Raw genomic sequence first — 213,298 nt, 5'->3', positions numbered from 1 at the left:
CAATCAGTTAGAGTTCCCCTCCTTCCTTCTAGGTATTTTAGTTTTCAGATAAACATTAGGTCCAAATTAGAAGTGAATTTTCTGGATACACTGGGAGGAACACTAGCAGATTTGAGAAACACTGATTCATTTACACTGAAAATGTCACAAAATATGGGGCCAGCCCATACATGCAGTAAAAAAAAAAGTTAAGGGTCTGTGTGTTTGTGTCCCTGCTCAGGCCTGCAGGGTGAGAGGACTGTTTTGCTGGCTTTAGAGGGAGGTGGTTTAGATGCTGTGTACTCCTCCCTCAAAAATAAAGTTTATTAAAAATATGTGAAAAATCATCCATTGTGCTCTCGGGACATCTCTAATAGCAGAACTTACTTGGCTCTGCAGAAGAAAAGTGAACAATCAATAATATCCTTTCATTTTAAAACACAAGATGAATTTCTAAATAGGTTTTATGTCTACCTAGGAAAGAGACACAACTAGAGGTCTTAGCTACCATGCAGGATTAATATTATAGACACATTTTAATGTTTCCATTTATTCAGCCCAGTATTCTACAGATAAAATCATGAATGCCCTCTCAATTCTAATATACAGTATAAAACCAAACCAGCTCTGCTGAACCCTCCAGCTCATTGCAGACATTGCTGAAAATGCAACCATTTGGTTAGATTTAATTATGGTTGCAGAACCTGGAGACCTAATGTCTATAGTTTGATAGGCCTTTGATTTTACCAGTTCACACATCTTTTGCTCATAGCTGATCATGGCTCTAAAAAAGTTATTAAGAGAACTTTATGAAGACATCTCCCTTTCCCTGTACACCTATTAAGCAAACTACAAGCACAAAAGTCCAACCTTCAGTGTTTTCCCAAGAAGTTACTGGAAAGAAGACCCAAGAACAAAGAGATCATACAAATGGCCTTCAGAGTCTAAAAAGAGCTGGCTAGAGGCAGTTCCAAAGCCCTCTTTGAGTAGCACCATATATTGGACAAAGGAACAAGGGCTATAAATGAATCTAGGAGGCTGCTTGCAGTACTGCCCAGCACCCCAATATCCCCAGCACTTTCACTCAGTCAGTGTAATGGGAAAGAACTTGGCAGTAGCAGGAGAGACTTATGCCCCACCAAAACGTAGAAGGGGACTACTACATTATGATGGGGAGCACCAGTACTCCCATAATTTTATTAAAAGTGGAAGAAGAAATTAGAATTATATAAATGAAAGCCTTTCCCTAACACAGTTCCTGCCAAACAGCATGCACTTGGAATGAGAATATCCAACAACCTTAAAATGTTTAAGATTTTAGTTTTTGAACCCATTAACAGTCAGATGGGGAGGGGATGGAGCAAGATGCGAAGGTTGGGATGTATTTTAAGTCATCTGAAAAACAGGCTGAGTAGTTATTTTTCATTTTGAAAGTATATGGACCTTGAACAGTTGAGGTTTTTTGCACTGATGTTCCTTTTTCTTTAAGGGCATTAGAAGATGTATTTCAAATGCACATGAAAAGTAAGAGGCATAACCTTGATGCAGTGAGCAAAAAACATCTCATATTAAATATTCTGTCACCTCCAGTAGAAATGTTGCACATCAATGCTGAGCAACAATTTATGGCAGATCAACTACTATGCAATTTTAATAAAAAACAAGGAGAAATTCCCCCTACCAAAGCAGCAGTAAGGGTGTTTCATATGGAGTGCTGGTAAAGAGAGATTTTTCTGAACATTTTTCTGTATTGCTCCAATAATGTTTCTAAAAGACAGATAATGTAGTTAGCACGCAGAATGGCTTTTAATTACATAAAACCTGTTCACAAAGAATGTTTGCTGCTGCACTTTTTTGCTGTGACTGCTATTTTCTGGAGTAGACCAGCAAAATAGGCTTGGAGGCTGGGACTAGATCCAGTAAGAAGGCTTTGCAATTTAATAGCTTGAATTTAGGAGTTTGGTCACCAGAGCAGAATGCAAAACTCTAAGTCCAACATTAATGTTCCCCAGCCACCACCACCTCAAAATGCTTGTCTGGACATCTCCTGTGCTGAGAGGGAAGAGGCCTGTGGAGAAGCAATAAGAAATGCCAGGCACAAATACACAGCCACAGTCCTGTCTCTCCTGCAAGTCTGCAAGTCTGGCACCTTATCTAGGATAAGAAAAAGTACATTATCCTGTATTAACTCAGGGTTTAGAGCCCTCTCCTGAGAGCAGAGCTTATAAATGCCTTTGAAAAATTGGAAAGAAGACAATATTTTCTTTTTTTTAAGTAATTTGCAGAGAAAGTGGTGTTAGTAGTGTTGCCATTGTCTTTGCTGTTATCCCAGTTTGGTTGAAGCACTTGCCCATGAAACGTGGAGGGCAGACTCAAAGGCTGAGAAGACCTAAATCCAGCACCTCATGAGAAGATGGCTTAACTGGGCTTTTGACCTAATTCCTCTAGGTTAGACCATAGGAGCAAAATGGGCAACACAAGCCCTGCAAACTGAGGCTGCAGCACTGATTTAAAAGGCACTAGGGTTTTCTGCTTCCCAAGAACTGATAATATAAATTCCTTCTTCTTTACAGACTCCAAATTATAGGGAAAAAATAGAGATAAAAACACATTCCCAAGGGCCTGTTGCAGAACTGTGGTCTCCACAGAGGGTGCAGAAGTTCATTCACAGCCTTCCTTGCAACTGCTAATTGGAGGGGCCTTGCCCAGTGCACAGGGCATAGGGCATGGGGCTTGTTTCATCCTGTGCTTCTCCCATGTCCCACAGGGATTGAGCCTGCTATTTCTGGCCTTGAGAGGGATTTGATGCTTGAATTCCCCTCTAGATCTTACTTTTAAGGCCTTAGATCTTACTTTTAAGGCCTCTGCACAAAAAGACTTTTCACTGGGTCTGATGATCCAAAGGTTTCATGGTCAAGGACTTGGAGATGGCATTCTAGAGGTCATATTGCTGCAGCAGACTCAGGTGGGAACATTTCTGAGAAACTGTCAGTGTGGCTTTTAAACAAGCTACCTTGGTTTATTTTTTTCTTATTTTATTCTAATTTTGTAACCATTTAGAATTATACTTCCTTCAGCATTAGGCATGTGGGAGTTGCACACATGATTTGCACATTGAATAAACAACAATCAAAGGAATTATAAAATAATTAGAATGCAGAATGTTATTTTGTCTTTCAAAGTGCTACCATTAGGGGAGAAGTGGTGTTTTGGTAACCATTTAGTTGCTGGACTGACAGGCAGTAGGTGGAAAAAGTGTTTAGGGAATGATCTGAGTTGAAATTAGTGAAATTTAAGTTGGTTTTGTTGGGAAAAAAATCTGCAGCTGCACCTGGATTTGAAAGGATATGTATTTTACATCTGACTAGAGGATGCTGAGCATATTTGTAAGGTCAGCTGTTGCCTTAGAGATAGAGCTGAGAACCCTTTAATAGGAAACTGAAGGTACATTATTGCTTCCAGAAAGATGGGTTTGAACGCAGTAGCAGACTTCTGCTATGTCCGACTGCAACACGTTTGATATCTAGGAACACATTGTTCTACACCTGAGTTGAACTTAAGCCTAGTGTCTCCCCTTCAAAAATACTGATTAAAAATTTTAAAGAATCTCAGAAAAGAGGAATAAAATTGTCCAAGAACTGATTGGAAGATTATGGTTAATCACATATTTTATTTGCATGTTTAGCCATGCATCAATGAAATGAAAAAGAATCAAACTACCTCTGTATAATAGAAGAACACAGCACACACAGGAGAAAGAAACATTCTTTGGAAAGGTTAAATAAGAAGTGTAAGCACAACATACACCACAAGAAGCTTGTGAGCAGTGACATTTATTAGACCAGGCACAGTTCCCGCAAGAAAAGTAATGGAAGCTGAATCACTTTGCAGCTTTTAGAAGTGAATTTGCCAGTGGATGGAAATGAATTTCATAACGAGTGGACTTCTGTCCTACAAAAATATATCTTTTATTTTGTTGTCTTCAAACCAAACTCTTTTTATTTCCTACCACTGCTTTCTGGACCAGACAGAAAAAATAAGAAGATGGAAACACATGTCAAGGTGTTTGCAATGTCTTTTTTTTTACCACAATGGATGCCTGCCAATTGTTATTTGGGTACTTCCTTCTCTGGGCTCTGCTCTTCTGTGTACTTGCTATCCAAAACCAACACTCTCTTCTCCAAGCTCCTGCTTTTTGCTCCAGCATAGTGTCTGAGATCTGTTCCCTGAAACAACCTCCACATTGATCTGCTGCCGGTTAAACACCACAAGGGCGCTTAAACCCACCCAAATGTGGGGTGTTTGACCCAGCATCCATGTTTGTCCACACACCACGTCCAAGCAATCCTCACCACTTACTAAGAATTCACTGCTCTAGTATCTGCAGCCTCTTCTCCAGCTTTGAGATAGAGTAGCACCATTGTTTTTCCAGGGAAATGGTCACACACTCAATGGGATGTTACATGGGGACTGAGGGAAAGAAGACTGAAATTAGTTGCCTAATTCAACTAGAAAGCAGAGATAGATAACCTTTTGTTTGCTTTAGAACATGCAATCTCAAACAGTGTGCCCAGAAGAAAGCATGCACCAATCCTTCCAGTGAAGTTTATTTCTGCTGTTCACACTGTTTCACTGCCTCTGCAGACTGTATTCAGTGGTCTGCTTAGAAGCCTTCAGCTGAGAGCTCTTTTCACCTGGCCAGCTCTGGGTAATTAAACATTCTTTTATGAGTACGACAAGTTTATTTTTTTTCTACCACACAAATTAAGAAATTGATTTTTTTTTCCAACAAATTTTCACAGAGGAAACAGGTTCCTCCATTTTCTGTAGTAATGAAATGGTCTTCACTCAAGAATTTTTCACTCCACTTTTTATCAAGCCACTTGTTCAAATCCACCATCAGACGGTTTTATACCGTTAGAAGTGCAAGGATGATATATCTGCTGCAGAACTTGATCCATACTCAGATACATTTTGAGAAGCTATCAACTCCATAAAAAATATTTCCTTAAAAAGAAAAAAAAAAAAAAAAAAAAAACAAACTGCTGGTCCTTGCTAGGAGGTACAAGTAAAAGGGTAGCTCTTATAATCCACAAAAGTGGAAAACTTATCTCCTGGGCTTGAAATAGCCACTGAAATGGGTCTGTAAGTGCATCATTTCAGGAAATTGATGGGGAAATAACATAGTACCTGCAGGGGTGAAGGATCCAGTACCCATCAGTCTTCCAATGAGCAAACTGTTCCAAGTAACTTATTTCTGGGAATTTTATCATATAAAAACCAAAAGCTTCTGAAGACACAAAGTAATATCTTAGAGTTGTTTTATGTCTTTGCTTTTAGGAGGATCATAAAGTGTTCATTTTCAAAAAAATACAGTGTAATGACACCAAAAGTTTTATCTCAGGTGAGGGGAAGATGGAAGATCTGATAAATGGCACCCTGCAGTGTTACCAAACATTTCAGGACAGGAACCTAGAACAGCACAGGCAACTGAACACCACAGTGGTGAGGAAGTTAAAGAGCCACTTCATTCAACTAAATAAAATCATTTCCTTTGATTACTGTGCAAGTATGGCCTCAGTGATAAGACCTGGCAGAAAGTCTCATAGGGCCTTTCACAGCCATTAGTGGAAAGTTCTATTTTTAAATTTCTAAAGGAAAAAAAAATCCCTCTTTTTGATGTACCACACCTCAACACTATCTTGAGTCACACTGAAGCAGATATAGGAGAAAGCAACCTCTGCTTAATCCCTGGCACTATCTCCTACATGCTCTTGGCCCTTCCCTTCTCTGAGTGCTATACCCTTCCTTACTTAGCCCATGGTGCCTCAAGGGATTGCCTAAGGAGGAGACACATCACGAAGGACTGTGGTTTGGGATGCTAATGCAATAATTAGCAGCTTAATCATCAAAGTGAATAAGCAACTTACCAACAGTCCCTTTCAGCCCTGTGCACTGCAACCATCTAAATACATCATTTTGTAATGGACCATAATTAGATACTGCACATGGGAAAGTTTTAAAAGTAAACCAATAAAAATGAAAATGACTGCTCTGAGATGAGCATAGGACCTAAGTTTATTCTTCTCACAACAGAAAATGACAGTGATTTGGTATGTGGAAACTTTCTTCCAAACCCAGTACTGACCCAGTGGCCCCTTCACAGGCAGAAGGGGAAATGTCCTGTGAAACTGTGAAACAAGTTCTCTTACCCGTGTGACTTAAAGTAGGAATATTCTATCTTAGCAAAATTTTAGAAATTCCAGCAAAAATAGTTTAATTTCAATTTCTTAATTTTCTTCTGAAGGTTCAACTGGATGTACTAATTTCACTGCCTGCTCTGGCCATTTATACAGCAGAGCTCATCCCATTTCAAGTGCACATTATTCATCCCAAGTGCCCCATCTGCACTGCCTCCAGGGGCAAACACCTTTTTCTTCAAGTTGCCTATGTAAACCAGAGTTTCCAAACATGAAGAAAATTGGAAAACTGGACAAATACCATGCAAACATGATCTACCTCACTACCAGAGGACACATGTATGGTAGATTCTTCACATCTGCATTGGTTACTTTGGCAACTGAAACCAAGCCTAACCCAGACCATGATTTAGTTATAGTTTACCAAGTTAGTTAATTGACCATGATTTAGTTATAGGTGATCAAGCTTTAAAATGAGGCCTTGAGGGGAAACTCTTATAAGTAAAACACACTTAGCTCACCTAATTAAACACAGGATCCAATCTTCTACCTCAGCACTGTGCAGGTTTGGCCACAAACTCACACACTTCCTGGCCTTCCATAGCCTTGGCTGCTATAGTGGATCTTTCCCTTTTGTTGAAGGTTCACTTTAGAAGTCAAGTCAGCAAAACATAACACAGAAGATATAAAATTACCTTATAATATTTACAAAGAGTAGCCTTGCAGATAGGTTTGAATAACTTTTACATTCGTTCAGAAATTTTTGTGAGAATTTCTTTAGAGTCATGGACGAGATTTTAAAGTTGCTCTTTTCACTTTCTTGGGTATTTCTTAATGTCTATCATAAGACATTATAGGCATAAATTTCTCAAAATAAAAAAAAATGTTTAAGACTGTAAATCTCATCAGTCAGTTTGACAAAGCATGTGCATGGAGAAAGCCACTGGATCCCTATCACAAAGTGCTTCCTCCATATTTTCTGAACATGAATATTCTGAGCTACAAAAGTGACTTCTTTTGAAGCACTGGATATTTTGTGTTTCCAGCTCCTGGAAAACATCCATTATCTTTAACATGTTTCAATAGAACAACTAATGTTCTGATAAAGTGGTCAAGATTGAATGCTTGTAATGACCCTCAAATTGAACCAGTTTTAAAATTTTCCCAGTAAGCTCCTCAGAATCTGCCCATTTTTTTTATGGAAAAAAATGTAATCTGTGTGACAGATTACAGACTCCGTTCCATGCCATGAATGACCCACAGGTCTTTCCCCACAGAACAAACAGGCCATCATTATTATCTTCTCTTAATAAAGCAAAGTTCAGTGAGGATGTTCTAGGAATCCTAATTGATTACACTGTAATCCATTTTCCCTTTGATTCATTCTAACAGTGATATTAATAATTTTCTCAGTCTTGAGCAAGCCAGACCACACTGGTCAGATGCACTCAGTCCATTCTGCAATCATCTGCAATTCAGAATCTACTCTTGTACTTTCCAAGAGAGGTGAACTGTTTGCTTGCTTACTAACTACCTGCAATCCAGACTGCTGACTGTGTATTTCATCACCATTTTCCCTTCTCCCAATACGATTATACTGGATCACTGATGCTTTTTAATTCCAATGGTCTTGGCTCTTTGTAAGGCTGAAATAGAGAAACACATGGGGTCACAACAAAATATGAAAAAGCACCTGTTCTGCTCCAATGAAATCTGGATGTTCAAGCTGGTGTGTTACCTATGAGGAACCTGAGCACATGGTAGGCATAACCTTGGGATACATGCAGTCCCTAGTTATGATGTAGCAATCTTCCTCATTACTCTCACACAGAAAAGGTTCATTTGCTGCTACTTTATGCTATGTATGTATTTTTATTTATGCCATGCATGGAGCACTCCTCCTTGGGAGCTTACTGTAGGCAGGCATTTCCCATAGAACACGCTCCACCAAAAGAAGGGGGATAAAGGTGAGAGCCAAGTGCTTTCTAGCAGTTACCCACACTGTAGGTGCCTAAGACACCCCTGTAAAGGCACAGAAGTACCACAGATGATGCTCAAGCACTGTTCATGCTGCAACAGCTGTGACCTGGAAAAGAAGTGCTTGTTTCTAGTCTTTTCTGGTATTTAATGTAGATGGGAAATGCATCTTCCAGAACGGGATTTTCCAGGAGAATTGAGCTAAAAGATAGATAATCTAGACTGCAAAATTCCTTGCAAATGTAAGACAAAGTCTCTGGGACTTGAGTGAGCTAAAGGAAATAAATGAATGAGGTAGTGGGGACAGAAGTGAAACACCTACTTAACTGAAACCTCATTTCAGTAGTTTTCTCCAGTTAATTAAGTATTGAGGAAAATGGATGCAGAAAGTACATTTTAAAGCAATCAAGTACTGCCAGAAATCAAACCAGCAATTTGAAAAGAGAACAACACTGCTCTCTGGCATCTGACAAAATAAGATATTTGACAGGGAACAATATGTGCAGTACTGGTTAATTGGGAGGCGAGGAGAAGAATAATCATAGCTGCATTACTGAATTTATAGAAGTGTCTCCAGTGTACCACAGGGACGATGTGAATTTGTGGAATCCTCCTGCCTGCTACAGCAAGCCAGCAATCACATTCCCATCGACATTTTTTTTTCAATGTACCCTAGACAGCAATGCAGAAATAGCAACTGTGGTGGCTGAGCCCAGGAGAGTTGCCTTTAAAATTACTGTAAAACCCCCCACTTTACTCTACTGATGAAGAGATATTGGATAAGAAACAAGGGGGGAAGAATTAACACTTGGTCTCCTATGTTAAACCTCATCAGAGCAGGGTACAACCCTTTCCCAGTTATCTGAGTATGGAATATGGTGATTCCACCACCAGTTCTACAACAGGCTAGGTTAACTGTGTGTTTTTGCAAAGCATCAGCTTTAGAGCAAAGACAAGACTTTAGTTTCCTTTTACTTCTAAGCTGTAGCTGAACACCATGGGATCTCAACCCATAAACTCAGTTACATTTTGGAAGCTCTGACAGAGCATTCAAGGCTATATTGTCTTCCCTGCAGCTGGTTCACCAACCCTCCATTTATTAAAATGTCATTTTAAGCACATTAAAATGATGCTTTCAACACAAGAGTGCTGCTTTCTCAAAAAATCAGCAATGGGGGTGGAGACACCTGAACAAACCTATCATTTGGTACCCTTCCCATTCACACATTAAAGCAGTGTAAGGGGATGAGTACTTTGTGGGAAATTCTTATTTAGATTCTTTGATATAAACCCATAATTTGTGTGCCTCAGCAGTACCTATACTCAGAAACCAATACTTTCTGTCTGTCTCAACAGCAGATTTGATGACCTGAAAATTTGATGGCCTGGTATCTATCAGGAGCCAGATACCAAATACTCAGATAAAAAGAAAAGTAAAAGAACAAGCAATTAAGCAAGTAGGAAATTTGGGAATCAGAAAATAGATTCTTTCCTCTGTAATTGCTTACAAAAAATTGAAGAGAAAGAAAAATCCCATAGGATTAAGTATCAGTCTTCTCCATTACTACTTTTAGCCTCCATGATTGGAATCTAAGGAAATTATGTTAGTCCAAAATTAAGTTATTCCAAACTATGCTCCCCTCAGAAGAACTAAAATCTTCAATTTCTCAGTGCCAGATAGTGCCTAAAACCACACTTAAGTTTAAATATCAACAACAGTGATGAAAAGAGAGTAGTTTTCAACTTGAGGTCAAAAAATTACAGAACACATCCCTTTCTCTGTGCTGAAAAAAAATAAATTTAAGCAGTCCCCAACCACAATTAACAACTTCCAACTTCCCATTTTACCTCTAAGAGAAAAAATCAGTAGTCAGATGTGGATACACATCTTCATGAAAAAGTCAATTTTCCTTCACAAGATCACTGTATTTTTTGTGGTACTCACCAGGCCACCAAAATAAAGAGCCCTGAAATAAAGGAACCTCTGTATCCAGCACAGAACAGATTCTCACTAAACTTCCATCTGTTTAATTTATGAAGCACAGTAGCAGAAAAGCAAAATACAAAGAGCTGCTGATTTTTCTATGCATCCATCAGACCTTCCACTGAAGTATCTCAACAGCTGTATTGTCAATAGAGATCATGATTTGTCTGCTGTTACAAAAGCTTCCTTTAAAAAAGGAATAAAACCATGCAAAAAGCCAAACAGATTCAGTTGTTTTATAGTTACTTCCTGTTTTGATATGTTCCATAGAGTTTGAACCGTACATTGGAATAAGGGCTTGGGTGTGCATATATGTCAGAGAACATGCACACACAAAAATATATAATATATTACAAATATATATATTTACAGAGATCTTCTATCTCCTGCTATTTCCTGTCCCTGGAACTAGAGACAGACTAGTCCATATATCAAGCAAATACACAACATTGCCTTTGAACACTGCTATTGCAGTCTGCTTTCACCACAGTCCACCTTGCATCCAGTTGTCAACAACATTATGTTCAAACAGCTGTTTTCAATTGCTGTTTTCTGCAGATTACTGGCAGCAGTATTTTATGGCTATTTAGGTTAAGATAGCCAAAGCAGAGGGAGGTGGAATTATTTTAAGGGTTAGATAGCTGAAATCTCAAACAGCGAGAACAAGGCACCTGAAACTAGTTCTGGAGTGCTCTCCAGCACCTGGGCCATGGAGTTGCACTGGTTGTTTTTCTTTTCTACAGTGTTCACCTTGCTCAGCAGGGTACTGTGCAAGGGAAAGTTGTTTGACATGTAGTGTAAGGAGAAGTTCCCCCACTAGGTGTGTGTTGAACTTTTCTCTGTCATCACCTTCAAGGTTCTAGCGCACTATTTACTTTGTTGTTCAATGCACACTTCTGACACCAGGCACATTTGGATTCATCAGTGCTCCACCAGGTATTTTTGTTTCTACTTAAAAGTGTATTAATTTGCATCAAATGTAGGGCACACCAACAAAATTAGCTGGCTAGTGAGAGAGTGATTCCTCTTCCAGCTCTATCTCTCCCTCCCACTGGCTGTCACTGGATGAGCAGACTCTTCCAAGTGGTTCCAGTGAGCCAACAAATGTAGGAATGGCAGCACTGTTCCCAAGGCTAGAACTGCAAGGCAGTGCAGAGAACTCGTGATCACCCCTGCAGCCAAGTGGGCTCCACAAGTCAGGGCAGGATCTGACATCTTAAATTCTGACACCTGAGAGATCAGTTCAAACATTGGCCCTTAATAAGAAGAATCCAGGAAGAGCAGCTGACAAACCAATCTCCTTTTATGTTTACCTTTCATTACTAGGTAAAAATGAGAATAGTAGTTCAAAGTTTGAAGAAAGAGCTGAACATCACAAACCACCCAGACCCTTCCATCAGCTCTGGGGGAACATGGCAGAAGGATGCCAGCATTCCTGCAACATTGTTTTAATGCACAGCTCTGGGCATTTCAGGGAGCATGCAAAACCACTTGGTACAGCAAACTAGATTTTACACCAATTACAACATCAACCTTGGGTAAACAGGAAAGTGAATAAGAGATCCAGCTAATCTATCTTCCCGTGATGTAACACAGTATCACTATGGCAACAACCAGGTTAGCATGCTGAGAATAGCAGAGCACCAAAGACATTTTTACAGGGACTTTTACAGTTAGAATAGAAAGCCACATACAAGTGTCCTTTCACTCATTACAGAGAGAGGACAAAACACATCCTATGCAATCCTACTAGGAATCCTGATGAGGCACTCTGATTTTTTTGCTCTGCCTGCTTCATACACAGATAGATTGGAAATTCTGTTCTTGATAGAGCTTCCTAATGTGGATTGTGTCCAATCTCACGAGTTTGCAAGGGAATATAGAGTATAAAGTCCCACTTTCAATAGATTAAGGCATTAATCTAAGACCTCTTTAAAATCTTAACCTACATCAAAAAGTTAAGGCTGCCCAATACTCCAATACATACTAGTTGCTAAAAACACCCAGTGTAACCTTTCAAAATGCAAACACTTCACACTTAATGAAATCTAAAGGCTTATAAAATACAAATGCAGCCAAGTAGGAAAATATGTAACAACTAAAGTCTCACTGCTTTCTTTTAGTGATTATAGTCACTTCTTTCATTATAACATAGTTGTTCAAATTTTTCTGGTTAAGATTAGACAGCTTTCTAAAGATAGATGTTTTTTCCACACTCTTCTCCAAGTGGGACAATTTTCAAAGCATCAGATTAAAATAGAAAAACAATGATTTGGATAAATGAAACACGTCAGTTTTGTTTGGGTTTTTTCTATTATTGGCTACCAAAGCCTCTTCATACCCATGCTTCTACCTCAAGACACCTATTTTTTTTTTAATTGCTGTAATTCCACAGATGATCCCTAAATAATTTCAAGATACAAAACTTGGTCTGAAATAATTTAGCTTTTATGAGCTTTGACAGTATCCTGACATAAAATGAGGCAATAAAATGCATCCTTTAAGATGTGCCCTTTTTTAATTTAAAAATTAAATTGTTTTAATTACCTAACACTTGAGTTAACAAAGAACTTAAAATGTTTAAGAAAAAGCCACGAGATCTACTGCTGTGACCCCAAGCACAGGTATATCTAGTTACTGAAGGATAGTTTGTGTGGCAAGATTTTGATCTTTTGAACAATGACAAATATTTTCATTTGCCTGACTCTGTTGCACACATTTTATACAAATGTTGCATTTTTTAAAAGTTGTTTGGTTAGACTGAGGAGTAGATAATTTGTTCTCCTAAACGAACTGCATTCTAACAGACAATACTGAAAGGAAGGCAGAATAATGGAGATATGTATATGTAAAATGAGAAAAGCACCCTGCTTTGAGGGCAAAACTAAGTTGGAAGTAGGTGGTGTCATTATATTTTGAAAATTCAACCTGAAACCAAAATATTGTCTCTTATTTTAAAGACTCTTTTTCAAGGAGTTGAAAACATTATTACACACTTCTGTTGAAAGAAGAAACATCTTTCTGACATAGTAAACAATAATGTGAAAATGCATCTACATTGGATGTCAGAGCTTTAGGGCACTACTGCTCATGTACAGGAGTTTGATTTCCCTAATATTTGCAAAGGCCAGGTGAGCATAACAGGAATTATCACAAAGTAATTTCTGTTTAGTTGGATAATGACCGATGTGGTTGATGTCACCCTTTTCTGTAGTGTTCAATTGGTCTGTGCTGCTGAGCAAGCCATCAGACCTTTGAGACCCACAAGCTGGGGTGAGCATTTTTGTAATGAACCAACTTAAATTCAGGTGCACTGTCATGAACTGGATGGAGTTATTTATCTTGTATTGATGATACCAGTATCTTAAATGCTATCTGAATTAAAAGGATAACTTAGAGCATTCCATACAGGTATTTCTCGACACCTGACCATTTCCCAATACATCCACTCTCATTACATCAGGTACAGGTCTTCATTGATTTTCCTACAGACAGATTTGAGGTTAAGCATTGCCAAGGTGAAAGGTGACCTTCAGAGAAGCAGCAGACAACCACTGCTGCTAGAACAAGAACAATGTTGTTGTTACAGCATCTTTTCTGGCCTGGTACAAAGTGCTCACCCCTGCATCTTGCTGAGGATTTTGCCAAGGGCCATTGGGCAGATGTCAAGATCAACATATGACCTTCAGCTAGGGAAGTACATTGTCAGATGCTTCATTTCAGGGAAACAAGACAGTCCTCTTTGGCTTTGTTTGAATCATGCCTCACCCCTATTTCCACCATCAGGAAGAAGGGATACCAACACACAGGACAGTAGACCTGTGTACTGGCTGCATTTTCTGTCTAGTTCTATATTTTTGTCTTGCACCTAGAAAGTAAGTCACTGCTTCATTTTGAATCATCCAATAGTGTTTGCCACATTTTTCCTAGAAACTAGGCTTTTTAGATACTTAGGTGAGTTTTTATTTTCCATTTGTAAACCGATCATTGGTACACAAAAATGACAACAATTAACTACATGGTGCCATACAGCCACTTTTTCTATGGTTTATTTTTTTTACAGATTTAGAAAGTATTTACAGAAAATTCTACAATTACATCTAAAAGGAGGTTGGAGCCAGGTGGGGGTTGGTCCTTTCTCTCAGTTAACCAGCAATAGGCCAAAAGGATACAGCTAGAAGCTGCACCAGGGAGGTTTAGGCTGGACATTAGGGAGAAGTTCTTTACAGAGTAATAGGACATCGGAATGGGCTGCCCAGGGAGGTGGTAGTATCACCATTCCTGGAGGTGTTTAAGAAAAGACTGGATGTAGCACTGTGTGCCACAGTCTGGTTAACAAAGTGAGGTTAGGTCATAGGTTGGACTCAATGGACCTCAAAGGTCTTTTCCAACCTATCAGATTCTGTGATTCTATAAAAAGATCAATTATATCTGTTCACTATTATTTCACCAGTTTGACTGACTACTGCTATTAGTAAATATTTACAAATGCTCTGCAGAATCCATATATTGTTACTCATTGGAGAAGAGAAAATGGTACCCTCCATATAGTTCTTACATTTATTTTACAAACTGGTTTTGATCACCAGGTATTCTGAGTAGTGACTAAGTCAGATTTACTGCACCTTACAATTTTCTTTTTGCTCATTTTGCTCAGATAATCTTTGCTCATTTTGGAAATTTTTTGCTTTGTGCATCGTGTGACTCTCCCTAGTATTATCAGAGAGAGGTTTTGGCGATTGTTTATGCAGGCAAAGTGGTGACCTTGATGTAGAACTCATTGGTGGAAAAGCTTGGGACTGCTGCTCATCATTTTCCTGTAACACAAACAAAAACATCCTTGTTTACTGGTAATGGAAAACCATATTAGCTTTCTGCCTTGGGTTGAAAGACTTGCTGAAAAGACTAAATATTGAGAATTTTCAAAAGACAGACATATTGAAAGCAGAAAAACATTTTTTAGGCACTTATCACTCCGAATACACAACAGAGTAAGGCTTGATAACTCTTGCTTTGTTGTGGTATGAGATGAAATATCTGCTACACTGCTGGCAAGCTATTTTCCAGGAGCAGAAAAAAAAGCTACACAAGGAACAGGCAGCACTCTTAAGCTGTTTACTAAAGTACCTGGTAGTGTGCACCAAGAGCTATATTTAATTTTTTATGTATATATTCTGCAAACTTAAAAGCATAGGTGTCACTTTTTTTGCTGACATCTGGGCAGAAACCACTGCTTTCTCATTTTGACCGATGTGCAGTCAAAGCACTCAATTTAAATTCTACATTAAATTCACATAGAAAAGTGAATAAATTTGCATATGAACATGACAGGCACTTTTTAAACACATTGAGAAATTTGCAACAGTTTGAAACTGGTATTTGAAATAAAGTAGATACGAGTACCTGTCAAAGAGAAGGAAACAAGGTTTATTTCACTTTTAAAACATGACACACCATTTACTGTATTAATATAGAGCATGAAACAATATGGTTTAATGGTTTCAACAACTGATGAAACAATATGAGCAATTCCTCCAGAAATTCCCAGATGTACATCATCTTGAAATGAAACCAACACACATTTCAGCAGTGTCCAAGAGAGAAGGGCACAAATTCCTGGAACTGATGACTTTTGCATATTTACACTTGAGGGGAACAAAACCAACACTGAAATCTTAATTACTGTGATCTCGTTGTAAGTGAGGAGTAGCCTGTCCTTGGACCTAGACAATACAAGGTTGAAAAAACAGGAGGAATGTTTGGGAAATCCCTCCTCCAGTTAAATTAGACAATATTATTACGGATTAATTGTTATTTGCTATAACCCTGACTATGGTCAGCAAGAGTTTACAACAAGTTTACACCATGCTGGCAGGTGATTACTACACAACTTTCTGCGATCGAGGCTTCCTTTCTTTTTTGCTCAGATTCTTTACAAGCAACACCATTTGTTTCTAAGGTTATAGGGAAACAGACATAAAGGATTATAAATAAAATTTATTGGCATCAGTTAATGAAACAGTAATAAAACACAGAACTCCAGGCAATGTCTGTATGAAGCAGCAACTCTTGGCAAGTGGGTTAATTATCCCTTGAAACAATAAACACAAATTCAGTGTATTCACTCTCACTGCAAAACACCGACTTCCTATTGCTGTAGCTCCAAAAAATTATGAGTCTGATCTGATTTGTCTGCCCAGTGGTGCTTTCTGGCCCCAAAAGCTATACATCCACTAAACTATGTGGCATTTGCCTGTACTTTTGGTATCTTTATAATATACTTTATATCTAATAAAAACTAACTGGATTTTAAAAAAAAAAAGGAAAGAAAAAAAAGAAAAAAACCGAAAAGCTATGTGTAAGATTCTGCTGATTGTCAAGAGAATACTTTTGTGCAACCTGGCAAACTGGAAGGATTTTTATCTACTGACATATTTCCATGTAGCCCTCATACAAAGAGCTACCAATAACTATTCTCTTACTGCTCAAGTTGAGATAACATGTTTACAAACTTTGGAGGAGGTTTTGGACAACAAAAGGTTTATTGCTGTCCTAAAGCTGGAATATCTTTCTATAATCTGCAAAGCATTTGCCTCATCTTAGAACATATTGCTCTGATGTACTGTAAAACATTCAGCAATGTGTCTATTATTGAAAACACAAAGTTAATGTAAACTTCAGTTACTAATCTTTTTTTTAATAAGAGTCCACTTTTGAAACATAATTGTGTAGTATTTATTTGTTTTGATAACATCAAAGTCTGGTAAGCATTAGCAAGCTGGTCTAGTGGAAGGTGCCCCTGTCTGGCAGGGAGGTTGGAATTAGCTGATCTTTAAGGACCCTTCCCAACACAAGCCATTCTTTATCATCCAAATGTTCCCTATTTACATGTTTAATAGCTTCTCAAATACCTGTAGTTATTCTATAAATTCCAAGAAAAGCTGTTCGCAGAAAACTTTGAGCTCAAACTCCCAGAGGTTAAGTCCTTTAGGTGGTTAGTTTCTCTGCAAACTCAGAAACCACAATATAAGGAATATCTGCTCTTTAATATCCATTATAAGAAATAGAAAATATACTTGTATTGAATCTACATTTCTCACTGGTTGTTCCCATGAGCTCACAATGAACAATTTGCAGATCACTATTATGGTCAAGAGCTATGTCATGTTTCAGTCATTCAGTATTTATGATCTTCTCTGCACTGTATTGTTGAGGAACATAAAGAATGATATGTCCTCAAAGCTACTTGGCAAGATGAATACATTTAGTCAATGCAGTACGTCTTCCCCACGACTTTCATACCCAGATGAAATTTTTCCAAGTTACCTTTTGTGGTTTGCTGCCACCAGGTGTCGAACAGTAACTCTCACCAAGATGGCCTGGTCTGCACTTCTGTGAGTCCTGTGTAGGCAAAGGCTTTTTCTCACTTGAGGAAGCTGGATGGGGACTGGATCTGAGGTGCAGCGTTGTTCTACGTAAAATGTAAGGGCTGACCTTGCCACTGGGAATGTCAGCAAATCCTGAAAAATAAACAGCTTCTATAAAAACCAGCTAAAGCAATCACACTTCCTCAAATGGATTTCTTTTTCCACAATAGGAGTAAAATAGCTGATTGAAATAAATCATCTGTTCCATTGGAGAAAACGGAACAAAGATTGCTGAATAGATCTTGCATATTCCAAAACTGAAATGCAAAACTTGGGTATCACAGAAGAACTGTTGAATTACAAGAGCAATTCTATAGGAAAAAAAAAAAAAAAAAAAAAAAAAAAATCAAATCAAGTATTTGGTCTTTTTCTTTACAGGTATGTTATGATGTGGAGAGTAATTTCAAACTGAAAACCAGTACTGGTTAATTCATGATACTGTGATATGATGCTCTTGATTTTTAATACTTTTCTCTGTGTAGAACTACTTAGTTATAGACTGTTTATTATCTCTCTATCTAGCCTAAAAGTCAAATATGAACTGGCACATATGTCCTCAAAAGAGGGCTATTTTTAGAAGATATACTAACGCTGGTAAGAGTGAAATGCAAATAATGTTTTCCTTAGAAATACTGACTTCTGAGAGTGACCATCTAAGTTGAGGCTACTCAGTATCCCTATGGTTTGTCCTTTAATGATGGCAATTACATCTATTATAAAGGGAAACTTAAAAGGCAGTTGAACTTACAAGATATTTTTCAAATCCTGATTTGTGCAGTCTTCTCAGCTACCATCTGCTGCAGCAAGCCCTTATATGGAATAGCAGGCTACCTAATTTCATGGTATTCATAGCAGATGGAAAGTGAAGAAGATATTAAGGTATTACTGCTGTGGGCAAGACAGTTTCAACTTGGGGAATTTTAGTTGATTTAATGTTTTGCAAATTAGCACACTTCTAATTATTGGTACTGAAAGAAATAAAAGCACACAAATAAGCAAACACCTGGGGAACACACTTAGGCTTCCCTTCACACACCACTCCTCCCCAGTTTCTGGTCTCCAGTTGCCGCATTGCACACTACATCTGTGAGTGAGGTGATGGTAGCACAGGAGACTGCCATGACCATTTAACTCTTAGCAGAATGGGAGTTATTAATCCAGCAGAAATGTGTTCTGCTGGTCTAACACCAGTGCTCCAGAAAAGCTAACTTGGCACCAACTGCCGCATCACTCATTGACTCCTTTCACTTTCCATCACTGTCTGTCACCAAAAATGTTTGCAGAGTCACCAGCTAGGCAGACTTGAAAGCCATTCAACGAAACAAGAGAAAAGCACACCTGCTGTGCTCAGAGAACATTTGTCTTTACAAGATAAATACCTTTCTGCACTATTTCTGGAAGCCCATCCACCTCACAGTCAGTGTTGTCCCGACCCTGCAGATTTAGAGAACTACCACACTTCCTCTTCTTTTTCAATGAAGTCACTGGAGCAGGAGATCTGGGTTCTCCATCATCTTTCCTGCTGTCTTCACATCTCTGCCTTTTACTTGAAAGCTTAGTGGTTTCTTCATCTGATCTCCTCTCTTTGACAGAGTGCTTGCTCTTCTGTGTTAATGACTTCTCTGAATTCAACAAAGGAGTGCTGACAGCATCACTCGCTTGCTGTTTCAGCTGAGTATTCAACAAACTGACTTGTGTTTTTAGCATCTCATTTGCTTCCTCTAGTTTATGATATTTAACAATTAGAGAGCAGTATTTCTCCAAGTTCTCATTTGCTTCTCTGGTCTTCACTTCTGTAGATTCCTGCAATTCTTCTAATTTTAACTTAATTTCTTCCATAATGGCATTATCATCAGCATCTTTCAAAGAAAAACACGATTATTCATATAGCTGACATAATAAAAGATACATATATAGGAATTTATCTTTTAATTACACATCTTCTGTAACAGTGCAACTATAAAAAAATGACTGTGAAACAAATTCAGTAATGTGATAGGCATAACAATGTCTCTGTAAATAGAGAACAAATATGCAAATTTTAAAAAGAATCCTTGACCAGTGCACGGGGAAACATTTAACCTTTCATTTTGTAACTTCTGAACAATCCATTTTCACCCTCAACTTACTTTAAGTATCATTTACAATACAGTATATTTCATGAGATTAGCTAAAATATTAAGAACAAAGAATGAGAGTAAGAAGGAAAAGCTTGCTGGAAAATGATGTAAGAACTTGCATACAAAACTTAAAAAAAATATCTCTTTTCTTCCTTAAGTCACTTTTAACATCAAAAATGGAAAATTTAATATATTTATTCAGAACCTAGTGTTATTTCTGAGAAGAGAAACAACAACTTTAAGAGAAAAAAGGATTAGCTAGATTTTGAAAGTGTTTGACATTTGCACTTGTAATTTTTTATTCTAGTTAAGAATCATGCTCTGTTCTAGAGCTGCATATACAAATGGACATTTTAGGGAACAAGAAAGTTTTACAGATTAATGTAGCACTAAGAAAGCATTAAGACAATCTAGATTCAGTTACCTTCTTTATTATGCTTTGCCATAGTCAGATTTTCCTTCTTTAGCAGCTCATCATGTTCAGCTAGTTGTTTCTGCAACATTTCCTTTTCCTGTTCCAGCTGCTTACAGGATTTCATCCACATCTGCACTTTACTGTGGGCATATTCATTTTCCTTCTTCAGCTGAATTATAATGTCACTATTATCAGCCTAAAAAATAAGAAATTTAGTTATTTCACCAGAAACATAATTCCTCCTTTTAAACATTATAATATCAAAAGGAGTAATAGAATCACTGAAGTTGGAAAAGACCTCCAAGATCATTGAATCCAACCTTTGACCGAACACCGCCATATCAACTAACCCATAGCACTAAGGGCCGCCCAGAGCTGTTCCTTGAACACTTCCAGGGGTGGTGACTCCACCACTTCCCTGGGCAGCGCCCTTCCAGTGCTTTACACTGTTTCCTACAGCAAACAAATTCTTCAAAATGTCCAGCCTGAACCTTTTATCGTCCCATTGGTCTGGTACCAACCTGTGAGCAAATACCACACAATGAGCACAGGTAGGGGCCTTCTCTGCTACATTGACACTACCATGGGTACTGTTTTCTGGCACGCATCCCACAGGACTTTATCCTTGGACTGCTCTTATTAACCAAATTAACACCACAGTGGAGGGCCCTAAGAATAAAGAACTGTTGAACAAGATGAGCATATTGTAATTCAGTGTTTACTTGCATGTAAATTGAATTGACTGTTTCTTCAAGAGTGCATTTAGAGATGCACTAATTCCTGAAGCTGAAGTACAGAGTTGGAGCCAGATATCAATCACAGACTGAAGCAGCACCCAAAAACACCAAAACCATCCAGAAAACAAGAAAAATGCAGGGATAGGATTATTGGTACAGAAGTACAGTATATTGACAGTGAAGCTTCACCTGAGCTACTAAATAGCAAACCAAGGACATGAAGAACTGTTCCAGGTTATCAGTAGCTCACAGTAAGTGGAGTTCATATTCCAGCATCCCTGTGAACAATTCTGCCAGAGAATTACACTAGTTAATAGCTCTAATGAGTATTCTATATAAAATGGAACTGAAAAAGCTGACTAAAGAGCAATCTATCAAGATTAATGCTTAGGCATAGACCATGGTACATTTTACCATCAAAGTAATTCACAAACAGAAAATAGAGTCACTGCAAAGTCTCTTTGAGTGAATTCTAGTCACGTTTTAACTCAGCTGCAATGTTCACTGTAGTCAATAGACTGCTGTGTTTAGGGTCACAGAAACCAATTCTAGGTGATCTCAGTCACGACACACAGAACAGAATTTTTCTAATGTACATCAATAGTAACAATGTTTTCTCCATGCTCTGTGTTCTCTTTAGTGAAATGAAGGCTGTACCAAAGTCAAGCCAAAGTTCTGGAGCACCAATCCTATGTTTATATTACTACACAGTGTCTGGAATCTCACATAATTGGTCATACATAGGGTTTTTTCTTACCTTAGTTTTTAGGAGTTCTCCTAAGGCTTGATTAGCTTCTTCTAGGGAATTATTTAACTGTTCTTTATTTGACTTTAAATGCTCAATTTCTAATTTTTGTGAGCTGATAATGTGCTCCAGTGAACTAATCTTCTCATGACAGGCCTCAATTTCTACTTCATTCTAGAAAAAGAAAATGTGCCTAATTACTATAATACCAAAAAGGACACCGAGGTGTATTTTAAAGATGTACCTAACAGCATATCACAAACCCACAGGAATTCCACAGCAAATTTAATAGTTATGTTTTGAGGAGTTTAAAATTGAAAGGGCAATTTGTCTCAAGTATATATTTCGAATATTAGAATCTTGCCTCTAAGAAGTCTGTCAGAAGAAAACCTTTCTATTTCACTATAACTTGGTGTTACATCTACTTTATATCAATAAGAATGAAAACTATTAAGAAACAATTATAGTAAGTTGTTTGCCTGTGTTCTATTGGCCTTAAGTTCATAGACATTTCTGCATAAAAGTTGATGGCTCTTTGCATATAGTACATCTGAAAAATGTATTTCCAACAAATTTGCCCTTGTATCCTGAACTGGTTAAACTTTCCTCCCTCTTCCTACCACAACAGTCACAGTGATTTTTTATATAGATTAAATGCTTACTGAGTTGTGAGATAAATTCACTTTTTAGCGCTTGTTATGTGGAAAAAAGTTAATTTAATACTTACTGAGTTGCAAGGTAAGTATATGTAGATTTTGGAAATATTGTTAACAAAGATAAATTCTTTTGCAATAGGATCAGCAAAATTTTGTAAAATACATAGAACTGAATTAAAAACTCACATCACTACTCTTCCTATTTTCTGATTTACCTTTCGGTTTGCTTCTGTCAGAGCATCCTGATGCTCTTTCTCTGCTTGAAGTAGTCTGTCTTTGTATTCTGATATTTCTCTTTTAATTTCACCTTCTTTTACTTGCAGTTGATTCTGGACCATCTCCAAACTCCTGGCCAGTTCATTTTTTTCTGAAGCTGTTAGATGCAGCTGAATCTGTAAATAGTAAGAGTGCATTCTTTGGTATTTGGAATTATCTCAATAGAGAAAGAGTTGACCCATTAAACTGCTTAAATCTGAAACATCTTTGAATTTTCAAAAGCAATTTGGTAAAAAAAGATACTTAACACTGGCTAAACACACTGTAATCAAAGAAAAGAATATCTGAATACAAAAGTAGGACAGGAGGCAGAGGAAGGTTTGCTTAAAAGAAAACAAGTGCAAACTTGCCAAGAGTGTTAAATCAAGCAGCACTGCCAAAATCAAAGCTTAACCTCTTCAAACATTGTTCCATCTGAGAGTAACTTGAGAGATTAAGGGTCATTTTTCTCACCCTCTTTAAGATGACAAAACTTTCTAAGAATTTTCATTTTCATCCACTTTTATTGCTAGGTTTTGGACAGCTGGCCTGTATTTCCATTTAGGATTTCTGAAAGTTGCAGAAATCTCTGTTCTTTTGCCACTCAAAATCCTCGATGCCACAATAAAAACAAGGTCCTGGTTATAGAATTTTGTAAATAAAGTTAGTAGGTCAGACGACCACATAAATTGAAGTCATAATATTGTTCACAATATTATTAGACAAATTGTCTAAATGATAAAATAGCCTCTTAGAATTAAATGCAAACAAATTAAAAATAAAGGCTCCAAAACAGTTTCCTCCTTGACTTTGTCCTGAATTACTTTAGCACTACTGAAACACTAAAAGTAGTTTTGAAATATGTGTTATTTTTTATCTGACCTCCTCAGTCTGATGACTGAAAGCCTGAAGTAGAGAATTTCTCTACACTGAAAAATGTCTAGATAACCAGCAGTGGCCTTTATGCCAAGAAAACATAGTTTATATGGAAGGAAGAGGGGAAAACTATCAAGTAATCATTTTATCTCAGAAGAGAACATTGGATTTTTTGAAATTTGGAAGCAATAACCTCTAATACTGTATATTATCACAGACTCCCTTGACCAGACTCCACCAATGTACTGTACTTGAGCATCTGGCCCTCTACACAAGAATACTGCAGATGGAGTAACTTACTTTGTTCTTTTCTGAATACTCTTGAACATGTTGCATTTCTTCAGCAAGCTTATTTCTTTCTTCCTGCAATTTGGCAATCTTCTGATCAGTATTATTTAGCTTGACTTGCAGTTCAATTTGACTTTCAGTCAGTTCATTTACCTGAAATGAAATTTTCCAGAATTATTTTTAATATATGTGTCATGACCTCCAAAGAATGTACTTATGGGTACCAACCAGTTTTTAAGATGGATTATTTTATTCCCATAGTTGGTCAAGTTTTAAGCAAGAGTCTCAACGGGGTAATGATGTTTTCACATGACAAGCACACTATTGTTGCTTCACTTTCTTTGGAGCTTCCAAAGTATTTATTCTTGATACAAAAACTCAGCCACCCAATACCAATTTGTTCTTCCTCTTTTTCTTCTACAGGAAAGAGGAAACTATCCTGCATTATTTGATTGCTTAAACTTCTATGTCTACTTTCAAGCTACCTTCTCATTCATCCTATGCAAAACAATGCCCTGCTTTCCAGCTCTGTAATTTCAATGAAAATTCATGATTGCACAGAAAATGTAATTTTAAAAATAGGATGTTTCCTGCAAAAGTCTGAGGTTAAAATTATTTTAAGATTTAATTTATTAGAGGAAGTGGTAAACCTGGAAGACACTTTATCCTCACTCTTACAAAGGGAACTCTATCCTAATGGAAATGATATTACCTTTTTACATAGAGTGTTCTTTTCACAAAGTGTAGATTCCAGTTCCTTCTCAAGGTCCTTATAAGACATTTTTAGAACATTCAGGATATCTGGAGAGGTTTCACCATCGGGAAAATGTTGCTCCTTCAGCTTCAACTCAGCAATCAAGTTCTGCAGCCTCTCTTTTTCCTGGTGCCAGCATTCAAGTTCATGCTGCATGTGAGACAGCTGCAAAGATAGAGCTTCTGTTTCTTTCACCTGATTTTCAAGAGCACCATTTTCCTGCACCTTTTCATTGAGTTTTTGTTTACAATCCATCAATTCTTGAACAAGTACTTCCCTTGCTTGATCCAGTTTGATGTTTTCATTTTTTATTTCCTGACATTCCTGTATTAGCATTATTTTATCTTGCTCAAGATGAGCCACCTGATTAATCAAGACCTGCTCTTTTGCTCTAGCATCTGCTTCCTTCTTGCATGAAAACTCTAATTTCTCACTCATATATTTGAGCTCAGATCTCAGCAATGCCACAGTATTTTCAAACTCATCTTTGATTTGTATCTTTTCTTCCTCCTTTTCTCCCAACTGCTTTGCTGTAGTCAAATTTGAAGACTCTAGATCAAGGAATCTTTCTTGCATTGCTTTTAAATCGTTAGCCAAACACTCTTTTTGTGAGGTGAGGACATCAATTTGTAAGTTAGAACATTTCAGCTTTTCAGTCATCTCTTCCATCTCCGTTGCTAATGTTTCTGCCTCTGCTTTGGCAGTCTCCAACTCAATAACTGTATCTTCTAGATTTTTCTCTGATATCTCCAATTCCCTTTCAAGCCTCTCTATTTTATCCTGAAGGGAGTCAGCTTTCCGTTCATTGTCTCTCAGCTTTTCAGCAATGTGACATTTTTTCTTCTCATCAGACTCAATTTTTACTTTCAGCTTCTCAATTCCACATCGCAGTTGGTCTGCTTCTTTCTGTGCAGCACTGAGTCTTGCAGCAAGTTCTCTTTTTTCCATTAACAAGCCTTCCAAAGATTCGGAAAGCTTTGAATTTTTCATTTCTGACGAATCTAATTTATGCTGCATCATTCCCAACTCTCTTGCAATCAGCTCTTTTTCTTTCTTTGAATCTGCTGCTTCATTCTGGAATTTTTCTTTCTCTAAGGTGAAAGATACAGCATCATTTTCTAAACTTTGCAGCTTCTGAAGAAGACAGTCTTTTTCATTGGATAATTGATTTGCATCAGATTTTGCAGCCTCAAGCAGATTTGCTTGTGTCCTCACTTCATCCTCTAACCTTCTAATGAATCCCGTAGAATCCATTTTAGTTAACTCTAATTCTTTTAATTTCTCTTGTAGCTTCTGATACTTCTCATCCAACTCTTTTTTGCTTTCAGACAAAATAGTCAGTTCTTGGCCAATATAGTTTCTCTCAGCTGTGACTGAAGCAAGGTGCTCTTGAAAGCTAGAAATAGTTTTCAGATTAACTTCCCTCTCCCTTTCTAATTGCTGACATTTTGCCTGAAGCATTTCAATGTCATGCTCTATGAACAAGGCATGGTTCTCAATATTAACTTGCTCAGATTTCGGACTCCCCCCTTCATTTTCAGCTGCAAGAAATTGCTCCTGACCAGCTCTCTTGGTCATTTCTACATCATCAAACATGTCTGCTGAATTAAGCAATCTAACTTTACATATCTCCAGCTCAGACTTAAGGTTCTCAGGTTCTTTTTCTAATGAGACTACTTGAAGAGATAACTCCTGCTTATTGATAGAAACTGATCTGTGTTTTTCCTTTATGCTAGAGTTTTCTTCCTTAACGGCTACAGTAGCTTCCACCAGTTCTGCAAAAGCTGAGCTATTTGAAATTGTTTCTACTTCCTGGAAGTTCATCTCTGAGTTTGATTGCTCAGCTTGTATTTTTAAATCAACAATGTTTGGGTTTTTTTCTGTCTCACAGATCAGCTTCAAATTTTCAGCAGTCTGTTGTTTTGCCTCTTCCTGAAGCATTTCAGTGGTTATTTGATTTTCACAGAAATACCCAGCACACAGAATCCTACTACTGGAAAATGACAATGCATTGGCATGGTTGGAGGAGCTGGTTCTTTTTCCAGTATTTTTACGCTCCTGTTCTCCAGAAATCATTTCAGTGTAATCTTCCATTAATCTTGCTTCAGCAGTCTCAGTTTCATTTTCACACACAGAGGCATCTCCTCCAGCCATTTTCTCAACGGGAATTATTTTAAGATTACTGTTTTTCAGAGCTGAGTTTTCAACAGGCACTCTCAATTTATAAGGACTATTGTTTTCTTGTTCTATGTTCTGCAAGGAATAAGAATAAATCAATTATAAAAAAGGAGGGAAGAATGCATATAAGAAAAAATAAGGTAAGTTTTAAAACTTTCCTTAAACTAGTAAAGCTCCTGCTCTCATGCGAAATAAATAGATATCATCCCTCCCTACTTCACATCTCCTTTCTTACAGCAAGGATTGACAGTTATTTATCATCTTTGGCCAAAAGGTTTTAAATGTATTGAGGGAGAAATTTCAGATAAATATGCTAATAGACTATGTGCCAAGATACCACATCCTTCTGTATTTTGGGAAAATAGGTGTCTACATGACAAAGTGAACTATTGTTAATATAACTAAAGGATGAAGACTACTGCTTGAGTATGGATTATTTTTCATCCTTCTCCAAATAATAGTACTGCTTCTGCAGGGCACAATTTTAAATAGATTTTACTGCAAAAAATTCTATTTGGGTGACCACAAATGAAAGGACTTACATAAAACTCATTTGCACAACAGCAATTACTTACATTTTCAGTATCTGTGCACAGGAGTGAATGAGAACTTAAATCAAGGACCTGTAGTTGGAGTCTTGCTGCTTCCAGCTCCAAAGAGAGATTCTCAGTTTGCTTTCTTTCTGCTGCCAGTTTGCACTCCATCTCCATAGTCACATTATTCAGCTTCTGCTGCCATTCTTCCTTTTCAGATAGATTTTGCTGTTTGAGATTATCTATTTCTTTCCTTTCAGAAAGTATAACTTCTTTCAGTTCTTGTATTTCCTCATTTTTCATATTCTCTTGAACACGAAACTGATCTTCAAGCACCTTGATGGCCTTCTCATATGTCTGACAGAGAATCTGAAGTTCTTTAATTCTATTTTCAAGGTTAGATTTTCTTGGAGTAATACTCCCAAGCTCTCTAACAGAGTCCAAATTGTGATCATTATGATACTTTTCAACCAAAATTTCTGTTGCATCCTCTGAAATTACTTCTACAGAACTGTCTGTCTGATTAATTTCCTCTGTCCATTTGCATGGACCACTGTTACGAGAATCAACCACATCACTTACTTCTAACAAACAGGGATTTACAGAAAGGTCTGAGGAAGAATCCATGGCCTTAGTTTCATCTAGTTTAGGCAGCGTGTCATCTTGGCTGGATGACAGTGACACTGGCACAGAATCTACATGAGCACTGCTCAGACTCGTTGACAACAAAGGATTTTCTGCTTTCAGCATTTCCATACAAGACTGCAGTTCACATATCTTTGAACTCATATGACAGTGCTGTTCATATAATTTTAGGTGTTCATTCTGGAAAGTCAAAAGCTTCTCTCTCACTTCTGCAAAGTGTACCTTAACTTCTTTGCTGGTCAATTTCAAATCTTCATAGTCGAAAGAACTGCATTCTTTAAGTTTGAAGGACATTTCCTTATTATCAGAACACATTTTCAGATCACTGTTGTCGCTTTGATCCATAAGTTCATCAGGAAGAACAGCTTTCTCAGCTTTTAAATTGCTATCTGCATTCATTATATCATCTTTCTCCTCTTCCTCTTTATTAATACCTGTGGTTTTTGCATCTTTAAATCCAGAGGCTAATGCAGTGTTTTCACACTGCAACTTCTCACACATTTTCTCAAGCTCACTCAGCTGGTTTATTGTTACCTGCAAAGAGGATGCCAGCAACACTGATGAAGGACTTTGATCTATTCCCCTTTTGCCACAATCCTGGGAAATGTCACCATAATTATAATCCAATGAGTGGCCATCTTCCTCTAATACTATAAGTGAAGAATCTGCAGTTTTCAGTTTTTTAATAGACAGTAGTTCTTGCTTCAGTCTCTCTTTTTCTCTCACACTTTTCTCAAGTTCTACTTCCATACCTTTTAAAGCAGTATCCAGTTGCATCACTTCTAACCTGCAGTTCTCTAGAGAGAGTTCACTATCCTCAAAATCCATTTGAAGAAGCTCAAGTTTAACCTGGCATTTATTCAGCTCAATGTCCTTTTCTTCCATTGATTTTCTCAACTGTTCTGAGCAGAGTCTTTGTTCACAATTAACATTGCACATTAGAGGTTCATTTTTTGTTGTTAATTCCTTCCCCAATTGCTCTTTCTCTTGAAATACAAAGTCACATTTCTCTTGCAGTGTATTTTGTGTTGTCCTGGCATTTAACCTTTCCTGGCTTAAACAGTCAAGCTCCGCAGAAGGCACATGTTGGATGTTGGAAAATTCTGACTGCAGCTGCTGAAGTTCATGAACCAAATCCTTTTTTATTTCTTCTGAGGCTATTAGTTTATGTAAGATATCTTTGTTCTCACTCAATACCTGTTTCTCTTGTTCTAATTTTGCTTTCTTTTCATCTAATTCAATTGTCTGCTCTCTCAGAATGTTCATAATTTTTCCATTTTCTTCTTCTACTAATTTATACTTTGCCTGCAAAACTTCAAGCTCTGTTTTGATCTCTGCAGTTCTTGATTCAATGCGCTGTCTTTCCTCCTCATGTTTTCCAGACATTTCAGAAATGATTTCTTCTCTTTCCTTTAAGCTATCATAAATATTTTTATTTGCCTCCAGTAAAGTTATTTGCTCTTGCTTTAAAGCACTGCTTAAATTCCTAAGGGCTGTATTTTCTTCAGTAAGTTCAACAATTTTTTTATTGTATGAGCAAATCATTGAAGACATGTTCTTCTTCTCTGAATCCCATGTTTCAGACGTGAGCTTCAGCTGGCTTAGTGAATCCTCAAGCAATTTATTATTGATCTTTAAATCCTGAAGCTCAGCTTGTTGGTTTTCTAGCTTTTCATTCAGACTTTGCAGCTGCATGTCCTTTTTCTCAAGAATAGCTGAAGTTTTTTCAACTAATTCCTGACGTGCTGAAATATCCGCTTGCAAGTTACCGATGTGCTGCTTGGTTTCTGTCATGAAGTTTTTGTGCATCTGTTCTACTGCAAATAACTTTTGTTCTGTTTCAGTCTTTATTTGCAGTAAGTCTTCATACCGCTGCTGCTGATTTGAATTCAGCTGCTTTTGTGCCACTAAAGAACTCTCAAGAAAAGAGATCTGCTCTTGTAAATTGGGCAGATTCTTAGTTTTTCCCATTTCTAGAAGAGCTCCTGCACATCCGTGATCCTCACTGCTGGAATTACTTGCTGCAAATTGTATATTATCTAACTGAGTCTTATCCTGTCGGCTTTCTAAATTAACTTCTCCATCTTCTGTCATTTCTGAAGTATCTTTTGCATTTACAAGACAACAGATTTTTTTATATTCACCAAGCAGGCTGTGATAGCACTGCTCCCTTTGCAGTCCTTGACTTGCTGCCAGCTGTAACTTTTCTTCAAGTTCAGCAACTTGGTTGGTGAGCTGGAATATTTTACAGGACATATTTTCTATCTCTTTACAGTACTTTTTATCAGAACATTCTGCTTTCTGCTTAAGTTCATCAAAAGCTTTTTTTTGTTCTTCTAATTCTGTACTTTTACATTCCAGTATATATTTAAGTTCTCTAATCTCTGTGGATTTCCTGTCACTTTCGGTTTGCATCATCCTAAGTTTCTCACTATGCTCATGATTTTTGCTTTGCTGACTTTGAAGGGAACTCTCCAAGTCATTGATATGAGCCAGCATACCTTCCTTTTCAGACTGAAGTTTATTTATGAGATGATCAGTTTCATTTTTCCATTGAGAAAGAACTGTAGACTCTTTTTGCAATTCTTCACATTCTCTCTGCTTTAATCCAAGGAGTCTCTGCAAAGCTTCTGATTCTCCCTCCATTGTACTTATTTTACAGTCTTGTTCTTTAATATGATTATCTTTTTCCTTGAGGAGACCTCGGGCAGACTCTTGTTGCTTTTCCATGTCAGCTAAAGCTCTTTTCAGGTTCTCCAGTGAAAGAGAGCTCTCTTGCCTTTTCAATTTCTCTTCCAGTAACTTCAGCTCCACTTCCTGAACAGCATTTTTATCTGTAGAAGAAAACACCATCAAATCTTTGCCAGTCAATACTGGCAAATCTACTGATAACTTTCTAGATGGGGTGTTACTATTTACTTTTACTATTTTCAATTCTCATTCTACTGCAAAGCATTACTCTTAAGTAATATCACTGGATGAAAGATATTTATATTACTTTAGGCTAGCAGGCACTACATGCAGTCAGCTTTCCCTAAAAGAACTGCAAAACAGAAGTTTTCTGTTTAAAATAGATTCCATGAAAACAAATTTGCTGATAAGTTCAGTACACTTTGATTAATTTCAAAACAGCATACCTTCAGGAACTGTACATGTTCATAGACCAAAAACTCCTTCTCATTGACAACAAACTCAATGTTCTTAGAAAATAGTAATCCTATTCCCCAGCAGAAACTTTTTACTTAATTCACAATGAAACTTACAGCATTGCAGGAAACATACAAGAAAGAGTTCCGTAAATTTAAAATCATAACTCACTTTTCATCTCTTCTGCAAAATTCTGGCTTTGCTTTAGATATTGCTTGATCATATTTAGTTCTTCTTCAAGCTGGTGGATATCTTGCAATTTCTTTTCAAGTTGACAGTTCAGAAGATTTTTCTCCTTCTTCACTTCCTAAACCAAAACCAAATTAGGCCATATTTCATGTAAATTGTAATAAAAAGATCAGCGGACTCAGTTCATTTGAATCAAAGATATTCCATTAATCCTATTAAGACTTTGGGCATCTATGCCTGGATTCCTAAGCACTCCTCAGAAACATAAGCTGAATTTTTTATTCTTAACAAATTGACAGCATCTGAGAGATGCTGCCAGTTGATGTAGTCAGCATGTTCCTTGTTAGCCTAGAACAAACAGCTCCACATGACCTAACACAGAAAGAAAGAGATGGGACAGGACAGATTATACAAAATCTGAGCTGATGAAGTCAAGCTACTTTCCCAAAGAAGCTTGGTAAGCAAATCCCTGCAATGGCATCAAAATTAGCATGAAATGTGTAGAAAAGTAGATTTCACCTGTCATGTCATATAGAGACAAGTTCTCTTTCCACCGAATATCAACAACATGGCAACACTGGTCAAATTTTATTTAGAAGTGTTTACACTTTCAGATAGTTGCTTTGCAATTAACAGCACTTTCTTTCAAATAAACTGATTTTAAAAAATTCCAAACAAGATAACAAAACACTCTATCACCCCCACCAAAAAATACTATGTAGTAACTACATTGCACCCTGGAAACCAAATAAAATTATTTTAAAGAGATTCATCCCTGTTCTCCAAACTCCTGTGCTCTGGACAACAGATGGTATGGAACAGGCATGGCCCAAATGGAAACAGACCACCAATTATACATCCATTTACTACTAGCAGATAGGCATTGATTCACAAAAGCCGAGCTCAAGAAAGGGAAAGGTCTGAACAAAAAAAATTAAAAGCTTGCTAGTGTGGCAGGGGTTGTTTTTGCAACAGCCCCCAAATTACCCTGAGAACATGATTGAAATTGTCACTGTTGCTGACAGTTGCCTTCCCTTCTACTCACAGCCTTCCCTACCCACAGTTTAAAAAAAAAAAAAACCCACACATATAAATTTCAATGAATAAGTTTTCTAGCAATCTTAATAAATTTTCAAAGAAGTCCAAGCATCCAAACCCCTTGCATTCAAAGCTGCATGCACAGAAGCAATATAAGTACACAAATTAAACTAAGCCATTCATTAGAAAACCTAAGGTGATCTATGGAAAGAAAAAAACAAATACACTTAAGGAATTAAAATGGCTGAAAGGTCCAATTATTTCAATTTGGGGCAAACATTCCCAATATCCATAGAATCACACATTGGGTTGGAAGAGACTTTAAAGGTCATCTAGTTCCAACCTCCCTGCTACGGGCAAGGACGTCCCTTGCTAGACTGGGTGTAGATTTTTTTCCTAGTGTCTAATCTAAACCTACCCACTGTCACTGTGAAATCATTTCCCCTTGTCCTGTAATTCTCCATCTTTCTTGTAGGTTCCCTTCAGGAGCTGGAAGGCCACAGTTAATTCACTCCAAAGCCTTTTCTTCTCCAGACTGAACAAACTAAATTCTCTCAGCCTTTCCTTGTAGGAGAGGTGCTCCATCCCTCTGATCATCTCCTTGGTGGCCTCCTCTGGACTTGCTCAACAAGTCAAAGTATGAGAGAGAGCCAGTCAGCTGGGCCAAAACCATGCAAAGTACAATTCAAACAACAGTCACATTCCAACGACTGGGAATGTTGTCAGACATTGCAATCTACCAGCAAGAATGTACCTAAATTTTCACAATATACTAAACCCATACAAATGTTTGTGATGATCTGAACAAAACTCACTATTTTACTTTAGACTTTTGCAGAGAATTTTGATGGTAATTTTTTGGCAGAGACTACACCAGCTTATTTTATATCTGCTGATGACAGTTGGTAACAAGCAAAATGAGAATGTTTAACAAAACCAAACTCTGACACGGATTACATAGGAATCCATCTATTTTTCCGACTTAGAGCTGATTCTCCAAACAAAGGATGAAATTTGCATTGATAGGTCTCTAGTGGCAAAACTGTAACAATTTCAAGAGTAGCTGGTCTGGTTGCTACCAAAGCAAAACATTACTGAGAAGACAGACAAGACTTCAAAGTGAAAAGATTTCTGAGTGTGTGAGTAAGGTAGTTAGGCAGCATACAGAAACTTCTCTGAATTTACCTTTATTTGAGAAAAAAGTTTTTCCAGCACTGTATATTTATTGGACGGTCTTACTCTAAGAGATGTATTTTTTTTTTAAGACAATATAGTATTTGTACAAAATCACTGAGTTTAAGAGTATGAATCAAAGCAGCAATGATTCTAGAATTTACTTTCAAAATCAAACACATTTTATTATTATTTGAATTTATTTCAGAACCAAAAAGCAAGAATCTTTTGAAACACAATCTAATTTTTTTGAAAGTAAGTCCAACATGAACTAGAACCATATCATCAGCATTACAGCAATGAATCCCCACACAGCTAACTCCAGAAACTGCACTAATTTCCATGATGTTAGGCAAGGCCTCATTATGACTAGGATGAACACAAAAGTGTTTGAAGACTGCTTATGGGGAAAAAAACAATTGTGAGCAATTGCTCTAGATTATTAAGTGTTTACAAATTGCTAATTTATAGCATTAATTCTGCCAAATACTCCTCAGCATTGCTCACCTGAAAGCTTCTTATGAGATCAGCTTCCTTAGTTTGGGCTGCTGACAGAGCCTGCTCTGCTCTGCACAGCTTCTGGGTGAGATCACTGGTGTCATGTTCCAAGCGTTGTTTTGCTGCCATTACCTGGAAAACCAACATTGCAATCACAGGCACAACTTCTTTCTTTAAATTACCATTCTTGAACTCAACATTCTGTTATAAAATGAAACTATTTTATCCCATCATGAACCCAAGGATTGCTTTACTGTTGTTTAGAGAAAAAGTTGGGAAATCTCTAAAATACACACATTTCTAGACTGTCTGAAATAATCTTAATTCATCCAACTTGCAGCTACATCACCACAATTATATCTGCAGGATAGAAATGAGATTGGAATATAATTGCCTTTTTGCTAAGCTATGTGAATCAGAAAGTTAGGATCAGAACTGCAATTACTGCTCTGGTGACACTGATTTTATAAAAAATTAACAGGTTTTAACTCTTTCAAAAGAGTCCTAAAACGCTCCAGATTAAAAAGGAAGGAAATTACACTACAGAATAAAAAAAAAGTCTATTCCAAGGTCATCAAGTAATAGATTACCTTTATTTGAGAAGGAAGTAAAAGGCACTTATTGTCCTCTCAAATCAATTTTTCAGTAAGCATATACAAAAGTATATGCATATTATAAAGAAGCCTCCAATAAAAACTTTTGACTGAATGTAGTTCCACAGCTATATTTCTAAAATAAAACAAGCCTGCAAGAAAGCTGTTGGCAGTTTTAGAAATGATGTTTCAGTGCAGACTGCCTGCAAATGCAGCTTCTCAATGTAACTTTCTAGAACTTGTGGCCCTTTTTAGAAAATCAGTTAGCTCTGCTGCTTGAGAAATGCTCTTGGGGGTTTTTGGAGGCTTTTAAACATTCCTCTTTTCTGATAACCCACTCCTGAGGCTTGTGCTGCTTTCTAACCTACTTAAAGTTGGGAGTTTGTGACAACTAATGTGTTTTCAAAGCTAGCTGCTGCCAAAGCTGTGGAAGAGCTCCTTCATACTGGATCTCCTTCCTTACACAAGCCATGAAACTCATCTGATTTTGTGGAGAACCAGTTCAGGGAGTTAAACTGATAGCAAACACTTGGTTCTGTACACAGATATACTAATTTAAATACAATATTTTCTCTGCTCTTTTATCTCTTCTCAGCTGTCTCCAGAGTCACATGATGAGTGTATGGCCAGGGTATATGAAAATAGGACTGTTTTTCCAAAGGGTGGCAACCTGTTGGTCAGTAGATCTATCATCAAGCTATACCTCTGCATGGGTTTGTTTTTGTTTTTTTTGTGAAGTGCCTTGTGATCACCCTAGCTCCTTCTTTCTCAGATTTATTTTACCTGCACTTTCTGCATTTACATCTCCTTCCCCAAGAGAAGTGGACTAGCCACAAACTTGTAAAAGCCTAGAATTCACATATAAATACACTGTATTAGATGTTTTGTATTTACCATTTCTTACTGAAATACTTATTGTAAAAACATTAATACAGGATGCCATATGAATAATTTCTTTACTTTATGTATAATTAAATTAAGGCAGTGCTGTTGAGACAACTAAATACCACTCTAGGAGTGGCTTTTAATGCTAAAAAACACCTACTTTGTCAAATTCTGCCTGCAGAACATTGAAGTTATTCTTGGCTTGCTGCAGCTCCTGATTCAGTTTGCTTCTTATCTGGTTGTACTGCTGATCCAGTATTTGCAAGGAATGCTGCTGACAAGAGAGTTCCTAGAAAACAGTGGCAGGGCAGCAAAAAAATAAACACATGACCACAAGAAGTCTCTATTTTGGTTACTGCAGAAGTAACAACAGATTTTTATCAGCAGGTGCTGCCTGCTCAGGGACACTTGTCTTACACAGCAAACAACAGTTTAAAACCAGCTTTGATTGATGAGGCAAAATCAATATATAGGCAAGAATGACATTAAGCCAATTTATGTCATCTGCTTAAGAACTTAATTACTGTAACACAATTCCTGCCACAGAAAGAGAAAAAAATGGAACTAAAGCTAATGAAAATAAGTGTAAATTTTTTTCACACTAAAGGTCAATTTCACATAAGAATTACATTTCAGTACAAGTAGACAAGTTCATCTCTGCTATTACTTACTTACCATACTGCAAGGTTGTTTTTTTCCACAATATTGCACAAAATTTGTGGCAAGAAGACATAGTACAGAGCCTTTAAATAGAACTTGACAAACTAATATTATAAATAAATGAACATTAAAACATTATAGTAACCTGTAACAGCTCACAGATCCTAACCACTGCAGAAAAAGAGTTTCTCAATTAATGGCCTTGCTGAACAACTTAAGAGTGGAAGCATGTGGGCTTACATATTAATCTTATGAAGGCCTTTTTTCAGCTAACTAAAAAAAGGAAAAATCAGGACAGAAGGGTCACAGGCCTTCAACCTGTCTTTTGATTAACACAATGATGCTACAACTATTCAAATCCAAAAATCAGTTGTTCCAATTTACCACTTTAGGCAAGGTTCAGTATCAATTTAAGATCTTGAGATAGCATCTAGACTAACAGACTTCGTAAAATCACTTTTTCACTCAAGAGTCCTGGTAGGAGCACTGTTTATTGGCTACTCCACCAAAACTCCTCTGCCAATTATTTTATCTATTTGAACATACCTTAGAGAAAAGATTTCAGATTAAACATTTGACACAACAAACCGTCTTCCTCAGGGCAATACCCTTATATTCAATCCCCAAAGCAAACTTAAAATGCCCATCTGAAATAGCACTATCACTTCTGAATCTGTGTCTTAGATTTCCTAACACTGATTACATTATTAAGCTTAGAAAGAAAAATACAAAGAGTTTAGCCCTAATCCAAATCAGTATTAATGCTGTTGATTCTAAATAAAACTTCATTCCATAAAAATTCCTCGGATAGTGCTACACTTTTTCTCTCTGCAAGAGCTAGCATGAAGGAAATGAAAGACACTTAATGCTAATTGACTATATTAACATCTTCTGAGCATGAACCAAAATTAGAATAGAGATATAATCCTAAAGAAATTCTTTTCCTTCTGTGTGAAATGCATACAAAATTAACTCAAATTCCATAGAAATAATTTAGTTGGTTACTAAGTTTGAGCTCACATATACATAATTTTATGAAAAATGGAGCCTAGTTTCTTACGGATTTGCATCTCATTCCATCTCTGACATGTTCTCTATTGTCCACTGAATACCAAAATAATCCTGCACCTCTCCAACAGCTCCTCCCCGCTATTGCAATGTTTGTTTTCCATTTTTTCAACTACCTTTGCAACTTTTACCTCTCTGTCAAATGTGATTGCAACTAACAGAAAATCAGATGCACATCATGTGTATTCTAAGCCAAGTGCTTTCATCTCCTCAGGAAGTTAAAAAGTTCTCCTTGCCTTACCTGTTGGTATTCCTTTTCCTTCGCCTTTATTTTCTGTTCTAAAGACTGACGAGTGCTCTCAGCATTTTGTCTTTGGCAATTCAGTTCTTCTGACAATCGCTTCACCTTTTGCTCCAACATTTGGACCTATAATAATTTAGTTATCAATCACAAGTGTTAAAGGTACAGGTGATGTTTCATTTAAATATACAAGCCCTCACATGAAAGGAAAAAAAAAAAAAAATCACTGCTGCCAGCTTCTACAATTGTTCTAGCATTCATCTAACCATAGTAACTTTAGCTGGTACCATATAAATTCCTAGCAGTCTGAAGTACAAAACTCACTAATTCTTCCTTATGTTAGTGAGAAAATGTGTGTATATATAGAAAGAGTATATGTACTTTCATATATATGTATTAGGGATGTATATGTATACATGAGGGTATACAGATACAATAACAAAAACATATTTAGATGACAAGATAACAAATACATCCTTATATATATATTTAAATAGTAAGAAAATAGAAGATATATATCTTTACATACTTAGTAAAATAAAAAAACATATAAGATAGATACCTTTATATATATTTAGATAATATAATAAGAAAATCAATGGTTTTGACAGTCTGCAGAAAGATGCTACATCTGGCACTAATACCGATTATATTTTCAGTACATCAGGTTGCTACCAACAAAAGAATGACTGCTAACTGCTAAGCAACTACATATTTAGACTCAAAATAAATGGATATTCCACCAAATTTCAGTGATTCAGCAAGCTGATTTGAAAAGAAAAAAGAAGCAACTATCTTAGCTTATTATAAGAGTATTTTTTACAATTTAAAATTTAATTAAAAAAAAAATCAGCAGGCTATGTCTAAGTTCATCTCCATGTTAACTTATTTAACTCAGTTGATTATGTCAATATTCTGTCACCCAAGAGGGTGAAGCATTGTTCACTTAACTTCCTGAATAAAAAATATCATTTTTAATTTTTATTCCAGATCAAATCTGTTCATGCTAAATATGTACAATTTTTTCCTCAGAGTAAGAAAAAGGTGGCAACGGTTGAATGGGACACTCTTTCTTCAGCAACAAGAGCTGTTTATTTAGTTAACGAAACAGTAGTAATAAGAAAATAAGAAGCAGGTAGTTGTATTGGGATGTCAGGTTATTAGGCAGAGACTGCAGGGATTGTGAACTCCTATAAGATCATATGGAAATGTGATGGCAGAAAGGCTGCAGATCTCACAAGGAGTGAAAATACTCGATAACACAGAGGTGCTGTACTTGAGGTCAGTGACTAGTACCAGTGACAGAGAAGTGCACAAGGAGGGTTGCCAGCATTAAATCCAGGTTACATGGCATGAAATAAAATGTAAAATCTCAATGCAGTTCTACTTTCAAAGTCCAGAGTGGGCAGGCAGAGATCCAGTGCAAGAAAGAAGAAACAGAACAGAAAGGAGTCACCTTCAGATGGCAGGACCAAAGGAACCTTCTGGGGCAAGATGCACTGTGCCTTAAGGATGTGCCATCCCTCAATTCCAATGGTATTGGAACACTTCCAAGGAGAAGTAGCAAGTCCCACTTCTCCTTGTCCTTCCCCAGGTATCTTTCTAGATACACAACCTTGCCCTTTCCCTTGGGCTGCTTTTAATCCCCTTTGATTCATCAGTGAAAAAATTCTGCTCTCTTAAACCCATAGAAAATTAACAAGAGAAAATAAAATACATAATACCCTAATATTTCAGGAAGTTGAATCAAGTCATTTGTGAAATCAAATAAATTAAAATCAAGCCCTTTTCAGAGAAATTGAGCTGTCAGACTGGGTCAGCTGTGTCTTTCCACAAACTCACCTTACTGACACTGCCTTTATGAAGTCAAGGGACGATGTCAGGTGTTTCAATTTCCCTTACCCAGCCAAGACTTCCCCTAAACTAATTCCTCACAGAATTATCAATAGCCACATGTTGCTGTCTCTCTGAGAAGGCAGAGAGATCAAGGTTCACATGCAAAGGTCTATATTTTAAGGGCCAATACAGGAGTTGTGGGAAACATTAGCTCACCAATATACTTAAGTAGCATGCAGAAACTTGCTGACAAACATGGGTAATTATTCTACTCAGAGAAGATACACACAGACACATCTTTTCCCCATGCTGTAAATGAATCAAACTAGTAAAGGAAAAAAGTTAAAAGACAAATGAAAATATGAGGATTCAAGGAATAATGGCATCTGTGCACTAATTTCAGATTTGTTAAATGTTGTGAAAAGGGACTTCAGGAAGGTAAGGCAACTTGATTAATCAAAGTAAAGACTTACTTGTTACCTTCTGCAGTTTAAATTACTTTAAGCACTGGCATTCTCTTTTTGTGCATGATTATCAGCAAAAATCTGAAACATTTCAGATTTTTATGTGTATTTACATACACTTTGTAAATTCCTGACTAAGCAAGTTGTACTATTCTATTGATTTTCACTAAGAAAACTCCTCAGGGATTAGGCTCTTTAATTTTTAATTACATTTAGAAACTGCATATATTCTTATTTTTGCACTGCGTTTTTACTTGGACATTATTTAAAACAAGAAATATACAATACAAGGACTATACCCACACAACATCCTGTAGTATAAGCAATAAATTCTGATTTTCAGCCAAAGATGCAACAGTCTTTTTCAAGTCAGAACTTGCCACCAGATGTCATTGTTGCTCCATGCAACTTGATCAGTAAATATTTTTCAGAATTTGAATCAAACTTACCTGAGTAGGAAAATCATTTATTTAGGTGGTATAAGAACCTTCCAGAAAATGGGCAACTGCTTACATGTATTAATGGTTTTACATATAAATACGTATCAAACTACCATATATTTCTCGTAGCATATACTTGATCCTCAGTAGCCTCTCAAGAAATTTAGTCTGAGAACCTTGGGTCTCACTAAATGGCTGAAAACTGACACATAGGAATATTGGCAATGAATTGTAAGGACAGTCAGAAAATGTGAGGCAACATTTTACCTGTGTGGTAGTTTGATCAAGCTGTGTACTCGTTTGAGTCAGTTTATCTCTGGTTTTGCTCAGAATTTTATCCTTCTCAGCTAATTCCAACTTCAATCTGTCCAGCTCCAGTTCGGTTTCTTGCTGCTTATTCATATGGGACCTCTTCAATTTTTCTTGAGCTTGCAATTGGTGTTCTAGGTCTTTGATAACGGAATTTAGTTCTGAATTTAAAAAACAATAAAGATTAAGGATACTTTCTGCTTTGGAAGGTACCACTTCCAACACACTTCCAAGTATTTAAAATGTTTGATAACAACCCAATTTCCTGACACAGGCAGACACCCTGTGAAATTTTCAACAAGTTAAAACAAGTTAAAACTCTCTTCTACTATGACACCAATGACAAAAACTATCAGGACTGTAAGACAGTTGACTCTAAATCAATAATTCCTACCTCATGAAAAAGAACACAGAAACATGATAGCTCAGGAGCAAGTGCTGCAAAGGCAAAGACAATTTGTTCCTCCGCTGGTTTATTTTGTTTGGTTTTGTTACTGTTTTTAACCATGCAGAAACATGTCACTTGAAATATCTTTTTATTTTTATAATCATAAACACTACAAGCATTTGCTTAGGGCAACTGTGCTTCCAAAAGACTTTTCAACTATCTGGTAACTGTAAATGTCCCATTTCATATTTTAATCTTTTTTCTTGTCTCAAAACTGCATACATATAATAATAAACCAAGTAATATTTTCACAGACTATATCAGTAAAAGTTTATCTTCCATAAACCACAGCACAGTAGAAACACAATTCACAGTAGAAAACCAAGTCATCTACAGGAAGCATTATCCAGAATTGCTACTATCTGGGGGATTTTGTGTTATTGTTTGTTTTTGTTTTGTTTAAAGAAGCCCTGTCTTCCTGATTCTGAATTTGTATGGCTTCCAAGTTCAAGAAGCCACCAAAATTGAAGCTGTATGTGAGGTATTTGAATGAACAGTTTGGAGAGTACAGGGACTTTTAAAACAGTGGAAAATCTGTCCAAAGAGTACAAATAGCAGGCTCAAGTGAATTCACAACAAATCCACAACAAACCAACTATTTCCTCTCTTACAACTATCAGGTATCAGGAATAATTACTTCTTCATGTCACTATGTACAGTACAAGACCATATCCCATGTTTTGATCGCACTTTTTGTAGCATACTTCATTTTGTGCTTCCAGTAACATCCATCATGGACCAAGTCAGTTCTGCACTAAGCATGTTTAATCATCAAACTTTTAAGACAGTTATTGCTCAGTCAAAAGTATCAATAGTATAGAAAAATAAGGAAACAATATAATTGAATTTAACAGTGAGATACAATGAAATCCTGAAGACTTTTTTTTAGCTGTTTTAAGAAGATTGTTCCATGAGCAATGGGATTAATGGAAAAAGGTATTTTTCCTTTTAGATGATGTCCCCTACTCAGCCCAAAAATGTTCTCTTCTAATTCTCATACCTCTTATGTAAAAGGTACCACAGTTTGTAGGTAATCACAGTGTGTGGCTGATCACTGAAAATACACCAGCTGCCAACAGGGCTAGCTACCAAAGGCATCAGCAAGTATCTTTCTCTTTTCCTTGCTAAAGCACTAATTTCAATAGCTTGCTTCTATCTGCACACCAGTTTCATGAAACCATACAAGAGACTGCCTCTGGGTCTTAAAGAAATGCATCAGATACCCTGGTTCTGTGCTCTTCGCTGGATCATGAGGGAAGAATTCAAGTTCTCAGAAAAGCTGTTGTCAAACTCGTTCTTCTCTGATAGAATACTTGAATTTGTTTCTCTATCCCATGGAAAGGAGGATGCTGCAGAACTTCCCCTTGCAGGTGTTTCTTGGTTTCTAGCTGGTGTCTTTTCCTGTTGCCATGAAAACACAGATGAGGAAGCCTGATGCCGAGCAATCTCTCTGTGACTCAAACAGCTTTGAGGGTGAGGCTGATTTATTTTCTGTGTCCAAAAAAAAGGAAAAGGATATGCCTTTACAAGGTTTCTTATCCAACACATAACAAAATAACTAATTTAATATTAAGTAGCTAATAGGTCATCATCATTTCACATTGTTATAATATCACAGCATCTACCAGTGCAAAGTCCTGATACATGTCATTATTTTTTATGGTATGTAAATTAAATAACTTTAGCACAAGTATCCAAGCATAGCTGATACTTACAAGTACAAACCAGGATATCAAAAAAAGTATTTTGATCTGTATATTTTTATAAGAAACATACATAATTTTTTCGTCTTTCTCAAGAGAGACGCCATCATTTAACTCCTACATTTTTAAAAATCAAAGCCTACATTTCTGCAGGCAAGTGAATACAAATAAGAAAAAAAAAAAAAGTCTAGTCTAACATATCTGATATTTGACCAACATTTAGTTCTACTGGAGAAGCACAGGTAAATTCAAAACAGATTTAATTATTTAAACAGAGTACTCCAAAATTGCCATAATAAACTCTTCCAGGTACAAGCTTTCACTATTTTCCCATAGAAAAATAAAGTAGAAAAAAATCAGATTTTTTTCCTTCTTAAGTGAAAAAAAACCCACAAAGCCTCAAACAGTAAAGCCCCTATTGTATTTTAACTGGATTTTGAAATGTAGCTCATTTTAATTACTTTTCTTAAACTAAATCCCTCAACTATGTAATAGTCAGTGTGACTTCTCAGTCAAACCAGAGAATACGCTGTTATCTAGAAACAGCTCTGCCAAGACCAGAAATCTATTGTCCAGAATGCTGTGTCCAATCCTGTAAAATAACTTGTTAACAGAGAAAGAGGAAAAGAAAACTAACCATGCATTCAGTGATCATTTCCCCTATATGCTGCTTAAATTTATAGGTTCTGAGCCAAAGTTTAAATCCAGAACTAGCCACAATGACAACTAAATGCTTCCTGGAATCATAGACTTAAGAGTCTGAATGTATCAGGTATTTCTTCTTCAAGTTACGTTTTCCTGATGTACCACTTCACTATGTTTTTTAGATTGAATTTTATTTACCATTTTAATTATTGCAAGTGTTACAAAACACTGTGTGGTCTTCAAGTATATTATTCAACTCGTTTTCAGAACACTAATCAATATGCTGAATAGCACAGTTCTCTTTATCAAGCCTTTTCAGGCTCCTCTGCTGACCATTCCCCAGGAAAATGGACCATCTTTTGCCACTCTGCATTCAATCTTTCCCTTTAAATTTATAAGAACTCCCTTTATCAAATTTTTTTCCCTTTCATCAGTGTATATTCAACAACATTACACTGAGTCACACTTAACTTACATATTTTCAGATTTGTTCTCTAAAAGAACACCAAAAGGTCTGAAAATATATGAGGTATGATTTTCCTTTATCAGCAAATGGTTGGCCTCTTCTCCATATACTTCAATGAATGTATCATGTCACGTTTCTAACAATTTGCCCAGGACAGAAAGTTGGGCTGATTAAACTGTATGTCCCGGAAGCAGCACTTTGTTTTTTTCTAACCATCCTCCTTTTCTAATAATCATCCTTGTACTCTTCCAGTATCAAGAGAAGAATGAGGAAACATTGCACATCACAGTGATTCAGCAGTCCCACACTGCAACGCCCTGTCAATTAATGGGCAAATATTGTCTGTATCTGGTGATTTTTTTTTAATTTCTATTCATTTTATCAATCTAATTTAAGACTACTTCTGACTTTGCAATTTGAGGCTGTGCCACAGATTCAACCCCAATGAAAAAAGGCTCTGATATACAAAAGTTTTTAAACCATTACATAGTAAGTACCAAAGATAAAATTATTTCACATTTTCTGCAATGGCTTTTTCCTTGAGGGCTTTCACATCTTATTCATCTTGTTCTCAGAGATCAGCTAATACTGTTCCTCTTTCATATAAGTTTGAATGTCCTATTTTCTAGGTGTGAATTATTTCTCACAAACTTTTTCAAGGCTATTTCACTATCCTATCATATTTAACTTGGCATAATTGACACTGTTTTATCTTGTTCTTGCTTGCAGGAGACTTCCAGTTTCTGAAGGATGTGTTTCATTTTTAATGTCCTTCTTTCCTTTGCTATTCAAAGAGGATGGCTTTTCTGAATTCTCCAAGATTACTTCTGAATGGCAATACACACAGATTAATTATCTTTCTTTTAATAATATAAATGTAACATATTACAAATTTAATACATTAATATAGAATTATATTTTATGTGATGTAGAATATTTTTCACTAGTTTTCCATGTTCACTCAGTGGTTACTTTCTTAGATATCACACAAACCACCCCCAAGAAATACTTACCTTAAGCTGGATGGTTCTCAGTTGTAATTCGAGCTCTTTATTTTCTTGTACTTTTTTCTTGTATTTTTCTTCTAGTTCTTCAAATTTAGCATCTACAAAAACATGATGAATTATTCTTCACAATCTGCCTTAGTCCAACCGGTTTTTCACCCAGTCCAGCCAGGTTTCTTACCTCTATGGGCCTATGGGACCCTTCTAGCTTGAAACATTCTAGGATTCAATGATCTTAATGAATTTGAGACTCCATCTTTCAAAGGAAAACATCTCCCCAGGAATACAATTTTAAATACAGTTAGGTAAATCATTTTAATCTTCTCCCTATTTCAGGAGTGCTGTGCTTAGTGGAATGCAGTGGAACTGCTCCCCTTTTCAGATATGCATAAAGAAAATAAAGGAACAAGAATGTAAGAGATTATATCAGATTTCCCACTGGAGTAAGATTGAGATGCCACACTCAGAATATTTGTTCATAGCACTGAAAGTGGTAAATAACATGTATAACATTGAACACATCAAAGATTTTCAGCATAAAGAGAATCAGGGTGTCTGGCTACAGAATTCTCCACTTAAGGAAACTTCCTGTTGTTTTTCCAGTTCATTCAAATATTTTAAATCTTTTTGATGTCACTAATTTGAAGATAGAAGTGATGCTTTGAAATGGATACAGACCATTAATTGCATAGATTATAATGCATAGTAACAATCTAAGCAAAAAAATGAATTTCCAAAGAAATAACACATTTAACTGTTGACTGCATTTTAGTTAAGGTAACTGTGGTACAGGGAGAAAGAAATCTGTTTCCCAGGACATGAAGGGAAAAGCTGACACCAGGAACAGGTATTCAAAAGACTGCCGCAGTCTATCGACGGATACTTTATTACTATTCCATGTTCACCAACGCAGCATTGAAAAGATGTAATATTTGTGATGTGTTCAATCTGCACTAAATTTTTAGAATTGAAACCTAGGGTGCTACAAATTAGATACTCTCATAATAGCTTATGTAAGAGAGGATAGGCAACTCAGTAAAAGTGTAATGTTTGAAATACTCAACCTTCCAAGAAAACTGACAGTCAACTATCCGTTCTGGCTGAAGAAAAGGATCATTTACCATTACTACTTTGAACTGGTGTTAAAGGAGCAGTAGAACTTTTCTGTGGAGTACCATTGAATGATACATCTCCTACAGTCAATGTGTGCTGACTTCTCTCAAGCTCACACTTGCATCTGTTTAGGAAAGAAGCAGAAGCATAAATTAATAATGGAAACTAAAAATTAATTAGTTATTTTAAGAACCTAACATACATTAATAAGTTATATGATTCTAAGAACTTAAAGATCAAGTCAAGACACATCCATTGAAAAATTCTAGGTGATATAACACAAAAACATGAAAATATTTTATTTAAAGTTCCAGTGTACTTAATCAAGTACATAGGAGGCAAAGCTAAAACACAAAAATCAAATTCCAAGCAGATGAGAATCAGTTAGAACTGTTTGAGGTTTGACTGTATGAAGCTGTAGTTCAGCTAAAAGTACCCAAATGACTGTAAGCACTGAGAATATCAAACTCTTCAGTGAACATCTTTATGGCAGGAAACACAACTTTCAGTTGTTATGTTCTGATACCACACACTTTCAGAAAACTATGCATACCTCATAATCATGCAAGGGAATACTCTCCACTCAACAGGCTATTTTTCATGTGTCCCATTCACATCACTACTCAAAACACCACAGCATTTGAGGGACTTTTGTGAGCTTGAAGAGTTACCAGGGCATCCAAGGAAACCATATTACTTCAGAGACCATAGGACCACTTCAGGAGCACTTTTGTCCTGCTCAGTGAGCACAGGTTGATGATAGTCCCAGTGCCAGTCCCACTGCATCAGTGACTCCACATCTGCCTTTCCATCCCCCCACTCTTTTACAGCTCAATGCTAAGAACTCCTCTCCCAGAGGACTGTCAGTTGGGATGAAGTGGCAAATGATCACACACCAAACAAAATGCAGACAAATACAAAATCACAAACAACTGCCAAGAATGAGTTGCAATGCAGTAACTGGTATTTTGCAATGAACAGTTATGTAAAATAATATAATGGGAAGGGAGAACACAGGAAACAAGACTTAATTTTGGGAACAGATAAATAGAACACATATCCTCAGTTCACAACCTCTTTGTCCCAACATTTGACAGCAGATACAGAGAATGTTAGTGAGGTTCAATCAACCCTGTTGAACCTCACTAGATTCTTTACTAATGGATCTCAGCAACTCCTTGAACAAAGCTGGTGTTTCTACATGCCATAAATAGTGTTGCATTATTTCTCACAGCTGTCAAATAACTCTCTTTAGTTTTCACAAAAATCAAAGAGAAAAAAAAAAAAAAGGAACAACATGGCTTCCTCTTTATTTGCTTCTATTAGGAGCTGTATGAGGCATTAGCAAAAACATGACAAAATAACCACTGTAAATATGTTAGAGACATACAGCAAGTCCTCACCTTTTCAGTTCTTGTTCTAGCCTTTCAATGTCCTTCTTGCAGGAATTCAGTTGACCTGACTGAATGTTGACTTGAGATTCTTTTATTTGAAGATCATGTGAAATTTTCTGCTTTGCTTTCTCAAGATTATCACACAACTCCATCAAGCTCTGGTTCTCTCTTTTCAGTATTGCAGATTCATTTTTTTCATTTTCAACCTAGTTGGAACAGAGACATTTTTGAAATTAACAACTCCTCTCTATACTTCAGTGCATTTATTATTTTAGTAACACGAACTTTACATGCTTTTATTTTCTTCCTAACACTTTAAAATCCTGACAGCTTAAAAAACCTCAGATGTACACATTGTTTAAATATTCTTGGGTGTGAACAAAACCCACATTTCATAAAATTCAACTCAGTGACATTAACAGTTTCTATTTATTGACAAGATATGAGCTCTTCAAAAAATTCATCAATCCCTAAATACTAATAATCATCATTAGTCCACATTCTTCACTGATCATATCACTTCCCTTTCCAGCCTATCTTAAGCAGACAGAAGATGTTGGACCTCTCCACAAAGTGTGCACAATAATTATCAAAGGTCACAGCATTGAAGACAGAGTCTGGCAGGAAAGATGTCCTTCTCTACCCTGGAGGAGCATCCAAGGCACATCATCTTCGGCACAATGTTGCTCTTTTGACCAAAAATTGTATTTCCTGCTGCTTCTGAGAGTCTTAAAGCACCCCTTCTTTTTTTGGGGGGAGCACAGCAATTCCTTGGAATGGTTGAAACACGTTCCTGGAAACTCAGGAAGAAACTGCTAGGCTTAAGATTTTCTAGAAAGTTGTAGCAATCTAAAGGGACTAAGACACAATCTTTGTGTCAGCTCAGTCTCTGAGCTGAGCTGTAGTCAAATATTCAAAAAAAAAAAAATTGAACTACAAATGGGTCACTGCTGACCTGAAGCATGGCAGGACCCTGACTGATCAGGTCTTTAGTCCCCTGGCTAGAGGGCTGACAGTTAGATGAAATGTAAAATCACAGCCGTAAAAATTAAAAGGAGCACCAAATCCTAAAACTCAGTCTCTACAAGGAAAAAAAAACTAAGGAATAACATAAACTAAGATTTTAGGTAGTCAATTACCTATTGTAAGCAAGGTGAAATAAGAAGAGGCTACCAACTGAGCAACTCTGGTATATGAAACAAGCCCAGTCACTATCATGGATTTTAACAGGTATAACAATAGAATGTTTATTCTCCTAATCATAAAGAGCTGTAGAAAACCTTCAAAGTACACATAAATATCTAGAAATAGACAATCATACCAAACAGATAGGAAGCAGGAATTATATTAACAACCAAAAAGAAATAAACAGAGGGAAGAACACGATCAGTATTAATTAAGATAAAGACAAACAAATTCTGTGCTACCTTGCCTTTCAGTCAGGGAGAAGCAGCAAAGCACTAATCCATTCCATAACAACAGCCACCAGAAAATAAACTGTTATAACATTGTTTGGCATGGAAAATGGCATTTTGCATTACCTTCTGCTTCTGTTTCTGCAAAGCTGCCTCCAAAGTCTCTAGCTGGTATTGCCTTTGCTGACGCTCCTTTTTAAGCTTATCCACTTGACTTTCCAGCTCATGGATCTTCTGCAGGACTCTGGGGGAGAGGCCCTCTTTCCACTCCTCCACAGCCCAGCTCATACTGGCCGGATTCTTGTTTCACATAAATGGATAGTGTTATGCCTGAAACACAAACACAGCTACAGTGAGACCTTCCAAGAGGTTAAGTAAGCGTCGCTTTTAAAGAAACTGCATTTTTTAAGCTTAGTAGCGATTAGAATTCAATATTCCATAACCTTATTGACTAGGCTTCCTGATCTAAACAACAAGCAGCACCTTAAAACATTAGGTCCTATTTTGACACACTTCTACGCAGTTAAGAGAAGATTATAAAATCTCGCTCTAAAGAATCTCTGGGCAACAACACGGTTTATACTCTTACGGCTGCGTTCGACAGCTATTTACCTCAGGTGGCCTCCGTGCAAAAACACACAGCTCCGTACGAGGCGTCAGCGACGCTTCTTTATTTACTTTTCAAAACAACGCAGCTGTGCTGGGGACATCTCAGACTAACTAAAACCAGAGACCAACGACTGGCAGAGAGAGCCCTAACGGGACGGAGGCTGCCTGTCACCATCAGCCCCGCACCCAACCACTCACTCACTCACCGTTAAGCACCGACCGGACCCGACGACAGCGACTCGAAGCCGGCGATCCCTGCCGGCACAGCCGATGTCCCCAGCCCCTCACGGCCGGACGCGCTCCCGCCGCGACTCAAACCCAGCGCCGCCGCCCCACGGCCGTTTGCACCCGCCCCGCCATGCCGCAGCCCTGCACGGTGATTGGTCCGATCGCCACGCTACACGCCAGCCTGCCGCCAATGGAAGCGCAGCGCGGCGGCGCCCGCCCTCCTGAGTGGCTGGTTCGGAAGCGTTCAAACTCCATTGGAGGCGGCGGCGCAGGCGCACGGAGGCGCCGAGGCCGCTGCCCTCAGCTGGGTGGGGCGGTGCCCGCAGTTGGGCGGGGCGAGAGGCGGGGCGGGAAGGGGATGAGGGTGGGGAAAGGGATGAGGATGACGATAGGGAAAGGGATGAGGGTGGGGATGAGGATGGAGTGGGGTGTAATGGTGGTGTCACATTTTTGTCCAAACCCACTTTCCCGAACCCAAAGAGAACCTGAGAAAAAAACCTTTTTGAGAAAAGGAGCGACAACGCGCTATGCCGGTCCTCATCCATTCACTGGGAAAGATCAACAGAAGGATCCTGAAGTGCTTACTCCTCAGTTCTGCTCCTGGGGCTTGTTTTTTCTTTAGTTTGGTTTTTGTTTGGTTTTTTTCTTTTTTGCTTTTTTTTTTTGGTTTGTTTTTTGAGAAGATGGGAGGCAATTTAGCCAAATATTACACATTTTCTACCCAGAAATACAAACACAATTAAAACACCCCAAATAGTTTGTAAGTATGGTCTAACACAGAGCATAGAATGGACATGGCAACAGTGAAGGCTGAAGGATTCTAAAGTTCCCGTGAAGCTCCCTGGGCACCTGTGACTGGTTTTTCAAATCCTCTGGTATTCCCCCCCTACCCCATGACCATCTCTCTAGAGGGAGTTTTGGATTGTTTCTTTCCATCAGAATCCGTGACTTGTGATTCTACAATCTGATTATCATTTTACCTATTTAAATGTACTACCTCCTGTAACCATTTTGAGAATATTTACTCAAGCACTGTTCTTTTAATCATATTTAGGAAACTGAGTTAAACAAATCTTCCCTGAAAAGTTAAACAGCTCACCAGTCAGCTGGTGAGAGCTCTAATTGTAAATAAATATGACACAACAAACTCACCACCACATTGTTAAAAAATCTCCAAACCCTCTCCTGAACAAAACAAGTCATTGCAGTGATGGAACTGATCCATCATAAATGCTTCTTCACAAATTACAAATAAAAAAAATAATAAAAAAAAAACAAAACAACCAAACAGGCTAGAAATTTCCATGGTGAACTTTATGCAAGTGTTCCTGAGGGATCAGCACAGAACAGCAATGGAGCAGGAACTACTTTAGAAAAGTGGAAAACCCTCACACAGTACTGCCAAATAATTAATGAGAGCTGAGAACCAATCTGAACTGAAGGGGATCCTCTGCATTGTGGACAAGGGGCAAATGTTCTGTAAGAATAAAATACCCATTATATGCTACTTTCAGTAAGTGTTTCCCATTGGACAGTAACAAATGCTACTTAATCAATTGTAGAAGCTGAAGAGTTTTCAATTTCTACAGATAATGTTACAATGGGACTACTGATGGACATGGAGCTCTACCATTTAAACCAGTTCATCATGATTAATCCCCCAGGGAAGACTTCAGTGAAACCGCTTCAACTTCCAAGACTGGTGGCATATTTTTCAGAAGGGAATGAATGAGTAGAGGGAGCCTCCAACATTCTTACAAGGCATGAAAAATGAAAATCAGCTGGTGTGTGCAGAGCTTTTAAGACACAGTCAGATTAACATCTGGATAATTGAAAGGGAACCTGACCATTGTTGTCAACTTAAATATAAGAAAACACTTCTGAAGCTGATTTCTAAGAATGGTCAGGTTTTCACTGGAGTAATGATTTACAAATTAATTCTTTCATATTTGACAACCTTTATGTAACCATTGCAGGAATTAACTAATTATCATGAAAGATAAAAAGACTCATAAGGAGTACAGAAACTTGCTTTTTCTTTTGCCACATCAACTTATTCTTCATAACACTTTTGTAAGTGTCAAGACATTAATTACCAGAAGTAAATATAAGATTAAAAATATTAGTAAATGTAAGATTGAATTATGAGATACAAGAAAAATATCAAATTCTCTGAAAAAATAATAAGTTATGAAGAATATTAATAGCAGCCATCAGTTTGTCTAACACTTGTAATTATTTTTGTTATTCTCTACTGGCTAGAATTGTTAAGATCTTTCCAAGAGGCTCTCAAAATCCCTTATTTTAGAGTTCCCCACGATTTTGAGCAAAGACTACCTCAAGTCTCATGAATTGGCTTTTCTCTGTCCTTGAAATTTCAATTCAGCTTTTGCCAAATGCCAAACATCACCATTTAATCACCTCACCTGCATTCTTTACTGCAATTTCTAATTAGAGTAGGTAAAACAGTAGGTAGAATAGAAAAGCCACTAAATGTTAAACTTGTATTGCTACAGCTTATGTCAGAGCATGTGAGGGAACAAAACCAGAAGGGAAAGAAAGGAAAAGAGTGTCTGATGAGAAAATCTTCCCCTGCTTGGATACTGCAAGAGGCAGAAATCAGATGGAGCTTTTCCTCCATATTCTTTCTTGCCGAACTCAGAATCAATCAGGAAAAGCCAAATTCATGTAAGTGTATATATAAATACATATGCACATCAAAGGGCACTTGGGGAGCTGAAGCAATCCCGTTCACCCAGGGAAAGATAAATGGGCTGGGTACTTTGTGTCTGATGGTGTTCCACCTTCCCAACTTCCCTGTGGAGGCACCAGAGGCAAACACTTTGGCAGGCTGGGTGTGAAAGAGAAGACAGATCATTTTCCTTAGCCTCACCCAAACCCCACCCTGTACTAAATGATGCCTCTTGCATCTGGAAAACAGAATTCCCCATCTCTGCCAATGCAAGAACGTAACTGAGAATGTGGTAGCAGTTCAGGTGTCAGTACTGCAGCTGCAGAGTTAAGTCTGCACTACTAGAACCCAGCGAGCTACTGTTGTAAAATATGATGTTTCGTTGTTTGTACACCCTTAGATTTCCTATTCTTCACATGGTTTTTCACAGAACACACAGCTTGTTTGGTGAACAGAATAAATGTTAAGGTGGATGCCATTGGGATGCATAGAGAACCTTACACCTTAAATTACTTAACAGCCTTTTGCCCTTAGAAAAGATTGAAGTGACCTGCACAATCTGTTTTCATAGTTTATTAACAAAATCAAGGACCACAGCATTTCACAAATTATAGCTCTATTCCCAACAGAAATGGGGGTGTTTCTCTAGTAAGTATTACTGTATACTTTATGTACCAATTGAAACTGTAACTGAAATGCTAATGCTGACACCTGTGCTAGGGTCTACCTGTAGTTGAGAGATGGGGATATCCAAGGCTAGATCAGAAGCCAATTTTATCGAGTATACAAGGTGTTTATATAGGGTTTTACTTGTGTAGCACTTATATAGGGTTCTATTTTTGGTAACAATTTCCCATTGGTTATACATTCTTCATGACATCAGTTACCTGGTAATAATTTCAAAGTTTCACAACATATTTCTTGGTCACTTCTACCCCAGGGAGCAGTTATCTGTGTCTGTCTCTCCCATGGTTTTGGTTTGAGCAGGCCTAAGATACTAGGCTCCTTTATCAGTTCTATTGTACTCTCTGTTTTATTCCCCATAAGGGTGAATTGGATGAATGCATTAGTGGATCAAATGCCTACAGTTGCTCTATTGTTTGGGATCACATTGGCTAGTACAGCTTATAAAACACCAGTGAGGAGGTTTCCTAGCACTGAGAAGGTGACTGAGGTTACCTAGCTTGTCTAAGGTGACACAGTGAATCACATGCAGGTGCTGTATAGGGACCTACAGGTTTGGCTCCTGGCAGTTTAAAACACTTCCTGGCAATGTTGCCACACTGCCACACTCCCTTCTGTCCCCCACTTACCAATGCTCCTTTGTGACAGCTTTGGTGCTGATCTGAACTGCCAGGTGAGAAGGTTAAACAGGTAAGAGGTATTATGCCAAGGCAAGACCTTTCTGGTAGCATCAGCATGTACACAAATACATTGGGCTGAAAACTGCTGCATTATCTGGTTAGATAAATGCTTGTCCCAGCTCAGCAGGTAAAACAGGGATATGCAGGAGAGAATGAAGAGGTCTGTGGGGACACTTGCTCATATGAGCTAAAACATTGTGTAACAAGACCCTAAGTCCCTGTGCTCTAGATCCCTAACACCTATCTGTCACAAATGATAGTAAGAAACCATTACACAATAAATGAATTCTTGTGTTTTATAACCAGTGTGTTTTGAAAGGATAAAACTATCTTACAGCTTCTGCTTTCAATTAAGTCTCTGACATATTAAGGGCAATTACTCCGAATAACTTTTATCACAGGAAAGTATTCTCTGACCTTTACATGCAGTGTAGTATTATTGTGATTTTTACATATTTATATATTTTATTTTTATTTTTAAATAATATACAAACTTCTGCAGAAATGTTAACCCCTGGATTTAGAGCTGATGAGCAGTTAGAAAGATAGACCCACTACAACAAACAATACTAAATTATTTAACCATATAAAGGATTGAAAACCAGGGTGCTTGTTAGTTGATATTAGTAAATGTTTGTTTTAAATGTAAATGTTACTTGTTTAGCACTTGTTGGTATATTGGAAGGGTGGAAGAGGAAAGCAAATATCTAAAATGAAGTGGTTTTTATGCAAATTAACACGTACCATCCTACCTGAAGATGGGTTTGCAATAGCAAATAGTATGTATATATATATATATATGTGTGTGTGTGTGTGTGTGTGTGTATGTATGTATATATATGTGTATATATATATATATATATATATAGCAATAGTTATAGTAATTAAAAGGTATTCATGTCTTTCTTTCCTGCTCTAAAAACATAATTTTCAAACACTATGAATACAGCCATTAGCATAATGTTTAAAGGGCTAGTATACAGTTAAGAGAATAATAAAAAATTACAGCAATTACATTATGATCTGACATATGAAGTCCATATTGTCTAGGGCTTCAAATTACCAGTTACTAAACTGTAAATATGATTGGAAAACATTTTTTTCTTTAATGGTGATTTCCCTCTCTTTATAGTTCTGTTGCCAACTAGAAATGACAATACCAAGCAAATATTTCATGCTGCATACGTTAACACAAAAAATTACTTTTTTTATACTGTCAAAAACTGTTGTATCTTATGGGCAATGAGTTATGAGATTTCAAAGAGCACTTGGTAAGTTGGGAACATGAATCCTTCAAGGTCCATTCTTTCCTAACTTGCACAGCTCTATAGCTTGCATCTCCTTTGGCCCCAATTTTTGTTAGAACAGTATGGTTAACCACACACAAGTACATCTACTTTGCATAACATTCTCTTCTAACCAGAGAGAAAAGCAGTTAAGAGAGAAGTGTGCTACATATAAACTAAAAGGCATGTACTTTTTTATAGCTGTCTCTGACTCCTGCCACATTCACCACCACCTTTTTAAAATGGGAAATTTAGAAAATTCCAGCTGGTAAATTAGATTACCTCTATTTCTTGTCAGACCTACCAAATGTTTGTTTTTCCTTTGGCTTTTTTTTATTTGGAGAAATAATTTTCTCCCTCTATCATCTATATTTATTTTATTAACTTTTCATTCTCACTATTTTTTAATTTCCCTTTTCCTCAAAGGCCACTCTTCCAGTGGTACCCAGCCATGATATTATTAATATGCATAATAATTAATATGTATGATTGCCTTCTCAAGTCTGAGCTCTGCTTCTTTGTTGGCTTCTCTATTCTAGGGTCTTGATCATTTATCATGGCTGCTCTTGCTATGCTTAATCTTCAGTTTGAACATCCCCTTCCTATAAAGTACTCAAATTAAAGTCTTGAGCTCATACTTTGTTTCTCCCTTGTCATGATCTGGGATGCACATAAGAGTTCAAGTTTTGTTTCTTTCTAATCACTGCCCCCAATTTCAGCTTTTTGTCATGGAAGTTGATTTGAGTTTCTATTATTTTTTGAACATCCACATGGTCCAGGAAAGATACAAATCCATATCCTTTGGAAACACCAGTTCTGTCAGTAACTACTTTTACATCACAACACACAGTATTGTATAATTTAAAGAAATTCCAAATTTCTGCTTCATTCACCCTTAAATATATTCCACTAACCAAGACTGTGGCATGATTTTTCCTTCTGGCAAAACATGACCTTGACTGACTGTTGACAAATGAAGTGGTTGCACAGTGGGTCTCTGCATTTGCAAACATGAATCACAGAAGCTAAGGTTGTGCCCACACACTTAAAAATAAATTAGGCTTCTAAACAAAAACAATATAAAATTCTCTGGAAAAAAAACAAAACAAACTTGCAGACAAAGTTTGTTTTATTTTTGGTTTGTTTTCAAGGTTTTTTAGGTTTTTTGGTTTTGTTTTTTTCCCCCAGAATCAGGTAAAGGCAGCTCTGTACAAACTTCTGTCTCACGGATTGTGTACAGTGGATCTCATCTGGATTTACATGGGACTGCTCTCTATTTGAATCCCTATAGATTACCTTGAGTACAGGTAATTCTGTCAGGTACTGGATACTCTTCTCCACGGTGTTCTGCCTGCTTGGGCACACTACTGGATCATCCTGGAAAGAACACCTCTCCTTCATGCTTGACAGGAGTCATCAGAACACTAAAAAACATGTTCAGCACACTGAATTCTTTCATATATCAGATGGCTTATCTGCCAGTATCTCCTGTTCAGCTTCCAGTTTCTTGCTCAGTGCAAGACTTCGAGAAGCCTTTCCACTCATCATTATTGCTGTTAAAAGATTAAGTCTTTACCTCATTTTGGCCCTGCTGACTGCTTGCCATCTGACTTAACCTGGCCTCTGACACAGGGCTTTAGGTCTGCAGCCTGACACCCAAGATTTAAGCTGAAATATGTGTCTTCAAACAATCAAGAATTCATTGGGAAGAAATTCCACTGTTATTTAGTATACACATATATTTGTTTTATATATATATGTATATATGTATAAAAATTTATATGTATTTATATGTAACTTTTATGCATGTACTTATCTGAGAATCTATACCTGCTTTGTGTTGTTACTGGTTTAGACAGCGAGATAATTAAAAACATCCCTTACACCATTCATGACAAACTAATCAAATCACATGTTAGCCTCTACCTATCTTAATGCTGACTCCAAAATTTTCCAGTGTTTCTCTGTGCAAAGTCTGATTATTTAAGACAAAACTACACTTCCTTATCCTATACTCACCATAACCACCCCAACATTACTTCTGCCATCTTTACAGGCAATCTCTACAGTGAGTTTTCAGTTGCCCAAGTAATTGTAGTAGGAAACTCATCTCAATCAGCCATAGTTTATGAGCCACTAACTGAAATGATCCAACAGACTAAGTATGGAAGGAGAAAACAACTGCTCCCTACATCTCAATGACTTTGGTTATCATTTTATCTCTTCACCTCTTCCAAGTCTAAATGCCAACAGTTTTATTTATATTTCCTATACTATTTTTGTATTAATCCTTTCCAGGAAAATGTTTTTATGTATTTCAAGTCTTTGCAGAGTATGTAGCTTATCACACAAATGACAGTCAGCATAGAAAATAATATTTATATATACACCTCTCAACATCCCAAATTGCTCTAATTCAGATAAAGTTCCCTGTTTGTTTTGACCAAAAGTGAGAATAAAAATCAGAGCTCTTTCAGAAACAATACACAGATTCCAAAAAGCTGAGACACATCCAGCTGAGGTTTTATTCTTTTACAATGCACATCAGAAAATCATTTCAGAAAACTTTAAAATATGGAGTGCTCTTGTATCCAAGCATGGATCCCATTTCACAGAGATAAGTAAACATCAATGGCTCAATTCAAGTTACACAGGTTTGTGACAGTCCCAAACCCACATTTTAGATTATGACTTTAGCTCTTTGCTTTCTCAAGAAACCATTTATCTCTCAGTAGTGACAAATTTTCAATGAGGTGCCCACAGTCAGACAGATAAATCCATGCTGAGATGCATGAAGATTATCAGAAGTGGGCAGGCACTAAAGCATCTATAAATCAGTGATGTATACTGACTTCAAGGCACACTGAAAAACTAAGTTCTGCTAAAAGCTAGGGTTGGTGTTTGGTATTTTTTTCAAGAGGACACTGTCTTCAGAAATTTGATGACCTAATACCATGCTAAATGGTACATTCAAAGATATCTAAATAGGTAATCCATGGAAACTCTAAAAATGTTATTCATTCCGTCACTGGACAGGAGTAACAGTTGCATAGTAAGCTACATTCATGGTCCCAAACCCCTTTGGCATACTGGCAACCATGGAATCAAAAGTTCATTACTATATTCACAAATACTAAAAAGTTTTTTGTTTTACTGCCATCACTGGAGAGCTGAAAAGGCACACAGGTATTAAGCAAGTCCTCGGGCAGAATATAACTCTAAGCAAACTAGAATATCCAACACAGTGTAGTTTATTTGCGCAGATAATCAACCAAGACTTTTTCTGGACTACAAAACTGGGTGCTGGCTTACTTGTGATAAGCCATAGAATACTATAACATGTTAGCTCATGCTTGGTGGCAACAGGTTTGTTTTCCTAGGTTGTGTAATCCAAATTCCTTTTCTAAGAGATTATTTTGAGAAGCACTATTAAATGGAATAATTAATGATAGCACTGAATACTAGAGAAGTATTTTTTTTTCTTTGTAAGCTTCAAACATTACAAGTATCAATTTATAAAGAACTAATATGATTTTAGGAATGGGAATTTCTGCTAGTGCACTAAATTTCTGCTTACATTACAATCAGGTCAGTGTACCCAGCAGTAGCACATGACAGAGATTTTAGGAACACAGTTAAGGTCACATTTACAATACAAATTGGGAACGTGTTGCAACTGCATTCTTTGATTTGATTGTAATGTAGATGACTGTAAAACTAATTAAACATCATCTACTGTTCACAGGAGAAACCACCAGCTGTTGCTTAAGCAGACTTTAAAGACAGTTTTGTATGAAACAGGTTATGACACGGTTTTACCGACCAACAAGGACTGAGATTTTTTTCCATGTTATAACAAGATTCTTTAACACACTCAAAATATGTTTAATACAGGTTTTACTATCAAGGTACTAAGCCACTCCAAAATTCCTTGCACAGTTTCATAATAAATGTCTCCTATATTTTGACATAAAGTCAGTTTTCCTCTGCTGATATTTAACTATTTGGTTAAGCTGAATGGTGTTGGACTTTATTTTCAGAAGGGTTTGAGAAAATTCAGGAGTACCAATTCCAAAATTTGGGTAAAAAAATTAAATAATGTCTCTCTCCTATGCATTGCTTTCATCTGGAAATCAAAAAGCACCTTCTTAAGATCACTATCATTATCTCAATTTTCAGACAAGAAAACAGACAAAGGGGTGTGCTGCTACATGCCCAACATCAGCCAAAAAACTGGTAGCTAAAGCAACTGAGGTACAGTCCTATGTCAGTGAGTTATCTCTCATTTGGTGAGATGTTTCTATTTGTATGTTATTTAGATATTTATTCTATTTTGCAGGGCACTTAATACAATAATCCTGATGATACTGTACCAGGATTCAGTATAAAAAAATAATTATACCAGAGCAGAGGAAATATTTTTGAAATAGACTCCATAAGTCATTTCAGCAAGTCAATAAAATCTCTAAATATAATTTAGAGGTGTCGTATTTTCGGGTGAAAGAAATTGCTGTAAAATTCCCTAGCAGCATAGAAAGACACAGTACATAATCCAGTCCACATATGACTGATAAAAGATTAAGCATCAAAGTTTTCTGGACAAATTTGAACCACCACAGGCATTTGGAACCAAATCAGTAATTTGTATCATTTTTACCTCCAATTCTTGAAACAGTTTGAGTAACACCTAAGCTAGTTTTAGTCTTTTATTAAATGACTCCCCAACTAGCAGATAAGAACGGTTAGTTTTAATCCCGAATTAATATACTCCTGACTGCTCTTGAGGAACAAAGATACATGTAAAGATTACAGATTTTAATGGTCCTAGAAAGCTGTAGTAGCACCAACACAGCAGATTTACATATGGAAACTTCTTTGCAGGCTGTAATGTCTGGGAAGTTTGGTGTTTTAAAGCACCTACTGCTACAGTCTCTGAAAGTCTGCTATTGCATTAAGTAATCTCAATGACAAGCAATGATCATCACCATTCCCAGTTTCTGGAGCTTCTCTTGGCTGGGTAAATTTGCAATGCATTTTATTTTGAAGAGTTTGTTGAGCTGACCTTGCTCTTGCTGAGAAGCAGTATGATTTTATTTATCCTAGTTGATTTTATTTCTTCTAGGGGACCGGATCCAGCAGGTAACCAATACGTCAAATCTCCCCCCCAAAATCTTCCCATCCTTCAGCGTGTAGGTGATTCTTGCAACATTGTGTCCTTTGCAGCTAAGCTCCCTAAATAAGTTTACTTCAAGTGCAGAGAGACCTGAGAAAGTGAAAGCGACCAGCTGCAAACCAGGACTCCGACTAAAACGCTTTAGGGAGCCAGCACACCAGGCTGAGGCACAGATGCAGAAGTCAGTATTTACTGTGTTAAAAACAGCATCCTTTCACTTGGCTCATCATAGGGAGGACAGGACAGCAACCAAACAAGTTAAACCCTAGTCTTGATGTGTACTACCCTCTTTTGCAACTTTCTTCTCAGTAAGGTAATCTCCTTTCTGTATCATTTCAGAGCACAGCGGCTCCATTTTATCATCTGACACCTGATATTTCTTCCAGATAGTTACACTAAGCTCTCGTATCTACACATGGTCAAGTACAATTCAAGTTTAAATCCTAAATGGTGTCACTTCTTAGTGCCTCTGTAGCCATATGTAAAATGGGGATAATTACTTACTTCATTAAGGTGTGGTGCTTGTAAAATGCTTGAGAGTCTCAGATGAAAAGGAGTGCTTGCAAAATGTAATTATAATATTATTATGCCAGAGGTAAGGCATAGGCTTATGATTCCATGTACAGTGTTTAAATACAATTACTTATCTATCAAAATCAAGAATCTGTGCTATTTCTCCCTCTCTCAGCTCCTGATCCTCTTACCATTAATAATCTGAGTAATTCTGACTCCAGTGAATCTGCTCATTTACTCCTTCAGTAAAATGTACAAGAAACAAACAGTAACAACAACTCCAAAACAGTATCAATTCTCATTTATCACTATTTCAATAATTTCCCTTGTTTGCAAGAGTCCTTAAGTCCCTCAAAGTGTCACAGTTGTTTTAAAGGGATACCTGCATTTGACATTTCTGTAGATGCCCATTGGTACCAGAGGTATTTGTGTATGCTTTCTAGAATGTGGATTATTTTTGGAATGTGGATAATTTAAAATAAGTACAGTTTTTTCAGACAAAAATAATTTTGCAAATTGCACATTCGCTGTGATGCACAAGAGGATCTACACATAATATCTATTATTCGCATTGCTCTTATTCCTACTTGATTTGGTGATTCGACACCGTTGTTAGCCTCAGTCTTCCTGACAGTATTCCTACAGTGTGATGTGTTCCCTGCTCCTTTTGTCACTTACACCAGGCATCAGATGGGCTTTCCCACATCTGCCAAGTCCTGGGCATTTCGTGTAATTACAAACTACCACGTCCTAGGCCAACTTCAGGTTTTCTCCTGCTTGCTTTCCAGCAAGGCACAGAGGCATGACAGCAGCATCATGAGAGTTTTTCCATCACAGGTATTTTACCCTCTGTGGAGCTGGAAGAGGAGGGATAACCACACTTCTAGAAGCGAAGGTCACACAGTAAACAGGAGACTGAAAGGGCTGAGATGGGAAGAGCAGAAACAGTCACAGGGAGGAATGAAGAGAAACTATCCTGTCGCTCAAGGCTGCAGGAGATGGACAGGGAGTTAAGGAAGGGCAGAAAAGTGGTTACAGAGAAGCAGGGCGACACCGCGCCTCCGTACGGGAGGGCTGGAAGGAGGATCTCAGGAACTTCCAGGCCCACGCGTGCAGAGCCTGTCTCAGCTCCCCCCCTGCCCCTTCCCAAAGTCTGTCTGGGGGTGCTCCCCCAGCTCCCCCGGTGCTCCCGGGCGGCCCGGGCCGACACGTGCCCGGAGCCCCACGGCGGGAGGGGCGGGAGGGGGCCGGGAAGGGGCCGGGAGGGGGCCGGGAAGGGGCCGGGAAGGGGCCGGGAAGGGGCCGGCACCCGCACCTGGCAGCTCTGCCCTCCTCGGGAGAGCCGCCGCCGGCACCCGCCCGGATTGGCAGGAGCCTGCGCCCTCCTCTTCCTCCCTCCTTTTCCCTCCTCCGCGGGGTGGGTTTCAACCCTCCTCCTCCTTCCTTGGGGAGGGGGTAAGAGTTAAATAAAAAAAAAAAAAAAAAAAAAAAAAAAGAAAAAGAAAAAGAAAGAAAGAAAGAGAAAGAGAAAAGAAATCCCAAGTCGCGTCCCCGACGTCTCCGGGCCCCGCGGCCGCAGCGGCCGCCCCACATTCCTGGCATTCCTGGGCCGTGACTCCCCGCGCCGCCCCGGCCCCAGCCCGGCCCCGGCCCCGCCGCCTCCGGCTCGCCCGCCCGCCCGCCGGCCCCGCTCGCCCCCGCGGGACACCAGTCCCCTCCCTCCCGCCCTGCCTCGCTCCTTCCCGCACCCCGCGGCCGGCAGCAGGAGCTCAGGGCGCCCGGCCCTCCGCGCCGCCACCGGCGGCCGCAGCGCCCTGCCGGCCGCCCCGCCGAAGTTCCCCGCGGTGGCCGGGCCGGGGCGGCGGGAGCCGCTCTCCCTCTGCAGCGCCCGGTGCCGGCGGCAGCCGCTGCCCGCGGGCCGGGACCGCCGCCTCCCGCGGGCGCGCACAAAGCCGGAGCCGCCGCGCTGCCCAGCAGGTAAGGAGCCGCCGCCGAGTTCGCTCGAGTTCGGGCGCGTCCCCGCGCAGACTTTGAAACGCCCGAGCGGCGCCTCGCACTCGGAGTGTGCGGTCGGCAGGCAGCGTTTGCGCGGGGCTCGCTGTGCGCGGCAGCGGGCTAGCACAGCTCCGCCGGCTCTGCATCGCTGCCTGTGAACCACCAAAATAGCCACGCTTGGGTTACAAATGCCAGCCGGTGACCTGCGGTAAGCGAGCCTTGGACCGTCCGTCCAGCCCGTGAATTTCAACTGTTAGACACACAGAGAACACGGCATTTGTCTAGTCAAGAGGTATTTGTAAATAGCGAGGAACGGGCAGGGCTCCGTGCTGGGCTGCCCCTATTTACATCGCGGCATGCCCGTGTTTGCCTTCCTCCCCGCCCGGGGCTTTACCTTGCTCTTTGTTAGTTACAGTCAAGCCTAAACTGGCCGTCTTCAGCAAGTCTGTAACTCTGCCGAGTGCCGCAGCAAAGATCGCGGCGAGGCAGAGAAGAGTGACATCTGCTCTCGTTTCTGATGTGGCAAAGTCGATGAATTGTTAAGATCTCAAACCAGCTCACTTTATTGGGGTGTATTTGGGACAAGCGTTACATAATGTATGTGTGGTATGTGGATATGATGTGTGCTGGAGCTTTCCTATCGAGTATGTTTTATCTCTCTGATTTGCATAAAATAATCATATGTTTCCATTATAAGCAACTCTTTGGTTGGTTGTAACTTTAACAAGGTGGGAACAGTGACTCGTAAAAGGCTCAGATTCAATATGTTATTGCCCAAGAAGTTTTCTGGGATTTTTGGCATGTAGCCTGAAACCATAGAAGAAATGCTTTTACCAGAAGCCAGTTCTTTTTTCTTTAAACTCTGTGCAGATAGTTGCTACAGGGTTTAGTTATTCCAAAAGCACTGTTACTTGCTGCAGTTCTTCAGAGTTTGAAAAACTATTCATATAAAATGGCTCCCCCCCTTCCCAAATCACAAGTCACCACCTGCCAACTTCCATATTATGAGAGGACGTAGCTCTTTTTGAGGAGAGATGTGAAGGGAGGCAGTCCCAGCAGGGACTGTGTTCTCGTTATCCAGGTGAAAATGTCCCATCAAATATGAGTGACAAAATACAGATGAAGCAGCTTTTGCTCTTGGCCTCTGGGGGTTTTGTGGCTGACATCTAATTCTTGTTACATGGTATAAAATAGAAGGTGTGTTGATATTACAGTAATGTAAATAAGCTTTAGGACCCGTTCAGTTATTGCCAGTAGTTGAACCCTTTCTGGTATCTTTAGAAGGCTGTGCCAGAGTTGCTTACAGACAGAGGGCACTTGTGGATATCTCATGGGTCATGATACAAAACTCGGGAGCTTTGCAAACTTACGGGCTGAACCACAGTCCATCAGCAAAAAAAAAAAAAAAAAGCCCCTAAAATCTGTGGCAGAACTTGTGGGCCATCAGTTCTGCCAGTGCATTTGTGTGTGGGAAGCTGTAAAGCATGTCTGTCTTGATGCATCCTCAAGGAATCCAGTGGTGCAGACCAAGGCCAGAGCAAGGGCTGCTAGGCTGATCTCTGTACTGAGCAATGTGAGCTTTTGTATCTACCTTATATTTAGAGTTTTACACGTGCCTTTTAAATGTTTCTGTAATAGTAGCAGAAGTAGCTTTGGCGCAGCTTGTTCATGAGAGTTAATTAGCAACCAGTGTTAGTACTAATGACTGACTTTTCTCTTGCTCATTCTTGTCCAGCAGAAGCCCATGAGTCAGTTACTGTAACTTAGGTATGGAATGGATTTCTATGAAATGCATCCACTCTTGTGCACTTAGCAAATTGCTTTGGCCAACAGTGGCTCCTCCAATCAGGGAGAAAGTATTTTACATATATAGACACAGATAGAGTGTGCAGAGTTCTGGTAACTCTATGGCTTCCTTTTTCTATGTTTATTTGGTACTGCTGCTCTTCCTTCTGTTTCTTTTCATATGCTGTGAAGCTGCATTTGATTAATTGTTACTTAAGTAGCTCACTTTAATATGGATTTACATTTAGCATAGGTATATGCTGTATGAAACTGAAGAACTCCATCTCTTCAGCTGGAAGCGAATTCTCTGTTTCAAGGGTTTGTCAGCTGAGGGGGGACTGTATAAACTGCTGGTACCATACAACAGGTACAAAGTTTTCAGCAGGCTGTGCTGCTGCAGCATATACGTCCTAGTCCTGCAAAGACCCACCCATGTGTTTCAATTCACATTCATGAATAGTGTGTTTGAAACCATGTCATTTATTTTATATATGTAATAATAAACATGTATACGAGTCCTTGTAGGAATCAGGCTATAATACTTAGTATGCAGTGTATCCAGCTCAGCTCTAAGAAGAGAAATCTAAGAAGATTTCAATAAAGGCCTAATTTTTATGCTGAGCAAATGCCATAAAAGTATTTTTTATGTCTAAGTCTACTGTGAAGTGCAGCACCTTCACCTATTATACTTTGTGGAGTGCCATTTGAACAGATCTTGATCTTTGAAAAGAAAGCAGGATGGTGTAGATTTTCCTCCTGTGAGGAGGGAGTATGGTACAAGATTGTGCACAAGATTCTCTGAAGTGAAAAAAGTTCCTTTTTATAAATCTACTGATTTTCTATTCAAACTTCATGGATGTTGCTCCCTCCACCTATGAAATTGTTAAAAGCCAAGAATTAAAGAGTAGTTCCTAAAGGAATGGAGGTAGACCTGAGTTGAAGTCTACGTTGTGGTAAAAATAGGATTTTGGCTTCATTGTCTAACCCCTATTCTCCTGTCCCTGGTGCGGGGGATCTTAAAACTCAGTGAGCAGGTGCAGCTTCCTCTGGTGGTGTTGGAATCAGTTCATGTCCAGATCAAGTGTAGCCTGTCCCATGGGGTGCCCTTGTTCCCCTCAAAGCCTTTTGGTTTGCTGTGCATGTGGAGCTGAACAGGTGATTGGTGAGGAGACACGTCACACCCTCTGAAAGAATAGGGCTCCTCACCTATGTGGAGATAGCCCCCAGGAGCAAGAACTCTTCCCCTTTCCTTTGGGCTGTCAGAGGAAATGAGGAGAAATCAGGAATGTGAAAGGAATTAAGAACACAAGATCATGGTGCAATGCAAAGTATGTAAAAAGAAGTGCACATTTGTTCTAAAATGTGTTTCCTACTTTATCATGCCTGTCCTAATAAGCAGCTGCAAATGTTATTGTCAGCTATAAGTGAATACCTAAATGACTGTAAATTTGGTTAACATTAAGAAGGTTTTCTGACCAAAGGACTTTTCTGGAGGATGTTGGGTGTAGGAAATAATGGATGCATGCTGGCTGGGGAAGAAGAGAACGTTGACTGCTCTGGTGTCCTGTAGCCATTGTTTCAGTCTTATTTTCTGTTCATGTTTACTCTGTTCTGCTCATGTAAACTCTCTTCAGAGTTTAGGTACTGAGCTTCGCTCAACACCAAGCACGTCTTCTGGACTCTGCAACTCTCTAATTCTCAATCAGTCTACCTGTCCTTATGACTAAGAATACTTTTTTATTTTGTCAGTAACAATGTAAACCTAAAATTACACTATGCGATGTATAAACACCTCTGAAAAGAGGGTGGTGAACGTGCATTTTGGTGATCTAATAAACTAGATGAATGATGGTGTGCCAAAACTTGCTAATGATGCAAAAGTATTTGGATTAGGCAAGATTGAAGAAGACTGAGAAATTGTAAAGGGAATACAAGAAAGCTGGGTGAAAGGGAAGCATAGCAGATGATGTTGATAAATTCAAGAATATGCATGTTAGACAGAATAATCAAATTACTTCTTCATGTTACTGGATTGTGAATTAACTGTATTTATTAAGGTGGAGAGGAAAATTTCAACAATGTTTCATTTGAACTTGTGTGCCTTCTTAATGCTCAGTGTTGGGCAGAGGAAAAATGCCACAGTTGTTTTGTAATATTGTGTTAATGGCACAAAGGATGTTATTAAACTGGTGCTTGAATTCACTAGGAGTGAATCAGTTTGTGGTCTCCTATCAATGAAGAGTGATTGAAAAATAATCAAATGAAGTTGAGCAGGAAATATTCATGTAGCACTGTTTCAAGGGGGTCAGTTAGAGGAGGTAGGATGTATATGTGCAAAATAGTGCTTGACCATTACTCTTTGATACAATGGCTTGTTATAAGGAGTAACTTGAAAGCCGAAGTGTAAAATTACTTCTAGATCACCATTTTTGTCATATACTGCCAAAGGAGATCATATAAACCAAAAGCCTGTTAGGACAGACAAGATAAGTGTTCTAGGGACAGGAAGAGCAGTCACAGCTACAACGAAGGGATGTTAACTGTATTGCTGTAGGGCATAAATCAACCTTATCTGACAGGGATTGAGAAATTTCTCTTAGGACACATGATGCCATATGTGCCTGTTGTGATATTTTGTATGTTTTCTTACAGGGAAAGCTGCTCTTAGAAGCAGGCTGATGATTAGACACACTATAGTAATTTAGTTTCTCTATTGTACTGTGAATGATGCAGATTTTAATTACATATTCATGCAGGGGGAATTGAAAGATTAATTTTTTGGTATATGTTCAGGTTTCATGGAAAGCATGACTTGGACTTCAAGTCTTTAGCACATTCAAGTTTGATGTTTTAACTTACTGAGATGTGTTGTGCTGTGGCCTGGGCTGGCACGGAGAGGACAGTGACAGCGAGGCTTCATTTAAAGGCAGATAGCACTGATATCTGTGGTTATGATTTCTACTATGGTTATGATTTCTACTATGTTTTCTGATGGACAAAGGGTATTTTTTTATTTGGGTAGTTAATATAAATAGTTTTGATTTCTGTAACAATGATAGTTCTGTGGCTGTGAGGAGCACAAGGACTGGTTTATGGAGGTAACTACATCTCTTGCAGCTTAATGGGTGTTTCAGAGAAAATATTGCCAACACTGTGGAATTCTTGCATATCTACCTGCTGGGGGAAAGATTGATTTAGTAGCAGGCATTGTGATTGATCTAACAATCAGCACTTCATGTTAACAAATTAGTGTATGTAGTACATGTAGTATGTAGTACAACATAGTTAAGAGTTGTCAGTAGAAGTTTCAAGAAACTATGTTGTACCCTAAAGAATAAAAAGCCAGGGCTTGTGCAACTTTTAGGTGGTCTAACCAGCCAGAATGAGTTGTCTTACAGGCTGCCTGCCTTGCAGCTATCTGCAAAATAAATTATGGACTGACTCTGCCTTCACTGTTGAGGAGGCTGAAGCTGTTGAGAAGGGAGCCTTGCACTGCTCTTTGAACTTAGAAAATAAAGTTTATCGGAAGGCTGTCATTTGTAAACGTGCATAAAAGTGATGGCCTCTCCTGGGACATCCTTTGGCTATGGGCTGGATTCAATGCATAGCTCTCTGAAGGACAAAGGGAGGGCCTTAGCCCAGGAGAGGTTGGCAGTGTAGGAGAACCAGGAGGTTACCAGTAGTTGTTTTAACTTGTGTTTGTGAAATTCTTTCTTGTTTTTACAACTGAGAAAATAGTTTGCATTCCTAAGGTTTTTGAGATTAGCTCTTATCATGGAACTCCCTCTTTTGAGAGGAGGCATTCACTACCTTGTAGATAAAATGCCTTTAGGTTTTTATTGGTGATGATAATTAAGCCAGGATTTTTGACAAGCCTGGGCAAAATCAGGGGACTTTGCCAATCAGAGATTCAACAGATAGAAGCCAGATCCTATTTTTGATGTCTGGTGCCGTTTTGATTTTGACCTCTTCACACAGGATTTTCATTTGTCTTTCCAGTGCAAAATGTATCCTGTTGGTGGTGGAAACCCTGCATTTTCTGGGTATGTGATATGCAGTGCTTATCTCAGGTGCTTTGAAAGGGAGACAGTGTATAAAGGAATTTCTACAGAAAACATTGTGCCTGTTGTTTACCAGGACAGAGGGAGAAGAGAGGGGAAAGCAATATATTCAGTGGCTTAATTTGCCCTGTGCTGAGGTGGAATGAAACTTCTGATGCCTTCAGAAGGAGCAGGCCCTGAAACAGGTGACCTCAAACAGAGAAAAGAGGTGTTTCAGAGGAAATCTGACTTCTCCTTTAAGAGCTTTGCAAAATGCCCCATGTGAACAGACCTGCCTCAGGAAGAAAAACCCTGATGAGCTTAGGGTGTGGAAATTAATTTCAAAGGTCCTGGAAAACAGGCATCTGAAATGATAATAGTTTTTCTTTTCTTTTTCTTGGTTTTCCTTCTTTGGCAAACATTTAAGAGCTACTGAGTGTAATCGATGTCTATTTACATTCTTTATAGTGCTGAGAAGATTCAGCCTGTTTAGGAAGATGCTTTGGTCAGCTTACCAGATAAAGAAATCAGCTGCTAATTGAAGGGGATGGTTGGTGCAGTCTGCTGCTGGTAGACAGAAATATTGACAGAGCTTCAGAGCTCTGGCAGTTCCAGAATGGAGGGTGGACAGGAAAGGTTTCTGCTTGTGGATTAAACAACTCATATAGATGTATTTGAGTAAAGTTCCTGTGATTCCTTACACTTCTGCCAACACTGTGCTGTGGGAATCTGTGACAGCAGAGGAAGCTAAATCACAGTATCGATGTGCTGCTGCTCCCCACTTTGTTGTGGTTCTTTTTGGGAGCAGAGAAAGACAATGACAGGGTTGGGTTTTTTGCAAATTCTCTTCCATGTGTCCATGTTCCCTTTCTTAGCTTGGTGCCCCAAAATGCATCTGTGCATAGCTAGAAATATTGTTTCTAAAATAGAACTGAAATCTTGCAGGAGAGCATTATTGAGGTGGGATAGCATTTAGCATCCAAATGGTAAGTATGTTAGTTGCTAACAATTTCACTTCCTTTTTTTTTTTTTAAATTGTTTGTCTTTCTGACAAGGGGGAAATAAAAGATACCATTTAAAGGTGAATGTTATTTTTAGTTTTTGCATATTTTAGGGCTTTTGCTATGCACTTTGCTGTTTCATGCTGCTTGACATTGAGGTCAAAGAGGTGTTTAAATACAATGGTGTATATGGAGAGATAGACCTCAATTCATAAGTAATGTTTTTGCATTCCTTTCTGTATTGTAGAATGTATTGAGAAGTTTACAGATAAGAAAAGACAAAATACACATCTTGAATTACAGTCTAAGGAAGAGGAGAAGAAATGGTTTGGTGCAATAGGCAAATGGTGTGTTGGGGAGTACTGGCATGTATTATAAGGATTTTGGTTTCTTTGGTCACAGCCTGCCCTCAGACGCTGGTTCACCTCTTGAAAGTTTTTCTGGTTTCTGCATTTGATTGGGAAATTGCTGTGTGCATTTGAATATGCAAATTCAGAAATGCAGATTTATGGTTCAGTAGTTGAGACGGTTTTGGAAGAAAATACCACCTGAAGTCCTGCTTGACTTGTAATGAGCATTTCTCTGGAGCTGGAATGGAAGAAAGCACCTATAAGGAGAGTGCAGTAGCTTGGTCTTCTCTGCTAGCTGTGTGTTAGTTTTGCTCTAGCTGCTCTTGTTCTTTGCTGCTGATGTAGTAACCTAAAACTGCTGGTCACAGAACAGCTCTGAGTTCTTGCAGTGTACATTTGCATATAACTTTTCACTGCTGAAAGGGTAAATTATCACTGTGGATAGGCTGAGCTTTCAAAACCTTGTCTAAGGATGGCCCAGTCGTCTCTTCTGATGTACAGATGGTTTTATCTGGAGAGGCTGATGTAGTCTTGCTGTTTTCCCTTGAACCTGACTTAGGTATGAAGACTGCCACCCATGCACTAATTAATCTGTCAAAACATCTGACAAGGGGTGGGTGTGCATTGAAGACAATTAGTCATTTTGTCTATTAGTCAATAATGTCAGCTTTGGTTGATGTTATATAAAGTTTCTTACCTACTTTTGTATTTTCAGCTTGTGTTACGGTAGAAGCTTGTTAGCACGTGGTTTAACTCCCATGTTAGCTTTGTGTTGTCAGTGTCCTTTGCAAGTATCGCATTGCATACAGTTGTGACATTCTGCATTTCCTACCCCCCTATACATTCAGCAATGTACATTCAAAAATTCACTTCAATGGTCACGACTGACTGGACTATGAGCTGGTGATAATAAAGTCCTCCGCATGGAAATCTGTTAAATAAGAGGAGCATTCAACTAACTCCAGGTAACATTGTCCACTGTTTAATGCCACTTAATTTTGCCTTCTCTGCTCTCTTAATAGTGTAGATTTATAAAGTAATTTATTTTTTTACTTGGGATGGAATCGGAGCAAATGCATTTGTCATCTCTTCATGTTTCATGTTGCAATGAAAGAGAGCAGCAGAGGATAGGACAATGACAGTGAAGGATGTCCTCCATTATTCCAATATTTTCTTATGATGAAGGAAACAAGTTTGTGCATGTTTATCTTAAGAAGGCTTTTTGCCACAACCTGAGCACCCTGTGACAGTGGTTTTGAAAGCAGAACAAGTTAGTTTTGTTGAGTGCCTTTTGCAAAGGTTAAGATATGTGAATAAAAATAACATTTAAAACTTCCATGTTGAAAAAGACTCTTTGGTAATACAGTTAGTAAAACAATTTTATACGTTCAAGGCAGAATCTAGATTGTTTATTAGGAAAACTTCCTAATAATAAACTCTATGATTCACAGTATTAATTTCTTAGGAACAGCTCTGTTTTGGAAATTGTGTTAAAAGAAGACTCGCCAATCCAATGAAGCATTCAGTGAAGAGTCAAAGTCTTTGTCAGAAAAATGGACAAGGTTCTGGCTTTGTAATCAAAGAGCTCACTTTCTTCATAGTAGTTTGAAATAATAAAGTATTTTTAAATTTAAAAACCTGTGATATTAGCTCCAGTAATTGTTATTTTTCACCATTCTTTTAGGGATAAAGATGAATTTGGTTACTGAACTTGGGAAAAGATCAAGGGGTTTTTGGTTGTTTTGTGGGGTTTCTTTTTTTGATTAATTATTTGAACCCGTTTTTTTAGTAAAGGATCTGGTAAAATGGTAATAGAAAACCAGTCCAGATATCTTTAAGTAAGTACTTTTGGCAGTGCAGTGTTTTGGGGCCTTTGTGAATAAAGTGACCTCATTTGCAGTATTTCATACCTTTGTACCTGTACTTTGATAGACACTTCTTTTGCTTTATCCTGAGGCATTTAACAGGCCATTCATTTATCCACCCATGCGTGTTTCTGCCCCACCTGTGGCTGTCCTGAGCTGTGATGCCCAGGAATGTTTCATGCTGGCCACGCTGGGTGCTTTCTACACCACATTCTGTCAGACATCATTTGACCTGCTCTCTGCAACGTGCTCCAAGCAAGGTCCTAAATGCGCATCACCGAGAGCCAGTGTGGAACTGTTTGGGTGATGACTTAAATGTAGATTTCCTTCACTCTTATCTCAGTGGAGTTATTTTACTGGTATGTGTGGTGATTTTGTGTACAATGGTCAAACCTGAAAGAATTTAATCAGGGTAACAAACTGATAGGGCTGGGTATCAAGTGCTAACTGCACAGGAAGGGGCTCTGCACCCAACAGTGCCAGATCTGTTCTGGATGATGCTGTCAGTGATGGGTGTTTCATTAAGTCTTTATGCAGTGATTCCTCTAACCATTAGGAAAAGAGACTGAGGAGAGCTTGAATGTTCATGGGGTTTTTGTAGTTTTGTTTTGTTTTAAAACATATCCCCATAATGGTAGAGATATATGGGAAAGGTAATGAATTTTATAAAATAACAAAGATATGTGGCTTTTGAGAGTGATTCTGTCAACAGATGAAGACCATTTATCTGTAATCTCCCAGATGTGATGCTCTTTATTATGGATTGTGAATGATTGTGCTGCAAGCTGCCTATCACCACAGCTGTTGTGGCATTGTGCACTGGATAAGTGGTGTCTAGACATGATCATGAGCTTTACCTCTGCAGTTTATATCTCTCAGAAGTTAGAAATATCAGACAATGAAATGTTCGCATTGTTTTTAGGACACTTTGAAATACTGGAATCAATTCTGGTATTTCATTGTAGCATTTGTCTGTATATGCCTTTAAAGACTCTGTGTCAAATCTTTCATATTTTCCATGATTTCTATACTTTCACATCTTCTTGACCTAAGGAATATGGCAATGAATGGTGGCTCTGAAGATCTGGTGGAATGTTGAGCAGAAGACATTGTTGAGTGTGTGCAAGCAGTTTGTGTACTAACTTTGTTCAAACATAGATGCCTTAGCTCATAAACAGTGAGAACTCTACAAGGACAAACTGCAAGGTCAGAGGAAATTAAAAACAAAAGAATGCCTGATTGCCATATCTGCTGAGACTGAACACTGATTACATTATCCTTGTCCTGCCAGGATCATGATGATGACAACTGTGTTTTATGTCCTTTGACCAGAATCATAGAATATCCTGATTTGGAAGGGACCCACAAGGATCATGGTGTGCAACTCCTGTCCCTGCAGAGGATGAGCTCCAGAATTACACCATGTGTCCGAGAATGTTGTCCAAACACTTCTTAAATTGTCAGTCTCAGTAGATTACAAGGCAGAGGTAACTGAGACTTTGTTAGGTTAAATTCAGCCCTCTTTCGATGGAGGGACAGCATAATTAGACAAAAGGGGCTCAGAGTCTTGTGCAAGAGGAGGCAGCGCAATACACGTGGGTTCTAAGAGACAGAAGGTTAAGTGTTGCAGTTGGGTACATCCTGGAATTGTAAGACACCTCACATTGTTGCATTACGTGCCAGGAGAGCGGAAAATTACAACTCGGTTATTCAAGACTGTAGTAAATCTTGTTAATACCTCATACCTCTGACACATCTGTCAGTGTGGTATCGTAATTATTTACCTTGGCACTGTAAGCTCCAGGCAGGAAGTCCAGTTGGTGAACACTACATCCCCAAGTCTCTGCGTGTGCTTGCCGGCCCCCCTGCCACCGGCACAGCTGGCAGCCCTGCTTACCACAGCAGGGCGTTCGTGTGAGCAGAGGTTTGCAGGATCAGGACACCAGTGTGCCACAGGAAATTGCACTTCCAAAGGTGAGTGTTTGTAACTCCTGACAGCTCGTACCAAAGTAAATTCTGCTGGAGGTTATTACCTGCTGAGTTGGGTGCTTTGATTTTATTTTAATGCAAGAGGATGTAGCATTAGGTCTGGTGTGCTTATTACTCCAAGCTCCTTTCGCACGCTTTTTAGCTTCGTCTGGGAATAAGTAAACACCTAAAATAATCTCTGGTTTTGTCGTCTCTTTGGTAGTCTGCTTGCTTCCTGTATTATGAAAGTTATCATTAGATTAGCTGTGTTTAAGCTTCCTGTCTCACCAGGGTTTTTCCATTATTTTTACAATCTCTTTCAGGAGGTACCAGTATCATGTTTCTGTAATGAAGGTTTCACTTAAATTATGCGTTCGGGGTTTTTTTTCTGTTGTGTTTTTTTATTTTTTCTCTGTCCCCTTTCCTTACTTTGTCTTTTTTTTCAACTCTGATAATTAACCAGGTTTGGGTTTTTTTTACTTGTTGGCAGATGCTATTGTAATAACACGCAGGCTAAGAAAGCATAATACAATTTTTGTCTGCAATTGGTGTGCTAATATAAATGGTAGAAAAAGCAAAACAATCTGTTTAACTAATCACTACTTAGTCTTGTTCTTGTGGGGAAAGTTGTTTAATAGGTGACCCTGCAGTTGTGAACTCAGGCTGAGAAAATAAATAACTGAGATGCACAGTGTCATGTTTGGCTCATCTAGGGTAGAAATTGAATATATAAGTCTGGAAATACATCATCTTTAGTATATTCTCTTACCATTAAGAGAAAACTGTGGCCACTGAAAATAATGGACTTTTTTGACTTTTACATGGGCTCATTTACTTATCAAACCAAAAGGTAAACCTAGACCTGAGGTTTTAGAGCAAAAAGTGGAGCTGAATTTTCAGAACAGTGAGGTAGAACTTCCTCAGGTCAGGCCAATCTTATTAGATCATGGGCAAACATTTTGCCATTGCTGCGTACCCTGCTTGACCTTCTGTGTGTCCCTTATGGTTAAATCTCATTTTCCACTAATAGATGTCGTTTGCTTGCTAGTGTGTATGTTTGCCTGTAGTGTTGCAGACTGTACTTTTTAGTGTGAACACTGGATGTGAAGTTCTTTAGGCTTATCTTTAGGTTTTACCCTTTTCATTAACCTTTTTATGGCTTTGGACAGCTCTGCTGTCTTGCCAATTGATGTTTCTTTGTAGATTTCATATAAATTCTTGCATTACTTCTGTAGAACATATACTAGATCCTTTTGTGTTCTTTTATTTTCAGTTGTATTACTGATTTTAGGAGTTACCAGAATAATATTTAGATTTCTTTGTCACATTTTATTTTTGGGGATGCCAACTACTTTCTTGATTCATTGCAAGATAATTGATACCTAAAATGTTCCATGACAGTTTCTTTAGTTGTTCATTGATTCATTTATTGTATCATCTAGGCTGTTGCTAAATATGCACCTGTAGTGCATTTGGGAGAGTTTTGCCCAACTGATGCTTCTCCCTTATGGTAACTATCTGTCATTTAATTTATTTGCTTCTAAAAGCTATATATTATTTTAATAAATGACATGTTTATATTTTGAATTTCTAGCCTATGACCACAGTAATGAGTAGCCTTTTCCTTTCTCTTGAAGATAGTTTCAGGCTCATCCTAATTGATTGCTTTCACTCATTTGCTGGTGTTGTGCTCTTCATTTCAGTGTCATTGTCTTGGTGGTAATTAAACAAAAGCCCAATTAAGTCTCCTGCTATACTGGGAAGCAGCTTGCCAGACTTTGACAGTACAACAAAGAACATTTCATTGAACATTTTCTTCAGAAGGAAATGTCTCAGTGGAGGTTTGTAAAGCAGCGCATATGATATTAGACACTTTCCAGCTATCATTTTAAAATTATTTTAAATCTGCGACTGAGCCTTCTGCTCTGTTCCAAAGACATGACTCAGAACACTACTTGTGTTGGAGAGCTAATTTCCATCCACTGACAATGTGAAAGCCCTCTTGAAACATCATGTTTTCAAAGCAGGCAAAGTGAGTTTTAGTAACCTCTTAGCTTCTTGGAGTATTTTTCAACATAGGGTTTATGATAAAAAGAGCGGATTAAAAATTTTCTTTGTTTATCCAAAATGTAAGCCTGTAAATCCCACTTAACTGAAGGCATCGTAGTTATTGCTCTTCATATTTTTGTTTCAGAAGCTGTAAATTGGAAGAGCCACTTTAGAACTGGAAAAAGAAGAATGAATTAGAACAATGTTTTTTCCAAACGGAGCTGTTCGTGGCTGTTGGCATTCATTCTTCTGCATTAAGTGGCTCGAGAAAGTGGAGGGAACACACAAGATGAAGAGAAAAATGGCCCAGAAGAGCCTGCTTTGACAGGACTCTAAGATAGTCACAGGACCACTGCCTTACTGCCTGAAAACTTGTAAAATGTGTGAAAAGATTAGGTCCCCATCTCTCTCTCCCTCTTTTACCGTTAACTTTTTTTATTTGAATGCCACAGCTCCGTATCACTGTATATCAAGACCAAGACAATAATTGCCAACAGTTCCAAGTACGTGTGTACATTATTATATTTGATTTCCACTGAGCCATAAACACTCTTTGTCCTTTGCCTTTTACTAGCTATTGGCTTGGCTATTCCTTGTGGACAGGAAAGCTGTGTTTAATGCTTTGTAAAGTGGCCATCAGTTCCTTGCTTTTATCTCTATTCAGCATAAATTATTTTCAGCAAGGTCACAGAAACATTCTGGCCAAGATTTGCAGGTGCCCCTTGTGGAGAGCTATTTCAGGATAAAGGATTAATCTTGCTGTGTCTTTCCTCCCCTTCTCTCATTTCTTCTATCCTTGAAGAATACTAATCCTGAATGATAGGAGCCCATGGCTGGTCTCCTCCCTCCTCCATGGCTCACTTCTGTGTTTTGTTGTGTTTTTTTGTCATTTTCAGAATTAACCCTCAACTGGATAGGCCAAAGCATATTCTTTTACCCTTAAGCTTGAAAACTTTGTGTGTGCTGCCATTGCAATATTTCTAAGGGGGAATTCAGCCCCTAATTATCAAATTAGATGCACATTCTGGTTCTTTGGCATGACTTTGCTTCTGCCCATCTGTCAGGTTGGCACTCTGCCCTCTCAGAAAGTAGCCGACCAGTTTCAGCTGAGCAGGGGAGCCAACCAAAGATGGGTTAAGAGAGGCAGCCCGCAGATCACTTTATGTTTGATTCCTCTTGCCAAAAGCTCTTCCTGTTTGCAAACAATGTCAGCTTAAGCCCATATGCTCCATTACATGGGATGACATCTGTGGAGACAGATGCAGGGATGGCAATACAAATGACATTTGATAAGGAAGGGCATATGTTATGAAACCAGACACCACTATGAGTTTAAGACCCTGTCTGTACTGCACGTGCATACAGAAAAATAGATTGCTTCTGTATTTTGGTGTGTGAGTGCATTCATCAGCCACAGTGTTGGGCTTTTGTGCACTTCATTGTTCGAGGTTTGTGCTAGGTGTACCTGCAGTTTTGTGATTTGGTTGTTGCACATTATTAGCTGAGGTCAATATTTTGCTCCAGTACTCTTTGAATGGTGATGTGCATTAAGGGTCCAGTAGTTTGCATGATGTAAAGAAACTGGGCAATGCCAGTGTAAGAGCAGCCTGTTGTAGCAGAAGGTTTTGCTGTGAAATGTTTTTCTGAAGGATTTCAGCATTACCTTCCAAAAATACATTTCAGCATTTAGAAATAAATAATTTGTGTGTGAGTTTTATGTGTCTGGGTAGAAGAGATGTAAAAACCTCTTCCTTTGGCATAGCCTCTTTGCCAGATTTTGCTTTTTCACCAGAGGTCAGCTTTGTATCTAAAGCTACTCTTCCTCAAGCACCTCTGCTTTTAGCACCCTTTTCTTGTTCCTCATATTGCTAAGGCTGATGGAAAAAGCAGCAAGTTTTCATTGCACATAATCCATTTTAACAACTGAAGAAAAGATTTACATTGATAAGGAAATACATGCTATTGGCTTAGAGCACAACCAAAAATAAAGAGGTGCAGTATTTGAAATGTATGCCTTATCAGCCATATTTGAAGACTATATTTTTAGTATTGGGCTGAATGGAAAACACACTTTTCAAAGAAGATGAATGAGTACTGGCAAAGGCAACTTTTCCATTAAAAATAAAAGTACCTTGGACATGGGTATGTTTTTCATATCTTTTAATGGTGTTAATATTTGTTGTTTACAAACCTGAGAATGTTTTTTGGTGCTTTGTCTGGCTTTTTGTTGAACAACATTTATCCAAGTGACATAACGTACTTGTTTATTCAGATAATGTAGGACTGTAATAAATAGTTGTAGGTGATTTCTAAGTTTTCATTCTTTGAGATTTGTTTTTTGAGCATTTCCTGGAATGGTGGCACTCTTTCCTTGGTAGCTTAAGGGCAGTGTTGTATTTGCTGGCTCAAAGACCTCCTAAAATGTATATAGGTGTTAAAGACTTGGACCAAATATGGCTTGTTGAATTTGTAGTGTCATAGTGGGGAAACCCATCTGGAGGAAGAGGATTTCCTTAATCATAGTGATACAGTCACTTTCTCTGCACTTTTTTTTTTTCTTCACTTCCAAAAGGATAATTTCACTTCCAAATTGGGAAAAACAAAGGAGTTCTCCAAAGCATTGAGGAGTGTTGGTTTCTTTAGTTGGGCTTATTAAGCACCTCATTTTCTTTTCCCTCTTTCTTGTTTTATCTATAATGAAGGCTTAATAGTAATGATGATAATGTCTGGTTTTTATTCTCCCTGTCTCCTGAATTCTGCAAAGTAGTTTTTACTGTATACTTCAAGGTATTACTCAAGTTACAATCATTAACTCTTTCCTTGAAGTGCCACCCCCACAAAGGGTGAAAATAATTGCTTCCCTTTTTCCTTTCTAAATTAGTTTACTAGCTACAAAATGTGATTCCTGATAACTGTACACAGTAGATGATGATTCAGTGCAAGTAAAAAGGAGACTGAGGTGTGTAGTGGCATTTCTTTTCTCACTGTATTAAAATGCTAAAAACGGAGCTTTTTTTAAAAAATAGGAGCATTTTTATATTAAATTTCCCGGATTTTGCAGAAACACAGTGCTTCTGCTGCATTCAATGTCAATGTTTTTTATACAATTTGCAGAAAAACCAGTGTTATTTTGCAAGAAGTCGAGAATACCCTTATAATTCCCTTGTAAAAATTTGTGGTGCAAAAAGCCTGGCTTTAATCTGCTGTGCTTTGTTATCAATAAACTTGTCTACATGTACGTTTTCCTACTAGATCAAAAAACCGTTTTATTTATTTGGTTACATGATGAATTGCATTAACTTATTGCCTATGCTAAGTAGCCAGTGGAAATGGCCTCAAGCTGGACCAGGGGAGGTTCAGGTTGAACATCAGGAAAAATTTCTTCACTGAAAGGTTGGGTAAGCATTGGGATGGGCAGGCCAGGGAAGTGGTGGAGTCACCCTCCCTGGAAGTGGAAAACATTTTGACATGGCACTTACTTAGTTGACATGGTAGTGTTCAGTCAAAGATTGTATTTGATGATCTTGGAGATCTTTTTCAACCTTAATGATTCTGTGGTTCTCAGAGGTCTGCTGGGCACATGAGCCAGTGCACAAGCTGCTTTAGTAATCAGAATCTCCTCTTCTAATGGGAATCGCTCTTCTTGTCTCCTTGTGTTGCTGACAAGTGTTTTAAGTATTCTGGTTTTTTCATGCAAACTCTGACATTTTGCTAGGTGTAGGATCAGGCTCTCTGGTCCAAGCCAACTCTGAAGGCTGTTTGTTGCAGTTTTAGGATCAGCACTCAGAGTTCTAAGGAAATCTGTCACCTGTACCAGCTCAGCACCTGCATGAAACTTCAAAGCTCTAGCCTGACACACTGGAGAAATAGTTTTGATTTACAGAAACTCTGCTGTCAGTGCTTATCAGAGAATTTAGATGTTGTGAACTTCCTTAGATAGACCATCTCCAGTAGTGATGGCTTGCTTTGAAAAGCCTGTTTGCTTGGCCCTCTGGAACAATAGAGGCAGCTGTCTTGAAAGGAGGAGTTGGACAATTCTGAGATACCATCTGGACCAGTTTGGGGATCAAAACAATTCTCTTTTAGAGAAACACTGAAAGGAATTCCAAAACTTGAAGGCTGCCACATCTTGCTAACCAGATGCTCTATGAGTGCTGAATACACTGACGCCTGCCAGTAAGGGAAAAACAATGAGGTATATGACTTGGAAAGGTTTCAAAATGTGCCAAATTAAAGTGCCAGGTTTACTCCAAATAGGTAGCACCATTGAATTTATATTTCTTAAAAGAAATAAAATAATGATGTTGCCTGCATTGTAGTGACTGAATAATTGAAAAGTAGAACGCTATCAGAAAAAAGCAATTTCCAGAGGATCTTGGAAATTCCATTCCTTTAATTACTTTCTTTACAGAGACAACTTGCAGTTCATCCCATGATTCAGAGTGGTTATGGCATTGCATATCTCTCCTAATGATATTAATCCTAACCATGATAACTAATGATATTAAGCCTCTGATGCAAGTTCCCACTAGTGTGCTCATTTGTGCACAGTGCTTTGGAGGCAGGGGAGAAAGAAATGTCAGCAGCTAGATATTACTTGGGGAACATGCAAGTTAAACACCTGACATCTGGTGAGTCACCCTCCAAGTATGTGTGATTGAATGATGGTTAACTGATTGCCGTGGTTAACTAAGACCAAATGTGTATGAAATGTGCAACACTTTATTTTTGAAGATAGTAAAAAGTGCACTGTAAACACCCATAGTTTACAAACCTTACTATAATATAACTGTCTGCAACCCACTCCCCAGTTGTCCTCAGGAAAAGGTTTGTGCACTGTTTCTTGTTGCCAATCATGTATTTCTAACATTTTTAATGCCCTTTGTAAACGTTGTTGTTAATTGTTTTCTAAGGCTTGAGGGGAATTGCTACACCTGGTTGTTTTCTGGTTGATTCTTTTCTAATGAAGTGACCTGCTTGTTTAGAAGTTTCTGTGCTATCTTGACATAAAACTCTGTCTGGGAGCAAAATGCAAATGTTGAACCAAAATTTTTTTACAGTCTGCATGTTCACCATGACTAAGAAAGATTCAGTCATTCTGGTGCAGACAGTGCACAGGTACAAATTATGGTGAGATATGTTCTGTGAAATACAGGTGTTGGGAGCACACAGGGTAGGGACTGAAGAAGCTTTGACCATCTGATACAATAGCTAAAGGCACAGGTTGTTGTTCAACACAAAGATTCACTTAGCTCTGTTGGGTTCTCAGGGAGAACAGAATATCATCTAGTAAGCATCAAATGACATTGTAACTAATGAATCATTTAAAAATGTGATTATGGTTGTAATGCTGCAGGATGCAGGCTGGGCCTAAGCACTGGCAAAGGCTCGTTGGAGAGGCAGAGTGCCACCTCGCCTTCTGCAGCTGTGTGGTCACTGGCCATTAGTTGTACAAGCAGCTGGTTATTCAAATGATGAAATATAGATGGAGGAGCTTAATAGTAAATAGCCATTTGAATGATAGGTGTTCCTAGTTCAATAGTTAAGCCACAATTTACTGTTGCAAAAGTTGTCTGAGCAAACAGTAATGATACTATGGCTTAAAAAAAAAGAATCAGTGAAAATACATATAGTGAATTTTTGTGTTGGACTGACTGGCAGTAACTCATTGCTGGAATGCAAAACAGTAGTCCAAAATTAGTTAAATGTTTATAGATGGATTATTGAAATGATGAAGCTGTTTGGAATGTCGGGTTTTGAAACAACTAATCTAGGGCAGTGCTTATGTTTTGATAGTTTTGTAGATGCTTTTGTATCTTTGGAAGGAGTTATGACCATTGTTTCTGGTATTGTACATACTTAGTGCACAAGCTTTTAGTAAATTACCATTGTTAGACTTGCATCTTGTTAAACAAACATAGATTGAAACAGATTCCATGCTGTAAAAACAACCTCTTGCAAGCCAACTTCTTTGTGCATGTGGGTTATGTATCATTTCCCCTCAGGATTTAACAACATACCTTGAACTTCACTTTTTAAATTGATTGAAAGAGAGAGCCTTGCACAGAGAGGAATAAAAACTCTTGGGCTCTAATCTCTTAATCGCCATAAAATGCTTGAGTGTTTAGCTTTGATAATATATGAAACAAATCTGGTGGTCCGTAACATTTCTGATGTGCATTTCTTTTTTCGCAGAAAAAAAGAAAGAAATCAAAGCAGACGCAAAACAATGTATGACAGATGGGTTAGTGGTGTTGGCAAGAGTATGCCCTCAAGCATGAAGTATTTCTATACCTCTGACTCCCTTCTAATATGCTAGTGGAAGTTCATTTTGGTGGCCTGGTAATTCCTTTGCCAATGTTAGTTTTCTTGCCATTGGGATCACCACGCACTCTGTGGACTTGTGTATTAGACTTTCTGGTGCTAGAGAAGAGACTACTGAGGAGTAAATCAAGGAATGGAACTTTTTGGCTCACAACTTTTTGTGCTTGGAGGCTGCTGAAAAAAATGAGTCTCCCTCATGCTTGGGATCAGGAGCTGGTTGAAATTCAAAAATCGGATGACTGAGATGAAAAGGTGCACATAGCATGCCCAGCTCTAGTGCAGCTTTTCCAGCCAAAGGACCAGCTTTACAGAATTAGTGTATGCAAGGGAGAGGAAGTTTTTTCAATCTGTTTTCTTATACATACACTTGTTTTCAAGGGGAGATAGTTCTTGGGGTCCTGCAGTATCCAAACTGAATCTTACTTTCTTTCCACCTTCCTCCAGGGGAGCAGGAGAGAACTGAGCCCTGGTTTTGGCACATATTCACAGGTGAGGTGATCTCCAAACATGTTGTAACTATTCTGCTATAATTAGTCCTAATGCAAGAGGTCCATCCTCAGGTTTTTTGAGTCTCTAGGGCTGGAAGAATGGTTTTTTGTTATTGTTGTTGATGATTGGGGGTTTTTTAGTAGGTGCAGTGGTTTCATCTTTCCATTGTATCTCAAAGAACTAGCACATTGTGGTTGTCTAAACATAGGTGAAATATACATACTTTAGAGGTGCTTTTAGCTCTTAAAGTAGATAGCTGCCATTTGTATTGAACCACCTGGCCCTTAAGTTTTCCCCACCTTTGGGATCTTACACTGGGATTTAAAAAAAAAAAAAAATTGCTTCAGAGGAGGATTGTCTGTCTGAAAAGCTCCAGAAATGCTTGCAGGACCTAATCAGAGTAAGAAATAAAGAAAATACTGGCGCTACATGATGTGTGGATTAGATTGGCAGGAAACTGGACCATAGTTAACTTCACTCATGCACTGAAAACACACCAAACCCCACACCCACGTTGTTGGTCTTAGTCTTTCAAGTTTTGTTGGCAAGGCTCTTCCTTTTGAGTGGGAAAACAAGTCATACCCACAGCAGACACAGTTATGCTGGCAAAAAGCTCAGTATATTCTCTGCCAGTTGAATGAAATCCTGTGACATATGTATTTTATTCCATTTGAGGGAGAGCCTTTGCTACCTCTTCCCTGCTCCCTCATCTTTTTTTTTCCCAACCCAGCAGAAGGTGCTTTTCCTCTAGTGGGAACTGCAGAGAAAACAATGCCTGGTGCAGTCCCTTTTAAGGGTTGGTAAGCCATTAAAAGCAGCTGCTGTCATCTTTGACCTCAATTTCAGTAGGTAAAGAGAAAAATGCTATCAGAGGAGACAGAGAGATCACTTGGAGGCAGAAATTGCATGAGAAAAGTACTGTCAGGAGTGCCAAAACATCTGACAAGGTTCCTTGGGACTGGCCAACCTTAGTGCACCATCTTCACTTTCTCAGTGACGTGGTTTTGCCTGGAGGCAGCAATAAACCATCATTATCCTGGTGTGACAGGAAAAGTTCTTTGGCATCTAGGTCTCATCTCAAGGTTGTCAACTGACTGATGCAAGCTATCACCAAGTGGAAGCTACGGTTTTGGAGTGATTTTTTAAATTGTTTGTTTGTTTGTGTTGTTTTTCTAAGAAGGAAAAGTTGCATTTTTATTTTTTTAATTTTTTTTTTTCACCACCAGCTGCTCATGGACGATAAGAAATTTCAGCAGCCAAAGCTTTAGATTTATTGCTGTGGCCAATTTCCTGTTATTTTTAATAGGATACGGCCCCTCCACTTCTAAACTCATGAGCTGTATCAAAGGGACTGTATCATGTTTCAAACCACTCTGTCAGGTCCCGAACACACCAACAAGGTTCTGGCTTCCCATGCCACCCTATAGCTGGTTTAGGTATTTTTTGTATGTGTGCGCACCCTTGGACAACTTTCAAATCCCTGTTATGGGGATTTTTAGGAACCTTTGTTGAAACTATGACTTGAAAACAAGTCATATTGTTTGAAAAGAGGAGTTTGTGTGGAGGTTTGCTCAGCACAGGGAGTGGGGAGCGAGGACTACCTGGTTGTCAGGGCACCTCTGGCTCAGCATGGGTCACTGCTTGGGTCGGAAATTAGAGAATTCCTGGCTGGCTGCTGTGAGAGAGATTCAGCCTCTTCACAGTGCCTGAGTGGCTGGAGCAGGGGGAGGAAGTCTGGCTGGTAAACTTTAGGCAGATAAAATTTGGGGTAAAAAACAAGTTTTCAAAAGAGGGAAATATGTTGTATATCACTGTTTTCTCTTGATTAATTTTATTTGGATTATTTTGGCTATTTTAATTCAAAAATATTTTGAACGTTGTAAGTAGTCTAAATATCCCAGTGTTCTCATGTGTGATAAAAATAAGGGAAGAGAAAATTGAGTCAGGTACTAACAAAGAGCCACAGGAGGAGTTAAAGGAGGGAGGTCAGTTGGTCTGTGTTTTAAAAAGACTTAGTAGGACTTGGAGATGGGGGTGCTAGTGCAGCACAACTTGCTGGTTTTATGCAATGCAATGGTAACTTGGAAAGCTAAATTTGTAACTGTAATTGTTCAGTGGCTATTTCTAGACTTCATAGTAAATTTCAAAACTGCCCTTTAAAAAATACATTGTTACTTTTTCTTTCTGGCCTTTTGTTTTTTTGTTGGCCTTGGGTGGTTACTTTGTCCTTAGACCATCTACGCAACGTTTAGTATTAATGAACAATGAGGTTAATTTTAGTTATGTGTATTTTAATGTTTGGTTTTTTAACCAAATTGAATTGCAAATTGGATTAAACAGGAGGTGCATTTTTGGACAATATTTTATTGAATTTAAGGCCAGGGAGAGGTATTTCTTAGGATTTAGCATTATCAATGCCTCAGTTTGAACAATGACTTTTTTGTTTTCATCTTTAGAAAGTCACAAGCCCTGTCATACTTTTGACATCATGATAGTTCAATTATTTTTTCTTTCTCTGTCCTTCTGGATAATCTTTTGCCTTCTGTTAGTGATGTTGTTAACAAACAAAACGAAGCATTTAAGATCAGTCCAAGACTGCAAATTTGATTTCTGATTGGTACAGTCATGCGGGGAGTTTCTGTGAGCAAGAGCTGGGGAAAGAAAACAAATGTAATTTTTAAGCTCAGGCGACTTGGAAAGTTTAAATAGGATTCAGTATGCCTTGAGGACTCGTAAACTTTTGTCCACTAGTTCTGGACCAAAAAAGCTGAAATGTAAGGCAGGCTTCAATTCTGAAGGTGAGATACTTGTTTTCATGGATCCTAGTTAACAGTATATTTAAAGAATGAAAGTGTTTTATAAATTGCATAATACAACCTGAAGGTATATCTTAATTAAAGTGCTTGCTCATAATTGAAACTAGCTAGCTAACTCAGTTGCTAATTAGACAGTTTATAATTCTGAGGAATAAATTTTTCTGGAAACTAGTGAGTTTTACCTCAGAGATGACTGTTACCTTTAGCAGCTACCTAAGGTAAATACAGGGACTTTGCCATATCTTGGTTTTAACATGAATTTTACAGAAATGGCACTCCATTTGTAAGGAGACTCTGGCCTTTTGCTACAGAACCCATAACATCCAGGGGTTTTATCTGTTTTCTCTTTTTAAATGCTTGCCTTTGTTGTTTTGCTTCTTCATTAAAGCACACTGCTTCTGGCTGAGCATAAATATTTTTCTTAACATTTCTTTACATTTCACGTACTGGCTTTTAGTGTTTTGTAGTAGCAAGAATTATAGTATGTGATGAATATGTGCCTGCATGCAATAAAACTGTCTATCTCTCCATCTCTATCTACTTCAGATTATACGATGAAGAATTGCCCAGTTGAATTTCTGAAGGGTTCTGGCCAAATTCTGTAAGCCAAAACCACAACAACTTTGGAAAATAAAGTGTATAAGTTGCAAGCAGACATTGCAGTTGCTTTTATGGAGCCATCATAATGCCAGTCTCTGTGCTTGCTAACACAACACAGGGCTTGACAATAGCTGCAAAGGCTCTAAAAGCATCAACCTTCCCAAAGCTTTTCCACTGGAGAAAAAGTAATGTGTCAAACTGTCAGTAAAGTGTGATGGCTTTAACTGTAGTCTGTCCATTTCAGATGCAGAGCCCACAAAGGCTTTGTTTTCCTCATCGGCACTTGCCCAACCCAGTCCTTACTGCGTTTTGTGCGTGTCTCATATTGTCATAGCTCCTTTCCGTAAGACTGGCAACAACTATTTCTTTCTTACCATTTTTCCCCTCTGGTGCTGGAACAGGAGAATTGTTTGTCTTTCTAAAATTAGATATCCATGGATACATACAATATTTTTCTCTGTTTAAACCTGGCAGTTTAAATTGAACATGGAAAAGTGTGTCCCACTACAGGAAGTCTGCATGTTGTATTCTTCGTTTGCAGGAGAATAAAATGTCATATGGGGTATTTCACTCTTAGTTCTGTAGAAGGAAAACAATACTTCTAAAATACTTATAGTACTTATATAAAATACTTTATAATACTTATAAAAACACATTTATACTGATACACTGGTCCATAGCCAGAGTCTTCCTCTGCTTTCATTGTGTGGTATACAAGGTACTACCCTGTGAAGGGAAGCTAGCTATGTATGGGATACAGCTAAGGCACATTATTTTTATACCACTTGAGAGCTTTTATATAATTCCTGTCTTCTTTCTCCAGCTGAAAGAAGTTGTTGTAACCTCCTCAGCTGTGTGGACCATTATTCAATTTAGCTGTTCTTGCTTCAACATCTCCATTCTTTTCTCAAGATCACAGATAAACTTGTCTCATTCGCAATTTCTTAAGATTCCACAGGTAGCTGTAGGAGTGGAAGAAAATGATGTAGTACATTATTATTTCTCTTGTCTATGAAAGTAATTAATTTTGTTTTCTAGATGCACAAATAAAAGCAAGGTGAAAAACTGGGAGGCTATTTGATGTCTAAATGTTACAGGCAGGCTTGATTCCAGAATGCGATCATTCATCTTTCTGGCTTTCTGAAGCTGCTGTAAAATTTGTGTACAGATGAGAAAAATGTGTAGTTCTCACATCTGTTAAGTACAAGATGATAGCAATATGAAAATGTGAACTTATTTTCATGGAATGGTATAATAGCTCTCATCTGTTGTCTTCAGTAATAATGCATGTTAAAGGATGAGCCTGACTCTTGAGAATGGATGGTGAGTAGTTATGTTGGACCTCTCTACTGAAGGAGCTAAAACATAAAGTAGGATTGGGGTGGTTTCTAGATTTCTTTTTGATCAGTAATATAAGACCCAGATTTTTGTGCATTTTTTATGTTTAAAACACAAGTTAGATGAGTTAGAGTTGCTTTTTACTGGCTCTCTGCAAAAAAAATATAAATTATGAACTTTGATTGCAGTGGGAAATAATGCAGTCTGAATAGGCAAAGGAATTTAGAAGAATGGTCTTCTGAATTATGTATATTATATGAAATTCATGCCACTCACTGTTTTACTTCTTCAGAACACTTTTAAAACTTACATAAATTGTCCAACACCTGGAAAGTTTTTTTCCCTTTTCTATCTGCACTGAAAAAAAAATGTTTTCTCTATGTTCTTTGATTATCTTTGCCAATCTTTTTTTTTCTCCTTACTCTCTCTCCACTTTATAACAAAGTGATGTTTTTTCCCCACCTCTGCAAATTCAATTCTCACTCTAACTTAAACTAACTAAATAAAATTTGTGTCTGTTTTTTTTCCTAGTGTCAGGCTGAGTACTTTCATAAGTCATAGTAGTGAGGGGGTCCTATTTGAGTCTTACTTATATAGTCCAGTGACCTGAAGAAGCTTCCAGAAATATGAACTTGGTCTTTTGGCTCTACTAGTTTATTTTTTGAATTTCTCTTGTGAAAACATGGTAGCAGATTCGGTGCTGTCCTTGTCACTGTCAGAAGACATATATCTGACAGTACTTCCTACTGCCAGTTAAAATGTTTGGTTTACTGGAGTGTGTAGAAATTAAACAAAGGATTTTGAAATTTGCCCATCATGAGTAGCAGGTTAACTTTTATTCAAAACTGCACTTTTTTTGCTTACTGTTTCCTGAAATCATAATGCTTATGCTTGGATGTTTTGCAGCATTCATTTTCTAATTGAATTCCAGGCTTTATGATTCTAATAGCTTCATATTATTTTTGGCATGAACTTTAATATTAAGGGTCAGCTATCTTTGACAAGTTTATATATCAAAGCTTAGGGAAAAGACTGAAAAAATCCAGCAGCTTCATTTGGGTTATGTAATCAATGGTTGCCAATGAAAACTGATGTTATGAAATTCCATAAGGATATGCTCATATTCCATCAAATCTTCTTGGCTTGTGACTTAAGAGAAACATGAAGGTGTGCGAGTATTAATTAAGCACAGTTAATGTTTCTTGTTTCCAGAAACTTCATATAAATAGCCATGTATAATAACAAATTAATTTTTCTTAGGAGGATAGCCAGAATTTGACTTGCCAGTATATGACTTTGAACTTTAACCTTACTGAAAAATGGAGGTTGTTTTGAAAACAGCCCTTCAGAGGGATTCTCCTATTTATGCTATGTGAATGCCTGTGTTATATTTAGGCACTGAAAATGCTTCTGGACTGAGTGTCCTGTATTCTGCAGTGGGGGAGTGGCTGGAGAAGATATGAGCTGTTCTGTCTTTCGTAAGGATTCTTAAAACTCTTTTCCAGCTATCCTGTTCTCTCTTAGAGAGTCATGGCCGAGCTGTGCTGCCTCCAGTCATCCTCCCACAGGAGTAGGTTGTAAACCTCCTTATGCTGAGGTGCAGGGCAGTGGTTTGTACTGCAACCACAGCTTTTATTTAGCTGAAATGGAACGCTTCATTTCTGTCAGAATTGGGCTGGTTGCCTTCCAAACCAAAGCAAGGCAACATCACCTCTTCACCATGTCTATCCACTGTGTGGCGGGCTTGATTTCATCTTTTTTTCTTACCTTCTTTAATAGATCCAGTATGAAGTTGGAAATGGAGAATCTAAGGTCTTGAGTCATTATAGTCTATCAATATAAAGAGGAAAGAGCAGAGCTGGTGCTATCTCTGAATCACACTTCACAGTGACAGACAATAAATTGCAGGAATGTCTCATTCCTTACTCTGTATGATCTGTGTAATGGCTTTATCTGTCACTTCATCCTTGGCATCCATTCTGTAAATAATTACCCTGTGACCCTTTGGTCCTTAGTAACTCTTTCAAAAGCACAGCTAATCATTTTATGGAAAAGGCAGGCCAGTTAATTCTTGGCAAGCTTGACCCAGAATTTTGCTGCAAATGCAGAACAATCTGCAAATGGGAATGCTGAACTTTAGCAGCAATAAATAAATAGCTTGGGTGGAATTGCAGAGCTGTGGCCACTTGGTGGGGAGCATTTTCCTTTCCCTTCCCACTGACTCAGGTGTCTCATATGCAGTAGATGTTGCTGTGAGACAGCATGGTTTGGTCTGCTCCATTTTTTTCATCACAGCAACTTGCTAGTCCATGATTATAGGAATTTGTGTTAGAATGGGCTTGTCTTTGTGGTAAATTGTTAAATGAAATGCACACTGGTGTCACATCTTTGCTGTTTCATTTCTGTTCAGCCTGTTGCCACTCTGCACAGGCTTTAGAAAGGATGAAGTTGGAGACTTGTCTCACACCCACACTCTGTTGGTACAGGGTGCTTGATTTCCCAGATGTGGTGGCCACACTTAACAGCACTTCAGGAGGCTTGAGTGTCTTCATAACTGCCAAGGACAGATTTTATTTACTTTTGGTAAAGACAATCACTACATCCACACAGCATTGCCTACTTCACAGCAGGACTAGGAATTAAGAAATTTAATTTCTTTTTTCTTCCAAGTGGATGGGAATATAAAGTTTCTTGCTATCCCTCTTGCAGTTTGTGGGCTTGCTGTGCTAAATCATTTAGCTCCTTTAAGATATGAGTGCAATCTGTAGTCCATGTCTACATTAAGCCACAGAGGAATGTGAATATCAGGCTTCAAGTCAGAGAAATGAAATGCTTCCAACTTGCTAACCAGAGACAGGATTACAGGGAGGGCTGTACCATATGAGCTTTCTCCACTTTTTATTTTTGTTTGTTGTTTCTTCTCTTGATTCTCTTTGTGTTAAACTGAGTTTAAGTCTTAAGGGATGCCTTCTCACCTTATACTTCTGTGAGTCCAGTTATGTGATAACAAATAAGATAACCTGATGCATACAGAGAAACTGTTTAATTGTTATTTATTTTACTCCACCTTCTTCTCTTTTGGTGTTTAGGTTTTGTACTTAGAAGAAAATAAACTTACACAGCCTATATATAGTATTTTTCTTTGCCTGCAGAACTTCAATGGCCACTGCAGTGGATCCAGTGGATCAAAGGCCAATTTGTGCCACTTTGATATGAACATGCAGTAAATACACCTACCTGTGGTTATATAGAAGGTGTTTTGATTTAGCGCAAGTTGTGCTTAGATCTAGGCTATTTTAATAAATTGTGCAATTTAAATTTAGAATAACCTTGCTGCTTTTCACTTGAAAACTAAAAGTCAGGCTAACTCCTGTGTTTCGAAGTGAAGTTGCTTGTAAAGAATTGCAAAACAAGAAAATGTTGATGTTCTGTTTTGATGGTTTTTGTCTCTCTCCATTTTAATAAACAAAGTCTTAATTTTAATATACAAAGTCTACTACGAGAGTTACAGAGGTCATGAGCTTACAAGTCAATTTGACCTTTATTGCTCCAATTCTATGCTAAAATGTTAGCATAAAAATGGATTAATCTGAGAAAGAATAGAGATGATTTATTTTAAAGAGGAATTTCTTTTCAGCCCATGACAAAGTAAAACTTTCTGCAAAGCGGTTTTTCTGAAGTGTTTCAAAGCAGCTACTTTCTCTAACAGGGGTGGTTAACAAGGATCAGGCTATAATCTCATTAAAAACTGATAACCTCAGATATGGTTCCAAATAAAGCTATCACCATATGTTAAAGGGTGAGTGTTTTATGCAGACTTATGGTGAAAGGTTGTAAAATGAATGTCAAAGCACTGTTTGGAAAGGTGAAGAAAGAATGGCATGCCACAGCTTTTAGAATTTATCATAGTGGGTTTGTGTATAAAGCTGAAGCACGTATTTTGCACTCCAAAGCTAATACAGATATACTAGCCTTCAGTGCAAAGCTGTTCTCTTGAGTAGAATTTATGACAAATAATATGTTAGAGAAAATAAGCAGCCAGTCTAAACCAGTCTATTATAGCACTGCTGCAGCTAAAAAAGGAAAATTTTACTTTTGTGCAAAGTTGGTACAATTTCTTCCTGTATCAATTTAATTAGCAACACTTTTTGGAATACTAGGGAAGTAAACTCCTGATTTTTCTTTCAAGCTCATTTGAAACCTTTTGAAAAGCAGTAGTGCTGAAGGATTAACGTTGATGTCTGATGGATAGCGTTTGAGGTGTTATAAACTATTAGAAAATATAAAGACATTTGTTGTTCATAGTGTCTCAGTTAATGTGTTCTGTCCAGCACTGTGATTCCCAGGTAATTGTTTTCAAATCGTGTTTATCAATATGATCTGCCAGAGAGATGAAGGAAGAATGTTGGGGGCTGCTCACAGAGAGGGGGTCTTTTGTAGCCTTGTAATTCTGAGATACTGGTCAAAGAAGTCAGCCACTTCAAAGAAGGCTCCCCCCTAGCCTCCCCCTCTTTAGCCATAAATCTTACTTCTAAGTATTTTGACTGTTTCAGTCTAGTGTTTAAGCCCACACAGTGGGCACTGGAAAATAATCCTTTAATACAGAAAGAAAAGTACCATTAGCTCATTTCCGGCAGCTATTCTGTATTTCAGATGAGGTGTTTTGCTGTCGAAACAAATGCAGTTATTCACAGGCTATGGCAGTGTGATTTACATCAAGGCCTATATTCAGTAAAGATAATAGATTTGCTTTCTTCATGCATGTGCCCACAATATAATCCTCCTTTGATACAACTTGAAGGAATTTTTTCAGCATTTCGTAGCATTGATGTTTTAATGCATTAAGTAGTGGAGATGCTTTTTTCCTTGCAAGTTTAAAAGTTCGTGTTACAGTCTTGTATGAAGTATCTACTTATGTAACTAAATATGCCTGGTTGTGGTTTGGGATTGACAGTGTGTATGCTTTTTAAACTTAATTTTTCTTTCTGTCTCCCTCTTCTCTTTTTTCTTCACCCTATCACGCTTGGCTCTCATTGCTTACCTGAGGCCACTTCTCCTCCATTGCATTATCTCTGTTCATTACCTAAAATGTGAATGCGACTAATTGAGCCTCTCCAGGAGAGTAGACCATTGTTTTAAACTTGAAGAAACTGAATAAAGTTTTGTTGTTACTGCAAGTCTGCAGGCACAGGTCTTGCTTCACTTGGTACCAGTCCTGTTACTAACATCAGTGGGAGCATGACTAGATTTTGTTCCTGTAAGGAGAAGGGCAGGATTTGCAGTTTAGAATGGCCACCACATTAACATTTGAGATGTTGCAAATTCAGTGCTTCTTGTTGATCTTTCCCCTCTCTCCCAGTTATACATACTAAGAAAATATTTTCTTTCCTGGTGGGCAAAGGAATCAATATGTTGCAGCCTCCTTATGTGATAAATAAATACCTTTCTGACTTTTGCAAGAGTTGGAGGTAATGTGATATATTTTGGAAATCTGTAGTTAGAACCCAGGATTTCCCAGTTTCTGTTTATTTAAAAGACTTTACAATCTTCCATATATAGATAGGTGTATATATATATTTAAAAAATGAAGAAGAATGGAAGGTTCTACACTACTACCACACTAAGCAGAAATCATAAAAATACATTTGTATAAGCCATTTAAATATCAGAAGAAAGGCAGGAGCAGAAATATCACACCCTACTTAAATGCATAAAACCATATTTTACTGCAGTAGCACACCTTCCCAGCAGGATCTCAGTTAAGAGCAGCATCCTGTGAGTCCAGGTAGGCAGCTTCCAGTCTCTGACACCAGAGACATGTAATGAGCTGCAGGCAGATCTTTCAGTCTCATGAGCTGTGTGGCTATTTGCTTCCTAATCTCCAAGTGCTCTCTTGTAACTGCTCCCCCAAAATCCCAGTACAGATGTGAAGCTACAGCCACCTCTTGAGGATAGATATCTTCTCATTAAAGCAGGACAGGTGATGTTTGGACTTTTGTGTCTTTTTTAAAAAATAAGTTTTTATTGCATTATTTAAAATTATACACCAACTGGCAGCAGTTTGTGATAGAAGATGTTTAACTAGTGAGAATGCTCTGGGGCATATAACTTTACTTCCTATCTGATACTTGGATCTCTTGGAGCTATTGATTCTGCTCTTCACATTATCCTGTGTTCAGAGCTTGTTAGTTTTACTCATGTCTTCCTTTGTAACGTGAGAGAATAATGAAACATGCTGTAAGAAGTTTTTCTGTGGTTTTTTACTGAGAGTATCATTCATTGTTTTTATAATGTTTTTGCATGCCCATCAATCACATTTAGCAGGAAATGTAACCCTTTAAAACTCACTGTAGCTCCAGGAAGTCTGAAGGAGTTGCAAACCTTTAGAAAGCTAACTAACTAGGAGGGAAAGAAAGTAAATGGCGCCAATACTATGTTGCTACTGATTGTAGCTAGTAGGGGTAAAATAAGGACAAAAGGTGAAGAATCCTGCCAAATATTCTCAGGCATTTTTAAGTCACTTGATTATAATGGATTTTAAGTAGTTGACCCTTACAATAATGGTTAGGCTTTCCTGATCTTTGATTGCTAGGAAGAGTTCAGTTAAAATTTAGGCTGCAGGACCTTGTGCCTTTTCTGGCACTTAGAGACCAGTTTTTGTACCAGGTCTAAAAGAAAGATATGCCAAAATACCAGAATGCTGATCTTGGTCTTGCTTCTCTTCTTCTGAATGGCTTGTCCCATGTACAAAATATAGAGATGTTGTAATATTAAATCCTCTTACGCTGTATTTTGGAGTGGGGGGACAAAAAAAAAAAAAAAAAAAAAAAAAAAAAAAGAAAAAAAAAAGAGCACTATTTGAATCAACTGGTTATTTCAAATAAAGCAATTTTGAAGCAATTTTGATTCCAACAGCTTTGTAATACACAAATAATGGGGTCGTTTTCTGGGGAGTTCCTTTGCTTGCTGAGACCAGGAACCTTCCTTGAGCTGTGATTTAACAAACTGCTCTCCTGACCTGACCAACTGCTGTCAATTAAGGCAAAATTGCTCTTATTTTTCCTTCTCTGAGCTGTGTGGTTCTTTTCTTCCCTCTGCCAGATGAGCTACTCACTCTGGGCTCTGCTGTGGGCTATCTAAACTCACTAACCAAGCTGAAAAGGATCATGTTCTCTTACTAAGTTAGGGAGGTGAAGTGGCTAAAACAGGAGGAGGTTCCAGTAGATTTTCAGAGCTGGCACAAGACAAGTTGTAATGTGCTCTGGAATTAAGGGAGGGAGAAGAGATCAGGACCTCTCTCCATTCCTGGCAGAAGGGAGCTTTTAAATGAGATTGCCTCAGGTACAAAACTGCATCCTTGGGCAGGTGCCAGCCAGGCTCTTGGCTGTGTCTAATTTGAGGTCTTGCAATAACATAGCCAAGGTGTGAGAGGGTTGTAAATGGTTAACTGCTGTACCCTGCAGACTTAAACCCTGCCATGACAGAGAGGTGGAGCTGCTGCAGACACCTGGCATGGACAGGCAGCATTTCCTCTTTGGAAGGGAAAAGTACTGGAGTCTGGCATTTTGACTTGGTAGGTTGTTTTTGTTTTATTTTTTAGCTTTAGAACACGAAGGGGTAGTGGTAACTCCACCTTGTTACTGATATGATGTGGACTAAAGCTGATCACAATGGCAATGCAAGTGTCATGTAGATTTGTCACTTTATGCAGATATTATTCCTAACTTGAATGCTTAGACTACCTCAAAAAGCCCTCCATCAGCAACTGCCTTAGAAAGACCACTGAGGTGGGTATTCTGGAGTGATAAGTAAGGAAATAATGGATAAGGTGCTAATTTGCAGTTTGGGAAGTTCACACCTTGTCTTTGATGGGAGCTTTGTTGGTCACAGACTTACTAGAACCTATTGAAATACCTGTTACCTGTGGATCTTGTCACAGAAGAGGACTTAGGCCTTGCTTGACAGATTTGTACCCACAAAACTGCATAGTTCTGTGGATACACAAAAAGGGTGTGTTTACACCAAAAGTGTGCTACTTTAGCAGGGGAGAGATGAGGGAATAACAAATGGTGCATGTACTAATCTCTACATGCTTCAGAATTATTGAGTATATACTCTCTTGGGTACTGCCACAAAGGAGCAGAAAGGGCAGAATTCTAACTGGCTTGAACTGAAGTTGTTATTTTCACTTTATTTAAACCTCTCTAGATGTTTTATTTGGACTACTGAAACCAGAAGCTGACCAAGTTGGATACAGTGAAAACACACAATTTAGATCAAATAAGATCTGTTAAAGCAGTGGTAGATCTGATGGAGAGAGCAAGTTTTCCTGGAAAAGGGAAAGCTGTGATTGGATTGGGAAAGTAAAAGTGCTAACTGAGATGTTTTTTTGATGTTTGGCTGCTGTGTATTGTCTGATGACTCACAGTAGTAGTAACAGTAGCAGTTGTCTTCTGAGTTCAGCGTCCTGGAGAAGCCTTGGCATCTGTTCGTGCGCACGGGTGTGGGATCTCCAGATACTTACAGACTCTAAAAGTTTTGCATAGAATACTGGTTTTAAAAGTCAAATGAAATTGTAATTTGACTCCTTTTCCAGAATGTAGAGGTGAGAGTGTTAATAGTTTTATTACTGTTTGGATTAGGGAAATATTTAAATTCCTGCCTGCAAGAATTTTTAAGGGGATTTAAATGCCTGAGGATGAGGCCTATGTCTCGCCAGGGACTGTATAAACAAGTGGTTGAAGACAGTGGCTGTGCAGCAGAAGACTTGTTATTATGTAAGGGTTAAAACCCCTTTTCATCTGTCCAGAGATGAATTTGACTCCTGAGAGTTTATCAGGCTTTATGGGACTTCTGCCCTTAACTGTGTGGGATACAGACACCTTGTTAGGCACAGAAATGTTCCTTGCTGTCCTCTGCCTGCATGAAACTCTCCCATGAGAGCACTCAAGGGAGAGAAAGCTGTTTCACAGGGAGAGAGATCTCTTCCTCTAGACAACTCAGCTAGATAGAAATGGATTGTGTCAGACCTCGTCTCCCATGCACTGTTATTTTTAATCTTCCCTAAAACTGCAGGCCAGCACACCACTTGCAGCTGCTGTGCCATGCTGCGGTCTCTGCCCAGCCCAGGGTTACATACTTCAGTTAGGTGTGCTGCTGCTCCTGCAGTGCCAGGAATGCTGGAGGGCTGCCAGGCTCTGTTGGTAAATACAGGCTGCAGTTTGACATAATTGCTCTCTTCCTGGAGTTTCAGAAATTACGTACAAAAAGCAAACAAAGTGAAGGAAAGTGTTCTGCTTTAAGTGCATTTCAAATCAGATGATATTTATTCATTTTTTATGGTCCTTTGACTGTAGTACTGTCTGTACCTGTTGTCTGTAATAGAGGAGAGAGTCACGTACTTGGAAATGTCCTGATAGTTATACTTGCCTTAATTATTTATAAGCTTTTCTTCACTTCTGACCTTCAAATAAATTCAAGAAAGCAGGAGAATGCAGAGTGACTGGAGCAGTGCTCTTCACCTCACAAAGCAGCTTCTGCCGTGTGGCCCCATCCTCATGACACACCAAGCAGCTCAGCTTCCCTTGGTCCCTTCAGTTTGTCTTTTAAAAATTTTGCCAGCCCCAGCTGACTTTGGGAGAGCTAAGGAAGAATTTTTTGTATTTCCGGCTTCTTTTGGTTTTAGGTTTGGAAAACATGTAAAATATTATTTCATTTACTTTTTGTGTAGTGGTGGTTTGACCTGGTTTCACTATAATGTCTCATAAAACAAAAAGCCAAGAAAATTACTGGTTTGGAAAAGCACAAATTTTTTTCTGCATCAGGTAATTGAAATTCATAAGGAGAGTTTCTATTCTATGCAGAAGCTAACAAAGTTTTCTTAAAAATCAGAAACAGTTTTATGCTGCATATCACAGTGTTAATCTGACCTAGTTCTTCACGCAGGATTGGCCAGTGAAGGATAGTTGCTAATATCACTAATAGGTAGTTAGCACTAATGGATTAGCCTTTTCCTCCCTAAACCATTATAGCTATGTCATCTTGAAGATGTTTGTTTGGTCCCCAGCATTGTGCTTGCAAGACATCCTTGGTTGTATGAGTTACGCCTTTTTTCCCTCCTAAGTTTTGGCATATGAACAGCAGTATTCTGTGATTGAACACTGGGGGAATGGTACTTCTTGAAACCCCTTCTGTACAGAGAAGGATTTTTTTCAATGAGAAAGGGTGACTCCTCTCTGCCCTTTCAGGATGCAGTGGAGCTGTGGAGGAATCAAATATATTTGGAGAGATGCATACCTCTGTGTCTGCTGCCTTTGCACAGTGTGCTGGTAAAGGCTTCTAGGCAAATAGAGATGTTTCTCGTTGGTCACAAGTAGAGAAAGAGATAGGTAAGAGTGTCTTGAGCTGAGCTGTACGTGGCTTTCTTTAAGCTTTTTGCTAGTGAGGCCTCTTAGGAGAACTTGTGTTGTGCTTGGCATGAGATCGTGGATTAAAGGTTTAGTTTTATTCCGTGTCAAATTTTAAATTTGTTTTCATTCTTTATTCTGTTTTTCCATTTTTGGTCTTCCCCATTCCACGGCCATTGACTTTTCCATATGGCTTTTTCAAGTAAATACCATAAAAGTCCGATTCCAATGTCTGATAGCAAAGGAACTGTCTCATTGTTCAGTTTTTTCTTGGTCCGATGAAGCAGGGGTGTATTAAGTTTTATCAGGAATTCGTAAAGATATTGTATCTCTTTGTCTTCATATTGATGAAACTGCATTTAGGATACTTTTTTTTTTTAGTAGCTGTTTTCTGGGAAATGGTTGAAGGATTTTAAGGTTTTTTGTGTGTTTTGTAGGCCTACAGAGTAGGTGCTTTAAACATAAGGAATTTCCACTTAGCAGAATGTTTAAATTCCAAAGCTTATGCTCTTAAGAACCTTGTTTAATTCAGCATACTTCTTAGAATGAGCTCAATTTGCAGAGAGCAATTGATACACACACACAAAAAAAAGACATTAAGTACCCAAAGGAGCCCAGTGTAATTTCTATTTCAGAAAAATAAATTCTTAATTGAAAATGTCAGTTTAAAAGATGTTGTGTCTCCCTTTCACACCTGAAATACTCTTAATAGAAATCCTTCGTTAACATTAGAACATGTTCATAGTTAGCTGATAAGTTGTTTATAAGCTTGCATTAATTTCACTGCTTTGGTTTTGTTTCAAGTGGAAGTGTGAGTTTGAGGAGGGGAGTGTTGTGAATGCCTGCACAGTTGGGATGACTTTGTTAGGGACATTGCTTCTCCCAGGCAACTTTAAATGAGGAAAGGAGATCTGGTAATGGAATAATCCTTCATTTGGAAGACCAAAACACTTCTGTCTCTCAGTGGCATCTTTTTTTCAGTCATTTGCAAAATAACCATGAGTAAAAATTCATGCTCCTGATGCTTTTAAGATGATGCAAACACTGAAGAACCTAGTTTACCTTTAGGTGCCTGTAAGTGACTGGTCTTTGAGATCTTACTTAGTAACCTTAGCAGACAACCCAGTGAGAAGCTGGTCAGCCGTCAGAATATGTGTAAACAGAAAACTCAGACACTTGCATTGATTTGAGAATGAATAGTTTTTACAGGCTGGGCCAATCTGAACTCTGTTTCTAAGTGATTCCAGCCTTGTCATCCCATTTAATTCTTTAACTGGAAACTAGTTTAAGTGTGACCTTTCATGTGAGAGAGATGTCATTGGGCATTCATGTACGTATTTAAGTTAAATGAAAAAGTAACCCAATCCGTATTACACAAAATGCATCCATTAACACACTTGTGCATCTGCGCCTTGAGAAAAAGGTGCTGGCTGATTGTGCTCAGCAGAACTAAGGGAAAACTCCTGTTCCTTTACTGCTTTTGAAAAGCAAGGGAAATACTGGTCTTGTTTACCTGAGTATATGATACAACTTAGAGCAATTAATGCCCAATCCAATACAGGAGCTGGTGGTTCATTCCAGAGCAGCGTGTTGATGCACACGCCTTCTGGGATGGCTTGTGCAGCTGTAGCTGTACCTGTTCAGCAAGGCCAAACACTTGGGTTTTTTAAACTAACATTGATTTCATCCTTAGGCTACTGCTAACTGTATAATTACTGTACAGAGAATGGTTCATGCTCTGCAAGGAAATGCGTGCAACTAACATTAATGAACAATAAAAGTCTTTTTTTGAAATTGAATTGGCTAGGTAGAACTATCCATGTGTCCAGCTTGAAATAATCTGTGAAGCCAGAGACTGAACAAAAATGCTGTTCTTGATAAGTTGTAGCCCTCCACACCCTTCCCTCTCTGTAATTTCCTTTCATTCTTCCCACTTTTCAGATTCATTAGTTTCAGATAGGTTGCTCAGCAAGGTACTTGGCAAGTAGTTGGCCAGGGGGTAAAGCAGTAGCCTGTCCTGCATGGTTTAGGTCTGCAGCCATTCTCCTGAGCAGTGTTGGACAAGCTGGTGAATGTTTGCTTCAATTCCTTTTCTGTGAGTCTTGGGTAACACGTCTCTGCCTCAGATTGTTGTGAGGATGAGTTTATATGTCTTTGATGGCTCCTGATCTTAGAGCATACAAGGTGTACCTGCACTCTCATGCAATTATGTGAAAACAATACATTATGTCTGTTCCCATGAAAGCTAAAAATGGGAGATTAAGCCACAGCAGCTAATTTGATAGGTTTGTTTGCATTTCAGTCAAGTTGCAGTGCTCCTTCTCAGTCTCTAGGTTTCTCTCTGGTGATGCTGGTAGACTACCAGTCTAGTCACACACCTAACCAGTGGTTTTCTGTTTGTGTGGGGCTTTTTTAAAACTTGTTTTGTTTGTGTTGCTCTAACTCCCTAAGAAATGTCAAGTTATACCGGCTTTGGAAAGTACACTTTGTGTAAAAATGTGATAGTTATTTTTCTAGTGTGATGATAAAACACTGTAGTCAATCGGACAGCTTTTAATAATCTCCATAGCAACTAAATCAGTAAAAATCGGAAATAACTGATTCATGCAGTTCTGTGCCAAGGGATATGTGTGGGCAATGTACTCTCTATTTGAAATGTCACACTCAGCTGATGCATTCAAATGATGCGTACTCTGCTGGCAGTGCCTTCCCTTGCTTCTCTTAAGAAGTAAGGAAGTGGGATCTAGTTTTTCATTTGCAGTACTATTGGTTAAGAGGCAGGGACTCTTAAATGCCACCATTAGTGTTCCTCTAGTTTTTGCTCCAGAATATTCAAACAAAACCAGGAAGACCTGGTAGCAAGTAATTTGCTATTTGCTTCATTCCTCTCAGTACACGGAAAGTGGCATTTTAGAGCTGGTTGTGTCAGTGCCAATGTTTTGTTTTAGTTTAGCTTCAACCTGCCCTGAACTGAACTTTTTTGGTTTGTTTCGCTTTAAGAGCTCTTGCTGCTGAGGATCATAACTTCTTAAATGTCATTACATCTGTATCTCTAGTTCTTCTATCTGCTTTGTGTTTTGGCTCAGCAGTTGCGTATGTCCCTGATAAATTTTAGGAGTACTAGTTAGAAACAGTATCTAGAAGATGTGTTCTCTCCCTCCCACTCGGTGTTGCCCCGGTCTCTGGCAGCCGCGTTCCTGCCGTGTACTCATTCCGCCCAGAAGGGTGGGCTGCGAATTGCTTCGGAGCTGGAAGCCAAGCAAAATGCGAGGCATTGCCTCCGAGGAGGCTCCTCTGAAATGGCTCGGATGCTTCTTGCTTTTCACATGCATATTTTAGGTTTGATTTTTTTTTTTTTTTTTTTTTTTTTTCGGAGGTGCTGAGTGCCCGCATTTCCTGCGGACTGCAGCCAGCTTTTCTTCTTTCAGGATCTCACCTCTTTTCAATGCCTCTATTCCTTAGCTTCTGAAACTGGTTTTCAAAGCTGGCCCGAGGGCATGAAAACTCGAAGATTATGTTATAGACCCCTGTGGTGGGGGTAATGGTGGGAGAGTTAGCACCTCTGGATGAGTGCCCTGTAGAGTTGCTGTTTGTACTGAGCCTCTCAAAGAACGGCTTTGCAATTAAATCCGTGCTTTAAATTCAGCGCCAAAACAGCATTTCGGAAGATTTGTTGTATAAGGTATTCATTTGGGATATGTGCTAAGTGCCTGGCAATCCTGTGCGTTGAGGTGTTTATTTTATGGTTTTAAACGTGACTCTTAAACTTTTTTTTTTTCCCAACCGAACCTCAGGAACATCTTGTTTAACGCTTCCGACTACTTACCCGTGTGTATTTTTCAGGAATCCCTTGGAGCTCGCCCCAGGAATGGACAGCTACCTCCATTTCTGGAGGAGAGTAGTGCCGGCTGAAGAAGCCTTCGAGGCGGGCCGACAAGCGTGCTGATAGCTCTGGGAAGAGCCCGGGGAAGGGGCGACCCTGCAGGCCTCCAGCCATGCCTTTCGGGCTGAAACTGCGACGGACCAGGCGCTACAATGTCCTGAGCAAGAACTGCTTTGTGACCAGGATCCGTCTGCTGGACAGCAACGTGATCGAGTGCACCCTGTCCGTGGAGAGCACGGGGCAGGAGTGCCTGGAAGCTGTCGCTCAGAGGCTGGAATTACGCGAGGTAAGGGTAGCCCGGGAAAGACCATCTGTCACCGGATAATTGGACACATTTTTAGCTCAGGCAGGCTGTGCGTTTGAGTCGCTGGCCAGATATGATCAGCAGCTGGAGCTTGGACAAACACACTGTGATTGCATGAACGCTGACGGCGGAGCGGCACTCGGAGCTCTGGCCTGCGGCTCATCCATCATAGCTTTGAGAGCTCTTTGTAACATGAAGTTTCTTTTCTTAGAAAGCCGTGAGTGTTACTTTTTGAGCTGGGATGCCGAAGGAAAAGTTACAGTAACTTATTTTTAATGTAACCCTGGTTTCACCGGCGCTGATGGCTGAATTATGCAAGTGGGAAGAAGACTGCAGGCTTTTAAACATCCGCCTTCATATAAATACTCTTGTTACTATAAAACTAAAGCAGGCATCAGTAACAACTAACAGTTGTGTTTTTGTAGGAACAGTTGGAGGATGGTGGGTTTTTTTCTTCCTTTCGTTTTATTTAATATTTCACATCTGAAATCCTGAAAAGCTTCTTTTACATCCCTAATGCTTCTGGAAAGGTTGAAGAAACCAGTCTTTATTCAAGAATGAAATCCTTTATTTTCTGCTTCTTGGTGTAGAGTTTAGTGTTCAAGTGCTGAATCCTTTATAGAATCACCTCTCCAATGTTCATGGCACAAATGAACTGACTGACTTTTCTTACCATCTGTGGGCTCCCTATGTGTATACTGCATGCTTCTAGACTTTTGCAAACTATAAGTGGAAACACTACTGCCTGGAAGCTGCTGTGTTATCAGGTGGCTGTCCTGGCTCATACTTTCTATAAGCACATCTGAGAAATTAAAAATCTTGCAGTGTCTTATGCAGTTGCCCTATGGTATTGGGGGCAGCTGGAGGGTAGCATACAAATAACTTCAATATCTGAAAACTAAACAAAAATGACTTTTTATTATTTTTTTATAATGATAAAGAATGGGAGAAGAATCTCAGCCGATGTGTGTGTGTCCAGAATAGGCTGGAGAATGTGCAGGCAGGAACAGGACAGAGGGAATATTGCACAGTGTTTTTCATATTTGGCTGTTTTGCTGGTTTTTTTTTTTTTTTTTTTTTTGTTTGGTTGGGGGTTTTTTTGTTTGTTTGTTTTTGTTTTTCTTTAATATGAATTTTAGTAGAATCATCTCCTTCCTCCCTCTCACTTTACTTTTAGAGATTAAGATTTACCAATAAATAATTTTTTCCTTCTTTTTTCTTTCTATCTCTGGTGATACCCTAGGGTGTCCTTAGGAAAGAACTAACCTCTCTCTTTCCTTCCAATGCAGAAAGCAGTGAAACAAATGAAGTGATTCCCCTCATGTTCCTTATGAGCTTATCTAGTTTGTGCAGCAGAAGGCTGGGGCCTCCTGATTCTCTCTGGAGGTCCACCTGCATTTGCAAACAATAGCTCTGTCAGCGGGTTAGTGTTCTTTTCCACAAAGCATTTTGTGATTTCAGAACGTGTTTTGTTCCACTTTGGAACAAGGCCTGAAGTTCCAAAATTTTCCAGAGAAATGAAATTAGACAGTGGAGTAGCAAAGGAAGCTGTTTTGGTCAGTGTTCAGTTCTGTGGGGGTTTTCTATTGCATTGGGTTTTTTTTTTAATTTTCAAAATTATTTCTGTCATGCAAAAAGAAATATGTCAGCACAAAAAGTTTGTGTTTCAAGATAAAAAAATATTTTAACAACATAGAAGAGAATGCTTTGATGTTGTTGGAACGCATTCCCCTTCTTTCATCACCCTCCCTGATTTTTTTTTCTAAACAAGGTTTTGGCAACGTTGAACTGGTTTTTTAAAGTTCAGATTTCAACAGTGCAGCATTTTTTGACAGAAGTGGGTGTTTTGGGTTTGTTTTTTTTTAGGAGAGAATTACCTACCTCTTTCAACTCTGAGAGGGTCTCCCTGTATCCTCCTTTGTTCCTTGGATGAGGACTAATTTGAGCTAGCAAGCTTGGAGGTGCCTGATGCTGTTCTTTCTTTCAGACCCCAAATTCAGTTCTTCTTCTGCCCCTGTAGTCTTCCTACCACTGTTTATAAGTGTGATGAAGTAATCTGATGACTGTTCCCTTTCCTCTCTAGGTTTACCATAGTTTTGAACTCACTGTCCAGAAAAATTCTACAGAAGGGTCAAAAATATTTTCACAAAGCTCAAGTTTCTACAAGATTTGTGCAACTGGATAGCTGAGTAGAGAAGCCTGTTAAGAATACCAAGGCAAAAATCCTTGCAAGCATTCATATCAGAGAGAGAATTTTAAAATTCCCTGAATACAGCAAAAACTGCAGCTGGCATGTGCCTTTTCTTAGAAATCCTGATTTGTAAACTGTGATGCACAAGTTAGGATAAGCCAACCTTCACTAAATCCCATGTTAACAAAACAGTGCTAAAATCCTGTTTGTCCCCTCCATGCCGTCTCAGGTAGTACCTTGGTTTGGTCTTACGTTCAAATAAATCCCAGATGTACCACAACTTTTACCCCCAAGTTAGGAATGCATCCATGTCTCACACAATCCAATTTCTTAGAAATAAACAAAAAACTGTCCAAACCCTTCCTGCTAAAAAGCAAAACTCTTGGAGATTATGCCTTGTTGTGAGGGACTGTCGATCATACCACACATGACTGAAAAACAGTATCTAATGGATTATGCATATTTCTATTTGATCTCTGGGGAATGCAACTCCCTGCCTGACTGACTCAGAGTTCAGGAATAGGTCAGTAGAAAGTGGAGCCATGTAACTACTGTAAAATCTGGTTTTATCCTTTTCAGTAAAGCTCTTGACAAAGCATCAGGTCTTCTACTTGAACAGTTACTGGTTCCAATAAAATGAGCTCTTATTCCAGCATTATGTAAAAAGTAAAGATGAGAAGAGGGGAGGAAGGGGGAGGAAAGACAAGGTCAAAAGTGTAATTTTATAATCTTGTATGTATGTGCAGTTTATAAAAAAGATTTTTTTTTCCCAATATCATGGCATTTTTCCATTCCACTTCCACACTAAGTGAACCTGCTTGAAGTAGCAGAATAATCTGTATAAATCTTTTGGGAATCTTCATGTTTCCTTCTCCTTTTTGTTCTTTTTAATTCACTTTCTAAAATGTTAAAAAGTTTAAAGGTGGTATGCTGTGATGTATTGTATGTGGGGGAGAGGGCAAGAGGACTGTTTCCAAGGAAAATTATTCTTGTGAGCTAAATTTCACAATGATATGTTCATCACTGTGGTCCTGTAAGCCCCAAACCAGAGCAGGAGGTTGGTGAGCTGAGCACCACAGGCAGATGCTGTCCACTGTGCAGAGATGGCCTTTTGCTGCCTTTCTGACCTTTACTTTAGTGCCCCAGAAGGTGCCCCTTTCTTCTGGGGCACAACTGAAACCTGAGGTTTTGCAGCCAGGTTGTCTCCAAGTGTGGCTTGGTTTGACTAATCTTACAGCAAAGCCAAGATGGGGTTCAGGCAGTGCTTGGACAAAAGACCTTCTATAAGTAACTGGCTGCTGTAAACGGCACCTTCCCCTCTGGTTCAAGTGCCCTGGGATAGCAGGCCTTAGTGTTTTTTGCCTGGAGAAGCTGGAGCTCCATCTCTTTCTCAGGGATAAGTATTTAGTTGGCTTCTTAACCAGATGCTTTAACAAACACTGAGCTGGGATTGATGAACCTTTTAGAATGACATTTGCTGGTTTAGTAATTTTCTGTCATCTCCTGAGGTTGACAATTCTACTTGTTTGGCCAATGTAAAGGCAAGGGTAGTTCTGGACTTGGGAGTATAGGTAAGGCCAAGTCCAAGAAACATATGTTGCCTTCTGAACTGGCAGCTATAATGTCACCTATTTTAAGATTTCCTGGTGCAGTTTTTTTATGTCCAGTGTTCTGACTCACTGTATTTTGACAATCACCTTTTCATTAGTGCACCCAAGTGCTCTGGTTCTTGTTTGCTACTTTAGCAGTGGACCACAGTTCCTGGAAGAGTGTAAACCAATTTCCTTGTACCACATATGGTACAGGGAATGTGTGCATATGGCCTGATATGTGTGCAGTGGGCCTGGTCATGTGTGGTAGGTAAGATAAATTTTAAAACCTCAAGGGTAATATGTTTCACTTCAGAGCCTGACAGCTGTACAGGGAAATCAGAGTGTAGCCAGTGGTTCACTTTGGACAAACAGGCCAGCTTTTGGAATCAACCTAGTTTTGAATCAGCTGCTTATAGATAGAAGTTCCTATATTTTTATAATCTTAACTAATTTTTGGGGTACTTTGTGGACTGGAGAGTATGGCATGACTGGCCTTCAGGAAAGCCAAATGCCTTCTCATAGCATGCTGAAACTTGATGGTCCAGCTGTTTCCAGTCCCACGCTCTTCCGTTCCTTTTGGGAGATTGCTGATATTCCTAGGGGAGAGGGTCTCTTCAGGCATGCATGGTAGTGGCTACAGAAGTCCTCCATTGTGGGTTCTTAAAAAACATGCTACATTTTCAAGTAGTAAAGTTGTTGGCAACAGGGAGCTGATGTTCAGGTAACTCTGTGGCCTGTCTTTCCAAAGTGCGTCTGTGACATGAGCTCTGCTCTGCCATCAGTTCCTGTGCTTCAGCTGCAATAGCTTGATCCTCTCATGGCTGCTTTCCAGGAAAACAGTTGTCTTTTAGTTGTGCAAAATGTGTGCAGCCATGTTTGCTCCACAGTACCTGCTGTAATCTAGAAGCTTCAACACTGTATTTCATTTACTTCTTGTTCCTTGCAATTGCTTCTGGATTGGGTACTTGAAGAGCCTTTCTAATGTAGCAAATCTAAACCTGTGCTGTCTCCCAGCCCCCACTCAAAGGGGAGGGACTGTGCTCATTCCAGGTGTTTAATTGCAATACCTTAATTCCTTGAATAACTCTTTTAGATTTCAGAGTCTGAATCGTCTTCATTTCTAGATGATTTACAAGTACTTCACACTTTGAATTTGGGTTCTAGGTGTTGTGAATGTTTACTTTTTCAAGTAATATGGAAGCTCTGTTTTCACACCTCCACACTGTTTCTTCCTGAGGATGAGCTGCCCTGCAATGATTTCCAAGTGTGTTAAAGGGTTTGCCTTAAGAGGTGGTAAAATCACTGCTTTTTTCTGCCTTCACATTAATTCCTTTTCTCTGCTGCCTCCACTGTCTTGCCCACCTTCATTTTAATCTAATTATTACCATGGTGAACTCATCAGAAAGAACTTTTTATCCACTGGTGACTACAAAGGGAGGGTAGAAATATATCAGGGAACATGTGTGATTTCAGTTTTGTTTAAAGTTTATCCTGTGGGAGATGCTGACTTTTGATTTATTTGTGCCCTAGATATATAGATTGATTGACTGATTTATTGAAGATACCTTTAATTTCTAGGAGGCAATACTGCAAAAGAACACATTTGCTTCACTGTACCAGACTGAGCAGTGCTCAAGCTGTTTGTCAGGCTTAATTGAGGAATCAAGTCAAATTAGTTATCTCCTTAGTTAAATGCTAGTCTGGATGTTGTCCAAAGTTGAAAATGTATGTAATGAGACCCTAAAGTAAGTACACCTGTGCTCCCATTCAGAGTTCTGCATTATTGTCTCTTGCATGCCCTCAGCTATAAAATAGTTGGAGCAGTGTTTCTCTGCTGTTTTTTTGCCATTTGTAGCCATTTAAAATTTTTGGTATTGTATTACTTGTCCTTGGTTGTGTGCTAAGTCATGGTGTGTGCAGTGGTTTTTATAGGAACATCCATACCAGCATGAAACAGGCTGTTCATGGTGGGTTTTGCAAAGTTTAACATCTGCAGTTTGTCTGCTACAATGTTTTTCACTTTTTCTTCAGATCTGTAGTCATAGTACTTGATGTTTAAGTGCTTTTCAATAAAATCCTTCATGATGGATTGGCTCTTCCTTCAGCTGCTTTATTGCCACTTTGTAGCTTTAGTTCTGAGCGCTGTTCTGTGTTAATTCCTCTTCACCAGCAGCAATCCCATGTGGCCCATACAGTAGCTGCTACAGCCATTGAGATTTTCACTGGGTAGGAAACAGCTGAGGTTTCCAACCTGCTATTTTTGTACAGCTGAGAGCAAACAACTTGTGTGTGATATGTACGTTCTAAGTGTATACTTGTCCATCACAAATCACTGGTGAGTGCATAAAAAAAAAAAAGAAGAGTAAACAATTCTGTGTTGGGTAAATGGTTCTAGTATTGGTAGATATATTTTGACATATGCATGTGGGTTTGCATTCTTTTTTTTCCTAGTTGGAAGAGTCTTTGTCCTTTGTGTGCAGTGGGCCTGATCCAAAGTCTCATGAAGCCTTTGCACTTGAATTTAGACTTTGTGTTTACTGTCTGTTCACAAAGCACAGGTGTCTTTTAAGAAAACAAAGACTCAGGCACTTTCTGTAAATCATTTATGTCACCTGTGCCACAATGTCAGGTAGTGCTCTTCAATATGCATATGGGAGAGATGGGAGGAGGCAGATAGTGCACTGTTAAGAATATTGCAATGTTAATTTGTCATTGCCTTCAAAATGTCCTACAAAAAAGGGCCGTAAAAAAGGAATTACTCTGATTTTGCATATGGAAAAATGTACACAATGCCATCTGTTCTTACTTGCGTTTGTGACATTGTGTGAGTGATCTAGCTGGTGAAGGTAAACTGACACTCATCTGTTTCTTTACCTAGACTCATTACTTCGGCCTTTGGTTTCTCAGCAAGAGCCAGCAAGACCGCTGGGTTGAACTGGAAAAGCCTCTGAAGAAGCAGCTGGACAAATTTGCCAATGAGCCTCTGCTTTTCTTTGGGGTAATGTTCTATGTGCCCAGTGTTTCCCGACTGCAGCAGGAGGTAACAAGGTATGTGCTTCCCTCTGTTCACAGTATTGTGATAGAGATGGGAGAGAATGGGACTGTTGTAGAGAGAAACAGTGGCTCTGTTTCTGGCATTCAGTATTTGCTCAGGTATCATCTGGTTATTTCCTTTTCTGATGATTGTCCAAATGGGAAAAACTGGGAGAAGTCACCGCTTGTTATGTCTAATTGGGAAGAAAAAAATAAAAAAGCCATCTCACTGGATGATTGTGCATGACCAACTGCAGGGAAAAAATAGGACCAATAGTTATATTATTAAAAATCTGACATAAATTTTAAAAAGGACCATGATGACCATGGTTTTTCTTCTGTAACTTTCTACTGATGAAAAGAAAGCCTCAGACAAAGGAACTCTTTATGGAGTTTTAGTTTATTATTCTTAAGCCTACGTGCGCTTTGGTGAAAGTGAACTTTGGCATTTTTTTCCCCAGGTTTTGCTCATCCCACTCTTGATTTTCCCTTATGCTTCACAAAAAGATTAAAACTGTTAAGAGGGCATTAGTCCTTTAATTATGATCAGGGCGTACCTTTGCAAACAACTTCAGTGGGAATTACTCTTTTATTCAGAGCCCTGTGCTGCAATTGTAACTATACAACTGTTTTGAGGGGCTATTTTTGTAAACCACATCACTGTGTGGTTTTTTGCACATCTGTGCTGTATTGAAATGTAATAATACAAAGAGAGAGTGAGGAGAAAAAAGCCCACCTCACCTAAAAAGGGGTGGAATTGTTTTCTTTTCAACCAAAATTATTTCATTTATCTAGTCTGAGCAAAGTTGTATCAGCACCACTAAAGGTAAAGCCTGGAATAAGTGGGTGAAGGCTTCAGGGTGGCAGAAAAAAACTTCTGAAAAAAACCTGCTGTTGCTGAAAACTTGGGATTCACCACATGGTCATAATAGCAAGGAAAAGATATATAAGCAGTGAAGAAAGAATGACCTTAATTCTAGAAGGTGTGCAAAATATGAAGCAATTTTTTAATATTGCAGATTGTGTATTTTAAAGGATCTTTATTTGATGCTGAACTGGAGAGCTGGCATAGGTAGGATGTAAGAAGTTGTATCTTGAAATGGCAGCTGTCAAGCTATCCCTTGACTACTGTGTGGGCTGAGTTCTTGCCAAGGAGTGGGATAAAAGCATCATAAAACTTCAATTTCTCTGAAAACAGACCAAACACTGACGCCTGTCTGTATCTGTGTTCCCGCTTTGTACTCTCTGGGAGAGGGAAGCCTCAGTACCTTTTCCTTCAGAATTATTTTAAGGTGCAGACGGAATGTCTGAAATGTTGTGTTGCTCAATTTGTCAGCCCAATCCTGGCCTAGTTGTGTGCAAGGAAGCATTGTAGCTACTTGGATGCTATAATCTCTTCAAGCTGCAGCCTGCAGTGCTGATTGCTCATTCATAGCTCACCTGCAGAGGTATATTTGCTCATTCTGCCCAGGTTGGTAATAACAAAGCATTTCAGTGACAATTGAACTTCACTCTCAATTGGAGTGGATGCTGAATTGTTTTTCTTTCTGAAGTGATTGATACCATAAGCTGCAGAGTCTTGTAAGTGCCTTTTATGTTTCTTTAAAGATGTGTAGCAAAGCCAGCAGTTTACTAGGGGATTTCAGATATAGAATAGCCTGTTAATATTTGTTTGTTTGTTTCATGGAGTGGAATTGCACTGTAGATGGTGTGATGGAAGCAAACCTTCAGCTGTGCAATAGGTAGATTCATGTTTGAGGCAATGGTGGGGACCTGGAGGATTCTTCTGAAACAACTGGCGAAGAAAGGCTGTTTAAAACCTGACTAGATGCACAGATGGATGTGGGCTTATAGGCTTTTTTTTTGGCTCTTGGTAAGTTGATTCAACATTTGTTTTTCTTTTGATACTAGCTGCTTCTAGGATTAGACTTGATCATGATATTATTACATGTGATGTTGAGGTAGGCACTGGACTCGCCCACTCAGTGCCTATGTATTTGACTTATATTTAGGTACAAATGACAAATCTGTCTGAAATGCAGAACTTGTGATGAGACACTTAATCCCCTTCTGGGAGGCTGCAGAACCACTGCAAACAAACCCAACCCCAAAACACAACTACCACTAAAGGCTGAGGAGGCAGTGGTGGTGACAGTACTGCCAGAAGTGAACCTGTCACCTGTGTAACCTTCTCTGAGTGGAAACATCTCCAGCCCTGAGCTTGTCTGGCTGTGTTTGGAGTTGGAGGTGAAACCCATCTCTCAGCAGCAAGCTTTTAGTTAATTGTAGACTCCAGGGCTTCCAGGGTTGATTAATATTCCTTGAAGATGATGAAGTCTTTTGAGAATGCTTCAGCAAACACTGACATAATGCACAAGTATTCGAAAACTAGGGAGTTGGTTTCCTGAGCTGGTTTACTCTGCCTCTGATCTGTAGGATTATAGACTTGATAGCTGGTTATGAGAAATTTGTTGCCAAATTGAATATTCCTTCCTATTTCCAGTGACTGCACCTCCTGTGCCTCACATACTGTCACTGCAAAAAGGGAAAATGATGCAAGTCTTTTAGGCTCTGTTGGTTGTGAGGAGCATTATGTAGGGTGTTGGTCACTGGCTCTGAGATAGTGCTCCTTAATAATTTTATTTGAAAGATCATATAAAAGATCTCTTCAATATGTGAACCATTGGCTGTTGTTTCATGGTTGGGACCAACAGGAAGGATCCTGATTCCAACAGGACAGTATTTCTAAAATTATAACTCCTATACATCTTATCATTACTGCTGGAAGTAGAAAATCCTAATCATGCCTCCAGGCCCCTGGATTTTAACTACCTGCAGGATTTGGTAGTGGTCAGGAGCTCTTTGTGGAATCTCTGGTAACCTCCTGTATTGACAAGCCAAGTGTGGAGGCAGAAGTAAGGGTGAGTAACACTGCTCCGAGCACTGTGTCCCAGAGCTGGACAGACTCAATGGAAACCTGTCCATGTGTGACATGCTGGGAGAGGAGAGGAATAGCAGCATAGTGAGAAATCAGTGCTGTTCCTCACACGATGTCACAGTGTGGGAAGGTCAGATGATTTACTAAAGTGAAATGCAAGCAGAAGTTGCAGAATTGTTGAGGTTGGAAGGTATCTGTGGAGATTGTCTGCTCAAAGCAAGGTTAACTGGAGGAGATTGCTCTAGGACCATTTCCCATTGGGTATGGAATATGTCTATGGAAGGAGAGGTTCCACACTTACTGTGGGAAATCTGTTCAGTCACCCTTGCAGTAAAGAAGGGGGTTGGTGTTTTGAAGGCATGCCATGTATTTAGATTTGTGCCCAAAGACCCCATAATTTCATATTGTGGATTGATGCTGAGTGGGTGAATGGGCTGGCCATTTATTTGGCTATTTAGGACCTATTTATCTGGTTATTGAGGACCTGTAGAGCTGCAGGCACCTATCATGTAAACTCAAGTGCTGCCATATCTTCATATGGGATGCCTGTACTTAATTTGTAAGAGGTGTTTCTGATAATATGAGAGACTGTGGTAAAGAAAATGAAGAGACAAGACTGCCAGAGCAGTTTATTTAGCTCTTAAGCTCTTTGAAGCCAACCTCTGAGACCTGCAAGAAAAATGAGGTGAAGGGTACTCTGGGGAGCACATTAATTGTTTTAGTAGGTCAGATCTGACTCTGGCTTGCAGTTCTTTCCTTCTTTACTATAAAACTGACACTTCCTTAAAGATGAAAATGTTAGTGGTGTAGAGTTTTTTTTCTCTTTGAATGAAGTTAATCCCTGGGAAAGGTAAGACGCACCTGCAGGACATTCTCAGTCTTGTTCAAGTCATGGTTTTAAATGCAAATGCTGGGGCTACTCAGGGTGGTCATGTTTCCTGACCTGTGATGGATGCTTCCCAAGGATGTCCCAGGGAAACAGAAAGCAGACACCAGTTGTAGAGTACCTGTTTTTTTCTTTCTGGTAGTGGCCATGACATAAATATTATTGCTATGCCTTTCAGTGCAGTCGCACTGTATTCTTGGCATTAAGTCTTCTCCTAGGAAAGCTATTTCCCACCCTCTAGACCTCTTATTTCCCTACCCTTTCTACTGTTTCTTTTCTCTTGAATTGAGGCTCCCATCTGTATGTATACCCTGATCTTAATCCTGTCTCTTCCAAGACTGCAGTGACTCCAGCATCTCACTGGCCACTGGTCATGGCATTCTACTGGTCCCCAGTTCCACAGATGTTTTCCATTTTCACAGATTAATTAAAATGCCATGATAATTCCTTAAGTTGTCAGTACTTTTCACCATGTTATTATTTTTAGAATTTGAAAACTTCTAGAAGAATTTGTGATAAACAATTAGAAAACCAAACCAAACAAACAATAATAACAACAAAAAAACCCTCTTCAGACTCCATGGCAGTTAGAGCAGGAGTAATTTGGGTGGGAGTATGGGGATTGGCACATTAGCAAAAAGCATTTTTCATGGAAGGCTACTTAGACAACCTCTTTTTAGTCATCCAGCTGTTCTCAGTGAGCAGCCATCACAGATGGAGATGCTGCACATGCTTTTGGCATATTTAAAGCACCTGGGATCTGCATACTGTCTGATATAAAGCAGTCTTTGTGATGCCCTGTAGAGTAGATATTTGCATAGATTAGACATATAAATCTGCCTTTTATTTTCTGCTAACTCCTCAGAGAAGAGGCATCCTTTCAAGCATTTATTTTAAAAAAAAGTCTTTGTACAGTGTCTAAAGTAAACAAGCTTGCTTTCACTGCGCTCTTGTTCCAAAAACAGAGAACCCACACACTCTTGTGGCTTTCTGAAAATGTGGGTGCGATGCTGCTTTCTGCAAAATTATCAGACAGCCCAAGACCTTTTTCTTTTCTCCCCTTCCCACAGTTTTAAGGGAAAACTGAAGTAACATTTTGCTCCCCACAGTATTTCTTGCTTGGCACATAATGCTGTACCTCCTGAGAAGGAATAAAGATGTGCTTTGGTCTGGTTTTCCTTTTTCTTTCCTGGAAGAAGTTTTCAGTATCTTATGAGGTGCTCTGTACTCAGTAGTATCCAGTGGCTTTTGTGCTATTGCAGAGTGGGACATAATCCTGGGAAGTGAGAGCAGTCCCTCCTAGTGTGGGTGTCCCCATGGAGCTGGGTCCCCGTGGTGCTCTGCATGGTAGGTCTGGCATGCGCGACTCTACAGGGAGAGACATGTTCCAACATCTGCAGTGTGCTGCATTGGGCTTCTGCCCCAAGTTCAGCTGTCAGCTCTGCATTTCCCCAGGAGAACACGCTGTACAGCTTTCCTGTGAAAGGAAACAGTGTTTGGAACAGGATGGCTGCACCTGCGAAGTGTGGGAATGAATGTGTTTGCAGGTGGAAAATTAGAGCCTGTGGCTCCCAGGCCTCTTTTCTGGATGGTCTGTGAAAATTCAGCCTCAAACTTACCTTCTTTTAACTAACTGAATATTTATTTTCCCTGATATTTTGCTACCATACCCTTTTCTTCACTATTTCTTGTAGCTGTTTTTTTGTTTGTCTTTTAAGGAAATATTTCTTCTTCACTGTTCCCAGCCTTTCCCTTTCTTTGTTTTCTACAAGTGTTAGGTGAAGACCTTTAAAACAGAAGTTATTCTAAAGCATAGAGGTACAGACTCCTAGGACTATATGAGTTTTGAAATTATGTGAGAATAAAGTAGAGGGGAAAAATTAGTGTTTGAGTGCTTCATATTTACAAGGAAAAATGTTTTCACAAATCTGTTCTAACAAATACTGGATTTTTTGCCTTCCCCTCAAAAAGTTTATTGTTAGATGTCTTACTTTTAGTCTGATGTGTTTTGTTTTGCTTTTGTTTTTTTTTTTTTTGAAAAAGCTAAAGTTTCACATCCTCCTGTGTAGCTAGCTTTTAATACAAGTCCAACCGGCTGCAGATTTCTACCAGTCACTGCTGTCCTTTCTGCTAGTTACTGCTTCTTACAGTGTGATTTTAATTTCTGTGTTAGGCCTGGATGTCACACAACCTCCTGTGCCAGCCTGGTTTTGTGGCAAGCTCAGTGAAGTGAAACCCTTTTGGCTGTTAAGGATATATCATTTACATGTGACAAGTACATGAGGCTGCTTTGCTTTTCATGGTTGGTCACACCTGCAGCTTGTGTCTGTAGAAGTCTCTGTGTGTACTTTTGAGCTCGTGGTGGTTGGTTTGGCTTCATTGTCCAAAATAATTATTTTGAATATCACACTGTGCTGGAAAAAACAGCACAATGTGTACAATCAGATTTGTTCCAGACATCCTGGACTGTGCTTGCCTGAAGCAAGGACTGTGACTGATTGTGTGGCTGTGCTCATTGCAACACCACAGATAGACCTATAGGATTTTTTTTAAGGCTAATGGTTCTCAAAAATGTACTGACATTTAAGAAATTTTCTATGAAAGTACAGAAAAATAGCATGCAGAACAGGAGGAGAAGAGAGAGGCCTGTTTTATTTCAGTGGATTGGTAAATGAGTGAACTGAGTGATACATGGCTTATAGGAAGGCGGAGTGTTTAAAACAAAAAAAGTCCAGGGTTTGGTCTCTTACACCTGGAGATTTCAGCCAGAATCTAACCCTTCAGGGCTACTGGTGTGTAACAGTGGAAAAAAGTTTAGTTTTCAGCAGCAGAAGTCTCACTGCCTTGTCCGAATTTGTCTCTTCCTGGGAGCCTTTGTTGGTTCGTGTTTACGGTGTACTTACCAGCGCATGTTTTAGGAGCATGCCTGCTGTCTTGGAAAGATTTTATCCAGAGGCAGGCTACGTAGTTTCCAGAAAAATGATTGCACTCATTGCCTGCTTTTCTGGGAAGTGTCTTGACTACAGTGCTTGTGCTGATCAGCTCTACTCACACCACACAGGAAAGGCCCTGACATACAGCCCTCCCTCTTGGCACCAGAAACAGCTGTGTTTCCAGCTGGAAAGATGATGCACCTCCTCTTCAGTAAGAAGCAACATAAATATGATATTAATGGTCAGAAGAGTCCTGTGTTTCTAACTATTTCCAGTTAAAAAGTTTGTCAAGTTGAGCTGGACCCTTGTGTAGCATAAACCAGTGTAGCTTCTTTCCTCTTTTTGAATATTTCCAACTTTATAACTATAACTATATATATATATATATATATATACACACATATATTTATATTTTATAGAGAGCTTTGGATCAATGGACTGCAATGTTAAATGGTTCACATGAATTAAAACAGTTGCTGCTATACATGGAAGCCGTATCAAATGAACAGAAAAGGACAGGGTGTTGTGTAAGGATGGCAGACCTTAGAAAAGAAAGATAATTTAATCCCGTGAATCCCGTCAAAACTTTTGTTCTCAGCTAAATGATTTGGGGAGTCAAATTACTGCGTAAGTTTTTACAGTGTGAAACAACACTGAAAAGGGTTTGGAGTGCCAACTGCCCCATATGTGGTGGCAATGTTTCTTTCCTGTTTAACTAGAAGAACTAATAGAGGGTGCTGTAGGTATATGCTGAGTATTGAAACACAGCAAAAGAAGTTGGGACAAGTACTAATATAAGTGTCTTATTCATGAGAGTGTTTGTGGGATATGGTGAGATCTCTCAGAGGAAGCAGTAAGATCAGTAAGAACTGTAGCTGAAATTCTTTAAATTGACATGAGACAAATAGTTTTTTTCTGGAACAGAATTCCCTTGGTTTTAGATGGTTGTTGGCAGCCTGCATGACCATACAGGCCCCAGTCCTGTTCAGGGTCCTCAAGTTGATCACCTTATGACTGGAGCTGCACTCTATCTCACAAAGCTGGGAGAAAGACAAGTCTGGGATACATTGCGAACTGGAGCCAGAGAGTCCTGAGTCCTCAGGGATCCCAGCTCGCTTCTGTTGGACAAGATTGTGGGTGGGTCATGAAGTAACTTGGAAATATTGGCCTTTTTTTATTTCCCCCCCCCCCCCTTTTTTTTTTTTTTTGGTCTTTTCCATTCCTTCTAGCTGCAGGAATTTGGGCTCATGTTGTCCAGGCAAGGGAGCAGCTCTGGAACTTCATTCAGGCTGGATGAGTCCTAAGAGCCCTGGGTGGCCACCCTGCCTTAGTCTGGGACATTTGCCTTTTGGTGCTTCTTTAATGCTTTTATTGTTTTGTTTTAATTATTTGACAATTTTAATATTAGTGGCTACTGCAGCATAAAACACACACATTAGGCTTGTACCTGCCTTGTTGTAAACACCCTGAGACTTAACTAGCTTTCATGTTGTATCTAGAGGACAGCAACAACAAATAATGTACAGTATTTGCCTGGGTCTAGTTGTGTTCGTATTATTGCAGAGTATGTATTTTGCTTTTCAGTAATATTTTTCAGTTGGTTCTTTCTGGATGTGCATTTTAGTGGATGTTTAAACTTTGACTTAAAAGTAAGAACTCCTTTAAGGCAGACCTAAGATTCAATATTAATTCCCTGTTTATAAAATATTTGCTGAGGAGGGCAAACCCTTCTCCCAGCTGACTTTCTTCAGTGAATGGGGAGCTTGTTCTCTATGTGTTGGTTATTGAAAGCTGAGCTCTTTGTGCCAGATATTTTAAGAAACTGTTGATGCTTAGATCTAATCTATTACATTATACTGTGCTTTTAGACCAGAAAGTGAATGTGCTTTCACGTGTGTGGTTGGGCAGTACATATGTAGCAACTCTAAGAAATAGTGTTGCATAACTATAAATATGGTGTAGGATACTTTCAGACTGCATTCTTGCTTTACTGTGTTTTGAAGGCAGTGGCTGTGATGGTTAGAAATGTTGCAACAGGAATGTCTTGGCATTGGGCAGATTCACACTGATATCTGATAGTAAGGAAATAATACTAATTTTATGCTCTGGGGTTTAGTCAGATGTGCTAACATATTGCTTTCCTGATGGGACCTATTTCTACATTCAGTTTTAGTAGAGCAGATAGTTTTGGACAAATCTAGCCTTTTTTTATTTGGCCCTTTTAAATGGAAGCAAAGATTACATTCTGAGGTTCTGTTCTTTGTGTATAGTAATGATACATCATTTACACAAGGTGAGGGAGCTTTCTCTCTGATCTTAGGTAGTCCAGGTTGAATCCTTCCATGCAGTTATGGCAGTGGAGGCATTTGCACTTGGGAAAAAGTACTCTGGATCTCCTTTTCTTGTCCACCTGGGCATCTGTGCTGTTGGAAACACTGGCTGAACCTGTATGTTGGATAAGCAATGTGGATGGCTTTTACCATGGTTGATAGCCGGAAGTGATTCAGATTTTTTAAAAAACAATTCTGCAACTGGATACAATGTAGCAATTTTTATTGTCCATGCTTGTGATTTTTAGTACGTTAGGATTGCCCCTAAACTTTGAAGATCTTGAAATGAGGCAATGATATGAATTTCAATCTGGTTTTTTTTTGCACATGTTCAGAACAAAACTGAATTAGTAAATTTACTAAATTAGTAAACGTCAAGTAAAGAAGGGCATGAAAATTATGATTCCAAATATTTTATAGCTCTCAAAAAACAGAAGGAAAAAGAATACCTAGCTTTACCAAACATAGAAATATCATTCTTCAATAATAGTATGGCTTTGAGGGAGCTGATGTGTGGCCTGTGAAACTTCAAAGATGACAGTACATTAATCATGCATTCATTTCAATAGTGTATAAGGAAATAGATGGATAGAAAATGTGGGTATGTGCAGCAGGACAGAAGAGGATTCACTGAATCACAGAATCTCTCAAGTTGAAAAGGGCCCGTAACAATCACTGAGCCCAGCTCCCTGCTCCTGGTAGGAATTTACCTAAAACTAAATCATATGATTTAAAGCATCATTCAGATGCTTCTGGAACACCATCAGGCTGTAGTCACTTCCCTGGAGAGGCTGTTCCAGTGACTGACCACCCTATAGGTGAAGAATCTTTTCCTCATATCCAGTCTGAACTTGGAATCACAGAAGAATCATAGAATAGTTTGGGTTAGAAGTGACCTGTAGAGGTCATATCTAGTCCAACCTACCTTCAATGAGTAAGGGACTAGGTGAGGGTGCCCAGAGCTGCATCCAACCTGATCTTAAATGTTTCCAGGATGGGGGAGCCATCACCTCTGGGCGACCTCTTCCAGGGCTTCACCACTCTCACTGTAAATAATTTCTTCATTATGTCTAGACTGAATGTACCCTTGTTTAATTTAAAAACATTGCCTCATGTCTTATCATAACAGGCCCTGCTTGGTCCCTGTTTTACAGTCCCAGTGTAAGTACTTCCCCTAAGGCAGCTTCATCCCGTTTCCTTGTGTCCTATTCCTGGTCACCAGAGGAAGTGACTGTTTATGATTAGGACACGACTGCAAACCACTGTGTTAAAAGTGTGTCTTGATTACATAGACACATTTTTAATTCACACATTTAATTCTAGAAAGAAGAGCTGAGGGCCCATGAGACTGAATCTAGTACTTGAGACATTTTATAATCCTTAAAGAGAAGGAAATACATTAAGTTTTGAAACTTGCTTTGAAGGTCTAACCAACTTCTGTTGGCAGGAAAAAAAGGTTTTCTGCTTTCCTTCATGGAAACAAAAACAAGTTGAGTGGCCTATATAGTTATTTTGTGATATCTGACAGTTGAAATGGTGCTGAGGCTAGAAATCTGGGCTTCTGCTTTCATCAGTGAGGAGCTTGCTTTGTGTATGGAGCTGTGTTTGGATGAGTCACACCGACTGCTTTTGTTTCTCAGCCTCTGAGGAAGCTGTCCTAACTGCTGCTTGGTGATAAGCACTTGTGTTAGGTGGATCACTGTGATAACCTGGAGTTGTCTTCCATTTAAATCCAGCTTTTCTTGCTCTTTGGCTATCTCCTGTTAGATTTCCCTGTGCCACACAGACACATGGTTGCACGTACAGCATCTGTAGCTGTACTACTAGCAGTACCCATTCCGTGTGTGTGTTTACAGAAAATGTGTTGAAGGTCTACTTGTATGTTCTGAACATGTCCATTTTTCTTGCTTTTTGTTAGTAGCCAGTTATCTTAAATAGTGCTGAAAGTTGATTTCAAATCTTGCTGTAATTGGCAGTAGAACCTCATGGGAACTACAACTTAGCCTTTGGAATGAAGTGGAGAATTGTGTCCTGCTTTCTTTGAACTGCAGTGTCTTAAGGCAAGAGGATGAGTGTATGGAGAGTAAGCCTCTGTTCATGCGTGTGTTGAAAATTGTATTTAACAACATGGCCTTGCTAGATCTACTTACACTTGTAAACTCTACAGGAAACCTTCACCTCAAACTCCTCTTGAGAACTGTGTTGGGCCTAAGACAGGATGCAGAGATACAAAATGCAGAGAAACAAAGAACAGACCTTGTTTCATTATAGTTTAATTTCTAAATAGAAATAATATTCTGCAGACTGGAAATTCAAGTCTAATGTTTCCTGACTGGTGGGAGTGTGCTGCCATCACCATGATGGACAGGGAGTTCCCATCCCCATACTGGGAGGTTTCTGTAAACTTAATATAAAAGTCCCTACTGCTGGAACGATTCTCAATAGAATCAGTTACGATAGATTTTGCTCCCTGAAGGTTCTCAGTGTTTAAACCATTAAACCAGAGAGATGCAAATAAAAGCAAATTGAGGGATTTATCAAAAAAGATGATTGCTTCAGTGATTTGCATTAAAGGAGAAAGGATAAGAAAAGTAGAAAAAGGGAAAACACTTGTCATCCCTATCTGCTTGAGTCACAGAAGTGCCCATCAGCATTTTTGCGTCTCCTCAAATAAAGATGAGAAGGATAATTCCTCCTCTAGTTGAGGAATTGAGCTGCTCACTGCCTTTGTCATTTAGACTCCTGCAAACTGCTTGGCTGCCCTTTTTTTCCCCTCCAGGTGCAGCAGCACTGTGTGTGACTGCAGCGGGAGGTTTCCCACTCGTTGAGGAGCGCTGTGCATGGGGTGTGCACCTCACTCACCAGCATGTGCTTCAGACTTGTCTCCCAGGGTAGTTTAAGACACTGGTTTGGACAGATGACTGCATTACCTAGGCTGGGGCTGGTACTTTCCTGTTTGTCCTCTCATATGATGCAGTAACAGGGACTTAGCAGTTTCTCCTCAGAGAAGGGCAGACTGCTAGGGGTTGTACTCCTTAAACTCTTTATGACACAGGCCAATCCAGCCTCAGTCATGCTGCTACTCCTGGTGAAGCCTGAAAGAGTGAAGGTTGCTTTAGACTTCCTGTGTAATCAGTGAGAAGAAATGGGCATTTCCACAGCATGATTCAGGATTCCTCTGTTGTGCATCACTTTCTGCAGGTGATTCATTCTCTCTTTCCGACTGTGTGTTTTGAAAAGGGAACTGTGGATCATTGGTCTTCTATTTAGAAGTCTCAGATAGATATCTGAAATTTTTCTACAGCATCAAGTCACTAGCAGCAGCATGTGAGCAAACAGATGTATGGGTTTTGATTTGGATTTCTATCAGCTTTTTAAATTTTGAGAATTCAATAGGCAGTGGAAATCTTGATTATGGTAGCACTGCCAGTCTTCAATTAAATTTATTCAATTTTGAAGTCTGTACTGCAGGCTGGAGCAAGCTTTTCTCTTACAGCTGAGACACAGGTCATGAAAATTTAGTTCTAAACTTACCTTTTTCAGTGATCTAAATACCTTTTGATTTTTTTTTTTTTTGCATTGCTGGCAGGTTATAGCACTAAAGGATCTGCAATTGGATGTCAGTACAACCCTGAATTCTTCAAATGTGTTTAAAAGAAGCATTTGTGTGGAGGCCCTTATGCAGCTGAGAATCTCAACAAGAATTTGGCAGAAATCTTAGTGTTGGAAGATGGCAGATTCCTGTGCAGTGAGATGTTTACTGGTTCACTGTTTTATCTTTGGCAGCTGCTTTTGCACTTGATATCTTCAGCTGTTTTTGAAGCTTTTACAAAGAATAATTATTCATTTCATTAAATGGATCTATTTTACCCACCCAACAGGGCACTGATTCACATATTTCCCTGGCAACATCCCGTCGTTATCAGAGCTGTGTTCACTTTTGCAGGGCTGCGTTCACTGGGATGTTACAACTTCCTGGGCCGTGGTTTTGTTGCATGATTTACTGAGGTGTGGAGTGACTGTTTTCAATTATTCCTTTGGAAACACTGGGGTCTCTGGGAGATGGAAGCAACCTGAGTTTTCCTGTTTTCTGCTGGCAGTGATGCTAATCTAGATGTTTCAACAGTCTTTTCACAGGAATATAAGGTGTTGTGCTGACGACCTATAGATAGATAGGCAGCAGCTTCATTGTGTCACATTTCAAGCAGTGTTTTCTTATTGCCAGGAGAGATTACTGTAAAAGGCAGTAGCCAATGGACTGGATTTTAACTCTCCACCAGGTAAAATTACACTAAATCAATAGAGGTTTCTCAGACATTGATTATGTGAGATTGGGATACTACATAAAGGTTTTACTGGCAGGATTTTGTAAGTGAGCTCTATAAATTTATGAACAAGGTTTCACTGCAGGCCCACCAGAACTTTTTTTTGGTGTTTGTTCTGTTAAGCTCAGGCTAAGTGCACATTCTTCTCTAAGTTTGAACGTGTTCACTTGCTCTTTGAATAAAGTAACACCTGAATACACTTGCATGCTGCTTTGCACCCACAAAGCAATTATTTTGTGATGTGCTTCTGGATGCTTACATATGCATGCCAGTTGTTCACTGGTATATGTGCTCACTCAGTTCAGCTTTTGCATCAGTGCACAGCAGAACACACTACATTTAGCTGGAAAAACATGGTGGACTTGAGTAATTCTAGAGTTTAGAGCTGTATGGAAGGAGAATATTTAAAATATATATTGAAAAATGAAATAGGGCTTATGGGGTGTGTATACATTATATTTTATTGTTACAACTGACACAATGAGGGGAAGAGAATGGAGCAATGAGAACTCTTCATGGTTGTTTTGGGTCCAAAGAATAGTTATGTTTGTACTTAAGCACCATTAAAAAAAAGAAAGCAAGAAAAAGGTTATCTATTTATTTTCAGTATTGCATAGTATGAGCTAGAGTATACATTTGTTCTAGTTAACTCACCACATTTTTTTAGCATGATATTTTAACCTGCTTGGCCATTAACCTGGCTGGCTACCAGGAGAATTTTCAAACTGTTGACTCATATTGCTTCCATATGTAGCTTAAACCACCTTAGATACAGCTTGAAGGTTAGCTGCCTTGTTTTCCAGGGCAGGGAGCAGCATATTTTGAACTGAGTCAACACATATGAACAAAGGAAGTAAATATAAGCTATTATTTTTGGGGTCTAATCTCGTTTTTGCCAAAATCTAGTTCCAATTCAGGAAAGACCAGCAGGGGTTTTTTGTACTCCTCTTTCCCACGAGGTTAAGCAGTCTTCAGCATACATAGCCACATAGCTTATCTTTGCACTTCTACATCTTTGTGAGGGTGAGTCCTTACGGCTGCCATTTCAGGATTTTTTTTTGTGTGTGTTTTTATTTTTTGTTTTGTTTTGTTTTATTCCATCTGTGGATCTGGGTGCATGTGTTGCTCTGTGTGTGTGGGACCTGCTGTTGTGAGGGTGTGACTAACCAAGTGGGCAATGACACACGGCTGCATGCCATGGCACCTCAGTGAGCGCCTGAGGTAGGTGGTGCCTGTATGTGGTTGTAGCTCCTGTTCTTAACTGGGGCCTGTGTTGTCTGTCAGGCACCAAAGGACAGGTGCTGGCTGGGAGATTTGGATTATTATCCAAAATCCTGCATCAGAGCAGTAGCTACCTCTGGGACACACAGTTCAGGGTGAGGAGGAAGACCCCTGGGACCCTATAAGGGAACAGGGAAGACTGTGTTTGGAGGAAGGTGAAGGTAGCAGTTGTGGGAGATGTTGTGGGTTTGCACTCAGAAAAACCCAACCACGTTGTGAAAAGTGTGTGGCATTGCTGTAATTCTCCTACCAGACTCAGTCATACCTTTTTTTTTCCTTTTTGTGGTCAAAAGAACATAAGGCTAAAATGAAGAAATTGTTTCCTAAGCTGTAACCTTTGGATCTCTGTAGCCAAATCCAAGTGCTCTGCTCAGTTCAGGAGCTATGAGCACACAACTGAGCATGTTTTCAAGCCTAGGCTGAACAATAGACTGAACAATGACACTATCAGCATGTGTTTAAAACCTAAACCAAACGGATACATGGCTTTTTTCAAAAACAGACTCTTTGCTCCCAAACTTTTTATTTTAGTGTTTCTGTGTAATATTTATACTTGCATTGAATGGGTTTTTTTTTCAGTTAGTAATGCTAAGATAGAGATTTATTTACATTGTATGATTTTGTTTTGCTTTACTTTTTGCAATCCCACTCCAGCCTTTATAAAGATGAATTTTATGGTGGTGTGACCAGGGTTTGCTGGACTCCAATTGACTCGAATTTGCAGAAACCAAACTTAACCTTTTCTAAGTGAAAAGGTTCAGAAGATGAGAGAATATGGATTCCCCTGTTTTGTTTTTGTTTTTTTTTGTTCTAAAAAATATGTTGAAGTTTTGTGCTGTATAATTCTTTAGGTATTTGGATTAACTCTGATAAAATTATAGGTGGTTGTAAGGGAGTTTATTGTGCTTATAAATTGTAGTGGGGCTCCCTGTAATTTGTTATAATTAATTCAATAGTTCAAGAGCAGAAAATCAAGATCAGGTTGTGGCATGCCTTCCTTTCTTGCAAAAGCATGCCATTACTGGCCTTTTTATTTAAAGTTTCACTTTGTGTTTGTGGGTTTATTTGAACTTGGAGTATGCAAAATTCTTCATACACCCTTAAAAAACCCTTACAACTACAGAGGATGGACCTGTTGTGGTTGTGGGGGTGGGAGGGGGGGTCAGACCTGTTTAAATATAGAGAAATTGGTGGATACTGTGGAGCTGCATCTGGTGGCTAAGCCTCTCATGGAAGGAGTGCGTGTTTTGGAAGGCTTGTGTCATGTCTGCAGGCTGCAACAGGGCCTGGGTATTTGTCTGTACTTGTGGCCCATCAGAAATGGCAGGAAAAGAAAACCACTGGCAGAGCACCTCTTTCCTATGCAAGCTCCCTCTTTTGCTGCCAGTGTGAAGGCTGAGTGTGACATTGGTGTCTCCTGGCTCATTGCTGAGGGCTTCACTGACCATCCCTTGAACTCTGAGCAACAAAGAGCCACAGCACTTTGAGGTCAGGCTATGCTGGGAGCATATACTGCTTATATGGAAGAGGTTATAGAGCCTGTGTTACTTTCCTAAACAGTCAATGTCCATTTGTAATACAAACATACTTTTCTTTAAGTGCTCTATTTTTCTGGAGAAATTTGTTGTTATTGACTAATTAATACCAGAATAGAAACCTTATTGCCTCTTAAAATGCTTTGCATTTACTTCTGAAGTCATGTGTCATCTGTGTAAAGAACTGGAGGAGGTGGAGATCTGGAATTTTAATTGTCTTTTGGGGAATGCACACAAATGAGCAACATTTTAGTAGTCAACTGTTGAAATGGAGGTGGTAAAAACCAACAAAACAGGGTACAATTCTCATCATGCTGTCTTAGCTGTGCAAAGGTTTTCCTTTTCTCGTATCCTTAGCCAGGAGCTGACTGTGGAGCTGGCCCTTAACCTTTGGAAGACATTGGCCTTTGGTAAGAACTTCACTGGTCAGCTGTGGTAGCTGGCCTTTCACTGTGTGCCTCATTGCAGCTCACCAAGAGAGCCAGGCATCCAGGCTCTGCGTCATTTGTCCTTGTCTCACAACCTGCACATCAAAATAAATGGAAAGTGACCATCACTGTGAAGTTAGTCTGTTGTAGCCAAATCCCCTCTTTTCCCCTTCAACTATAATTTAAAGAGAGAGACTGAGTGATCTGAAGGTAGGTGATATGAACAGTGTTTTGAGCTGTTCTTTCAGTCAAATGTGTGAATATGATGCTATCCCAGCATTGTTCTGTCTCATTAGGAAGGGGAATGACACAAATCTTTCCATGTATTTGTTTTGTTTTTGGTGTCAGTCATGTTTTCCATCCAGCTGCTGGAGGAGACCAGGATGTAGGCAGTTGGATGCTGCTTTTGAACAGACTCATTTCTCAGTTACCTGAAGTTAGCCGTGACCTACCCTCTAAGGTTGCTATGATCAAAGAGCTCTTACCCTGGAAGATTTTACGACTTTGTTTTTACTATTGGCATTGACAGTTTGAGCTTCTGAAGCATGTGTGACAAAGGCTCTTTCGTCTCCTTCGCTCCTTTTTGCTGGCAAGTCTGCTGATCTTCCTGAAGGTCTGTGACAGGGTGTGGTAGACTCATTCTCAATAATACCCTTCCAAAAATATTACCCTTCTATTAGTGGAAACACTGTCATTGCTTTTTATATTCTAACACAAATCCCAGATAAGTAGCTGTTGTCTAGTACTGTGAAACACCAGACTTTTCTGGGGGAGAAGTTGATGAAATTCAAAAGGAGTGAACTAGGGATGTTCTGCTTATCAACACCATCTAAGTTTTTAAAGTGGCAAATACAAGGCATTAGCTGTGTGTTACTGACAATGACATCATGGATCTATGTATCTCTTTTTTTTTTTCGAAAGTGCCTTTAGATTAAGATGTGCTGATTGAATCCTTTCCTCCAAACTGTGTTTCAGCATGCTCAGGCTCAGAAATCATTACACCATCTTTGCCAATATACTGATCTTGCATTTGAAAAGACCAGTCTTGTCTGCTTTCCTTACCATATAAAATCCAGGCCAAGTTTGCAAGTCAGATTTGTTGCAGTATATTGAGTGACCCACATCAAATAAGCAGCATCCAGTAAGCGATACTCTGGATTGAGACTTGGGAACAAAACCTAGATCTCCCAAATCTGCCTTGGATTCCTGCCCAAGTTTACATGGGCAGCCTCAAATTTTCTATGAAATTAGGCTAATGATCATTAATACATTAAAGCATGTTTTTCTCAGAAAAGCTATCAGTAAGAGTTGAATAGTAATATGATCGTCTTAAATATGTAATAAATAAATAGAAATCACTTTTTGGTCATTATCAGTGAGTTCCTTTGGATGCCCTGGATAGCCAGGTCATTGGCTCTTCTACATCACAGGTTGAGGAAATATGTCATCAAAATAAAAAATGGGCTTCTATCTCAAATAGATAGCATATAGGTATCTATGGAATCCAGTTGCTAAATAGTATAAAAGCCAAAATTATGGCAGGTTTTAAGGTGTCAGGTGAACAATAGACACATCAATATCAAAGCTGGTTCTTAAAATAATTTTAGTAAATGATAAAAGACCTCTGTTCTGGAGAAACCGCTTCCCCTGTGGGCACAATATTGCATAAGCACACATTGCAGCATCTCTCCTCAGAAATACATTACCCCACTAAGATAATCTCAAATGAGCTGACTCGGACTGTTGTTGTGACTCAATGAGACTTTTATTGTGTTCCTAATTTTAGAAGATTTTATTGTAGTCTAATTGGAATTTTTTTTTTTTAATTTTAAGTTGGAAAGGAGCTGAAGTTCTTGAGGTAAACCACTGGTGGACCAATCTGTTTCTCCTTTGAGTCTTAAAGGTTTCTTCTTTTGGAGCTATGAAATGGTAAAGCAATTCTCTTTTCCTCCAGAGAAGTTAAGTTACATAGCTTTGCAGTTATCCAATAGATAGGCTTGGTGCCAAAATGGTACCTAATGAGTTATAAAAAAGTTAGTCATGCCAGTAATTGCATCATTAGAAACGATTGTAAAGGAGTTGTACCTCTTGGGTAACTAATACAAGTTTTGTAGTGCTTTGTTTATTTTCAGATACACTAAAGGTAAATATTTATTGGTATTGAAACTGTGATGTATTTATACTGGCTTAAAAATTCCAAATAAAGCAAACTGATTAAAAAAAAAAAAAAAGCAAAGCTTTTTAAGTGTTTCCTGCTGCACTGGACGTACAAAGCCTCCCTGATGTACAGACAAGGAAAGAAAAACCAGAGAAAAATAACAAAAATCCAGACAGGTCACATTGCAGTATTCAAACAGTATTAAACCTTATTAACTCAATACTGTCACCTTTTTGTATAAAATATACATTTAGATTGTAAATCCCTGGGACAAAAATAATTTTTTGTTCTGTTCCTTTACACTTCCTAGTAGAGTTTGATGCAGCTTGATTACTAAGGCTAGTGGATCTGATAATACTGAATAATTATTAAGGTAAGGAAGTATTTGCCTTGTGGTTCTTTGTGGAAGTCACTAGTAAGAAAGTCCTGAAGATGCAGTGCAATTATTCTGCAAACCTAACCTGTATTCTTACTTTCGTAAACCATCCTTTAATTTCTCTACAATTACCTCAATTCTTGTGTTGGTCAGGCCAGGTTCTGTGTGGCTTGTGATATCTGAAATGTTGGTTGCTGAGGAGAATGGAAATCAGTGAAATTGAGTTATTTTCTGCGTGTATCAAATAGCAGCAGGGGTTTTACATCAGATAAACAGTGGCGATGGAAAGGTGCAATGAATTCAGTGACACTATACAAACACCCACTTTCTTTTTTGAAGTGACAGAACAAATGTGAACCCTGGTCCTGGGGGAGATCCATGCAGAATTGAGAAAAAGGAGTTTCCCTACATTTTATGCAGCTGCAGCAGAGTTTGAATCTGGATGTTGCAATTAAATTTTAAAACAGTACCCTTATCTCCTGCTTATTAATACTATTAGGTTTTGGTGGGCTTGTTTTCCTTTTATAGTATGGAGTGCCAAAATACAGATATTTATTCTGGACTTGAGATGTTGTCTCATCCAGCTACAGCTTCTTTACTCTATAAAAATGTGCTTTTTGATGCAACACATGTAAATATACTTCCAATGTTGTGTGTGTTGGCTAAATAGAGTTGTGGGAAATTATATCCTTATAATGATGGCTTTGTTCAGACTTGTTGTCCACTCCCATTCCCCTTGGAATTAGCTACAGGCTGGCAAACTTAGTAGCCTTTATTATATTAAATACACAATGGCTCTGCCTAGTAATGTTTAACCCAAAGTGAGCAATGAAGGTGAGAGATTTCAGCTCTAGTTTCACTCAGCTGTGATGGTGTCTTTGTTGCCCTGCAGTCCTCTAGTATGCCAGAATGGCTTTGTGATTAAAGCTTTGTAAATCTTAATTTTAAATTTTTTGTCTTTTATTATTTGGGGGTGCAGATTGCAAGCTTGCTTTCGTTCACTTTCCATATGCTTTCCCAACTGAACCACTTAATAGAAGGCTTATGAAATGCATGTTTTTGTCCTGGAACAGCTTTCCTCGGTGAATCTACAGCTGAAACATTTTTAAAAATGTTTGATTTCCCTCAAATTATAGATCTACTTTTGCAATCCAAGCGAACAAAGAGCATTCTCAGTTAGCATAGTGGTATAATAACAGCATTTAATTTAATTTAATTTCAGATGGAGGAGCCTCAAATCCCTGACAGAACGTGGGCCAATTGCTCCTCTCCGTTGGCTGGGCAGGGAGCCTGACCACAGTTTTGCAGCATGGCTGAGCCATGAATCTGTGGCTGGTGGAGTTATTAGAGCCTTCTAGTGGAGCTTCCTCCAGGGTATCCTCCTCTTCTGCCTTGACACTAGAATTAGCCACCCCAGTCCATGCCTGGGGACAGATGTCTCAATTCATGCTTTGTTTGGACACCATGAAAAGACAAGTCAGGGGACTCTTTAGGTGGATGTCACTTGTCACTATCAGTCCAGGGGTAAAGGGGAAGCAGGTACCAACCACAGGTTTCTGCCTCAATCTTCAGATTATCTTGGCAATTGCACTGAAACAGGTGCCAGAGCCACAGTGATTGCATTTCAGTGGGTTTGCTTGTGAGAAGTGACAACTTTCTCCATGAGATTTTTTCCTGACAGATACACTAGTTAATGTCAGAGCACTAATTATATACATCCCTTAAACTCTTACTGCATGTCAATCTGCAATATATAATAAATCCTAAACTCATTAGATGATCTTTAAGGTCCATTCCAACCCAACCCATTCTATGATTCCATAATGTTGTAGAATATTCCCAGTAAGATTTTAAAATGTGACGATCCTTCCTGACGATCAAGTGAAACACCTGTAAATAGACACCTTTCTCAGACAGTGGGTGCTGTCTGCTGTCTTTGGCAGTTACAGGTTAAAGACAGTGTTGGGGGAAAGTTGTGGAGACAGCTCTTGAGAATTCCACATTGTCCAAGGCAGACACTAAGCAATGTTTCCTTCCTTGCTTACACCATATTCCAGTGGCAAGTCAAATGGCAACTCACAGCAATGTTTCTTTTAAAAACCTAGGCCATGATATTTGATACTACAGTAACTGCATTGGCATTGTGTTTTGTTGATGCTTACCTAAGTAATTCTTCCAGTGATTTGTCTGTAGTTGTGTGGACATTGTGGTTGAGATCATGGCTTCACTACAGCTGGTGACATTCTTGACTTCTGTCCAGCTAGGATGTCACTATAAGATTTGACATTGGTTGAGTCTCATGTAGCCTCTTAACACTGTGTTTGTTTTAATAGCTCTATTTTTGTGGCAGAGGATTTTACTCTTCTTGTTGGACTAGAATATGTGACTCATGTACATGTAGCATGGACCCAAATAGCTGCTTTTGGGATTGCAAGTCTTGAAGACCAAATTCATCAAACACTTGCTCACCTGCATAGTTGATAAAGCAGTTTATGTCAATGTTCTATGAAAAAATGCATATTTTCAGAGTTAGATTTTGGTCACTGCAAAGGAGTGGGAAGAAGCTGATTTGTCTCTTGGCCTGAACAAGTGTGAAACCTGGGGCTGAGGCACAGGGCTCAGGCTGAGAAGCCATATGCCTTTCAGCCTGCCTCTCGATCAAATTTTAAAATCCCTTCAAGTTTTAATCTTCATTAGGCTGTGTGAAAGCCAAACCTGAGCATTTTAAATGAGATTATATTTTTCTTACACCTCAACACTAACAGTAACATTTGCAAGCATAGTTAAGGCAGAGCAGCTCCTGTTCTGTGGGTGATGTTGCAGTTGTTTTCCCTTCTGCTGGGACTGGGAATATTAGACTTGCACTCCAAAGCAAGGCCAGAACTGCTTCTTTGTCAAGAGGTTCAGAGGTGAGGTCAGATGTGGTGAGCTGGTTGTAGCTGAGCAAAGTTAGGAGTTTGCTGCCCACAGACCTTGACTGCTCTTCACTGTCTGCCTTGGAGAACTTGCAGTCTCTGGGAATGTGCTTGCGTACAAATTCCATCCCAGGTTCAATTATTTCTTATAATTATATACATTATTTATTATTCTATTCTATATAAATATGTATATATAATTTCTTATTCTTCTTCAAGCAATTATTTCTTAAATCCATGGCATTTTAAGAGGATGCCCTTCAGTTTCAGGGGGTGAGAAGGCATGCAGTTGGAGGGTGCAGTAACCTCTGAACCGCTTTCAGCTGCAGCTAGGTTGCTGTGTCTGCTCTCAGCCTGAAAAAGCCCATTTGTTGGGTTTTGAGGTTCTTAATTTGGATAACCCAGGTGTGCCCAGGAGTTGGGAGCATGAGGCTGAGTGCACACCTGAACTGTCCTAGAAACTGTGTTTGCTTGGCTTGTGTGTCTTAGTCATCCTTACACATGAAAAATGCCAATTAAAAAACCTTTTATATGGGCCATAGTTTAAGGCAAATCAGCAGACCAAAGGGTATAGCTAAAATTCTTTCTTCAATAAAAATGGGGACAGTGGAGCAAAAACAATGGAAGCAATATGGAAAAGCCGCTTTTTGCATTGGGGATTGCATGGTCTTCAGTAAGCTCTATAAAATTTACAAAAGAGGTAATCTTCGCAAATGCCCCTCTTCTGTATGGTCTGGGGAATGCAAACTGCAACCTTTTATTTTCCCTTTCATCCATCTGGAAGCACTGAAAAGGTAGGGATCATATTGATTTGTTGTGGTAATGAGGAGCTTCTGAAGCCAGGTACAGACCTGCTGTTCAACAGCCTGACCTGTTTGGGGTGATGTTTTCCTTCCTTTCCACAATCTCTTTTTCTTCTATTTTTTTGTTTCTTTTTGTAGATATCAGTATTACCTACAGGTGAAAAAGGATGTTCTTGATGGGCGATTGATATCCTCATTCGAGCAGGGAATTCGACTGGCTGGTCTGGCAGTGCAAGGTAGGATGACCCCATAGCCTTTGTCCACGAATGGCTCTTTTGTTCTGTCCTTCATCCTGACTGGGCACTGAGGCCTTGTATGACTCCTACTCACAGAGGCTGGGTTTCCAATTGATTCCAAAATGCATGGGTGGACTGCCATGGATGAAACACTCACAGCCTCAGGGAGGGAATGAGGGACCACATCACAGTGCTCAGTTTTCCTATTTCTTAAATTCATACGAGTGAATCTCAACAAAACTCCAGTTCTTCCAGCTCTGACCATGGAGTACTTTGCAGTAATGAATTTGCTTCACGTTCTCTGGTTTGAAATGCAAATTACATCAAAGAGCATGGCAGCAGCTTTAATTTTGCCTTTAATTAAAAACTCATTTTGCTGTATAGGGCTACATGAAGTATGAAAGAACACATGACTGTAATTATTATGTGAGTTATAAGTTAATAATAAACTACTTCTTACAACATGATTTTTATTCTGAGACTCCTAAGGACATCAATAAAAGTGGGATCATATAATGTGTATGTGCAGAGGAAGAAGCTCTGTATTTGGATAAAGTATGTTTCAGTCTATCCACTACTGACTATGAGAACTTGAGGCAGAGTTTCAGCAATGATGTTCTCTGTGTGCTCTCTGATGAGTGGGAAGGGGGGAGTCTATACTTAAATAGCAAACATGAGGATCTGATTCTTGACAAAGGCTCAATGGAGAGAAATGCTTCTTTTTTTTAGAGCAGTAGAAGTGCTGGGTTTGTATCTTATGTCTTTGTTAAAAATTGAAGGGAAAATATTTCTTGTCAAATCTGGAAATGTTTGTCCAATAAAGGGAAATATGTGTATATGACTCCATAATGAATCCTTTAATTTAGGTACGTAAAGATTTTTCAGTGTATAAGTTAGGTCTGAATAGATACTGAATATGTTTCACTGTGTTTTTGGAGCATTTTCCTAATTTTGAGAGTGAGTCAATCCTACTATTCCTGATGTTGCATTACTTCCTTTGTCCTTTGCATGTTTTGCAAGCAAAGGTATTTGAAATACTTATTTCTTTTAAACTTGCAGGCTCTGTTTCATGCCCATTTTGATTTCTTTCTGTTTATGTTAAAACACAACTCTGAGGCAGAAACAAAATGAAACTGCATTTTTGGCATCCTGCAATATGTGAAATTGTCTACAAGCTTTGAAAGGAATGTTTAGATAAAATGATTTATGGTGGGGATTTCCAGCTCCTATAATACGAGAATCTTGTAGATGGCGTTTGATCCTGTTCAATTAATATAAAATAAAACCTCCTGGCAAGATAATCTTTTGATATAAGCTGTTGTATATTTAACAGATAGATAAATATAGAATTGTTTGGGGTTTTTAAATGTAGTTTAGCCTTTAGGAAGCATTTCCAAAACTCCACAGTCTCAAGGACATTTAGACAAGAATCCTCAGCCTGACATATGAGTGAATATCAGCATGGAGATGAGTATCTTTTGGAGAGATGTAGAAGAGGCAGAAAAGTGAGTAGAAAGGTGTGTCAGTCAGTTAAACCAACACAGTGCCTGCACTGCTAGGTTGGCTGCAGAAGGAAAAACCTTCCCCCATGCTGGTTATTGACAATTTTTAATAAAATTGACTGCTGGATTTTAACCTTTATAGGTTGTAAAATTAGTATTTGTTCAACTGTGTAGAATTGTAGCAGAGTTAGGTTAAATTTTCTTTATTTTTCCCTGATCAGGGTTGGAAAGGGTGGAGAAGCAAAAGTGTGCACAATTTTTAAAGAGGCTGAGCAATCCCAACATTTTTTTAATAGGGGTATGAGTTCAAGAAGGCTACAGAAAAACAAACCCTTGTGCTCCTGATGGTTAAGCATCACAAATGGTCATCATATTAGGGATCAAAAGAAAGAAATTACTTCTTGGCTGTTACTTGATCTCTGGTAATAACACTATTATTTTCAGACCTCCATGTTAAAAGCAAAAATACAAGCAGAAGTCTTTGTGCTGGGCTGTGGCTTCAGAGAGAACTCACCCACTTGAATTTAAGCATCTGCACAAAGGTTGAGTGTGGTCTTAACATGTGTGGAAAGTGCCAAAATGAGTAATTGTGTTGGTTTTTTCCAGCGGATTTTGGAGACTATAATCAGTTTGAATCTCATGACTTCCTCCGAGAATATGTCTTGTTTCCTATGGTGAGTTCCTTATCCCTCTCTTTTGTGGTCTTTTGTGAATAATTTCTCCATGACTCAGAGATGGCTTTGTTGATAACAGAGTAAAAGCACCAGTGCTGGACTAGTGGAAGCAAAATTTGCTCCCCAAAACTTGATTGCAGCTGAATTCTGTGCGCTGGAATGTCAGCCCATTTTCAGCTCCTGTTGAGCCTCCTCTGGCAGTAGGAGCCCACAAAAGAATCAGACATCTTTGAATCAAAAAAGAATTTGCAGCTGTTTTGAGAGGTGTATATTAGCAGTACTGTGGTATAATCAACATGGCATATCAAGGGGATATAAGGGCTGCTGCTGTTGTGTCACAGGATAAACCATGCAGCCATTCCTGAAGAGAATATGGGTTTACATCAGCTGACTATTGCACTGAAGTGAAGCCTGAACCAGGTCTTCTCAAAATGTTCTCCAGGTTACATTTGCTGTCAATTTGGTTGATGTTTGGAAACTAGCAAATAACTTGAATACTTAGGGAAGGCGCTTAGATCACTAATGATGTTGGAAATTTGGTGACAAATGCCAAGCACTTGCAGTATGTGACATTGAGATTCTCTGGGAGGATGAATTAGAGAAGAAAAAACCCAAAACAAATGCCTGTTGAAGTTAAGGCTGGCTTTGTCTTAGATGAAGAAGTCCATCAGCATGAGTATTGAGTGTAAGCGTCATAAATATGAAAGATCATGGAATTCTTTCTAACTGGAAAAAATATTTGGAAGCAGGGTGGGGTTCCCATGCTCTGAGTATAGCTGCCTGGAAGTTTAAGCATCTGGTTTCCCTCTGCAATTAGTGGAGCGGTAGAGGGAGAATGATTCATCTCAGTGTAATTTGAAGGCTTGAGAAGCATTTCATCCCACTTACCCATGCTCTTTGTACAGGAACTGCAGTGGACAGCTCATCTTAAGTCCAGAAAGGTGACATCCATGTGATGTCTTGAAGTGAAAGTGCGATTTGGAGCCACTAGATATTTCAATACAATCTCAATCTCAATATGATCTCCTTCTCAAAAATGAGAAGGAGGAAGGGAACATACAGAGATCTGAATATGCTTTGTGTAGAATATACATATAAAATGTGGCTTCAATATTAACTTTTCACTAATAAACTTCTGTTACCTTCCCTATGGAGCAGAATTTCTTTGGTTAGTCATTTTATCTATTGAAAAGTAATTGATGATCTTGTGTATAGCTGATGGCTTTTGGAGGCAGGTAAATAGGAAAGAAGATGGATGAAAATATATGTGGAGAAAAGTGTCAGGGCATCACTTTGTAAATGAACTTCTGCAAACTTCTTTCAATACAAAATGAATAATACAGTGGTTTGGGTTGGAAGGGGCTGTAAGGATCATCTAGTTTCAAGCCCCCTGCTGTGAGGAGGGACACCTCCCACTAGACCAGGCTGCTCAATGTCCCATCCAACCTGGCCTTGAACATTGCCAGGGATATACTGGTACTATTTTTCTATTCAGAAAAAAAAAATAGGGGAGGTTTTAGGTCTCTAGATGAGCTTTCAGGTGGTCAATTTCTCTGTGGTTCAGCAATTTATTCTTTGGGCCCATCTCTCAGAACCTCTGTTTTTGTGTCAGCTGCCTCCATGGTGGTGTGATCAGCTCTCCTCTCTTGCATGTTTACCACTGCTTTGCAGTATTTTGCCTTTCATCCATAGCAACTATTGCTAAATTTAAGATCAGCAGAGTGTCTGCTTCCTACATTTTCAGAAGCCTACTCTTAAATCAGTAATTTCTCTAGACATTTTTTTAACTACTTCTCTTTGCTCTCTTGGGGAGGATAGATAACATAATAGTAAATATTTCACTGCAAGTTCAGTAAGAGTGGGTAAGTGCTGCAGATACAAATGAATCCCTAAGCAAGTTGGAGAATTTGAGTGAATTTGGGGCATTAAAAAAGTCTCCACCGAGAACATTGCTATAAATTCATTAGTGAAGTGAGCTTGTGGATGAGGGAGGGGCAGCTGTGTTAGTGCTGTTTGATCTTGTGAGGCTACAATGTGTGTCAAATGGCATTTCTTCAGCAGTGAAAAGAACAAAGTTATGTACACAGTACACCCCACAGGTGTGTGGCTGTGCATAGGCATGTACCATGCCATTTTTCATTAGCACGCTACCACTTTCACATTTTTTTGTGTCAGAAGCAAATATCAGAGGGGAGGGCCCCATTGAGCAAGAAGCAGTGTATTTAAGCACATTACATCCAGCCTTAAGGCTTTCTTAAATAAAAGTAAGAACTTTGAGGTTTTGCAAGAAAGTTTTTCAGCTTCCTTTTTTTGGTCTTGAATTTATGAGTAGACTTCCTTTATTAACTTGCTCCCAATTATTTCGGAATTGTTTCTACCACGTTATTAAATTTGGAGAGTACAAAGATTTCTGCTCAGAAATGTGTTGCAAGCATAAAGTAGGTTTTAATGCATATTTGAAAATGTAGAAAAACTTTCAATTCCTTTAAAATGAGAAAGGGAGTACCTGTATGTTGCAGGACAAAAAAATACTCATGAATTCATTTTCCATGGTCTGCGTATTATTTTGGTCTGTCTTTAAAAGGTATATATTATTTTGTAGATTCCCAAATTTTTTAAGGATTTGTTCAGTACTTATCCAGGAGAAGGTCCTTTATCTGTGCTCTATGTTCTGTTCTCTATCTTGGAATAATAAGGACCTTACCTCTACTTTTAACAGTATCTCTTTACTCACTCAAAAGAAGGTATAAAAAAAAAAAAATCATGGTTTTGTGTTCTTCTGACGTATTTTTAGCATCCTATGCTTTGAATTTTCAATGCAGTCAGTGATAGGTTCTCTCTCTGTAACTACAAATCTTGAAACATCTGCTGTCATTATTTCTGTCTGCCATTTTATCTTCTCTCTCTCTTTGGTTGACTGGTTTTTGATGCTGCTTCATGTTCTTACAGGATTGGACCCAGGATGAAGCTGTCCTGGAGGAGCTGACTCAAAAGGTTGCTCAGGAACACCGAACTCACAGGTGAGCTTGACATGATAAAGTTTGTGCTATTTTTAAAAAAGAATATATCATCATTCTATTACTGTCCTGCTACCCCATGCATTCCTGGCAGTATTTAACTAGCTTGTCTTCATGTTACTATTATGTTTTGTGTCACTGGATTTTTAATTAGTCTATCACAGAAGATTATCTACCTCTGGTAAACACAAAATGGCTGAGGAACTTAATCCCAAATAAATGAGCATTTACACCCTTAGGTTTAATGAGCATGTGTAACACTGGTTGTGCTATGCAGTAGACTCCTTTCTCTTTTTGATTTTGGTGAAAGACCCTCTGACTTGATCGATGGCGATCCAAGGGGCTCTTTCAAGAGGAGGGGGATACAAATGCTCTCAGTGTAATGGAAATGAAAATAACAGGAACTGGGTTTGAAGTCTCAAGGAGAAGACACAGTATAGTGTTACTAGTTAATGAGCTAGGAGTGTGTGCATTAGTGCTTCAGTAAAAAAACCTTCTTTGTGAGCAGGCGTCTTTCATGTTGTCCAGGTGTTTCAGTGGTGGAAGTGTTCAAACCTCTAGAGTGCTGTTATGGGAAAAATGGCAGTGCCCACATGTCATATGCAATAGGAATATTATGTGAAGGATGCTGCATTCCCCATTACATGAGAGAAAGTGGTTGTAAAAGGACAAATACCAGTCTCTAAGTCTAAGGCCGTTCTCAGTTTTGAGTTTCAATGCAAGCCTGGCCCTTTGATGCAACCAAAGGAATAGCTTCCAAGCCGGCCAGGAACAAGCCTGGTTCTGTTCTCTCCCTGCCATGGGCTGCTTGTGTGATCTTGGTTAACTCACAGACTTGAAAGGAAAGATTTCCCACCTGCTGTGCTCTATAGTGCTATTTCTGCAACACAAAGAGCAAATACTTCCCCTCACTTCGGCAGGTAGATCGTATTCCACCTCCCTTCTCCCGGGTATTTGTCTGGTTCCTATATTTCTGTTTGTAAGCTGTGGTAAGAAGGAGCAAAGACGAGAAAAATTAATAGTGGTCTTCTTTTGGAATAACCTGCAGTCTATTCAGACCTGCTTTTGAGAATTGAAAACTGTTTGAATTCCTGACCTGTGACAGGAGCGTGTGTAGACACGTGTGTAAAAGTTTTCAGCTGGTTTGTTCTCACTTATGAAAGAGAATCTGTTCAACTTTTGGATTTAGTGCCTCTGTTTTTGAACAGCCAACTTGAAAATGTAGGTCTTTCCTTTTCAGTCATTTTAAGAAGCTCCAGTGGCCTTGTATAATATTCAGGCAGATTAACACCCCTATGGTTCAAGTTTTCCACCCAAAACTATCCACAACCTAATGGTTTATTAACGCCTGGAAAAGATTTGATGTGTGTGGAAGAAGCTGAGTAATGTGATCACTTCTGTTTGTTCCTCCTGTCATTTTAACTGCTTTGTACCTTGTCTTAGTGACATTCAGTAAATTTTTCCCCCTTGCAGATAATGATCCTAATGTTGAAAGTTAGCTTTCTGTTGTGCATTTCTAGGCAGCATTTCCAAAGTGCCTTCTCAAGTGGTTTGTGAAACTTGCATTTTTTCGCTAGTATTTGCGTGTGTGTGTGTAATATTGAACTGTTTGGTGACTTTTGTTAATCTAATTGTAGTGGCATTACAGCAGCAGAGGCTGAGCTAATGTACATCAATGAAGTGGAACGTCTGGATGGCTTTGGACAGGAAATTTTCCCTGTAAAGGTATGTTAGTATATATTATAAAGGCACCTCTGAATCAAATGATGTACAACTCTGCAGCAACCTTTGGTCTGTGTGCAACTCATGTTTGTCCAAAAGAGACAGGACTTGTTTAACTGCTCCAGAGGGTGAAATGACTGCTGGTAGTTTGAATGGACATTGCAGCATGAGGATTACTTAGGCTCATAGCGCGACTTATCTTCTATGAAAATCCTTGTTACAGAAGAGGTTGCTATGTTCTAGAGTGTGCTCTCTTGGGAATAAGAGATGCTCCTTGCTTTCTTTCATGTCTATGGGGGAGTGGCCAGGGCAAATGAATCTCAGCTCTGGTCAACTTTAACAGGATAGGAAAATGAGACCTTTTCATGTCTTTCTAAGTTGCTACTCACATTAACTTCACTTTTCCTTAGTTTCCTTTATGTGCACACAAGTCTTCCATGCATTTTTAATAAGGGGGAATTTCAGGGATTATTTTGCATTTGCAGTCACTTTCCCTTCACTAGAAGTCCCATTCTGCCATGAATGGTCTGGATGTGTGGCCTTATGGAGCATGTGCTGCTATGATAAAGTTGAGAAATTGAAAACTGCTGTTCCTAACATGACCCATTTGTTTTTGCTGACCTACACAGTCACCCTAAGTGGTGGATTGTGAGTGGATTTCCTGCTATTTAAAGACAACTTGGAATTTAAAAACAAATGCAGACACACACCAAACAAAACAAAACAAAACAATCTTCCTGCTGAAGTTAAAATTGATCCTTTGGTGCCAATCTCAGAAGTGGCCTGGGGGTAAGGAGCTAAATGGCGAAAAACTTTCAACCTGCCAAAAAAATTTTGGAATGTTTATTGCTAATGAATGAAATGAAAACTTTCCTCAAATTCATTTGGAATAATGCTGCACACCACTACAAAAGATTTCTGTGTTGGAAGTGTCATTAGCTATTTTTGCATGTGTCAGTAAGGTAAGTATGAACAGTGGACTGGGTGCTCTGCAAAATGGCAGGACGGTGTTACCCTTGCAACAGAACTGCATTCAAAGGGGAAAATTAAAGGTTTCTCTTCTTTTCCTGGTAGAAAATGTTATTAGAAATATGTGTCTTTCTTTCCATGTGGGTATTTGTGTGTATACACACACACACACATGTAGATATATGTATTTGTGTGTATACAAATAGATACATTTACCCCCACGCATTCCCAATCTTTTTGTCTTGTAAGACTCCCTCTGGCACATGGCAGAAGAATGTGTTGTCCTCTGATCAGACTAAACTGCTGACTCTCAGCTTCTGGATGAATTGCCAGCCATGGTTTGTTTGCAAAGGGCCTAGCACTCAGTAGTTAAGCAGGTGCAGAGACTCCATCGTTGCCTTCTAAAGATCAAGCAGAGCAAGGCCAGGAGAACTGCTCTGATCTGATCTATTAAAATGCAGAGGTGCCTGATGATTTTTACAGTGTGTGCAGGCATAGTGCATTAACTTCTCTCATATCCTTTCTTCTACCCATGCTTTCTAGCCACACTCATGGTGTTAGCATGATTTCTATTTACCTCTTTAAAGGGTGAATCAATTACTATACATGCAGCTGAAGGGGAACTGTTCTTGCTTGTTGATAAATGTAGAAAAACTGCTTTGTCCGCAGTATTAAGCTTTTGTAGCCAAAAAAAAGGAAAAGGTTTTTTTAAGGATACTGCAAAATGGATCAGGAGCATGTGGTTTTCAAATAGGAGCCTACAAGGAGACATGGGTAGGTGCAAAAGCAATAGGACTTCTTAGTGTGCACTCTTTTTGCATTGTTTTTGTGTGGTGTGTGCAGTTGAATGTTTAACCCAACAACTGAAAATCAGTGGAGGATGTATCTGCATAGAGATGGAAGTACTTTTTGGGGTGACATGCTGTGAACTTCTATGTGGAGTACTTAAAGGAGGAAGTGTGAATGGTAAAGCTTTTGAGAGGGATTCCATCACCAGGTGTGGTGTTCTGAAATCTGTACATGTTTTAACAGATGTCTGGAGAAATACCATGGCTGTGAAAGACAACTATTGCTTTTGGTATTCCTACGGTCTCTAGATAGCTGTAGTCACAAAGATAGGGGATGCATTATACATAAATGCAAATTTGTGATCTGTGTGGTGTTTGAGAGAGGAGAACTTTGAGCTCATTTAGCCTTCTTCTGTTCTCACAATAAATCCACTTAAGTCCTAACTGCTCTGAAATAATGAAAATCAGGGTCCAATCAATCAGCAAAATATAGGTTAGTCCTGCATCCACACTGAAGGGCTTCTCCTTGGTACTTCAGCATGCATTCCTATGAACCTATCAACCAGTTTCTTTATTAAATTAAATTTATTGTCCTTTCTCTGCAGGATAACCATGGAAATGACATACACCTCGGTATTTTCTTCATGGGCATCTTCATAAAAAACAGAATTGGAAGGACGACTGTGATTTATAGGTAAAAATGAGGGTCTTTTGTATTTAAAGTGAGTTTCTTTCCAGAGCTGTATGTGTGGGATTTTTTCCTTGCATGTGACTGTAATAGTGGCAATTCTCTAACTAAGGAATAGTAACCTTACTGTTTTCAGGATTGGTCTCTTGGCCCAAAGGGATTAGATAAAGAATAATTTCTGATGTCTGTGAATGGGTTGGATGGCAAGAAAGTTGTAGTAGCCTGTCATGTATTTTGTTCTAGTTTACAAGGCTTTGATCCCTTTTATTCTCTTGTCTTTATGTCTTCTTCTTTGATGCTTCTGAATGCAAATCTGTTAAACCTCACAGCTGGCAGCCTAAGAGCTCAACACTTCTGAGAATCTGGTTGCCACATTTAGGCACACCACTAAAAAATGTTGAACTTTTTCGTTCCGTGATTTTGAAAATCATGACTGTGTCACTCCATTGTTTCTTCTGCAGTTTATTTTGGCTAATAAGAATGACTTAGCTGTTAACTTGCTTTTGTGGATTTGTTCTGTATGAAATGTTGCTAGAAATCTCCATGATTCCAGGGAGGATAGTTTTGCTCTTCCTTGCTATTCTTCCAGTGGGTATTTTTATTACTGTTGCTGTTTAGTTGAAGTTGATTTTTACTAATCCCTGTGATTAGAGTAGGAATTTTGTGCAGCCTAAAAGCTGTGTTTTTTGAGGTGCACTGATTTTCAGACAGTAGCTAAGGCTTATATTGGACTTCAGATGGAAGTTTTGGGGGGGGATTGCCTTAAAAGAGCTTTCATTAGTCAGCTTAAAAAATATTAGTGCTCCCTTTTCCCCCTAGCTGGTATTTTGCATATGTAATTTTAAGAAGGAATTAGATAATCCTTTAATTGGGCTGGGTGACAAAAGCATAAAGTTTCTTTACATGTAGAAATGAGAGTTGGTGCTGGGATTCTTACTCTTTGGAAATATGCACTGCAAGCCTCCTGCCATGACATGAAGAGGAATGTATGCTGCAAACAGAACAAACAAGTCCTTTCCATCCCCGTGGATTGCATGCAATGTACGCAAATGTCTGTCAGCTATTTGTAAGAAGATTATAATTCACATCTTGGGCAACCTGACAATTACTTGGGAAAAAAAAAAAGATTGCAAACTTAAAGCCAAAGTATTAACATGGTATGCATAGCCTACATAACCATGTTGTCAACTTAACCTTCTTTAGCAATAATTGGCACTGAATGAAAGGTGGAAACAGCATTTAGGGAGGAATGTCACTTAAAACAAAATAATTATATTACATGTGGCAAAAATCAGTCAGTTCCAAAATGCCACAGTTCAGTAAAATAGTTACCATTAAAGTATCTTCTATTGTGAGTCTTCAAATTCATGTTTTTAAAGAGAGCTTTTAACTCTCCTGCTTTGGGTTAAGACCTGAACATCTTTTCACTTTTAATCAGAATATGATTTCCTTATTTTCCTAACCAGGTTTCTTCACCAAAATGTTACTGAAAACCTTTCCCATAAAACGAGACTGATGTTGACTAATGGATTCTTACTGTGTTTGTGAAATGTTTGAATGTATGTGTTGGCAAACTCCAATGCATTTTTTTACTCTGCAGGTGGAATGACATTGGGAATATTGCTCATAACAAGTCTTCAATTGTTCTAGAGTTGATCAACAAAGAAGAGAATGTACTCTTTCACACAGTAAGAAAAAGATCTGATCTGTGTCATCGTGAAAACTACTTATGTAAAAATAAACCTTTAAAATTCCACTTTTCCAAAGAGGTTCACTTGCATAACACCACCCCCCCTCACAGTTCATGTTGTACTTTATGCAGAAAGAAAAATTAGCTTCATTTAGGTACTAATTTCTGTATTTTCTTCCAAGCGTCCTGAAATATCCTATGTTGGGAAATCTGCAAAAAAAACTGAAGTGCTTTTTGAATGGCATAAATACAGCAGCATAAGCAGAGCTGGGCATGAGCTACCATGTGTGCACACACTGGAACTCAGAGGGCCGTCATGCTGTTCTGTGCTATTTAAAATCAGTCCACATTTTCCTGAACCAAGACCAGTAGCAAACTGGACCAGCAAGCTTGAGCCATGTTATGGCTGTTGTGCCCCCCCACACTGTGCCTTGGCAGTGTGTCAATGCACACCACTGGGGTTCAGTAATCTTATGCCCTCAGTGATCTTGAGACCAGTAGATGTGCTCTTGGGAACCAAATTCTGTATATGGTACAACTTACAAATCATTCCTGCACCTGTTTTTTTTTAAAAAAACTTTTGTCACTTCTTGGTAGGAATAACAAAATTAATTTTTTTCCTATTTTTTTCTCATTTTTAAAGGATGATCTTGAAAATGCCAAGTATATTTCACGTCTGTTTGCATCAAGACACAAGTTTTACAAACAGAACAAAATCTGCACAGAGTGAGTACTCTTGCTTCACAGTTGTTTTCTGACACCTTGCTTTGGAATTGGTCTGAGTTTTGGCATGTCTGGTTTTGTTTGTTTTTTGGGGTTTGGGTTTTTTTTTCCTAGTCACGTATGTCAGTTATTCTTTTCCCTTTTCCCTGTTTTTCCTGTTTTGTTTTTACCAACAGCAAGAACAGACGGTTGAGAATGAAATTTCATTCTGAGCCTTGTGAACTTTGATGCTCCCAAACAGCCAAATCCTACAGGGAGTCTTGAATCAAAGGCCTTGGTGTCTGCTGTTGATAGCCCAGAATATTATCAGTCTAAACTGGTGTGAAAGGTGACATAGGTTATCATGTCAAAATGTGAGCTGTAGCAGCAGATGCACTGCCCATCCAGCAGCTAAGGGCGCTGGAAAGTGCAGCTTGTCATCTTCTAGTTGGGGCAGGATAATTTATCTGCCTCTTATGTGTGCTGAACGAGGGAGGACACCTGGGTGCATTAATATGCGTAGCTGTACTGCCACAACACAGCAGAGGTTGTAAATCTAAACCTGAAGTCTCCTTTAGGCTCTGGTTTAAGCACTTTCTTAGAAACTGGCCTTGAGCTAGTCTTCTCACACAGGTGGATTCCTTATAAAAGAAGGAGGAATTCATTAGGCTTTAGCTTTAATTCAAAAGTCTGTTTCTTAGCTGAGATGTTTCATTTACACCAGCACACATTTTCAGATTGAGATAAATTTGGCTTTCAAAAGGTTAGAGTTTTGAGAAATTTTTGTGGTGTGCTGGGCATGTACGGCAGAGAACATGAAATTCTTGCAAAACTTACCATGAAGAAGTCTCATCTCTATCAACAACACTAGTTAGAGCTGGACATCCCATCCGTTCAGCTGGGTAATGCCATCTGTTGGAAAAGAAAGCCAAAATGATGAGGAGAAGATGAGGAGGTCTTTCATGTGTGCACACATTATATTAACCTATGGTGAGTTAGAGCATAGGAGAGTCCAAAGAGGTGAACTGCTCTCAGTGATCTTTCCACTTAGAGAAAAGAGATGTTGGTTAGATTTTACATGTTGCTTGCAGTTCCTGGGAAGTGAGAGGAAGACTGGAAAAGACATTTCTTAGCAGCATATAATGGATTTCAATAGTCCAATACTAAATTCAATTTTAATGGTTCCAGAGGGATTGAATTCTAAGGAAGGTCCTGATTGTCTCCCCTGTGACAGGCAAGAAAGAAAACAAAATGCCATAGTCTGTCACCTTGGGATATTTCCCCTTTGAAGCTGTGTGTTGGGGTCAACAGAGAGAACTTTGTTACCAGTCATAACCCAGACTGCAGAAGCCATAGCTTTTGATCATGTTTCTTCCTAAACACTGAACAATTAGTTTGTGGGTCCTATGAATGTGTTGTATGTAGCAGTTTCATAGGCAATTTGCAAATATTTGGACTAATAAAGGTAGGGAATGTCACAAAGAGTGAAATAACAAGTTTCAATGTATTTTTGTCATTGGAACTGCTCTCCTTACCATGGTCTCATGTGGTATAAGCTTGTGTGCTAGAGCTACATATATTGATGACAGCATATGCCAGAGTGTGTTTTCTAGCCAAATAATTTTCCTGCCCTCTGTGTTAAAATGATAGTTGTTTGTTTTCCTGTGTGCCTTTCCTCTAATCGCACATAACATCATTCACCAGATCAGAAACTGTAAGAGGACAAATTCCACCTTTCCTCTCTTCACGTAAGCACTATATTTCTACCTCCTTCAACTTGTTTCCTTCCCTTCCTTGTATTTTTTTCCTCCTACACTCCTTGTTCCTTCCACTGCACCTGGCCACTCTAACATTGTATGTGGCTCTGCTAGTACTGTCTAACCAGTTGGTTTTTTCCCTTTTCTTCCTGATCTGTGTGCATTGCTTGGGAGTGATTCATATCAATTTAATAAGATTATCCTTGGTTTAATGATCACATAAAGTCACCTGAGACTGTACCTGTGTGCCATGTTCTGTTTTTCTACTTAAGAGACTTGTTTAATTAATTTAAAACCATAATTTTTCTTTCTTGTGTTTCCAAGTGAGCCAAATAGGATAAGGAACAAAAGGCATGTGTAGTTTGGAATGGGAACATTTGCTGTATTTAAAGGAGAACCTGAATTATTTTCATTTATTCATATATCTAAAAATCTCAGTAAGGAGCAATATTTTTCACATCTTGTTTTTCCCATTCATTCTTGACTCAGAATTGAGATATTGTGGTTTCTATCATCTCTCTTTTTCCTCCACAGACAATCAAATTCTCCTCCCCCTATCCGACGACGGCCAACCTGGAGTAGGTCATCTTTGGTATGTGCCACTGTGAGGTCTTTAAAAATATCTATATCATTTCTAATGGGATGAGGCATTGTGTAAAATTACCTACATTCTAAATTTCAAATAAGCCCATTAACTCATTTCTTGTTGGCAATATGATTGGAATGAGTTTCAAGGGTGTGACTGCCCAGATTGATTAACTGGATAATATCACCACTGAGTAGTAAAAATTACAGTCTTCAAGGCATTATATTTTTATTTGCCCTGCAGAAACTGAGCATCTTTTCTGCTGGATTGAGGTTATTTCAACATGTAGAGAAAATAATCCTCTAGAAAGAATTTGAAGTTTCTTGTGTTCTATGCATCAAATCTAGTCATTATGTAATGTTGCATTTCACATTTCTTCAATCCTCATGTTTTTGTGCAAAGACTACTTACAATTTACCAGCTTCTTGGGTTAAGGCCCTATTTTAAGTGTGAAGTTACTCTTAATTTAAGTTAAAGTATTAGAATCACTCAGGATTGTGATTCAGAGGTTTTCTTAAATCAATTTATTTCCATTTAACTAATCCCCAGAAACGCTATAATTCTGACCAAACTGGGTAATATTTTCCTGAAATATTTACCAAAAAAAAAAATCATGTGTGAGTCTTTTTTTTTTTACCTCTTGTCAATTCTAAAGAAACTCTTTTTGGATTAAATTTTAACATCCAGCATGTCAGTATTTTTAATCTTATTTAACAGATTCTGATTTTCTGTAACTGTAGCAGTGCTGGTTCCTTGGACAGAGGGCAATGTTTATCTCTCTGCAGGTTGCCAGTTTTCATGTGTGGTATAGGCTATACTTTGTAGACCTTTCCAGAGTAAGAGAAGAGTCCTATTTCTGCATGGCAGCAAGCTGATGTGAGCAAGTGTTTTCTGGACATTTCCCCACAACATGGTTACAACTTGTGAAAATGTTCCAAAATTAGGTTTAAGAAGGTACTGATTTGAGGATAGCTTTATCCTTGCAGATTTCAACGCAGGTTATTTTCCTGTGTGTATGTACCCAATCCATTGGATCTAAAAGCTGCACTCTGTTTCCCAGGCACTGGCAGGAAAACTGCTGTAGCTGCCTCCAGATTTCTTTGTCTTTTCATTATCAAGGTGTTTCTAAGGTGTCATGATGCAACACACAGGCTGCGTATTGCATTCTCTTTGGCATATTTACAGTATTTTTGGTGCCTACGAGTTAGGTCCCTGGAAATGACGACGAAAAACTGAAGGAGGAAAAATGAACTGTGCTTTGCATTTTTATGCTATGGCTTCTGTTATATCGTGAGAGAGAAATGTGAGCAGCTTTCTAAATTATATATGAAAAATGGAAATCTGTTCTTTCAAAAGAAAAATCCTGCTGCTATTTTGTTTTAAACATAAGCATGCAACAAGCCTTTAAATCCCCAAAGTCTCAGGAAGATCAAGAGGAAGAATGTGGGTTCATCAATTGAAAAGTGCACTGGGCTGCTGACTCCTCACGGTGAACTTTCAGCTGCCTTTTTCGTAATTGTTCTGTTAACTTGTTGGAACAGTTCTCTTTGGGAGGAAAAAAAAGTCCTCCTGACTGTTGTCTGAACTGCACATACCTTCATACACCTACCTATTCATTTGTCTTGTGTAGCAATAAATCAGTAGCAGAAATGGGAAGTGAAGTGGAATCTTTGGGGTGAGGCTCTGCCACTTCACTAGGGATCATGTTCTTTACTTTCAGATCAAGACCCTTTATATGGTTTTGGCATGGTTTCTGCTGTCTCTTTTTCCTGTCAGACCACCCAGCGATGTTGGTTTTCCAGTAAAACCCCCTCAGTGTAGGAGATCTTAATATTATGGTACGTTTAATTACCCGATTTTAAAAAAATCCAAGTTATCATTAATTTGGATATTGTTGTTCTGCAGATCCCAGGGTTCTTTTTTTCAAAGGAGGCAGATAGGCCTTAGAAATAAAAATTCTGAATTTCTTGCAGATACCTTTCATAACATCTACCACAAAGAAAACTGTCTGATCCAGATGTACACATTCTTAGTAGAAGTCACTTCTCCTTCCTTGCACTTTTCCTCTGCCCTCCATTTGTTAGGCTTTCCAGCATCTCAGTTAGTTCCAGCCTCAGCTTCTCTACTAAAATTATCAACAGAAGTCTCCTTGGCCTAGGTTGTTCAGTGAGACTAGGGCTTTATACCTCTGGAACTAATTCTTGTAGCAAAAAGACTTCTTGTTGTTTTCCAGTTCTGGCTTAATACAGCTATTTTGTATGTAAGAATTCATACTGAGCTTCGTATCTTTAATTCTTATTCCTTCTCACCATTTTCATAGAAAATTTAAATCTTACCCCTTCCCCACCCCCTCTTTGCTAGCAAACTTGCATGGTGCTCATCTGGTGCATGTGCACGCAAAGGCAGATTATGTGGGGTTTTTTGCCTTGGGCATCCACAGTATTCCTTAATAGGTTGAACTACGTGAATCAGCCTGGATGAAAAGCCCTTATTCTGCTGCTAAGGAAGACACATTCATGAGACAGGAGTGTCTTCCTTGTCTTTCTGCTTACTTCATATATTGAAATATGTTTTCATAAACCTCGCTCTGTGACACCGGACAGGACATTGCAGTGCAGGTGGCAAAATAGAATTGCAAAACACATTGGTTTACCAAGGGACAAAGCTGGGGAGTAATATGGCATCAGCTATGATTTATTTTCTGTAAATTATCCTGCTGATTTAATGCTGAGTTGCCCCCTCTATGACTTGTGTTAAATATTTTGTTTCAGTGCAGATTATTAGAGTAAACTCAAATACATTATCTAAGGAATTCAATGTTCTTGTAATTTACGGAGTTCTTTTAAGTCCATATGTGGTCCTGTTGCTTGTATAACAGTGTCCCAAGTCCTTGAATTTGTTCCATGTCTGCTTTTGTCCTGATTAGGTGCCTGTTTTGTTTGGGTTTAATTCTTTAAGGGCAACGGCTTTTAATAAAAATGTGAAGAATTTTAAAAGAGCTGAAATTATGGATGTTGTTTTTTGAAGTGGTTGAGCTTAAAGGAATCTTAACTGGTCAGTTTTGGGCTCTGTAACAAAATTTAGCAAGCAATTTACAAAAAGTTATTTTCTGTTCTATAAGGAGCTGCCAAGATATGTTTTTGGCTGGGTAAGAAAGAGCAGTATTCAGTGGAAAGGGCTATGAACCATTTTTCCCATTTTACTCGCAAAAATTGTAGCAAATGAAGTTCTAATGCTTTTTTATTTCCATGTGCTTTTATTTCAGCCAAGACAACATCCTTTTATACTGCCTCCTATGCATGTCCAGTGTGGAGAACACTACACTGAAACACATAATTCACAAGGTACGTAGAGCATATATTTTCCCTTTAATGTACTTCAATTTTATGTGTATGCAAAGAAGCTCCTAAGCCTTATGTCCAGATTTATAATGTCATCATGGTCAAACGAGAGCTGCTGCTGCTGCTGCAGGAGAACTAGTGGTTTTATGGTTAATGTTGCAGTAAGTCTTCCATTTGAAGTCCAATTTCAGTTTTCAAATATCCCTAAAATATCTTCCTATGATTATATGGATCTTAAACTTGGTATTCCAGTTCAGTGAGCTGAAAAAAATAATTTCTAAAGGGAGTTTGATGGCTGTACTCAAAGGCAGTGCCAGCTGGGGCCAGGGAGAGAAACCAAGTGAGGGAAAAGGGGAGAGCAAAAAGCTTTTACTGTAGGAGAAATCATAGTGTTCTGTCCATGAATCTGTATCTGTAGACAACCTTCTCTGCTGATTTCTCACCACCATCTGCTTGCACAGTTAGCCTTACAGACACAAAGAGGGTTAACTATTTTTATGCCCATGTTTGACAAATAAAATCTTTAGGAGGTTTTTCCAGGTTATTTTGATCAAGTCTAGGACTAGAGCCTAGCCCTTAAACAGCTTGAGTCTCACTTGCTTAACCACCCCACCTTTTGGAATACGTGTAGCCAGGACTGTTAGGCTGTTGTTCTTTGCAGCTCATGAGAGGTACAGTTGAAGTGCTCTTACCTGCAGAGGAACTCTCAATCATACCTGTTGGTGTTTTGGGTTGTGGGGTCTGACTCTTTTTAAGGTAGAATTTGATAAATATGGAAAGGAGCCTTTTAGTAGAGTTCCTTGCATACAGTAGATGACTTAGTGGCTGCTACTGCTCTACTGTGAAGGTGAGGCTGTGAAGGATATTCTCAGTTTTAGAAGAATTGTAAAATTCCCTTAGTTTTACAACAGACTTTTCTACATTACTAAAGAACCTAGCTGATTTTAGAGTGTGGGAACTTATTACTCTTTTCATACAAGATTTTCAACAGGGACAGTCTTGCAGTAAAGATGTGATCCAGGATATGATCTTTACTAGTCTTGATTTCCTCTCAGGTACGCTTTGCTGAAGTATTTAACATTCTATAGTTCATCTGTATGGTGGTTTGTTGTTTAGGTTTTTTTTTCTTTTTTCTTTTTTCCTGAGCTTTGATCACCCAAATGTGTCATACTTCAGATCCTCAACACTGTTGATTGGTCTGAAGTAGGATTTCCAATTTCACAGTCCCCTGATACTCTGAATCTCAGACAGCCGCGTATCAACAGAAGAGACAAGAGAATTTTTCAGGGTAACCATATGCTTGCAGCGCCGGAGTTCTAAGGCGTAAGCAGCACTGAAGCCTTTCACGATGCTGAGGGAGGAGATGCCCCTTTATTCTTCCTTGCCACCTCAGGCTAAAACACTTCCTCTCTTACCCCTTTCATGTTTCCCACAAGGTTCTTAACTACTACTATATTTTCCTAAGTGTTGGGAATGTTTAAGTGGGTAGTTTTGCTTTAGTTCTATTTCAATGGCTCAAGGATGCTCCCAAGACCAAACATTCCCTGCACTTGTGCAATAAGCTGTCTCTGCACTCATTGGTGCAGACTGATGCATTTAAAGTTTTAACAGTGAATAAGCCCTTGTGGGTTGAAATTGTCAACACTTCTCTCTCTACACAGATAGCATTTTCCATGGAAATGAAGAAACTTTCTACTGTAGGTCTCAGACCAGTTTGGATAGGTGTCCAATGGACTTCAGCTACTTGAATGGTAATGGACCCAATGGGAGTGTATGCAGTGCCCACAGCATGAACTCCCTCAATCGCTCACAGAACTTCATTCAGGCATCTCCAATGTCCTCAAATCTGAGCATCCCGGGAAGTGACATCATGAGAGCAGACTATATCCCCAGCCACAGACACAGTGCAATCATCGTCCCGTCTTACAGGCCAACTCCAGATTATGAAACTGTCATGAGGCAAATGAAGAGAGGGGTGATCCAGATGGATAGCCAAAGTCAATCTTTGAGGAATCTCAATATTGGAAACACACATGCTTACAACCAGCCAGAAGACCTAGTTTACAGCCAGCCTGAGATTCGAGAGAGGCCCCCTTACATGATCACCTACGGGCCTCAGGGGGCTGGCTATAACAAGCCTGTGGCCCCATCTGACCAAATGAACCCGAACAATGCTGCTCAGAATAAGACAGCAGCCAGCGCCATATCCCACACAGTCAGCACCCCAGAACTGGCCAACATGCAGCTGCAGAGCAGCCAGAGCTACAACACCACCCACATGCTAAAGAACTATCTCTTCAGACCCCCGCCTCCGTACCCGCGCCCGCGCCCTGCCACCAGCACGCCCGACCTGGCCAGCCACCGGCACAAGTACGTCAGCGGCAGCAGCCCTGACTTGGTCACTCGTAAGGTCCAGCTCTCGGTGAAAACCTTCCAGGAAGACAGCTCGCCCGTGGTGCGCCAGTCGCTGCAGGAGGTCAGCGAGCCCCTCATGGCCGTGAAGCACCACGCGGCGGTGAACAAGCGCCACAGCCTGGAGGTCATCAGCAATATGGTGCGCGGGATAGAAGCCATGGCCTTAAAAACTTTAAATGCCCCTCTGCCACGCAGGAACACTTTGCGGGAGCAGGTGCAGCCAGAAGAGTCGGTTCAGATGGGGCATGAAGTTCAACAAGTCCCTCATTACCACCACAAAAAGACATTTTCCGATGCCACGATGCTGATACACAGCAGTGAGAGTGAAGAGGAGGAAGAAACGCAAGAATCTGTGTCCCGGATAGCGGCCCTTCATGAGAACATGGAGTACAGTGCTCAGCTGCAAGCTGCCTTGGCTAGAATACCAAATAAACCTCCTCCAGAGTATCCTGGGCCTCGTAAAAGTGTCAGCAACGGAGCACTGAGGCAGGACCACGTTAGCATTTCTGTGGCTGTAGCCAGGGCCAAGGCCATGAGGCCGGGGCCTTCCAAAGCCATAAGTGTCTCTCGAACTGATCAAGTGGCAATAAATGGGTCTTCACTGGGGCCCTCCATCTCAGAGCCTGACCTCACCAGTGTGAAGGAGCGGGTCAAGAAAGAGCCGGTCAAGGAAAGGCCTGTGTCTGAAATGTTTTCTATCGAGGATAGCATTATAGAGAGAGAGATCATGATGAGGGTAAGTGCCTTCCTCTGTTGTGGTGGCTTCTTGGAAATGAGAAATCACACAGGTCAACTTCCATACCAGAAAACTGTTGGGTCAGTAAACTGCAGGAAACGTGTGTGGGAAGATGTGGATTTGCCTAAAGTTGGGAAATGTGATATTAAGTGCCACATACAATTTGGTTTTGTGGGCCATCGAGGGGACTGATCCCGTGCACTGCTTGGGCTTGTCTGTTTCCTCAGCTGTGGCTCTTTGGCTGCTGGCCAGACCTGTGTTTGACCCAGCTGAGGATGCCACCACCCTGGCAGCAGTGCTGGCTGGAGGTGGGTGGCAGGGCGGGCAGCTGGGGATGAGGAGGCTGATGCAAAGCCCTTGATGCCTGCTTCCCTTTAGGATTTGAGGGCAGGGCGAGTCTGGAATGCATTTGCTGAGATGGGTGGGAGGTTGTGGTTTTGGCACGGTGTTTTATTCCTCCTTTGCAAGGGTGTTGGGTGAAGTATCACATAACATAATGGCAACTTGAAATTTTTTTAAATGATCTTTAATTCCCTTCCTGCCACTTTATGTAACATAGTTATCTGAATAAAACCCTGGTAGCCCTAGAATATGAATTGTTGGTTTTGCCAGTAACCAAGGAACCGGATATCTAAATAGAGAAGCAGCAGATGTAGAGGCCGTGTGGTTGAGCATCTGGGTTGTTTATTTTGTTAAAAATGCACTCAAGTATGAGAAGTAGGGTTCTGTTAAACTTGCAATGAATTTAAAATAAGAAGTATTTAAAGGCAATGAGAGAAATATGAAGGGTGCTTATCACTTAGTGACCTACATATGTACATGGCGTAGTACTGTGAGCACTGCAACTGCAGTCACAGAAACTCCAGTGTATGCTGTGGGTCTTGTTTTCAGCACTGAGGTCTGAAACAAAAACAATTCCTGAAAAAAATAATAAAGCATCTAAATGGTCCAAAGCAGAAAAGAGTTTGTACTAGATCAATAGCTGGCTAGATTTAAATACTGCTGTATATTCAAAGGAAATTTTCCAAGCATATCCGTTGTTGTTTTTATCCATTGGGCATCCTTATGCTGATGTAACTGTTAGCAATACAACCTGAACTACTAAATTGCAACATGGAGACTGAGTTTAGTCCTTGACAACTCCTAAACTTTAAATGGAAAATAGATACTTGACTATAAACCTGATTTTTCATTAATGAATAGACATTGGTATAACAACAAGCACGCATACGCTCTTTTGATCTTCTGATGAAAGAAAATTTAGTGAAAAGCAGGAGCCTACAGGATTTTAGAATGGAAATGAAGATGAGAAGAGATGCTTGAATATTCTTTCTCTGCAATAACCATTCAGATCAGTTTGGTCAAAAGGTCCTTTATTTGTTGTTGCTTTGAAAGTAAAGGGGGAGCCTTAGCATTAAGCTTTTCAGGTGGTTTCAGCCTAGATGAGGAATCTTGACATGTGTGGACCTTCCTTTTGTCACAGGAATCAGGTGTTATATTAATGGTAATTTGGTGACCATGACCTGTTAAGCACAGACTTTCTTCTCTTTCACCTTTGAAGTAGTAAAAATAATAAAATTCCCAAACAGAGGAAAATACTTTAATTTTCGTGCTTTCTCAAAGTATAAAAAGATGCCAGAGTGGGTTTGGATGCTTGTGTTTTCGCTTGTGCTCTGGAGGAACCCAGTAGTGAGGAACAAGGTCACAAGCTTTTGAAAAATCAAGGCATATACATATGTCTGAGGTCATTCAGGTTCAATTGTGTGTTTCTAGGAGCTGAGCTTGGCCCATCTGGTGTCCACAGCTTCCATATGTGTGCTGAGAACCAGGCACCCCTTCTGCTTATCCATCCTTCCAAATCCAGCAGAAAGAGCTGTTAAGGAAATGGAATAAAATATTCCTAATTTGGGTAGTTCTGGAGATGCTCTGTCTTTTTTGATGCTTCAGTTCCCAGTGGCATAAGGAGGGGGCAGCAGGATGAATTTAAAATTCATGCTCTGGTTCTCCATATCATACCATAATATTATTCATGAATATGATAAATAATATCCCTCCCTGGCTGTTATTGCATTCAGTTTCTGGAACATGTGAGCTCAGTTTTTAGTGCAGAATATATCATGGGTGCTGTTTGAATCACCATAAAAGCTGAGTGCATTAGAAGACTTCTCATTTTAAGTATTACCATCACAGAAGAGAAACAATGGCCTGTGTTTTAGTGTATGTTGTTATAGATTGAAATTATTGCCTTTCAGAAGATGCCCCAGGTATCTTGGCTTTGGTAGTGCTACTTTAACGTAACAGGGTGATGCTTTGTGTGTCCTGCATTCAGAATAATGTCTGCAGGAAAATGCTTGAGATTGTATTTGTGTGTCTTTTGATGGCATGTAAACTGTATTACATGCTGGGATTGCTTCTTTGAAATTAAAATTCTGTGCTCATGTAGGAGCAGGCCTTTGAGGAATAACAGGAAGAATAGAGGTTGTATTTGAATTTACGATGCTAATGGTGATCATCTGCATTCCTTGGCCAGAGAGTTGCAGATTTTGGAGATTAAAAAAACATTCCAGCATTTTACTGGCATTATAAATAATCACACAGAGATGAAAACGTGCCTTTTCTTGCCAAAAGAATCTAGAAAAGCAGAAGATGGCAGGCCTGGAGGCCCAGAAGAGGCCCTTGATGTTGGCAGCACTGAACGGACTCTCAGTTGCTAGGGTTCCAGTGCCGGAGGACAGCCAGGATGAAGTCACCAAGGTGCCAATGGATGAGAGGGTAAGATGGAGCCTCACGAAATGTTGCTTGTTCCTTTTGTTCCCAGAAGCATGAAGTATCTAAAATACTAAAATTTGATTTGAAATGTGAAAAAAAAATTCTCTTTAAAGTTTTCAGAGCCATTAACACAGAAATGGCTAACACTGGTATGTCTTTGAATGCAGGCAAAGCATCAAATGTCTTGAACGTTTACTGAGGCCCGTGAAAAAGGAGGCTTTTCTCTGTTTCACCTAACTGTGCAATGTCATACAGGATCAATCTGTAAATCTCACACTTTGCACATTTTTCACTTGACTGGGAGAAGTTCTGCAGTGCTCACCCACAGATACCGTCTTTCATGTTCTGATACAGATAAGGAGTTTGGTTAATGTCTCTAATGGGATTAATTTTTTTTTTAAAAAAAGTTATTTGCCTCCTGATGTTTGCACACACAGGTGTGTGCATGTATATGGAATTTGAGATATTGAAAACAGTTGCTGCTGTTAAGATTTGAGAAACAAATTTGCAAAGAATCTTTCTGGTTTTCTGGCTAGAAATTTGCAGCCTTGTGTTGTCTGGTACCCAGGGAGTAGGTAGGGAGTAGTAGACTTCATCTCTACCTTGTCTGTGTGTGGTGCTGTGTTCAACCACAGACACTGCATCCTTGTGAGTTAAGGCAGTATTTTGAAAATGTGGGCCAGATCACACTTCTTCCTGTACAATCTTCTTCCTGGAAAAAAAACCCAAAACACTAAAATATCTATTATATTGAAATCATATATTCATACTGAAATTCTTACTGAACCAAGATTATTTAGCATAGGTTTGGTTTTTATGCTATCAGTCTTCAAAAATGTGGAGGCGGAATGTAAAACTGTAAAATTTGCCAGTGGTTTCACTTGGTAGAAATAGGTGTGTCATATTTCCTCAGATAACTGCAGAAGGAGTGAGAGAATGCTATGGCTGTGTATTGGAATTTAAAGAACAGATGGATAGGTCTAGTGGTAAATATTCTTCCCAGAAGCATTAAGGTGTTGGTGCTGTGTTCTGTTAAACCCTAGTGCAAAATCTTGAGAAGGAAGCTGGAGGAGGGGATGGTGTTTACAGAATATGAGCAGATTCCAAAGAAAAAGGCAGATGGGATCTTCACCACTGCTGCCCTACCTGAAAACACGGAGCGCAACCGCATCAGGGAGGTCGTTCCTTATGAGGAGAACCGAGTGGAGCTGGTGCCAACCAAAGAAAACAATACAGGCTACATCAATGCTTCACACATAAAGGTAAAAGCTTGCTTGAGTTTTGCTTGGCAAATGAAGGTGTGCAAAGCTTTGTTCGCATTTCTGGCTGCACAGCAGCATCTTCTGTACCTCTGGAGCTCCTCAAAAGGTTTAGGATGCATTGTTATACCTTTGTGTGTCTCCATGGACACCTCTAAAGTCCCCTATTAACTAACATGCATAAGTTGATTTAACTGCTGGAGATTGGGAAGTCATTTTAGAGAGGCATCCTGACTTTTTTGTGCCCGCCTCTGCCAGCTTGTTGTGGAATGACTCTATTGGTTAGTGTAGAAAGAGGTGCTGGTTTCTCAAACCTCATGACAATGCATTAAATCAGCCCCAATGCCTGCAGTGTGGTAAAGACATTTTTTAAAATATGCACTGACCTTTCCAATAAGATCCCTGCATCTCTGACTGGAAACCGCATTGAACTTCCATGTCTCAAATTATGTTTTTAACAAGAAACTTCAGATTTCATGTTAATTCAATATAGAAATAATTAAAGAGATGACCTGACTGATGACCTTACAAGCATGGTCAGTTTTGACAGTGAACTATGCTCCAGTGACTGCAGATGCTGGTTTTTCTTTAAGCTTCCAGCAGTATTTGAAAAGCCCTCTGTTGGATTTCACTGTACCCTGAGAGAAGTAATAGGAATTCTCTGCATCAGAAGACAGATTCTGTTGTAAGAGAGGGCTGTCTGTGTTTTCTCATTGTCAAAATCCAAATTAAAAAGAAATTATTAAAAAATAACAAATTAAACGTCCTGTTAAATTAATATTTTCCTTGTCTAAGAGCCTTTTAAAAGTTTTAAGAGACTTGCTGGCCTTGGCTGGGATTTACAGTGCTAAATCCTGGTGATTCAAAACAATTTCTGAACCAGGATCCTGGCAGTTTGTCACTTTTCTGCATAGCCTGGTAGGAAGCAGATACTGAATTTTTGCATAATCAGACATTGCTATGATGATGAATTTCTGAGCCCCAAATTTTCTACCTACAAAACTAGGTGGAGAAAAAGAAGATATTCCTAAATGATGCTATTTTCCCTGGCTAGTTTTGCGCCCACATTTCACCTTTTGTGTTGCTGTTGGACACAGACACATCTTGTGTCCGTGGAGCACCCAGGAACAGGCAGCAGTGTTTTGATGCCTGACAGAGGGCCTTGGCAGGGCTTCCCTCCTGCACTCAGAGCCACGCTTTCAGAAGCCAAGCAGATGTGCTTTTGCTTAGCAGGTGAAATTGCATCTGTGAAATTTACCTCAGCAGCACAGTGTGTGTCTGTGTTTTCAGTCCAATATTTAATTTTTAATTTCCTGCAGTTAGGGCATTAGAATGCAGTAAACATTCCAGGCATCCCATTCCCTTCAGACTATTTATGGGCCTTTCTTGTCATGTGCCAGGAGGCTTGGACCAAAAGTCAGTAGACAAAGAAAACTCCTCAATCATCCTGATAAGATCCATGCCTGGAGGATTCCAGCTCCCACTGCTTGGTCTGCAAACCCCACAGTTTTACAATAATTCCTGTTTATTTACCATGGATCATTGTTGTTAAGATACAAAGATGATCATTTATACTGAAGAGAAAAATTGTAATTAAATTTATGGATTAAGCACAAAGGTTCCTAAGAGTAATTCATCTGACTGTTTGTGTCAGGTCAGTATTGACTTAAAAAACTCAATAACGCTGTACTAGCACTCATGGGCTGCAGACCATCAGTCCAAGTATAGGATGCTGCTTAGGGCTGTGCAGTTTGTATTAATTCTTATTTAGTAAAAGAACTTAAGAAGTCTACCAGTGGTGGCCTTGCAGTTCTTAACCGTCATTCAAAAAAGAAAATGCTGCATGGTATGAAATAAAGAAAAGGAGCTGATATAGAGGGTTGAACAGTTTTCAGTGAAGTGAGAAACTTGTTATCATACAAAAGCTATGTTATTTACAGGTGTAAAACCCCAAGCATCTCAGCTTAATAAATGGTTGTTTGACAAAGAAATAAATTAATTTTATTTCTGAGAATGTATTCAAAGTCTTATACCTCAAACACAGCATGTGGTTGAACCTGTCAGAGTTATTGATTGTTCCTCGTAGCGTTGTCTGCTAGTGTGTTGATATTTATGGATGTGTCAGCATTTTTGTTGTAAATCTTTTTCTCTGGGATTTATAACTTTGAGAGAAGTGGTTCTGGGCTAAGAAACAGAATTAGGAGGCCTTTGCCTGAGAAGGAAAAATATTTGAACTTTCCAAAATAATGAGTTTGCCTGGTTCTTCTGGTAAGTATATTTTTGAAATGATGTGTAGCAGTTCTAAAAGCACTTTGGTTTTTTACCTGAAATGTTAGAAAAACATTTTTATAAGCCTTTCCTGATGTATAGCAAATTATGTGTCATAAAATTATGATTTTTTGATGCACAACTTTTTTTTTAACTGCGTCTCTCAGTTAAGTGAAGCAGTGTTTTATACTGGCTATCTGCAAGGTAATGCTGGCTCTGTTCGGGGCACTACAAAATTTATGGTCTTTAAATCTGCATGTTAATGCTTTGAAAAGAATTTCATTACATTTCATGCAACTACACAAGTATTTCTGTAAGATATGGTTGGTAAACCAGTTGTGTATTGGGAAACAGATTTACATGACTACAGCTCTGGGTAATTTTAAATTTCTCATGGTGTTTGAAAGACATTTGATGTGCTGGATTTACTTAATGGTAGTTTTCAGGTTCTGAACTGAAAAACCCAAGATGAATGAGGAAGAGAATTAACTTGAAATTAAGCTTGTCATGATCTTATCTCTAGCTGGCAACAGGCCTATTGAGCTCTATTATATGCAGAGAGTGGACATAGCTGCATCTTCTAGGCTTGGCATCATCTTCAACAGTGACCAGTGTAGGAAGAGGCTGTTTAATAAAATCACTTTTGTCTGAATGGAAAATAATTGAGGGAGGTCCTAACCAGCAGAAGCCTTTAGCTCATCGGGCATGGGGTCATTTGTGTTCAGGCATTCTGCACTACCCTGTGTTAATTTGCAGCAGGGCAATGCCTTTTTAATACATGTAGACACTTCCTCTGGTCCTCAGCCTTTTTTCACCCTGGTCTGTCTCCAAGCCCAGGGATGTCACTCATTGTCACACAATGCTTATTTGTATTTAAGTCATATCTGACACAGGTCCTCAAAACAATCCCTAACTTTTATTTGGTTGATTGCTGGTTTGTTTTTTTTTTTATCTGTATGACCCAGATGCAATGCCATGAAGGATAGATGGTATTTAGGCCAAAGCTTTATGGTTATGGGCATCAAGACAGGACATGGAAGCACTGAAGGTTATGTTTTGTCAGATTTGCTCTTATCAAGAGCAAAGACTTTTGTTCATAATTTTGATCAAAAGTAGAAGAACAAAGAAGATTTTGCTGTAGTTTCTTTTGTTTAAATTGCAGTTCTGGCACAGACACTGCTGAAAATTCAGGTGCTGACTGGTTGTTTCTTGTTTCCTTTCTCCCAGGTGACTGTAGGTGGAGAGGAGTGGCACTACATTGCTACCCAAGGGCCCCTGCCACACACATGCCATGACTTCTGGCAGATGGTGTGGGAACAGGGGGTGAATGTTATAGCCATGGTCACAGCTGAAGAGGTACGTGAAATCACAGAATAGTACTTTCTGATGTGAGCCGATCTCTTGTTATCATCTATTCCCACTCCAGTAACCTGTTTTTTCTATCAACATCCCCTTTTCCTCCAGCTCTGTTTGAACATATGCCTGTACTGCTCTCATACTATGCTTCCTAACTTTCTGACACTCAGTTTGGCAAGTGCTAAAGCGAAACGAGCAGGAGCCCTCCTTTCCCTTGCTTGGGCCAAACCAAACAAAGATGTTTCCATTGGAATGTGAGAGCGCAGAACTTGCTCCTGGTTGAAATGACAGAGATTTCCACACTGTCCAGGGCCAATTCTGTATACCATCACTCTTATCAGCTGAAAAGAGACCAGAAGCTGTTGTTTCCATAGAGGTGTCCATGTGAAAAAAAAAGAAAAAAATACCCCAAACAAAAACACCCCACAACTTTTTATTCTTATGCCAAGCAAAACAGTTATTCCTATTGTAATCCAAGAACTATGTGCTATGCTGTAAAAACTGGCACTTGTTGTTAACTAACACCGCATTCGGCTTCATGCCTGGCTGCTTTCAGCAAGCACAGGGAGTAGTGGAGCACATCAAGTCAATGCCCAGTTCCCAAGGCTGATCAAGAGCAGACACTTAAAAGCTGCTGAAGAGATTCTCCTTCTATTTAAAGGAGAGTTTTCCCCAGGAGGAGAATATTTACCAAGGTGTTGTAGGCAGCAGCTGTCTTTTGTCATGAGAAAAGTCTTCAGGTAGCTTTACCCTTAAAAATATTACATGTCTGAGTTTAAGTTTTAATGGGTATTTTCTGTACTTTGTGGGATGTTCCTTACTCTTCCAGTGCTTTAAAATAAGAACACTTGGCTTATCCAGAGATTTTTATGCCTTTTGTTTGTAAAGAATTATAATTGCAGAAACTAATGGCATTTTGTCTTGTTTTGTTATCAAGGAGGGAGGAAGAAGTAAGAGCCATCGTTACTGGCCTAAACTGGGCTCTAAGCACAGTTCAGCCACCTATGGGAAGTTCAAGGTGACAACCAAGTTCCGCACAGACTCTGGCTGCTTTGCAACTACTGGTCTGAAGGTCAAGCATCTTCTCTCTGGACAAGAGAGGACAGTGTGGCATTTGCAGTATACTGACTGGCCAGACCATGGGTGTCCAGAAGAAGTCCAAGGCTTTTTATGTAAGATTTCTTTATTTCGCATGATACATCAAGAAAAAGGTTGCTCACACTGGATTCAGTTCACTGTACCTAGTTACAGCTGGAATTTCATATCAAGTGGTTGCTGTCGTGGTGTACAAAGGCCTCAGCTAGGTTATACTTGGCTGCAATTTGGAGAAAAAAAAAAAGTGAGATTCCAGAGGTAGGAGCTAAGGTGATTAGCAGGAGGAAAAATCCAAGGCCGCAGCAGTGCCAAAAATTCAGGAAATTTTAAATAATAGGATACTTCTGCTTATTGATCTGTTGGTGTAAGTTACTACCATTTCCCAATTGCCTAATGAATGTAGGAGATAATAGGCTGTACACAAATGTAATTAGAAAAGTCTAGGTGAGAGAGGATCAGTTGCTATTGAAATATGGTGCATCGCCTCCAGTTTTTCTTTTTGCAAAAGAACAGAGGGCTCTATCACGCACGCAGTAAGTCTGAACTCACTGCCACTCTTGTAACTACATGTACCCAGGCAATGCTTAAGGGCCTCCCCAATTACAGATGGTCCTGGTTCGTGCATTTCTGAAAATACAGCTATTATGTTAAGCTGTAATGTGTTAATAACACTTCCTGATTCTTACCAAGTAATAAGCATTCCCATATTAAGTAATAGGAATTCAACCATTATTTAACTTAAGACACATCTCTGGCACTACACTAGGGAATGATGCAGAAATCTTTAAATTACCACTGAAGGAGTGTGTACATGGTGTACTGATGTATTGGAGATGCCTGCCCTCTTAGTTCCTGAAAGCTTTGCAGCTGCAGTGTAGCTCTGTGGCAGCTAAGTCCTCTCTCAGGAAGATCCATTGGTTCTACTTCAGTCTTGCCACAGCTCCACTCCTTTAGTTATGCATTCTCCTTTGCATGGTACATGCTCGATGTAAATAGTGCATCCTCCTTTCCCAGATGTGTCACAAAGGCAAAAAATAAAAAATGACATTTTGGCTTCAGCAAAGGAGTACCAAGGAATCTGTCTTCAAGGAAAAGCTATTGCCCAATTCCTCGTTTGTTTCATACTTTGTTTCTCCTACCAACCCCTGTAGCTGTGGTTGGGCGTGGCAGTAATTGGAACCTGATTGTCCCCATTTCCTCTCTCTCATTGTTTGCCATCACTTAGAGTCCCATTTCCCTGTGTGCATTAAAATGCAGCTTTTCTGATGTTGGTAGGCCTCCATCCTGCCTGTGGGGAGAGGACAGCCTGTGGGGCTGCAGTGCCTTGACACCAAGGGTCAGAGCAGGAGAGTTCAGCTTAGGTCTCACTTCCCACTTGGAGTGCTGGGAAGCCGTGAGCTTCCAGCATGTGAGGTTCTCAGAGTGGTCTGACAGCAGGATGTGTTGAGTGATGCTAGGACAGCCACACAAGGCAGCTGTTCCCAAGTCCCAAGCTTTCTGCAGATGGCTTCAGGGAAAACAGCAGTGATCTCCCAGAAGGGCTTGTAGCTATTGAGAAACAAACCCTGAGCAGAGAGTGGGGGAGAGATTCTGTCACAGTCTAGAAGGGTGAAGGAAGAAAGGAAGCAGGGCAGATGGATGCTCACTTCCCATCTGATACTGGCTTTGACAGGCAGTAGTTTCAGTTGGGACTTAGCTGTTGTTTTGATCCCAGCCTGTTAATAGCAGGAATTGCTGTAAGTAATGTCTAGAATCATCTGCTTAGGGGACCTGGAGATTTGCAAGGGGGAAAACAGAATTTAATTTTTTAAAAGAACTATTTAATTTAAAGGAGCAGACTCCCAAGTAATAATTGACACCCAGCTGGTAATTGCTGGATGCAGTGCTGTTCAGCGCACCCTGGCCAAGATCAATATTATGTTGTAAAAAATATAATTTACTGCCACTTTGACAGAAAATAATTTTTCCACATTCTTTCCCCCCTCCCCTCCTAATTTTTACATGTAGACATGTAGATGTTTGCAACCTTGCCTGCTTTTTCCTCTTGCAGCTTACTTGGAGGAGATACAGTCGGTGCGTCGGCACACCAATAGCGTGCTGGACAGCAGCAACACCTGCAACCCTCCCATCGTGGTGCACTGCAGTGCAGGGGTGGGGAGGACTGGAGTGGTGATCCTAACAGAGCTCATGATTGGCTGCTTGGAGCATAATGAAGTAAGTCAGCTTCTTTTTCAAACCCCGAGCTTGTCCCTTGGCTAACTGGCTACATTTCTGAGGTTGAAATTAGAAAGCACTGATGTGCTTTCACCTTTGTGAGCAAGACAAGGACCTTAAATGTGGCAGGCAGAGGTTCCCCATGGCAGGTTACTTTCTGTGGTTTTCTGAATAGTTGATACTATGCATTTTTTTATTAGGATTATTTTAATACATTCAAAGTTAGGGCTTTCTTCCCTCTTTTAAGAATTTAGTTTATTTCATACCTGTATTTAATTAAAAGTCTAGAGACAGTGTTTTTGCAAGCACTGCCTGAGAGAGGCTAGAGAATAATGTCCTTGCTCTTCTAAATGAAGTTTGCTGCTCTCTAAATTCTCTCCTTGAGCTCCTTCCTCACTTGTAATCTCACCTGGAATGAAACTTAACTGTGTTTTAAGTATAAGTGCATTTATGTATTCTTGTGGGGAATAGGGCTTTAGGATTTGCAGCCAGCATTACGAGTAACAAAGTCTGCAGTTAAGAACAAGAACAAGAGCTCCAGTAGAGCAGCCATGGGCTGCAACTTAATTTTCCTCTGTCACTGGGAAACTGTCTAGGAAGAACATCAGATCTTGACTAACAATGTGCCACACAGTTTTCGTGACAACTGTGGAAAGAACATCACATCTTGACTAACAATGTGCTACACAGTTTTCATGACAACTGTGGAAACCAGGGATTTCTCTTGCCAAAGAAAATGCTCAAAGACCAAAGCTGCTTATAGAGATAAGAATGCAGCAAGAGTGACAAATAGACATGTATCATCTCCCCCTCCCAATAATCAGTCACTGGGTGAGTTCAGGGAAGACTGAGGGCTCCAGCAGCTCATCCAAGACCCTTACAGATCCTGGATTCAGTTCAGCTGGGACAAATCTCCTCCAACTCTGCTTGGGCCTCACTGAAGGTAAAGCTGTCCTGTAGATCTGTGTCACAGCTGATACTTTGTTCTTATGTTTTCTCATTGGAGGAGAAAAGGAAAGGAGGAGGTATCCTGGCCAAGAAAGGGCCCACAAGGATGTGTCATGGGAATCCAGCAGCCTCCCAGTGCTAACTGCTTCTCAGTGTGGGGCAATGGTTCTGAGTCTTGACCCTGCTTGACTTTCCTTATGCACTGGCGCATGGAAGTAATGGCTTCTGTTGTCCACATAGCAGCCATGAAATTTCTGCATGCCAGAGGAAAGCTGGAGAGTTAAAAGAGCCATCCTGAATTGCTTGTGAACAACAGTGCAGCATGTGTCTGTTTTACAGCAGTATGTACAGTATGCACACAGAAGCAAACTCTAAGGGCTGTGCAACAGGGTCTGGCCACCTCAGTTTACAGAAGTCAGGCTGAAGTTTACAAAAGTCACCCACTGGGCAAAGAGTAGCTTTGGCACTTCAACATCTATGGATAGGGGTGAGCCTTGACATCATTCATATGAGTTTTCATCAACTTCACTAGGACCTGATGGTAGTGCTCAATAATGAGGGAATTCTCTGATGACCTTTAATTAAAGCATTCTTTTGTCTTGATTAATAATAAAAATCATCATTACAATTAATACAATTTTCATTAAGGGCTCTGTTTCTGTAGATTGTACCAAGTTAATGGTTTTGGCTTGTTAAAACCTAATTTAAAAAAGATTAAAAATCTTAACAGTATGTTTTTAGTTTGTGACAGATTCTGCACAGAGGGGCTCCTTCTCATTTATTCTGTAGTAGAATTTATTGGGGTTTTGTCCTGAAGTAAAATTACTTATCACTTAAAATGTTTTAGTCTTAGGAGTTGGTTTTCACAAAAGTGTCCTAGCAAGAAAATGTATTAACATTTTAGCTGTGAAGGAGAATCAGGAGGGAGTTTGAAAATTTTGACACAGACAATTTCGGAAAGCCTGCAGCAGTGCTGGAACAGAAAAACAGAACTCTGAGCCTGAGGTTTCAGGTTCAGGTAAAAAGCCTGTGTTTAAGCAAATTCTATACAGCTTCAGTCACTGTAGCTTCTGGGCAATGGCTGGTTGAGTCTAAAGCTGTATCTCATTGCAGGGATAGAGTTTCAGTAACTGCTGCATGGCAAGTAAATGTCACATCATTACATCCTTACTGCTGTAGACACATAGTCCGAGAAAGTAATTGAGAACCTGCTCTATCAGCTTTTAGTCCAGACTTGGCACTGGGACATTAACTCATGATTGCATCTACAGCATGCTTTCAAATGGGAGGCAGGAATAAGTAGCATTTTTGTTTGTTCTGTTTGCAAGTGCTGGCTTAGCAAAGCATTAGGTGTATTTTTTTTTTTTTTTTTTTTTGACATGTACCTTGTAATGAAGGTGAATTCAAGGAACCTCCTTACCTGGAATCAAATACTAAGCTGGCTATAAATAGTGAGGCTGAATAGGCAGGATGGGGTTTTCTTTTATTTCTGAGATAAGGCAAAGCCATCTCCATTTTGAGGAGGTGCATGGATCGCTGTGTGCCCAATAAAACCCAATGAGCTGTCTTGCAGCAAAAAGCTGAGGGAGGAACATTATCTGCAGGTCAAGGCTGGCCTACATTTTTGTTACAGTTGTTGAGGTGAGATCAGGCTCCATATGACTCTGCTCAGCAAGGACCATTTCATAAGCATCTGTGTCCACAGGGAGGCTTTCTCCAAGTTAGCCAAGTTAAGTGGAAAGAGCTTCCATTTTTCTTTGCACCTGTTTGATAATAATATGGCATTACTCATCCCAAATATTTACACTCGTTGACTCTCTAGAGATGTCCTTTTATAACAGCTTGTTGGGGTATGTGGCAGAATATTTGGCCTTGTTTTCAGAAAGTGATAGCCTATGAGTTAATACTTGTTTACATGGAATGGTGATTCTGAGTTTTATATACATGGACAGAAATGGATATGCAGCGTGACTTTTATTTTAAACTTTCCAGGAAACTTCAGATGTGCCTGGAAGCAGATTCCATGCTCAGCTGGGCCTCCAAGGGTTAGCAGCAATCTCAGTCAAAAGACTTCCTAAGTTCCTCTAAGTGTTTCTGTAAGCAGGCATTACAAAGTGCAGTTTATGTTGCCTGATAGGGTAGCTGTTCCTCAGTTTTGTATCTTGAACTGCTTAAGAACTTCCTCAAAACCAGTGGGTATCTTACTGCTCACATTTACTGCTGCCATAGAAGGTTTGTGTCCCTCAGCTTGGCTCACATTACATGCTGTTTGAATTTGAGCCTGGCAGGCTGAGCTTCATGGCTCAACAACTTCTCAATAGCTCCTCGTGTACCTGTTGTAACAGATAAAACACAACAGCATCATAGGGCTTTGGTTCCCTAAATGCCAGAAATTTGATAATAGCATCCTAATGAAATGTGCAGTGATTTCTAATGCTTCACCTCATGGGCCGCTGTTTCACAGAACTCGTTTATGCACACATATATGCCTGTTCCTGCTCGATGGGGTTAGGGCTGTGCCTTCCCAGTGGATTTCCTTATCTATGCCTACTTACTGTACTTTAGTTCCTGCTGCAGAGCATATCAAGGGCATACAAGTGAGTTTCTTTTGAGCGAAACTAAGCTAGAAGATATCTTCTTTGACAACCCCCTAATATGTGCCAGTGAATATTCCATAGATTGCAACAAACTGATGCTGGTCTGGAGTCTGCAAAACATGTATTGTGGATACTGGGTCCTTGTTTTACTTTACAGAGCTATTTCTCCTGAAGTATTATTTGCTAACATACACTTGGCTGTGGCAGATCAAACGCTGGAATTTCTGGATCTTTTGGTGGCAATGACTTATCTTCATCTTTAATGAATGTAAATCTGTATCTTTGCCTGCACATTTAATTTTGTCTACAGAACCTTGGTCTTCTGTACCTATAATACGGTTCCCTGTGTCAGATAACTGATATTTGAGATGGTGATTGTTTGATTTAACGAACTCGCATACTTTATGCTTTGTTTTTTTCCCCTTTGCTTTACAGAAAATGGATGTTCCTGTGATGCTGAGACATCTGCGGGAGCAGAGAGTGTTTATGATCCAGACCATAGCCCAGTACAAATTTGTCTACCAAGTGCTCATACAATTCCTGCAAAACTCGAGACTTATTTAATCTTTTCAAACATCCCAGACCCAGCATTGTGGATCTGACTGAACCTTACTGATGAACAAGGGGAACGGCCTTGACAACACTGTGTGCATATATTGCACTTTTAAAGTTGTCTTCAAAGTAAGGAATTATGGTTCTTTACTAGTCTCCCATGGACTATTTTATACAAGATATAATTTATTTTTCTTGGAATAACTTTTGAATTACTTGTAAAACTTATAGTGACCTACAAAATGAACCACATTTGACATGACTGGTCTGCATTGTAATGTGTCTGTAAGGAAAGCAACCCTTTGTAAAGGTAGTTTGCTGGCTTTTATTTTGCTACAACAGCTTCTGAAATCTACAGTTATTTGGCAGCGGGCTTTTTCTCACATAAGGACGTTCTGGACCCAGTATGTGGCTTCCCTGGTAAAAACAAGACCTGCTAGATCAGCTACAACTCTGTGTGCGCAGAAGCTGAGGGTGCACAGCACAGAGACCTGAGCTTCTGCACGTGCAGCCGGGCACATTACAGAGGGCTCAAGCACAGGACATTGTGAGGACAGAGAGTTTTGGGTGCTAAACTGTTCAAATTCCACAAGAATTACTGTTTTAGACTAGACCGTGAAAAAAATCAATATTGTACCTTTTTACAGAGGCCTTTTGCTGCTGTGTGCAACCCTTGAAGGGATTCATAAGAAGCAAGGTAGGGTGAAGCAGTGACCTAAAGCAGGCTGAAGTCAGTGAATGACTCTTTCCAATAACTCTGGTGGTCTGAGAGTTGAACAGCAGAGGATTTTCAACCAAATGTATCTGGAAAAAAAAGCCAAATCAAGGACCTTCTCACGAATTACACTGAAAGTATTATTGCCTTGAGGCTCACCCTCTGTAGAAAAAGAATCTCATTTAAATTAGGCATCTCCAGTTGCCTTAGTCTTTGCGTGTGAACTATTTTTGGGTGGTTAGAGAAGGAATCAGGCTAGGGAAGCGCCTTGGAGGTCTCTGGACTCAGCCCTGCTCAGCCCACTGCTGACTTTAAACTTGGATAGGCTTGGATAGGCCCAGGGTCACATCCAGTTTCAGAATTTTCAAGGGTGAAGATTTCAAAACCTCTCAGGGCAAGGGATGCAATGCAGTTACTTTGTCGTGGTGAAATCACCTTTGTTGGTATCCCTTCCCCAGATACTTTTAATTTTTTAATCCTATTGTTGCTTTTCTGTTGTATCCCCACCTCCAAACCCTGATCAATGTACAAAGGCCTAAGCCTACAAGAACTCTTAATGTTACCTCTAAAGGGACTAAAATTAGTGGGGAGCTTTAAGCTAAGGTTCTGTACCAGAATGTTTCTTGAATGTGTTTACAACTGCATTGTATTGATTTGGTGCTCTGCAATACAGGCCTAGCATGATGACAAAATTTCTGGTGAAGACTTGTAGCCACCAACAAATGGAAAGGAATTATTCTGCTGTAATACCTTGACCATGTTCTTTTTAGGGATCAGCTGAGTTTTCAGTCAACTTCAGTTTTCCTGTAATTTTTTCTGCCAGTGCCAACATATCTCTTGTTAAATTAGCAGCAACCATTTAAAGTCTTCTCAGCAGCATCTGCATGGTAATTGCAGAGAGATGCTTTATATCTGGGAAAAAAGCCAAGGAATAAACCTTGCAGCAAAGAGTATTAAATTAGTTATCTCGTTATAACTTTTTGAATAATTTCCTAATGATGAATTAAGTTTGAACTCAGAGCTGTCAAGTCCCATTGCTCTACTTAGATGTGAGAAGTAGAAAATCAGGAGTGAAAAGAATTTGTTCCTATGTCTTATTACTCAGCTGCTCTTGGCTGAAATGTGTATTTCTGCTGCTACAATGAGCATAGGAAAGTTATTGCATAAGAGAGTGTGAAGAGCTGTGTTTGAAGGGAATAAAATTAAGCAAATGTTTTTTAATGCAAAGATGCATCATAAGTGTCTTAGAAAAACATTAATTAGAAAAAGGCACTAAAAATCCTTTCCAAATTAAGTCAGTGCCTATTAATGAGCCAAATAAGTGGCCATGTGGTAAACAGTCATTTCCAATTAACTCCTAATGTGGCTGGTGTGGTAGATAGAGGCCAATGTGAGTCACTTTTTCCCTTTCATTGTCAAAGAATGGTAATTTTAAACTTTTCCTTTCATCTGACTTCAATGTATTTTTCCCTGCTAGATTTTATCTTGACTAGATCTGTTAATATCATAAGTGAATTGGGCTGGTGCATGTCTTCAGAGGTTCCTTTCCACCCCAGCTTACAAGCAGCCCTCAGCATGCTGATGTTTTATACTTGAAATGTGATACAGTTTTGTAAGGGAAAAAATGAACCTTCTCACTTTGAACCTGTTGTAGTTTTATCAGGCCAAAATTGTTTGGGCAGTATTTCCTAACCTTTAGGGAGTGACAGGAAAATGCATTTTGCATCCAATTTTCTTAGTCATAGCAGGAATGAACACATGAGCCTTAAAGCAACAGTGCTGTTTAGTTTCTGTCCTGCAGACTTTAAAAAGCAGAACCCTTGAGAAGAAAACAACAGTTTGGAGTTTGTTGTGTTGCATGCTTTTTAATGTCAAAGCAAAACAGTAGTTTGAAAACAGTTTCATCCATTTGGAGTAAAGTCTGGATTGAAAAATCTCACCATGAATCATCAGTGACTGGAATTTTGACCCAAGCAGTCTTCTCCCAGGACACCCACCTTACAATCTGGTATGTTCAGCCTACACTCCACAATGCTTTCCAAAGAGAACTTGCTGCAAATGATTAAGTCTGGCTTGAGCATCCTTTGTGTCTGTTTTCCTTTTAGTACACTTTTCTTCTGTATTTAACAACCTCTGCCTTTTTAATTTAAACTCTTACCAGCTATAGTACTGAGGTGCTTGCATCAGCTTTTTGGTTAAAGTTATGGTCTGAGCATTTCATGCTTCCCATTGTTCAAGCAGGGATGGGAGAGATGACAGCTGAGTTGTGACACTGCTCAGTGCTGTGGGGATCTGGTTTCTGTCCTCCATCAGCCACACTGGAGGATAGTGGACATCAGCTGCTCAGGTCCTACTTGTTTCAGGTCCTACAAAGGCTTGTTTTAGCACCTCTTGTCCTTGACTACCTGACGAAAGAAGAAGCTGGTTTCCACAAATATTTTCTTACATAAGCATACAGGGATCCTAAAAGCTCAGCCTTATCAGAAATTCCCCTAAAACTAATTTTAGCTGGCAGAAGACACACCTCTGAGAACTTAAACTATTGCCAGCACAGTTCTTGAAGTATATTGAAGTGCATTTCTTTTCTACTTATTTAAATCAGCTGCCTCAGCTACAAATATTATTAAATATTTGCATGATTTCAAACCCTGGGTTTTTTTAAATTACTTTCTTGTAAACAAACAGAAATGCAAATGGCAAAACATAGACTTACTCATTCTTTTCCAACATCTGTGCTTTAATAGCACTTGTCATTGTCAGCCAGGACATTACTTTTTGATCCAATACCTGCTATACCTGTGTAGTCCACAAGCAACTCTACAAGAAATGTTGATGGGAAATCTTGTACTTGGATATAGCACAGAATTCTGTAGGGAGGATTCAGCGGAGCTACTGACAATGCTGCATTTCCAACAGCCAACTTCCCACTGCTCTCCTGGGAGGAGATGATGACTGAATTAGCTGTTAGCCTCGCTAACAGTTTGTGGTCTGTGTGCTCAGAAAGTGGAATCATCAGGCTGACTGCTGTAGCAGCTCTCATGCATCACTGAGGGAGGTCTGAGTTAAATTTTGCTGCTTGGTGGATAAAAAAATGCTAGGGTGGCAGCCACTGCAGGAAATAAAAGCTGCATCACACTGCAGGAGCAAATTCCTGAGCTAGCCATGAGAGGAAGGGCTGCATGAAAACAGCCTTTGACCACTCTTCCACAAAATGAATATAAAGCTACTGTTGTATACTTCAAGGCATATGGAATTTGGGATAGGGTTTGATGCCAGTAAGAGAAAGGCTGCAAGTCCAGAACCCCAAAAGCAATTGTCCCCAAATCGCCCTTAGCCTTCTAGGGAGGTTTTCTTGTAGGATCTGGTGCTAAGGGAGCTATAGATGCCATCTAAAGTTTTTAGAGAAGGACATTATACTTGCAGCTGCTTGCAAGGATTGGGATTGGAGGAAGGCAACAGATGGCTGTGGGGCAAACAAGATGGAGGTATTAACCATAAACTGTTGTTAGATTGTGAAACAAAACAGTGCACAGGTCAAAAAATAGCAGTGTTTATATAAATATTTAAATAAATTTAGCCAGTGTTTTTTGGAGTATCTTAGATTACACTTCCATTGGTTTCTCTCAGCTGTTTTTTGGCTGGCACTTCTTTGAATTTTTGTTGCCTGTACTTTATGTGCACCCTCACTTGAGAATTTCCCACATGCTTTATCTTATAAATATATCCTTATAAAGGACTTTGCCTTTGGAGAGCAAACTGGAAATCAGTGATAAATAGGAGCTTCCACAGGAGAATTCCAGCACTATTCCCAGAAAGGGAAGGACTGCCACTGATTCACCTGGGTAAGGTGAAGACTCAGTGGTTGAACAGTCAGTTCCAGGTATTTCAAGGGTAGTGTTCCTTGATTAGTCAGGGAGGCAGGAAGAAGGAATGCTTCCCACAAACTGTTTTCATGTCTGGTTGGGGAGCACCCCCTGACTTAGTGGCTGGTAGTTGAGGAATAGGGATGTGTCTAGAAAAAGATGTTCAGCCAGTCCTTTAGGGGCTTCCTGAGGCCAAAGCTGTATCCCACTCACAGTGTGTAGTACCTATTGATGGATCCATCTTCCATGAATCACATTACCTTCTCTTTAGAAGATGTTTATTCCTCTGGCCTTCACAATGTCCTGTGCTGGTGAGTTCCACAACTTATAGATGTAACATATAAGAACTTCCTTTTTGTGTATGCTAAATAAAAGCATTTTCTTGCTTCTGCTTGGTCTTTAAAAGAAAGTAAATCTGTAATGCCAGAAACACTGGTAATGGGATGTTTATCCTGTTGAGGTTGCTCCATATGGAAAACACATTTTCCTCACTAGTAAAGTACCTTTCTTTGGTTACTTTACAAAGGAAAAGTTTACAGATGCAGATGATTGTAATATTCCCATATGCTATTGTGTGGAATGTGTTAAATGAGATAATATGTTTAAGTTTTATGTCACTGGATTTTACTGTCCTGTTTTACTTCAGTATTGTCATGCCTCCTGTTTTATTTGTTCTGTAATTCTGTACCTGACAGTTTAGCACAAAACAGTGATCTGAATCTCACCATCTCATTGTATGGACACATTTCGTAGAGAAATGAGACATCAGTTATGTGCCCTTCCTGCCCCCAACCCCTCCTGTTAGGGCTGAATGGCAAAACTATTCTATGCTATTGAAAGCCTTTAAAAAAAAAATCTATGCATGCTATTTTATATTCTAATGTATTATTCATATCAGTACATAAGCTTATGCTTGTCAGTTTTATCTTGTGTATAGAACTGATTACTTTTGACAGTATTTTTGCACTGTTTCTTTTCTTTCTCTTTTTATAATAAAAAAGTTCTATCAGCATTAATTGACTGCAATAATTTTTTTACCCCTTTCACTGCCTTTGTAAATAGTTTCTTATATGCTTTTGCAAATGTGAGAATGTCTTCAGTGACTAAGATTTTTTTGGTAAGGCTGTCCCTCATATTCACAGTATACAATAAACCATTTTTTTCAATGAAAACTGTTTGTGTTCTTTTCTGTATCAGCTTAAGGGTTTTGTATTTGCACCTACACTGCTTGAGTTGGTTTCCTATGTTAAACTGATAGACACAGCCAGGGCCACAGTAAGCTCTGAATAACCTTCTCTAAATGGTAATCCAAGTGTCACAGGGGCAAGGCTTCCACTACTGCCTTGTGTTCACCTAATCCAATTCTTTGGTGATGAAGTGTGGTCTGGGCTCTGGACAGGCTTGCTGAAGTAAAGGTATTATTTCCCAGAACAAGAGTTTATTTGACAAGACAAAGTTAGGACAAAACCAGTCAGCTAGTGCCCTCTTCCTAGGCTTGGCTATAGGTAAAGGGCCTTGGCTTTCTGGAATTGTAGATCTGGTGCAGTTTTATGTACTCCAGCAACAACTGCTGGCTGGAGAGCAATGAAAGATTTCAGCAAAATGAGCTGACAAACCCTAATTCCAGCAGTTTTATTTTCAGAGCAGTGCTTGCAAGAAAGAAAATACAATGAAATTCTTAAGGGTGATGTGTTCTTTCTCATCATACTTTATAAGCTGTGAAAACAGTAAGGAAAGGGCAGGTAATTTTATTGTGCACGGTATTTCAATTTTGATGCTAGAAGTTTACAGCTACACTATTTTTCTACCCCCATCCTTAAAAGTAAATTCTTACCATTGATCTAAAATGAGGGGAAAAAATCCTCTTGTTTTACATATGGGTAGAGAAAGCTAAGTCCTGAACTTTCTCCTCAGAAAGTATTCCTGTACCTCTCAGAAATAATTGCTATTACAATAATTATAATAAATATGATTACAACAGTTGTAATCCACTGGAGGTGAAAGTATGGCTGTAAGGAAATATGAGCTCTCCTCTGCGATAACTCACTTTAACTTGTAAAGGAGTCTAAAAAGCCAGAAATTGCATAGTTCATGTCTTGTGTAAGCCTCCAAGCTCCAACATAGGTGTCAGTATTTTCTGTACAAGACAAATTGAGCTCTAGGTCTTTGCTGTGATGAATCCTCATCTGCCAGGAGCAGTGATGGACCTGCAGATTAATTGGTTGAGGGAACACTGGTGGCGTTGCTGTAAAATCTACAGAAGTCATCACCCCATTCCCCCTCTCTCTAAGTTAAGCCACTGCAAATAAAAATGATGCAAGAAAAAAAGGAAACAAACCACAACAGAAAAAGGGCTTTTGCTAATTTGTCAGAGTAAGCAAAACTATTTGGGCAAAAGTACATTATCACAAACCTATTGCACCCATTTAAGTGTACAAGTGGAATCAAGAGTGACCAAGACCATTTTATTTACTTCATACAAATAAGATCCACACCAACATCCCTAAAGAAAAAAATGGCCATTTTTGCACATGAGCCATCAAAAGGCATAACCTTTAAGAAACCATGGATGCTTCCTTAAAAAAAAAAAAAAAAGGCAATTGTAGATGTGTGGAAGCTAGGCCTAAGTGTGTTTGTCATTCCAATTATAGGACAGAACTGTGTTCATACTCTACCGCTTTTCAAAGCGCTCCTGAAGGTTTCCATAACAAGGCTTTTTAAATAAAGGTTTGAAGGATTGCATAGATTCAAAGGCTCAGTGGTCCTCTAATTCCTTTTTGATCTCTGAAATGTATGGATGATCTTTCCCATGTGCTACTTCCATGATAGCAATTGCCTATGAAAAGGAAAAAAAAATATTCACACAATTGATTCATATATAACACCAGGCTATAAATACTCTCTTTAGAGGTTTGAAGCAGTCTGACACCTCTAGCTACTTTTTGTCCCCTTGTAGTCATAAACCCAGTAGGAAATAAAATGAAATTCAAAACTAAGTAATAAAGGTTTTATATTCAGAGAATACATCTTTGATCTTAAAGGAGCCCAAAGCACCTTTCAAAATTATATTCCTGACAAAACTACTTTGAATGCAACCAGCTCCAGGACAGAAAACTGCAAGTGCGGTGGGTAATATTCCAGCAGAGGACTTAGCCAGTATCTGAGCAAGCTCTGCTCCTACCAATTTATCCTTAAGCTGTCAGAGACATGCAGGTTTAGCACAGGAGTAATGCTGAGGGGCATTTCAAACTCGAGTCTGTAAACCCTTTGCTCCTTCCAGGGGCTGCCAATGCTTTAGGAAGGAAGCAACAACTTAGGCAAAAGTGAGATCCCATAAGATTCAGACAGAGGCTGCTGTGCCCAGCTCCCTGGTGTTTCACCTGTTTGCAGCCTGTTCCAGGCCTGAGAGGGAATGCTGCAGGAGGCCAAACCCTGACTAGTGCCTTTCCTGCCCTGGAGTGTGTGCAGGGCAAGATTTCCACTCGAGAAAAGATGTGATAAAAGGCAGCACTCGACAGAGCTGAAAAAAAAGTTCAGTGTAAGTCTGAGAATGTTTAAAGCCCAACAGTGCTAAGACAGCAAGGACTTGCAGTATCCTGGCCCCTGAGCGTTTAGTCATTTCATCCTTGGGAAGCTTTATGCTCTTGTATTTGTTAACAACAAGGGCTTTTGGTTCCACCTCAGCAGCAAGAAATTACTCCACCCCTCCTACTGCCCAAAAAAAGAAAGGAGGACCTTCTGGATGAGCTGCTCACAAACTGACAGGGAACAATGGGTTTGCTTTTCCACTAAATCCCAAACATCAAAGGCTGGGATAACTTTGAGCAGTTCCTGCAGACAGCTTTTGGAAGTGAGTCATTAGACAATGTTTGTGTTAGGAAACTAACTATGCCAACAAATTTACCTCACAGTTCCCTACTCCCCCATCCCATGCTCCTACTGGCACAATTCCCATTTCTACTCAAGGGTTTAACACCACAGAGAAGGAAAACCTATGCCAATTTCAAACTAGGAAACAGTTAAATTTTAGAGCATATATTCTTCTAGCATCTTTCACTATGGTTGGATGGCGTTGTTATTTGCTGGCGAAAAACTTGCCAGCATCTTAAAAGCAAGAAGAAATAAATACATTGTGACATTCCACACTGAGTCATTATATGCTACAGTAGCCACTGATGCTTAAGAAACTAAAATAAACTTCTGCCCAACAACAATAGGGGAAAATAGTCAAGAAACATAGTATAGATTAACAAAAAATAATAAAAAACTAAAGAATAAGGAACAAACAAATGAAAAGGGGTGAAGAAAAACATAAAACCAAAATGCTGTATTTGCCAATTTCGGCATTACCAGATGCATTGAATTCCCTTCAGCTATGTAAAAATCGATTGGTTCCAGAAAAAATAACCACCAAAACCATGCCTAGTTTAAGTTGGATATAGAAATCACAGACTTCAATGAAACACTATGTGCCTTTTATAAGAGCCAAGCATTTTTCCTGTCCTTACCCAAAAAAATGAGGGGAAGATATGGTTCTGCTTCATTTACACTAGCACAGCTCTAGCTCAGAGAAGAACTCAGAGCAAATATTTAAGCATAATTCTCACTCCAGCTTCTGCAGTACGAGCCCACTGTGAAAAGGCACCCAAGAGCAGACCCATCTTCCATCCCTAGAAAAACCAAATCTGAGCTAAAAATCCAGTGACTGAATGTATTTAACATGGTGCATTTCCTACCACGCCAGGCTCTGACAACGACCCCATGGCTGAACTGGTGTTATTAATGGAGAAACCAAGCAATAAATACCCTCTTCAGGGCTTTAACTCCAGCCGTCCTGTTCTTCAGTGCCATGTAGAGTCTCCCTAATTTCAGCCACATGGAGGCAACATTCAGCGAGTAGGAAGGATAATGTTTACTGCAAGAGAGAAAGAAATTCAGCTTCATCAACTTTGGCAGTTTCATAGCATTTTCCCAGTCCTGTCTCCCTCTCATGGGGCAAGAAGCTGCCTCTCGTTGCCCCTGCCCATTCAGCGCTCATCCCCTCTGCCGTGACTGCCAAGAGCCAGTGCCAATTGTGTCTGGGATGGGGACGCCTGTCAGCTGGGAATTGGACTGAAACTACCATATGCCTCTGAACAGCTGTCAGATGGCAAGGACGTTCTGCCACTAGTTTAATCTAGCCAGCTACAGAGAGAGCCCGCATTGTTATGAGTTTTGGAGCCACCCTGCACCCGCAGCAGTAGCTCTGTGTGTTCCACAATGGTTGGTGGGCTGGAAAGCGAGGGGCCCTCCGCAGTGTGCCGGGCACACACGGCAGTCTGTGCTCACACACACTGAGCGGGCACAGCCCGCCTCAGCAGAGCTGACCTGGAATGCCAGGCTCAGAGCCAGAGGAGCTGGGCAAGTCCCAGGGAAGATAAATAGTACTGAGCCTCCAGGGGGAGAATGTTGGCTCCTTCTTTGTATCACTGCTCCCTGCCAAGTGCTCTGTGACTTTATGTTGGCATCTGCTCCAAAGGGAGAGCTTTTCTTGCACTCCCCCCAGCTGGCAAGAAAGTCACGTCTCAAGACGAGAATCTGTTTGGGAGATTCACGGCAGGACCAGACGCAGCCAGTGTAACTGGCTGGCTCTAACCAACAGGCTCACTACTGCAAAACCCGAGAATTTTATCAGAAACAGTATTCTTATCTCCTGCAGAGGCTGTGTGCTGCCTTGCCCCACGCAAGGCTTCAGCCTGGGCATTCTCCCATGCCTCCAGCTCTAGGGCAGCAGGATCAGGGACATGGGGCACCCCCAGCTCCTAGCACAGGAGCTGAGCTTGGCTCCAGCTCCCTCTGCTGCTCGGCTCCAGCCCTGGGACACAGCTCAGTTCACCTGCAGCCGTGCCCACAGTGCTGCGGCAGAGAGAGAGGGCTGGGAGATTGTGGAGGCTGACAGCAACACTGGCTTTGCCTCCACTACCTGGTACAAAATACTGGCTGCAGATGCAATTTGAAACCCTTCTTTAGTAAAAAATATTATGGTATTTTAGAAACCAGTTAAGCACAATAAGTACAGCACCCAAGGTGGCACAAAATTATATTGAGAACCCAAAGCAAGGATTTCAAAGTCAGTCCTGCTATATATTGCAAGACCACATTCTGATAGTAACAAACACTGTCTCATCATTTAAATATTCCTTTTTGAGTAGTGGTATCATGGGTAGAATGTTTATAAAACATACACTGAGAGAAGTGACCTCTGCCCAAACTTATCTTAATCGTTCATATTATTAATTAGAGCATTAAGAAAAGAAATAGTCTCTCATATTTACCTGTAGGGTCTGATAATTTTTTGCCCATAACACAGCGCACCTTCCCAATCCTGCACGTAGAGACAGACACCCATGGCCTGGTACATCATATGTAACATATAAACATTACTGTCTTCAAACACTGCACCCATCTTGTCCAGGCTGAGTTCACAGATCTCCAGTAATTCACTAGGGGGTAGGAAGAAGTCAAGGAATGCAATGAATCGATGGCCTGTCACTATATGACTACCTGATGCTACCTTCTGACACAAAGAGGACAGAGAAGTTTAATTTCTACTGGTCACAGTATTTCTCCTGCACGTACTTCTGAAGTTCAGCAGGCAAGATTTTTAGGTCACACATCAGTGGAGTCAGGGTAAGACAAAGGATATATTTGTAGTGTTTGGCTCGCCTGAATTCCTCAATCACGTTCCTGGCATATTTGATCATGTCTTTTACTGTCTCTGCTGACGGAGGATCATTCAGCTTGCAGATTTCCAGTTTCTCTTTATCCTGAAGAAAACACAATGGACCTTACAAAGGCGGGTTCCAAGCTCTACAAATAAAAGTGCACCTGCTATACAAAATTTCTCTAATAAAAAGACACAGATGTGAACTTAAGCTCTTCAAAGAATGAAAAAACAAAGGTAGAGTGTGCACCTGCAATTTTTCTCTAAAGCCTTGGCTAGAAATCCTAGGATCCCCTGGCCCTCCAGTTCATCTGCCATTCTCTACTTCCATGAAGTCACTTTCTTTTGAGAGATTGAAGAGCTTTTTGATTTTGTATTGCAAGCAGTTTTACATAAGAAATTTCAATGGTTCCAAGAGATTAGGGTTATAAATAAATAATAAAACAAATTTAGCCTTAGTTTTAAGGCTATAACAGCTCAAGTACCTTAGTCTGGACTACCAATTGATGTCTCTGTGGAAAATGACATGATCTTAAAGACAGAAAAGAATCCTTCAAATCTACAGACAAAACCACATTTCCATATATTTTGTTATTTCTACTGGACAGCTCCACTTATCTTATCCCTGTATCTAACATACCATTTCATGAAGAGTCAGCTGCAATCTAGAGACAATCTTTTGCTGTTTAAGCTTCACATTGTTGCTAGATTTCTTTTTCTTTTATTATTTAATCTGCCAGCTGAGAGAGCTACAGGGACTCTTTCCAGAACTGAAGGAGGCTGATTGACAGGTGACTCCCAGAGTAGCACATTGCTGAAAATCACAGATGAAATCCTGGCTTCATTAAACTCAGTAGCAAAATTATCAAGGTAACTGTGGGGGAAAATGTAACTGATATGGTATCAACAGAACAGCTTCAAGCAACAATACTGGGTACTATTTGGAAAAAAAAAAAAAAAATCACAAAAGATGACACCATTTAGAGGAAAGAGATGGTTGTCTGGTCAATGTGGGAAGCAGCTTTTAAAAGGATACCTAGTGAAAATGGGAGGACAAATGATCTGGAACTTAAGAATTAGATTAAGACACACTGATCTTGTCTGGAATGACAGATAAGCTAACACAGAGCTCAATTCTTGTAGGACCTTCAGTGAAGGAGGTCCAAATAGTTTCACAGGCACAGCTGTCTCAGTATCTGTTGGGTTTGGGTACCTTTTCCCTCCAAGAAGTGCTTTTCTTTACAACACCTAACACCCTGTTTTCAGGAATATTGCCTGGATCTTCCTTTGTCTTTTGAAGGGCCCCAGCTCATGTTTAATGAACACAGTTCTGGCTTGCACATCACAAAGGGCTGTGACCCAGGACCACACTGTCCCTGAGCAGACCAATATGATGATATTGTACAAAAGAGCATTCCTCAGATTCTGCTGGGTCTCCAAACCATCCAGACATTCCATACAATGTCCCCTAGAATTGACTGAAATGTCCCAAACATAAAGTGCAGCAGCACTTTATCCCAGAAATGCCCCAAGCAAGATTTACTAGCTGGGAGTTGATAGCATGAAATCAAAAAAAAAAGTTCTGAGCTAAATTTGTGTAGCATAGACACAGTATAATTATCTACTTTCAACAATGTTCTCATCTTTGCTTTGTAGCTCAACTTTAAATAGGCTTCTACCAGGAAATTTCCTGATGTGTGATGATTACAATGGAAAGAATGACTATCAGAAAGCATTCTGGACAGAAAGACAGAAAAACAACCACCTCCCCCTTTTATCCTCCTTTCCAAAATGTAATTAAGCCAGATAGGATTTTGCATCTAAGGACATGGGTAGGTGCCTTGACAGACAGAGGTATATTCCACACCAATTCCATTACCTTTTCTTTTGTAGTGCACTCCCTGCAATCACAACTAAAGAAATAGGAGTCTCTTAACCGGTCATTTCTGTCTTCTGTGGGATACAGCAGGTCAATATAGCTGCTGAAAATCTACATGGTAAAAAAAACCCAAAACAACAGTTAGTGAGAAGCAGCATTACTAAACATATTTACTATACTAGTTCTGATATATGTAGTATGACAACTATATTCACGCAGCTTGTGGACCCCTGCAGCCACATCACCTGCCGGCTCCCTCACATTCCGAGCCCTTTGGCAGCATCAGGAGTTGTCACTTATGAATGTAACCTGACAGAGAAGTGTTCCTTTCCTATCTGTTATGGAATTTCCCCCAAATATTACACTGGCTTGCACCCAGGACAGCAAGATTCAGGTGTGGATAAGGAAACTATCACAGCATAAATCTCAGGCTCCTGTCAGACTACAAAGAGATGCCTACTTTTCAGAAGTAAAATAATGATTTCAGGTATCCAGCTTAGGATAAATTACAGTGGCCTGGTTTTTTTAGAGGCTGGAATCTCAAATTTTTCTTTCTGAAAACCTACAAAAATTGGGGCAACAGCAGTCACTAGTAGCTTTAGAAACTTAGGACAAGACCTTTAGATCTCTGAAAAGAAGAGAGGCCCAGTGCTCCAGTTCAAGGAGAATGAATATCAGATTTACTTCAGCAGCAATATTTTAAAGCAAAGAAAACCTGCTTTTGAACATTTTAAAGGCCCTTCATATACACTATTCTTAAGTTTTCCTCTATTTCAATGGTCTTCAGAAAAGAACCCCTGCAACTAGCTTTAATATTCTGCTTTTAAAACGAGATCTCCCCCCAAGAAACAAGTCCTATGCACAGCGCAGTTGATCATTCTGCAGACCAAGGAACAGCTTTAGCTCCATTTCCTCATTTATAGTTATTTGAAATGCTTTGCTCAGTCTTTATACTTCAAGCCTCTCTTTTCTTTAGAAGTAAAATTACATGTAATTTCATACAGTGCACCTTCTTAAGTATGAGCACGTTATCTCACACTTTCCCTCACACTCCTCTCCTCCCTTCGATATTTTCAAAGCGGAATGCAGGAACCACATTTAGAGCAAAAGAAACTTTAAAATGTTGCCCTGCAATGGCTACACGGAGCCTGAAGATGGAGACACAGGCTGGGAGACTGCACAGCGACCACACACAGCCACAGCTCACGTTTAGAAAATTCTGAAGTATCAGAAAAGCGAATGTGCAAAACCTGTGAGGTCCTGGAGACCTGATGCAGCTTCGAAGGCAGAATTAAACCTGAAGAAGATGCCTGAAGAAGGTAAATAACTCCACATCTCTACCTCTAATGATACACCTTCCCCCAAAATGCTGAAAATGTCTGGGATTCCACAACAAAATTCTGCAGCCAGAATTAGTCCTTGTCTGTTACCACAATGCATTTGCAGTGACTGCCAACATCACAGACAAATCATTGCTGGCAAATGGCATCAAAAGAAGTTGCTCGCCTGAGTCATTCACCCTTGGCTACAGCAACTAAACTCACTTTGCTCACAAGGGGGAACAGCTATAATCCACAAAAATAACCTCTCTACCTTTCTTCCAGGCTGCTATCACACACCTGAGAAAACAATAGATGTTATCAAAAATCAAATCTGAGCTTATCAGCTTTTCTTTGCCCATTAAATTAACATTTACAACAGAGCCATTGAAATTCTGTTCGAGCTCCATCCCCAGAGAGGATGTTCAGTATCTTCATTCCCTCCAGGTATTTGAACATCCTCCCCAACTCAGTTTAACATCTTTTTGTTGTTTTCTTTTTAAAGTAAAGTGCAGCTCTACTGTTTAAAACTCTCTGCCAAATTCATTATTTGACTGAGAAAGTTTCAAGGTAAACCCAGAAACTTATTCAATTTCACAGATTTTTATTCTTCTCTGTTCAGTTTCACCCCACCTAAAACCACACATTTGTTCTTCTGTGATTTCCCAGCAAATGCTATTCAGGTGGTATGACCAAGTCCCATGTTCTGTGGATGCTCTGTCCAAACAGAAGTCAGAGGACTTATCTGTACCCATTTACCTCATTTATTCTGGCTTCAATTTCAACACATTACTATTATACTGGGAACTATTATAGCAGTAATAATTTGCTTTGATCTTGGAATTTCAAAGCACCAGCCAAACATCAGTAAACTCAGCCTCATTTTACAGATGGGTAAACTGAGAGAGAGGCTGGCAAATACACAGTGACTGCTGCAGGTGCCTTTCCCAATTTTTAGCAAAAAAATAGGGTACTGTCTCCAAAAAATCCCATCAATCCTCCAGAGTCACCCTAATTTTTCCAAAGCACCATCTTGCATTTCTCTGAGAAACAAGAGATCCTTCCTTCCTGTTACTAAATTGCCATCTAGTTGAAAGGATCCCCGAGAAGCAGAATGAATCCTGTCAGGTTGCACGAGAACAGAACACATTCAAACACTGCATTTACCTCATCTCCAGGCTCAATCTCTCTAACAGCTCTGACTTCAGCCAAGGTTCCCTTGTAAGTCACAATCACATTTGGGCAACAGCTATGGTTCATCAATGCAACACTGTAAAAGTAGAAAAGAACATGTTTTCCCTAACAACCACCACAAGCAACAAGCAAAAAGTTAAGCACCACTTCACAAAATAATTAAGTCTGAAAGATTGAATCTGCCTGTTTCTCTAACCTGTTTTTATTCTGAGGCTTAACATGAAGGTAACCTTGGGAAAATCTGTTGCACTGTTATTTATTCTAATGATATGGAGAATGGCTGTGCTAATGAATCATTACAATTTTTAAATCCTATTACTGCAGAACTAGGCAAGTTATTATTTTCCCCTTCTTACAGTGCTAAAGGACAGCTGACAGGTATGTTCATGTATCTTTACTATCAACATGATAGACAGGCTATTTTCCTCAGAGAAGAAAGAAAAACATGTTTAACCTAAAAGGAAACAAGTAAATACAGAAAAACGAAAGTCTTTGCTGCATTCCAAGTTAAGATGGGTGTTAAAATTTTAGCTGGCTTCTATTCAAATGTAAACAGCCTCCATGTTTGAAGTGGGAGGGAGATCTCTGTCTTTTATACAAGCACATGACCTGGACAAAAACCTGGATGGATAGAGAAAAGTAAACCCCCTTATTAGCAAGCACGGAGAATGTGCAGTTCATTGCTCATCTGAGATAAAATTTGTAATTTCAATTCTTTCTCTTCCAATCTAGCAAAATAACAACTGTCTCTTCAGTATTTTTAGCTCACATGCATAACTCTTAAATAGGAAAGATCTGACTTGTGTATCCTGAGCATTTATAAAGCATGGTGTTGGACATTTTTCCAGAACATCCTGGTTTAATACTCTCCTCTTCCCACAATGACTCTGATCCTGGGTATTTTAAGGCACTAATTTCCAGTCTCTGGATCAGGGATATGAACTACAGACAGACCTGCCTGAAGAAGAAGAATAATCTGTGAAGCAATGACTAGCTACTGCTGCTTGTCTGCAGCACTTGGCAAAATTACATCCAGCTTTAAGTGGGCATCTGTAAGTTTCAGGTTACTTTGACACACATAAACTATGAGTAATCCAAGCCTCACCAGGAAGTCAAACTAAGCCTCAGTGCTAATACCTTCATACAGACTGTGCAGAGATCAGGGACAAAAAATACCCTCCTCTGCCACAATATTAAGTGGGAAGGACAGATTTAAAAATGCAAGAAATGATTCTTGGCCCTACAGAAAGCTGTATTCCCCCGTTCACCAACTGCAGATAATACTTAATATCTGTAGTTTATTTGTAAAGCTAAGAAGCTTGTACATATTTTTTTTTTTTACACTGTCATAGCAAGGAGGCTCAAAGAAGCCATGAGAGGGATTTACTATTTGCCAAGGAACAAAGGTAGAGAAGGGATAATGTTCAGAGAGCACCAGGGGAAGGATTATAACCAGCCAAAACAGAAAGTGGTGAATAAATCAAGTCACCTGCAATCCTTTTCATTGGGCTTTGATCATTACTTGATGTCCCTGTCCAGAACCTGCTACCCAAGTGTTTTTTTACCAACTTGAAAATAGTTCACAACCTAAGTTTCAAAACAAATTACATGTGCAATTTTACCAAAATTACTGGATTTTTAAGGAAAACTGCTGCAAATAATTTGCCACATTAGCCAATTAAAGATATTCAAAACAAGATAAATTAATTCCTTTGGTAGATATCTATTTCCTCTATTTGTTTTTAAATAAGTTAATTTTATCTTTTAAAATATTTTATATTTTAAAATCGACCTACTCGGGAAATATGGCTGATCCCAAATGGGAGAGTTCTTCATCTTCAATTGTGAAGCCATTACAGTTAACCTAAGAAAAAAGAGAAAGCTGCTGGATCAGCTTCTGGTCAGCTGAGTAGTCCACATGTACTTACATGTCACATTCTCATGCATCAAACACAACTGCAGAAATTTGCTTACAATTTTCCACCCCCCTCTCCTGGACTCACAGGGAGCTCCATGACATCTCGACAAGTGAAATGAGGACAAAGTCCCTCTCCAAAGGAATGCACAGGACACTAAAAAAATGACAGTCCAACACTTGCACCTCCTCAGGACACATCTAGTGAATTGCTCCTTGGAGGGCCAACCAGGAGAAGTGGGGCTCAAAAAGAGCACAACACATCTCACCCCAACATGGGGCAAAAAGACTTCATTGGGCCATGACAAGGGAAGGGCCAAAGCAGAACTACACATGCAAGGAGAAATGTGGGAATGAAGGGCAGCAAACTCAGCCAGGCTGGGGCAGTGCAGAGCTTTGATGGAGCACATGTCAAGAGATTTGCCACAATGGCACCTGTCATCAAAGACTGCACATATCAGCTACAGCTAAAGCACATGTGAAAACAACAAAAGCATTGAGAAAGACTTGAACCTCATAAAGACATAGACTAGGAGGGGACAGAAAAAGGACAGAGTATGAGAGGAAGTGTATTCCTAATTTAAACAGACATAGGATCAAAAGAACTTGTTCACAAAACTCTCTTATAGAATAGATTCAAGCAGGTTTTAAAACCTTCTCACTTTTGTTCTCATCCAAGTCAAAGGAATCTTATAGAAGTTTCAGCTTTTTTCATGTGGTTTGTATGACTTTAAGTGGCCAAAATGTGCCTCAGTCAAGTACTTTATTCCACTTCCACTTCAAATCACATACATACCAACACAAAGAGAACCTTCTCCACATTCACCATTATCTCCCTACAAACATGAAAAAAGCACCAGTAATGTACTAAAACAACCACTCAATAAAACAATGTGGCCAAGTCCAGTTAAAGCTAGAAAGGGCACAGGAACAGACAATCAAGTATAGTGCAGTTTTGGATTTTAAAATTTAGCAGTATTATATTGTTTTGGAAAGGGTAAGAGCTGACAACAAATACTACCAACAATAATCACAGAACTATTGAATGGTTTGGGTTGGAAGGGACTGTAAAGATTGAGTTCCAATCTTTGGATTGTTTTTTCTCCAATCCCCAGAGGCACAGACTCCTTCCAGTAGACCAGGTTGCTCACCAAGCAAAGTGATATACCCCACAAGCTGGAATGCAGCCCAGACTGGCTTTCAGAAATACACAAATACGCAAAGCCACTCCTCAGGCATGAACTGTTCAGCGTGAGCTGACAATTAAGGCAAGTATCTCGATTCACTCATCACTATCTCTGCTATCTTTGCTTCATCTTTATCTTGTTATTTTTAGCAATATAGCACCCAAAGGTTCCCAGTCTCTCAAGATGGGCATGCTACTGCACTGGCCAGTGTAAGAGCATACCTGAACCAACACCAAAATGTAATTGCTGAATGCAAAAACAATAAAAGGGAAAGCAAATTTCAACAGCAAGTAAGACCATAAGACTACAAAGGCTGACAAAGAGCAGCTTGATGGTTCTGAATCACAGGGAAATATTTAAAAATATGTATTGAGTTATCACCAACTCCCCTCCACTAAGCCAGAGACAACACACTTCATGGAAGTATCATATTAGAAATGACACAAGAGGAGGGATTAGATAGGATGAGATATCACTGGTTTCACAAGAATGCAGGACTAAAAACAGGCAAAGTGGAGGGAATGAAGAGACAACAGCAATAAAACTGGAGTTCAAGGTTGTTCCCAATGGTGGAAAAGAGAATGTGCAAAGGGATGCACTAAATGCAAGGTCTTCAAGGAAAGGGTGAGATGCTGGAACTTGAGGCAAGAGAGAAACTGTTTGAAGAGTATGACAAGGTGAGACTGAGGAAGAAAAGCTCCAGCCTCAAGAGCTATATTCGATGGAGACAAAAGAGAGTAGAATGATGCCAACAGCTGGAGAAGAGAGCAGTGAAAGGCAAGGACTTTGGATGAAAGAGCTCTATTCCACTCAAAAGGACCACTTAGACTTCAGCTGTGTAAGGAAGAGCATCAGGCAAAGTTCACTAAAAGGAGTGAGGAGTCAGAAGTATTCACATCCCAAATGACTGCCCTGAACCACAGGGAGAACCAATGGGGGATGGAGGAACAAAATAGAGCACACAAGGCTAGAGTAAGTGTTGAGGGAAAACAAAGGAGCAGCAGCATATCCATACTACTGGTTTTAGGTAATTTTAACTAATTATTAGGAAACATGTTTGTACAGCTCAAGTACAAGCATATCTCCCTTTCTTCTGGAAAGATTTATCCTGGGACCAACACCTCAGAAGGTTCCATCCTGTAAAACACTTCTGAGAAGCGTCCACATGACTTCTGGAGATTTTAGTTCAAAAAATGTCCACAGTGGCATAGAGTTACCTGCTGATCAGGATGAGCTTTAAGGTAACATCTATGGGTGACATCTATAGAGAAGACTGGATGGAATACAGTGTCAGGGAGTCAGCAGCTCACAGAAGTTAGTTAAAGTACCACAATCTGGTGGAGCTGCTCTTGGACAGGACATGGAACAAAAGTCATCATAGCCAAAATAATGAATTCCTTGGGGAATTCTGGTTACATTCTAAGAAAAATATTCAGAAATACCACAAGAAACTGGTTGTACTAACATCTTGAAAGTATCCCTCTGACAAATATAAATTTTAAAGTTTTCAAAAGAGGAAAAAACCCTTGTCATTGAAAGGAAATGTATAATTAGAAACAACACAAGGGATGATAAGCATATGCTAAACATCCTAAAGAATCATTCCTTTAAAGATAAAGAGTACCTCGCTATTAAGGAAATAGTAACTGTGTTCCTTGTTGGTAGATGCCCAGCTTTACCAAACAGGATATTTCCATCTCACATTTCACCACAGAAGTCAACATTTGCCCCCACCTTAAGATATTATTTTACTCAGAAACTTAAGTACAAAACTAGCTTATATTGAAGCAAAAGAGGAAAAAGAAGAAAATGAATCTTTCAGTATTTCACGGGTGTATTATTCCATCCACTACAATACATTCAATTCAGATGCATATGAAAAGTAGATGAGAAAAAAGTAGTGACATATCAGAAGTTATCTAACAAGACATCCTGTCTTTCCTTCATCTCTCCAGATGGCCAAACCACCTGACTACATTTAAAAGCCACACACCAGATAAAAGTTTTACGCTGTGCTTTCTGCTGCTCTTTTTACGTCTCTGAAGTTTACTCCCTGTGAAGGTCAAACACAATGATGACCTGACCAGCAAGAATTTCCACAAGTTTGAAGCCTGAATGAAGGATTTGTCTCTGCAGGGTCTCAGGCCAGCAGTCTTCCATGTTATTTCAACAACAGCCACACTGCTTGGCCCACAAGAAGCTTAACTTTGACAGAGTTTATTAAAAGTGATGTTTCCCCTTTTCTTCAGTGGGAAAGTTTGCAGACAAGAGTCTCTCCCCTCAGGATGGAAGTGGGGCACATCCAGCCACTATGGCTCAGTGAAGCACATCTCCATCAAGTATAGTCATCTGTCCCTAAGATAAGCAAAGAGCTACCCTTTCCATTGCCATTAACATGCTCCCCCTTTCAGAAAGGCCAAACTCCTACAGCACCATCCACATAAGCAGGCTGTGTTCTATCCAACTTACTTGTGCAAAGAGAACTACAAGGGCAGCATTGTCAGGGTAGTCCAAGTGCTTTGAGTAAAAGTGATGAAGAGCAGCAATGTCGTTCTGAATCAGCTCTCTCTTTTCATTGTCTAGTTTGTCAAGGTCTGTGGACAAAAAATACATTCCATTTCAGTAACAGGAAAACCCCTCCAGGTAGACTTATGTTAGAAGAGGCCCAGACTTTAACAGAAACCCCTGAGGGACAAGCCACTTGGAAGTACTGCAAGAAGTGCCGGCTCTTCCACAAACATAGCATTGCCTCTGCTAAAGCCACACATGTGCTACAAGGACACAGAACCACAGAATCACTAGGTTGGAAGAGACCTTCAAGACCATTGACTCCAACCCATGCCCAACATAAGAGATTAAAAAGCATTTTCTAACATCTTTAGGTTAGCAGGTAACTGGACACAGACTTTACTTTCTTGGGAGAAGGGCTGTAGTCTTTAAAGTGCATTTGTTAACTCTAGCAAACAGCCCAGCCAGCCCTGGCTCTCTGTAAGTCTATCAACAGGGGATAGCTGTCCTCAGCTGTCTGACACGCCCTTACGAGCTATATGGTCCCATCTAGTGGGGCGTGAACTCACACTAAGCATCACTCACCTGAAAGCATGCTCTATATAATGAAACTTTCTCATACAGACCTATTCCTTATTCTAACAAACCAGCCCAAACTGCTGCTAAGGCTGCTTATCCCTGCTGCTTTTAAAAGATGTGGTCTTTCCTAGCACAGAAGCCCTAACTATTTGTGGCCACACATCTAGCAACAATACTGGGGCTGGTTACGGGGGTTCCTTTTGCAGCAAGAGGAGGATTACATGAGGGTGCCCAGGAATGCAATCCACCTGACTTATTGCAGGTACCTGCTTCAGGAGGTAGCCAACAGTGCCTGAAAGTGCCCATATCTCTATGGGCTAGAGGTGTGTTTAGATTACAGATATCTACTAATAGGAGACAGCAGGAATATCAGTGGAAATGTCCTGGCACACCTGCTAACTGTATTCCATTATGTGTTTCTTTGGAGATTTACTCTCAGGCCCATGACAAGTTCTAGCCAATGCCATGGCCACTAAACCTTTCCCTACCTGGTCCATGCAGAGTAAGCTAGATGATCAACCATATACTTCTGCTCCCCTCTCTCTTCCCTCAAGAGCAGAGTGGCTGGGAGTTTTTTCCTAACCCACTCTCACACAATGGCAGTGTTACTAGCTCTCCCCTGCTCTCCCCAAGTCAAAATAATAATGGAAAGAAAAGGCTGCACAACAGTGGAAGAAGGAGGAAATTACTTGTCAGAGCAGATGTTAATGATGGGGGAGTCATAAGACACACTGAGGAAAATGAAATAGGACCATTTGATGAGAATTAAGACAAATAAGAAATTCCAAGCTTCCAACTGACAGCCAGGTACCTTTTCCTGTCCTGTGTGTGGTGTTGCAAAGCGTAATACAATGATAAAGGTGCTAAGCAGTGAGGTGAGTCAAAAAGACAGTAGGAACAGGGGTGCTTGCTAACAAAACAAAGGCTTCTAGAGCACAAGTGGGACACTGCAACAGAAAAAAAAAAATCAGTCTTTTATCTCCCAAATTAATAAATTTTTGAAGATAAGCTGCAATGCAGAAGAATACACAGAAATTACTTCAGCACTTATCCATTCTCCTCAGCCTCAATCCTGCCAACTTACCTTAGAACTATCCTTGCCCTAGGCAAAGTTAAATGTTGGCATTTCCCCACCTTGCTCCCCCAGTTGTCCCAAAAGCAATGACAGGAGCTTTTGTTCAGGAACCAAATAAGACCACTGTGCTTGGTTACTCTGGTACCTCATTTATTCAGCATTTTGTAAAAGGTTTTGGAAGCCATCAGAGTGAGTAATGTGACTATACAACCCATTGCCTCTGTGTATATTATGCTCAGCACCAAGAAAGAAAACAACAGACTGGTGAAAACTGTGTTAGGATGGCTGCTAATGGTCAGTTTCTAACTCGGCCCTATTGGATGTAAACAGCTGCTGTACAGTTAAAAGCAAGCCATTGCTTTATCTCCTTCTTTGGATTATTTTAAAGCATTTAGGACATGGAATCATATATAACATGTCAGATTTGACTGGCAGTGACAGATACTGAAGCACAGTCCAGAGGGTTCTGCAATTAGCCCCTTAGTCACTGTCACCATCAAGCAACTGTGCTGTCTCTGATTTTATGCCTCCTGGTAACAAATACCAGCTATTTTAATTTTACAATATTACAATGCTCAAAAGAAGCTAGAATACCATAGAAGCAAGAGATGGATGTATGCTACATAATTAACTCTGTCTAGGTTTTCATCCTTGTTTCACAGCTCCCACAAACAGCCAAGAAAAGAAAAAAAGAGAAAGAACACTGCACTTTCAAAAAAATGAGGAACCACAATTCTCTTTGTTTACTTCTTTCTTCCAGCATGAGCAGGATGTTCTGAAAGGTGTTGATAGAAGGGAGCTATGGCAAAACAAATCATTAATAATCAAAACCTCTGTTTACCTGCAAGCATTTTTTACTTACGTGATTCAAACTCCTTTACAGCAAACAGCCTCTCTGACTGCGTTCTTTCTGGGTGAGTTTTCTAACAAGAAGGGGAAAAAAAAATAAGAAAACATTTTAATGTTTCACTTTGGCAATTTTGTGTTCTCATTCAGAATTTGGGAACTCCTACCTGTAAGACAAACCCAAATCCACAGTCTATGGAATTTATAAGAATTGATGAACAGCAATGAGTTAAATTGACTGCCCTAAGTAAAGGTATAGAAATAGTCCCTCCACACCAAATTAGGCAGCCAAAGATGAACTCCTATCAAATTTATATACATAAACTGAAAAGTACTTTGAATATGTCATTTGCTTTGTTCTAGACACCCAGAAAGCTGCTAACAATAGCAAGCAGGCAGAAGACAGGCTTCGCTTTGAGGAAAGTGAATAAACTGACTGTTGACAGAGTTCAAAAGCAATGCTCCACTGCTGGCCTAAGGCCACTTCTTTGTAATCTTGGCCATTAAATATGGCTTTGCAGGTGGCCCAGCAGCTGAGGTTCAGGGACTATGGTTTGCATATTTAGCTTTTATATGACACATAGGGTTCTCCCCCCTCCCCGTAAGCGATGAAAGCAAAAATTTACTCCAACGACTTTTTGTCATTAAACAATTCAATTTTCTTCGTGGATCACCACCAAACCACACTTTAATTAAGTCACACACATGTACATTCACGTACACACATCTACACACACAGTGAGGATGTAGCTACCTTCCCAGCAGGCCACCAAAATCCTCCCTACATACAGTATCCAGGTTGCCCTTGTCACATAAGCAGACCTCAATCACAAAAATATGCTTCAAAGAGGATTTGTTTTTGCAGAGAGTTTAGAGCTCTACAAAAGTACACAGCACAATAACCTTGAAACTCATGAATCCCATCCTCTCCCTGTAAGCACTTGTGTTATCCTTAGAATCCATATGGCTAAGGAACACTGAAATGGAGGTTGACACTGCAATCTTCTTTCCTTACTCACAATATTCTTTTTCTCCAAAGACAAAGGGTCTGAGATTTCTCTCTCAAACTCTGGTTTTCACCAGCTAACTCATTATCATAATGGACACCTCTGGGGTGTTTTTGACTCACAAATGTACTGGAAGTTATATGTTACACAATACTATGCAACTGTAGCTGAAAAATACAACAGGCAACTGCTTAATAAAGGTATCAGTGCCAGCAGCCAGATAACTCTAGAAGCATTCCTTAGAATTTTAGCCCAAATACAATCTTATTCTTCTTTCTCTTCATCAGTGTGGCCTTGGTGCTTGCCCACACATGTAACCAAGAGCTCAAATCTACCAGAACAGAGGCTGAAACAGCAATGTGAAACTATCAGTAAACATTTCCAGGCTCTGCTCAGCAGTACCTTGGCCATAGGTTACAGCTGAAGACCTCACTGGCCTTTTGCTAGCTTACTGCAGAAGTCTCCAGCTGGACTATGTTGGGCCTGACCCTGCTGCTGTGGTCTGATGGACACTTCATTCTGCTGCTTGAGCTCTGTGTTACACCTGTCTGTACACAGGAAACTTATGTGTGTGTGTGTGTGCCCTTTGCAGGGACAGTTACTGCCGGTCAATTTTGATTTTCCTGCCTTCCCTGGCACCCAGAGCAGGCAAAAACCTCCCAAGCCTTCAGCTCACCTGTTTGGCAAGGATCCTTGCTGTTAGCCTCACAGTCTCTGAGGGATTCCAATTCTGCCCAAAAGTGCACATGGAGGCACATTCCAGCTTGTGCATTGGCCAGTCTTCTTTCTGAAAACATAGGAAAAAATAATTTAAAAAAAATAAAAATAAGTGCCATGGAGATAAACTTATGAAAACGGGGATGAAGCAAGTCCTTCCAGATCCTAGAGGTCAAGTGAAATGTGTTTCCCTTACAAAATAAGGTGCCGCTTACTAAGTCTGAACAAAAGCTTGAGTCTTATTTAAGAGGTACAGCTGTCCTGCTTTATTTCAAACAAATTCACAAGGTTTGAGCTGAGGTCAGAAATCTTCATTTACTCAATGGAAAAAAAAAATAATTAAATGACGAAGAAACAAACAGACAACATGATTTATAAATCACCAGTTCTTATTGTTCAGATCAAGCATATGAGGATGCTGTAGGTCTGAGCTTGATGACTTTATTGGGTTCATTTCCATTTAATATCTTGGCCCTTCATTATGAGGTGACCCTGGTGTAATCAGGAGTAATGTGTCTGAAGTCAATGGATTCACAATCACTAAGAATCCTTTGACTATAAGGTCAAACATTCTGATGGAATGATCTTTTTTTTTTTCCTTAAATGTTGAAGAATAAAAGTACAGCTAGACAATGAAAACACACTAATACAGACAAACATTTTACTTCAATCTACAGAATATTTTAGTTAAATACAGAATAGTTTGGGTAATGTATAGCATATTCCTAGCTCAACAGACATACAGGAGTGATGGCACCCAAGGCCAAAAATCTTCCAAAGAATAGCATAGAATCACATACTAACAATCTGCACTAGCACAGGCTGTCCTCAAACTGCATCAAATTTCATTTTATTAATTCATTTAAATGTGGAAATATTCAAGCAATGCACAGTTATTTATTGCTAAATCTCATCCCAAACACACATTTATAGCACTGTGTTAGAACAGATCTGTAGTGTTCAGTCTGCACAGGAAGCATCAAATTTTGTTTTCATACCAGACTCAAACTGGTAGAAAACACTAGCAGAAAAAAAAAATCAAAACAAATCCCACAAATTTTGAAGTGAACACTTGAAAACCTTTTAGCACCTTCCAGAATGTTCTTAAATCCTATTACTGTGATTCACTCAGTACAGCAGACCCCGTGTTGGCCCACTGACCCCCAATTTTCAAAAATAATTAAAAAACCCCAACAATATGGCCCATCATAGTGACTGAGTGGCACAGAAGGAACAATTTCCCTCAGCTGCCTAACCACTGAAGGCAAGAGCCATTTGAAACACTAGGGAGACACACTGGAGGCCATCTGAAGCAGGACGGGTAGATATGCTACAGGTCTACTGGGAGATGGATTCCTTGTGGGAACTACAGCTGTAGGCTAAATGCAACAACCCAAAGCAGTGAACAGTCCGGGGAATCAGGACCCTCAGTGCCTCCTGCCTCGGCTGGTCAGCTTAGTTACAGGGTTTGCAGATCAAAACAAAAGCTGAGATTACTGATTTCAGAGTTACTACACCAAAAATTCTTCCATTGAAAACAGTTATTTTAACTGTCCTGGGCACAGACAGCTTTAGGAGGTTATTTTATTAGGAAAAGAACACTTGCCCCAGCCTTTGGTAGGATTTGAAGCAGTGCAACACTGCAAGGGTATTCAACCCCTCACAATGTCAACTTTGCTGTCCTTGGTATCTCAGTACGGTACTTCCAAAAAAACCTACATACAGGCTGCTTGAAATAAGCTCCAGTGTAAATATTCTAAGAGGATGTGGCAATACAGACCAGAACCAAAATAGTATATTACACTGTAATCATGTCATGTGGAATTACACTCTCAACTCTCCTACAGCTGTCACACTACAAAATGCATCCCCAGAGAGACTAATTTCCTACGTGTGCCCCAAAACCTTTTCTGGAAAATTCCTGACAGCCTTTGCTTAGGAACCTACAGGCTAAAGGCTAAAAAGAGACAGAGGGAAATCTCATCTCTCACCTTTTCTTGCTTACCCAGGACACCCACTAACTTTAGCATGATTGTTCAAAAAGTGAAGGCACTGAACCTGAAGCTTTGCAAGACTCTCATCCATACACACCCATTAAATAAACAGGAGGAATTACATGATAAAACAAAAAATCAAAATGCAAAATCATGTGCCTGTCTCAAAGCAGTGTTTTTAAAAAAATCCATTTGTCCCTTTATTCTTTACAGATCGTTAATTAAAATCTTTCCCCAGGCAGAATCATACTGAGTTATATGAACTGGTAGGGAGGTTAAAGGGACAAGATACGGCTGAATTGTGCAAAATGAGATAAAAGCCTGAAACACCACAAAAAAAAAAGAGTTCTGATGACTGAGTAATACCTGGGATAGAAACACCATGACAGCAGCTTTCCCTGCGATCACAGCAGGACTGTATTTTGCATTCTTTTCCACGTTTTCCTCCAAGTAGTTTGAATTATAACAAGTTGCATTGTTCTAGCTGAATACCTAATGCTACATTAATGATATTTTCTTCCTATTTTCATTACATCCACAATATTTTTCCCTTCATTTAGGAGTGACAACATTTTTGGAAGTTCTTTAAAGCTTATGCCTCTTACATCAAAGCATGGGAACACTCCTCTTCACCAAGTTCTTCAAAAAGATTCTGCCATCCAGGACTACAGGACTGATCCCCAGAACACTGTCTTATACCTCACCGTAGGAGAAAAACAAGTGACAAAATATAATATTAAAAATAATAAGACTCAAGTCCAAACAAATGTCCTCATACCTCCTTTTTCACATGGACTTTTTCAATACCACATAAAAACCCTGTTCTATTTCACTCAATTAAAAAGAAACACATATAAACAGCGCAGAGAAATGATGGGCAAGCCAGTGCAGGGGTTAAGCTCACTTCTTCAAAATCTTAAGGCCCAATTGTGACCAAATGGCATTCAACTCTTTAACTAGATTTCAGTGAGGTAACTTCTGATGTCTGATATTAATTGGCAAAGTTCTCTGACACAGCCTTTCAATAAGCAGTGAAGGTCGAGGTTTTATATATTTTCACAGCCATTCTTCCCTATGATCGTTTACCAAAAGCAGGGCTATAGAGGGTATTTGATTTTCAGGGGTTAATGCTTAACATGTTCACAGGAGACATTTACCAAAGAAAAATACATTGGGGAAGTTTTTGTATAGGGGGCCAGACATCCAACACAATCTTGCAGTGTCAAAATCCTTTTGTGCAGAATCATTTCAGCAAAAAAATTTGTATTTTTTTCTACAGCTCAACAAAAGAAGCAGGCAATTTCTACAAGGTCCCATTTAAAACACACCTGCTTAATGTTAATTACATGTGTGCAACTACATTTTGAGGCTTACTTTACTAGGTTAAAAATACCTGTTTCACTTATTCCAGCAATACCAACTAGAGCAGCCTTTAACATGGCTAAGGAAAACCCATAAATGGTTTGGTCAAGATATATTTCAAATGCTGAAAATCACCACAGAAACATCTCCTTCTGCACACTGGTTAGCTGATCTCCACTCTTGTCTGGGATAAATGACAGCCATGTGTACTAACAGCAAAAGGAGTTCTAGTAGCCGGTTCAAGTTCACCAGTTCCAAAATTGCAACCACATAACCCTCTTAAAACATTTCTCTTCAGGGTTCTAAGGCAGCTAATTTCTAAGGAGAAAAAACAAGTGCAGGTCTCCTCCTGCTTGACTAAAATTATTATCATTTAAGAAGTCAAGACCTGAACAGCTGCAGTCGGGGGCTGAAAGCCACTATTACAATAACAGGCCTGTGCTCCAAGGAGGTGAAACTGGAGAGTGGGATGGTGTGAATCTGCTGGAAATCACAACCCCTTTTAAAAGGAGACCTGGATTAGCACTCAGGAAAAGGAAGACCAGGAAACCCAGACTAGATTCAACCCACAAAACATTAAAAGCAGTAAGGACAGGCAGTGAAGGCAACTTCCACTCTCACGTGCCCTGAATCCACACCTACGCAAACATCCAGCTTAATATAGGCCAAACATGTGGTTGTCTATGCTAAAAGCACAATAAGAGACCAAAACAGCAACACTAAGGAGCTGTGCCAAAGCCTGTGTGTGCATGTGTGTGTGTATAGATCCACCTCTCATACATCCACCTCTCCCCACAATGAGCAAGAATTCACATGAACTGTGATATAGGACATCTTTAAGCAAGAAAAGAGCAAGCTCAAAAGCTTTGGGTTTTTATCCCAGTATGCCCCAGTATGTTACGTGGAAAACATTTGTCTAACTGAATTGTATTGACTAACAAGGTACTAACAAACATATGAAATCAGACCACACCCTTGTTGGGTACATACAATTTTTAGCTGAACTGCACAAAAAATATGGATTTACAGGGCCAGTACAGCCCTGGCCTTTTACCACTGTCACATGATGTCTCACATGCATGGAGGCAAAAGGGATACAATTCCGTACATTCCAGTGTTACGAATTCAGTATCAAGGCACAGATATCCTCTTTGGCTTTGACAAAGAATTGCTGAACTGCTGAAAAGTGCCTTTGAACAAGGCAGGGACGAAGATGCATTGCAGACTGCTGTGTAGCACATACAGTTATTGGAGACTGGTTTCTAGAGAATATTGCACTTGAAGGTAATTTTGAAAGAATGTCAAAGAATTCAATCTCAGCAACATTCATAAACTTCACCAGACAGACTCAGAAGGGTCCAAAAGATGGAATAGAGCGTTATAACAACTAGGGAATTAAAAGCCATAGGTGTATCACCAGCAAGAGTAAGTTGCTAGTACTTGTGTATGTCAAACTATAGTTTAGACATCAACAAAATCTAAAAAAGGCCTTTACATCTAGAGCATCATACCATACACCAACAGATAGGAAAGATTCTAATTCACTAACTTATCAGACCAACAAGTTTTTGCTGAGCATCAGCTTTAGCAGACTTAAGAATATTCAGTTTGACCAGTTCAAGTCTTGACTCTAGGAACATGTCCCTCTAGAGAGAGAGAATTCTGATCATCAAAAAATAATTTTTTTTAAAAAAAAATCAATCTAAAAATGCAATACATGCACAAAACTTTACCAAGGGAAAAAAAAATAAAAATAAATCCCTCCTTGTTTGTTAATATGAAAGTATAATCTTTGTCAGGGCTGGAAGCCAGGACACTGAGGGAGGGCCACTTGGTGATGAAAGCAAAGGACCATGAATAAGAAGTAAGTTCTACTTCCAACACGACATCTACTTGCTGCTTTTCCCAGCACAAATTACTGAGCTTTCCTACTTCAAAAAATCTTGCAGAGCTGTTTCATGAACTGTTGTACATTTTATATAGGAACAGAAGAAACTCACAGTCTCAGAAAAAAGCTGCTAAACAGCTGTTTTGTTCAAGGATTTCCTTCCCTCATCTAGTTAAAAGCTCGTAAGAAATAATGACATGAGGAAACATTTCTTAGAAACAAACATTTTTATGAATGAATCATAGGCTTTCTCTACACTGTCCTTAAAGCTCATCCAGATTCCTCTCAAGACCCTTAAGGATGCTCATACAGTAAGCGTTCACTTTGGAAATTTTATGAACTACTGCAAATTTTGTAAAAAACTCACTTCTGTTAAGCCTTTTGAGTTCTCCTGGTGCCTCAATACCAAAAGGCTATTTGATTCACCTACAACTCTCCTGAATTCTATGGGAAAGCAGGAAGTTGGGGAGGTAATAGAAGGAAAACTGAGGAGAGGTCTTTTGAAACTTGTGCAACAGGAGAATAAGATACATCCTTGAAATCAAAGCAGCAGCCAGGTCCAAGTGCCTGGGAACTGAACAGCACAAACCACAACACCTCTGTCCAGGTAATGACAACTGAGACTACTTGGCATGCACCCACACAGCCAACAGCACGTTAACATGTGGGAGAAGGTTTGGATTATTTATAGCTAACACACAGTTGCATGCCAGACCTTGGGTGACTCAAATCCTTCATAAGCATTGTTCCACACTCTGTGCCCAGCACCACAGACCTTGCATAGCTCACGTTATTCAACTAGCAACCCACTTGAGTTTTTCCACACAGAAACTGGATAATTCTGCATCAAGCTGAGGGCCCAAAAAGGCTAGATTCTAATTCTGTCTTTTTTATTTATTTTTTTATTTTTAAGGTGCTTACTCTAATTCAAATTAGAAGTAGAGTTAAAACTGCATGAAAATATTTTGGACATCTTTGTATTGCTCTGCTTTAGAATGTGCTTATATTCTACATCCAGGGGCCTTTAAAAAAACAAAATATACAAAAAGAATAAAAGTTGCCACAGTAAGTTAGGGAGAAAGCCTGGTAGGATTCGAATGGTTATGCCTACCATCAGCTGTGGTAGTCTCAATACTCCAAATATTTGCAAATATTATAAAAAGAAAAAAAAATCCTAAAAAAACCTCTCTTTCTCTCCCCTAGGATGGCTGTTTAGTGATTTCCCTTTTTTCCAGTAGACACAGGATCTCTTACCAGTTTAGTGAGGCTATTGCTAAATTATCTGGTTTGTCCTTAAAGGAAGAAGTAATGCAGACATAATTAGTGGGTTGACAGGCAGCTGTAATCAAAGCCTCAGTGGTACCAAGCCCTGAAGCTACTGATCTTTAAAGACTCACGCAGACCATGTCAAAAACCTGTAATTGTCCAAAGTACATCTCCATGGTCAGCAACTGTGGGATGCTGGAACTGACTGGACTGCTATTAATCATAGCTACAGTTAGAACATATCAATGCCACATAAACAAAAATTGGAGGTCTGCAACCCCCACCCTCCTTCCCCCCACCCTGACAAATTGCATGACTGTACCTGACATTCCACATTGCAGTAAAAGGCCTGCTTGCATCTTCCGCACTTGGACAATCCTTCTTTCCTTAAAAAGAAAACAGAAGTTATTCTGTTTTTATTTAGAAACCTGAATGAAATAAAACTGTATGCTGGATCACTTTTTGCACAGTACTTTGCACTTCACAATGAAAACTGTATTACATTTTCAAAAGCATGCTTTTCCAAGCAACTCTCATTATTCAAAAGCACTCTGTAAATTACTGGGTTTGGAAACATATTAGTCAATGCTATTTGACAGATAGCATCATTTTCTGTCACTATATGATGCATAATGTGCTAAACTTATTGTGTTGTGCAAACTTTAAAACTGCTCTGTGTACTTGTTCACCAATATTGACCTTTTGGTTCTTCTGTGACCATTCTGCTGCTTCTTTGGTTACAGAATGCATCACCTTGGTTGAGTAAGTGCCTCCAAAAGCCAAGAAAAAATATTGTGTTATATACTGTATGACCTCCTTTCACCTGAGAGCACCTTACTGACCCACCCTGTGTGCTCTGATATCTCTGCATTCTGAGCAGACCTAAGGCTCACACTCTCCTTTTTTATATTTGGATATTACCCCAACAGAGGGAACTGCCACAAGGAAGGTCCTTTTCTGCTTTAAAGTGCATGTGTTGCAACAGATCCCACCAAAAATAGAACATGTGTTACCCAACAAGTGACATTTTGATTATGACAGCAATAGGGATCTCTCTCAGCAGTACTGAATGCTTTTAAAATGTCTGCACACCCTCCCTGGTGTAAGTAGCAAAAAAAAAAAAAATTGTCTTAAACTGATGTAAGCTCACTGGAGTAAATCAAGGGATCAAGGGTGAGTGTCCTCATATGATGTGACAGTGTAGGACATTTTGGTGGTCACTGCCATTCGGAGCCCATAAAACCCAACAAGTCTGGCATCCTCTGATTGTATTTGCAAAGCACACAAGGTGCAACATGAGCAAGCCAAGCTAACATCATGACTCCTCTTGCTGACACTACAACCTCGTATTTAAAGTAACAACCGCTATCTCATGCAAATACAATATTACAGCCTCATTTTGCCCGTGTTACCACGAAAGTTTTCATGACAACTTCGCCAAGTTTTCCTTCCCTGGCTGGTGTTGAGCCCACAGCCCTTCTCCGAGGGCTCTCTGCAAGCTCAACCAGCAGAGTTCGGAATCTAGTACGTGCTAGTTCAGTGCTAATGCAACAGTCACAGACACAGAACACATGTCTGAGCACTGGCGGATCACCTTACATCACCGAGACATCGTTCCTCTTAGTGGCACTTCATCACCCTGGTGTGAAATAAGTTTCAGATTACCCCACTAACTGCTTTCCTGCTGCAGTCACTATGTTCCTTGATCGCTGTGCTCCTCCAGAGCTCCAAAGGAGAGGCTTGCATGGATAACAAGCAGCTGCTCCTGAAGATAACTAAAAGCTATTCCGTGAGATAACTATTATCCTTACAGTATTACTTCCAATCAGTGAAGTATGGAATTATTCCCTGGTCCTTTGGCAGACAAATCTGAATATGATAAACAAAACCAGACAGATTCTTTGGCAAGAGGAAATTTGCAGTTAGGTACAAAAAAAACCCTAAAACCAAACACAACACTTCAACGCAAACCTGAGAGGCTGGGAAAAGGTGTAAAGGAGGTGAGGAAAATCACCTCAACTGTACCCTTCAAATTGATGGGACTCGCTTCACCGGCTTCACTACGAAGCATATAAGATACGTATGTTACATAAATGCTAATCAAGTGAACAAGTCATAAGAAAGTAAGGTAACGAGAAAAGAAAAAGGATGAATGGATAAATATAGCACAGTTACAACAGTTGTTTTTCTCTACTGAGGCAGCTCTTAACATTTGCTCTGAGTTATAACCAGGTAAGCACTTAATTCTTCAGTAAGCCGTCAGAAGTCACGAAAGTACTACACCTTCTAAAAATATGGTGTGGTGTGACATGCCAGAGTGTCATATCCATGCTGAATTTGCTAACCCTAACACGTTTGGGTTTTTTTTTCCCCTGAAGCAGCTCAGATTGAGAATATGAGATACTCATATTGAGATACTCAAACACTTGAGTATCTCCCCTTCACACAGGTGAGGAGGCAGCTGCAGAGGCCCTGGCAAACTCGAGCCCCCCGCATCCCTCCAGCACCAGGAATCCTGAAGCACGCAGGAGCAGGCAGCACTCCAGTCCCAATGCTCCCAGACATGCTACAAACAAGTTCTTGCATTGCCTGCGCTCCGACCCAGTAAAAGTAACTTGCAGACTAAGGTTTCAGACAGAGGTAATACACAGATCTTTTTCTGTGTATTTCATAACCGTGATATATACATTTAATTCATAGATTTTCTATCCGCTCTGTGGAAGGTGAAGTGTGAATTAGGCGATTGCAGACCCTTTCTCCCTTATCTAACCTTCATTAAAACCAGCGAGCACGAAGTTACCACAAAACTAGACGGATCAATGAAACTTCCTGCGAGAGGATGGTTACGCACGTGTCTACGTGACCGCCAGAACACGGGCAGAGCAGAACGTTTTTTGTTGCTGGCTTTTGGTTTGGTTTGTTTTCCTTTTCCTTTCTCTTTCCTGAGCTGCTGAGCACGGAGCACCAGCTCTGAGTTTACACTTCCACGCTGCCGCAGCACCACGAGCCGAGGAGGGGGAAAGTTCTGCCGCCGCCCCGCAGAAGCCGCGGCCTCCGGGCGCCGCCCGGGCCCTACCTGGCGAAGCAGCCGTCGCAGTGGCCGCCGCGCTCGCTGACGGTCAGCACGGCGACATAGGCCGGGCAGCTGAACAGCAGCTCCCCCACGGCGAAGCGCCGCCGCGCCCGCAGCCCCCGGCCCTTGCCGGCGCTGGCGAACCTCTCCAGGCCGCCCAGCTGCTGCGCCGCCTCCGAGCGCATCCCGGCCGCGGGCAGGGCAGGGCAGGGGTGCCGGGCGGGCTGGCAGCGCTGCGCTCCGGGCCGCGCACGCCGGCACTCGGGCGCCCGGGGCCGCTGCCGCCCGCCCGCCGCGGGAAGCGCCTCCTCCGGGCGGCGCGGGCCCTGCCGGCGGCTGCGCACCGGGAGCCGCCGCCGCCGCCCGCCGAGGCCTGCCCGCCGCGCCGGCCCCGAGCCCTGCCCGGGCCGCCGGCACGCTGCCCCCGCCGGGCTGTGTGCGGTGGAAGCATCCCCCGGGCCCAGCCGGATCTCGGGCAGCGAGGGCACCGGGGAAGGGGCTCTCCCGCTGGCCTCACAGCCCTCTCCTTAATATTAACACCTAATACGGTTCCCAGGGAAGTCAGGGAAGCGACTCGTATTCACTTGAAGAAAGTGAACTGAGGTGATTTTGCTCTCCTCCTTCACACCAGTGGCCTTCTCCAGCCTCTAAGATCTGTGTTGAGCTGTTGTTTTTGGTTTTTAGGGTTGTTTGTTTGTTTGTTTTTAACTTACGTGCCTAAGCACAAATTTTCTTGTGCCAGAGAAAGTGGCTGGTTTTGTTTTATCACATTCGGAAGATTTCTGTCTGCCAAAGGACCAAGAAATACTTCCATGCTCCATCGCTGTGCAGTAATATTGTGAAGATCATAGTTATCTCAGGGAATAGCTTTTAAATATCTTCACGGCAGCTGCTTGTTATCCATGCAAGCTTCTCCTTTGGAACTCTAGAGGAACAGAGTGAGAAAGGAATATACTGACTGCGGTAGTAGAACAGTTAATGGGGGTAATATGAAAAGTTGTGGGGTAATCTGAAATTTATGTCACACCGGGGTGTTAAAGTGCCACTGAGAGGAGCAGCAAAGCCTCCCAGATCAAGGCACCTCAGTCCTGAGCAGGTTTGCAGTTCAGGTCACAGGGAGCTCAGGTGTTGTGGCCTCCTGGATAGAGAGATAACCAGAATGTGGCATAGATAGATAACCGGAATGGGACCTGCCCGGTCCCAGGAGCAGCAGGAGACAAGGTGGGTGGGAGTTTAAGAAGATTAAGGCGTGGTTGTACCCTCAGGGCCCTAACAATATGCTGTTCCACATAACTAATTTATATCCAGTTGCATTATCTTTTACTTCTCTGGTATTCTCATCCATTATAAAATGTTGAAATCAGTGGATCCACTGCAAAAGTATCTTTCTGGACCAGTGTTACTTGAGTTAGTTAAAACATCACTGTTTTCACAAGGAAAGACTGAGAAATGGAAAATAGGTTCAGTCCTTGAAAAGTATCCTATCACCCTCAACAACTGAGCTGGATGTTGATCATGACCAACTATAGAGCTGCAGGGATGGAATTAAGGTATCCAGTTAAAGTAATAAGAGCAGGATTTAACCAAGTGCCTCATCTAGTGTGAGAGGACTGCCATTTACATCCCAGTTCACTGAGAATGTCAAGCTCAAAGGTTTGGACTCTTAATTATAGACTATTCTATATCTAAATATATTTAAAAATAGTGATTGATAATGTATTTTATTTAAGAATTAATTAACATTGACTGGGAAACTGCCCTTATGGTCAGTCCAGTTTGATTAATTTATAGATCCATTATAGTTAGACAAATAGAGTCACAGCTCCTAAGCCCATCTACTCTGACTTCTTACACTGCACAAGCTAGCAAATTCCTTAAACTAAGTCCTGCTCAAAGTAGAGTAAAACTTCTAGGAAATAACTAGTCTCGATTTTAAAATGTTCCTAATAAGTGGTTTTACAAAGAAACCCCTAGTAAACACATGTGCTTTATTTTCACCTTTAAAATGCCCAGCTGTCTCTTTGGCTGCTGTATCTTGTTATAGCATTATAAACTTTTGAAATATTCTCAGCTTTTTTTCTCTCTACAACAGTAAAATGAAATGGTTGAGTATTTACCTCTGAAATCTGAAAACAGCATGATCTACTCCTGTAGCAAAATCCTGGTCACACTGACAATGTGAAATTAGTAAGGAATTCATAAATTATTTTTTTTCCCAGAAATCAGCATTTAATTTGTGTTTCAAATAACACTGTTTCCAAATAAAACACATCTAACAACTCATATTGATGATTTTGGGGGTCTTTCCCAACCTTAATGATTCTGTGATGTTCACTATCAGATCACTTCTAAGCAGTAACTTACGATTCTCTAAGATGGTGTGGGTTCACTGATGAGAAGGTTATGAAGAGGTGTCTTTTGGGGGGAACCAGCTGGAATGATGGCAAATGTTATCACACTTCTGTTCCACATTATCACCCTTGTAAAACAGCTGACAATTTGATTATGCCTCAGGTAATGAGGAAAAATTCAAATTTCAGTAGGTCTCTTTTTTAATAAAGAGTCATTTAGTTTTAAAAACAAAAATAATAATTTACTAAATAGGCTTTATTCCACACTGAAAAATATTGCTTTCCAAAAGATAACGCATGGATTTATTCACAAGAGTGAAATTCAGCACCGGCCTGCAGTCCCATTCAAACCCTCCAGGAGAAATTCAACCAGCTGCCTGCATAGCTTTTAGCTTCTTTTGGATGCTTTCAAAAATAAAACCAGTTTGATAAGTTATTAATGAAAACAGTTTGGTGATTACTTCGTTATTTATCCCATCCCCTGTTTTCTGTATTTATACAAAACCTGTAAATAAAACATATTCTTTTGGATCTTCCTATTTTATCTGTGTTTTCATACCATGTTCATCAGAAGATCTGAACTTGGGTTTTATGAATCAATATGAATGCTTAAATAAATAATGGTTTATTGCAAAACACAGTAATCAATTCATGAAGACTCTCAAGGCTTTAGCCATATAAATATGCATGCAAAGGCTGAATGAAAAGTCAACACCAGGGAGTTTTCTGCAAACAGAAAGAGACTGGAGTGCTCCCTCTCCCCACTGTTCACAAGATGAGTGGAGGAGTCCGTGTCTGCAGAACGTGTTGAGGACCTGGCAGGACTGGGTGATAAAATACTTTGCTAAATTATACTTTATATCTGCAGAGACTCGTACTTCTCATCTCTTCTGTCTTTTTTAAACTTCCGTCATGTCTGCTTTAAATAAGAAAGATGATGGCTCATGAAAGGGATGTGAAGTAGGGTATAGGTTTAAGAAAGTCACAGAACAAAGTGTCCTGCCGGCTCTTTGAATTTCTTAAAATTAAGGAGTCTTTAGAAGCAGAGCTGTTCACCTTCACTCACAACCTTGGAGCCGCTCTTTGGAAAACCTTGTGTGTTTGACAGGGAAAGATCCATCCCTGTTAGTCACTTTTAGTTAGGCTTAATCACTTAATCTTCCAGAAACGGTACTGCCGAACCGCAGCCTGCACTCTCCAGGAACGGCTGCATGCCCTGTGCCCAGAGCTGTCTTTTTGTGTTACGTGTCACCGCAGACTTTAGCCAGAAAGGTTCTGAACTTGGAAAGGGAGCAGGGAGTCACTCGCTAAGACACAGGGCCCCGAGCAAACTGGAGGGGGAGCTAGGAATAAACAATAAAATCAGCTACAGGGTAGGTACAAGAAACAATCATAGGCCAGCAGCCTGTGAGGAGAGAAAGGACAAAGGGAACGGTATATAACCTTTTCTATATTTAATGCAATTATTTACAGAGAGATCTGGTGTAGTAACCTTGTCTTTTTTATCCTTTGTTTTTTCTTGGGGTTTTTTTTGGTTTTTTTCTGTTTTTTTTCTTTTTTTCCCCTGAACCTTTTGGTACCATCAGCTGCTTTCAGCTCACCAGTACAGGTTCTCGTAACAGGGGCAGCTGGAAATACATCCCACAGTGCAGTGTAAGTACTCAGCATAAAACTCAGCATAAGCTGGTTTAATAGGTTTTGTGGGTAGATTTCATGGCATGTCCTAAATTCTGTCATGCTGTAGCTAGGCAGCTGTTTCTGGTATTTTTTCAATTTATGGGTAGTTTGGGTTCAGATTTGCACCTTTTCAGCAGGTGAGTGCATTATTCATTGTGAACCAAAGATTAAGTGTGAATGTGAAAACTCAGCATGAGCTGGGAAATCCTGCCTTTCAAAGAAGAAAAGTGCAATTAATCTCTTTTAGGAAATAACCTGTAAGGTGGGAGGGAGTTCAGGGATGGCAGTGGGTTCAGAACTCAGTGGGGGCTGCGAGGATGTTGTGTCACCGATGGTCTCTAGGCGGATGTGCTCCCAGCTCCCAGCCCTGGAGGGGCCTGGGCGTGACATTCAAAATCTGTCCTCATGTTATCTTCTACATCTGTGCCACTAATTGTTGACATGTTGACAGTGTTGACATTGCCCACTACTGAAACACAGACAAAAATACTCTAGAGATGTCATGGTTCTGTTGGTAGTCAGAACTTTGTTCCCAGTCAAAGAAGACTGGTGGAAGTGGAGAAGATGGACAACCCTATGGAGGTGTCTGACTCTTCTCTTTAGAAACATTGTGACATGAAAGACACAGAGATCTAGAAAGAGGTTCCTAATTTTTAATTTTTTTCATGAAAGGAACAAACTCCTCACTGCCCTCACCTATCAGGTGCCTCCTACAACCTTATCAGTATTAACATCCCTACTGCAAGTGCAGGACTAGAAGTAAAGACTCAAGTTTCTGCCTAATATATGGAAGTGATTTGCCTGGGTTAAACATATTGTAATCCACTCATTTGAACTTTACAGGCATTTTTAATATGTCTTTATAGAAAGCCTGTACACAAATTTCCAAAGACAAAAAGTGACAGCAGCACAAATGTGGTTTTAGGAACATATCATGATGACAGAGCTGGATGACTGTGGGGAACAGGCAAGGGCAGCAGTTAGGTGTGAATGTGACACTCAACACTCAGATGCTTGCAGTTCACAATTTGCTTTTATCAGAATCAGCAACCTCACAACTGCCTTTCTGTGTTAACTCCAGCCTGCCCCTGGCAGACCTGCATTAACCTTTGCTTATGGAGCCACGGCAGGACTCAAGCAAATAAAAAACATATTATGTCAGATCCTCCATTGGTGTAAATTAGCATCTCTCCACTGACTTTGAAGGAGTGGCACCTGCTTGCTCAAGTTGAGGATCTTACCCAGTGCTACTGTAGCATCATTAAGTTGTCACATTCTTCCCCTGCCTCTCCTTTTGTTGTCTAGCTGCAACTTTTCTGAGTTGAAGACTAGAGAAGGGTCTTTGATCCTCTGATAACTCCTTGAGGCTCCCTAGGATAATTGGCCAGGACACTTTCTGAGTTATCCAGGGTCATTTCATCTGCCCTTTTACTTGGAGAGGGATTACAAGCAAGAGAAAAATCTTGGAGCCTTCACAGATGCGGACGACCTACACGAGTGTTGCCGTGTGTAGTAGGTCAGGCACCCCTCCTGACATGAGGGACACCCCATTGCCACCAGGCTGTATTTAACCTATCCTGCTACTGATGTGGAAACAGAAACCCTTCAGGGTGACCTGGGCCCTAAGACTGCCTAACTCTTTTTTCTAAGCACACTGGGGGTGCTGAAAAAGGAAAGTGTATGAGCTGCTTTTCTGCTGATGGAGGTATTTACTACTCACTGTAACCAAGCAATCTCTCCATATTCTCTAAAGTTCTCCCGGTAAGACATTTTCTTCAGTTCTAACAATGAGTTTTGCAGCTATTCTTTAAATCTCTGGGGGTTTTTTCGGCATTGTGAAACATACGATCACTGAAACTGTGAAGTATTTCAGTAGCCACACCAATGCTGTGTAAAGATGTAACATCGCATCTGTGTACGTATTGGTTACTTTTCCATTTGTTTTTGCAAAGACTGCATTATCAGTACAACCAAGAGTAATTTATATTTAACTCAGCTACAAAAATGCTCAAATGTCATGCCTAAAACAGACCCTTTCCCAGCCACACTAAAAATATCTATATTCACTGATGACTTCCCAGAGATAAAACATTTTTGATATTTGCTGTTAAATAAAAGCATTGTTCTGCTAGGGGGTATTTCACCCAGGCTGTACAGTATTTTTTTTTAAATCAGAATGTTTTGCAAAATTAAATCAAATGCCTTACAAATTTCTCAGTATATCACACTGAGGCAGTTACCTTTTTAAACAAATTTGTAATCTAATCAGGTTTGTCTGACAAGACCTATTTTCCATAAAACCATGCTGACTGGCATTAATTACTTCCTGTCCTTTCATTCTTTATCAGTTGAATCCCATATTCTATTATTTTGCTCTCTCCCTCACCTCCTCTCCAGTCTGAAGTTAGGTTCACTGGCTTATATTTACCAAGGTCATCATGTTTGTCCTTGCTGAATACTAGTGAAACATCAGTCTTTTTCCAGTCTTCTGGAATTTCTGTGTTATTTCAAGACCTATTAAAAATTAACATGTGGAAGAAAGAATTTCCTCTGCCAACTATTTGAGACTCCTCAGGTGCAAGTTATCTGGGCCTGATGAATTACAGGTTTTTATCACAAGTAGATATTTAACATCCTATTTGGTTACTAATGGACTGAAAAAGGCTTCGGCTGCCCGATATGATACTGCTGTTTTCCTGCTTTTTCCAAATCAAGGAGAGACATATTTATTGAATATGGCTTTATTCATTATTAATGATTTTACCACCTTCATCTAGTTCCTGGCAAATTCCATTGCTGGGATTTCTTCTGAGTATAATATACTTCACATACTCCTTTTTTCTCCTTGCTGGATATACAGGTACCTTAATTTTCAATGTCCTGTGTGGCGTTATTTTCCTTTCTCCTCCTTTTTGCTGCAGACCCCTATTCCTCCCCCTAATCTCTTCTCCAACAAAACGAAGTAATAGCAGGAAGGAGAAAGAACTGTAACTAATATTGTTCTTACCTTATTCCCTTACTCTCACAGTTTAATTTCATAAATGAAATGAAAAAAAAAAAAAAAAAAGTCATTGAGTGGATGGATTCTGGACATCAAAGAGCCTTCTTTAAGTATACCAGCTCCCTCTTACAAGGTATGATTCCCTTTTGACTGAGGAGCCCATCTTTCAGTAGGCTAATGCCTGTCCACATTGTCAGTGTTTTCTCTGTCAACCACCTCTTCTGCTTTTCCTTCTGTGCCTGCTTTTCTTCATGAACAGAGGCAGAGAACACACAGATTTTGCTGAGACAAGAGCCACCATCCATCGTCAGATGGCAGGTACTTCTACTTCTTGAAAAATGAAACCTGGTCCAGCAGAGTACTAAATATTTGTAGAGGAGTACTGTGGTGAGAAGTATCACACCAGCAGCAGCTGGAGGGCCTCCAGATGTATTTGTAGAGAAGTGTGGTGCTCTCCCACCTCTGCATTAGGTACCAGAGTGCATTTGAAAATTAAGTCAAATATAGACTGTGTTTTCATTACAGTCAGTGGCTTTGGGAATTTTCATTACTTCAAACAATTTTTTTTTGTGGTGGTCATTTGGCTTTTGTGGCATCCACTTAAGTGCATGGGAGAGGAAAAAAAAAAAATGTATTAAGGCTTGAGAGTTTTGCTCTGGGCCTGGGCTAATGAGCCTTTGGCCATGGAGACCACTCTTAATTTGTGGTGTTTGCTCAATGTGTATGGAATAACATGTCCCTGAAGCTGCAGGCCCTGTGGTGCCTGTTCCATGGAGAAGAGTTGTGTGAGCTCAGGGATGTGGTAAAGGGAATAGTTGAAGGGCTGGATGTTGTGAGATAAAATGGTGCAGTCTTGTCCGTGTTGCCTTTGGGAATGTTTTCTGGAGGAAACCATCTGTCACATGGCCATTGTACTCTTTTGGGGATGCTCTTGGAATGATCCAGAATGGAGACAGAATAAGTGTGAACTGGTCAGGGATTTCAGGTATTCAGCACTGTGGAGAATTGTGCTGTGAAAGTATTTGAGGTACAGACAAGTACATTTTAGATAAATACTCACATCTCCCTTGTCAATTGTCAGTGCTTTCAGGGGTTTCAGGGTTAAGAGAATGGCAATAGCAATACTACTACTACTACTACTACTACTACTAATAATAATAGTGATAAAACAACAAGAACTTTTATCTTGTATGTGACTGCTTTGCAAGTTTATATCACTGAGAAGCCTCTCAAAGGGGTGAGAAAAAAAGGCTGTGTGGGCCTTTAAGTTGTCAGAATCCATGCGTGCAGTTGGACCACCTGGATTGCAGAGAGTAAATGAACTCAGAGCCCAAGCGTGTGAAGGGACCAGTACGGTGAATATGATTGAACAGATGGAAAAGAAAATGTTCTTTAAGACAACAGTTTGGAAAATCTCAGTCTCTTAGGAAGAAAATGAGGCTATTCAGCAACCGATCTGGGTAATACAGATGGGTTTAGATCTACTCAAAGGTTTGGTGCAAATATTAAATGAAAGTAAAAAACATTGTTTTGTTTACACAGAATCAGAGAATGGTTTGGGTTGTAAGCAGCCTTAAAGACCATCTAGTTCCAAACCTCTGCCATGGACAGGGACACCTCCCATTAGACCAGGTTGCTTAAAGCTTCTTCCATCCTGGCCTTGGACACTGCCAGGGATGGGACATCCACATCTTCTCTGGGCAACCTGTTCCAGCGCCTCACAACCCTCACAGTAAAGAATTTCTTCCAAATATTTAATCTAAACCTGCTCTCTTGCAGTTTAAAGCCATTACCCTTTGCTCTATCTCTACCTGCCCTTATACGAAGTTGCTCTCCAGCTCTCTTGTAGGTCCCTTTAGATCCATAAGGCTTCTGTAAGGTCTCCCTGGAGCCTTTTCTTCTCCAGGCTAAACAACCCCAGCTCTCTCAGCCTTCATTCAGCAGAGGTGCTCCAGCCCTGAGGTAGTTGTTGTGGTGTCCTGTGGACTCATTACAGCAGATCAATGTCCTTCCTCTCTTTGGGGCCCTGGAGCTGGACACAACACCTCAGGTGGGGTCTCACCAGAGCAGAGTAGAGGGGGCCAAATACCTCCCTGGACCTGCTGCCCATGCTGCTTTGATGCTTCTCAGTACACAGTTTGCTTTCTGGGCTGCCAGTGTGCATTGTCAGGTCATGTTGAGCTTCTCACCCACAAACACCCACATGTCCTTCTCTGCAGGGCTGCTCTCAATCCCTTCATCCCCCAGCCTGCACTTGTGCTTGGGATCACCCTGACCCATGTGCAGGATCTTGCTCTTGGTCTTATTGAACTTCGTGGATGTATTTACATGTTATTTTACTCTGTTTCATCAAAAGAATAAAAAAACCCAAAAAACCCCAGGAATTAATGGACAAATACATCAACCATAAATTCTGTCCCAGAAAACAACCATGTTAACAAAGTCAGTTTCAAACACTAGAAAACTAGGAACAGAAATCTGCATTCCCAAAGATTAATATGATACTTTTCCTCCAGCACTAGAAGGGGAGTAGGGGTTCTCCATACTTCAAGAAATATCTTAAGGAACAAAAGAAAGACAGAGAACAGGAGATGAATTTAGATTACAGTACTGAGGGTTGAAAACTGTTCAGCTGGACCACAGTACCAACTTCAGTGAACACACTCAGGAAGAGAATGAGACTCTACTGCTCAATCAGTCTGGGAAACTGTTGCAAAGTGTTGAAATCACAGCTCACCAGTTAAAAAATCTTCAGAGAAAATCCACAGAGACAAAACTTCCTTAAAGAGGGAAAAGAAAGAAAATGAGCCAATGCAAAGCTGTTTCTCAAGGGAGTTGTGTAAAAAAGAAGTCCTGAAATGTATGCAGGAACTAGATTAATTGAAGCAATCATAAAAGCAGTAAGACATAATATTGTCACCTCAGGAATGAAATAAAGATTTGGTAAAAAAACCAAGTGGATACACAATTCACATTAGCACTTAGGGAATTTGAACTTATCCCTTTTTATGACATCTGATAATGCTTTGGATGATATTGAATTGTGATTCATGTATTCAGAAATCTTTTTGTACTATCAAAGGCATTCTTATGAACAAAATAAGCTCTTAATGAGTCAAAACTGGCTCACAAAATTGTTGTTTAATAAATGAAGTTAATCAACTCAAGGAGGGCTGCTCTTACTTTTATATTTTCTATGCCTCCTTTTAAAAGACATTCTCATTTTATTAAACATTTCTGGGGTCCCTTTTCTTCAAGCCATGAAAACTGGCAAGGGTATCCTTGTGTTAAGAATGTGTGACTAAAAATAGTTGTCTCAAAATGATAAGCTAAATCTTGCCACTTTGCTTTAAGCTTCCATCTCCTGCCTCTCTGAGATTCAAAACATGGTTACTGTGTGATATTTATGGAAAAGAGAAAAATAATAGACCATGTTTCATTTGCTCAATTACCTTAACTTTTAGTCTTCTATACATTTCTTAATATACCCAGCATTTGTTTTCATAGATGTGGAATTACTTAATTTGGTCACTAACTCTGTAAATTAAAAAAGTGAGTAATGAAACTTATTTCTTAGACAACATCTCTTTAGTCACTATAATTTTTATTGCTCATCATAAGGCCATATGGAATATCTCATGTTCCTTTTCCTTCTGAACAATGTATATGAAGACAATTACTTTCATTTCTCCAGTCCATTTTGGAATAATCTGGGCTCTAATTATTAGCTCAAGCGATAGTCTGAGCTATTTTTCCACAGTGGATTAGCACCTTCAGATTATAAAGGCATCAGATCACTCTTGAAGTAGCTGCTGTCTTTGTCCACTGACAAATATTAGGCAGCCCAAAATCATGGAAGTTATTTTGGAAATGGAAATGAGTTAACACCCAAGACAAAACCACTGTATTCCAGAAAGACAGAAATGTAAGAATTACATCATAATTCTAGGACTGAGATATGCCAAACACTTCATGAAGAGTTTTCTCAGGGACATAAA

The 213,298-nt window shown here is 39.5% G+C and overlaps 3 protein-coding genes across 9 annotated transcripts; 1 reads left to right on the top strand and 2 right to left on the bottom strand.

Moving 5' to 3' along the window:
• Positions 1–14,162: 14,162 nt before the first annotated feature.
• CENPF (centromere protein F) lies at positions 14,163–49,657 on the bottom strand. Of its 2 annotated transcripts, none has more exons than XM_023922831.2 (20): positions 49,314–49,657; positions 48,625–48,828; positions 47,093–47,289; positions 45,698–45,813; positions 44,586–44,677; positions 41,982–42,249; positions 40,269–40,471; positions 37,262–37,387; positions 35,453–35,581; positions 33,824–33,946; positions 31,088–31,223; positions 27,167–30,603; positions 24,372–26,666; positions 23,672–23,812; positions 22,456–22,632; positions 21,597–21,758; positions 20,112–20,298; positions 18,947–19,426; positions 17,467–17,660; positions 14,163–14,957 (listed from the first exon to the last, which is right to left on the bottom strand). In XM_023922831.2, exons 2-20 carry the CDS (start codon positions 48,784–48,786, stop codon positions 14,757–14,759), a joined length of 8,826 nt encoding a protein of 2,941 aa, XP_023778599.2. In that variant the 5' UTR covers positions 48,787–48,828; positions 49,314–49,657; the 3' UTR covers positions 14,163–14,756. The 2 variants fall into 2 exon arrangements, with proteins under 2 accessions (XP_023778599.2, XP_023778600.2); XM_023922832.2 differs by having other exon boundaries at positions 49,111–49,328.
• Positions 49,658–62,233: 12,576 nt separating this feature from the next.
• On the top strand, positions 62,234–172,931 carry PTPN14 (protein tyrosine phosphatase non-receptor type 14). 6 transcript variants are annotated; one of them, XM_086878656.1, is made up of 19 exons: positions 62,234–62,340; positions 101,233–101,558; positions 108,238–108,407; positions 131,439–131,536; positions 133,645–133,712; positions 136,662–136,732; positions 138,367–138,454; positions 140,814–140,902; positions 142,497–142,584; positions 143,230–143,312; positions 145,580–145,637; positions 148,897–148,975; positions 150,634–152,123; positions 154,752–154,895; positions 155,936–156,154; positions 159,647–159,775; positions 160,713–160,947; positions 162,921–163,084; positions 167,065–172,931. In XM_086878656.1, the coding sequence occupies exons 2-19, from the start codon at positions 101,385–101,387 to the stop codon at positions 167,191–167,193; spliced, it is 3,576 nt and encodes a 1,191-aa protein (XP_086734782.1). In that variant the 5' UTR covers positions 62,234–62,340; positions 101,233–101,384; the 3' UTR covers positions 167,194–172,931. The 6 variants fall into 6 exon arrangements, with proteins under 6 accessions (XP_086734782.1, XP_086734779.1, XP_086734785.1 ...); XM_086878653.1 differs by lacking the exon at positions 62,234–62,340 and adding an exon at positions 62,396–62,566; XM_086878659.1 differs by lacking the exon at positions 62,234–62,340 and adding an exon at positions 68,780–69,008.
• A 1,272-nt stretch (positions 172,932–174,203) lies between these two features.
• Positions 174,204–202,581, bottom strand: SMYD2 (SET and MYND domain containing 2). Its single transcript, XM_023922830.2, has 12 exons — positions 202,275–202,581; positions 199,521–199,584; positions 192,648–192,758; positions 190,981–191,041; positions 188,426–188,550; positions 184,651–184,718; positions 182,828–182,930; positions 180,342–180,452; positions 178,445–178,565; positions 178,074–178,248; positions 176,566–176,674; positions 174,204–174,595 (listed from the first exon to the last, which is right to left on the bottom strand). Exons 1-12 carry the CDS (start codon positions 202,454–202,456, stop codon positions 174,515–174,517), a joined length of 1,311 nt encoding a protein of 436 aa, XP_023778598.1. The 5' UTR covers positions 202,457–202,581; the 3' UTR covers positions 174,204–174,514.
• Between the last annotated feature and the right edge of the window lie 10,717 nt (positions 202,582–213,298).

Source organism: Cyanistes caeruleus, chromosome 2, assembly GCF_971803275.1.
Source record: "Cyanistes caeruleus chromosome 2, bCyaCae1.hap1.1, whole genome shotgun sequence".
Classification (NCBI taxonomy): domain Eukaryota; kingdom Metazoa; phylum Chordata; class Aves; order Passeriformes; family Paridae; genus Cyanistes; species Cyanistes caeruleus.
This window is presented reverse-complemented; position numbering and strand designations above follow the sequence as displayed.

Coding starts and splice junctions, on each gene's coding strand:
- SMYD2 (XM_023922830.2), bottom strand. CDS start 202,456: ATGCGCTCGGAGGCGGCGCAGCAGCTGGGCGGCCTGGAGAGGTTCGCC. Junction 182,931..184,650: donor GGATCAGCCATATTTCCCGA/GTAGGTCGATTT, acceptor CTACTTTTACAG/TGTTGCATTGATGAACCATA. Junction 174,596..176,565: donor GAGTTAAAGCCCTGAAGAGG/GTATTTATTGCT, acceptor TCCTTTTCATAG/GCAATTGCTATCATGGAAGT.
- PTPN14 (XM_086878656.1), top strand. CDS start 101,385: ATGCCTTTCGGGCTGAAACTGCGACGGACCAGGCGCTACAATGTCCTG. Junction 145,638..148,896: donor CCTGGAGTAGGTCATCTTTG/GTATGTGCCACT, acceptor CTTTTATTTCAG/CCAAGACAACATCCTTTTAT. Junction 163,085..167,064: donor GCTGCTTGGAGCATAATGAA/GTAAGTCAGCTT, acceptor TTTGCTTTACAG/AAAATGGATGTTCCTGTGAT.
- CENPF (XM_023922831.2), bottom strand. CDS start 48,786: ATGAGCTGGGCTGTGGAGGAGTGGAAAGAGGGCCTCTCCCCCAGAGTC. Junction 44,678..45,697: donor ACCAGTTCAAAGTAGTAATG/GTAAATGATCCT, acceptor ATGTTTTTGTAG/ATGCTAAATTTGAAGAACTA. Junction 37,388..40,268: donor TTGATCAAACTACCACACAG/GTAAAATGTTGC, acceptor AAATTATTATAG/GTCCAAATGTTGGAGCAAAA.